The sequence below is a fragment of the Purpureocillium lilacinum genome (assembly GCF_023168085.1).
Source record: "Purpureocillium lilacinum CBS 284.36 DNA, scaffold_7, whole genome shotgun sequence".
Taxonomy (NCBI): Eukaryota; Fungi; Ascomycota; class Sordariomycetes; order Hypocreales; family Ophiocordycipitaceae; genus Purpureocillium; species Purpureocillium lilacinum.
The window spans coordinates 2,458,400-2,665,192 of record NW_027072117.1 but is presented as its reverse complement, the minus strand read 5'-3'; the positions used below and the strand labels follow the sequence as shown (position 1 = coordinate 2,665,192).

At 59.6% G+C, this 206,793-nt stretch overlaps 66 protein-coding genes and 2 non-coding genes across 68 annotated transcripts; 34 read left to right on the top strand and 34 right to left on the bottom strand.

Annotated features, from left to right (window-relative positions):
* Positions 1-6,427: 6,427 nt before the first annotated feature.
* Positions 6,428-7,303, top strand: PLICBS_009715 (uncharacterized protein; the record flags this gene model as incomplete). The annotated part of the gene is made up of 1 exon (XM_018325332.2): positions 6,428-7,303. One exon carries the CDS (start codon positions 6,428-6,430, stop codon positions 7,301-7,303), a length of 876 nt encoding a protein of 291 aa, XP_018176726.2.
* A 3,370-nt stretch (positions 7,304-10,673) lies between these two features.
* On the top strand, positions 10,674-12,639 carry PLICBS_009714 (amino-acid permease inda1; the record flags this gene model as incomplete). Its single annotated transcript, XM_018325331.2, has 4 exons — positions 10,674-10,985; positions 11,073-11,130; positions 11,196-12,316; positions 12,382-12,639. The coding sequence occupies 4 exons, from the start codon at positions 10,674-10,676 to the stop codon at positions 12,637-12,639; spliced, it is 1,749 nt and encodes a 582-aa protein (XP_018176725.2).
* A 273-nt stretch (positions 12,640-12,912) lies between these two features.
* Positions 12,913-13,701, bottom strand: PLICBS_009713 (uncharacterized protein; the record flags this gene model as incomplete). The annotated part of the gene is made up of 1 exon (XM_018325330.2): positions 12,913-13,701. The coding sequence occupies one exon, from the start codon at positions 13,699-13,701 to the stop codon at positions 12,913-12,915; it is 789 nt and encodes a 262-aa protein (XP_018176724.2).
* Positions 13,702-15,645: 1,944 nt separating this feature from the next.
* PLICBS_009712 (uncharacterized protein) lies at positions 15,646-20,234 on the top strand (the record flags this gene model as incomplete). The annotated part of the gene is made up of 11 exons (XM_018325329.2): positions 15,646-15,792; positions 15,846-16,033; positions 16,100-16,756; positions 16,812-17,091; positions 17,146-17,292; positions 17,339-18,113; positions 18,171-18,346; positions 18,434-18,963; positions 19,069-19,184; positions 19,266-19,453; positions 19,515-20,234. The coding sequence occupies 11 exons, from the start codon at positions 15,646-15,648 to the stop codon at positions 20,232-20,234; spliced, it is 3,924 nt and encodes a 1,307-aa protein (XP_018176723.2).
* A 337-nt stretch (positions 20,235-20,571) lies between these two features.
* PLICBS_009711 (uncharacterized protein) lies at positions 20,572-22,565 on the bottom strand (the record flags this gene model as incomplete). Its single annotated transcript, XM_018325328.2, has 4 exons — positions 20,572-21,142; positions 21,191-21,313; positions 21,368-22,234; positions 22,333-22,565. The coding sequence occupies 4 exons, from the start codon at positions 22,563-22,565 to the stop codon at positions 20,572-20,574; spliced, it is 1,794 nt and encodes a 597-aa protein (XP_018176722.1).
* A 3,859-nt stretch (positions 22,566-26,424) lies between these two features.
* On the bottom strand, positions 26,425-31,457 carry PLICBS_009710 (uncharacterized protein; the record flags this gene model as incomplete). The annotated part of the gene is made up of 4 exons (XM_065601706.1): positions 26,425-26,651; positions 26,811-27,051; positions 27,122-28,956; positions 30,314-31,457. The coding sequence occupies 4 exons, from the start codon at positions 31,455-31,457 to the stop codon at positions 26,425-26,427; spliced, it is 3,447 nt and encodes a 1,148-aa protein (XP_065457778.1).
* Positions 31,458-31,762: 305 nt separating this feature from the next.
* On the bottom strand, positions 31,763-32,633 carry PLICBS_009709 (uncharacterized protein; the record flags this gene model as incomplete). The annotated part of the gene is made up of 2 exons (XM_018325326.2): positions 31,763-32,322; positions 32,495-32,633. 2 exons carry the CDS (start codon positions 32,631-32,633, stop codon positions 31,763-31,765), a joined length of 699 nt encoding a protein of 232 aa, XP_018176720.2.
* A 1,875-nt stretch (positions 32,634-34,508) lies between these two features.
* On the top strand, positions 34,509-35,361 carry PLICBS_009708 (uncharacterized protein; the record flags this gene model as incomplete). Its single annotated transcript, XM_018325324.2, has 3 exons — positions 34,509-34,665; positions 34,763-35,178; positions 35,251-35,361. The coding sequence occupies 3 exons, from the start codon at positions 34,509-34,511 to the stop codon at positions 35,359-35,361; spliced, it is 684 nt and encodes a 227-aa protein (XP_018176718.2).
* A 164-nt stretch (positions 35,362-35,525) lies between these two features.
* Positions 35,526-36,147, bottom strand: PLICBS_009707 (uncharacterized protein; the record flags this gene model as incomplete). Its single annotated transcript, XM_018325323.2, has 2 exons — positions 35,526-36,073; positions 36,135-36,147. 2 exons carry the CDS (start codon positions 36,145-36,147, stop codon positions 35,526-35,528), a joined length of 561 nt encoding a protein of 186 aa, XP_018176717.1.
* A 445-nt stretch (positions 36,148-36,592) lies between these two features.
* Positions 36,593-37,559, top strand: PLICBS_009706 (uncharacterized protein; the record flags this gene model as incomplete). Its single annotated transcript, XM_018325322.2, has 2 exons — positions 36,593-36,864; positions 36,917-37,559. The coding sequence occupies 2 exons, from the start codon at positions 36,593-36,595 to the stop codon at positions 37,557-37,559; spliced, it is 915 nt and encodes a 304-aa protein (XP_018176716.2).
* A 471-nt stretch (positions 37,560-38,030) lies between these two features.
* Positions 38,031-42,140, bottom strand: PLICBS_009705 (uncharacterized protein; the record flags this gene model as incomplete). Its single annotated transcript, XM_018325321.2, has 1 exon — positions 38,031-42,140. The coding sequence occupies one exon, from the start codon at positions 42,138-42,140 to the stop codon at positions 38,031-38,033; it is 4,110 nt and encodes a 1,369-aa protein (XP_018176715.2).
* A 1,046-nt stretch (positions 42,141-43,186) lies between these two features.
* Positions 43,187-44,957, bottom strand: PLICBS_009704 (uncharacterized protein; the record flags this gene model as incomplete). Its single annotated transcript, XM_018325320.2, has 4 exons — positions 43,187-43,848; positions 43,904-44,403; positions 44,482-44,641; positions 44,798-44,957. The coding sequence occupies 4 exons, from the start codon at positions 44,955-44,957 to the stop codon at positions 43,187-43,189; spliced, it is 1,482 nt and encodes a 493-aa protein (XP_018176714.2).
* A 3,687-nt stretch (positions 44,958-48,644) lies between these two features.
* PLICBS_009703 (uncharacterized protein) lies at positions 48,645-48,962 on the bottom strand (the record flags this gene model as incomplete). Its single annotated transcript, XM_018325319.1, has 1 exon — positions 48,645-48,962. The coding sequence occupies one exon, from the start codon at positions 48,960-48,962 to the stop codon at positions 48,645-48,647; it is 318 nt and encodes a 105-aa protein (XP_018176713.1).
* Positions 48,963-51,358: 2,396 nt separating this feature from the next.
* On the top strand, positions 51,359-54,063 carry PLICBS_009702 (uncharacterized protein; the record flags this gene model as incomplete). The annotated part of the gene is made up of 2 exons (XM_018325317.2): positions 51,359-53,911; positions 53,962-54,063. 2 exons carry the CDS (start codon positions 51,359-51,361, stop codon positions 54,061-54,063), a joined length of 2,655 nt encoding a protein of 884 aa, XP_018176711.2.
* A 245-nt stretch (positions 54,064-54,308) lies between these two features.
* On the bottom strand, positions 54,309-54,927 carry PLICBS_009701 (ubiquitin-conjugating enzyme E2 7; the record flags this gene model as incomplete). The annotated part of the gene is made up of 2 exons (XM_018325316.2): positions 54,309-54,562; positions 54,681-54,927. The coding sequence occupies 2 exons, from the start codon at positions 54,925-54,927 to the stop codon at positions 54,309-54,311; spliced, it is 501 nt and encodes a 166-aa protein (XP_018176710.1).
* Positions 54,928-55,887: 960 nt separating this feature from the next.
* PLICBS_009700 lies at positions 55,888-55,978 on the top strand. Its single transcript has one exon. It is a non-coding gene; the product is annotated as a tRNA-Glu (tRNA).
* A 198-nt stretch (positions 55,979-56,176) lies between these two features.
* Positions 56,177-58,006, bottom strand: PLICBS_009699 (uncharacterized protein; the record flags this gene model as incomplete). Its single annotated transcript, XM_065601705.1, has 4 exons — positions 56,177-56,585; positions 56,648-56,729; positions 56,793-57,521; positions 57,598-58,006. The coding sequence occupies 4 exons, from the start codon at positions 58,004-58,006 to the stop codon at positions 56,177-56,179; spliced, it is 1,629 nt and encodes a 542-aa protein (XP_065457777.1).
* Positions 58,007-58,474: 468 nt separating this feature from the next.
* Positions 58,475-59,432, bottom strand: PLICBS_009698 (uncharacterized protein; the record flags this gene model as incomplete). Its single annotated transcript, XM_018325314.2, has 2 exons — positions 58,475-59,344; positions 59,400-59,432. 2 exons carry the CDS (start codon positions 59,430-59,432, stop codon positions 58,475-58,477), a joined length of 903 nt encoding a protein of 300 aa, XP_018176708.2.
* A 605-nt stretch (positions 59,433-60,037) lies between these two features.
* On the top strand, positions 60,038-61,746 carry PLICBS_009697 (uncharacterized protein; the record flags this gene model as incomplete). Its single annotated transcript, XM_065601704.1, has 6 exons — positions 60,038-60,129; positions 60,208-60,825; positions 60,881-60,956; positions 61,013-61,248; positions 61,337-61,644; positions 61,703-61,746. The coding sequence occupies 6 exons, from the start codon at positions 60,038-60,040 to the stop codon at positions 61,744-61,746; spliced, it is 1,374 nt and encodes a 457-aa protein (XP_065457776.1).
* Positions 61,747-62,000: 254 nt separating this feature from the next.
* Positions 62,001-64,497, bottom strand: PLICBS_009696 (uncharacterized protein; the record flags this gene model as incomplete). The annotated part of the gene is made up of 3 exons (XM_018325312.2): positions 62,001-63,023; positions 63,071-64,216; positions 64,267-64,497. The coding sequence occupies 3 exons, from the start codon at positions 64,495-64,497 to the stop codon at positions 62,001-62,003; spliced, it is 2,400 nt and encodes a 799-aa protein (XP_018176706.2).
* Positions 64,498-65,048: 551 nt separating this feature from the next.
* PLICBS_009695 (tRNA (adenine-N(1)-)-methyltransferase catalytic subunit trm61) lies at positions 65,049-66,533 on the top strand (the record flags this gene model as incomplete). Its single annotated transcript, XM_018325311.2, has 1 exon — positions 65,049-66,533. The coding sequence occupies one exon, from the start codon at positions 65,049-65,051 to the stop codon at positions 66,531-66,533; it is 1,485 nt and encodes a 494-aa protein (XP_018176705.2).
* An 82-nt stretch (positions 66,534-66,615) lies between these two features.
* Positions 66,616-67,944, bottom strand: PLICBS_009694 (uncharacterized protein; the record flags this gene model as incomplete). The annotated part of the gene is made up of 6 exons (XM_018325310.2): positions 66,616-66,883; positions 66,940-67,136; positions 67,193-67,249; positions 67,302-67,430; positions 67,491-67,752; positions 67,814-67,944. 6 exons carry the CDS (start codon positions 67,942-67,944, stop codon positions 66,616-66,618), a joined length of 1,044 nt encoding a protein of 347 aa, XP_018176704.2.
* Positions 67,945-69,125: 1,181 nt separating this feature from the next.
* Positions 69,126-69,670, top strand: PLICBS_009693 (small nuclear ribonucleoprotein Sm D3; the record flags this gene model as incomplete). The annotated part of the gene is made up of 3 exons (XM_065601703.1): positions 69,126-69,173; positions 69,261-69,378; positions 69,432-69,670. The coding sequence occupies 3 exons, from the start codon at positions 69,126-69,128 to the stop codon at positions 69,668-69,670; spliced, it is 405 nt and encodes a 134-aa protein (XP_065457775.1).
* Positions 69,671-70,491: 821 nt separating this feature from the next.
* Positions 70,492-72,027, bottom strand: PLICBS_009692 (uncharacterized protein; the record flags this gene model as incomplete). Its single annotated transcript, XM_018325308.2, has 1 exon — positions 70,492-72,027. One exon carries the CDS (start codon positions 72,025-72,027, stop codon positions 70,492-70,494), a length of 1,536 nt encoding a protein of 511 aa, XP_018176702.2.
* Positions 72,028-73,459: 1,432 nt separating this feature from the next.
* Positions 73,460-74,704, top strand: PLICBS_009691 (uncharacterized protein; the record flags this gene model as incomplete). The annotated part of the gene is made up of 1 exon (XM_018325307.2): positions 73,460-74,704. The coding sequence occupies one exon, from the start codon at positions 73,460-73,462 to the stop codon at positions 74,702-74,704; it is 1,245 nt and encodes a 414-aa protein (XP_018176701.2).
* Positions 74,705-75,732: 1,028 nt separating this feature from the next.
* Positions 75,733-76,671, top strand: PLICBS_009690 (uncharacterized protein; the record flags this gene model as incomplete). The annotated part of the gene is made up of 2 exons (XM_018325306.2): positions 75,733-75,748; positions 75,806-76,671. The coding sequence occupies 2 exons, from the start codon at positions 75,733-75,735 to the stop codon at positions 76,669-76,671; spliced, it is 882 nt and encodes a 293-aa protein (XP_018176700.2).
* A 604-nt stretch (positions 76,672-77,275) lies between these two features.
* Positions 77,276-78,205, top strand: PLICBS_009689 (uncharacterized protein; the record flags this gene model as incomplete). Its single annotated transcript, XM_018325305.2, has 1 exon — positions 77,276-78,205. The coding sequence occupies one exon, from the start codon at positions 77,276-77,278 to the stop codon at positions 78,203-78,205; it is 930 nt and encodes a 309-aa protein (XP_018176699.2).
* A 363-nt stretch (positions 78,206-78,568) lies between these two features.
* PLICBS_009688 (uncharacterized protein) lies at positions 78,569-79,750 on the bottom strand (the record flags this gene model as incomplete). Its single annotated transcript, XM_018325304.2, has 1 exon — positions 78,569-79,750. One exon carries the CDS (start codon positions 79,748-79,750, stop codon positions 78,569-78,571), a length of 1,182 nt encoding a protein of 393 aa, XP_018176698.2.
* A 948-nt stretch (positions 79,751-80,698) lies between these two features.
* Positions 80,699-81,319, top strand: PLICBS_009687 (uncharacterized protein; the record flags this gene model as incomplete). The annotated part of the gene is made up of 1 exon (XM_018325303.2): positions 80,699-81,319. The coding sequence occupies one exon, from the start codon at positions 80,699-80,701 to the stop codon at positions 81,317-81,319; it is 621 nt and encodes a 206-aa protein (XP_018176697.2).
* Positions 81,320-81,482: 163 nt separating this feature from the next.
* On the bottom strand, positions 81,483-82,297 carry PLICBS_009686 (nucleoside diphosphate kinase; the record flags this gene model as incomplete). Its single annotated transcript, XM_018325302.1, has 7 exons — positions 81,483-81,679; positions 81,727-81,792; positions 81,843-81,887; positions 81,937-81,995; positions 82,060-82,103; positions 82,166-82,196; positions 82,281-82,297. 7 exons carry the CDS (start codon positions 82,295-82,297, stop codon positions 81,483-81,485), a joined length of 459 nt encoding a protein of 152 aa, XP_018176696.1.
* A 901-nt stretch (positions 82,298-83,198) lies between these two features.
* Positions 83,199-86,166, top strand: PLICBS_009685 (uncharacterized protein; the record flags this gene model as incomplete). Its single annotated transcript, XM_018325301.2, has 2 exons — positions 83,199-83,283; positions 83,342-86,166. The coding sequence occupies 2 exons, from the start codon at positions 83,199-83,201 to the stop codon at positions 86,164-86,166; spliced, it is 2,910 nt and encodes a 969-aa protein (XP_018176695.2).
* A 1,605-nt stretch (positions 86,167-87,771) lies between these two features.
* PLICBS_009684 (uncharacterized protein) lies at positions 87,772-88,524 on the top strand (the record flags this gene model as incomplete). The annotated part of the gene is made up of 5 exons (XM_065601702.1): positions 87,772-87,915; positions 87,987-88,093; positions 88,177-88,233; positions 88,301-88,408; positions 88,503-88,524. 5 exons carry the CDS (start codon positions 87,772-87,774, stop codon positions 88,522-88,524), a joined length of 438 nt encoding a protein of 145 aa, XP_065457774.1.
* Positions 88,525-91,392: 2,868 nt separating this feature from the next.
* On the top strand, positions 91,393-94,053 carry PLICBS_009683 (uncharacterized protein; the record flags this gene model as incomplete). Its single annotated transcript, XM_018325300.2, has 1 exon — positions 91,393-94,053. The coding sequence occupies one exon, from the start codon at positions 91,393-91,395 to the stop codon at positions 94,051-94,053; it is 2,661 nt and encodes an 886-aa protein (XP_018176694.2).
* A 356-nt stretch (positions 94,054-94,409) lies between these two features.
* Positions 94,410-95,387, bottom strand: PLICBS_009682 (uncharacterized protein; the record flags this gene model as incomplete). The annotated part of the gene is made up of 1 exon (XM_018325299.2): positions 94,410-95,387. One exon carries the CDS (start codon positions 95,385-95,387, stop codon positions 94,410-94,412), a length of 978 nt encoding a protein of 325 aa, XP_018176693.2.
* Positions 95,388-99,242: 3,855 nt separating this feature from the next.
* Positions 99,243-102,003, top strand: PLICBS_009681 (uncharacterized protein; the record flags this gene model as incomplete). Its single annotated transcript, XM_018325298.2, has 3 exons — positions 99,243-99,756; positions 99,812-100,924; positions 100,976-102,003. 3 exons carry the CDS (start codon positions 99,243-99,245, stop codon positions 102,001-102,003), a joined length of 2,655 nt encoding a protein of 884 aa, XP_018176692.2.
* A 19-nt stretch (positions 102,004-102,022) lies between these two features.
* Positions 102,023-103,797, top strand: PLICBS_009680 (uncharacterized protein; the record flags this gene model as incomplete). The annotated part of the gene is made up of 2 exons (XM_018325297.2): positions 102,023-102,030; positions 102,105-103,797. The coding sequence occupies 2 exons, from the start codon at positions 102,023-102,025 to the stop codon at positions 103,795-103,797; spliced, it is 1,701 nt and encodes a 566-aa protein (XP_018176691.2).
* Positions 103,798-103,961: 164 nt separating this feature from the next.
* Positions 103,962-105,404, bottom strand: PLICBS_009679 (uncharacterized protein; the record flags this gene model as incomplete). Its single annotated transcript, XM_018325296.2, has 3 exons — positions 103,962-104,044; positions 104,271-104,313; positions 104,382-105,404. The coding sequence occupies 3 exons, from the start codon at positions 105,402-105,404 to the stop codon at positions 103,962-103,964; spliced, it is 1,149 nt and encodes a 382-aa protein (XP_018176690.2).
* Positions 105,405-108,050: 2,646 nt separating this feature from the next.
* On the bottom strand, positions 108,051-109,343 carry PLICBS_009678 (uncharacterized protein; the record flags this gene model as incomplete). The annotated part of the gene is made up of 1 exon (XM_065601701.1): positions 108,051-109,343. The coding sequence occupies one exon, from the start codon at positions 109,341-109,343 to the stop codon at positions 108,051-108,053; it is 1,293 nt and encodes a 430-aa protein (XP_065457773.1).
* A 601-nt stretch (positions 109,344-109,944) lies between these two features.
* On the bottom strand, positions 109,945-111,044 carry PLICBS_009677 (exostoses (multiple)-like 2; the record flags this gene model as incomplete). Its single annotated transcript, XM_018325295.2, has 2 exons — positions 109,945-110,734; positions 110,791-111,044. The coding sequence occupies 2 exons, from the start codon at positions 111,042-111,044 to the stop codon at positions 109,945-109,947; spliced, it is 1,044 nt and encodes a 347-aa protein (XP_018176689.2).
* A 1,707-nt stretch (positions 111,045-112,751) lies between these two features.
* Positions 112,752-115,300, top strand: PLICBS_009676 (GTPase activating protein; the record flags this gene model as incomplete). The annotated part of the gene is made up of 4 exons (XM_018325294.2): positions 112,752-112,838; positions 112,892-114,242; positions 114,294-114,875; positions 114,933-115,300. The coding sequence occupies 4 exons, from the start codon at positions 112,752-112,754 to the stop codon at positions 115,298-115,300; spliced, it is 2,388 nt and encodes a 795-aa protein (XP_018176688.1).
* A 416-nt stretch (positions 115,301-115,716) lies between these two features.
* On the bottom strand, positions 115,717-116,589 carry PLICBS_009675 (uncharacterized protein; the record flags this gene model as incomplete). Its single annotated transcript, XM_018325293.2, has 1 exon — positions 115,717-116,589. The coding sequence occupies one exon, from the start codon at positions 116,587-116,589 to the stop codon at positions 115,717-115,719; it is 873 nt and encodes a 290-aa protein (XP_018176687.2).
* Positions 116,590-117,712: 1,123 nt separating this feature from the next.
* PLICBS_009674 (uncharacterized protein) lies at positions 117,713-118,711 on the bottom strand (the record flags this gene model as incomplete). The annotated part of the gene is made up of 2 exons (XM_018325292.2): positions 117,713-118,583; positions 118,650-118,711. 2 exons carry the CDS (start codon positions 118,709-118,711, stop codon positions 117,713-117,715), a joined length of 933 nt encoding a protein of 310 aa, XP_018176686.2.
* Positions 118,712-119,315: 604 nt separating this feature from the next.
* PLICBS_009673 (vacuolar protein sorting-associated protein 55) lies at positions 119,316-119,786 on the top strand (the record flags this gene model as incomplete). Its single annotated transcript, XM_018325291.1, has 2 exons — positions 119,316-119,571; positions 119,653-119,786. 2 exons carry the CDS (start codon positions 119,316-119,318, stop codon positions 119,784-119,786), a joined length of 390 nt encoding a protein of 129 aa, XP_018176685.1.
* A 479-nt stretch (positions 119,787-120,265) lies between these two features.
* Positions 120,266-122,848, bottom strand: PLICBS_009672 (uncharacterized protein; the record flags this gene model as incomplete). Its single annotated transcript, XM_018325290.2, has 1 exon — positions 120,266-122,848. The coding sequence occupies one exon, from the start codon at positions 122,846-122,848 to the stop codon at positions 120,266-120,268; it is 2,583 nt and encodes an 860-aa protein (XP_018176684.2).
* A 2,025-nt stretch (positions 122,849-124,873) lies between these two features.
* On the bottom strand, positions 124,874-125,704 carry PLICBS_009671 (uncharacterized protein; the record flags this gene model as incomplete). The annotated part of the gene is made up of 1 exon (XM_065601700.1): positions 124,874-125,704. The coding sequence occupies one exon, from the start codon at positions 125,702-125,704 to the stop codon at positions 124,874-124,876; it is 831 nt and encodes a 276-aa protein (XP_065457772.1).
* A 374-nt stretch (positions 125,705-126,078) lies between these two features.
* On the bottom strand, positions 126,079-128,403 carry PLICBS_009670 (uncharacterized protein; the record flags this gene model as incomplete). The annotated part of the gene is made up of 4 exons (XM_018325289.2): positions 126,079-126,252; positions 126,323-127,990; positions 128,062-128,232; positions 128,287-128,403. 4 exons carry the CDS (start codon positions 128,401-128,403, stop codon positions 126,079-126,081), a joined length of 2,130 nt encoding a protein of 709 aa, XP_018176683.2.
* A 420-nt stretch (positions 128,404-128,823) lies between these two features.
* On the bottom strand, positions 128,824-133,743 carry PLICBS_009669 (uncharacterized protein; the record flags this gene model as incomplete). Its single annotated transcript, XM_018325288.2, has 1 exon — positions 128,824-133,743. One exon carries the CDS (start codon positions 133,741-133,743, stop codon positions 128,824-128,826), a length of 4,920 nt encoding a protein of 1,639 aa, XP_018176682.2.
* Positions 133,744-136,768: 3,025 nt separating this feature from the next.
* PLICBS_009668 lies at positions 136,769-136,858 on the top strand. Its single transcript has one exon. It is a non-coding gene; the product is annotated as a tRNA-Gln (tRNA).
* Positions 136,859-137,217: 359 nt separating this feature from the next.
* On the top strand, positions 137,218-139,005 carry PLICBS_009667 (uncharacterized protein; the record flags this gene model as incomplete). Its single annotated transcript, XM_018325287.2, has 1 exon — positions 137,218-139,005. One exon carries the CDS (start codon positions 137,218-137,220, stop codon positions 139,003-139,005), a length of 1,788 nt encoding a protein of 595 aa, XP_018176681.2.
* Positions 139,006-140,034: 1,029 nt separating this feature from the next.
* PLICBS_009666 (uncharacterized protein) lies at positions 140,035-140,655 on the top strand (the record flags this gene model as incomplete). The annotated part of the gene is made up of 1 exon (XM_018325286.2): positions 140,035-140,655. The coding sequence occupies one exon, from the start codon at positions 140,035-140,037 to the stop codon at positions 140,653-140,655; it is 621 nt and encodes a 206-aa protein (XP_018176680.2).
* A 771-nt stretch (positions 140,656-141,426) lies between these two features.
* Positions 141,427-142,473, top strand: PLICBS_009665 (uncharacterized protein; the record flags this gene model as incomplete). Its single annotated transcript, XM_018325285.2, has 1 exon — positions 141,427-142,473. The coding sequence occupies one exon, from the start codon at positions 141,427-141,429 to the stop codon at positions 142,471-142,473; it is 1,047 nt and encodes a 348-aa protein (XP_018176679.2).
* Positions 142,474-143,451: 978 nt separating this feature from the next.
* On the top strand, positions 143,452-147,819 carry PLICBS_009664 (uncharacterized protein; the record flags this gene model as incomplete). The annotated part of the gene is made up of 2 exons (XM_018325284.2): positions 143,452-143,617; positions 143,678-147,819. 2 exons carry the CDS (start codon positions 143,452-143,454, stop codon positions 147,817-147,819), a joined length of 4,308 nt encoding a protein of 1,435 aa, XP_018176678.2.
* A 645-nt stretch (positions 147,820-148,464) lies between these two features.
* On the bottom strand, positions 148,465-149,702 carry PLICBS_009663 (uncharacterized protein; the record flags this gene model as incomplete). Its single annotated transcript, XM_065601699.1, has 2 exons — positions 148,465-149,270; positions 149,345-149,702. The coding sequence occupies 2 exons, from the start codon at positions 149,700-149,702 to the stop codon at positions 148,465-148,467; spliced, it is 1,164 nt and encodes a 387-aa protein (XP_065457771.1).
* Positions 149,703-154,089: 4,387 nt separating this feature from the next.
* PLICBS_009662 (uncharacterized protein) lies at positions 154,090-156,236 on the bottom strand (the record flags this gene model as incomplete). Its single annotated transcript, XM_018325282.2, has 10 exons — positions 154,090-154,287; positions 154,344-154,384; positions 154,438-154,618; positions 154,685-154,921; positions 154,980-155,178; positions 155,235-155,300; positions 155,357-155,392; positions 155,463-155,543; positions 155,620-155,665; positions 155,729-156,236. The coding sequence occupies 10 exons, from the start codon at positions 156,234-156,236 to the stop codon at positions 154,090-154,092; spliced, it is 1,593 nt and encodes a 530-aa protein (XP_018176676.2).
* A 2,149-nt stretch (positions 156,237-158,385) lies between these two features.
* On the bottom strand, positions 158,386-160,932 carry PLICBS_009661 (uncharacterized protein; the record flags this gene model as incomplete). The annotated part of the gene is made up of 7 exons (XM_065601698.1): positions 158,386-159,235; positions 159,358-159,472; positions 159,577-159,589; positions 159,712-160,082; positions 160,148-160,311; positions 160,385-160,484; positions 160,548-160,932. The coding sequence occupies 7 exons, from the start codon at positions 160,930-160,932 to the stop codon at positions 158,386-158,388; spliced, it is 1,998 nt and encodes a 665-aa protein (XP_065457770.1).
* Positions 160,933-161,959: 1,027 nt separating this feature from the next.
* PLICBS_009660 (uncharacterized protein) lies at positions 161,960-162,483 on the top strand (the record flags this gene model as incomplete). Its single annotated transcript, XM_018325280.2, has 2 exons — positions 161,960-162,079; positions 162,163-162,483. The coding sequence occupies 2 exons, from the start codon at positions 161,960-161,962 to the stop codon at positions 162,481-162,483; spliced, it is 441 nt and encodes a 146-aa protein (XP_018176674.2).
* Positions 162,484-162,878: 395 nt separating this feature from the next.
* Positions 162,879-164,068, top strand: PLICBS_009659 (uncharacterized protein; the record flags this gene model as incomplete). The annotated part of the gene is made up of 3 exons (XM_018325279.2): positions 162,879-163,037; positions 163,113-163,281; positions 163,350-164,068. 3 exons carry the CDS (start codon positions 162,879-162,881, stop codon positions 164,066-164,068), a joined length of 1,047 nt encoding a protein of 348 aa, XP_018176673.2.
* A 549-nt stretch (positions 164,069-164,617) lies between these two features.
* On the top strand, positions 164,618-165,435 carry PLICBS_009658 (SNAP receptor; the record flags this gene model as incomplete). Its single annotated transcript, XM_018325278.2, has 2 exons — positions 164,618-164,686; positions 164,854-165,435. The coding sequence occupies 2 exons, from the start codon at positions 164,618-164,620 to the stop codon at positions 165,433-165,435; spliced, it is 651 nt and encodes a 216-aa protein (XP_018176672.1).
* Positions 165,436-165,718: 283 nt separating this feature from the next.
* On the bottom strand, positions 165,719-167,029 carry PLICBS_009657 (uncharacterized protein; the record flags this gene model as incomplete). The annotated part of the gene is made up of 2 exons (XM_065601697.1): positions 165,719-166,647; positions 166,810-167,029. 2 exons carry the CDS (start codon positions 167,027-167,029, stop codon positions 165,719-165,721), a joined length of 1,149 nt encoding a protein of 382 aa, XP_065457769.1.
* A 1,715-nt stretch (positions 167,030-168,744) lies between these two features.
* On the bottom strand, positions 168,745-170,898 carry PLICBS_009656 (uncharacterized protein; the record flags this gene model as incomplete). The annotated part of the gene is made up of 3 exons (XM_018325276.2): positions 168,745-169,901; positions 169,954-170,734; positions 170,821-170,898. 3 exons carry the CDS (start codon positions 170,896-170,898, stop codon positions 168,745-168,747), a joined length of 2,016 nt encoding a protein of 671 aa, XP_018176670.2.
* Positions 170,899-172,623: 1,725 nt separating this feature from the next.
* PLICBS_009655 (uncharacterized protein) lies at positions 172,624-173,450 on the top strand (the record flags this gene model as incomplete). Its single annotated transcript, XM_018325275.2, has 2 exons — positions 172,624-172,816; positions 172,909-173,450. 2 exons carry the CDS (start codon positions 172,624-172,626, stop codon positions 173,448-173,450), a joined length of 735 nt encoding a protein of 244 aa, XP_018176669.2.
* A 441-nt stretch (positions 173,451-173,891) lies between these two features.
* PLICBS_009654 (uncharacterized protein) lies at positions 173,892-174,846 on the bottom strand (the record flags this gene model as incomplete). The annotated part of the gene is made up of 3 exons (XM_018325274.2): positions 173,892-174,533; positions 174,626-174,737; positions 174,809-174,846. 3 exons carry the CDS (start codon positions 174,844-174,846, stop codon positions 173,892-173,894), a joined length of 792 nt encoding a protein of 263 aa, XP_018176668.1.
* A 1,187-nt stretch (positions 174,847-176,033) lies between these two features.
* Positions 176,034-178,432, top strand: PLICBS_009653 (uncharacterized protein; the record flags this gene model as incomplete). Its single annotated transcript, XM_065601696.1, has 8 exons — positions 176,034-176,085; positions 176,166-176,286; positions 176,362-176,498; positions 176,597-176,854; positions 176,930-176,974; positions 177,029-177,376; positions 177,446-177,560; positions 177,637-178,432. 8 exons carry the CDS (start codon positions 176,034-176,036, stop codon positions 178,430-178,432), a joined length of 1,872 nt encoding a protein of 623 aa, XP_065457768.1.
* A 5,511-nt stretch (positions 178,433-183,943) lies between these two features.
* PLICBS_009652 (uncharacterized protein) lies at positions 183,944-186,522 on the top strand (the record flags this gene model as incomplete). The annotated part of the gene is made up of 4 exons (XM_018325270.2): positions 183,944-184,117; positions 184,229-185,407; positions 185,484-185,535; positions 185,612-186,522. The coding sequence occupies 4 exons, from the start codon at positions 183,944-183,946 to the stop codon at positions 186,520-186,522; spliced, it is 2,316 nt and encodes a 771-aa protein (XP_018176664.2).
* Positions 186,523-187,864: 1,342 nt separating this feature from the next.
* PLICBS_009651 (mitochondrial splicing system protein) lies at positions 187,865-191,462 on the top strand (the record flags this gene model as incomplete). Its single annotated transcript, XM_018325269.2, has 4 exons — positions 187,865-188,781; positions 188,834-189,199; positions 189,776-189,923; positions 189,981-191,462. 4 exons carry the CDS (start codon positions 187,865-187,867, stop codon positions 191,460-191,462), a joined length of 2,913 nt encoding a protein of 970 aa, XP_018176663.2.
* Positions 191,463-196,702: 5,240 nt separating this feature from the next.
* Positions 196,703-199,296, bottom strand: PLICBS_009650 (processing alpha glucosidase I; the record flags this gene model as incomplete). The annotated part of the gene is made up of 3 exons (XM_018325267.2): positions 196,703-196,945; positions 197,039-199,002; positions 199,065-199,296. The coding sequence occupies 3 exons, from the start codon at positions 199,294-199,296 to the stop codon at positions 196,703-196,705; spliced, it is 2,439 nt and encodes an 812-aa protein (XP_018176661.2).
* Positions 199,297-199,792: 496 nt separating this feature from the next.
* PLICBS_009649 (uncharacterized protein) lies at positions 199,793-200,530 on the top strand (the record flags this gene model as incomplete). Its single annotated transcript, XM_018325266.2, has 1 exon — positions 199,793-200,530. One exon carries the CDS (start codon positions 199,793-199,795, stop codon positions 200,528-200,530), a length of 738 nt encoding a protein of 245 aa, XP_018176660.2.
* Positions 200,531-200,984: 454 nt separating this feature from the next.
* On the bottom strand, positions 200,985-206,226 carry PLICBS_009648 (uncharacterized protein; the record flags this gene model as incomplete). The annotated part of the gene is made up of 2 exons (XM_018325265.2): positions 200,985-202,651; positions 202,704-206,226. 2 exons carry the CDS (start codon positions 206,224-206,226, stop codon positions 200,985-200,987), a joined length of 5,190 nt encoding a protein of 1,729 aa, XP_018176659.1.
* Between the last annotated feature and the right edge of the window lie 567 nt (positions 206,227-206,793).

Genomic DNA, 206,793 nt, shown 5'->3' with positions numbered 1-206,793 from the left:
ACTTAATAAAATACTATAATTTAAAGACTATAAGAAAAAGGAACTTATTTAATTAACTTATTAAAATAAGTAATATTTAAATACTTTAAATTTATAATAGATTTAGTTATATTTTATATAAAAGCTAACTTAATAATAAACTAAATTATATAAATAATATTATTATTTAAGAGCTAAAGGGAGATATATCTTTTTTAAAGGCGTATTATATTTATTAAAGCTTAAGGTTTTAAATTAGCTATATTTTTAATATTATATTTAATTATTATTAATATAAAAACCTTTACTTAAAAGCTAAAATAAAGGAAAGCTATAATAAGTAATATATAATAAGATATCTTTAACTTATTTAAGCTAGCCCTTTTCTTAATTATAAATATATTAATACTTAAGGTACTTTAAGATATATAATATACCTTATAAGTAACGTTAAAGGTATTTATTAACGCTATTATAATAATAATAACTTATTCTTAAATCTTTATAAAGAAAAGTAAATAAAGAGAATAAAGAATAGTTAATATATTACTATAAGTAATAAAGATATCTTAAAGCTTTAACTTTAGATTTATTACCTTTTTATCCTTACCTTTAATAATATTTATTATTAAATTAATAATATCTTATATTATATAAAAAGTAGCTTAATACTTATTATTATTAATAATATTATTATATTATAAAATTAAGATATTAAAGTTAATATATTACTCTTTAATAATATTAATAGCTTAATTATATAATATTAATATATTATTATAGTTATTTATTATTAAAGTATTTAATTATTATAAAGGATTAATAAATAAATTCTTAATAAAAATAAAATAAAGTATTATAACTTATTTAATAATAAGTATCTTTATATTTAATATATTATATATAATAATATAAAGTTACTATTTTATATATATACTTAATTTCTAGTATTATATAAAGGTATATTATTACTTCTTTAATAGCTTTAATAGCTATATAAAGATAATATATATAATAAAGTCTTTTATAGATAATAATAGTTTCTTATTATAAGTATAAATACTATTCTTATTTTAATAGTTTATAAGGTATATTATTAATAACTTAAAGTAATATAATAATAAAGAAAGAAAGTATTATAATATAAAAAAAGTAAATAAAAATATAATAAAATAAAAAAATATTAATAATAATAAAAATAATAAAAAAAGGAAAAGAAAAATAATAATAAAGTAATATATATAGACTTCTTATATAAATTATAAGTATAGTAAACTTAAGCTTATTTATTAATAAAAGACTTATAAATTAATAATTATTTATTAATTATTTAATAAATATAGCTAAATTATTATATATAGAAAATAATAAACTATAATATAATAATATTAATTTAAAGAATATAATAAATTAATATTTATATATAAGGTATATATATAGTATTAAATTATAATTATTAAAGATAGTACTTTAAAAAAGGGAAATAATTATAATATTTAAATAAGGAGAACTTTATTAAATATTATATATATATAATAAGCTTAACCTATATAATAAAAAGGCCCGCTTTATTAATATTTCTTAAAGCTTAAAAGATAAGCTTCAATCTTAATATTAAAACTAAAATAAAGATTTAATTTAAAGAATAAATTAATTAATTATTATACTCTTACTTAACTACTTTAAAGGGCTTATATAATTATTATATTTATAATTAAAGTAAATAACTTATTACTTTATTAATTATTTTATTCCTTATTATTATATCTTTATTTAATAAATTATTTACTTTTTTATAAGCTTATATCTCTCTTTTTAATCTTATAATTTATTAAGACTTAGATTTACTATATAATTTAAAAATCTTAATTTATATATTTTAATTTTAATAAATATTTATAAGTTAATTTAATATTATAATTTAAGATATAATTTTTAAAGAAAATAAAGGTATAATCTATCTTATTAATATATTTAAAGTATTTCTCTATAAAATTTAAATAAATATTAAAGTCTATAAAAAATTATTATTTTTATTATATTATATTTTACCTTTAAGTTATAAGAATCGCTTTATAATTAATAAAGTCTTAAATAAATATATAAATTTACTCTTTAAAATTAAGTTAGCTAGCTTTAATTTATTTTTATTAAATTATTAATTATTTATTAAGATATCTTATTTTATCTTTCTTTTATAATATATATAATTAAGAATAAAAATAGTTTTTTTCTTATTTTTTATAAAACTTATATAATATTCTTATAAATACTTATTTAATATCTTATAGTTAATTTTATTATTATTATAAGTTAATTAAATAATATAACTCTAAGAAATTTATTATTTTTATTTTATTATTTTTATTATTATTACTTAATAAATTAAAGGTACCTTACCTTTATTTCTATAAGATAAGTTAATATAGCTTACTTAAATAAGTAACTTATATAACTCCTTTTCTCTTACTTAAAGAGCTTAAAGCTCTTTAAGCTATTTAATATAAGCTTAGATTATTTAAGCTTATTTTTCGATAAGAATATCCTTTAAGGTAGGATCTTAATTAGCTAGAAGTATACTTAAGATTTAAATAAAGCTATTTATTAATTCTTTAAGAGGGTTATTCCTTTATAATATATTAATACCTTTATATACTCTTAATAATACTATTATTACTTTTAAGTAACTATAATAAAAGCTTTAAGAATTATAATAATAATAAGTCTTATAAATTAGTTAAGTAAGAGAGGTAATAATTATATAATCTAATAGTTATTACTATTATTACTATAAGTTAGAAACTAAAGCTTAAAGGTCTATATAACGTTTCGCTAGCGACTTACTAGAGGTATGCCCCCTAGCGGGCCGGCTATTATATATATATTATATTACTATTAATACTTTAAGTCTAGCCGACTATTATACTTTATCCTAGTTATATTCGCGTGCATTTACTTAGCTAGGCAGTTACTAAATAGTCTCTTCTTATTTTCTGCCTTCTTGCCACTCTTTAATCTTTTCAGTGCTTATACGTGTCTCGTTGAACCACTGGTTACGCCACCGTTTGTTAACGCCCCTTCTTTCAAAATATAGCTGAAACCGATAAGCGCCTGCTCGATCCAGCCTTGTGTCCAAGATCCGAACGCCCTTATTATATCCTTCGAAGCTTCTGTGGAACCTTTCAAGTAGTCCTGGATCGTCCATGGCCAAATTCTCCGGTGTTTGCCAGCCTAGCTTTCCCTCCTTGCACTGGATAAAGTAGTACGTCTTTCCGTTGCAAAAATTCATGTCAAGTATATCAACAGTCCGGATTTTTTTTGCCCCAGGATTGACAGATGCTGCACCGTCCGCGATGCCCAGCTTCTTGCTGTTGACCTTAGGATTCACCCACCTTTTCTTTCTTCGGACGGGCCCTTCGTCTACCGTAGGTGCCCGCCTCTTCAAAGGTGTCTTCGGTTTGTGGTGACCAACTGCTGCCGTGCGGAGTCGGCGTGCGCGGCGCGGTAGTGCATGGTCAACAATCGCATCAGCCTCGATGTCGGACTCGGGATCGCTGCTTGATGGCGAAGGTGAATAGCAGCGCCCCCCGGGTGACGAATCCCTAGTTGGTGATGAATCGCGGCTGCTCGGAGGGTACTCGTCGATCACCTGAACAGAGTCATCCCTGATCGATGCTCGTAGTTCTTGCGTCGGGCGCAAATGAACATCCGTTGAGTGTGGGGCATCCATTGTAAATGCATTGCTGACCGTCTCTAAGAAAGCATGATCTGTTGCCGGAGGTGGAGCATCAGGCGAAGAAGACGAGCCGATTCTTGGAGCAAGGGCGGCATCGCGAGTCTGAGCTGCGCGCGTGGTCAATGGCGACGAATTGGCAAGTGAATGACTTCCGGACTGTGCGTGACGTAAGACCCTGCTTACTGGGCATGTCTTGGCGCTGATCGGGCCCATAGATGAGTTGAAAGATTCGTACTCCATGCTCAGCTCGTCGGGAGAGTTTGCATGAGCAACATCGTGACTGACGGTGGATACTGCGAACAGTCCTTGCGTATTGGACACGTGTTGAGGCTGAGGGCCAGCTCCCCGTGCAAGCCTCCTAACATCCCCTTGAATCTCAGCCATTGTGCGGAAGATATAGGCATAGACGCCTTTGTCGTTTTCACGTGCTTCTTGTTGCTCTCGGTCCTGTCGGTCCAGTCTTTGGCGAAGTTCATCGCCCAAAGCATTTATGTCTGTTTGACGTCGTCTGTCCAAATCCGTCTGGGTACTGATATCCTTATAGAGTATATTTGGCCTCGTTGATCGGATTCCTCCTCCTGGCCAAAGGGGCAACAGTGATAGTGTTCCAATGCTATCTGACTGTGCCAAAGTGGAAGGGAAAAGCGCCAGTGCGTGAGTCTGGGCAACGACATGGATGCAGTCTCGCGTATTAGTCGACTGTGCATCGGTACTGCCAATTGCAACGTTGCTTTCAGAGCATGTTATTAATTGAAAATGTTACGAGTCTGGCGTCGTGTGAACTCACTCGCTGAGGGTTGGCTCCGTCAGTGCTTGGTGCGCCATGCTTGACCGAGGCCTAGGGTGGAACGGTGCCTTCATTGTTTGTAGCGCAGAGATAACTCGGGAGGCACCGCTTATTTATGCTAATTGGGGCGACGTAGGATGGCTAGGACCAGCAGCGAAAATTCTGCCAGGCAGCCCAGCCGGTTCCTTCATCCCCGACAAGAACTCAGGGTTGCGGACACGCGTGACGCGTCGTCCTTGCATTGCATAAGAACGCGTTTCGCCCATTTTGTTTTTTCTCTACGGCGTGCTACATAACGCGCGCCAAATCAGAGTCTGCCTGTTTGTTGGTGGCGGTGCATTTTTGCTTTTGACGGCACCGAAAGAGAGATGCCCAAGGCAAAGTGGAAGAAAGATTCGTGTAGGACTGCGGCTGAGGCTTGGCCGGAGCGCTTCCCCGGGCACAACGACAGGGACCCCATGCAGCCTTGTGACCCATATGCGATATTCAGCAAGGCAGACACCGCCCACGTAAATAACTCACGTGAGTTATCTTTCGAGCTAACGGGCAACAAACCAAAGAGAAAAGGAGGCTGATGAAATGCTGGATGATGGATTGTTTACGTTCTGTTGAAGGGCAGATAACGCGGGCTGGCGGTCACTTAGTGGGCCGCCGACTCTGCTAAATCGATAAGTAGAAAGTGGGCTTCTAGAAGCTCAGCACGCCCTGTGCGCCGTCTCGGGGGGGACCTGAGCGACCTGGAGGTCACTAGACGCAAAAGAAAAAAACTAAACGAAACGGGGTTAACTATAGGTATATATATTGTTTCTCATATTTTTCAATTGTTTCGTCTACTAATAAACTCTTTACATAAGTGCTACACCCGTTATGGACTGACCGTCACTGCGGCGGCGCTCCACGGTGACGATGATCCTGGTGCGGCTCGCAACCCTCCTCGGCGAAGGCGCGCCGCCAGTACTCGCTCTCCGTGGGCGAGCCGTCACGCGGGAAGACCTGCCGGCTGAAGATTTCTTCGCGAAAGGCCGACATGTAGACGTCGCAGAGGGCCTCGGCGTCATGTTGCGTGGCGCACCGCAGGGAGAAGTTGGACGCCATTGTTCGAATCTGGAAGGCAGAGAGTTTGTTCCGCGGGCGCTGGCGCTGACACGACGCCGTGAGACAGGATTCAATTATTAGGGCGCGCGCCGCGCGTCAGTCAATCCGTCGGTATTGCTATCGTAATACAACCCGTGCGCATTTCACGCGTTCTGATGAGGGCATGATGCCACCGGCGCTGGCGGATGATGGATGAATGCGCAGATGGGCTCAACGACGACACGGATAGGTAATAAGTCATCGTGAATCATGAACTCAAGCCCGCAGCGTCGCACCGTGCCTTCCTGTTCATTTGGCTGAGCGCGCGCGGGATGAGTCACGTCCCCGAACCCCATTCAGGTGTACGGCGCAGGTTGGATTACAGAGCATGCGTTGCGTGCGTGCGTGCGTGCGAAGAAACCCCGGTGGTGGAGTTGGCGGCGTTCACGATGGCTAGTCGGAGGTTGCATGACGCGGCGGGCTACCTGACGCCTCGCGGCCGTGAATGGGGCAAAAGTTGCTCTCGAAGTGGAAGGACAGCACATGGATTTCCGCACGAACGGTGAAAGGCGTATCGGTCGCACAAGAGCTCGAGCCCCGCATCTGCGCCCTTGTAAGACGCCACGTCTCACAGTCGGGACTGAATTGCAAGAACAGTGGCAACAGCCGGCAGATTCGATCATAAGAGAGAGACAGCAGCCGACTGAACCAGCCGTTGAACCAAGAGAGTGGACTTCACGTCACACAACACAGCAGTTCAGCCAGGTTCAAGTCAGGCTTCAAGAGAGCGGACTTCACATCAAGTCACACATCAAAGCACTTCAGCCAGGTTCCAAGTCGGGCTTCAAGCAATGGCATCAGCAACCGTCAACGACGCGGCCAAGGCCCTCAAGGCCCTGCACGTCCCCTCATCGCCCGTCGTCTTCACCAACGTCTGGGACGTCGCCTCGCTCAACACCGTCCTGTCGCTCAACGCCAACGCCAGCGACCCCAACAACGACAAGCCCGTCAAGGCCGTCGCCACCGCGTCGTGGGCCATCGCCGCCACCGAGGGCCTCGCCGACGAGGACCTCACCTGGGAGGCCAACCTCGCGGCCATCACGCGCGTCGCGCCGCTCGTCCGCGCCGCCGGCCTGCCGCTGAGCTCCGACCTGCAGGACGGCTACGGCGCGCGCATCAACGAGGTCGTCGCCGCGGCGGTGCGCGCCGGCGTCTCGGGCGCCAACATCGAAGACAGCATCCCCTCGGCGGGCTTCGGCAAGGGCATCGCCGGCTCGCTGTACCCGCTCGACGAGCAGGTCCGGCGGCTGCGCGGCGCGCTCAAGGCGGCCGCCGACGCGGGGTGCCCGGACTTTGTGCTCAACGCGCGGTGCGACGTCTTCTGCCTGGATGACGATTCGACGACGTTGGATGACGAGACGAGGCTGCGCGAGGCGGTGGCCCGGGGCAAGGCGTTCCTCGAGGCGGGCGCCACGACGGTGTTTTACTGGGGCGGCGGTAGGGGCGGGCTGAGCCGCGAGAGCGTGCAGACGCTGGTGAGGGAGCTGGACGGGCGGGTTGCGGTGTTGCTGTCGGCGTATAAGGGCGGGCCGACGGTCAAGGAACTGGCTGAGCTGGGCGTCGCGAGGATCAGCATTGGGCCGACGCTGTTCAGGGTGGCCATGGCGGCGGTGGCGAGGGCGGCAAAGGGGATCCTCGTGGATGCGGGAGGCATGCCGGCTATCTGAACGGAGACAGGGGGGGATGCCAATAACTCCCAAGAAGGCATTGAATCACGGGCCGGGAGGGAGAGATGATAGATTGAGTGTTTTGTATAAAGCGGTTTCCGCTCGGGTAGCAAGTATATGCTCTTGATGTGACGATGCGAGAGCCGCATAAGACGATAAGCTTTCGCATGAATGCCCTCTTTGTCTTCTCATGCTCGGCCCAGACTCCAGACTCTAGACCCCAGAGACTCCCGGACCGCGCCGCGTCTCGTCCATACGCGAGCTGGTTTCATCATGTCCATGATAATAACCTTCTTTTCGTGCTGTGCCGTGTCTGCTTGAGCTGTGCTAGTGGTTCCATCCAACACGTGGGTGGGCTTACGCTTTCGCATGCACTCCTGCATACAGGGCCAAGACACGATGGAATTAAAAGAGGTCGCATCGCATGACGGCCCGGCCACCAGAGATTCGGGTACATGAGCCATCATGCCACCCTCACAAGACGGCTTCGGACATGATCGCATCGCAACCTGACGCGTCGGACACTTGTCGGTGCCTCGGGCCAGAGGCAGCCAAGCCCATCCCCATGCCATCAGCGCATCCAATGTCCCCGGCATGGGGCGCTTTGATGCTGACGGACACGAGAGACTATCCGAGCTGGCCGTCTCTCCCCACGCCCGTAACTCGTATGTTGCGCACATAATACTAACAACAATGATGTCGGGCATTCCCCCCTGTCCTCGTCAGAACCCCGATGCCCGTCCGTCTCCATATTTGCGCCTCCCCCCCGTGAACCGCAAACAGCCGCCCCGCGACTATTCCGCAATGGAGCAGCAGCACTTCCCGCGCCGTCGTCCACCCGCCAAGAACGGGGGAAGAAGGGGGCAGGGGGGACCCGCGTAATCCGCTTCTTTCCCACCCCGTGGGACTCATGGGCTGCGCAGCGTACCAGACCAGAAACTTGGTCGTCCCGCGGGGCCCCGAGGTGTCCGTCTCGGCTACGTACGTAAGAACCACCAAAACCCAGTCGTACGAGATCCCGTCGATGGGGACGGACTGATGAATTCATGGGGTGTGAGGGGGAGGGGGGAATCCACACCCCAATTTTCCCCCCAGGTCAGGGAACGCTGGGCACGCGGAGGCGGAGATGTGGTGGGCATTTGCGCTGTTCGCAAAGGACACGACTGGAGGGAGCCAAACAGGACGGGCGTCCGGAGCCAAGATGTTTGAGGATCCGCTCGCCGCAATGCATGCTGCGCAAGGTTTCACAGCCATGATGGATTAGGTAGCTACCGGACATGCATTCGGGCGTCCGAGTTTCCATGGTTGAGATGCCTGCCACGCTTGGCCGCTTACTACTCGATGTTGCCGCCCAACAGCACACTCGTTGTTATTACCCTCCCCCCCTTGTCTGGCAAGATGCCTTGCCTGCCCACGGGACGGAGCCGACCTGCATCGCCGACAGTCGCTCAGCCGTGATCCACTTCGTTTCTTCACCGGGGCTTGGGGGGCATTGGAGAGGGCCCCATCACCCGTCGTTCCATTGTCCATGTGGGACTGACACGGCGCTTCCCTGACTCGCATTGACGGCGGGCTCCGGACCGGACACTGTCTGCAAAAATCTGAGAACAATTGCTACATCTACATGCAGAACCTCATCCATGCCGTCGAGTGAAGCCATGCTGCCCTCTCGCGCAATCGAGGATGTGGCCCTTTCCGGCTAGGACGGTATGGCATCGCAAGGGCGTTGGCGTTCGCCAGATCAGCATGGGCTGGCGCTTCTAGAAGTCTTCTCTTCCGATGGTGGTGTGCGGCGGACCGCCCGCCTGCAGCGCTGTGGCTTGCAGGATTCATAAGCAAAAGGCAAGCCAGCCGGCAGCCGCAGCGGCAAGCGGACGGGGGTGGTCACCGTCATCCCTGGACATGGCGCATCAAGGTTGCTTGACTGGCTGGACTGGGACCCGGCTGGCCTCGCCTCACAGGCAGGTAAGAAAGGTACCTGCGCCTGCCCAGTCGCTGGATTCCGCGCGCCCGCCCTGGCATCTGCCTGTCTGCCTGTTGCCGCGGTGGTGGCTGGCCATCTCCCGACTGCCGGGAGGCGTGAGACAGACGAGGCGCCTGTCCGCCGCGGCCGCCATGCCCAAACAGGCTGCTGGCCGGAGAGCTCTTCCGACGTCAAGAAAAAAAAAAAATGCTTTGACGTAGTGTAGAGAGCGCAAAACGCAGAGAAACGGCCAGTAGACACAACGTTCGCAGGGGGGCCAAAAGGAAGGGACCAAGACATGCCGTCGATGCCGCCAAACCGCAACGCAGTTGCACCACCGCAACTACAGACGCCCGACGCCTTCTGGAGATCGGGTTTGGGAGACTGGCCCTCCTTTCAAGGTTGTTCCATCCGTGCTTCTGGAACTATTACCTAAATGGCGGCCCCCGGCATCACCAGTCAGATGCCTCATCGCCCTGTCGCCGCCCGCGCCCTATGGCATGTCAACACCAAAAAAGAGGTTCACCATGACCAAGCGACAATACGGCGTCTCGCCGTGACGGGCTCACACCACCACCGCCACCGCCCCTCACCGTGATTGCCAATCCATACTTGCCCATCCATCCCTGACCCGGATCTCGCTAGTGGCCACACATGTTGAACTAGGTGCCTTATCCAAGCTTACTTGCTCGCACCTCCACACCACGAGGCCTTCCTGGCGGGTTATGTGGTTCGACCCAGCGCTGGCGACGGCCTAGTGTTATGGATCACAAGCCCGCAACGGTTCCGCTCGCCCTCCATGCCATGCCCCGGCCAGCTCGCCCGTTATGCCCTGGCTTGGCCAGAACGCAGCACAGGTGGAGTCGTTTTTTGCTTCGCTTGATCTCGCGCTCCGTCGAAGAGACCGCGCCCGTCCTCCCGCCCACCAACCCGCTCTGACTCATGGAGCACATCCCCCGGGGCTTCCCACCACGCAAACAAGGGCCCTCGTTGTACGTACGTACGGAGTAGACTCCACATGAGCTTAACCTTCCCCAGCTCCGTTGCATCGAGACGACCCTCCTCGCTAAGGGGGCGACGGACCCGTTGGGATATGGGGCGCATTGCCCGAGATCGGGCGCTTGTTCGAATGTACATGTCCCATGTCGAGGTGGCCGCGCGAGTATAATACCCTTCGATGCTGCCCCAACTCTCACGTTCTTTCCCCAGGTTTTGTATTTGGTCCCTTACTGGGTCTGTGGATTCATCCTTGTTTTTCTTTTCCACATTGATCGTCGATCATCACTGAGTGACAGCCGCCCAGTGCTGGCCGGCCCTTTACGAGCCCACCCCCCTTACACGCGCCAGCACCTCCTTGAAGGAGTGAAGAAAGGCAAAACACAACACTCACAGAGAGACGCAAATAACATGTCCGACAAGGGCAGCTCCGTCCCCTCGGGCGGCGTCGGCCCCGGGACCGAAAAGGTCCTCCCCATCCACGAGTCCGACGCGGCCGACAACAAGGTCGTCCAGGGCGAGACCTTCGCCGCCACCTTCCAGGAGGAGGATTTCTGGACGCGCAGCGGCCTCAACCTCAAGTCGTTCCAGCGGCGGCACTATGGCCGCGGCATCGTCGAGCTCGACCGCGCCATGAAGACGCGCCACCTGCACATGATTGCCATTGGCGGCTCCATCGGCGCGGGCTTCTTCGTCGGCTCGGGCGGTGCCCTGAACAAGGGTGTAAGTTCGCGGGAACTTTGTGAAAAATGCGACGCTGCGTTGGCGGCGGGTTATGACTGTAACTAACACCACTTTTCTGTGCTGCAGGGTCCCGCTTCTGTCCTGTTGTGCTTCTGCATTGTCGGCTTCATGGTCTTCAACGTCGGTACGTGCTATTCCCGACTGGGTGCGCGGGCCGGTTCCCGTTTGCTAATTTGTGACGTATAATAGTCTTCGCCCTAGGCGAGCTGGCCATCATGTATCCCATCTCTGGCGGCTTCTACACCTATGCAACCCGGTTTATTGATCCCTCGTTTGGCTTTGCCGTCGGATGGAACTACCTATTCCTATGGAGCGTCGTGCTGCCGCTAGAGCTAACAGTATGCTCCCTCGTCATCCAGTATTGGGACCAAGAGACAAGCGTGGCCGTATGGATTACCATTTTCCTTGTCGCCGTTATCGTCGTCAACATCTTTGGCGCCATCGGCTTCGCGGAGGAAGAGTTCTGGGCCTCGTCGCTAAAGCTCGTCGCTACTGTTATCTTCATGATCATCGCGCTAGTCCTCGTCCTCGGCGGCGGGCCTGAGCGCGGCCGGTACAACGAATACTGGGGAGCGCGGTATTGGTACGAGCCGGGGGCGTTCCGCAACGGGTTCCGCGGCTTCTGCGCCGTCTTCGTCACCGCCGCCTTCTCCTTTACCGGCACGGAGCTTGTGGGCCTCGCCGCCGCCGAGACGAGCAACCCGGTCCGATCTCTACCCGGCGCCATCAAGCAGGTCTTTTGGCGAGTCGTCTTGTTCTACGTGCTGGGCCTGTTCTTCGTCGGTCTCCTGGTTCCATCGGATGACCCGCGTCTGCTCTCGGACCAGGCGTTCACGGACGTCAAGGCCTCGCCGTGGGTGCTCATCGGCAAATATGCAGGTCTCGACGGCCTCGATCACTTCATGAACGTCATCATCCTCATCTCGGTGCTCTCTATCGGCGTGTCGGCCGTCTTCGGAGGGTCGCGCACCTTGACTGCCCTTGCGCAGCAGGGCTACGCTCCCAAGATTTTCACCTACATTGATCGCTCCGGCCGACCGCTGTTCTCGGTGCTCGTCCTGATCCTCACGGGTCCCCTTGCGTACATCAACCTCAGCGCATCTGGTCCCGTGGTGTTCGATTGGCTGCAGGCTCTCTCCGGTCTCGCGATTTTGTTTTCGTGGGGCGCCATCTGCTTGGCTCACATCCGCTTCCGTTCCGCCTGGGCGTATCACGGCCACTCCCTCGAGGAGATTCCCTTCCACGCCATCTTTGGCGTTTGGGGATCCTGGATTGGTCTGATTCTCTGTGTCGTCGTTCTCGCTGCCCAGGTACGTACACTCGCGCCGCCTCGATCATCACTTGGACCACACATCAAAATGCTGACCACGCGCAGTTCTTCACCGCCATCGCTCCCCCGGGCAAGACGGGCGTCAACAACGCCGAGGGCTTCTTCAAGTCCTACCTTGCCTTCCCGATCGTCATCGCCTTCTGGATCTTCGGCTTCGTCTGGAAGAGGACGGGGTGGCTGCGCCTGGACCAGATCGACGTCGACACCGGCCGTCGCGAGCTGGACTGGGACCAGATCCGCGCGTACAGAGAGCATATCAAGAGCCTCCCGACGTGGAGGAGGTGGTTGAACAAGTTATTCTGATACCAGTCACATTTGACCTTCGAAGGGTCGTAATCCAGTAGCGATATACCAAGCGATAGAGCGACAAGACACTGTTGCGTTTCTTGACAAGTAGGGTTTGTAAGAACAGCTCGTGAAATTTGCCGCAGTATAGAAACAATATCAGCGCTGGCAGAATGGCCACGTCTTGCGTCTTTTACACATCAAGGGCAACAACATCACCTTCACGTGTCTTTATCGTGACTGCAGCCAACTTGCTGTCCCCCTTACCCTTAAGCTTCTTCTTCAAAGCCTTTAGATGACTAACAGAGCGCTGCAGCAGGAGAAGGGCATACTCTCGGCGCCCGTCATGCCCAGGTCCGAGTGCAGGTTCATCTCGGCGTAGCCCGACCACTCGCCCTCGCCGTCGCCAAAGTGGATGAGGATGCCCACGTACCGGCACACGATCGCGTTGAGGATCATGCAGCACATCCTCCCGTTGCCGTCCTCAAAGGGGATGATGCTCACAAACTCGAGTGCGTATCTTGTTGCCAGGGAGAACGGGTCGACCCAGCCGCCCTGTTCCGCGGCGGAGATCTCGCGCTTCAGCTCCTCGCACATATACTGCATGTGGGCGGGAACAACTTCCGGGACAGGATAGTTGATGTTGCGACCAATGCTGGTTCTGTAGATGCCGCCATAGGCTTCCGGCGGGATGTCCATCCGGCCCTCCTCCACGATGGGCACACCCAGCGTCAATATGCGGTGCGTCTCCTTGATGAGCTCCTCGGAAAGGTCCTTCTTGTTGACGACGAACTCGTGAAGGATGTGCTGGTAGGCTTTGGCGTGCTGCACAACCTCATTGCGGGCACGCAGAGCGTCGGCGACGGACATGGGCATGATGCTGGGCTGCAGTTGGCTCAACTCCATGAGCACGCCCTTGATAGCCTCGTCCGATAATGTGGTGATAACCCGCGAAGTGTCGTCGGAATCCGCCCAGACCTTTCGGCACAGGGCCTGCGTGAGCTCCCAGTTCAGCCCGGCACGCGCAACAGTGTTGCTGGTGAAGACGGCCGCCGCCATCGTCGCGTGGAGTTCCTGCATGATTGCTTCTTGGTTCGCGTCTGTCAGCCATGACCCCCTGATGCGCTTTAGCCAGGTGGTGGCCTCTTTGAAGGCGGACGCATAAGCGTTTGCAAGAATGCGGTCGTCGGACAGGCTCCTGTCAGTAGGCCCGAGGCGCACTGCAACAGGTCGGCCTGGAGCTGAGCCTGTCGGCCAACCTCGTGAAATGGCTTCTGCAATGGGTAGATACATTACGCGCTGTTGCTCGGGCTGAGTCGGTGTGCTACTGGCGCAACAGTTCACCTTGATGCAGTGATATGTCCTTGGTTTTATATCAGTACAAGGCATTTCTTTCACAGTCGGTACATGTAAGTGGATATTGGCAAGTCACGAGATTCATGGTATTAAGTTACTCTCTGCGTCAACTCTCCCCCCGTAAGTACTGCACTACACTACATGTGACACTTGCAGTTGTCGTCTTAGCGACTGTTGACCTCGAGTTCACATCCACTGGTGTCTCTGGTGGGGTTCAAGCCTTTCGCTGTCTCGACCGTGTCTGGTGCGTACCGAGGGGCGTGGTGAAGCAACTAATCCAGGAATCATACCAGAAAAAGAGAAGAACAGTGACGAAAAGGGACCGAGTAAGACAAACACTCCTTGGCAAGTGGTGTATGTACTGAGCGACAAGACGAAGCCATCGTCTTGTGTCAAGTTCCCGGTACAGCCAGTTTTGGTGCCAGGCGGTGTTGCTCGTTTTAAAGATTTAAGCTTAAATGTGACGCGGCAGGGCACAGGGCTCGATCGCTTGGCGTGCAGCGATGACGAAAAAATTAAACTTCTCACCCGCGCGGAGCTCGGTCATCATTCGAGTCCGCGCTTTCCCCCCTCCCTGTCTGTCCTTTGCTCCAGCATGGCAGCCAAGGACTTTGCGACGATTCTCGACCCGGCAAGGCTCCCGCTGGACGTCTTCGGACTTCATGTTCGGGTTGTGCCGAAAAGTGAGGCGGACGGATCAGCGCGCCGGACCCGAAACCCCCTGCAGCTAAGCCTTGTTTCTGCTTGACCTCAATGTGCTTTGATACAACGTACCGCGACGCACTTCTTGCCACTGTGTTGGCGTATGCTTTTTTGCAGCTTCCCTTGGCATGTATGCAAGTGCACTGTGCTCCGGTTGCTCGTATCCAGTACGAAATACGGCCCGCGGTCGAGTGCCATTCACGACGCGACAGTGCGCGACGCCGTGGCGTGAATAGCCCATTCTTGGCAAGTTGGCCTTACCCTCTGGCATGCTGGAAGATCAAGCCTCATGGCCGTCCGCTGGCAAGGTTTGACGTCCGGCCCCAGAAGCTGCTACCCGGCGCGTGGGTCCATGCGACTCCAATCATGAGGCTGAACGCTCTCCAGGCAGTCTGCTTGGCAGCTGTTTTTGGCGTTGCCCACCTGCCAATGGCGTTGGCCAAGGGAGGATTGAAATGATGACCCGGTTGAGCTCGCCGAGCGTAGTCATGCCGAGACGCATCTTGCACTCCCGCCCGTGAATTTGCCGTGCGTTCCCTCATCGTGTGCTGCGCCTCCCGCGAGTCGCAGAGTCCAGATCCCAGGACTGGCTCATGTCTTGGTCGTCCTCGATCCTCGGAACATCAGCGGTGGCACAACAGTGGTGGCACAACGAGGCCTTATCTTGGCAGCCCCAGGATCGACAGACTGTCAAGTAGGACTTTCCCTTGTTCATTTCTTCACGCTTGCAGGATCAAATCGTGCGGTGTGCCCCTGTATCCTACACATGTTCAACCTCACAAGGATGCGCTACCCACAATTATAAACCGCGGCCGTTCATCTTGCTGCTTTCCAGGCAGGAGGCTTGTCTGTTGCAGCGCTCCTGCTCACCACGTTCGAGACTGCCGCATTCGTTGCTCCTCCTAAGAACGTTTGACAAGCCGCCTGTCTCAAACGTCAAAGCGGAGGCCATCGGCATCTGTCGAAATGGGGCAACAGCAGGAGCTCGAGTCCACAGCCCTCGCCTCCAGCCAGGTCAACCTCGAAAAGCCGACGTCTGGCGCAGACGGGTCTGTCCAACCGGACAAGGGCAAGGCCGACGGCAAAGAAGATGGCTCTGGAAACGCGTACTGGGTGATTCTCCCACCGTTAGGCGCTGAAAGACACTGCTGACGGTAGGCATCCAGCGGATCTTCTCGTACGCTGGCAGACTCGAGTACACCTTCTTCGCCATATCCATCGTCGCAGCCATCGCATCCGGGGCTGGAATCGCGCTCCAGAACCTCATCTTTGGGCGCTTCGTGACCATCATCACCGACTATGCCTCCCAAAAGTCGTCGGCAGCGGACTTTCGCAGCGAGGCCGCTGAACTTGCGTACGTGACGCTGTGTCTTTAGCGCCAGCAACCTCTAGCGATAAGTGATGGTTGACTTTGACGCAGCTTGTATTTTGTCTACCTCGGCATCGGAAGGTTCGTCCTCGCATACCTGTACAACGTCCTCCTCAACTACAACGCCTACCGCATCGTGCGCAACATCCGCCACGCCTACCTCCGCTCCGCCCTCCGCCAAGAAGCCGCCTACTATGACCTCGGACAGGGCGGCTCCATCGCCACGCAGGCCGCCTCGAGCGGGCGCCTGGTCCAGGGCGGCATCGCGGAGAAACTTGGCCTGACGTTCCAGGGCCTGTCGGCCTTTATCACCGCCTTTGCCGTCGCCTTTGCCACAAACTGGAAGCTGACGCTCATCACGCTGTGCATCGCGCCGGCGACCATCATCGTCATGGCCATTACGGGCACAATCGAGGCTGGCCACGAGACCAAGATCTTGGAGATTTACGCCCAGGCTAATGCGTTTGCCGAGGGCGTCCTGTCCAGTGCGCGGACTGTGCACGCTTTTGGCATGCGCGCGAGGCTCGTGGCCAGGTTCGACAAATACTTGACCGAGGCGCATACAGTGGGCAGAAAAATCTCGCTGTTGTTTGGCATACTGTTCTCGGCCGAGTACACCATCATCTATCTGGGCTTTGGTCTCGCCTTTTGGCAAGGCATTCATATGCTTGCTCGAGGCGACATTGGGTCGTCAGGAGAGATCTTTACGTGAGTCTCTACACGTTGGCCGTGCGAGGTGAAGGCTAATTAGTCCGGATCGCAGGGTCTTGCTCTCCGTCGTCATCGGCGCCATCAGCTTGACCTTGCTTGCTCCATACTCGATCGAGTTTGCGAGGGCTGCTTCCGCTGCCGCCCAGCTGTTCAGCTTGATAGACCGGAAATCCGCCATCGACCCTCTGGACCCATCTGGCGAGCAACCCGCCGAGACAATCGGCGAGCTGGAGCTTGAGGATGTCAGCTTTGCGTATCCCTCGCGCCCAAACACGACTGTTCTCGATGGGTTTTCTCTCAAGGTCCCGGCAGGCAAAGTGACTGCTCTTGTAGTAAGTGGAACCCGGTGCGCGTTGGGTTCTGAAGGAGACTTACACCGATATCAGGGTCATAGCGGCTCGGGTAAGAGTACCATTGTCGGACTCATCGAACGATGGTACGAGCAAACCTCGGGCACCATCAAACTAGACGGCCGCCCGATCGAGACCTTGAATCTCAACTGGCTGAGGAAGCATGTGCGCTTGGTGCAACAGGTAAGTCTTGCAAAGCCATAGAGCCGCCAATCGTCTAATCGCCCAGGAACCCATCTTATTCCGCGGCTCTGTATTCGACAACATCGCCCATGGCCTAGTCGGCACCAAATGGGAGAGTGCCGCCAGGGACGAACAAATGGCCCTCGTCGTCGAGGCCGCCAAGATGGCCTACGCTCACGACTTCATCACCGAGCTGCCCAACGGCTACGATACCGAGATCGGCCAGCGCGGCGGCCTCCTCTCGGGCGGGCAGAAGCAGCGCGTCGCCATCGCCCGCAGTGTCGTCTCGCAGCCTAAAGTCTTGCTCCTCGATGAGGCCACCAGCGCGCTCGATCCGCACGCCGAGGGCATCGTGCAGCAGGCGCTGGACCGGGCCGCCGAGGGGCGCACCACCATCGTCATCGCGCACAAGCTCGCGACCATCAAGAAGGCGCACAACATCGTCGTCATGAGTAAGGGGCGCATCGTCGAGCAGGGCGCGCACGCGGACCTCGTGGCGAGGGATGGCGTGTATGCGCAGCTCGTGCGCGTGCAGAACTTGCTCGTCTCGGCGGCGAAAGCGACGGGCGTGGAAGAGGAGAGCGACGAGGACGACGCGGCGCGGCTTGCCCACGGCGAGGGAGATGATAAGGCGGCGCTGACGAAAACGCTCACGCGGTATGCGACGGCCGAGCGGGAGCGCATGCAGACGCAGAAAGACCGCGATGACTATGAGCGCCACAGCCATCTCGGACTCTTGTCTGTCGTTGTGCGCCTGATCCGGGACGCTCCCGAGCTGCGTGGGGCTTATATATTCGTCTTGCTCGCATGCCTCGGATCATGTAAGTCACCGGACTGGCGCTCAGAACAAGAACCCCTGGCTGAACTGACACATCCAGGTGCTGCCATCCCTGGCCAGGCTATCCTGCTGGCCAACATGACTGACGTCTTCACCCTGACTGGCGCCGCAATGGTTGACAAAGGCAACTTCTTCGCCGCCATGTTCATCGTCCTCGCGGCGGGGTGCTTCATATGTTACTTTACAATGGGCTACTCGACCAACACGGTCGCCCAAGTGCGTCCCGCCCCTTATTGCCCCCTTATTATCACCGCCTCCTACCCTCGCCTCGACACATATCGCAAGCGCTAACAGCACCCACAGACCCTCTCCCACAAGTTCCGCAAACAGAGCCTCAACGACATGCTCCGGCAAGACCTCCAATTCTTCGACCGGCCCGAGAACAACACCGGCGCGCTGGCCAGCCGCCTGGACGAGAACCCGCAGGCGATCCTCGAGCTCATGGGCTTCAACGTGGCGCTCATCTTCATCTCGGCGCTCAACGTCCTGGCTTGCAGCGTGCTCGGTATCGCGCACAGCTGGAAGCTCGGCCTGGTGGTGGTGCTGGCGGGCCTGCCGCCCATGCTGGCCGCCGGGTGGCTCAAGATCCGCTTCGACGTGCGGCTCGACCGCGACGTGGCGGCGCGGCACGCCGAGAGCTCGGCCATCGCGTCGGAGGCGGTGACGGCGATACGTACCGTCTCGTCGCTGGCGATTGAGGAGTCGGTGCTGAGGCGGTATACGGAGGAGTTGGATGGCGCGGTGAGGGGGTCGGTGAGGCCGCTGTTTGCGATGATGGTGTGGTTTGCCTTGACGCAGTCGCTCGAGTATGGGTTCCTGGCGTTGGGCTTCTGGTGCGTCTTGCTCCCTCTTCCTCTCTGCCGTTCCCTCATGTCACCAATTCACGGACGGACGAACGACCGGCCGAATGGAACCAACCATCTAACTAACCCATCTAGGTACGGCTGTCGCCTGGTGTCGTTCAACGAAATCACCATGTACCAGTTCTTCGTCACCTTCATGGGCGTCTTCTTCTCCGGGCAGGCCACCGCTCAGATTTTCCAGTTCTCGACCAGTGAGTCGCGACAAAATCCGCTCTAAACCCTTGCTGTACAGTTAAGAGTGTTGACGCTGACGTCCGTCCGTCCGTCCGCAGGCATGACCAAGGGCAAGAACGCCGCCAACTACATCTTCTGGCTCCACGGCCTTCAGCCGACCGTCCAAGAAACCCCCGAGAACCGCGACAGCGAGCCCGGGGCGGACGGCTCCATCGACCTGGAGCACGTGCGGTTCTCGTATCCGCTACGTCCCGATGCGACGGTCCTCAAAGGAGTCGACTTGGAGGTCAGTATTTTCTTACGTCGTGCGTCAGGATGATTTTTGCAACATCTGACCCGAGGACTAGATCAAGAACGGCCAGTTCGTCGCCCTTGTTGGCGCCTCCGGCTGCGGCAAGTCCACCATGGTCGCCATGCTGGAGCGCTTCTACGACCCCTCGACGGGCGTCATCCGCATCGCCGGCGACCCCCTCCCCGAGCTCAACCCGCGGCTCTACCGACGCGACGTCTCGCTCGTCCAGCAGGAGCCGACGCTCTTCCAGGGCTCCATCCGGGAGAACATAGCCCTCGGCGTCGACGACCCCTCGTCTTCTTCTTCTTCTTCCTCCTCCTCCCCCTCTACAAGCACCAACACCAACACCGTCGTCGACGACACCGCCATCGAAGCCGCCCTCCGCGCCGCCAACGCATGGGACTTCGTCGCCTCCCTCCCCGACGGGCTCGCCACCGCGGCGGGCCCCAACGGCACGCAGCTCTCGGGCGGCCAGCGGCAGCGCATCGCCATCGCGCGCGCCCTCATCCGCGACCCGCGCGTCCTGCTGCTCGACGAGGCCACCAGCGCGCTCGACACGGAGAGCGAGAAGATTGTGCAGAGCGCGCTGGCCGAGGCCGCCAAAAAGGGCGATCGCGTCACCGTCGCTGTCGCGCACCGCCTGTCTACGATCAAGGACGCCGACGTGATTTGCGTCTTTTACGGCGGTAGGATCGTCGAGCAGGGGACGCACGCGGAGTTGATTGCCCTGGGGGGCATGTATAGAAAGATGTGCGAGGCGCAGAATCTGGATTGATAGAGTGCGCTGGGACTGAGTTGGCGAGGGCGGCTTAGGTTGGAGCATTTGCTCGCCATTCACCCTTGCACACATCGCTCCAAAACTCATTGGAACAACATTACTTCTTTGTGATTTACTTCACTACTTGGCACTTTAAAACACAGCTCAGATTTATTAATGAAAATGGTGTGCATGCGCACTCAATGTCACTCGGTTCACATTCGCCCTCTTCATAGGTGTTGTGGATGAGTGATGGACACACGTCATAGTAATTGACAATCAGGTCGAGTGATAGATTATGATATATGCGTTTCGCCTGCTAGATCTTGGGTATCCAATTTTCTACTGCCACCGCTTAAAAGACGGTGCCCTTGGTCTGCTTGCCCTTCTCCTCCTCGAGCTTCTTGACGTTGACGTTCTTCCAGAGCAGCAGCGCGGCAAGGCACAGGGGGATGAAGCAAGCACCGGCAATGACCATGTACCGCTGGACGATGCCATAGCCCTCGATGACAGCCTCACGCGCGGGGCTACCGCGGGGTGCCTCCACGACCGCAGACAGGTTGCCATAGAGCTGGAAGACCTGGTCCTGCATGTCGGCGGGCAGCGCCTCGGCGATCTTGTCCGGCAGGATGTTGGTCCAGATGCCTCCTGCAATGGCCTGGCCGATGGACGCGCCGATGGATCCGAAAAGGCCAAACATGGCAATGGCGACGGCGATCTGCTGGTGGTGGACCTGGGCCATGATGGCCAGCTGGGCGGTCATGGCCCAGATGCCAGTGGCAAGGCCGTTGAAGAGCTGGCACATGACCAAGACACCAACATCGCTGTCAGGTGTTCGGAACTTAATGAGCAGGGCGGTTCCCAGGATCGAGAAGGGGACGCCGGCAATGGACAGCCACTTGTAGTCACCAGTGTAGCGGACAAAGCTGAGTCAAGTTAGCTTGAGCCTGTGAGAGTGCGAAGTGCACACGTACAGTCCGACAAATGGGCTAATGAAGGCAGACATCAGCGAGAAGCTGTTGAGGACGTAGCCCGAGATGGTAATGTCGAGGAAGTTGACGGCCTGCAGGTAAGAGCCGTAGTACGTGTCCCAGGCGCTGTGGCACGCGCGTTAGCATTTTATTCAAGGAGACAGAGATGGGGTTCCATACAAGGTGCTCATGAACATGAAGGCGTAGACGAGGCATGCGCCCAGGATGGTGCGGTTCTTGAGGTACTTCCAGGGGAAGTAGCTGACCGGCGCAAAGTACTTCTCCCAGATGCCGAAGGCGACCAACAGGACGACTCCGAGGACGATCATGGCAATGATGTAGCCCGTCTTCCAGCCATTAGGCGCCGAGGTGGCGATGCTGAATGGCAGGAGCAGGATAGACCAGCCGGCGACGGTGAGGAACATGCCGACGGCATCAAACTGGACAAAGTAGTACTTGAACGACTCCCACTTGGTGCGACCGCTCACGCGAGGGGGGTAGAGGCCCTGCTTGACCGCCCTGCGCTTGCTGATGATGAAGACGACGGCAACGGGTAAGCAGAAGGCGACGAGGATGATGCAGAAGGAGCCAAAGGCCCAGTTATAGTTGACGTTGGTGTAGAAGAGGTTGGCAATCTCGGGGCCGGCAAAGGTGCTGGCGATGAGGGGCGTCTGCTGCAGGCCGAAGAGGATGAGACGGTTGCGCAGAGTGGTCATGTCGGCGAGCATGATGGAGATGACGTATCCGAGACCAAGGTGGCCGACCCAGTAGATGGTGTGGGCGGCGGCGTACATCTCAACGTTCTTGCAGGTGGCCTTCATGATCATGCCGACGACGACGAGGACAACCATGCAGATGAAGCCCTCGCAGCGCCCCCAGATGTCAATGATCTTGGCAATGGTGAGGTTGCAGACGCCGCCCACGATGGTGGCAATGACACCCGTCGTGGACAGGAGGGCGTGTTGCGCAAAGGAAGAGGTGACGTAGGGGACGAGGTTGCCCTGGACGTTTTGGAGGAGATTGTCGACGAATGTGACGAGGTAGAGGCTGTGGAGTTTCGCGTCAGTCAACTGGGCTTGACAGGACGCGTGCCGGACGCAGTGGCACGTCGGTCCGCCACGATCCATAAGAACAGCAGAACTTACAGGACAAACATGGCGACAAGCTCGGTGCGCGACCAGACCTGCGTGATGGCCTCGACGCGCTTGACACCGTCCTGCATCTCCTGGGAGTCGGCGTCCGACTCACTGCCATCCTTCTCGGGATCCTTTTCGGCATATTGATGGCCCTCGCTGATGCGATCCTTTTCCAGATCCGCGACAAGCTGCGGGTTTTGCTCCGTCGCGAGTTGCGGCGGGGGGCCGTTGACGGCGGCCATGGCGAGGGCGGCGGGAGAGGCTTTTTTTTTGGCTCAAGATTATCAATCGATCTAATCAATCAGGCGATTGATTAGAGCAAGCGTCTCGACCGTGAACTGCCGCAAAACAGGAGCCAAGGGGCCAAGCGCAGTGGCAATGAGATGAAGGAAGCCAAGAGGACGGGTGACACCGGAGGGCGATTGCGACTGCGACATTGGACCCTTTTAATTCCTGTAGCTGCCGCGCGCGCGCCAGCCAGGTCTGACCGAGGACCGGCGGCGGCGACGCTACCTGCACCCCGGGCGGATGCGACGTCGTGTGGGTGAGGGCGGGTGCCGGGCGAGATGCTTGCAATGCCTACTTGCCCACAAGCCGGCGTCTGGATTACCGCACCGACTACCACGGAGCAGGTTAATACCCACATGCCACCCACGGCTGCAGCGGCTAATGCCGAGAACAGGTTAACGAGCCTGGTGGCGGCGGCATCAAGTGGGAGCGGCGAGCCAGGGCCTTCGGGTCGCTTTACCCAGTTGGTCGAGCAGAAACTTCAAGTCCATGATCCATGAGATGGAGGGGAGGGGGAGGGTCGAGCAGCTTTTGTCGCTACTCCACCGCGCGGCGGGCGCGCCAGCGGGCGGCGATGAGGGCGTCAATGGCTGAGGGCCGGGCGTGGTGGGTTTTGGCGCTGCATGGGCGAGCAGGGGTCGTCCCGACAGGAGAGGAGGGTCTGGTCTCCATGGAAATGAGCGGGCGGGCGACGATGGTGAGAAAAAGAGAGCATCCAATATCTGACAAAGACGATGACTGACGACGATCGAGGCGACGCCTGAGGCACCCGCTGCCAGCTATGCTTGTACGTAAGGCAGGTAGCCGTGGGAAGTGCCTTCCACTTGTCGTCAAGTTCAGGCCTGTACCGAACCCCTTGGCGGATTTTTTTCTACCCTCCCGTCCCATCTTCGGGACCTGGGCAGGGTACCTAGAGCACCCCCTGCCGGCCTGCGCTGGACCTCGTCCCGCCCTGCCAATCCATCGCGTCAACCCTCAACCACAGCATCTCTTCACATCACCAACGACAAAAACTCAATCTGCGTCGCCATCTGCCGTCGCACAGACCAGTTCCGGCAGCGCCACGGCCCTCGTTCCCGCCAACAGCGACGCCCAAAAACCTCCGCCCGGCCGTCACATTTTTTTTCCCTCACTTTATCAGATGATCAAGATGATCTGATAAGGAGGGGGCGTTGGGGGGTGGGGAAAAGGCATGCGGGACTCGACGCCACACGGCGCCAAAGCCCTGCAACATCCACCCGTTTCTTTTACGAGCTAAACTAACGGGCAAGCTCGCGAGGAGCAGGTCCGCGGCGCGGCAGGTTGGTTCGCCAGCGCTCTTGTGCATGCGCTTTCGCCCGGCCTTGTTTGATGAGCATGACGACCCTCTCCCAGTGGGCCATCGTCGACTCCTCGTCCGGCGCCCCAAGACCAGGGGGTTTCCGTCCTTTTCCACCTGGCCGGCCGGGTGGGAAAGAAAATGCTCCGTGGCGGTAATAACTGATTCCAGAGCCAGGTCGTTAGCCTACCTGCCTGCAAATGCAGGCGGTGGGTTCGCATCTTGGCAAATGCACGTCACGGCCAAGGAAACCCTCCACGCGGCAGAAACCCTGCCAGAATGCAACGCTGCCCAGTCTTGGATTCCGATTTACCCGTACGCCATCTGCGTCCATTGCGTGTGTGGCCCCCACATGCCTGCGTTGCGTTGAGTTGAGAGCCTCGGAGGAGGCAATGTTGACCGTGTCCCGACGGTGTGGAAATTGCCGCACGCTGCCGCCGTGATCGCCTCTTCAGCCCATGCCCTGGGCGCACCGCCGGCACGCATCCTCAGGTTGTGCCTAGTCTCCCTGCCTTCCCTAACCCTAGATACCGCCTGTCTTCCTGCAGAGTGAGTTCCGCCTTTTTGGTGACCCCACAGCGATGAGGTCCAGGCCGACGCCACGCGCGGGAGCTGAGGCACTCTCCCAGCCCGACGTTGGGGGCTGCCGACGGCAGTTCCTCGATGCCAATGTTTCTCATCGTCCATCACATCTTGGTACTGGGCCTTGGCCAGGCTCGGCGTGTGGGAGAGCACCCCGGCGGATAAGGGTCGAGCAATCCCGTCACGCAGCGCGCAACCCTACCCTTGGGGTTGCCAAGAGCGGGCGTCTCGGCGCTTAACAACCTGGCACTCGCTGCCATTTCCAGCCTACGAGCAGTAACAGATGCGTCAGCCTGCCCAAATGCTTGTTCGCCACGCGTCGAGTGCGTCTGATGACACTCCGCGAGCTGCTGATCCAGGAGTAGGAAGGAGTTGTGGGCGTATCACTTGCAGAAAACCCACTCGTCTTTGGTCCATGGTACCGCCCTGATCTAATCAGATCCGGGCGCCAAGGGATCTAGGAAGCCGAATTTTCCGCCACCTGGGTCCGGATTGAGGCCCATCCGCCATGTACAGTCCCTGCAAAGTACGCGTCGGCCGATCTCGGGCATCCTTGACCCGGCCCCTCTCCACCCAGCTCAGGCTGTGCCACGCTCGCTCGCTCAGGAAGACCTGAAGGGTTTACACCTTTTTCGTTGACTTGTACACCAGGAGTTGGCTCGTGCGTACACGACAGAGCATCTATACCTCTGTATTAAGCCGCTGGTTTTGCTGCCCTGACCTTCGGACACCGAGCGCAAAAGCGGCGTGGTCGGTTATAGGGTACACAGCGTCGCAGGAGCTGGTCCTATACACATGGTGTCGTTCCTGAGACATGCAGCAAGCCAGTCGGACAAGAAACGCTTGGGCCCTAGCATTAATCGTAAATTCGCTGTCTAGCACTCCTCAGTCTCACTCCGCCCTCCCGTTGGGCTAAATTATGTAGCCGTTTTGACACTCATTCACCGGCGAGGAGGCCCTTTCCGATACACTAGCGGCCTTGAGCACAAGAATCGGCTTCCTGGACCTTGTGTCCAGAACGTAGTCAGCTTGGCTTGCACATGGAAGCACGTACATCTTTCAATGCCGTCAAATCAGTGCTGATTCTTGCACAGGAGGCGCCACTACCGCTGAGGACGATAAATACCCCTTTTAAACAGCGGCTCATTCCACTAATCCAACGTTGATTCCTTCCATAAACCCTTGTACCTCTCCAATCTCATTTCCTCTGGTGAATAGCATGAGTAGCCTTCGACAGTGCAAATGTGTTTGAATGTCTCGTCGGATGCCAAGTAACCGCTCCCCACTTTATCTGTCCTCTCGAAGTGGCGATCGATGTGCTGTTGCGAAGGGTCAGCGAGCCGCTCGCGGAGCGATACGCCTTGTGTTGAGATAGAATTAGCCTATGGATTCACGTCAACCTCACTACCAAGTCGCCAAAGCTCACAGTTGGACGGGATGCCTTACCTTTGGACCATGTGTTGCTAGGTGTAGGGTTGGGAAACAGTGACGCTGCCTTTGCAGAATTTGCAGCACCAGGTGTTGCAGATGATGAAGCGGGTCTTGTCCCCTCGGATAGCGACGAAGTTGACGCTCCTGGAGTAACTGTGCTGCCTCCAGAAGAGCCGCTCGAGGAGGCTGACTTCTTAGCCTGAGAAGTTGCCGCTGTGGTTGAAGCTGATGTCGACGTTTGGGAGGACGACTCCTTCGCGTTGTCCGAAGAAACTGCGGGCGTAGTTGGGAATAGGTTGAGTGGCGATGCTGGCTGGCCTGCCTGGGTGACTGAACTGCCATTGGACGAAGACGCCCCTGTGCTCCCGAACGGACCCAAAGAGTATGATGGCTGCTTATCCTTTGAGTCGAAGCTGAATAAATTGCCGTCAAGGGCATTGTACGACAACCAAAGGTCACCCGGCGAACTCAACTTCTTATGCTCAGACGACCCTCCAGTTATTGTTGTTGCAAGTCCTCCAGAAGGCGTAGGACTTGCGGTCCTGCACGGTGAATTGGCACTGGCACTTGGAGCTCGACCCGTCGCCGCCGCTGGTGAAAGCCCCCCCGACGGTGCAGGGCTCGCAGCCCTTGATGGCGACCGCGGGGTGCCGACTCGTGCTGGGGTCGATGATGTACTGCGAGAGGCTGCCCTTGACGTATCTGTGAACTGTTAACACGTTCACCTGGCATGCGTATTGCGAAGGACATACCAGATGCGGCACTGACTTGAACCGCTGGCGCACCGACGGCTGGTCGCGCTGAAGGAATCACTTCATGGAAATCATGTGAGCACTAGATCATCGCTTTCGAGATAGGTTCAGCTCACCGGTAAAATCCCTCGGTTTGTACTTTCGACATTGCTCCAGGCCCTCGCGGAGAATCTCAATCTCAGCCTGGAGATGGTCCCTGCGCGACTGCGCGTCGTCTGTCTCGGCCGCCAACTCCTCCAGCTCCTCGTTGGTCATCCCATCCACCTTTGTCGGCGTCAAAATGTCAGGTATGTAGCAGACTAGACACCCTTCTATGGCCAGGTTGACAATGTTGTCGGTAAAGGTACGCAACGACATCTGAGCCACAAACATTAGCTTGGGTAACAGTTGAGTTCCGCGCAGTGAATGCTGCGTGGCAAATGCTTACTTCGTAGTACGTCTCCATCATGTCAATAACGACCTCTGTTCCAAACTCAGACCCAAAGGGGCTTTCTTCATCCATGAGGAGATTTGAGACAGCTTCTCGGGCTTTTTCCTTCCACGGGGTGAAGACATCTTCCGGTTGGGTGTTGATCAATTTAGACGCCGCCATGGTGACTTGCCTTCTCGATCTCTCTAGCCTCGTGCGGTGAAAGTCAGAATCCAGAGGCATTGCGTACCCCCGCGTGTACGGGCGCAGCAGCTCTTCCATCTTGCTCTGCAGCGTCCTTTCCTTCTCCGCGAAGAATCTGTCAACGCAGATGCGCAGAATCGCCTCCGTGGTGGCGCTCGCGTCGGGCGGACCGAGAACATGCCGGAAGAGCTGGTCCACAAACGCCTTGGCCACGAGCGTGACCTGCTTGATGTGGAACTGCGCAATGGCTCCCCACGGAAGCGCCTGCTTCTGGAACAGCTGCGTGACGAGCTCTCGGTTGGGCAGCCCGGGGAATTCTCGCCCCTGGTTGGACGCGGCTTGCCGCTGGAGCTGCTCGTTGAGGACTTGTCTGCTGATGGGCGTGGGGTCCGGGAATTCGTAGGGGTATGCTTCGAGGAACTCTGTGAGGAACGCTGGTGCCTTGGTGGGCGGTAGCTCTGCGCCGTCGGGCGGAGAGATGGTGAGCGTGGATCCCTTGGTGGCGAGTACGTAGTCGAAGGCGCGGTTGAAGTTCCTCAGCAGAGCGCGAAACTTGTTCTCCGTGGTGTCCAGGTCTCCGAAGAAACGGTCGCTGTACTGTCCGTGGATGCCATCGCGCGCAAGCCTCTGGAACTCCCCCGCGATCGTTAGGAGAAAAGATCTCATCTCCTCTGGCTTAGACCTCGGCCGTCCAAGCCGACCCAACTCCGTCTGCCTCTCCCTCAGTTTGCCCTCAATGTCGTCGATGACGCCGTGGATGTTCTCCCGGATGTGCTTATACAGGACCTTGCTCAACTTCTTGCGAAGGCTCACAATTCCACGATCTTCGGCGTAGAGCGAGCGCCAGGCTGTCTCCTCGAAGAAGGATTCCTCGAGCGCGTCCCTGTCGTCCAGGTTCTCCTCGTCTTCTGACCGGTTTCGCAGCACGTGCCATCCAAGTTTGAGTTTGTGGGTAGTCTCCTGGTTCTTCGCCAGCTGGATGTACTTGCGCTCGTCTGAGCTTCCCGGCCGGGTGCAATCAGGCTTAGTGATGACGCCTAGGGTGCGCTTCCGTTTTGGATCGACTTGCATGACCACTTTTAGGGCATAGTTGTTGGCGAGCTGGTTGCTTGCCGGTATGACGACCAGAATAATGCTGTTCTTCTTCTTCATGTAGCTCTCGACGATCCTGTTGACGGTTTCCCGACCCGGCTCAGATTGCTGGTCTGTCGAAACATGGAAAATGCCCGGGAGATCCACCAGCGTGAGCGGATACATGTTGGGGCCCTCAATCTCCAGCCGCAGAACGTCTCTGGAGAAGTCCTTGCCGGTGGCAGCAATCCCCATGCAGGCTTTAGCCTCCTTGATGATGCCGGGTAGGTCATCCTCGTTGAACCCCGTCTTCTGGAATGCCTTTGGGGCCTTGGACTTGTCGTCGAATCGGACACTGACGTCCACTCGCGTCTGTCGCGCTTGTCGGAGCACGAGCTCCGTGGCGAACCTCGTGCATATGTCGTTGTGGACTGGGAAGCGCACGCGCGAGATGGCTTCGAGGACCGAGGACTTGCCGGCAGACTGCTCGCCGACAACGATGATTTGTGGTAGGTTCACAATCTTGCCCACGCCGCATGAGCTGAGTTTATGCGTAATCTCGTGCAGGGCCTTGGCTTCTGCCGTGTTGAGTTCGTCCAAAACGGACGACGACAGTGGGTTAGCCATGCTTGCTTCAGTCCTCCCAGACACTTTCACAATTCGGAGACTGGAGCAAAGGTAGCCCAAAATTAGAGGGAGGAGAACGAAGAAGATTATCGGACGTGAAAACTCGACAGGGCGAACAACACTCAGCTTTAAGTAGCTGCTTTTGCCGCCGACGCGGGGCTATGGCAGGGGGGCGCAGGGTCACCTTGCAGCCTGCATGTTGGTTTTAAAGTTGCAAGCAAAGCAAAATGGCCAATCGACCAGGATTTCCGAGCGGCTAATAGGGATTCCAATTTGCCGTCCTCAGCGGGCTGCCCTGCCAGGGCGGGAAGCAAATGTCGCGTGAGGCTGACAGCTGCCCCTGCAACAACATCTACCAACACTCGAAATCTCTTTGCTCGCCGAAACACCGTGCCGGAGTTGCACGAGCCTATCCCGAAGGCTGCGAGGCGGTACTCACCGGTGGGACTTCGTACAACGTCACTTGTCAAAGCAGTATTGCAATCGTGGCAATCACGAAAGCTGAGGCTGAGCTCTGCAACCGTTCGTGAATGCGTATTTTATTGTTTGACGCAAGACTGCAGTACACCTCACTCCCCAGTCCTGTGGTGCGCTTTTGCCGCTGTTGAATGTGTTTTTCGTGTTTTAAATTGTCCATGTCATTTTCGGAAGAAGTGTTCGCTGTCAACGACCCTCTCCTCATCACAAGCCGATACCCAGCCGGTGTTGCTTCATCTGCTGTTCACTTCGAGGAGTCAAGGACTGTCTGTAGCCACATCTCGACCCGCGGAGATCTCCACTGCAGCGCTTCCCACAAGGCCTTTTCAAAGGACGCTTCTAGCCCCCCGTCCGTCGGTAAAACAAGTCGCGGTCTTTGTTTGAGGTCGTACCACGTGTCCACCCAAACGGTCCGGAGGGGAGTGCACTGGGATAGATGTTCTTGTAACCGAATCATCAGCTTCGAGGCAAGAGCGGAGTTGGCGAGGCCCTCGCTGGTCGAGCAATCCCGTGGGTGCGTCCAGAAATCAGGCTCGAATGTTACGGTTTGGAGGCTCGGCAAGTGAGCTAAGCAATGGGAGAGGCCGTTCGTGGGTTTGTGAAGGCAGCTGTACGGTAGAGCCAGGTGTCGAATCTGACTGCTCCAGCCCGAGTTCCATAAAACGTCGGCCGCTGCGCAGAAGGGAAATGTATGTATCACACATGGCTCTATGCACCGAAAGGTGTCAAAGAAGTTGACTCTGCCGTAGCCGGTGCGACATTGGAGCCCAAGCGGTCGCGTAGTGTCAAAGCAGTCGATCACTGGACGCAGGAGCGGGCCCCAAGGCATACCGGGGGGCGCCTCGCGATACGCAGGAGGCATGTGTAGAAGAATCGGTCTCTTCTTGTGAGCGACCCATCGAGACTCGGCGTCAATGTCATGGTCTACTCTGAACGTCTCCTCTTGAGCAGATTGGATCATCTTCCGCAAGTCCTTCGGCTCCGCGTAGTAATACGCGGATCCTCTTATCCAGGTGGTCCATCCCAGTGGACATTGACCGCAGAAGAAACACACGATGCCATGAGCTCGAGGGACGGCGTAGAAGCATTCCCATATTGCCATCCGGGTCTCTAGGGTCAGTCCACGGAGGGCAGGGACTGTTTGCATTATCGGTTGCGCGAGACATCCAGTTTGACAATCCATCTCGTTGTACCTGTGCTCTTCGAGTTCGACGGGGTCCTTTAATCGAGACATGGCAGAAGAATGGTCACCCGAAAGAGCTGGACGATGGGACTCGGCTATGGCTTCAGCGTTTCCATTCGCGATGGGAGCCTGGCCATCCATCTGCCCGAAATCGAACTCGGCATCTTCCGGGTTATATCCAAGGCCAGCGGCAATCGATATGTCAAAGCCCGGTTCTGAGGTGTCGATTGCCCCCGCATTCGTGCCGACAGGGATATGGTTCCGGGTCTCGTCACCCGTGCTTCCCGGGCTGTCTGCTGATACTCTTCCATCTCTTGCTTCCACTTTGCTGATTGAAACGGGTCCATTGTTGACCTCAGGTGGGCTACCAGTTTGTTCTGCGCCGACGGTCGTAGGATAGGCCAACAGCGGGCCGATGGAGGAACTCGGGATTGTCGATGAATCCGGGTCATCGGCGATGCCAGGGCCATTGCCACTTGAAGGTATGTTCATCTCGGCGCCAAGGGTGTTCCTGGCATCCTTTGCGGTGCTGGCGGAACTCTCCCTGCCAACCCTCGTGGTATCGGAACTGCTGCTTGGACTGGGGTCATGCTGAGGGGCCGCGTTGGCAGAGACATCTTCCAGGGAATTAGACAGTCCTTCGGGGAACGGACGTAGCCCTTGCGGAAATCTGTGCCCGAAAACGCGGTCCAGGCCATCGCGCTGATACAGGAAGGAAAGTATCTGTGGCGCTCCATCTGGGCCCTGGGTCTGGTCATCGGACTCGTCGGAATGCGACGACCTGCCCGGCATTTTGAGATGCGCGTGAAGAAGCGGAGATAGGCGAATATTAATATTGGCGGCAATATAGACGGTGTATTAAAGAGTGATGAATGAGGCGTGTTAAGCCCACCTGGGGGCGGACGCGTTCCAGTGCCGACGTGGCGACGGCCAAACCGAGCGTGGGTTGCGCCTTCTCTCAAATCGTGCTATCCTCCTTCCCATGATATCGTATCTGCATACACACATGCCATAAACTGTGCCAGTACCTGCTACCATGCAACCTTTACACATCGTTTTATCTCATTCAGGACGGTCCTAATCGTGACATCATGACCTCAACGCTGCATGTTCTGCATCCTCACACTGCGCTGCGAGTTGGAGTCGCGCGGTTGCTCGTCCCACTTGACCGCGCGAGACGAGTTCTGCTGCCTCATCATTCTCTTCTGCTGTTGACTCCGTCTATACATGAACAACGCCGCAGCGCCAAGGAGTCCCACACCAGCGACGACGCCGACGACGATGCCCGCAATGGCACCACCTGAGAGGCCCGAGCTGCCGCCACCTGACCCTGACGGCGAGCCGGAGCTGGGCGTGGGGCTGGCTGTGGGCGAGCTCTTACTGCCCTTGTCACCATCGGGCGGCTGCGTCACGTTGAAACAGGGGATGGTGTCCTTGAAGTCGGACAGCGCGACGTATGTGATGTCGGCGCAGGCATAAAAGGTCTCGTTCTCGGGCTTGTCGAACTCGGAGATGTACTTGATCTGCAGCGTGGCGTTGGCGCCGGCCTTGACCGACGACGGCGGGTCCGCGATGGGCACGCAGGTGTGGCCCTTGTCGAGCTCGCGCATCGCCTTGGCGTCGATGAGGGTGGTGAAGTCTCCATTGGACTTGGGATCTGTGTCTGGTCAGCCTCATCGCCCAGTGACTAGGTCAAATGGGATACTTGCCTGACAGGTATGAGATGCTGACGATGGCATCAAAGGACTCGTTTTGTGCAACAATAGAAAGGCGGCCGTTTTCTACAAAGCGTCAGTTCATGATCGAAGTACTGTCTCTGGTATGCATACGCATGGGGAACAGTGTCCGGTTGCCGGCGCCGGCGATGGAGCCGCAAGGCGCAGTGTTGTCGGCGGCGGCAGACCATACCCGGTCCTTGGGCCACATGAAGGCGGCAGGGCCCATGTCCTCAGAGGTCATCTGGGCCATGGCCGCAGACGCCAGCATGGCCAGGCCAGCCACGGCAGAAACCAAGGGAGCCATGCCGTGTAAAGCGTGCAAGGGACCGGTCGGGACTCGGTCTCTGAGAACAGCTGCAAGGTTCAGACGGCTTTTCAGATGAAGGACTCAGATCGAGCGTGTTACCTTCCGTTCCTTCTCATCCATCTGTTCGCACGATCACGGGCGGGCGGCCCCAACGCCCTCTATTAATACCACGCAGTCGGCTGGCATTTCCCCTCACTTGACGTGCAACCTTTTCACACGACAAGGACGTGGCTGGGTCCGGCAGGGTGCCGAGACTCTGGGCGGACAGGAAGAGGGGTCGGCGCCGACCATACATCCGATGCGACGACGCCATCGATGGATGGCTGGATGGGGAGGACTGCGACTGGACCCGCGCGCGGGTGGCAGCCACTCCGACCGTTGGCCGACCCAACCTCGTGGAGTCGCATCTGCCAAGGTGACACACACCCAAGAGGCAGGCAAGGCATTCCTATCTGGCTCCCCCCTCCCCCCCATCCCGTGACTTTCTCGGCTAACCGTCGTCGTTGCCGTGCCTCTCGCCGTGCCTCTCGTGCATGATAAGCTCTCGGCGGCTCATTGACAGGCTGCCGCACACATCGTTCAAGCCCCGTCCCCCGCGAGCTGTCAAAGATGCAACAATGGGATGATGTCCGGACGGCAGTGGGACGCGAGAGCCCCAGTGAACAAACCTTGGCTGGAAGAAACATGCCACGTGGGACTCCACCGCGACGGCCCTCACGTCGTCGAACCACCGAGGTCACCCGAGACGAGCTCTGCGTTCTGAGAGCGAGGCCTTTCACGGAGCCGACCGGGAGGACCCATGCCATGGGCCCCAGATGCGGAAGGAACTATTGAACGACAGCGGGCGGGAGTGTGGGCGGGTTGCGTGAGGCACAGTGGGGGACGGCAAAGTTTGGATACGAGGAGCACTGTACCGGCTACTGTGCGTGCTGTTGCTTCGATCAGATAAGATGGTTGGTCGCCCATCTAATCAGATGCATCCTGCGGCTCCCATTGGTCAGGCACCCACTCACACGCAGGAGGACCCAAGGGCCAAGACCCTCCGGCCTCTCAAGTCACCAACGGCTTCGTCGCTTGCCGGGGCGGGGTCCTGTTTCCTGCACCAGTCATAACAAACGAGCTGCTCTCCGGCGCTTACTAGTTGGCCGTCCGAGCTCGCCTGGCGCTGCTCCGATGACTCCTCCGAACTTGGCCGTTGGACGAGCCGGATCCCAGTTCGGCGAAGCGGTCTCGGTCGAGGTGACATATCGATTCATGGGTGTTTTTCCCGTACTTGACGCTTCTCGCAGGGAAACATGCCTGCTTGCCTGTCCGCCCTCATGTCGCTTGGTCGCGCTTTGCGTGTTGGGTGGCACCGCATGTGGCTGGCTGCAGCGCGGTCCCGTCGTGTCATTGGAGAGGAGACCCATATGGAGCCTGCGTCGTCCAGGATGCAACAGAGACGGGGGCAAAGGCATTATTGAGTTCAGGACGGCCGGCGTCTCGTCGACGGCATCCTGATCCGGGACCACTTGCTTGCTTCGGGCCTTTCTGCCAAGGGTTCCCCCCTTGGATCCTTCATGAGCAATATTGGGTCCCCAAAAAGTCTGAAAGTCACCTGCGGAACTCGGGGGGGTATAAGTAAGCTCCTCCGCTCCGGCTCACGCGCCCATCCAGCCCGCACTACAAGGACGAGACCCTCTGCCACCTCACCTCCTTTTGAACTGTTAGCTGTCTTCTGCAATCACACTCGCTTGCTTGCTTGCTCGCGCCCGCTATAGCACACTTGCACACACACTCTTTCCCACTTGTCAGAGCATAAAGTCCCCAGCCTTCAAGATGCATCTCGCTGCCTCTCTCATCGCCTTTGGCTCCCTTGCCGCTACGGCCGCCGCCGCCGCAGCGCCAGACTTCGTCGTCCCTGACCCCGTGCTCCTCCAGAGGCGCCAGGCAGGCGACGTCTCAGACGAAAACTACAAGTGCCACGAGAACTGCGGTATGTGCCTTTTCGTTCATCTCGCGTCCTTGACTGCTCCAAGAGTCTCATGTACCCGACTACACACGCAGCGAGCATACTGACGCAGAGTCGCCAGGATACGCCATCCAGCAGGCCAGGACCAAGAAGGACACCTACTGCAAGGACAGCGAGTGGCTCGGCTACTTCAACGGCTGCATGAAGTGTGCCATCGCGCAAGACATCTGGAAGGACTATGGCAAGAGCGTCACCGCCGCGGCCAAGGGGTGCGGCCTCGAGGCCAACCCGGACCAGCCTAGCAGCGCCGCTCCCTCCAGCGCCGCACCCACCACCTCTGCGGCTGCGACCACGCCTGCCCAGCAGACCACCGCTGTTACCTCTGCTCAGGCCACGACGGGCGCCCAGCAGCCTTCGACCCAGAGCTCGGCCGCGCCGAGCTCGACGGCTCCTGGTGCCATGCAGCCGTCCGCCACCAGCAGCGGCGTCATCGTGCCCACGGCCTCTGGCACTGCTCCCAGCCACTCTTCCAACGGCGTAAGTCCTCTTGTCGTGACATGGCTTGGTTGTTTCTCTTCCATTCATCCGCTGACTTCGTCCCACCGACAGACTGCCAGCGCGAGCCCCAGCTCCGTCACTGTGTCCGGCGGCTCGCAGACCCTGGGCTCCAGCTTCTTTGTCGCTGGCGTTGCGGCGCTCGTTGCTGCCGCTTGGTTCTAATAGCACATTTTGTGCGCAATTGTAATAACCGCAAAGATGACGCGGTTGTAAAATCAGACGGCTCTTAATCGTGTCGTGGCCTTTCGTATTGGATTCAGCGGTACATAGCTATTCATAGGGGTGGTGCTTCTCGTCAGTCATAATACACGCGTGATAGCCACGCACTATTTCAGCCCCATGCCGCCAAAGGCTCTGTCCAGCTCCGCCCCTTCGTCGTGCTCTTCTTGTGACGGCTGCTGCTGCTGCTGCTGGTGTGGCGGCTGCTTCTGTTCCGTCGTCGTCGTCGGCGCCGCGCCCGGCCCGCGTTGCTGCACCGGTGACGTGCGCTCGGGCTCCAGCAGCCGCGACTCGCTGTCCAGCCACCCGGGAGCCACTCTCCTCTTCTCCGCCAGCTCGCGCTCCCTGATGCGCTCCTCGAACTCGCGCAGGTCGCGCTCGGCGTCCTTTTGCAGCGCCGTCACGTGATTGAGCAGCGCGTGGCACGACTCGAGGATCTCGTCGGGCGACGCGGCGTGACCCGTGCCCGACACGATGAATCGCGGCTTCGGCTGCTGCTCGGCGGACGAGTCGTCGGCGGCCGTGGGGATGCCCAGCGGCGAGGGCGGGATGTTGGACGGCATCGTCTTGTAGTTGTAGGAGAGGGTGGTGGCGCTCGGGAGCGAGATGAAGGGCGAGACGGTGAGGGGGACCTGTTCCAGCAAGGGATGGGGGCCTGCGGTTCGGCGGTCAGCGGCGTCTCCGGGTCGTTAGTTGCGCAACGGGCAATGGCTCACGATTGTTGTACATGGCGCCGTCGCGAGGAACGCGCAAGCAGCCGGAATAGAGGGTGAGCTTGGTCACAGGACAGCGGGTGTCTCGTTTGTCGCAAACCACGTGTTGCACTCGCGGCAGTTTCCTTGGTATGTGCTGGGTAATTACCGGAGAGGGGGGTCAGAGCGTCGAGTCTTGGGATCAGCGGCGGGCCATGGGTCGATGAAGGAAGCACGATGAGCCCGCCTTCAATGCGCGCGCTCGGCACTGCCTGGGGTTCGTCACTGCGCCCGCCCCACCACGCCGATAAGATAGCGCTTCCCAAAACGTCGGCGAGCAACAGCTACCCCTCGAAAGCGCAACGGAGCTTCAACCACTCTCTCACACTTTTGCTGTTTGCACTCGCGAAACAGCTCCCTCATTGCGCGCGAACACAAACAAACACCCTCTCGCCGCTTCGCTCGCCATCTCTCAAACAGCCATGATCGCCACCACGATCCGGACCTCTCCCTCGGTGGGGGACTACGTCCCCCTCGCCGAGTACGAGACGCAGACGCCCGAGTCCTTTGCCGACGGCAAGCCGGTCCTGCACCTCCATCTCGCGGGCGCGACGATCCAAGCGCCCAAGGCGCAATGCGGCGGTCTGGCCATCTTTGCCGCAGACCTGGCCCCCGTCGAGAGCGGCCAGACGAACGGCGAAAGCGGAGACGAGGCGATCGTGGAGCAGAAGGTCGACGTCTTTGTCACCTCGGAGTGAGCTACTTGCGCAGGCCCTCTGCTCTGCGCACATCTGACCAGACCGCAGGAACTTTATCCTCTTCAACCAGGAGGCTGGCGCCGGCGTCTCGATCCCCTACCCGTCCATCTCCATCCACGCTCTCAAGCAAATGGGCCCAGAGTCGGAGGAGAAGCGCACGCAGGCGGTTTGGATGCAGGTCGAGATCTCAGACGGCGGCTCCGGCGACGATGACTTCAACATGACGGAGCTTACCATCATCCCGGCCACCGTCGGCGAGGGCGCAGCCGACGAGTCCAGCGCCGCCAAGAAGCTCTACGAGGCCATGTCCAACTGCTCCGACCTGCACCCGGACGCTGAAGACGAGGACGACGAGGACGACGCCGACAGGATCGTGTTCGACACCAGCGTCGAGCCCGAGGCCCTCGAGGGCTTCTCAGGCGTCCTGCGCGGCACCGCAGACGGCACCCTGCCGCCCCCCATGCCCGGCAGCGGCGGCTGGATCACGGCCGAGAACATGCACGAGTACTTTGACGAGGACGGCAACTGGATCGGCCGCGATGGCGAGGGCGACGACACCGCGCCGGTAGAGGGCGAGCTCGGCGAGGGCGCGGGACGGACGCGCGGCCGCGACGAGGTCGAGGGCCAGGGCGACGGCGTCAATGGCAACGCCGACGAGGACCCGGAGAACAAGCGCCCTCGCGTCGAGTAAGCCCGCGAGCTCCATCGATTGTCACGTTTGGACAGGTTGGGGGAACGGTTGAAGCATGGCGTTCTGGACGGGAAAATAAACACGGTGTGCGAGATTATTACAGGCAACTTCGGGACAGGTATACCGACAGGGAGGTAGACGCACGCGCGGGTCGTCCCGTGCGGCACACACACACAAATGGAAAACTCGAATTCAAAGTCAGGTCCGCCTCGGCAGATTACATTACGTCCAAAAGCAACGAATAGTCTGAAAAAGGGTATGTACATGAAAGAATCGAAGACCGCTCCGAAACGCCCCGAGGTCCGCATCCGCCACATATGATATCGAAATATAGAAAAGGAAAAAGGGTAGGTAGGTAAGAAAGAAGGTGCGTGTGTGTCCCCGCGAGACTCGGTGACACTTTTAGGGGAATTTATAAGGAAAGCTGGCTCATTCTGAACCGATAATTGGCAAAAGGAAACGGCATCCATCTCACATCCTCATCCACCGGCGCTGCACGGTGCCCTCGGGCGACGAGAGCAGGAAGCCCTCCTTGTCTTGGAAGGTGGAGCTCTTGCTGCTGTCGCTGCTGTAGCGCCGCTCGATGCGGCGCCTCTCCTCGACGGCGAGGTGCTTGGCCGGCGTGAGCTTGACCTTGCTCGGGGCCCATGCCGATGACGTGGTTGTTGTGGTCGCGTTCGACGTCGCCGCCGAGGACGCATTCGACGGCTCGCGGCTCAGGTTAGACCCACGCGTGCGGCCCTCCTTACGGCGCCGCGGCGATCCGTCAGAGCGCGCATGCTGCTGCTGTCTCCGCGTAGGGCTCTGGCTGACATCACGCTTCCGTCCACCACCGGCGCCGCTGCTATTGCTGCCGACACTGCCGTGGGACTTGAGCATCACCATGCCGCTGAAGCGCGGGTCCGCGGAGACCGTCTTCCTGTGGCCGCCGCCGCCGCCGCCACCCTGCATCCGCGCAGAGTTCTTGGTCGGGCTGTTCTTGCCCAGGTTGAAGTAATGCCGGCTGCCGATGCTCTTGGACTGCGGCAGCGAGCGCGGCGTGCCGAGCGGGACGCGGGCCCGCGCGCTCGGCGTCGACGGCCCCTCCTGGTTGCCGTCCGTCAGGTCGGCGGCCTCGCTGCCGGCGCCGCCCATGATGGTCGACGCGATGGAGCCGATGCTCTGCGAGCTGACGACGCTGTTCATGCGACGCAGCGCCGCGATGGTCGACCCGACGTCCTGCGACTGGCGGGGGTTCACTACCGGCTCGCCCTTCTCCTGCTCGCGCTTCTCGAACTGCTCCCGCGCAGCCTTGACGGCGGACCTCCGCGGCGAGCCGTTGGACACGGCTGCGGGACCGACGTCCGTTGGCGCCGTCGAGTAGAAGGAGCTGGCCTCGGAGTTCCTGCGCTCGAGCACGGCCGAGTTGCGCTCGCTCTTGTCGACCGGGCGCGGGGACAGCGGCGTGGACACCACGGAGCCGTCGGGCGCCGTGACGGTGGCCGTGGGGGGCGTGGGCAGGGCACGACGCGGGCCAGACGCCGACAGCAGCATGGACAGGATGTCGTGCTCATTGTACGGCGACGAGGAGACGTCAGAGGCGCGGCTGCTGCGGCTGGGCGTCAGTGGACTCATGGGCGGAGACCTGCGGTCGTTGTTGAGGGCGCTCTCCGGGCGGGGCGTCTCGCACGTCGCCGTCTCCGTCCTCTCCGAGTCGGTGCTATGGACCGACTCCGTCGTGAAGCTCGCCTCGGACGGCGACGCCAGAGCCGGCTCCGCGGTGGAGGCCCTCTCCGCCGGTGCCGCCGCCGCCGCCTCCTTGGGGCGCGTCTCCTCGCACAGCTGCAGCTTGGGCGGGAGGAACGTCACGGAGCGGCGGATGCCGTGGCCCGGCTGGAAGTTGGCCGAGATGGGACGCAGCGGCGCCTTGGGCAGCGGGGACTCGACCTCGCGCCTCATGAGGTTGCGCGGGCTGACCGTGTTGGCGCGCTGCAGGGGCCGCGGGCCCGAGACCTGCTTGCGGTCGTGCACGTTTGGGTAGCGGTGCGGCGAGGGCGCGCGGTCGATGAACGGGTCGTCGCCCTGCTGGTGTTGCTGCTGCGGCTTCTTCTCCTCGGGCTCGCCCACGCTGTACAGCGTCGAGAGGGAGCTCGAGGCGTCGCTGTCGACGGAGCGGCGCTTGGAGAGCGTCCGCTGGGGCGCCTTCTGCGGGCTCTTTTGCGTGCTGCGCTGGGGACTGCGCTGGGGGCTTCGCTGGGGGCTTCGCTGGGGGCTCCGTTGCGGGCTGCGCTGAGGGCTCCGTTGAGGGACGCGCTGCGGACTGGCCTGCTGGCTTCGCTGCGGGCTCCTCTGGGGAGTGATGGCAGCAGCCGCCTGCTGGCCGCGACGCGGGCTCGTCTGCGCGTTCCTCTCGGGGCTCGCGCTCGCGCTCTGCTGAGGGCTGCGCTGGCTCTGCCACGCTCCTTGTCCTCCTCCGGTCTGGAGATCCCACTCCATGCCGCTCTGCACGCGGCTCGGGCTGTTCGTCCCGCCCGGAAGCAGCAGCTGCTCCATGGCCTCGGCGAGCAGGCTGTTGGCCGCGCTGGAGATGGACGCCGCGGAGCCACTTCGCGCGAGATGGCCCGGGCCGCCCTTGACGGGCGAGACGCTGCCGGAGCGGCCCTTGACGGGGCTGACACGCCCGGTGCTGCGCGCTGCTGAGCTGCTGCCCGGCCGCCAGGAGTTGGCGTGGGAGGTGCGCGGCGCGGCCTGGACCTGGCCGGCACCGGCTCGGCTCTGCGAGGCCCTCGACGGGGAGCGCGATGATGACGCCGCAGCCGCCGCCGCCGCCGCGCCCTTGTTCTTGTTGGGCGAGCGGCTGGAGCCCTCGCGCAGCCGCTGGTCCGTCGACCGGAGGATGCTGCGCAGGTCCGCATCCGCGACGGTGGACCGGCGCGCGTGCGTCTGCGAGGAAAGCCGGCGGCGACCCCGGGGCACGTCGTCAGTGCTGGCCCCCTGCTGCTGTTGCTGCTGTCCCCGCGGCGGGAGCTGGTGCTGCGGCTGGAGCTGCAGCAGCATCGGCGTCTGCGACGACGACGACGTCTGCTGCTGCTCGGCCGAGGCCTGGCTGGCCTTCTGCGGCGAGTGCTGCGGGCTATGATACGGCCACTGGAGCGACCACCACTGCTGCTGAGTTGTTCCTCCAGCTGCTCCTCCTCCTCCCTGCTGCTGCTGCTGCTGCTGCTGCTGCTGCTGCAGCTCCGGGTGCTGCTGGATGTGCTGCGCAATCTGCTGCTGCATCTGCATGAGCTGCTTCTGCTGCTCCTCGGGCGTCTGCTGCGCAAACTGCTGCAGGTAGTGCTCCTGGCGCTGCGGCGGCGGCGGGAGATGCGGTGCTGCTCCCGCTGCTGCTCCTGCTCCTGCTCCTGCTCCTGCTCCTGCTCCTGCTCCTGCTCCTGCTCCTCCTGGTGCTGGCGCTGGCGCTGCTGCTGCTGCTGCTCCCAGGCCGTTGAGCGTCCGCAGCGTGGCCGCGTCCTTGCTGCGCCGCTTGGGGATGTCGAGCTCCTGCTTCTGGTACTGGAACGGCTGGTGGTGGAACGTCTGCCCGCGGTACTCGTCGAGCTGCTGCTTCTGCTGTTGCTGTTGTTGCTGGTGGTGTGGCTGCAGCTGCGGGAAGAGCTGGTAGTGGACGTGCTGCTGGGCAGTCTGCTGCTGCTGCTGTTGTTGTTCTTGGCGTTGTTGCTCCTCTTCCTGTTGCTGCTGTTGTTGTTGTTGCAGCTCCTGCTCCTCCTGCTCCAGCCGCCGCCGCAACTCGTCGATACTCGGCTCCTGTGCATGCCCCTGTTGCCCCTGACTCTGCTGCTGCATCTCCACGTCCCTCGCATCCGTCTTGATGCTCTGCATGGACGGGAAGCGCGGCATCGTCGCAATCTTGCCGAAAAACGCATACCAGCTGTTGCGGCTCCAGCGCTCGCTGTTGCGCAGGAAGCTCGTGCTCTCGCGCAGGAACCCCGGCGGTCCTCCTCCTCCTCCCCTCGCCGCCGCGCCCCCATCCCTCCCATCGTGAGGAGGCTCGCCCGCGCCGTTCGCGCCCGCCATCATCACCGTCGTCGTCGTCCCCGCGTCTCCCCCCTCCACGTCGCCCGCCAACGTCTGTCCGATCCGCGGCCTCCTCCCGCTCTGGTTCCGCCCCAGCCCACCCGCCGTCCCATCCCCCCCATACGTCGGCATCGGCGGCACCACGCCCATCGCCGCGCCACCGCTTCCCTGCGCCGTGCCCGTGAGGGACAGGCGACTGCTGAAGCGGCTCGACCACGCCGAGTGCAGGCCCAGGTGGCTCTGCGACTCGAGCAGCCGACGCTTCGTCAGGCGCGTCGGCAGGCCGCCACCGCCCTTCTTCTTCTTGTTGTTGTTGCCGTTAGTCGTCACCTCCTCCATGGACACGGAGTAGACCTTTGTCGTGCAGGGCCCGAAGCGCCGCTTCACCCACCAGCTGAGCAGCATGCCCAGCGCGAGGAAGAAGATCATGCCGCCGCCGATGGCGATGACGAGGAGCCAGCTGAGCCCTAGCCCGCCGCTGCCGGAGGTGCTGCCCTCGCGCCGTGCGATGGTTGGCGACTCCATGGCTTTGAGAGTAAAAGAGTGTGTGGTGCCCTGATTGCGACAGGAGAATTAAAGAGAGTGTGGTCGCCCAAGAGGTCAGGTCGTATTTGCTGTTTGTCGTTGTCGTCGTCGTCGTCGTCGTCCGTTGTGTGTCCGTTATCCTCGTCCCTCACTCACGACACATAGCCAGCCTTCATGCCGTCGGCCCGCCCGTCTCGTTCGTCTCGTCCGTCTCTTGCTCTTACTCTTTGCTGGCCTTTCCCACTAGCTCCTTCCTTCGTCGTCGTCGTCGTCGTCGTCGTCGTCCGTGTACTTGACGTCGTCTAAACGTTAGGGTTGCGTCGAGGAAAAGAAACAAGTAGCACCCACGAGCGAGACGACTGTCTGTCTGTCTGTCTGGCGCCAGGCTGGGCCCTCGTCTGCACTTGACTTGAACTTTGCGCCGAGGGAAGCAAAGATTCGAGCCCGCGGGCAATCTCCCCATCGTAAATCATAACAATTTCCCCGAAACTCGGCTGGCGAACCGGCGCGGGCCAGGGCCTGGACCGGTTAATGTCGTGAGGAATGCGTTGCTTGGTGTGACTGCATTCCAGCGCCCGGCGCAGAAACCGTTGGTGATGTGGCCGGGCCCAAAAACCACAAGAGCCTGGAGCCCGCCACTCCTGGCCAAGGAGAAAATATTATTGGCCCCGTGGGAAAACGTGTTTACGGAGACTAAGGCCGCGGCGTCAACACCTCAATCGTGGCTTGAAGCGTCGGGGAAGCTGGGTGATCTGGCTTCGGCATATAAGGCTGCTCCCGTCCAGCCCGCCCCTCCACGCTCGGCACTTCACTTGCAAGAGGCATCCAGCGCCTCGGCAGTGCACGTCGCGTATGTTAAAACACCATATGTTCACCAAGGCTGGGTAGCATCTCTGCTCTATGAAAAGAAAGCGCGAAGCCAATGTACTGCCAATCATGCCACTCGAATGTCACTTTGTCCTTTTGTCATCTGGAGCCTGTCCAGATAGCAAATATCCTCCAAAAATCCGTCAACCTATTTCCTTCGTACTTCTTCCCTGCGCATGCTACAGCCGCTTGCCATGGCGGCCATGCAGGTGAGCCCCGCGACGGCGGCGGGCGGCCCCAGGGGCTGCCGTCTCTACCGCGTCGACATACTGGGTCACGTAGACGAGCTGCTCCTCCCAAAGGATCTTGCTCACAACGTTTCCGTTGGTCACGTACTGGGTGCTGTAGTAGCTCTGGGTGTCCGGCGCCGGCGTGCTGGCGGGCGGGGGAGGCGGGGGAGGCGTTGTCGGCGTCGTAGGTGTGGCATTCTCGGGGTTTGCCTTGGCTCCATAGTTGGACGGGGTGGGAACAGCGGTCGTTGTCGGGACTGCGGGCGCGCTCGATGATGCCTTGAAGATCTGGCCGGGAAGAGGGGAGGCAGGTGCGGACGGCTTCTCGCCAGGCTTGTAGGTCAGGCTCGGGCGAGCGGCCGGAGAGGATGCCGCGGGTTCACTGCCAGTCATACCGCCTGGCAGCTTGATCATCGGCCCCTTGACATCCTCGCCAAACAGTGCCTGCGGCAGCGAGTTCTTTAGGCCACACGCGGTTGCCTTTGCCTCGCTCACGACGTCAAACAATGGGCAGTCCTGGATTCGGCCCGAAGGGTTCGTGCAGGTGTCGACGGCTTGCTGCAGGAAGTTCTCCTCCCAGCCCATCATGAAGTCACCATGATAGCCGTAGCCTGTTACGGGTCAGCTTCATCAGATCAGGATTTGAGTGCACATGACTTTACTGACCAGTCGTGTCTCCATTGGAAAAGACAAACTTTCCCTTCCTGTCCTTGAAGGCATTCGTGTTCCAGATAACCTCGTACAGAAGGCTTGGCAGGCGCACGGGGTGGGTGTCCGGGCAGGTTCCAGACATAACAAGGTCGGGGAACGCAACATGGTCCTTGTGGTTCTCACTGTCGAGGTACTGTGTGCCCTTGGAGCAAGAGGGAAACATGATTTCAAGACGGATGCCGTCCTTGCAGTTGGCATCGAGATACTGCTTGTCAGGCATGTAGTGGCGGTAGAGCGTGCCCTCTGGCGTCTTGGCGTAGTTGAGGCAGTTGAAGCCGATGGCTCGCTGCTCGAGGTCCTCCTGCTTGGTCTGGCCGAGAGACGCCCACATCGACTTGTCCGGGTCGGGCTTGTTCGGGTCGCCCACCGTGTATGTTCGGCGCTCATTGGTACCCGAGAGCATGCGGAAGCCCGTGGGGAAGGCCGTGATGTTGTTCCCGTAAAGAAGATAGTAGCTGTCCCACAGTGAGCATGTGATGTTTGGAGCGAGGCGGGCGCGCCTTCGTGTTATACAAGAGCCGACTTGAACTTACGCAAGCATGCCTCCGACTTGCTGGACAATCTCGTATTTGCCAGTCTTCTCATCTTGGAAGTAGAGCGCAGGGGTCCAGTAAGACGACAGATCCTGCGTGACACGACACGAGGTGCAGCCGCCCTTGAGAAGATCCGCCGAGTTGGCGGTTTCGGAGAATCCTGTAGCCCCGAGTTAGACGGTTCCTTTGATGCGTCAAGTGCAAGCCACAGCTGGCGTTGCACTAGAAGCGGGTGCGCCGTTTGGTGGCGTGCATGGCAACGCCATCGGTGCCAGGAACAGGACAAACGGGCGATTCACTACAACATCGTACTCACCACTAGATCCGTGAATGGCGTGTACGTGGTTCGAAACACTGCCTGGGTTGACGATGGGGTCCATTCGCGCGAGTCCGACGCGGCCAGGGCATTCCATACGCCAGAAGGCGTTGGCGCCTGCAATGAGGCCCGCCGACAAGGCGAGAGATAGCTTGGTCATCGTGTGATAGATGCAGCTGCTGAAATGTGTGTCAAACGGCTTCCGTTTCCGTTAGGCCCAGTTGAAAGAGTGGACGACGCGACGAGGCGGTCTGGGTGAACGAGTGTCAGTGACGGCTCCAGGCTCCCCTGTTCAGTTGCGCTCAAGGGATGTCGAAACGAGGGAGGCGGAGAGACTGTACTGGAAACGGAGCGTAGGAAGAGAGGAGGTGCGACCTGGTGAGCAGTCGAACGAGGGGCGAGGTGATGCGCGGATTGGGAAAGGAAAGGATGAGGTGCGAGAAGTGCGTGCAGGTGCGGTGGGATGAAGAAGCGGAAGGAGGTGGCTCGAGGCAGCCGAGCAGCTCAGGCAGAGGCGCTCGCTTCCTTGATCCGTCCGCCACGAACACGAACGATGTCGTTTCTCCCAACTCCCGCGACCCGCGCTTTTCACAAACTCAATGTGGTGACCTGACGCGTAAAGTGATTGATGAGATGAGGGGGTGAGGATGGTGCAGGACGGAGGGCGGCTTCCAAGCACAGCACGGTGTCGCCCCCGATCAAACAGCAAGATGATGTGAATACGATGGCGTCCAGAAATAGACAAGCAATCGATGGGATGTGAAGAAGCAAAGAAGCACGGTTTCCCGCAAGGCAAGGCGAATATCGACAATGGCAAAGGGAGCGCTCACCCAAAAGAAGGCTCGTCCCAGCCCCGCGAGCGTTCCAAGACTGAGAATTCCAACGCGCGGCCCAGACACTACGTCAGGCACAATCCCCTCCGAAACTCAATGTTTCCCACACGCGTTTAGTCGGTTAAAAAAAGAGATCCGTTTGTTCGGCCCGACGGACTTTCAGCTGCTGCTGCTGCTGGACGATGGTCTGATGCGGCGCGGTTGCTGGTTCTGGGCGTGGTTGGGAAGTTCTGCACGTGCGCGGCAACCACGGCGGTTTGGCTCGGGAACCACGGTTTCTTCTCGTTTAAAACTGAAAATGGGTCCGATACTGGGTATCGATCCAAAAGATTTTCGAAGCCTTGGAGACGGTCAGACTGGATGGATATTGAAGGCTCGCGGTGGCGGCGTCCCGACCTCTCAACAAAATCGCTCCCACTCTATCAGCGACCAAAAGGTTCGGACTGATAATCGGCGTTTACTCGCACAGCACGAACAAACCGTGCTACCAAGATGGCGTCGTTGTCAAGGTAATGCAGCCAGCTGTCGTCGTGCAAATTGCTCGGCGCTCCCGTTCGTGGATGTTTCCCAGAGACTGGTACAGGAAGCAACGGTTCCGGGGCGAACAGGATCGTCGGGTTCGGGACGAAACGAATGAGTTTGTGTCTTACGAAAAAGAGAAATGCAAAGATTCAAGGAGCGTAGCGAAGATGCAAAGGAGTGCAAGGCGCCTCGTGGCGTGCTGGAATGAGTGAAAGGGTCAAGACGTCGAGCGGGAAGCCTCACGCATCACAGGAACGAAGGGAAGGGGCCGGAAGGGAAAGAGATGGCAGTAGGTATCGAACATTCACACCAAAGGGGGAGGGGGCCACATCGAAACAATGGAAGATCGCGGTGGAGATACTGTTCGTCTGGGCACTCATTAGGCCAAGGACGGGCCATACGGCAGCGCCCCCAGGGCCGGATGGACACCTCTCTGGGGCCGTCCGTTTGCCGCTCCAGACAAGATTACGGGGGTTCCAAGGGTCACTGGGCATGGGACCCAAGACGGGCATCCATCATCCATCCAGCATGTCCGGCGACGGTTGGTGACGTTGTGCGAGAGCAAAAGATCCCGAGTACTAGGTACACAGGGCGGCCAGGCCAGTTGGCGCAGGGGCGCATGGCGCGGTGCAACGCCAGTTCGGGGGCCACAGGCACGAGGTACCAGGAACCACGAGGTCGACGGCTGCCGGCAGAACAGAGAGGGACTGGATGGCAAACTGATGAGGCGTCGACGAGATCAGTCCAGGGGCACGAGGGATGGGCGGCCCCACGCGCCTGATTGGCCTCATCGAGCTTTGCCTGTTGGAGGAGGCTGTCTCGGAGGGGCGAGCGATGGTCAGGGGAACTGAGGACTTGGTTGCACATCAGGGAGACCCCCAGGTCGCATTGAGGGTCCGAGGATCCTTGGGCCCCTTGGCGGTCCATACACTTGGCACCTCTCTTGGCCAAAAAAGTGCCTGAAGCATCCATGGATCGGGTTCCCAGCGACTCGGGTCCAAATCGTCGACGGAGTGCGTTGTCCGACTTGCCTGGCTGCCCCGTCGGCAAGACGGCAAGGCCATCGTCTTCGCAGTTGGCGCGCGTGCATGGTTTCGTCTACACGATGCCTTGGGTGTTTCGCCTGCGGTTGGTGCGGTGCCAAGCGCGTCGTTGGTGCGCCGGCATGGGTGCGCCCCTCTATGACGATGGCTCGTTCAACTCTTGCGGGGCCGCTCTGAGCCTCAATATCCACAAGCTAAATAGGGAACCGTGTTGGGAACAATACCGACGGGCACACTGCGGGCCAAGCCAGAAGTCGGGAGCTCGGAAGAGGCTGGTGCGCCAGACGCGTCCGCGCTGCGTGCCAGAGAGGCAAACTATCAGGAGAAGCCGTTCTTCGCGACGGACCCCCGGGGCAGAGACGGGGACGGGAGAGGGCCCCCTTTGCCACCTCACACACACCTTTGGAACCCAAGTGCCTGACCGGCATGCAGCGCGCGCTGGCGGTGGTGGTGTTGGTTGGACGCGCTTTCGACGGCGCTTCGCTGGCGCAAGTGCTGGCACGGCTGGGCAGAGGAGAGGAACGGGAACTCAATCAATGTCAGGGGCGGGCGGGGGCCGATCAGCAGCCAGGGACGCGGTTTCACGCTGGGCCAACCAGCCAATCCCGTGTGGGCGCCACCCCCAGATCCAGCGCTGGCCCTTGCTGGGGCTTGGGGGTTGGAGGGGTCCCGCAGGGGGCCGCTCCCACTGAATTTGGCCCGGAGGCGCTGCCCAGGCTGGAGTGGCAGTGGGCGGGCAAGCGCAGGTTGGCCTCGCGTATGGCTACGGGCAGCCTGCCACGGGCTGTCGCCTGGAGCCACAGCCACAGCCGCCCACTGGTCGGTCATCCGACTCCCGTCTTCTGGGCAGACGGCGGCTGCGTCAGCAGGCGGTCGAGGAACCTCATCCAGCCATCCAGCCTCCCGGCACCTCGGCTCCAGCGCATCGCAATGTGCAAACGCTAGCGGCCGGCTTCATTACTGGAGATGGCGCATGGGAATCGCCTGGAGTTGATCAACTTGCAACAAAGGTCGGGTGCACCCGCATCTCTGGCGCCACGTGCACTCACGAGTACGTATGGGCAATCAACAGTCGACTTGACATCTGTTATTAGTAGCTACCAGGTGCAGATTGCCTCCTCCACTGACTCGACACTGCCCCAAGGCTGAGCGAACAGGCCACCCCGGCCACCGTGCTTGGCGAACGCAGCAATAAAATGGACGTGATTCATGAAGCATGTTCCCGGGTGTTTGTAGATTCCTGGCCCTGGCGGGCAATGTGAGTGTGCACGATGGCACCCCTAGCAAAAAAAGAGCTCGTCTCAATCAAATCATGCAATTACCCCTCCGCGGGGTCGCTGTCGCCGCATTTGCCCGCCCGTGCGAGCGACCGGCACGCACCGGCCATGACCAACCCACCACAGTCCTCACAAAGCTCCCCCGCCTCACTCCTCGCTGACCACGGGTTCCTCAAGCAGCGAGCGCCGTGACCTTGCTCGTGAGCTGGGGCGGGATGGCGCCCTGGAGGTCGTCCACCTTCTCGCCGTCCTTGAAGAAGAGGAACGTCGGCATGGCGCGGATGCCGTACTTTTCCGCGACGGGCGCCACCTCGTCCACGTCGACCGACACGAACTTGACCTCGCCCTGCTCCTCCGACAGCTTGGCGAATATCGGCTTGATCATCTTGCACGGCGGGCACCAGCTGGCGGTGAAGTCGACCACCACCTTGGGGTTCTCCTTGAGCACCTGCTCAAACTCCTCGAGCGACTTGATCTCGACGACGACCATGTTTGCGCGCCCGTTTGCTGGGTTTGTTTGTGATGGTGTGAAAATGCGTGTGCAGTTGTTTTGCCTGTTACGTGCGGGGAAGAGAGTTGCGTGATGCGAAAGACAACCTAGAGGACAGCGGTGGATGCTGACTGACTGACGCTCTGGGTAAGTAGTGGGTTCTTGAGCTTCGGTTGCCGTCGACGTGAACGTGTACAGTGCAGTGCGGTGCAGTGAGACTTTTGTTCGCCAAGCGTCGCCAGCATTGCGCGACCCGAGCCGGCCTTTAAAAAGGGCACTGTGAGCGGGCGGGCCGCTGCGATTACAGTGAGGATTACGAATCCACGCAGCGATGGAAAGGGTATCGGCCCGCTGCTTGTCAATGGTCACAGCGGCTCGGCTGACATGCTTTTCGTCACCTTTTCCGCGGATTCCATCATATTCTGCGCCACGACGACGTCGATTCCCTTCCGGTCGCGCGACAGCAACATGGCCGTGGCTGCGTTGTTTGCTACGCCTTCCGGCAAATCCGCCAGTCGCGGCCGTGCGTGGGTGAGGCGGTCATGACAAGAGCCGCATCTCAAGTGCCTGGGACGGGCCTCATTCGCCGTGGGAGGGCAATCGATGGCCACGTCAAAGGCGGAGCTGAACAAGAGGTGCATCAAAGTGCGGTTGCAGCACGCCACGGCGAGTCTGCTGGTCCCGCGGAATGGTGCAGGTGGCCTCCATCCAGCGGAACGGCGGCACATTGTCAACTCCAAATGAGCCGCCTTTGTCGTCGTCGTCCATATAGCAGCAAACAAGCAAACACGTGTGCCATCACACGATGGGTGGCAGATGCAGGACATAAGCGATGCGGCTGATTCCAACACCCACCACCACCAGGCTGTTGAGTGCAGCTTGCACAGGTGGTGTAACGCCAGGACACGGCTCATCAAGGTTGCGTTTTCCGCCCAAGCCGCCGCCGGAGCCGCATTGATTCACACCGCTCTTGGGGCTGGCGAGAGCTGCGTGAGACGGCGACCTCCACTGACGCTCCGATTGCTACTGTACTCGCGGGCGGCTCGGCGAGGCGCAACATGCAGAGCAAACATCGCCCCAAGGCTGAAACGCATTGACTCTCCGGTCTCTGACACGCGATCGGTAACACGATTGTAGATGGCCAGCTGCACGGCGTCACTTCGCTCGAGCGCCGAAACCTGGGCCCAAGTGCGGAGTCGACCCGGACTCGGGCGCACTTGTGGCAGCTTCATCCAAACTCTTGAGATGGAAGCAAATACGTGGTGCATATGCAACCCTTTGCGGCGCCTCTCGTCCGAGTCACGGCGTGCATCTCCGGCAGACCCGCGTTTGCTGCAAGCCGTCTGTCCGTCGTAGAATGTGGCTTGCAGAAAGAAGCCTTGTGGAGAACGGACCCTGGGCAGCGGGCGGCGCAGTTGCTTCCAGACGCCAAAAGATCTGCGCCCAGATTGCGTCCATGTCCACCGACGTCACGCTCGGTCAACAACATTTCGATCATCACGGAGATGCGACCTTCCGTGACACGGCCAAGGCTTGCCCCATCTTTCGTCTGTTGTACGTATTGTATAAGCCCAGGTGGCTATGCTGCTCCACCGGTAGATCAACAGGGGCGCTGCACTTGTACTCGTAGCCTCACACCTCACCCAGATTGGCATCGACCATCCGGCCTCTTGTTAAGTGTCGGGACTCGTAGTCTACCGTCGTTTGTTCGTCATCCTCAATTGACTCGCATATTTACTGCCAAGAGGTCCGCCATGAGGCGCCAAGTAAAGCTCAACTGGCAACCTTCGGGCTTCGAGAAGCACTGAAGACCCGATCATTGGTATCAGAGAGATGGCTGTAGGGTAGGATATTGGAATTTTGGAATGTAGACGCCTTCTTCACCGCGTTCCACGCGTCGAGAGCGGAGGGAACGCAGAGCATGCGCTCTATGTAAACCTGAACTGACGGAAAGTGTAGGGTATGGCGGAAGTGACCAATATCTGTCGTTTGCCAGCTTGGTCACGATAAGTTTATGGGTGCATGACCCCAAGGCGAGAAGATGGCGGATTGCTCTCCATGAAGGGATTTGAGGAGAGATGTCAATGTCAGTCTGCAGCAAGGCACATAAGACACACTTCCCAGTTCCAAAGCCCACGAATTTGAAGCACATCAATTCTTCCTCGCTCAGTTCCTCAAGTCCTCTGGGAGTTGCATGACAAGTCGAGGAAGATGGAGTCATGTGACGCCACTCGTCCATTCGCACCAGCCACAGGCACCAGCCTCAACCGTCAACGCCGCCTCGCCATGCGACCACGCAACGCCATCAACCCGTCACACGAGAACACCAAGCATGACATGACCTGACGACGCTCGCGAATGTTTGATGATTACCGGCGGAATCAAATCTTTTAACGATGGATGACCTGTCGGGGCTCGATTGGTCCAAGACCGCCGCCAACCAGCCCAAGCCGCCTCCCATGAACCCCTCCTTCTCCTCGCTGCGACCGAGCCCCTCGCCGTTTAGTTCTGGCCGAAGCACGCCGGCATCCGCGAACGCATCGACTGGATCGCTGCCCAAGGCTGCGCCGCCCAAGCCGGCGCAAGATAGCTTCAGCAATCTGATGAACTTTGGCCAGGCAAAGTCGAACCAGAACCTGACCCTCGCGGAGCGACAAGCGCAGCTCGAGGCCGAGAAAAGGAGAAAGGCCGAGGAGCAGAGAAGACAGACCGAGGCGCAGTTTGGCAGCGGGCAGCACTGGGATGCGCTTGGATCGCGCGCGTTTACGCCGAGTCCGAGTCTACAGCCACCCGCCCCTTCGAACGGACCCAAGCGAGACGACGATGACCTTTTCGCTGCGTTCAACAAGGATACCGCGGTTGACAATTCCAGCCACTACCCACCCCCTGAGTCGAAGGGATCGACTCCCGCGAACGGCGCTGGACTAGACCTGAGCAATCCGACAGCATGGAACTCGACCGCCGGCTCGAACGGAGACTTCCCCGTGGACGACGACGACCCATTCGGCCTCAACGAAATGAAACCGGCGGGCGCAGTCCCAGCGGCAACATCGACGAACGCGCTCGACGACGACGACTTCCTGGGCGATCTCGGCAGGCCGGTAGATGAGGTGCGCAAGAAGCAGCAGGCTGCGGCGCAACCTGAACCTGGCAAGCCTATCGAGGACGACGATTCGAGCTCGTCCGACGAGCCTCCGCAACCGTCGCGACGGGCGCCGGAGTCGCAGCCGAGAGCGAACAAGGAATTCGACAGAGCCCTAGCTCAGCTCGTCGACTATGGCTTTTCTCCAGAAGATGCCCGGCGAGGTTTGTCGGAGAGCGGGGCTGGCCTCAACGTCCAAGCGGCGGCAAACTGGCTCCTGGACGACGCGCACCGGAAAGCCAAAGAAAAGGCACAAGGCAGAAGCTCGTCCACAGGGCCTGGTAAAGCTCCGGTGCAGACCGAGCAGAGGTCCGGCAACAGGGGCGACGCTGACTTTGCCAAGTCGGCCGCCGCCGTGGGCAGCAGCTTGTTCAAGACGGCGAACTCGCTGTGGAAGACGGGGCAGAAGAGGGTACAAAAGGCTGTGGCTGATTTCAACCAAGAAGGCGATCCGAGCCAGCCCAAGTGGATGCGCGACGCGCAACTGCAACAAAGTCGCGCTCAAGACGAGAAGAGAGCAGCTGCGCAGGCCACAGACGAAGCCATGGCTCTGGAGGCCGGCGGCCGGCCTAATCCTTCTCGCTCCAGCAGCAGGCAAGCAGCTGATCCAAGATTGGCCGCGGAGGCAGGACGCAGGGCGTCTCCAGCCCCATCCTCCGGAACTCAAAGTAGAAGCAGTCCGGTTCCCCGGTGGCAGCAGAGCGCATCACCAGCGCCATCCGATGCCAGGTCGCGCCTCAACAGGCTCGCTGCCGACGACGACAACTTCTCCAGCTATGTCAGCGCAAACAGGAGGAAGAAGACGGCGCCGCCGCCCGAACAGCCCAAGCAGGAGCCGGAACCTGACCTCCTCTTCAACACACAGGCACCCAAGGCCCAGCCTATTCCCCATCGCCCGGCACAGCGCGACGCGCCGTCACCCGCGCGACGCCCGCAGGCCGCTCCGACACCTCCGCGGCGCGCCACCCCGAGGCCTGCCCGGCAAGTCCCTCCCATCGACCACTCAGCGCTTCAGAGTTCCACCAAGCACAGGCTAGAAGGGACAGCCCACTTCAAGCGCGGAGACTTTGCCATGGCTCACTCATCCTACTCGTCGTCCATGAACGCGGTTCCCGCAGCGCATCCGTTGATGGTCGTGCTCCTTACGAACCGCGCGCTGACGGCACTTAAGACTGGCGAGCCGAAGCAGGCCGTGTCTGACGCCGACGATGCTCTCAAGATCATCGGGCCCAGCAATGGGCAGGGGGAGAGTGTCGCCGTCAAAGGAGAGAACGGGCAGGACGAGCAGAGGGACATGAAGGAGCTGTACGGTAAGGCATTGAGCCGAAAGGCCGAAGCGCTGGAGCAGATGGAGAAGTGGGCGGACGCTGGTGCCGTGTGGCAGCAATGCGTCGAGGCCGGCGTAGGTGGAGCGACGGCCGTCAAGGGCCGACAGCGTTGCCAGAATGCGCTCGCGCCCAAGCCTAAACCGGCTGCGAAACCAGCAGCGAAACCGAGACCGAAGCCGTCGGCCACGGCGAGCCTGGCGCCGCAGAAGAGCTCCGAAGCCGTCACGCGACTGCGCGAGGCGAACCAGGCGGCGGCACGGGAGGACGACGAGAAGTTTGCGCTGTCGGAAGCGGTCGATGCCAGGGTGTCGGCCTGGCGCGACGGGAAGCGGGACAACCTCCGGGCCCTGTTGGCCAGCATGGACAAGGTGCTGTGGGAAGGGTCCGGGTGGAAGAGCGTCGGGATGCATGAGCTCGTCATGGCCAACAAGGTCAAGATTGTGTACATGAAGGCCATTGCCAAGACGCATCCAGACAAGGTACGTGGGAAACTTCCGACCTCGCCGCGGGAGACACTGACACTCGGCAGCTGCCCCAGGACGCGAGCACCGAGGTGCGACTGATTGCCGGGCTGGTGTTTAGCACGTTGAACGAGAGCTGGGATAAATTCAAGGCCGACAACGGCCTCTAGCATGGAGCGAGCGGCGTTTGATTCCCATAGAAGCCACGCATTTGGGCGGATGAAGATGTAGAAGAGACGAAGAACTACCATTTAACACCATGCCATGCCATGCTAAAGATATATACTGCTGCAAAACAAAACAAGCTCGCGAACGAGATATGATGACCTCGTCCCCCAAATGACCCGTCGTAGCCTACTCTCGAACAGACGACGGCACGGGAGCTGGCGACACGCATAAGAGCCCCGTGACTACGTTATAAGCCGAGCATGCGGCGGACGCCGTCGCGGACCTTGTTCTCGTAGTCGGCGCGGCGCTCGCGCCACATCTTTGCGGCCTCGACGTTGGCGGGGCTCTCGTCGTTGGGCTCGGCGAGCATGCTCATGACGGAGATGAGGATCTTCTCGACGGACTGGATGGGGGACCAGCGCTCCGAGGCGTGCTCGTAGTGGTTGGGGTCGTCGCCGGGAGGGTGGAGGATGGAGATGCAGACGAGGCCGCTGGGGTAGACTGTGTGTCGCTTCAGTCAGCTGCCACTCTCTCTTGCCAGCCGCGACTTTGTGTGCGTGCGCAAGTCTCATGCTGAACGGAGGAAAAGAAGAAAGAAGGAGGAAGGCAGGTCACTCACCGTTGGGGTGCCACATGTCGGCGAGGAACTTCATGGACGGCGGCGCGAGCGGGTAGTCCTTGGGGAAGCGCAGCTCAGCGGGGAAGACGCCGCCCTCAAACGGTGTGCCCTCGGGGCCCTGGATGAGGCACTCCCAGTGCAGCAGGTCGTCCTCGGAGACGGGGCCGGCGGTGATGCCCTCGGGGGGGTTGTTGGTGAGGGCGCGGTACTCCTGGAGGAGGCGGCGGTGGGCGGTGGACTGGGCCATGGCGGTGGTTGCGACTTGCGACTTGCGAGCGGGGCTGGCAGCGGCTGCGGGCGTTGTCTGCGTCTGAGTCTACCTTTCTATCCGTTTCGCGCTGCTCTCGTCGAGTACACAGGCGCGGGGTATTAGGCAGGTAGGTAGGGAAAAGGAGCCCCGGCGGGAATGCGGGCGCGAGGAAGACAGAGTAGAAGAAGCGACGTCGCTGGAAGTGGCGGAGGGTCTTGTAGATGAAGGTTGACGCGCGGGAGCCGATGGCGGGGATGGCTTGCGCCGAGGGGAGGCGCTGGCCGTGGTGGGGAGGGGAGCCTGAGTGCGGCGGGGCCGGGACGCCCGCCCTGGCAGCCCCGGTCTCGTCCGCTACAGCCCTCGGTCGGAGCGCTGGAGCGTCCGACGCGCCGCCTGAAAGGATCGCTTCTGCAACCTGGAACCACCCTGGAGCCTCGATGCCCTGGCACGGCATCAGCGACCTGCATGACCCTGGACAGCTAGTTCCTGGAGACGATGATGATGGTGTCAAGTTAGATGCCGCATACGAATACGAGACATTATTCGGTCAAGGTACGCATTGCGTTCTCGCGACATGTGATGTTTTGTCTGCTTGTTGACCATCCCATGCCGTCGGCGTCTTTCAAGGTCTACCGCTTGCACAGGGCAGGGACAGACCTGAACAGGCGCGGCCGAACCGCCGCAAGACCCGACACGCGCTGGCAGTCAGGGTAGGACCTCACGCCATGTGCGCCAGCCCGCGGATGCGTCGCTCCTTATTGCATGCATCACCGCGTCTCCCATCTCACGCGCGAGTTGAACTGCCAGCCTCTGGGTTGAGTCACTGCATGCCAGACGCTCCCAGGTACGCGTTGCCATTGGCCCGCCAAACGGTGGCCTTGATAAACAAAATTAGCAGCTCCTCAACCCAATCTGGCCTGTACGGTTCATTCCGAAGACATGGTTGGCGACCCACAATCCGGTGTGGTCTAGTGGCTATGATATTGCGCTTTCAAGCTTCACGGCTGTAAGCACCGCAAGGATCGGGGTTCGATTCCCCGCATCGGAGATCATTTTCTTTTTTTGCTGCCTCTCCTTTTTGATGCTTGGCTTTTGCACGACCTCTCTTTTTGCTCGTTTGAGTCTTGCCGCTTTGAAGGGTATGACGAGCAGCTAGAATACGTACCCTTTTCTCTTTGGCGCGCCGAGTTTCGCAAGTGACTGCTGCAGAAAGCCAAGTATCGCAGTCTGACCACACCTCACTTCCCTACACCCTCATCCTCCCACTTACACGCGCATACATCTCCACGACCTGCACCGCCCTCTCCTCGCTCCGCGGCCGAACGTCCACGGCGAACGGCGTCGGCTCCAGTATGACATTGGAGTCGGTCGCCCGCGTATTTACGGGCACCTCCTCGCCCGTGAGCGGACACGTCCGTGGCGCCAGGTCAAACGCCCAGCACACGGCCGCTGCAAAGACAAACATCTCGCGGTCGACCAGCGCGGTGCCGAGACACGCCCGCCGTCCCCAGCCAAACGTGTGCATGGCCTTGCCCTCGCGCAGGCTCGGGTATTGCGTCAGGGGCTCCGCGTACGTCGGCCAGCCGGGCTCGAGCCAGCGCTCCGGGCGGTATGACTCGACGTCTGGGAATACTGAGGGTGCGCGGTTGAGGGCCCTGGCGGAGAAGTGAGCTCGTGCTTTTCTTTGTGAGATGGGAGTTGGACTTGTGAGGCTTACCACTCGAGGGCGAGGACGATGTCGCCCTGCTGGATGTGCACGCCACGGTACTCGGTCGGCGTTTCGCATTCGTGAGGGACGCCTTGCTGCCGTTAGTCTGATACGCCGTGATCGCCTACATGAGCCGGTACGTGGCACGTCTTACCAAGAGGAACAGTCGGCCTCCACCGCAGCGTCTCCTTGACGCAGGCCCGCACTGTCGGCAGCTTCGCATAGTCGCCCATATCCGGCATCCTGGCACCGCAAACACGATCAACCTCCTCCTGTACCCTGGCCAGCCACTCCCCGTGCATCGCCATGGCCATGACAAAGTACTGCATCGGCCCAGCGACGGTCACCACGCCCACCATGCACAGAAAGCCCAGCACACACGCCGCGAACTCCTCGTCATCGGCGCCCTGCTCCAGAGAGCCCCCCTCGTCGCGCAGCTGCTCGCAGTACCGCGCCGCCCACGTGTCCCCCGGCAGCGTGCCCTCGCGGAACCGCCGCTTCGCCGCTCGCAGAGTGTCCGTCCACCATGTCTTCATCCACCCTTCGCGCGCGACCTCGTGCCGCCGCCAGGGGTTGTGCCCGACGAGGTCGGCGAGGTGCCACAGCGGCGTGATGGTGTTGACCAGGGGCCCGGAGGTGGACATTTGGCGCAGGGCGGCGAGCGCTTCATCGCCGTAGCGCGGGCCGAGCGTCGCATCGCCCCAGGTCAGCCGTGCCATGATGCGGCCCGTCGTCTCGCGGATGTTGACGTGGAACCTGCTCGGGTCGACGAGCAGCGTGCCGAGGAACCGCTTTACTTCGTCTTCGACGTGGCCGTAAAAGTCGTTTTGCATCGCCACGGCCATGGCGGCGTGAACCCACTTTCTCTGTGCCTTCCATGTCTCTGTCGTGTGTCTCTACCATCAGCATGTCGTCCCGCCGGCCGTGAAGGGTGCCCTCTGGAAATGGCCTGAACCTACCGTTGCGATCCTGTAACGCCGAATACGTCGGACCCTTCTTGTGGTCTATCAGCGCGCGTATCTGCGGCCGCCCACCGAAATGATTCCCCATCTTGACGAGAAGGTCCGTTGCGATGCCCTCGTCCGACACGACGATGAAGCGCTGCCCCATCATGGACGTCTCATACACGGGACCGTATTCATCGGTCCATGCCTTGAACTTGAGCCACGACGACGTGCGTGGCAGGTCGTATACGCGCCCTATGATGGGAAACTCCCGCGGGCCGGGGAAGCGTGCGGCGCCTTGCTTCGGGGTCCATTGGTTTGGCCTTGACAGAGGCGAGACTCTGTAAGAGCGGCAAATTGTTATCAGGATAAGGCTGGGAACGACGGCGAGGAGGAGGTAGAGTGCTGCTGAAGTGAGCGCCATGAGATAGGAGGGAAATGTTTGACTCTGCGATGTCGTGAGAAACTCCCACGCGGGGCCTGAGGTTTTTATTTCCAGCTCTCGACTTTTTGGTCACTGTCTCATAATCTTTGCATGTACATTGGGCACGCGCATTAAGGCGGCCTCATCAATCGTTGCACATGTACTACGCCAACAGGACCTACGTGCCGCTGTATTGATGTTGGCTTCTGGCTGACAGCAGCTGAAAAAGTTGGCGGATCAGCTATATCACATTGTGTAGCACGGGCGGCGATTTCTGTCACGGAATCCGTAATAGAGGTTCACGTTGGCGCGGCCAGGCCCTTCTCTACATTGTATTCGACGCTGGACCCGAAAGTGTGGCGGCCATGGATTGCAGAATGAGAAAACAGACAAGCATTTTGTGAACCTTGCTTCGATTAAATCTAAACTAACCTCTAGAGTAACTGGAAAGGGGCCGTCTAGTCGACATCAAGCCAGCGCTTCCTGAACCAGGGCCTTCAGATCGTTATCCGTCTTGCCCGTGATGCCGAGCAGCTCATTATCGACGTTCTTAAACTCCCCACCATACCCCTCCCCAAAAACAGCTCGCATAAGGAACCCCATCGAAGACTTCATGTCGAACTCGCCGTTGTCGTAGTTCTTCTGCGAGGCAGCCTCCAAGTCCGTCGTCTTGACAGTCACCGGATCCCACTTCCTCTGCGGAGCGACGGTCTGCGCCACTTTAAGTATCTTGCGCTGCGTAATGATCATGTCGTGGACAAAGACCACTCGGTTGCGAGTCTCGTCAGGGTTGCGGAACACACCCACGACGGCCTGTCCGACCGTCGCCAGCGTCGTGGCGCTGAACGGGCGGTCGCCGCCGTCGAAAAACGCAGGCGTGTCGGACGCAAAGTCGACGATGAAGTTGCGCTTCATGGCCCAATCCAGAAACACGCCGTTGCGGACCAGCGTGTACGAGAAACCCGGATGCGCCCGCGCGTGCTCCTGGAGGGCCTTGTGCACGGCGATCTTGGGCTGGTACACGGGCAGCTGGGACGCTTTTGGGTTTCCGCAGTCGGAGCCGAACTCGGAGGGGATGAAGCGCTTGACTCCGGCGGCGGTGGATGCTTCGATGAGGCCAAGCTGCAGCTCCATGGCCTCGGTGGTTAGGACCGAGACGACCGCGTCTTGGCCGGCCAGCGCGGCGGTCAGGTCCGGGATGGAGGAGTAGTCCACGCGGACGACCCGAACGGAGTCTGGAAATTCGGCGCTGGACGAGGCGCGCGTCAGGACGGTGATGTTGAATAGGTTGGACTGTATGAGTTCGTTGAGGATTGGAGCGCCCAAGTCTCCGGATGCCTGGGTGGTGTTAGTCGGGCACTCGTATGGAAGGATAGGTAACAGTTTGCCGTACCCCTGCAATGGCGACATTTCGAATAGCACTCATAATGGCGATTATCAACCTTGAAGAGATGGAAAGAAGAATATCGACTTTCAAGGTAGTTCAGGAACGCAGTTCATGCAATGCCTTCGTGTCGTTGAGACTGAAGAGTAAGAGGTCGATTGCAGAGTCCTACTGAGTTGCGAACATTGCCTGATATATAAACTTCCCAGAGCCACTATAGAAAGCATACGTATACTCCAAGGATCTTGTCTCATTGCGAATTTATCATCCACCAGATTAATCATTGAGGCTCTCGTGTAAGTCGGACTTGGCCGCGGATGGAGTCCGGTGCAAGTGCAAGTGCGGGCGCGGACGCGGACGCGGACGCCAAACCCGATCAGGACATCCCGGACTCCGTTCAACTACATGCGTCGATTCATCAGCCATCGCCACGGACAGACCGTCACGCGTTCATTCCCAAACCCAAGGCCAAAGCTCCCAGACCATCTGGAAACCCAGGGGCAAGTCAGTTCAACGCCTGCCACTACCATAATAAGATCGGGTCAGTGTCACGTCCGCACAGCGTCCGCACTTGCATCATCAGCGTTCGTCGCATCGGCATCCCGCTCCCCGGCCCACATGCCGGCCGAGCGATGACACGCGCCGCCATGCCCACGGCCATGACCCAGGCTTGTCTGCGGTGTAAGCAACAGAAGCGGAAATGCGATCGGCTTCTGCCAGTGTGTTCGCTGTGTCAAAGGTCAGTGTAAACCTTGTCCGACGAGATGAGAAAACCGTCGGATGAATCGTAAACTGAGCACCCTGGACACTGAACCAGACTGAACCGGAGCTGCTGCTACTCGGACCCCGATGGCGCCGCACATCCGCTACCGGTCCCCGATCTTCTCGACCTCACACCCGCAAACATCAGCCAGACCCTCGAGGCACAAGTCTCAGCCATCATCGGCCCCCCTCCGCTCGTCCACGCCGCCGCGCAGGCATACTTCACCACCGTCCACCCCTGGCTCCCAGTCATATCGGAAGATGCCTACTACAGCCAACTGTCCGCTTCACGGACGCAGCCGATGCAGGCGGACTTTGGCCTCTTGACGCTCAGCATGTACCTCGTCTGCGCGCTGCCGGTGGACGGGCAGGTACCCGCGCAGACGAGGTCGCTGTACGCGCTGCTCAGGAGCTTCGTGGGTATGCTTGAGGGGCTGGACGCGGGGAACTCGTTTGAGATGCTACAGAGCAGGTTGCTTCTCTCTGTGTTTGAGATGGGCCACGGCTTGTTCCCCGCAGCGTATATATCTGCAGGGGCTAGCATCCGGGCGGCGGTCTGTCTCGGAGCGAACGACGCAGCGTCGTCTGGCCGGTTGCACAAGACGCTTCAGCATCCCACGGGGCAAGCTGACTCTACTCCGCAAGTGTGGCGAGGCGTCGTAATCGCCAACAGGTGAGCTGCCCCTAGCTGTCAAGATATACCAACATGAAGCCTAAAGCCGTGATAGATATGCCACGCTCCTGAGCGGCAAGGGCTCGTGCCCTCCACCGAAACCATCCTCGGAGGCAGACGAGAAGAGTGCTGTATGTAACGAACTACCTCATACTTAGTTCCAAGACGGATCCTGACGAAAAGACAGGAGATTCACGACCACACAACCCCATCCCAAATCGACCACTTCACGAGGCTAGCTCACGCATCACGGCTCCTCGAACAAGTCCTCGCCCACATCCACGAGACGACGCCCCACCACGAATTCAACACCGCAGAGGCATTCCAGATCATAAAAACGGCAACCTGTTTCATGGAGACGTTTTCAGACGGAGACGCCGCCGAGAACGCCATTCTATCCAGCGCCATGGCCGTCTGCAGGAGGTAAGCCTCCCTGCCTGGCCGCTTGCCCCTTATAAACCTCCACTTCCCCCGGCGCCTGTGTTAACGGAAATATGTTTGCGTTTGCCAGCGCGGTGATGGAGATTTTGGAATTCGGATCCCGCGTCGTGCAGCCGGACAGCGAGTTCTGCAACCAGGCCTCCGTCAACATGCTCAAGACGATAGTCGAGGAGCTCATGCACGGCGCTGCACATCTCCTCTCCGCGTCATCCGCGGTCAGGACCGACGCTCTCTCGGTGTTCATCGCGCAGCCGCTGTACAAAGCGGCCATGATTTACCTCCGAAACTTGACGGACGCTGATCGCATGGACCTTGGGCCGTCGGTAAAGCCCCTGAGAGACGCGCTACTGCTGATCGGCAAGCGGTGGGCGGCTGCAGGTACGTTGCGGGCTACAGCAATGAGTGTTCTGCGTGTTGAAGCTAATAGGCAAGCCAGGGCGATACATCGAGGAGATTGATCGCTACGCACGACAAAATTGATCACCTGGACGAGTCGTTTCTCTCCATACCCGTTCAATTAGTCAAAGTGGACTCTGCCAACTTTGGGATTCAACGGCCCTGAAATCCCACCCGTACTGGTTTGCTAAGTGAGAGCAAGCGCACCGTTTGCACGCCTCGTAGGCGGCAACAGATGTGATACTGAATTGAGAGCGATCACTCCCTTAAGAAACGCCGCTGGGTGATTCGTCATCGCCAGCGAGTATATTCAACGCCTTGCGCCTCGCCTCGCCTGTCTACAAGCCCCCCTTGGCCTTGAGATCCTCGTGCACCTTCTTTTGCTTATCCCACATCTTCTTCAGCGACTTCATCTGGCTCTTGGGCACGTCGCTGCCGTCCTTCATTTTGGTCGGCAGACCCTGCTCGTCCCAAGCACTATACCGCTCGTCCTTCTTGAACATCTCCTCTGGCGGAATCTTTGCCTTCTCCTTGGCCTCTTGCTCGGCCTTTTCACGAGCCAGCCTGGCTTCCTCCTTCTTCTTGGCCTTTTCGGCCTCGCGAGCTGCCTTTTCCTCGCGGGCGGCGATGAGTTCGGCCGCGGGAATGAACTTGATGAGCGACGGCTGGTTGTCAGGCCGGTCGTCTAGGTACACACCGAGGTTTGTGAGATCGTGGTCGCGGATGCGGTCCGTGATGGCAAGAATCTGCTTCTTGGTTTCCGGGGTCTGGGCCGAGACGATTCGTCGGAGCTCGTCACGAATCTGAGAGACGGTGCGCAGAAACGGGAGGGCGAGCTTCTCGATGTCACGGGAACCCGTGGATGCGACAGACTCAAAGTCCTTGCTGGGGTCTTGGGCCAGCAAGGTGGGAATGGCATCACTGGACAGCGACAGCTTGCTGACCTCAGCCTTGACCTTGTCAACCACGGCGGCGTACGGTCCGACGGCCGTCTTGGGGTCCATATCCGCCGAGATGGCCGAGGCCCAGCCGAGCCCGTCGTAGGGAGCCTTGGCGCGGGCGTCCAGGCCAAAGATTCCCACCATCTTGGTGATCCATCTGGCAATGGCCTCGACCTCGGCCAGGTTGGCGTCCTTGTTGTCCTTGAGGAAGACGTTGGTCGAGTTTACCAGCTTGAGAATGACCAGCATGGCACGCGGGGTATCAAAAGAATTGGTGAGGGCAGCCTCGACTTCCTTCTTGGCCTGCTCGAGGTCGGCCAGAAGGCCGGTGGCCGGAGTATCAGAGCTGATTGACAGCGACTTGACACCATCGGTGACACCAGCCTCGGCCAACCATGACTTGGTGTTTGTGAAGAAATTCTAAAACAATTAGCAACGGCATCCACAGAAATGAGAAAATTACGTACGCTGACTGTGCTCTCCCAGTTGTCTGCCTGGGCTCGCATGTCGGGTGAAACCTCGACTCCGTCGTTCCACTTGCCCATGAGGAAGACGATGCGCATACTCCTCGCCGTGTAGTCGGTCGACAGTGCGTCCTGGATGGTCTGGAAGTTCTTGAGGGACTTGGACATCTTGGACCCCGAGATGGAGAGATGGCCCATGTGCAAGAAGTAGTTCACCCAAGTGTGCTCGCCCTTGCTGTGCTCGCAAAAGTACGCCTCACTCTGAGCCAGCTCGTTATCGTGATGAGGGAAAGCAAGGTCGATGCCACCAGAGTGGATGTCCATACGCGAGCCGAGGACGTCAGAGGCCATGACGGAGCACTCAATATGCCAGCCAGGCCTGCCGTCACCCCAGGGGCTCGGCCAGAAGGGCTCGCCGGCCTTGGACTTTTTCCAAAGGGCAAAGTCGCCAGCGCCCCTCTTGCCGCCCAGGTTCTTGGAAAGGGAGCCTTCGCCTTCCTCCTGGAGAGACTTATCGTTTCTGCTATCCGGACGCAGGCGGGCATACGTGTTGCCTGCCTTTTCGAACGCTGCAATGTCAAAGTAGACGGACCCCTCGGCCTCATACGCGAACCCCTTTTGCACCACGCGCTCGACGAAGCTGACAATCTGCGGGACATACTCGGTGACCCGTGTGATGACATCTGGCCTCAGGACGTTGAGGTTGTCCATATCCTCCGTGAACAGAGCCTCCATACTCTTGGTGAGATCGGTGAACATGGTCTGGTCTCGGGTATCAATGGTCTCCTTGTAGAGAGAGTCGAGGTACGGGAGGAGGATTTCGTCGGCGCCGGGGAAGATGTCGCCCTGCTTCATGGCTGCCGCAGCCGCGTCCATGTTGCCGATGTGCATCTTGACCTTGGCCTCGGGGTCGCCAGGCTTGCCCTCTCCGGTCAGGGTGCCTCCAGAAAGCACCTTGCCATAGGCGGCATCACGGCGCGTCGTGTAGTTGGACTCGTCCAGGTCCGCACCCTCCTCGACAAGCAGCGGAAGGCTGCTTGCAGCATACGCACGAAAGGCAGAGAGGGCCAGGGCCCGAAGCTCTGCCGCGGAATACGTCTTGTTCTTCTCGAGCTCGAGCAATCGCTGTCGACGGGCCTTGATGATGATCTGGGCATGTTAGAGCCGAATAGTCTGGCGGAGGGCCGTCGCGCACACACCTTGTCGTCAACGTCGGTCATGTTCATGACAAACTTGACGTCGAACCCGAAGTAGTGCATCAGGATGCGGCGAATGATGTCGGTCGAGACATAGTTGCGGGCATGGCCGAGGTGGCTCTTGTCGTAGACTGTCGGACCGCACACGTACCACGACACCTTGCCAGGCTGGATGGGGACAAAGGGCACCGGAGCGCCGGGCTTGAGCGAGTTGTGTAGTTTGATCGACTCCATGGTGGCGGTAGCGAAGGAGAATCGGCGGGGGAGGAGGCTATTCTGGGCGGCAGCAATTGTCGGTCTGGCTCGAGTGAAGAGGCGCGAGAAATTCATTCAGAGAGGTAGAAGGGTATAAAACGAAAGGAGAGAAGCAGACGGCAGACGCACCACCCTCGAGTCACTTCAGGCCTCGAGGTTGAGTCAATGGCGGTCGCGCGTCGAGGTTGAGTCACCAGGAGTGTACAGGTCGAAGGGAGGTCAGCCCAGGGTCGAAAAGTGCCGAAGCTGCAGGTGGCCTCATCGTTTTCTCAGGCACTCCCCCACCTTCCTCAGGTGTGTCTGTGCAGCTCAGCGCCCCGGGGTCGCTTCCATGGATGCTCCAGGGCTGCCCCTCACAAGGCCAGCTGCCCGTGCGGCTAGTGGGGCTGAATGCGCTAGCATCGCCCACGAGGCTTGACTTGGCGCGAGGCTGCAGGCGCCGGAACTTTTTTTCATCAACGCCTGGCATCCACGAGCACCTTGACATCACCAGTGGCATACGACATTCTGCGCATAGGCATTGGCCCGCCATGACCAGGCCGTCGCCCTTCCTGGAGCCGGGTCTTCGGACCTCGGCGAATTCTCTCGCCATCGTTGGCCTGTCGCGTGACAACTACCAGCCCATCACCCTCGAGCAGTCCTCCGGAGCCGTCGACGGATATGCAGAGGGCGCGACGCTCAACACGAGATTCGGGTCGTTTCCTCACTCTACTCTCATCAATGTGCCATGGGGCTCGCAAGTCCGCGCGTCGCTCGTCGACACGGGATCGCGAGGGCGGAAGCGAAGACGGGAGGACGTGGAGAGCGAGGGCACGCCCATGCCGAGCCAGGACGAAACCGACGACAAGCCTGGGCAACAAGGCCTGGCAAAAGCAGTGACCGCATCTAGTGGATTCATCTATCTCCTGCGGCCCAGCCCCGAGCTGTGGACGAGTGGCCTGCCGCACCGAACGCAGGTCGTCTACACTCCCGACTACAGTTACGTCCTTCAGCGCATTCGAGCCAGGCCAGGCACGCGGATAATAGAGGCAGGCGCTGGCAGCGGCAGCTTCACCCACGCCTCTGCGCGAGCAGTCTATAATGGGTATCCCCGCGGCGACACGGACAAGAAGGGCAAGGTCTTTTCCTTCGAGTACCATCAGCCGCGCTTCGAGAAGATGCAGGAGGAGATAAACAATCACGGCCTAGATGGCGTCGTCCATATAACGCACCGCGACGTATATCAGGAGGGGTTTCTGATAGACGGCAAGTCGCCTCAGGCCACGGCCATCTTTCTCGATTTGCCTGCCCCATGGGAAGCTCTGCACCACTTGTCAAGGCGAAAGATTCACAAGGGCGGCAAGCCGGACGACAGCGATGACGCCTGGGAATCACCTCTGGATCCAAAGCAGAGTGTCCACATCTGTACCTTTTCGCCCTGCATAGAGCAAGTCACCAGGACGGCCCTGGAGCTTCGCACCTTGGGGTGGACCGACATTGATATGGTGGAAATCGCCCACAAGAGAATCTCCGTCCTGCGAGAACGAGTAGGAATCAATTATACCAGCGAACGAGGCATCAACGCCACGCCCGCCGACGTCACGGAAGCAGTCAAGAAGCTCAAGAGCGACCTCAAGCGGACGCATGAGTTTCACAAAGGACACAAGCCTGACAACGTCTCCGAGTCGTCCGACACCAAGATGGACACGGACGATGGGGTATCAAAGCCCGAGAAGAACGGAGCCGACGACCCAGAGGTACCGAGCGAGCCTCCTTTCATGCAGGGCCGCGTCGTTCACCGCACCGAGAATGATATCAAGACCCACACGTCCTACCTGATGTTTGCCGTCCTACCACCAGAGTGGGACGACGAGGCAGAGGCTGCGGCCTTGGCAAAGTGGCCCTGCGGCCAGGAGAAGAAAACGATTGGCAATCTGGACAAGCAGGCGCGGAAGCAGGAGAAGAGGGAGATGTTGGCAAGCAAGAAGTCGAAGAAGCAGAAGGTGGATGATACCCGGGCACCGGCGCCTACGTGAAGCCATATGGCAAAATAAACGTCCACTTTTCTTCAAGCCAGCGTCCTACAAACATTGCATGTGAATGGCACATACGGTGCCCTCATACGGCCTGCAGGCGGACCAGAAGCTTCTTGGCCGCCTTGCCCTCGGCGTAATACTTGATTGCATCGACCAGCGCCTCCCACCCAGACTCGTCGAACACGTCAAACTCGACAGGTCCGAGCGTGCCCTTGGCGACATGTCCCTCGAGCACAGGGACCAGCTTGACAGTCTCCTCGCTAATGTGCCTGCCAATGTCGGTGTCTCGCCCAAGCATGCCGATCCTGACCTGGTACTCGTTGATGCCGGCCGGGACGGTGTAGTTGTTGCTGCGATTCATGAGCGCCCCGCTTTTACATTTCTCGAGTATTGGACGAAGACTTACACATTGTCCGTGGTACTAAAGTACTTGGCCTGTGCAGTCGACTCGGCAAGGATCTTGAATCCCGCCTCGTGCGCCTGCCCGCTGCTGTCCCACACGAGGCCGACCTTTCCGCCGGTGATGGACTTGACCTCGGCGGCCTGCTCGTCGGGCGAAGCGCGGTTGCTAAAGGCGGCGTTGGCGCCGCTGGCGAGCACTTTCTGAGCGACGGTTAAAATGGGCTTTGCGACTTTGACAGTGTTGAAAGGGGGCTTACAGAGGACTTGGCAGGGGAGCACGAGGCGGCGACTTTGTATCCGCATGCGCGTGCAATCTATTGAATGTCAACATCTTGGGAACCGGTCTCCTGTGTCGTGGTTGTGTACCTGGATGCCAAAGTGGCCGACCGTGCCGCTGCCGCCGAGGACAACGATCCACTCGTCGCGCTCAGGGACAGTCGCCTCTGCATCGGGCAGAGGGACCTTGCCACCAACGATGATGCCAAATGACGAAGTCTTGAACGCTGTCAGCTTTAATGACTACCAATGTGAAGTCGGAAGTGAACGGATGCGCACCAGGATGCCAACGCCCATGGTGGTGGACTCTTCAACGGAGATGTTGCCGCTCTTCCTAAAGGCAGCATCCTCGTCGACCAGAAATGTCTCCTGGAACGGAGAGTACGCATTCTGGCCCAGGTTGCACGACCCAAACACGTAGTCGCCCTTGTGGAGCTTCTTGCAGTCGCTGCCCGTCTCGAGGACGATGGCGCCAAAGTCGGACCCGAGGACGGCGGGCAGGGCGGTGGTCAGGATGGCCGTCTGCTGCATAAAGACCTCCCTGTGGAAGAGCATGAGAGACATGTTCTACGATGTTGGATAGGGGTGGAGGGGGGGCATACACGGGGTTGATGGCGACAAAGAGCGACTTGACCAGCGCCTGCTTGGGGCCCGGCTTGGAGCGCGGGATGTTGTCGACGACGGTGAACGGCGCGCCGGCCTTTTCAACGACGAGTCCCTTTTGCGTGGCCATGGTGGGATGTCTCAATGGTTTAAATGGAAGCAGGTAGCAACGAAGCCGAGTGAAGTGATCACCTGGAGAGCTGGACGCCGAGTGACATCATCGCGAAGCTACAGCTCTTTATATACACGCGCGCTGGAGCTTCACATGTAGACACGTTTTTGACTCAAGCCGGTATCGCGGACGAATCTGTTCTCGACCAGCGGTGGCGTCTGCATGCCAAAGGCACCTTTGGCCGCGTCACTGGCAGGCAAAAGCCCGCGTCGCCAATGACACCGACGTTGTGAAGCCTCGTCGCAGAGCTAGGCAAGCTGGCCGAGGGCCGCGCCTGGGATCAGCCCTGGGAGGGGTCCCGGGGAGGGAGGGGCCAGGGCGGCTGTCACGTCAAGGGTCCTGGTTGCTGCTGCAGCTCCTTCGACCGCAGATGCGACGGCCAGATAGTTTGGCGACAGCCGAGAAGCCCAGCCCGTGACAGCTGGGGCGCGCCATTGGACGGGGTGCACGGCAACGGTTAACCGCGATGGAGTGTCGCGCAGGCATCACCCCGCTGATGTCATGGGGTTTGAATGGCCAGGGAAGAAGGCCGCGGGCGCGCGCTGTGACACTGTTCCTGATGAGGCTTCGGCCTGGCGCTCCGGGTGCAGCTCGTATCCCACATCTCAATGCGAGTGGCGGGCGGGAAAAGGGCTGGAACTGGCGCGCAGGGCGAGCAGCTTGTCCGCGCTGTAAAGACGGCGAAAAAGATATCCGGTCTGCGTGTCACTAAACTTTTTGGCCCCCAGTAGGTTGTTGGAGGGAGGGGCTTGGGGGAAGAGGCGGCATGGCGGGGGGTTCAGTGACAGCCCACTGGTACGCAGTGGCCGTCTGCTGGGTGGGTGGATGGGTGCTTGGGAGGACGGCGGCCCGGAAATAGGTTGCGCCGCGTGAACCCCGGCCAGCCAGGCCAAGCCAGGCCAGCAGCGGGTCTACCTCCCAGTCAGTGATTCACTGACATGCCTGCAGCAGTGCCCAGTAGCACAACCTCGCGCCGCCTCCCCATTCGACAGCCTCGTCTGGCCTTCTCTTCGCAGCCCACCTTTTTTGCGAAGCTTCACAACCGCAACCTCACAATCGCTACCAGCATCCCGACAAGCCTCTCTCCTTCCCTGCTCGCGCTTCGAAGCCAACGGCAGCTGCAACTCCCGCCCGCGACCATGACGTCCAACATTGGCATCCCGATCAAGCTGCTCCACGAGGCCACGGTTCGTTGCATTGCCTCCTTCCCGAACACCTCCCCCAACGCGCGCGTGTTTGGCAGCTGCTAACCTCTCTCTCCTTCCGCGTTGCAGGGCCACATCGTGACGGTCGAGCTTACCAACGGCAACTCCTACCGCGGCACCCTCCTCGATGGCAAGTCTTCCGCTCCAGCTCCTTCCCCTTCCCTCCAATTCCATCCATCATACGCCCGTTTGATCTTGGGAGAACAATCCGCTAACTGCCCGCCCGTTCGTCGCAAACAGCCGAGGACTCCATGAACGTCCAGATGAAGGACATCACCGTCACCTCGCGCGAGGGCCGCGTCTACCACGTCGACCAGGTCTACATCCGCGGCTCGCACGTCCGCTTCTTCATCATCCCCGACATGCTCCGCAACGCGCCCATGTTCCGCGCCCGCAACGTCCGCGGCCGCGGCGTCGGTCTCGCCCGTGGACGAGCCACCGTCAGTCGCGCCCGTGCCACCGGCCGCGGCGGTCGCTAGGATGCCCCCCGCGCCTCTGATTCGGGCGCCGCCTCCGCCGCCCCGGGCTCGATCGAAAGGTACGACGCCGAGTAGAAGATGTGACGCCCCCCTCCTCCGCTTGCCTACACTTCCCCCTGGGGGCTGTTGTGTTTTCTTGTGGAATAGGGTGTTGGGTTTGTTTTTCCACGTTGGCGTTCCGGAATATGGGTGGGATTGTGCCCCTGCTGGCTGAATGGGCAGGGCACGTTGCAAAAAGCTGATTTTTGGGCGACGGGGGAGAATCTTCGTCGACGGCCGCAGACACAATAATCACAACAGTGGCCTTTCATTCACTTTCGGAATCATTCGCTGACCATGTGACCTCACTCTGCAGACGCTCCTCCGCTCCCCATGGTGGTGGTGGTGGTGTCGTTGGCAGCAGCACCTCTGCTGCTTTTCAGGCTGGCCGCGCCGCGGGCGCCAGTGTCATGACGGACGGAGCCCCGCCCGTCGCGTTCTCGTTTCACGCGGTCCCGCCGCCGGCCTCGTACAACCAGCCGGCCTTTGCGCCCGCTGGCGGTGCTGGTGGCTCCGGCCGCCGAGCTGGCAGGCCCATGCTCCCGCTCTGAAGCGTGTGCAGCACCGCATAAGGTTCTGGCTATCATCTTCTGGACTGGAATATCAGTGGATACAGTGCCAGCTGGGATGACTGGTTGACAGGATACTGATTGCATGGAAGCATGTTTGGAAGCACAACACGCCAATGGATATAGAGAGTGAATGCAGAGCTGCCACAAGTGCCAGACAAAACGTTGTTGCCGCTGGTTTGATCTATCATACACGTAAACATACAGGCGCGTCTATTGTATCCGCGATAGCGCGTCCTCGGCTTTGGCCACCAGTTCCCTCGCGCTTTGCAGCTCCTGAGCTTCCTGTTCTGACGCCTTGGCCGCCGCGCCATTGTCGAGCACCATGGCCACACTCTCCTCAGCTCCCCTGACAGCCTTGCGTCCCTCCTCGCGCACCTCGCCCTCCCAGAAGCCCCGCGCCGCCTCCCACTTCTTCTGCATGCGGCCCAGGCTGTACACAATGCCCAGGGCGGCCACGGCGCCAGCCTCGTAGAGCGTGGACGCAAACGACGAGGCGTACAGGAGCGCGGCGAGAGACGTCGTCACGCCAGACGTGCCGAGCGCCTGCATGACGAGCCGCTGCGCCAGGGACTGCAGCGCGGGGACGGTCTCGTTCTGGAGGTAGCGGCGCGTAAAGGCAATGTGCCCGGGCCACTTGGGCAGCGCGGAGGACGACGTCGCGGCGAGGGCGGGCGCACGCTCACCGGAGCCGAGGCGGCGCTGCTCCGAGGGGACGGCGCCGTCTGCGTCCCCCGCGGAGACGGGCTGCGGGTACTGCGGCGAGTCGCCCGCGAGCTCGGCGATGCGGCCGGTGAGGTACACGAGCTCCTGCTCGGCGGTGGGCATGAAGCGCTGGCCGAGCATCTCGTTTGTCAGCATGGCGACGTCGTCGACGCGCCAGAACAGCTTCCACCAGCCGAGCTTCCTCCAACGGCGGCCGGTGAAGGCCAGGTCCAGCTCGTCCTGGAGTTCGGCATGGGCGCGCTGTGCCCAGTCGGCGAGACGACCGTGCAGGCCGACGAGGGCGGGAGAAGCGCCGTTGGCGGCGAGTGCGCGGGATAGCTTCTGCGCGTCGGCTGCGTGGATGGATGAGATGGTGTTTTGCAGCAGTGAGGCGATGAGCTGCCGCACGGCGGGCTTGGTGGCGTGCTCGCCGGTAGATCTGGCACCGGCCCGGAGCCATGACGCGAGGGCGGGGACGTTGCTCGTGGACCAGAGACGCTCGTAGTCCATTGCATGCTCAGGGCTTTGGCGGAATAGTCGGATGCCCTGCTCTGCTTGTGATATGTCGACAATGTCAAAGTCTGTGTCGAGCTGCTCCTTGGAGACGCCTTTGATCTGCACGGCGGCCATGATGGAGCCACCCGCCTCGGAGACGGGCAGGGCGGAGACGTTGACGGCGCCCATGAAGCCGTCGGCGACGAGGAGCGCCTGGTGTACGGGCGTGGTGACGGGCGATACGCGGTCCTCTGCGGAGGGTATGTCGACAGCGGGGACGAGGACGGCGTCCTCGAGGGACTGGACCGTGACTTCGCCCGGTGCGCCATACGGAGCCGTAACCTCCATGAGAAGGAGCTCCAGGTTGAGTCCGTTCAAGTCGGGCGACGAGACGTGCAGCTCATGCAGAGCCGTGTCCGTCGATATCTCAACGCGCACATCGGCGCGTTGGCCAGGCGCGACGCGCACAATGAGAGGCTTGCTGGGGTCATGAGCCGCGAGCTCCTGCTCCCACGGCTGCTCATCGGACAGCGGATCGACCAGCAACATGCGAAGGATCCTACATGCGGTATGCACGGCGCCTCCGCCCTCTGTCGGGCCGCCGTTTGCCAGGCCGAGGATGGCAACGCGAACGACTTCCTGGCCAGCGGATTGTCGCAAACCCTGCAGGGCCAATTGGAGGCGAGAGAGGTTGACGAGGTTCGGAGCCCGACACTGGAGCTCAAGGAGGGCATGTTCAAGCTCGACGCGGGGATTTGACGGCGTGGCCGAAGCCACAGGCGCAGCGGTCGACTGCCATCGTCTCGGGCGCGGTGGTGAAGCAACGTCGCGGCGTGATCTCGGAGCTCTGGATCGGACAGGGCCGGCGGGGGTCGACGGCGCGGCGAGCGAGCAGAAGAGACATGTTGGAGCTTCGTAGCGTCGTCTGCCTGCGCGGGCGAGCAGACGAGGTGGCCCGCCGCGCGGCAGCAGCGCGGATTTGGAGGCCATGGGCGGTTGGTGTTGCGGGTTGGAGCTCGGACGAGGTGGGAGGATGGGCGAGAATACTTGGTAGTTTTGTCGAGCTCCATCCTGGCGCGGCGCGGGTAATTCCGGCAGCCGCTGGCCAGCAAGTTTGTAAGTGAATTCGGAGCACTGAGCGGAAGCATACACGTAGAATGTACGAGTGAGTAGAAGTGATTCTGCAGGCATATAGACGTCTCAATTCCTAAATTAATTGCGTATAATTTCCATTCCAACTCGGTGTGTTGCGACAAATGTAGTCCCTGCACTCCGACCATTATGGGCAAGAGAACGGAGCGCACTCACATGTGTGTCGTCACAGTGCTCCCAGACCCAGCAAGCAGCCATGTTTCGCAAGGGTGCAAAGAAATCAATGCTTCTTTCGTTGCCAATCCAGATTTTAAATCTTCGACGGGCGTTTGAAAGATCTACTTTGCCTGCGCGGACTATGCACGGGCCTCGGCAACAGCGCTGTCCGTTCAAGTCATGAATCCGGCACCGCCACTCGGCTCGAACTTGACAAATTCCAGGGGCGCTACGAAGCACGCCGCGCCACTCTTCAGGCGGTTTGCGGCGCGCGTATCGCCCGGAGCGCTGCACAGCCCGCCGGCACCGCCACGTCTGCTGAGGTGCTGATGGCCGCCGGAACGGCCGCCAAGCTCGTCCGGTGATTCCACCACATCCCCCTGCACGCCCAATTCACCCCGTCCTTCTGATGTCATTCTCGGGGTCCTGTGAGCCCCTGCGGGCATTTAAGGTTGCGAGGCGGATTTCCCTTAGCTGGTGCTAGATGGACGGGGCGATACTAATAAGATGTTGAAGGCCCCAGACTCCCGGCTCGGGCTTGGGAAGCAACTCTAAATCACCGTTTCAGCATACATACCCAGCCAGCGCCTTACTTTTTTGCTTCACGATACCCCGATACCCCCTTTGTGTTGCATCTCACGACTGGTCTGTGTGAGTTGCTACGCTCGCCGCCATGGCCGACATCTCGGCCAAGATCCAGGATGCGGCCGCCAGGAACAGCGACCTGCTGCGCACGCCCGCCGAGACGGACCACGCGCCACCGGACCTCGAGCAGCACGGGCGGTTCCTCGACGACCTGCGCGCGCAACTGCGGGCGTCCGACTCGCGGCTCAAGGCTCTCAACGCCCAGCGCGAGCTGGAGCTCAAGTCGCACCAAAAGTACCGCGACAGCTCGGTGCGGCGCTTCATGTACAAGGCGGCGGGCAAGAAGGACCGGTTCGCGGAAAAGGCGGACAAGGGCGAGCGCGACTACTTCGAGGTGCTGCAGCGGGCGCACCAGGAGGACAAGATCAACGGCGGGCTCAAGGCGCAGATGGAGGAGGCGCAGGGGGCGGCGCGGGCGCTCGAGGCCGTGGCGGCGCGCAACCGCGACGCGCAGCGCCAGCTCGACGAGCTGTACCAGTCCATCTTCGCGGGGCCGACGCCGCAGTTCCCGGACGAGGACGCGGCCGAGCAGCGGCGCGACGCGCTCGTCGTGCGGTACCGCGCCGTGCGCGAGGCGTGCGAGGCCGAGGAGGAGGCCGTGAAGCTGCTGGCCAGCGGCGACGCCCTCATGATGCAGGCGCTGCAGCACATCGCCGACGCGCTGAGCTACTCGCGCGTCGACATGTTTGGCGGCGGCGGGTTCGCCGACATGATGGAGCGCAACGCCCTCGCCGACGCGGACCGCCTGCTCATGATGGCGCGGCTGCAGGCGTCGCGCGCGCAAAAGGCCAGCCCGCAGGTCAAGCCCCTCCCCGGCGTCAACATCAACCACGGGCACATCTTCGCCGACGTCTTCTTCGACAACATCTTTACCGACATGGCGTTCCACCAGGAGATTCAGCGCGGGCAGGCCGAGATGATGCGCTGCGCCGCCGCGCTGCGGGAGGAGCTGGACAAGGCGGCGGCGCGGAGGGGCCGGTTCAACGCCGAGCTGGCCCGGCGCGAGGCGGAGCTCAAGGAGGGGAGGATAGCGCTGCAGGAGGAGCGGCAGCGCGTGTTTGACGCCGTGGCCTCGCTGCCGCCGCCGCCGGACGAGGGGCCGCCGATTTCGTACGAGGAGGCTGTCCGCGCGGGGCCGTCGACTGATGCTGCTGCTGCTGCTGCTGCTGCTCCTACCGAGGCGGTGCCAGAGCCGGCCGCGGGGACGACGACGGAGGGGAGCAAGCCCGAGGCCCGGCCGGCTGAAACGCCAGCGAGGGAGTGGTGGGAGTGAAGCAAGGAAAGCGCATATAGTAATTCACGAATCACGAACATAGGGCCTCCGTCCAGCATAGCCCTACGTCCCTCGAGCCGTACCTGTCGTCGTCAGCCGTTGCCCGTATGGCACGTATCGACTAACACGCCCGTCGTGGAGGCAGTGTGAGGCAGCATGCGCAAGCGCCGTAACAGGCCTTCACAGGCAAGTCAAGAATCTGGCCACGGCATTCAAGTGCCGGGACGCGTATATCGTCACTCACACAATGTGCCCGGCCTCGTCACGGCACCACGCGGCGCATCCAAGCCTCCAAGCCTTCCCGTGCCATCGGCGTCGGTCCGCCTCCGAGCACCGACGGTCCCCACACCGGCGCCGTGCCGACTGCCTGCCTGCCACCCTGCCAGGCAACCCCCCGCCCAATCACCTCCCCTGCCAGCTTCCCTTCTGGTGGTGGGCTTGCCGCCAGCCTGAACGTGGCCCCCAGCCGCCGTCAACCGGTGGTGGCTCCCGCCCGTCTCTTCCCTCCCTCCACCACTCTGGCGTCCCGCCCGCCAAACAACCCACTCCCCCTGTCAAGCCCCCCTTCAGGCTCAATTCGCAGGACGAAAAATGGTGATTCATGACCATCCTGCTCGACGTGCAGATCGGGAGGCCCTCCACCCCTTGGGCCTTGGTGCCGCGCCGCCCTGCAAGCGCGGTCGGATTCAGCTACTCGTAAAGTAGCTTAATTGCGTTTACGTTGCGTCTTTCCAACGTGTTTAATGGGGCGCAAGGCACCTGTCATGGACTTGTGTGATTCCACTTCGTCATGCTTGGCGGACAGGACGAGGCTTGCCTCGGGTGCAGGCTAACGGCTTTGCATGTATTGATAAATAACCGCTCGCTCGCCTAGCCGGGCCTCACTGAGGCCTTTGCGAGTGTACAATCTGGATGCTGTTTATCTTGACGGTTGCCCATCACAAGCTGAGTGCTCGTTCAGGGAGGCCTGCCCCTTTTCGTGGCTGAGGACCTGTCTACGCATCTTGTTCAGCGTCACCCCCGTCACGATGAGCGGCAACAGTGGTTCGCGATGCCCTCACACTTCAGAACCCGCACTCGCAAACTGACACAACGCAATAGACCGCCCGCGCGGGTACGTCGACCCAGACTTCCCCAACCCCGACGGCGAGTGGGACACGCCCATCATCATCTACGGCTACACGCCCGCCATCGCCCTCTCCGCCTTCGCCGCCGCCTGGTTCTTCCTCTTCCTCGTCGCGCACACCTTCCAGACGGTCCGCCTCCGCAGCTGGTGGTTCGTCACCTTTTCCATCGGCCTGCTCTTCGAGATTGTCGGCTACGTCGCGCGCTCCCTCTCCGCGGAGCGCGACCCCTACCACCTCATCTACTTTGTCCTCAACTACTTCTTCATCGTCACCGCGCCCGTGTTCCTCGCCGCGGGCATCTACACGGTGCTCTCGGCGCTGATCCCCCGCCTCGGCAGCCGCTATGCGTTTCTGCCGCCCAAGGTCATCCTCGCCTTCTTCATCACCTCGGATGTCATCTCCACCGTCGTGCAGGTCGCGGGCGCGGCCCTCATCGGTGTGCGCTCCTCCCGCCGGCAGGACCCCACGACGGCGAACAACATCCTCCTCGGCGGCCTGGCGTATCAGGTCTTCGCCATGGGTGTATTCGTCATTCTCACGGCTACGTTTCTCGTGCGCGCGCGCCGCGCCATCAAGGACGCGGGCCTGACCGTCTTTTGCGCCGTGTTCGCGGTCGTGACGCTGCTGGTGTACCTGAGAACGGCGTTTCGTCTCGCGGAGACGGCAGAGGGCCTGTATGGAAAGCTGCAGACCAACGAGGTGTACTTTGCGTGCCTCGAGTTTGCGCCCATTGCGCTGGCCGTGCTGCTGTTCGCCGTGTGGCATCCGGGACGGTGCGTCGGGAACAGGGTGCGGGTGACGGACGAGGAGAAGCGTCGCTATGCCCCGACTGCGTTTTGAGGAATCTAGACGGAGATTTATTTTTCTGCGAGTCGAGTTGCTTTGGCCATGATATCCTGTTACGGCCTCGAATCAATGTAAACTGTACGAGCGTTGCTCATGATCGGGTTCCCTTGACCCATGCGTGGGCACCGACAACATTAAACATGATTGTACATAGCCCTGAATTGTGACGATTAAGTCTTCATGCCGGCTGAAATATCACCATTCGATCCATCTTTCAAGACGTTCTGGTGTTTCGATAAGCGATTTGCTCATTGCTGGGCAACATATCGTGTAAGATGCTCCGTTGATCCACTATGCGCACTGATCCCACAGCACTCGCAGGCCACTGCGGGACCCTGCAGGTCGATCCGACCTGCACCCCGCCATCCACTGACACCTCACCTCACCTCACCTCACGCCCGCCATCTGCGCCCTCAACACCAACACGACACATCGCGACATCGCCCACCACCACTCCCAAATGCCTCCCCTCCCCCCCTCCGCACCCCCCCTCCCCCGCATCATCACCTACTACCAAACCCACCATGACTCCTCCTCGGGCACGCACATCTCCCTCCTCCCGCTCCTCACCCAGCCCTCCATCTCCGTGACGCACGTCATGCTCGCCGCCATCCACCTCAACGACGACCCCTCCGCCCTCACCCTCAACGACCACCCGCCGTCCCACCCCCGCTTCGACGTCCTCTGGGCCGAGCTCCGCGTCCTCCAGGCCTCGGGCGTCCGCGTCCTCGGCATGCTCGGCGGCGCCGCCCCCGGCACCTTCACCCGCCTCGATGGCTCAGACGCCCAGTTCGAGGCCTACTACGCCCCGCTGCGAGACTTGGTTCGCCAGCGCAGCCTCGACGGCCTGGACCTCGACGTCGAGGAGAACATGTCCCTCGGCGGCGTCATCCGCCTCATCGACCGGCTGCGCGCCGACTTTGGCCCCGGCTTCATCATCACCCTCGCGCCCGTCGCCATGGCCATGCTCGACGCGGAGAAGAACCTCAGCGGCTTCGACTACGAGGCCCTCGAGGTGCTGCGCGGCCGCGAGATTGCCTGGTACAACGTCCAGTTCTACTGCAACTGGGGCGACGCCAGCAACACGTACATGTACGACCTCATGCTCGGCAAGGGCTGGCCCCCCGAAAAGCTCGTCATCGGCCTCGTCACCAACCCTGCCAACGGCGCCGGCTTCGTGCCCTGGCACATGCTGTCCGTAGTGCTAGCAATGCTAAGGCGTCGGCACCAGAACTTTGGCGGCGTCATGGGCTGGGAGTACTTTAACGGCTTACCTGGTGGCGCCGAGCGCCCGTGGGAGTGGGCGAGGGACATGACCTCGGTCTTGCGGCGCGAGGCTCTCGAGACGCCGCCGGTCCAGCCGCCTCCACAGGAGCCTGCAGAGCCTCCGCCGATACCCCCTCGGCCAGCTTCCTTGACAACGGCGCCGGTGGGGGAGATCGAAGCTGATCCCGATCGGGCGGATGGGCCAGCAGCGGTCGTGCCCTCGCCCTTTGACTATTACTCAGATGGGCCTCGGGATGATTGACGATGTGATGAATAACGCAACAGAGTCCCGGTCATGTCAAACACGCGTCGAGCTGAGCTTGGACACCAGAGAGTCATGCATTAGATGAGCCCCTCGAGGGAAAGATCACATACAGACAATCTAGACAATGACACATCCGCGCGGAGGAACAAATCCTCCCTACATAGAGGCAACGGCGCGACCCAGCATCAATGACACGTAATGAATCAACGTCAAATTGTCGTCTCAAAACTGTCTACATGTCTAGTGTAAAGCCAGTGGCATAACATGGTAACCCTCCCAATCAACCCCATTGGGCGACGAAAGCTCCAACTCGATTTGAGTACAAATACAGCGACGCAGAAGAATGCTCGCGGAGACGGCTCAGACGCACACCATCCAGGGGTCGCACTGAGCCGCGACGGTGAAGTTGTGGTACGTGGGGTAGCTGCCCTGGATGGCGGCAATCAGGGGATCGAAGAACTTCTTGTTGAAACGAGCAGTCTCGCAGGCCGAGCAAGGGCCGGAGAGGAAGCCGTCGTAGTGCGTTTTGTAGGCAAGCCGACCAACGACATTGTTGGTAGCCAAGTCCGTGGCCTGGATGGTAAAGGCCTCGGGCATGACGACCCAGCTCTGGTTGGTTGCGCTGGATCCGTTGTTGCCGGGAACGATGGGGTTCTGGTTGAACCAGAGGCTGTTAAGGCCGACGTCTCGGAGGGCTTTGATGAGGAGAAGGGTCATGTGAGTATCCTCGTCGATCTGAATGCCAGCACACTCGATGGCAATGGTGAAGCCGTTGCCCTGAACCGGACCTCCCACGCAGCGGCCCGTGTTCTTGTCCCAGACAAAGTTGTTGATGAAGGCCTGCCAGGTGTTCTGCCAGTTGATGAACCGGGGATTGACTGTCGAGTAGACGGAAAGACTTCCAGTCTCGGGGAGGACAGTGGGAGTGGGCTGGCCAGAGACTGTGGTGGGAACAGGGGTAGCGGGAGGAGCTTGGGAGTAGAAAGAAGTGGCTGGTGCAGCGCTGGACGTGGTCAGAGACGAGGTGTGAGAGCCCATGTCATCGGGGCGGGATGGGGCGTGGTTGTCGCGGTTGCAGACAAAGGCGCTCCAGCAGATGGCATCATGAGTGACGGTCGTGTTGATGGCCGCGCTGACAGGACGGCCACGGTAGGCCCAGCAGTTGAGGATGTCCTGTGCGTTTTTGGTCGAGACTGCAGAGCCAGCCTTGAAACCATCTGGAGTTCCGGCCTCGATATACGCCGTCCAGACATCGCCGTTTGGCATGGTGGCCGTGGTGCCAGAGGGGTCCCAGGGGTAGGTGCCGTCCTTGTAGGGAACCTCAACGGCCATGTCTGGGGCCTCGGGGTACGAGTAGGCAGAACGGGGCCAAGTGATGTCCTGGTACCAGTTCATCTGACGAGAAGTGGACCAGTCGAGATGCTCCTTGTTGTCTCCGATGCCGCAGTCGCAGAGAAGGAGATCCTCCTGAGGGAACTTTTGAGCCGTGGCCATGACGGCCAGACCGGCAATCACGCCAGTTGCGAGCGTGATGATAGGCATTGGTATTGCCTGAGGATCTTCGGTTGTTCGATCTGGTGACGTTGGCAGACGCAGCTGATGGCTTGAGTACGCAAGTTGACGACGACAAAGGCGGAGGCGGAGAGTGAAGAGATGGAGAACGCAAAGGCAGAGGAGGAAAAGCGAGCTTCAACGTCGAGAAGGTGTCTGGCGGTTCACCGCCATGTGCGTCAGGCAGCATCTCGCCCAGGCAGGACCCTTCTCCAGCGAGGAAGGAGGTGGCCGACACGGAAGGAGCACCTGTCCACAGCTGCGCAGTCGGCCAAGGACCGTCGGTTGCCGCCTCAGCAAACGCGCCATCTTGCTTGTGTCTCCTTCCGCCACAAGGAAAAGCGGTGAAGCTAGCATAGCGTATCGACAAGTCAAAGGCAGGAGCAAGCTGGCGTTGCCCAGTTGTCATGACACTGTTTCGACTCTACGAGCTCTAGCTGACGCGGACTTGACGCCATGACGAGTGCGTTCTCCGAGACTTGAAGGAACAGACCGGTACAAATCGAAATCACTTGCAAAGGTGCTTACTCGTCAGTTTGCCAGAGAAACACAATCGCCCGGTCGTAGTCGCTTGCCGTCCATGCGGTCCTGAATGAAGCATTATTGAACCCGCGGACCCTTGACAGGGAACTTCTACCAACGCAGCCCACATGGCGTATCGCTTGATTTTTTGCCACCAGCGAGCACGGTCAATATAGAAAAAAGAAAAAATAATTCAAATTCATCAAGGCCTACCCGGTTCGCCGCAAGATATCCAACGCTGTGTGGCGACAGAACGGCATCAGGCTGGTTGCTCACGGACTACCCTGCACCTGGGCTGACGCGCAATCGCCGAGTCGCTGACCCGCCCCGTATTTCGGTCCTGGCACCACAAGCCGACGAATATAAAATGATCCATGTGACCTAGTCCGACTCTCATCATCTCACCAGCACCGCAACATGTTCAGTCGCCGGCCGCCGCTCAATTGGCTCGCGAGGCCGCGGCCACGCCTGCCAACGCGGCAGGTCCGTCAGGCGCGCCTCCAGTCCTCGCAGTCTCCACAGGCGTCGCGCATCGACCGCATCACCTCCAGGCTCCCGAAGCGGCTTCAAAAGTACACCACCGGGCTTCGCAACGCGCCACTCTCGCACATCGTCTCCTTTCTCATCCTGCATGAGCTCACAGCCATTGTGCCCGTCGTCGCGCTCTTTGCGCTCTTCCACTACACGACGTACGTGCCGATCTCGTACATGACGGAGCATTTCGGCGAGTACGTCCAGGGGGGCGTTGCCAGGTTTGAGAGATACTTTAGCCGCAAGGGCTGGTTTGGCTTTGGACAAGAGGACGCAGGGGCTGGTGCAAAGCAGGATAAGGAAGCAGGGGGCAAATCACACACCGACGAGGTGGTTGACAAGTGGAGGAGCGGCGACAGGAAGTACGAGATCCTCATGGAAGTGGCCCTCGCTTATGCCGTCACCAAGGCACTGCTGCCCCTCCGAATCCTATTCAGCGTCTCGGCGACGCCCTGGTTCGCACGGGTGCTCATGAGGGCTCGAACCATGCTCACGCGCAAGCCCTAACACAATCTTTGCAGTCAAGACAGCTTTTACTGCACGCATCTAGATGCCGGCACAGAACGTCGACTCGATTTCTTTTATTGAGGCCTTTTCATGTCCAAGCTAGCTATGAACAGTTGTACATGCCATGGCGGGCATTGCCAAGTCGGTGCTGAACAGCAACCGCTTAAGCCTTCTCGTAGACCCAGTCGAACTGGGCAGCCTTCCAGGAGACGGTGCCGTTGGGGAACCAGTGGGCAATCTCCTTCTTGGCGTTCTCGACGGAGTCGGAGCCGTGGCAGACGTTGCGGCCGACATCCAGGGCGAAGTCGCCACGGATGGTGCCGGGGGCAGAGGCCAGGGGGTTGGTGGCACCGAGGAGAGCTGGAGCGGTCAGGGGATGTCGAAGTGAGCAGGGGCAGAGAACTTACTGCGGCCGGTCTTGACGGCGTCACGGCCCTCCCAGACCATGGCGCAGATGGGGCCAGAGCCCATGTCTGCAATTGTCAGTGAGTGATGCGAGTCGAAGGGTGCACGGGCAACATACAGGAGATCAGACCAGGGAAGAAAGGCTTCTCCTTGAGGTCCTCATCTACGAGGTTGTCAGCGGTGGCAGAATCCAATCGGATGGGTGTACCAACAGTGCTTCTCAAGGTGCTCCTTGGAGGGAGTGACCAGGTTGATGGCAACCAGCTTGAAGCTTGGAGTCGATTAGTCGCTCGTCCGTGTCGACTGCGCATCAGTCGTGGAATCGTCTATCTTACCCTCGGTTCTCGAAGCGGCCGATGATGGGGGCGATCAGGCCACGCTGGAAACATAATGTCAGCAAGAATCCTGGTACAGATGATGGGTTGGTTGCAAATTACTCACCTGAACGCCATCGGGCTTGATGGCAATGAAGCTATCACGCTGTCAGGCCGAAAATTCTTGGAGGGGTAATGGCGGGGTAGGAGGGGCAGGCTCCGGCTGCCGCAAGAACACTCACGTCTGCTCGGTAGACATGGCTGCGGTTTTGGGTTTGTCTGAAGAGACTTGAAGAATGGGAGAGATGGAGGAGATTGGGTTGGAGATCGGAGATAGTGAAGAAGAGAAGCTGGAGGTCTGGTCGCGAGGGGCGAAGAGGAAATAGCCCAGCAACAGGCCAACGAGGAGGAGGAAAATTCGTGGGACCAGGGTTCCCACAGCACCGCCAGCCAGAGGCGGGTTGCGTTGCCGCCGCTGCCCGCCTGGGGCGGACTCGTGGTGGGGTCCAGCCATGGTGATTCGACGGCGCTGCCAGGAGATGTACAGTGTGCGGATGCGGCCGTAGACGCACGGAGGACAAGTTGGCGGTGAGGCCGAGGACAGAGATGAAGCTTGCCGTGTCGACCGCGGCGGCGGAAGCTGATAGATGAGGTGATTCGATGATCCGAGCTGCGATGAACGGTGAAGGACAGCCTGATCGAATTACAAAAGAGGGACAGACGAGGCCAATGGCTCACAGAGAGCATGGGTCCAAGATGGTTCAAAACATCAGCAGTTCGCGGACGGCCACCCGTGGTGACGGTCTGGCGGCGAGCTGCTGGCCACAGTGCGCATTGGGTCCGCAGTCCTGACGTGCACTGACCGCGAGGCCAGCTGGCGTTTGGCACCGCTGTATCCGTAGTCTCCGCATTATCGAGGCAGCCCCGCCAGGGCAGCCCCAGGGAGCTCCGGGCGTGCGTGCCGCCAGTCCCAATCGGGAGCTGTCGCAGGAGGCGAGAGTCGCCTCAAGGGACAGCTTGTCGCCCTCCACATGCAACGTTGGACCGTCGCCAGACACTCGTACGACGCCCGTCCGAGTTCTCGTCACGTCAACGCCTGAGCCAGGCTCTGACATTGCATTCGTCTTTGCATGATATATTTTCGGCGACCGGCCTCCACCATGCGGTCGACGCTCGCGCTGTCCTGGAAATGGACGGCGCTCCTATGCGTGTTGGCCATCATGGTCGGCTTCATCCCCCAATCAGGTATGGCAGCTTGCACGCGTCCAATGCTGCACGCGCCGTGATATTGACAACATCCCAGCTGCCGTCAAGGAGCATGATTTCAAAAAGTGCCACCAGTCCGGATTCTGCAAGCGGAACCGGGCCTACGCCGACAACGCCGCATCGCAGAGCTCGACATGGAACTCGCCGTACCAGGTCATCCCCGAGTCGCCCGTCCTCAAGGACGGCCAGCTACACGCCATGATACTCAAGACCATCAACGACAAGGGCGAGACGGCGCGCTTCCCCATCACCGTCTCGTTCCTCAAGAGCGGCGTCGCTCGGGTCACGGTCGACGAGGAGAGGCGACAGAAGAAGGACATTGAGCTCAGGCACAACAGCCCTGTCCGAAAGGAGCGATACAATGAGGCCGAGAAATGGGCCATTGTCGGTGGGCTGGAGCTTGACAAGCAGGCGCAGGTCGCCTTCCAGGACAAGAACCAGATCAACATCAAGTACGGTCCCGAGTCCAAGCTCGAGGCCGTCATCAAGTTTGCGCCTCTCGAAGCCGAGTTCCGGAGGGACGGCGCCACGCACATCAAGCTCAACGACCGCGGACTTCTCAACATGGAACACTGGAGGCCAAAGGTGGACAAGCCCGAGGTTAAGGAGGGTGAGGAAGCCCCTGCCGAGACGGGCGAGGACGAGAGCACCTGGTGGGATGAGACCTTTGGCGGAAACACGGACACGAAGCCGCGTGGCCCCGAGAGCGTCGCTCTGGACATTTCTTTTGTCGGATACGAGCACGTCTACGGCATCCCCGAGCACACCGGGCCCATGTCTCTCAAGCAGACCCGAGGTGGCGAGGGTAACTTTGAGGAGCCATACCGCATGTACAACGCCGACGTGTTTGAGTACATTCTCGACAGCCCGATGACGCTCTACGGATCGATTCCGTTTATGCAAGCACACCGCAAGGGCTCGTCGGTCGGCGTGTTCTGGCTTAACGCGGCCGAGACCTGGGTGGACATTACCAAGGGCAAGCAAAGCTCCAACCCCCTTCACCTCGGCCCCGGCGGCAAGACCAACACGCACACCCACTGGATCTCGGAGAGCGGCCTGCTGGACGTCTTTGTGTTCCTCGGCCCCACGCCTCGCGACCTGACGCAAAATTACGGTGAACTCACCGGCTACACGGCCATGCCGCAAGAGTTCTCGATTGGCTATCACCAGTGCCGCTGGAACTACATTTCCGACGACGACGTCAAGGACGTGGACCGGAAGATGGACAAGTTCAAGATCCCGTACGACGTCATCTGGCTCGACATCGAGTACACGGACGACAAAAAGTACTTCACCTGGGAGCCGCACTCCTTCACCGACCCCATCGGCATGGGCAAGCAGCTCGACAGCCACGGTCGCAAGCTGGTCGTCATCATCGACCCCCACATCAAAAAGGTCGACGGCTACAGCGTCAACAAGGAGCTCACGTCGCAAGACCTGGCCGTCCACAACAAGGACGACTCCATCTACGAAGGTTGGTGCTGGCCGGGATCGTCTAACTGGATCGACTGCTTCAACCCGAAGGCCATCGAATGGTGGAAGTCGCTTTACAAGTATGACGCCTTCAAGGGAACCATGGAGAACACCTTTATCTGGAACGACATGAACGAGCCCTCCGTCTTCAACGGCCCGGAGACAACCATGCCCAAGGACAACATCCATCACGGTCATTGGGAGCATCGCGACATCCACAACCTGAACGGGCTCACGTTCCACAACGCCACGTTCGAGGCGCTGGTCTCGCGCAAGAAGGGTGAGAAGCGCCGCCCCTTCATCCTGACCCGGTCCTTCTACAGCGGTTCCCAAAGGCTGGGCGCCATGTGGACCGGTGACAACCAGGCCTCCTGGGACCACCTGGCCGCGTCCATCCCCATGATCTTGAACCAGGGCATCGCGGGCTTCCCGTACGCCGGCGCCGACGTCGGCGGCTTCTTTGGCAACCCCGAGAAGGACCTGCTGGCCCGCTGGTACCAGGCCGGCGCCTTCTACCCCTTCTTCCGTGGTCACGCCCACATCGACGCCCGCCGTCGTGAGCCGTATCTGCTCGGCGAGCCGTACACTGCCATTGTGACGTCTGCTCTGCGACTGCGATACTCGCTCTTGCCTTCCTGGTACACTGCTTTCTTCTACGCCAACCGCGATGGCAGCCCTATTGTCCGCCCCATGTTCTGGACGCATCCCGAGGAGGAGGGCGGCTTTGCGATTGACGACCAGATGTTTGTCGGATCGACAGGTTTGCTCGTCAAGCCAATCGTCGAGCAGGGCAAGGAGTCCACCGACATTTGGATCCCCGATGACGAGGTCTATTACGACTACGCGACCTACCAGACCATGAACACCAAGAAGGGCAAGCACCTCACGGTCAAGGCGGCGATCGACCAGATTCCGCTGCTCATGCGTGGTGGCCATATCTTCCCCCGCCGCGACATTCCTCGGCGTTCTAGCACCATGATGCGATTCGACGACTACACCCTCGTCGTGTCCGCTTCCAAGAGCGGTTCCGCCGAGGGTGAGCTCTACGCCGATGACGGCGACTCGTTTGACAACGAGAAGGGGCAGTACATTTACCGCAAGTTTACGTTGGCCGGCAACAAGCTGTCGTCGGCGGACGCGGAGGGTCGAGATGCAAAGGCAATCAAGGCCGGAAAGTGGCTCACGGCCATGCACGAGGTGTATGTCGACAGGATTATCGTCGTCGGTGCCCCGTCGTCGTGGAACAAGAAGGAGGTTGACATTGAGAGCGACGGTCGGTCGTGGAAGGTCAAGGTCGAGTACCACGCCGCCGAGAAGGGGCGCGCCGCCTTTGCCGTCGTCGGCCGGGTTGGGGCACGCATCGGTCAGGACTGGGTCATCAAGGCATGAGCGGCAGTCGTAGGAGCGTTCACGGAGACATTGCTTAGAAAGACGGTAGATTTGTGTTTGGCTGGAAGGTCCAATTATGTACGCGTTGGCTGTACGATAAGGATTGAACAAGACAGTTGGCACCTGTGATGCTTGCCTTGTCCGTTACCTTTGCCATCGCCATTAACTGCGCAGGATGCCGCAACGCTAGGAGCCGAGATGTGGGTTAGCTCAGGGCCGAAGCGACGGCAGGGACTAGGTTCCGGCGCTCGGCACGCGGCCCGGCCTGGGTCTCGGAACTCAGGGCGGATCGTCGCTCAGGAACCAGACCACGACTTCTCTCCGTCTGTTGGTTTCTGGCGGACCATGAAGTGCCGTCTCTTCCATTTCATTGCAATTAGGGACCCTTGCTCGCATGCCACGTGCTTGGCAATCTGTGGAACGCGGTTGATTCCAAATGCCTGTTGGAGTGGGCAATGGCGCGAGGCGTAAGCGCGCTAGGACTTTGATTGCCTGGGCCACGATGCTCTTGGATGTTGCCCGACTCTGACTAGAATTGGCGCGGTTCGGGACCACGCTCGCGGGATTCCAGCACTTGGACTGCGGGCTTGGAGGAGGCATGACATGATCAGATAAGAAGGCAGTCAGTCGACCTTCCTCTACTGTTGTTGTTACGGACATGAAGAGGGCTTTGAAGCATGAGAAGAGGGCATATGCGGTATGAGTCCGGGTAAAGACAGAGTTGGCGCAGACTAGTGGTCTTGATGGCTGAGAGAGAAAGCAGTGGACGCCCGTCGGATGGAATGAGGTGGAGCGCGAGGTGAGAGCATCACCACCAGTCCAGGGGCACTGAGTCTTTGCACGTTGCGACGCCCTGGTCGCAGCAACGCCACTGGTCTGCGGCGCATGAGATGCTATTGTTTTCGCGGCTGTTGGTTGAAAGGGGTAACACGCGCACTTGCCATGGCGTCTGGCCGGTCTGTCCAAAGTCCCTCGACCCAGTCATGCCCGTTTCCAACTCCGCGATATGTACTCGCCCGAGGTCCTCGAGCCTGTCGCAAAGATCCCCAACAAGGACCCTCATCAACCCCGGTTTCGTGCCCAGGCCTCAGAGTCGGCAAGTCGCAAGCGAAACGCCCCCATGCTATGCCGCGACGCACGCACGCGCGCGAAGCGGCGGGCACTTTAGCCGTACGTAACCCTTTCCCGCTTGCAGCCCATGGGGGCTCCAGATATTAAGCATCTCACGTAAGGCTATTTGGGCTTGTCAAAATTGGCATGTTCCTTGCCCATTGCGGATGCGACCTGCCCTGCATACATACATAAGGTGCTGGTCTGCTGGCTAGGCGCGCCCGCCTGGGAGGACTGTGTTGGAACCCGCGCTCCATTCATTCTACGGCTTCGTCACTCCGCAATCGTTTTTCCCCGTCCCTTTTGAGTCCTAGTCATTCCTTCCACTGTTAACCTTCAAGACACTATCGTTAAGAGAAACATCTACTGTTGATTCATTGTACGTGAGTAGCTCGACTGAAGCGTTTGCATTGAGACAGGACTTGGTTTGGATGGCGTTGAGGGGAGCAGAGTTGAGCTGAACGATACGCAACTTCTCAGATATCTGTGGCGAAAATGAAAGTCGACTATATACTAGCCCTGGCAGCCCTCGCCATCGGCGGCGGCGACGCGGCGGGAACGCCCACCGAGCCCATCACGACCTTGGCCAAGGTCAAGCGAGACACGTCTCCGAGCCCGACCCTCGCCGACGGCCACAATGTCAGTAACACACACACACATATACACCAAGCAAAGCTCTGTCGCAGTCGTCTAATTAACTCGGGTCGTAGCTCTTCGGCTGCGTGAGCAAGAACTGGGTCGGCCCGTGCGCGCAAGTAGGCTTCTACTGGGACACTTGCTTCTCGTTCAGAGACAACCCCGTCGACGGCGTCAACCTGTTCGTTTTGCCTGATCCCCTTGGAGAATATGGTCAGGTCAGGGGGTTAGAAACGCTGACGATGGTGATGATGAAATGTACAGGTACCACAACATGCGATCAGCCGGTACGGACGACGATGCCATCTGCACTCTGTACAAGTAAGGGACCGAGACCATCTGGATCATATTCGAAAGGAAGAGGGGCGGTGGCTAACTGGCAGTGTAGCAGCGACAACTGCACCAGCGGCGTGGAGACGCTGGTTCTGCCGTTTGGCGGCACGGCCGACATGGGGAGCCAGTCTGCGCACTGGGGCTCGTTCAAGTGCACGAAGAGGTAAATATGCACGCTCCCGCCCGGTGACTGACTTTGCTACCGGATACGAGGGGCATTCTTGCTCGTAGCCTGGCGCAAGCTGACCGAAATACAGCCTCTACTCGTGCATCAACTAATTACGGAGACGACGCCTGCTGCAAAGGCAATCGAGGGCTTGAATATCCGGGCGCCAGGACTCACGAGGGGGGGGGGGGACCTGAGATAGTGTAGGACATTCAATCAAGCGCCCATGGCTACGTGATCCGTGCCGCGTCGGATGTGTGACGGCCCGGGCCATGCGAGCAACTCGTGCCAGCGCGATGGAGCGTGTTTGTTCCTCTTCTTTAGCTGTCATTAGCTATGTTGAATATAGCGTTCACGATAGGGGTTCTAATCAAGGCGAGGGCAGGCAGACCCTGGGCATGAAGCTTCCATGGCAACTAGCGAAAAGACTGGACCAAGCTAGCCGACTGGAGCACTGCCGACATTTCGGCGTCGAGACTCTCGGGAGTTGGATAAAGAACCATGCCGTCTCAGCGTGAGGTCTGGATAGAGTAGAGATAGATTGCCGAAGCAAGGGGTCGTTGGCGGCGGTACCCTGCATCTAAGGCGTGGTGGAGTGTCTCGCCAGCCCCTGTGTAAAATCGGTGGATCGTATGGTGCGACTTATGAGGGGAGCGAGCATCTGCCGAGCATGTCAAGGCACGGGATGCCTTACGAAGAGGTGGACGTGGGCGCCGATGCTGGGTGCTGGTCTTCCCTGCGCATAAGCCACTGCATGCTACGTTGACTACTCTATGGGCGGGGAGCAGGCGCATTGTGTATGCGACCAGGGGCCGGTCGGACAGATAGACATGGAACTCTGATTCACCTATAAATGGCAGCATAGTTGAAGTGACACCGAATGCAGATGTGTGATCCAAGCGGGCCAGGGACGCGATGCGATTCACATGCTCGACTCACGGCCAAGAGTAACTAGGTGAATGTCTCAAACGGGTCTTGATTGGACGTGGCACAGTCGAATCGCAAACGAACGATGGCGGGCAGACTCAAAGCTGACGCGGCTGCGGACTTGGCTCGAGAGCATTTTTGTATCCCGTCGATTGTCGATCGCGGCTTGTGCACCCCTCGGCGGGAGACACGTTGACAGCGGATCGGCGGGCGCCACGGTCGGCCGTGTCGGGGCCGGAGTGGGCGGGCCGGCGAGGCGGCTGCGGCGTCCACAGTAGTAGCGGAGCGGCGGTGGGAGACGGTTTCACGGTGCAGGCAGGCAGGCAGAGGGATGGATGGATGGATCCAGGGGCAATGGAGGGATGGCTTTGCCGAGCCACCATCCCGGATTGCATGTGCCGCCGCCGCCGCCGCTGCTGCTGCTGCCACTGCCGCCGCTTTGCTTGGCTGCGCAAGTGCCTGCAGAGGGCGGGGGTTTACAGCGGAAAGAGATGAGGCAGGGGACGTGAATCCTGTTTTGGTGGACGCTTGCCGCTGGCACTCTACTAATCACCAAGGACGGACGGGCAGGTTCAGAAGCCCGTGGTTGGAGAGTCTCGAAAACGCGCAGGGCCGGAGGCAACTGTGAGGCCTGCTCCGGCAGTGCAAACTCGACTGGGGCGCGATGGCGTTGGTGGCGTCGGAGGCGAGGCGAGGCGAGGCGCAGGTACCTGCATGATGCAACCACTCGCTCAGTCTGAACGTCGCGCTTGGGAATTTTTCGCTGTGCGGCTTATCAGTCGAAAATTTGCTATCTAGGTCGCCGTCGCCCGTCTGCAGCGTGAAGCGAGGACAGCCTGCGCGGTTTTTATCGCGACGCACCCCAGAGGCCGCCAGGGCGTCTGCCACTGTACCAAGTACTGTAGCACGTCTTGCACGTGTAGCACTGCAATTACAGGGCAGTTACATGCTGTGCCACGGGTGACGACACTCTGTCGCACAAACCACCCCAGCTTGTCCAGGCCCCGCGCCGTGTAACCCCGATCCCCGTCCGTGCAACCAAAAAATCGAACCCGCGAAATGGAGTCATGAACATGGGCCCTCAGTCCTTGACGGACCACCACACCCGTCCCACCGCGCCGGCCGGGGCCCACAGGTGCTAATCGGGTTCGCGACACCGATCACTGGCCGGCCAAGAGGACGGGATACCCTCTTGGGCGGGAGGTGGATGCGCGCTCTCCACCGCGCGGCGCTTTAGCCTGTGGTTCGGCGCGAGTCGCACGTCAGCGCCGCCTCCTCGAGGAGTCTTGCTCGGGGGTCTCCATCCTGTTGCTGTTGCGTTGGGGTGTGCCCCTGGCGTGGCCTGGCATGGCGCCCATGGCGACAGCACAGATGGGTGAGATGGATGGATGGATGTGTGGATTGACGATGGGTGGTGGCTTTCCCCCTTCGTCTCTCCCCAGACCGCCGTGAAGAAAGGATCAGAGGGCTCTTGCCGAACCTTATCGACGGGCGGTCCGCTGCTCCAGGTTCCTGAACTCTGACTCCTGACTCCTGAGCCTCGACAACTTCGTTCTCGCAACATCGCTCACCTCCCTTTCGTTGCCTTGCCTCGCACATCCTTAATCGCCCGTCGGCCTCTTTGTTCTTTCTACGGTTATTCCTCCACTCTCGCTTCTACATCCCCATTCGCTTCCCTCTTCCGTCCGCCCTGGCGCCGTCCTATAACACGCAGACGCGCAACCCAAGATACCCACTCCACCCGCCGGCCATTTCGTCATTGCCTCCACCGGGTGACCTTGACAGCAAACACCACGGATCGGCGTGAGCTGCCTGTCACTGTGCTGTCAGGGCAAAAAGAACCCTGTCGTCTGTCAATCGCCTGGAGCTCTATCCGACTCCTCCGTTCTTTCCCCCCTCTCTTTTCTTTCTCCGTCGCCGAGGTAGACAGGACAGGTCAAGCCGTTCGCTCGCTTGGATGACCTGATTGTTGGCGCCTCGTTCGCTAAGTGTTCTATTATCGCAACTTGTCGCGTGTATGCGAATCGCCTCTGTCTTGCGATAAGCCTCTCATCATGGCTGGTTCGACGGAGCCCCAGCACAAGCCGGGGCAGCAGCCTGAGCACCAGCCTGAGCGCGCTTCGGAACAACATGACCACGCGCAGGAAACGTCGGCCTTTCCGCCGTTGCAAGACGCAGACGCACCATCTCAAGCGCCTCAATACCACCAACAGCAGCAGTATCGAGACACAGACGCACCGTCTCAAGCGCCTCAACACCAACACCAGCAGTACTCCGACGACTTTGACGAAAAGCGCTCACCCCCCTCGCTCGACACATTCAACACCCTCGCCCCCGGTCCGGACTCGCACAGCAACGAGCCCTTTTCGCCCTCGGGCCAGCGCGCCGAGGACACGCGCCTCGGCGACGACCTCGAGCTGCTCCGCGCCGAGCGCTTCATCTCTAATCAGGAACAGGACGAGCTGGCGTCCAAGTCTAAAGGTCGGAGCCACCACCCCGAGCCGGAGGATGCCTTTAACCAGTCCGCCCCCAAGGAGGAGACGGTCAAGCACAAGAATGAGAATGCCGCCCTCTACAAGTTTTGGCTCTTTCTCAAAAAGTTCCCCCGCGGCGTCCGCTACCTGCTGTACCTGTTTCCCGGCGCCATCCTGCTCCTCATCCCCGTGCTTCTCGGCGGCCTGAGGTTCAACCGCGACGAGAAGCTCGTCGGCGGCCCTGGCGGCGTCCAGCTCCTGTGGTTCGGCATCTGGCTCGAGATTGTCTGGTGCTCGCTGTGGCTCTCCCGTCTCGTCACCAGCCTCTTGCCCCATCTCCTTTATAGCCTCGCCCGCATCGCCGGCTCGACCAACGCCAAAAAGTGGAGGGACATTGGCCACCAGCTCGAGCTGCACATGGCCCTCTTCCTCTGGTTCCTGGCCATCCTCATCTCCTTCAAGCCCACCAACAACGGCCACACGGGCACCGGCGAGGGCGGCGACAGCTGGACCGACGTCGTCTACAAGGTCATCATCGCCCTCTTCGTGCTGGCGACGCTCAACTTTGCCGAGAAGCTCTGCATCCAGTGGATCGCCACCACCTTCCACCAGCGCACCTACAGCACCCGCATCGAGAACAACAAGTCGGACGTCCGCCAGCTCGTCCACCTCTTCTCCTTCGCCAAGGCCAACCTCGAGACCACCGACGCCTTCTGGCAGGGCAACACGGGCCCCAACACCAGCGGCGCGCAGACGCCCCTGCAGACGTTCCACGACAACGCCCGCCAGGTCCTCGGCAAGGTCGGCTACGTCGCCAACAAGGTCGGAAACGACTTCATCGGCCGCAAGGTCAACGTCAACCAGCCGAAAAAGGTCGTCTCGGAGCTGCTGCGCAACACGGCTTCGGCCGCGACCCTCGCCCGTCTCATCTATCGTAGCTTGGTGACGGAGGGGCGGGATACGGTCTACCCCGACGACATGAAGAAGGCTTTTGAGACACAGGAGGAAATCGATGCCGCGTTTGGCGTCTTCGACAAGGACCTCAACGGCGACATTTCGATAGAAGAGTTTGAGGCCGTCTGCAACGAGATTCACCTGGAGAAGAAGGCCATTGCCGCGTCCCTCAAGGACCTGGACTCGGTCATCCAGAAGCTCGACAAGGTCTTTTTGTTCATCATTGTCGTCATCGCCGTCATCGTCTTCGTCTCCATCCTGTCGGGCTCCGCCGCCGCCGGGCTCGCGTCCGCCAGCACATCGGTGCTCGGCCTCGCCTGGGTGCTGCAGGCGACGGCGCAAGAGTTCCTCCAGTCCATCATCTTCGTCTTCATCAAGCATCCCTTTGACGTCGGCGACCGCGTCACCATCTACGGCTCCACGGGCGACAAGATGACGGGCGACGACTACTACGTGACGGAAATCTCGCTGCTCTACACCGAGTTCAAGAAGATGCAGGGGCACATCGTGCAGGCGCCCAACTCGCTGCTCAACACCCTCTTCATCCTGAACCAGCGCCGCTCCAACGGCCTCGCCGACGTCATCCCGCTCGAGATGCGCTTCGGCACGCCCGGCGAGCTCATCGACGAGCTCAAGGCCCGCATGCTCGACTTTTGCCAGCAGAACAAGCGCGACTACCAGCCCACCATCATCACCGAGATGACGTCCCTGGACCAGGTGCGCTCGTGCCACATGAACATGATTTTCATGCACAAGAGCAACTTCCAGAACGAACTGCTCCGGCTCAACAGGCACAACCGGTTCGTCACGGAGCTCATGTACCAGATGACGTTGCTCGGCATCCAGGGCCCCCTGCGTGTCGACCCCGGCGGCAGCCGCGAGTACCCCATGTACTGGGCCGGCGCGCAGCCGCCCGTGCCGTCGCAGCCTCACCACGACGACTACGGCCCGCCGCCTGCGCCCTCGGCGCACAGGACCATGTCGCGCCGGCGGGACAGCATCCGCGGCCAGCGCCTCCCGACGACCAACGAGGAGGCCATCCTCGGCTTCCAGGACGTCTTCGACAGCCGCAGGGATCACCTCATGGCGCAGCGCATGGCGTCCATCAAGGAGAAGGACCGGGCGCTCGAGCGGGAAAGCGACGCCGAGGGGCGCGCGTCGACGTCGGCCCTCGCGCCGAGCATCTCCAAGAATTCGAGGGAGTCGCATACCCAGTCGACGCGCGCGCGCATCTTTGGACGGGCGCGCAGCGGGACGAGGAGTCAGCAGGACGACACGATTGTTTGAGCTCGTGCTGTCACGATTGTCTGATCTTGTGTCGTCGCAGTTGTTACTCGTGGCTCCAACGCGGCTACGGGTCGATGGTACTGTGCACGTGGGAAATAGCATGTTGGAGACATGCGTTCTTTGAGCGACTGAATGTAGAATTAGATTATGACGAAGCTAGAATATCACGACCACCAAGATTCAAGGCTCTTTCCCTCCAGCCATTCAAACGTCGTAAGAGTTGTGTAGTTCCCCCTTCCTGTCATCACGATGCCAACGCGCTCAATGCACTGAACTGCAGTCTTCTATTTTGCATTAATCGGGCGAAACAGGTCATTTCTCATCTCCTTTTCGTCTACATCGCTCTCTGCTGCTCTTCAGGGCAAAAAAGCCAGAAGCTCCTTGAAGAACTCATCCTTCTTCTCGATCCAGGCCATGTGCCCACACTCCTCATACACGACATGCTTCGCCTTGGCCCCAATCGCCTCCTTGGCCTGCGCACTCGCGTCCACGCTGCAGATAAAGTCCTCACTGCCCGACACGATGAGCACATCCGCCGTAACCTTGCCCAGATCGGCAATCACCACCGCCTCAGGCTGCGCATCCGCCGCCCTCTGCTTCGCGTTGGCCCAGTTCTGCACCACCAGCGGGCCCGTGTCCCTCGCAAACTGGGCCACGCCCGGCGCCGGCTCGTGGAAGTACAGCGGCAGCACGGCCTGGATGAACTCGGTGAGGTCCTCGTCGCCCGCGAAGCCCGCCTCGGCGCCGAGGATGCTGCGGAAGCGCGCCACCGCGGGGGCGAAGCGCGGGTCGTCCTGGCGCGCCTCGAGCGCGCGCATGAAGATGGGGCCCTGGTCCTTCGCGCCGATGACCTGCGCGCCGAGGAGGACCGCGCGCGCGCAGTAGGATGGGAAGTCGGCGGCGTAGGCGAGCGCGATGGCCCCGCCGTTGGAGTGGCCCAGCACGGTGACGGGCTTGTCGACGAGGAGGTGGCGGCGGAGGGCGTCGAGGTCGGCGGCCATGTGGCGCGAGCCCATGCGGGTTTCGTCGGCGGGGTGCGCGGAGGGGAGGGTGCCGCGCGTTTGCAGGACGACGAGCGTGGCGCGCCCGCTGGTGGAGAGGGGCGCGAAGCCCGAGACGATGTAGTTGATGCCGGGGCCCCAGCCGGGGGAGGTGCCGAGGACGAGTTCGGGGCCGTGGCCGGTGACGTGGTAGACGAGGCGCGTGCCGTCGTCGGCGTCGAAGCTGTAGTTGGCGGGTTCGACGGCCGAGCCGGCGAGGGCCTGTCGGACGTGTTCCGGCCCGCCGGTCTCGCTGATGGGCCGGTCGAGGGCGTAGGTCGTCGTGGCGGTCATGATGGCTGTGGTCGTCGATGAGGGTGAGATGTACAGGGTCGAGGGGTGAGGCACGGGGGATACATCGCGACCGAGATCTAGAAGCCGGGAGACTGCGCCGTTCAAATATACTTGCCACTTTGAGTTGTGTCTTGTTTATCTGCCGTGCGGCTGCTCTTGATGCAGATGAGGGTGAGATTTGGAAGGCCGTCGCGCCAGTCGCCCCATGATTCCATTCGCACCACGTCACGTCAGCAGTAGCTGCTTAACGAGGGCACAACGCCTGCTGACGGACCACCCCGCCGACACACGAGCCCCTCTCTCTTCTCTCTCTCCGCGTGGTTCTTCCCTTTGGGTATCTGCGAGCGAGTCCCGGTAGGGATGAGGCGAGTGGGCCCTTGAGTGAGATCTGTAACGTGTAAGACCGTAGACGTGAGTGTGCCCCCGCCGACGGTGGCCAGATGCGGAGGACGAACGGACTTGTTTGGTGGTTTGGGCGGAGTTAGCGATCCCCGGGTCCGGGCTGGGACACGGAGCCGAAGCGGCGGGGGTTTGTCGGGGCGGCAGTGGCGTCCGCAACGGCGGAGAGCCAGGCGGAGTGGCGGGCATCGTCGCTTAGAGCCTTACACGTGAGCGAAGGAAGTCCTTCCGGAACACACCAATATTTGTAGCCTCGAAGGTCGGCAAACCCCAAAGTAATTCCCCCTTCTCGTCACAGACTGATCCCCTCTACAGCCGAAAGACGTGGTAGACACCCCGCCGCGCGATGACAAGCGTGATTTGATGGTGAACATCGCCTTGTGTTCTTCACCTCTCCTCTCTTGGGAACTAGTTCGTATGGTAGTGAGAGCGACGGGACACATGCGCAGTGCTGTTCGTACGATAGGAACGATATGACCGAAAGCAACGACAGCAACGAGAGCAATGACGGCAACGAGAGCAACGAGAGCAACGACAGCGACGACAGCAACGAAAGTAGCGACGTCTAGCGACACCCCGGGAAATGAAGAATAACTATGCGACTAGGCTTCTGTATCCGTGCGAATAGCGTTACTGAAGCTTCAATTTCTATCTTTCTGCTCGAAAGATATACCTTATCCCTAGTATCTTGGTTCTGCCATTTAAACGCCCATTCCCCGCGTTGGGCCATTGCACGCCGACGGCTGGTAAGCTCGATGCTTCAGCGTCGGGAGTCTACGTAATTGCCATGGCAGCCCGACACCGGTTACGACCCCGAGGCAGGACGCTGAGCTAGGAGCGGCAGGGCTAAGAGGGTCGGAGAATCTTCCCGGATATCTGCCGTTTTACTGGCAGCGTCGGCCTGGGCGGTGCTCGGACGGGTCAAATCGCTGGTTGAACATGTGTCGGCGCCCGTAGAGCTGGCGACTTCAGGGGCGTCTGGCTTAGACGATTCCGTCCTCAAGGAGTTGACTTCAATCGCGCAGGCGTGGAACTATCGAATCATCAGAGTAAGAAGGACGGGGCGAGCTATGTAGATCACCTCAGGAGTGAATCGGCGTACGCCGTCTCGGACAAGACGCTGAAGTTTTTCTGCTGCATCTGCCAACGCGGCATCTTCAATCTGACCGAACGTTAGGTTGCCCACACCTCGGCAAGAACGGGATAACGAGGTCGTAGCTGACGGGCTCGCACGTGCGTCTTCGCAATGCACATCCGACGCATCTCTTGCCTACGAGATCTTCGTGCAATGTTAGCATGCTATCAAGTTCTACTTCTTTGGAAGTGGGATCGGGATCGGCGGACAAACCGTTCGAATCCTAGCAAAGTTTGTCCCGACGGGCCCTCAAAGCGTGCCCTAGGCACCTCTTGCACGGAACGTCTCGGAAACGCCTCCCTTCACCAGCCCGCTGCAGAAGCCTTTCCCGTTCTTCCTCAGCGTTGGACTGTGAATGGGATTCTGGAGTTTTGGGCGCAGCCTGTCCGGCAGGCGGGGACGGCATCGTGCGTCCGTGATGGTGAGGGTGAGGGATTCCAGAATCGGCGAAGACGAGAGGCGAACGGAATACGGAGCCGGGGGTGCAAGAGGGCGAGGAATGAATAACGGGCTGACAAACGACCGAACTTGAGCGGTGAAGAAGAGGAAGAAGGTCTTTCGTCTGGTCGAGGTGGATTTGTGAATTCCCGATGCGTTTGTTTTGGTGCTGCCTTCAGGCAGCCGTTTGCTTCGTGCAGGATTTAGGATCCTTGTGTGGAAGGCTGCATCGATTCACTCTCAGGGCGCAAGACGTGGCTGCCCAGAAAAATAGACGGCCAGATCAACTTCCTTCCGCATTGTCCCTTCCTTCCTCCCCCCTCCATTTCTCGCTCATCTTCGAAGCAGCAGCATCGGGACAGCGGCCTGGCGGCAGCTGTTTCCCGGGAGGCACTCCCTCGATCAGTCACTTCCAGAACGTCGACGCCAAATTGCGCCGCTACCAAACAGGAGACCAAGAACTGCTACACCACGTTCGACCACCGCAAGTGGCGTATGCCCCAAAGCTCCAGCCAACGAGACAGGCATAGACGTGCCGACGACGAGTTCCTCGATGAAGACACCTCAAGCGAAGATTGCTAGCGAGGACGAAGATGAGCTCCTTCAGGATGACGAGAAAGAGGTCGTCCACCGAAGCGTGGCCGTAAGGTACAGTCCACGGCTCCTGCGACGGCTCAACAGCCGGCCATCACCGCACAGTCGGCGACTCCGTCCACCGATCCGACGAAGATGGTGAGACTGGAACAACAAGAGGCCAGCAGATCGATGGGCCGTGACAATTTCCCACAAAAGAAGCGGCGACTGCGGATAACAAACCAACAAACAAAACATTCGCTGTCGGCCCGGATGAGTTGAGGATGATCCTGTTGCGACTGTGCTTCCGGTTGACTTGCCACGAGACGGAGCACGCTGGCTCGACGACAGAGACGTCATGTCGGATGGGGACTGGAAACATGTCCTACCATGTCCCGCAGACGCGGCTGGCGCAGTGTGGGCGTGGCCCAATATTGAAGCGTTTCAGACCTGCACCGAAACAAATCCCCGAACTGCCATCCTGAATAATTTCTTTACCATACATGTGCACTTGCGTCGTTGTGTAGAGTAGCTTCACGTTTTTGCAGAATTGTCTGATTTTAGGTACCAGACACCACTCTGTGCAAATGTGAGTCCCGGACAACTGTCTCAGAACCTGCGCATCGCTCCGTAGGGTAGCAATGAGGAGTGGGACAACCGTCTCGTTTTACGCGCTCCGCTCTATACGTATACGTATTGTCGTATACTACGATATATGCAGTGGGAAAGTCGTCTCGTTCTCTGCGCTCTGGTCCCAGCAAGAAAGCAAAGCAGTTGTGTTGGAAGGCCGGTCCCAGCAAAGCAGTTATGTTGGAAGGCCGGTCCCGAGCAGTTGAGGTTGAAGAAGAGCAAAGGAGTTGTGTTGGAAGGCCGGTCCCGAGCAATTGATGTTGAAGAAGAGCAGAGGAGTTATGTTGGAAGGCCGGTCCCAGCAATATAAAAGCAAAACAGTTGTTTTGGAAGGCCGGTCCCAGCAATATAAAAGCAAAATAGTTATATTGGAAGGCCGGTCCCGAGCAGTTGAGGTTGAAGAAGAGCAAAGGAGTTGTGTTGGAAGACCGGTCCCGAGCAATTGATGTTGAAGTACGGTCTTCCAACACAACTCCTTTGCTCTACTTCAATGTTGCTGGGGTCCGGCCTTTTACCATGTCCTCTGCCACCGTCCCACACATATAAAAGCTTCCTCGCTGCCTGCGTTTGCTGCTCTCCGTTTCTTCTTCCTTCAAGCTTCTCTCCGATTTTTTTCGACTCCGATTGCCCGATTCCGCTTTTCCGACTCCGCTTTCCGACTCCGGTTCCCGACCGCCAGAATGGACCGAACAGGCGCTCGGGGCTCGGCTGGGGGTGTCAAGGAAAATGCCGTCGATGATGGCGTCTCGGATGACAGATGGGCCAGGACCATGACTGCTGCCGAGATCGAAGCTTCTGAGAGCAGCCCTGTTACCAAGACGTTCGCAATTGGGCCAGATGACTTCCAGAGCGGACCAGACCCGACCATGTTCCCGGTCGACTTACCGGCCTCGGGGCGCCACCCCAACGACAGCAGCGTCCTTTCTGATGAGGATTGGAGACTTGGCAAGCCATTCCCTGCAGATACGGCTTGCGGCATGTGGGCGCGACCCAGAAAGCCATTCGACACCCTACCAACCGCCATCACTTCACGGCTCCGACGTGAGAAGTCGGACAAACAGCCACGACCCAAGCAAGGCGTGGCTGTCATCACCTTGGCAGTGGTTATGTACAACCCTGGCTGCGCGTCCTTTGTCGCAGCGTATTGCCGATTCGAGACGACGTCCGAGTTCTTGGCCTTCGTCGATCGCACCCGTACGAGTTCATCTCTGCCAGCCCATGCGTCCCCCAGTACTAATACAATCTCCAGTGCCTCGGGTCACCATGTCCTGGGTTGGTGCCATGGCCCGCCAGCCCCCCCGTGAGCAAGGCAGCACGAAGGAGGTGTCGAATAAGCGCGTCAAAAGCAGCCAGCTGTGGGAGGCGTTCGACCTGATCAACGAACGCCAGCACTACCGGCGATATCTTGTCAGGACGAACCGCAAGCTCATGCTACTCAACCACGACGACAAACCAGAGCCAACCGACGAGGAACTGGAGGCTGCCACAGTCACCGACATCGACAAGCTGTGGTCGACCATCGCGGTCCTGTTCGCCATCTTACGGGCCTTCACTGACCGCTTCACTGAACACCCTACCGCACCAGCCGGCCCGACGTGCTCTTGGGGGTTCAACAACGAAGATTGGTTCAGGGCTTGGTTGATGCTGGAATTCATGCGCCACCGGCGCTCAAAGAGCCGACCGTCGTTTAAGTCGAGTACTCATCATCCCCCGAAATGGTGGGGGTACTTTACTGGAGAAGAGCCGGACGATGATGAGCCGACCGAGGCGAGCCCCATGGACAGACTGCGTGAACACGCGCGACAGTGTGAACAAGAACTCGCAGACTTAGGCGCCATTTTCAACGAAGATGACGACGAAGTGGACCGCGATGATGAGCTCTCGCAGGAGCAGGTCAACATTCTCCTTCAAAGCACACCCGTCCGGCCTGATACAGCTCCGCATGACCTCAATTCTGGCGAGGCGCAGGTCATGGTATCAAACGCCATTTCCGACCGCTTCGCCCGACACCTCAATCTTCTGGCCCCGGGGATTGACATGCAACAGAGGCTACAAGAGAGGGTCAACGCTGGGACGATTCCGGACCGGCCTCCTCTGACCTCGACAGAGGCCCAACGTCTGATGGTCAAGTTACGTGGCCTCTCAAACATCAGGCACCAGGAGCAACCGCCAGCGTCTGATGTCGCACGAGAAAACCTGGCCAGGACTGCAAACATGCTGGGTGACCGCCCTGCGAAGGTCCAAGACCTGGCCAGGATTGCTGATGAGTTGGGGTTGGTGCCTGGCAACGAATTCGCCTTCCGAGTCCCCGCGGATAGCCAGGCTGCGGCCGAACTGGCTTTTAAGCCTGCGCAGGTTATAGGTATATTGCGCTTACCCTAATTCAAAGCCCCAGATCGCTAACACTCGTCAGATGCCTATGATATCTCCCACCGCCTCATGTCCCCTATCAGAGCCGCTGTCCTTGGCAGTGAGTGTGGCACAGGGAAGAAGACCAACGTTGCACTCATGGCAATTTGGATCATGGTGCAGAAGATCAGGAGCGGCAACTTCTCATACGGACCCGGCAAGCCCAAATACCTGCCATCGATCATGTTCATGCCACCATCCGCTATCAGACAGTTCGTCCGATCCGTCAAGCGGTTCTGGCCGAAAGTATTCCGCGTCTATTGTCTTTACTCGCACTGGAAGTACGCGGACATCATCCTGGCCGATGTTGTATGCAACATTGATGAGTTCAAGGCAGCGATGAGCCGCTGCATGTCAAATCCCGAGGATGAGAGCACCGGCCTTACGCTCTTCATTACAACATATCAGACTGGCATGCGGCGCTTGTTCCGAGGCGTAGACGACCCTAAGCGACTTGACGATGAAGAGCTTGAGTTGCGCAAGCAAGTTGAACTCGGGTACGCTCGGGCGAACTCGCGTGCGGCGAGAGCTGCTCGGGCATCGACAACGCCAAGATTTGCCTCCGAAGACATAGCGGAGCTTTACCCCGAAGAAAGAGAGTCGTACGAAGAAGCCGATGAGGCCGCCTATTCCGAAGCCGACGTATTGATCGAAGAAGACGATGATAGCCTCGATGTTAATGGTGGGCCCGAAGCCGTGCAGAGGGCCAGGACTGGCGCCGCCAAAGCATTCGAACATTCCCGGGAGTTGGTTTTTGAGGGAGAATTCGCCATTGTCATATGTGACGAGTGCCATGTCGTCAAAGACCCGGCCTCTATTAGCAATCACATGGTGGCTATGCTCAAGAAGGTCAGCTGGCTCGGAATTTCTGCCACACCAGCAGCGAACACTGGCCTCGACTATCTCGGATATTTGCTACTCGTCTGGAAGACGGGTTTTCCCTTTGGATTAGGGCACAACGAGACTGAGCTGGCAACACCCTTCTTCGACAGTCACGTCATCGAGAGCATCGAGCGCAGGGAGGGACCTTAGGAGGGACCGTCGGAGCAAGATGACCAAGTTGGCAACGAAGGTGGCGTGGAATACGACCGCTTGTTTTCCAAGGCCTTGGACGAGCCGGTACGCCGGCCCAGTGCCAATCCAGACACCGAAGGAGCTCAAGGCTGGACTTATTTGGAGAGGCTCTACGAAGATGGCATCCAGCAGGGTATACCAATGCACATCTTCAACCCGAAACTCTTCATCGACTACGCCAAGGAGCAAGAGCATACCACCAAGTTCTCGACCAACGCCATGAGAAAGATCATGGACGCGCTTATGCTTCGCACTACCATGTTCACTGAGTTCACACTGCCAGACGGCACGAAATACTCCATCGGCAAAGACTTGAAAGGTATGACAGTTCAGACCGTGGAGCTGTCGCCTCGCGCGAGGGACCGCCGGGAGCTTGAACCGTTCTTTGAGGCTATGCACAAGGTCTTACTCCGCCCAAGTCCCCGATTGCTTGGGTTTCACATGGGTGCGGGCAACGTGCGTGGAACGCCCGTCGTACAAAGGTCGACCGGCGCACACCGCCGACTTGCCCTGGCTTCGACATCCGCGGATTTTGTCACCCTCACGCAACCCCGCGCTCGTGTTATAAGGGTGCTCAACAGCCTTCGGCCCAGGTCACACGGCGCGAATATCCCGATTCCTGAGCATGGACCCTTGATCACTCTTGCTGAGGCCGTCAGACAAGCAGCCGAGGGGAACAGGGACGAACCGCATGTTTCCAGGGACGAACCGCATGTTCCAGGGGGCGTCGTTCAGGTCAGCCATATCGCCGCAAGTGACAACACTCTCGGCTTGCAGTGGTTCTTCTACCTCACGCGAGAGCACCCGCGCCACGCCTTTCCGGTAGACCGAGCTTCGATCGTACTTTACGTGTGTCACCGGTCGCCGAAGCTAGCATTCGCAGTACACGAAGCCTTGGACCTGCAGCGGAGAGGAAAGCGTGGATTGTTCTTCGTCAATCACCCTCTCACATCCATGATCCTCAACGCCCTCCTCGTCATGGCATGTGTGCCCACGCTGCATATAACAAGCCAGACCGATTTGGCTGAGCGAGACAGTGCGGTCGCCAGATTCGGTGACCCAAGCTCCCACTACGTCGCTCTCGTCACATCGTTCGCGATACTGCCGTATGGCGTGGATTTTCACCGGCAATGCCACCATGGGTATCTGCTGGAGGAGCCCCGCAATATGAGCATGGCCATGCAGGTCATCGGGCGTCTGTATCGTATCGGGCAGGAGCACGATGTCGTGTTCAAGAAGGTCATTTTGCGGAATACCTACGACTCGGCGTTGGAGCATATGGGGCTCAAGAAGTACGCGGAGATAATTGCCGCCGACGCCACCATCGACCCAAGGATTACAGGAGAGCTTCGCCGCGTCGTGGGGTTTTACTTGCTTCAGCGGTACTTTGGCCAGCAAAGCAGCCGCTTCAGCCGTCTGCACTGCCAATGGAACCAGATGGACGACGCTGCCACACGTCTTGAAGGGCAGTTCTACTCGGCCCTTGGGGAGCACATGTTCAACAATCCCCAGGACGCCAAGGAGTTCACTGTTGCTGAACTTACCAAGATTGCATCATGCTGGGCCCCTGGTGTTGAACTTGTGTCTGCGCACTTTTCCGGAGAGCCACCTTCTCTGCCGGAGGGTGTGGTGGGCGTACAGTTGCGGCCGAGGGCTGCGAAGCGTGGACGGGAGGAAGTGGGAGGTGGTCATGGCGATGGTGACGAAGGGGATGAGCGCCCGCCCAAGAGACAGGCGACTGAAGATTTGTAGTATAGTTAATTCGAGAACTAATCAGAAGTGGGTTATGCTGCTTTGTGTTATGCTGTGGCGACTTCATGTTGTCCTGTCCTCAACACCTCCTCTTTCTCTCCTGAGTGTCTTGTCTTGTCATGTTCCTTCTTGCTTTCAATCAGCAGCAAATCCTTGTACTGTAACTAATCGTTGTCTTGCAGAACAGCCACGAAGAAGTACTGATTGAGCAGAGTCTTTCCAGTCATGAAGTTCTGGGCGGATGAGCCTATGGATAGATCGAGATGATCGTGATAAAGCAATGGCAATATGTTATACAGTCGAATCGTTTCCTGCCTCCCTGTAATATTATATACTACTAATGTATCGCTGCTGTCTTATTTGCACTCTGCCGCCAAACCATCAATGCCTGGCCGTAAGGGTATCTTTCAACTTCATGTATGCATCCGATCTCGCGCTTAGTTGTTCATCTCACCGCGGTGGTGTCGTCATACCCAGCTCTCCTTGTCTGCGCTTGACCTCCTCACCGCCTTCCAGCTGGATCTTGTGAGCCGGCTCAGGAAGCCGCCTTTCCTCCGGCAGCGTCCCTGCCGGCGCGCACATACGCACGCTACGGACGCCGCGGCGGCGGAGAGCAGAGCCGTGATGAGGGCTCCGAAGATGATGTAGTGCTTCCCGATGAGGATGATGAGCGCCGCGTCCCAGCTGTGCCAGCTGCTAGCACCGCCGTGAGCAAACAGCGGTGTCGTCACCTTGCCGCGGAGCATATGTGCGGCCATGTCACCAGTGGCATCGGCAAGGATGTAGACGCGCTGAGCCTCGTCAATGTCCTCGCCCCGCTGCTGCCGTCGGTACAGCATCCGGACGAAGCTCATCCAGCGGTTGGAGAAGAACATGCACCCCGTGCTCAGCATGTTCTCGACGTAGGGTACCCGCATCGGCAGGCCCCAGAACATGTCGTAGCGGGGGACAGCCTCGATGAGGTGCTCGAGGAAGGCGTGGCCCTTGCGCGCGGCGATGAAGGCGTTGTTCACGCCGGCCGGGTACGCGCCGGGGGAGACAAAGGGCAGCTCGACGAGGGGCGTGTCGTCGAGGCGCACGAGGCAGGCGACGTCGAGGTCGAGGTAGACGCCACCCATGGCGTGCAGCACGGCGTAGCGCAGGATGTTGGCGCGCTGGATCTGCTGCGGGTAGCGCGTGTAGTGCGGCAGCACCCAGGGGTAGTTGTCGGCGATGAAGTCGGAGGCGTTGCCGTCGGTCCACAGCATGAACTCCCAGTCTGGGTGCATGGCGCGGCACGTAGCCATGGCGTCGGCGTATTTCGACATGTTGGCGCTGCCGAGGGCGATCTGGTGCATGATTCGCGGTATCCTCGTGGCGTTGCTGGCCGCCGCCGCAGCCGCCGTTGTGAGTGTGTCTTGTGCCGCATCGTCACTTAGGATGGTTGGTGGCGTCGTCGTGTCTTGCCCGTCGGTGTGATATCGGTACAGCAGTTCCGGGTGCTGCCGCAGGAGGCTGTAAAAGGTGGCGTACGTGCGGGCGACCTCGCCCAGCTGGCTGATGTGGTCGCGGATGTTATAGAGCAGCAGCGATATGGCCGCCAGGGCCAGCAGCAGCCGCGCTCGCATCGTGTCGACGAGTGTCCCCGAGGCAGAGAGACGTGTGTGAGTTGACGGAAGGCGAGAAATGGACGATGACGACTTCTCTTTGGGCAGTGTTCCCCCGCTTGCGGGACGTAAAGTACTACTAGATTCAACCAGGGCACCAGGGGCACATACGTCGGGCTTTGCGGGTCAGACTCGGGGGAGGGAAACTCTATGTCTTTAAGGCGGGAGGCGAACATTCACAAGGCTCCGCCAAGGTCATGGTGCGTGGTGAGACACGGGCAAAGTCATCAGCCAAGCCGGAGCGGAGGGCCAACAAGGCCAAGCTTGGACAAGGTGTCAAGGCCACGGACAGGGCTGGCGGAGTCTGCTCCCATGATCCGGGCTTTTTACGTACCGTAGCGCGGAGCATACGGACGGTTTTATGTGCCCGACGTGTTGTGCTGGGCATTGTATACGAGTAATACTACTCCCGGCCCTCGCTGTTTACCTACGTCTCCATTCCCGAGGCCCGCGCTCTCGCACCTTGAAAAGCGGTCCCTTGGCCCTTCTCAATCCATTTCTCATCCCATCTCTCGCGGCAGTAGCAGGGATGACAGGGAACGGGGCTGCGGAAGCAGTCTGCCTTTCTTTCTCAGCATTGCCCGAGCGGGATGCTGGATCCATGAAAAGCCGTGATCGAATAAAGGGGGCCCAGGGAAGAGTAGGGAGGCGGCCCAATGACGATAACTGCCCTGTTTCACACGCGCGGTGCGCAAAACTCCGATGGCCGTGCGGGCCGTTTGGGGCGCGTTGGCGGGCGGCCGGGCGGGCGGGGTCTGCAACGGGCGACAACTTACACTTTGCATCGACGACTTACAAGGACGACGATGAGGGCCATCATTGACGCGCCTGAGGTCACGGTGGCTGGCCCACCCTCCGAAGCTTCCGAGCGCGCCCGCAGGCTAACGCTGCCGCCCCGGGTGAGGCTCCCTGTGGTTATGTGTGTGGCGCTCTCCACCTGTGGGGGCGTCCACTCAAGCAAGGAAGCCCGCTTGCTATTTTTTTCTTCTTCTCCTTCTTCGCTGCTCTTGGGTGTCTGATCGGGGATCGGAATCGTCGCGACTCCGACGTTGTCGCGTGAGCTGGCTGGGACCCCCTGGTCCACCCACTCACTCACTCACTTGTGCCGGCGGCAGTACTAGTAGTAATAGTAGTCCCTCCTTGTTCGACTCCTTGTTTGAAGGCAAACCCGACGATAATGACAGGGCTAGCAGCAGCAGTCGGATGACCCGCCTCGGCAGGTACGGTCTGGTGGATATTCTCGTTGCGGCTCGGCTCCACGTCGCTCGTTGTTTATAATGTCCGTGGCCGGCTTGCAGAGCGCTGCCCGGCACTTGCCGTAGCTTTGCTGTCTCAAGCCTTCAATACTGCCGAACGCTCTGGGGCCCCTTCGAGCAAAAAGGGGGGATTTCGACTCGCCAACGGTTTTTCTTCGACGTCACCGGCTGCCAAGTCCGTGAAGTGCATGGTTGTGTCGGACACACTTGACGCCAGCAACACCGTCCGCTGCCGCTCGCTCGTTCGTCCCCCCTCCTCGCGTCGTTCCAGCTCACCGACTTGCCGTCTTGGCGCCGGGCATCCATGATCTCCGCCCGGCATGCCAAGACGCGCCAGGGGGGCCATCCTCGTCGGGCGGAGGAGACGACGCAACCCAGTGAGAGTCCGCCGCGCGATACAGCGCCGAGCCCTCCGCGTCTTGGCCTGCCACGCTGCTACCTGACTAGCGATGAGCCAGCGGCCTGTGAAGCATGGGTGGTCCCAGTCACGGAAATACGTGTATTCTGTCTGTCCGTCTGTCTTGGTGTCTGTTGTTTGACGTCGTTGCTGCCGCGGCTGCTGCTGCTGCTACCGCTACTGGTGGCGCCGTCGCCGGGCCGTGCATAAAGCTCACGGGACGGCGTCACCGGCATCCGAGCACATCTGGAGTCCCGCTTACAAAACCGGTCTACTATGCGAGTCCGATTCATTTTAGGCGCCGCTGAGCAAAGCCGTCTTGGACAGGTCACAGACCGCTCTTCTCGCCTAGCCAGACGTAGTCTTGTTCCGCGAGTTCACACGTCAGCACATGCTCCGGCAAGCCGACTTACACCTCCGCTGACGAATGTGGTTGTGCCTCGGACGAAGGCGTCCGGCGTGGGTGGTGGCCGTCACTGATGGAGTAAGCTTGTGCGAGTTCCGCCGCACAGTCGGTGCGACGACGGCGAGGACGCACTTACGAGATGAGAGATGCGTCCGGCGTATCGCTGGAATACAGAACGCGCTGGGCTGTTTCCCCTTTGTAGTCTTTTGGAAGACGTCGTTGTTGGTCCTGCGTCCGGACGTCGAAATAAAGTAAATAAAGTGTGCACAGCCCCGTGGGACGCATGCGCATGCTGTTGTTGGGCGCGGACAACGTCCGACGCCGTGTTGCCGCACGAGGCCACGCAGGATTGAGGCTGGACACCACCGTTTGTTACGTGATCACACTGGCTTCCCTAAGGCACGACGTCTAACGAGACTACCTACCTGTGATGCCCCAACATTGCTGTGATATACTCTATATATGCCGTCGATGCCTGAAGCAAACGTTGATTATTATAGACCTCTCGTATGTTCAGGTTTCCAGCCCCTGCATTGCCTACCGAGTGACTACATTGTTACTCGAGGCCGTTTGCCAAAGGATATGCTGTCCGGTGAATCGACGCCCACACCGGACGCTCTGGGCATGGTCTCGCGCCGAACCGACCCCATGGCCAACGACTCGCTCATCCGCAACGTTGACCTCTCCCCGGCACTTCCGTATCTCTCAACTTCGTCGTCAGCGCTGTGAAACACCCCATCAGCGTCCTCGCCCTCCGCCAGGCGCATCCCGCCGAGCTGAAACGCGAGCAGCAGCTTCGACACGAGCGCCGAAACCAGGTATCGCACCACCACGACGCCCGCGTCCGCCGTAAGGATAAAGAGCAGCGACGAGAAGACCAGCACGCCGTACAGCACGTGCAGGATCGCAAAGACCCGGCATACCCAGTGCACCGATATGGTCGCCAGCTTCGGCCGCAGCACCGCCTCGTCCACGGCGCCGTGGAAGTGCGTCGGCTGAAACTCCCTCTCGGTCCACGATGCTAGCTTCGCCCACCATGATGCTGATCTTAGCTGTTTGTCGCCGCCGCTGGTGCTGTCTACGATACTGAGGTCCAGCGCGACGCCCCGACGCTGTTGCTTCGCCTTGCGTCTCAGCAGATGCCGCTGCACAATAAACGTCGACGACGCAGCCGTGTGCATCAGCAGTGGAAACAGCGACAGAATCAGCGGCATGAAATACACGGGTCCGTCCTGGTTGAAGATGGTCCGCAGCCCGAGCTCATACGACGTATACAGCGTACTCCCCGCCGCCGCCGCCGCGACGAGCAACTCCCCCACGCCGACGACGAACTTCCACGCGCGCATCCTCCCCGCGACGCTCCCTGCGGCGGGAATGCGATCCCGCAGGACCCTCCTCGCATCATCGTCCGCATACGCCATCACGCGGCTCGGATACACGGCCGGACACGCCAGCGCCAGCAGCCCCGCGAGCAAGGGGCGGTGCAGCGCCACGAGGCCGACCTCGGCGAGGGAGGGCCCCATGGACGAGAGCAGCACGGGCGTCAGGCCGAGCAGGATGGCGGCGCTGGCCATCTCCGTCTTCTTCAGCTCCGTCATGTTGTCGAGCAGGCAGCTCTCGTGCGTGAACAGCCAGTGGTTTGCGTCGCGGTAGTCGCTGCGCGCGCGCGCCGCGAGGTACTTGTCGTAGGAGCCGCGGCAGCTGGCGTTGCGGATGGGGTCGAACGTCTTGGCGGATTGCAGTGGGAAGAAGTTGAAGCGCTGGGGCGTGGCGGCGAAGAAGGGGCTCGCCTCGACGGAGGGGATGAGGAGGATGACGGCGATGAGTGCGAGTGGGAGCATCGTCGCGGACGAAGAGCCCCGACTGCGTCGCGGTATCGCGCTCTTCATCGTCGTCGTCGTTTCGGTCCCGACACGCAAAGAAGAAAGACGGAGCGGCGCTCTGCGTGCGTGGCCATGGCCCAAGGCGCGGTCGCAGCTCTTTTGTCCTCGCCTCGTCAACTCATCAAGGCTTGCCAAAGTCGCCCCCTGCCAAGTATTTGTCGCCTCGTTCTCTCTCAGCTTTGGTTGCTCGAGGCCTGCTCAGCGTTAGAGCGCCATCGCGATTGGCCTCGCGTGCGGCTGATCTGCTGCATGTAAGACGGCCCCCGGCGCGGGACGCTGGCAGCGGATCGTGGATCGTGGCATCGCAGCCCTGTCCGACTTCAATCGCAACCACCCAAGGACCGGGGTGGATCGTGAGCATCGTACTTCGTATTAAGGCCTGGCGTAGCCGCCGCCGGTGTTAGTTGGTGTGTGCATGGGCACCCGTCGGCGCTTACCATGCACCGCGTCTAATGTACAAAACACCACAGCGCATCGACCCATGGTTCGTGAACTCCTATCAGCACCCCGCCAGACAAACCAAAAACGCCTCGATCTCTTCATTACACGGCGCTTGCTTTTAGGTCCCCAGCCTGTCCCAAAACGACTTGTACCACACGTTGTGCTTATATCCCCTTTCTACCCTGCCCATCTCGTCCACCAGGGGCATGCATCCGATGGCCTCGGCGAAGCGGTTAAGACACGCGCTGCGCGTCTCTAGATGGTGCGGGTTCCGGCTGATGCCGCTCGGTGGCGACAGATTAACCCATTGCTCGCTGCCGCGCACGAGGAGGGGCCCGCGGCGCGTCAGCATCGACGCCAGGGCGTTGAGCCCGATGTCTTCGCAGTTGAACTGAGCGTCGACATGGTCGCGTACACTGACAGCCTCGGGTGCGTCTGAGAAGTAGTAGTCGAGAAAGCCAATGTGCGCAAAGGCGAGATTGGTCAGGACGATGGAGTAGGCGCCCGCGCCCTCGCCCCTATGGCAAAAGTGGTACTGCCACTGGCCGCGACGGTCGAGCGAGGCACAGCGCGCGAGTGCGCCGACGAGCCTGTCCTGGCCAAACTGGCGCCACATCTGGAACACGTAGTCTAGGTCGGACGGCCGGTAGTAGACGTCGTCGTCGGATAAGAGGATCGCCTTTGTGCGGTAGGTCGGGTCGGGCCGCAGCTTCTCGTTGAGGCTGTCGCGCGACGGCACGCGGTAGCGAACGGGAACGCCATGTGATGAGATGAAGTCTTTGGGCGGCTCCTGGTCCAGGTTGTTCCAGACGACGACGATTTCGTAGAGAGAGGGTATGTACACGGACAGCAGCGTGCCAAGGGTGTGGTCGAGTTCCTTTGGACGGTGAAAGGTCGAGAGGGCAACGCTGTTGGCGTTCAGTCTTCGCTGTCGCAACACAGACAATGCAAGGCGCACACTTACGTGAATTTGTCCTCGATCAGGTCCTTGTACCGGTCCTCCGTCCGCCTCCATGCCTCTGCCGCGGCAGTCAGATTTCGGCTACTGCATCGTGGTGATTTGGGGTGCTGCTGCAGATAGCTGGGAGGATGGGCCGTGTCGTCGGCAACGAAGCCTTGGCCGAGCAGCAAAAATGTCAAGAGAAAGACGACTATGACAGTGGCGATGCTGAGCTTCCTCCACAGCCTCACTTTGAATGTGGGCAAGCGAAACGCCATGGGGCCGGCGTGCTGTCGGGGTGAAGCGCGAGCGTCGAGGTGGTATTATTGCGAGGCGCTCATGGCTGTGTGCTGTGCTCTGGCCGAGATCTCACTCTGCGCCTAGTAATTGGGTATCGCCCGCGGCCGGTCGTGGGCGAAATATTAATCAAGCCGCTCAAAAGGCACTTATCATCGAAGGAAGAGGAGCAGGCAATTGAAGATGTGAGAGTTATCGGGCCCTCGACAGTCGTGTCGTCAGTGCCCAGCGTACGCGTCCCGCCCTACATCCAACGGCTCAGCACCTGGGGACCGTCTGACTTTGGCTGACCCCAGCCCGGTTGTAGGGACAAGGGTGGGTGCATTTGCGGCGCCGACCTGCAGTGGCGGCCTCTGGTGTGCGCCGGGCGGAGAGCCTATTGCCCGGTTGCCGATTCCGGTGACGCCGGCGCATGAACTGTGGACACTGTCAAGTCCGTCGGAGTTCTGGCGGTGGATGGCCCATGTTAACTTAGCTGCGGCAAGCTGTGGGCGCTCGTCCGTTCTCTCGTCAAGGGGTCCTCTCGGGGTCCTATTGCAGGCCTCGATCCCGGGCAGTCGAGAGATTGGGTTGTTCCTGAAATCTCGACAGAAAGCAGCGATGCTTTGGACGCCATGACGCTTGTCGTGGCCGGCCCCGCAGCCAAGACATGGTATGTCTATCACTGGCGCTGAGGTCCCCTTTCTTGAGACCGTCGTCATGCCCGCAACGGTATCGGTTGCGTCCAGGCTGGCTTTGGACAAGCTCTGCCTGCTGCTCCCGCCACTGCCTCAGCCAAGTGGCTTCGAAGCGGCAGTCGTGGCGAAGCCTACACCCAGACAGGCCGTTGACCTGGTGGCCAGACGTCGAAAGGTCGAAGCATGGCAATCGTGGCGAAGAGCAGAGGCAGAATCAGCGGGATACCGCCGGCCTCAAAGTCGAAGCACCACCACTCGAGACTCGACACCCTGCTGGCAGTGAGTGACTTGAGCCTGCATCCTCGCTGACGGCCACGTAGAGGGCAGCCGTTTCTGGACTCCAGGCTCGCCTCGGTGGCCTCGCTTGCTCCTTCAAATGGACATCGTTCGATGGGGGGACCCGAGAAACGATGCGAAGAACCGGGTTGGGCGACACATTGACAAGAGGGCTCACCAATGCCAGTCGTTGGTGTTGCGTGGCGGCGTACGTACGACTGCGCCAGCGACACAGTCACAAGCCGGCGTGTTGGCTGACTGCTCGGCGGCGTGACGCCCACTGACGCCCACTGACGACGCCTGCACGCGTGGGCACCTCAGCTTGTTGGTTGGCGGCCTTGGTCGGTAAGGTACCTCTACCAGTCCCGCCGCCAGACGAGCCCGCTGGCGCTGGTACCGGTACTCTGCACGACACCCGTTTGCCCCGCCGTGGACCGCGTGGGGCAACCAGCAGCACCCTCGTCGTCATTCCCGTCATCAGCCGCCACTCACATGGACCTCGCATCACCACCTTGATATACGTCGCCGCCGTCTAAACTCGCCGCATTTCAGCCTCGCCTCTCGTCCTTTTCGTGGTCAACACGAACCGGCCGAAGCAGCAACGGCTTCTGCGCGACTGCGCTGCGATACCTGCAGCCCTTCGACTCGGCCGCTACAGGCACGGATATGGCACCCGGGCCCTCATCAGCTGACGGCCCCGCGCGACCTGCATCTCCGTCCTCGAGCTTCTACGCCATGAGCGACGACGAAGAGGGTGGTTACAACACCATCACCCACACCGAGACGGGCAGGGGCGTCAAGCTGCTTTTTTCCAAGAGCAAGGTAGCTTAACCCAGTCCACCATCTCTTCCTCCAAAACTGATCAGCCCGCCTAGGTATATGTCCATCCCACGCCCTCGGCCAAGGACAACATCCCTGGGTACATCGCCCTGCTGCAGCAGAAGCCCTCCAAGAATGGCCGCCCCACGTCGCAAGACTCCCATGAGCCTCCGTCGCCTGCCTCGTCGGACCTCCTCCTGGCCTGGGTACCCGAGTCGTCGCTCGGGGACTCGGCCAGCGTATACGTCAAGGTCGACCTGTCCGACGCCGAGTCGCCCCCGAAGCAGTCGTACCTCGTCCCGCCTCCGCCCACGGTCACGACGCACAGCGGCTCCGTTGGCGGATATGCCTTTGCCATCCCCATGAGCGCTGTGTACTCGCTCCTTGTGCGCCCGCCCAGCGTGGGCTGGTGGTACGGCTCCATCATCATCAACTCCCGCGCCGGCGATAGCTTCCCCGCACTGTTCTTCCACGACAACGAATGCCAGAGTACCATCCTGCAAAAGAAGAAGCTAGCGAGAGACAATTTCGATCCATTTGGCGAGAGCGGACAGATGTTCTGGGGCGCCGATGAGGTCCTTCGATGGCTGCGGCGGTACATCAAGATCGAGAGGTCCGGAGCCGAGCCCAATGTCTACCTCATTGAGCCCAGCGCAGAGGACTTGATGTCCTTTGGTGGCAAGCCCACCACGAGCACCGCCGGTCAGGGCAGTGCGCGGGCATCCGGGAGTCGAGACGCAGAGATGGACCCGTTTGTCAAGTTTGTCAAGGAAACGGGCTGGAACATTATGAACCAGTTCAGCAAAGTTACGACATTCACGAGGAGGGCAGCCCAGGACTTCGCCGAAAACTCCAACATGCCACCCAAGGTCAAGAGGCTGCTCCGGAACCCCGAGGTTCAGACATTGCAGGACGAATTCGACAGTGCGCGCATCTACCTGGCTCGTTGGGCTATGGGCATTGCAGAGCAGAGCGAGCGTGATAGAAGGGGCCGGATATGGACTGTGCGAGATGTCATGGAGCTTGAAGATACCGACGTCGGCGAGTTTGAGCTGCTCGAGTCCACCAGCGGGCTGTCTATCGAAGAACGCCGGAAACCAGTCACCATGGAAGAATGGAGCGGCTACTTTGACCCCGAGACGGGCCGACTGTCCTTGACAGTGGATGAAGTCAAGGAGCGTATCTTTCATGGCGGGCTCGACCCCGACGACGGTGTCCGCAAAGAGGCGTGGCTGTTCCTTCTCGGCGTGTACGAGTGGTACGGCACGATCGACGAAAGGAAAGCCCAGATCGCATCCCTGAGAGATCACTACTATAGACTCAAGCATTCGTGGTGGGAGAGGCTCGACGGCGAAGGGGGCGAGGGCGAGACGGGCGAGTGGTGGCGCGAGCAGAGGGGTCGCATCGGTAAGCACGGCAACCTGCAGGCAGCCTCGTCTGGTTACTGACCCATCGCAGAGAAGGACGTCCACCGGACGGACCGCAACGTGCCAATATTCCAGGGCGAAGACACGCCACATCCGGATCCAAACTCCCCATTTGCCGAAGTCGGAACCAACGTACACCTTGAGCAGATGAAGGAGATGCTTCTGACGTACAACGAGTACAACAAGGATCTCGGCTACGTGCAAGGCATGTCAGACCTTCTGGCGCCAATTTACGCCGTCATTCAGGACGACGCCATCGCCTTCTGGGGCTTCCAAAAGTTCATGGAGCGTATGGAGCGCAACTTCCTCCGCGACCAGTCGGGCATGCGGGCTCAGCTTCTTGCCCTCGATCAGCTTGTCAACTTCATGGACCCCAAGCTGTGGAATCACTTGCAGAGCGCCGACAGCACCAACTTTTTCTTCTTCTTCCGCATGATCCTCGTCTGGTACAAGCGTGAGTTTGCATGGATGGATGTGCTGCGCCTGTGGGAGGGCTTGTGGACCGACTACCTCAGCGCCGAGTTTCATCTGTTCGTCGCCCTGGCCATACTGGAGAAGCACAGGGATGTCATCATGGAGCATCTCAAAGCATTCGACGAGGTGCTCAAATATGGTAAGTTGCTCTACCCCTGAGTGCCGGGTAGGTCTCCCGACTAACAATGGTTTCTAGTCAACGAGTTGTCCAACACCATCGACCTCGAGTCAACACTCATCCGCGCCGAGGCCCTCTTCCGCAAGTTCCAGCGCCTCGTCGAGGCCATTGACAAGAAGCAAAACTTCCCCGCCCCGCGCCCCGCCGGCTCCGACAGCCCGACCTCCGCGAAGCCGCTGCCGGCCCCGTCCTCACCATCGTCGGGATCCGCGCCGACGCCAGGCAACAACAACACGCCCGCCGCGTCCGCGAACAAGGGCAAGGCCACCGACAAGCCTCAGCAAAAGGTCATCACGCCGGAGCTGCGCAAGCTGCTGAGCAGGAAGGTGGAGGTGCTGCCGCGCAAGACGGTCGCCCAGAAGGGGGACGGCATGCCGGCGAAGTGACCAGCTGGGTGCCCTGCCCCGGTTCATTCAAGTATACGAAGTACGTAATGTGTAACATGAGCGTTGGAGCGTTTTTTGGTTGGGTTCCATAGGTCGGGTGCTGGATTTGGGCGTCGGATCATAGGGGGCTTTATTCTTAGCTGTGCTATCACGCGAACATGCAATGGCGATGACGATACGCTTTTCCTGTGAGGTTCTTTTGCAACTAGTGAGGATGTTCTTCAATTATACTCCGTTGGCCGATGCAAAGTAAACATGGCAAACACACATGGCCCCAGATATGGATGGTGACGTGGTAAAGGAATGTCAACCCGGGTATTAACGCCTCTAACCTGCTAGGCTCGCATGCAAACCGGCGGCAAACCCGCCCCGCAACGCAACAGAACACAAACGACGCCGCCCTTCCCTCTCCATCCTCATCTATATCCCCTCGGTCCGCTCGGCAAGCCTTGCCTCCTCGGCCCGCTGGGAAGGCCCTGTCTCCCACCGCCGCCTCCTCCGTACTCGTCCCCTCCGCTCGACCACGGCGCGTTCACGCCCACATAGGGGCCGCCTCCGCCGCGGCCGGAGTCGTACGATCCGCCGGGGGCGAAGCGGTCTTCATAGTTTGACGACTTGCTGCTGCCTCCGCCGACGCTGTTGGCGGACGGGGGCTGGAACGGGCCCTGCTGCCCGTTGCCGCCCGTGGTGCTCTGGGAGGGGCTGGACGTGCGCGACGAGCTGCCGCCCCAGAGGCGCTGACGCAGGCGGTCCTGCGCCGACGAGCCAGCCGGTTGCGGGGATGCGGCCGTCGCGCTCTGGTAGCTGCCTGCGCGCTGGCTCGGCAGCGGGCGCGGCATCACGGCGTCGTCACGCCCCCCGGTGCTGCCCATCCTCCCGGCCTGTCCGGCACCAGCCGCTGCGCCGGGCGTCAGCCTTCCCGCGCGGAGGCTCTGCTGGTGCTGCGGCGGCGGTGCCGCCGGCCCGCTATCCCACAAGCTGCTCAGCGCGCCGCCGCCTGGGCCTTGCTGCTGCTGCTGCTGCCCCTGCTGGCCGAGGCCACCATATCGCGATCCGACCTGCGGCTGGGAATAGAGCGTCTGGGCGGGCGGGGGCGCGGCGGCCTTTGGGTCGGGAGGCAGCCAGGGGGGAAAGGGGCGGCCCTTGTCGGCGTAGTAGTTGCGCAGGACGCGGCAGACGTGGGTGTCGTCCTCGGTGTCGCCGTCGGCGTCGGAGGAGAGGAGCGTGGAGCGGAGGGAGGAGATTTGCGACGTGGTCTTGGTGAGGAGGTTGTTGTACCAGGACGTCATTGTGGCGGACGCGTGCGTGGGCCGTCGCTGCTGCTGCTGCGGCGGCGGCGACGACTGCTACGCAAGAGTGTGAAGGTGGGTTGTAGCTAGGTCGAACGGTCGGTCGGTCTGTCGTTCGGCCGGTATAGGATTCGGAAGCGCGTGCGTGCTCGTGCTTGCCTCCGCTCTTTGACGCCCCTGGGCTACGAAGCGTGCAGTCCGGTCGTGAGAAACCCCCCTTTCGTATTCGCTAGGGAGGTTGCGGGCCGTCTTCCCCGTGCTGTTCGTGCGTGCGCGCCCTCGGCCGCGTTACGAGGTACGTGGGGAGATTGTGCCGAGAATCGTCAAGGAATCACGAGCTGCTGCTGCAGGCGGCGGCGGCGACGGCGACAGTGCTCAACAAAAGACCGGCGGCGAGCTATGGCCATGCGCAAAAACGGACAGCCGGATCGAGACAGAGCTGTGTGATGGTGGTGGGTGGTGGTATATGTGGTATGTGCAGCGGGAGGCTGAAAGGGCGGAGGAGGAGCGAGGACGGAGGGGGGAGGGAGGGGGGTGGTGGCCTTGCCAGGAGGAGGCGAATGGATGATGGATGATGCAGGAGGGAACGAGTGGGCGGTCGGTCCAGGAGGCGACCGGCGGGCGGGCGGGGGTCAAAGAGTTGAAGATACATGGTGGGGTTCGGCGGCCCGCCTGGTGCTGCTGCTACTCTCATTCGCATGGGCAACTTATTAACCTTCCGCCTTGAGCTGCGGCGCTGCGTCAAAGTGAGATCCACCAGTGGCCAGTCGAGTGCCGGGCCTGAAACAGGGACTTGGGCGGCTATCGTGAAAGCCGCCGTGCATGGAGGTGCCGCCATCACGGCCGTGCATTGACCGGGCACGATTTGGTCCGTTGCGTCACGTACAATGGATGGGTCGTCACAATGGCCGTTGTCAGTCAAAGCAAAAAAGTCGGTGATGTAATTGCACTAATTGGTGTCCGCAACGCCGTACAGGCCCTGATGCGATGCAATGATGATGCCCGCGCGCCCTGAGATTGAATGCCATGAAACAAAAGACCGTCGCAACAAAGGCTGCCGGTTGGCCAGCGGCACGACTCGACTCCCTGCACTCCGCCCCGACACTTTGTGTACCGCAACCGACTACCACTCCATGTCGTGCGTCAGCTTCAGCTTCGGCCGGGCCTCCTCGACCTGCTTGGCCCGCTTGGCGTTCATCTTGGTCACCTTGCCGCGCTTGCGCTTCTTGCCAGCCTCGGCCTCCTCCTCCTCGCTGTCCACCTCCTCCTCCTTGTCTTCCTCGTCGTCGTCGCTCTCGAGCCAGTCCTCGAGCTCGTCGAGCTCCTCGTCGCTCTCGCCAATGTCGGACACGTACTCGACGGCGCCGTCCTCGCTCTCGCGCTCGGCGTCCTCCTCGTCGTCCTCGTCGATGCCCTCGTCCAGGTCCACGTCGCGCTCGCCCTGGCCCTCGCGCTCCATGGCGTTGAGCACCTTCTTCCAGATGGTCTCGCTGACGTTGAGGGGCTGGTCACCGTAGGCGCCCTGGCGCAGGCGCTCTACCAGCTCGCGCTCGATGGTGCGCTCCAGCTTGGCGGCCGCCTCGGCCTTGCGCTCGCGGGCCTGCTCGCGGTGCTTGACCTTGGGCGCCAGCTTGGGCACCAGCTTCTCGCCCAGGCGCTCCTCCTCGCTGGCGATCCTGCGCGTGCGGATCTGCACCTGCTTGAGCCGCGTGAGGCGCTGCTTGCACTTGTGGATGAGAAACTTGGGCCAGTAGATGAGCCGCTCGTCAATCTGCTCCAGCGCCTTGTTGTAGTTGCCGTCGAGCTTGATGCGCTCCCACATCTTGGACGGCAGGTGCGCGCGCTCGACCGTCTTCATGTACAGGTACAGCACGTCCTTGGTCGGGTGCTGCCGCACCGTTGCGTACCGCGAGTTGGCGAGGGGACATGACTGGCGGTTGCAGAAGCCCGTGACGTTGTACTCGTTGCGGCAAAAGTTTTGCTCCTTGTTCGTTCTGCAGGTTTTTGGTCAGCCCGAGCCCGACGGGAGAAGAGAGTGTGTAAAGGTTTCGTCCACGCACTTTAGTTTAAAGGCACAGAACTGCTGGTTGATGATCTGCCAGATAATCTCGTCGGACGCCATTGTAGATATCGGGGTCCAGGATCCTTGGATCAGGAAGCCGCCGAATTTGCAAAATGCGCTTCGCTGGACGTAGGAAAGGGACTGCGAGGTTGAAGAGACCTTCGGTGTCGCTGCTGCTGGCTGCTGCTGCAAAGAAAAAAGACTGGCGGGGCGGATTCTGGCCCAGCGCAGCAACGCCTCGAGATTTTTTTGGCGTGCCTTGATAGGCGGAGGCGCAGGGGTCGCTGGGGACCGCAGCTCACCGCCTGCCAAACTTGTGGAGCGCCCTTCGGTGCCGGAAGAATGGACCTTCCGGGCGCGTGCGTATGGTGGTGGAGCCACCAACGGCCGGCCAGCCACCAGCCAGCTCGCTCGGAGCTGCGACGGCGGCGGCGGCTGACGTCTCCCACGCTGTCCGTCGCTGGTCCGCTTGCCGCAGCTTTGCCTTACACGCCGCCCACGACGACACGACGACCGAACCTCCGCGTGCGCTTTCCCCTCCCGACTGAGCCTCTGGCCGTTCGACGCCATCCTCGCGCTCCCCTCGCTCGCTCGAAACCCCCATCGCGGGGCGAATCAACTCGTCCGCTCTCCACAGCACTCCCCCCCCGCCCCAACCGCCACGATGCCGACCGCCGGCCTCAAGACCATCATCGCCCTCTCCTTCGTCCTCGCCGTGGGCTTCCTCCTCGTCATCCTCTCCTGCGCCCTCTTCAAGGTCTACTACCCGCTGCTCGTCGTCGCCACCTACATCATCGCCCCCGTCCCCAACTGGATCTCCAGCCGCTGCGCCAACCCCGATGACTTTGTCGAGAGCTCCGGCGCCGCGGTGCTCGACCTGGGACGCTTCTTCACCGGCTTCTTTGTCGTCATGGGAATCGGTAAGTGCTTTTTCTTGCTCGGATCAGCCGCGACTCTGCTGTGCGTTGACAATATCCCGCTGACCCTTCCCACGTGCGCAGCCCTGCCCGTCGTTCTCGCGCACTCGGACCTCATCCGCGTCGAGGCCATGATCATGTCGATAGTCGGCGGCCTGTTGATCTACGGGACCATCATCAGCTTCAGCATGTTCTTCCACGAGGAGCAGGAGTTTTAGGCACCGGCAGCGTGCGAGCATACCGTGCCGGTTGCAACTGGAGGCAAAGTGGGCAGACTGTAATCGGAGTGCCAACGGCGGCGGGTCGGAGACTCGACGACGGGGTTAGCCGAGCGAGGCGTTTTGCGCCCGTGTACGAAATCATGTTCTGGGGAATGCATTAAAGCGAATTTGGCGTGGTTTCATGTCGGGTGTACACTCCATGCGGCTTCTAACTTGACGGTGGTGAACCTCTTTTGCACGCTATATCTATCCCAAAGAATGCGCTGCTGTCCGATCCCATATCCTGCGTCTGTCGCTTGTGCGATGTTCGTCTATCATGAACCGTTGAGGGGTCCGTCCCATCTGTAAAGCCCAAAAATGATCGCGCCGAGGCCAGATAACTCCTGCACATGCACAATATACGTTGAGGTACAAGCGGCCTCTTTCGCCTCATCCAACCCCGTTCCGTCTTGTCAGTCAGCTTGCGCTTTCTTCCCTTACGCCACGTCTTTGAAGACGCCCAGCGGTCCACACAACTTGGTGAACATCTCGTCCGTCTCGCCCTCGGGCGTGCTCAGCGTCGTCACCGCGCCACCCGCGCCGATGCGCCACACCTCCGTGCCGGCGTGCTCGTCACGCTCGTCGTCCCAGCGGAACATGGTGCGGATCGTGACGCTCCAGTCGCCCTGCCCGTTGGCGCCCAAGTATCCCACGACGCCGGCGTAGACGCTCCGCTCGCCGGGCTCGATGCCCCGCAGGATCTCGCAGCTGCGCTTCTTGGGCGCGCCGGTCATGCTCCCCGGCGGCAGTGCCGCGGCCAGCACATCCAGCCCCGTAGTGGTGGTCGCGTTGGCAGTGTCTGCGCGGCGCGGGCTCGCGGCCGGCGCCGGCAGCTGTCCATTGACAACGGTGATCATCTGGAAGACGGTCGCGTACTCCTCTACGCGCAGCAGGTCCGGGACGGACACGCTGCCGGCGCCGCACACGCCGTAGAGGTCGTGGCGCACGAGGTCCACGATCATGAGGTTCTCAGCCTCCTCCTTGGGCACGTGCAGGATCTTCTCGGCGGCGGCGAGCGTCGATACCTCGGCCGACTTGCGCACGGTGCCCTTCATGGGCCGCATCGAGCACAGTCCGCGCGCGTCGTGCGACAGGAAGCGCTCCGGCGATGAGGAGATGAGCGTCGCGGCCCCGAGGCGGATGAAGGAGCCAAATGGCGCGGGCTGGCGCGCGCGCAGGGTGCGGAAGATCTGCCACGGCGTGCCGTGCGGCGCTGCGGATTTGACGTCGGCGCCGTGTCGTAGGTGGTGCGGCGTGTCGTTGCCAGAGGGGCGCGTCATGGTCGTCTGCGCTGTGAGGCACAGCTCGTATGACTCGCCATCGCGGATAGCGTCCTGACACTTGCTCACGTCGTTGTCGTACCGACTTGAATTGGGGATGCTGAAGCGCAGCTTTCCCTTGCCCTCGCGAACCTGCTGAAGGAGCTCCTCGTTGGGCTGCCGCGGCTTCGGCGGACTGCTCGTGTATCCTGGGTTCAGCCATGCCTCCGAGTTCTGGAGGGTATCGACAACATCGCCGATCCACGTGTCGTTAGTTTCAGGGGTGGTAAGGCACTGGATGTGGGCTAGCCCGGCTTGGTGGTCCAGCACGATGCTCTTGGACACCCACGCCATGCAGATATCAGGTCGGTCATGGCCGCGATCCGTTGATACCAGTCCGGGGCTGAGGGTGCTCAGACCCATCTCGTATGTGACGAAGCCCATGAAGCCGCCCTTGAAGGTCGACGACGGTTCGTCGTCCTCGGGCGTCCTTCGCAGGCGCCAATACTCAGACATGACCTGCCAGGGCGTCCAAGGGTCATGCTGTCCGTCGCTCAAGCGAATCTTTTGAGTCTCCTCGCCACGAAGTGCGGTTGCAGGCTGTCGCAGCAGGACATGTCCGTCGCCGACTCGATACTCGAGCCGCAGCGCGTGCTCGACGTCCAAAGCCAGAATCGAGTTTCGTGCCAGCGGGTCTCCGCTGATGGTGCTCGACGAGTCCAGGATGATAGTATCGGTACCGCCTAGGCCAAGAACCTCGGCCACCTCTGCCGTGTCAACCCCGTCTGGCAGCTTGATGGTCCTGCACGAGTAGCCCGGTCTGACACCTCGGGTTGCCAGACCAGTCTGCATGTCCTTCCACCACCGGCAATGCTCGACATCGCCCGCGGGGTCGCGCCCAGGCAGCTTGTGGTTGGAAGGATCAAGACTGTCGGCAAAGTCGACGGAGCGATCAACTTCGCGCCGCGTAGCTTCGTTCCACTTGAGAGCCTGGTGGAACCAGTTCTTGATGACGCCGTGAGCGGCAGCGTCGGTGCACACCGACTCCGGGTGATACTGGACACCCCAGAGAGGACGACTGGCATGCCGCACCGCCATGAGGATGCGCTCGTCAGGAACTCCCTCTTCGTCGCTCGGTTCCAGCGTCCATGCCAGGGGCAGCAGGTCCGGCGTGTCGGCAGGCGGCGTCCATCTCTCCTCGCGCCAGTCCTCCTCAGGCACGTCGTCCTGACCAACGTCTGCGCACAGGCTGTGATACAGCGTCGCCTTGAACCGCGGCACGCCGTCAAAGATATCCGCAGGCGGGTCCCTAACGTGATCGATCTCGCGCACCATGCCATGCAAGCCGCGCCTTAGCCTGCGAATGCGTCCCCCAAAGTGCTCAACCAGACTCTGGAAGCCAAGACAGATGCCCAACACGGGGATCGCACGCGCGCGCGGCAAGTCCCAGAGCAGCTTGAAGGCGCCGACATCAGCATCGCGCAGTGGTGAGCCCGGGCCGGGTCCGCAGACGACGGCATCGAAGCAGGCGAGGCGCGCGAGGAACTCATCGCGGGTCCAGGGAGGCGACGGGTCCGAGTCGAGGGTGCGCAGGTCCATGTGCAGGACGTGGACCTTGACGTGCGCGCCGAGGGCGTCCTTGAGCAGCGAGACGATGTTGTTGGTGAAGGAGTCATAGGCGTCGAGGAAGAGGATCCGGCGCTCCGGCTGCCGCGCGACGGCGGCCGCGCCGGGCGCAATTGAGTCCGAGAGACTACCCATCGCGATTGGGAGTTGATTCAGGCGTCCAGGCAAAGGTTGGTTCGAATGTGAATAGGACGGCGGTGAGTCCGGCTGAAGCAAATGACGGCCGGCCGTCTTGTCGCCCGTCCAGTCGCCGGAGATGCCGCAGCCAAGAGCCGCGCCGACCAAAGGCCGCTGCTATGAGTGTCACAGCATTCACCGCTTCTGCGCGACCGTCACGGACTCACTCGGGACGTGTTCTGGTGCCGCCGTTGTTGCAGATGAGAGGGTTGATGAGACGTGGGTGCAAATGCCGCGAACAGCCGGGCGGCGGCGGTTCAAAAAATTATAGATTGCGGCGGCGGCGGCGGATCCCGAATGCCGGAGCGCCGGCGTGTGAGAGCTGACGGATAAGGCAACCTTCTAGTTAAATAAGTGAGAATGTCCGAGCCGACGCTCACCACTGTCAACTAGCGAGGCAGTTGTGGATTCTGCAATGGTTAATATATATCGGTCAATTGATGCAGCGTTTCGGTCGCACAGCGTCTTCGCGACGAGCGATTTTGCAGACTGCCCGCATAAATCTGCATCCACATGTCAGATCTTCAGCATCGATCCTGGCTTGTCGCCATTACAGGCGATTTCGTGGCGTCAAGCTCGCGCCCAAGTCTCTCTGAAATTCTCCCTCCCGCGGTGCCATCCGATCCAGGGAATACATATACAATGAAACGAGATCTACGGACAGCCTTTGTACACCAGAGTTCGCTGTGCGCACAACGTGGTTACAGGCTCTGGTGGCGCCAACTGCTTCCCCGGCAGTAGTCCATTGCGCAATGTCGCAACGCGGAGGAGACATAAAGGCCCAGCCGGCGAGTCATTCGCCACTCTGATCGGAATCTATCCGCTGGCGTATGCGATGGTATGCGCTTTGACCTCGAATGACTTTAATGGCACCTTTGACAGACTCTAATCGTAGTTGCGTAGGGTAGCATTGGCAGTCATTGGGCGCAACACGATCGTCAAGCTGAACGCACCATGCCAAATTCAGAGCCAAGGCTGGCATCACATCAAGAGCGGCCCGGACTGTTATCACGAACACTTCCGGTTCTGCCTCGGTGCATCATGAACCAGGAAACAAGTCCCATGCGAAGCAACGGGATCATCCTCCCACTTACATGGCGGCACAACATTGTGCCGTCTTAGGTAGCGCAGTGAGAGGATTGTCTCGCATCAACGTCATGCACGCCGTCCCTACGGGTTGGAGCGACTGCAGTGAGAATGCCATCGAATGAAGCGCTGCCAGCCCAGACTGATTTGAACCACCCCGCGCAATTTGTTCCCGTATCTGGCGATGATTGCTCGCGATACGATCACATACGAGGGCCAATACAGAGGCAAGCTGGATCAGGCCATCTGAGGAAATGTATTAAAGAAACACCTGAGCCTCAAGTTATGTAGACCAAGAATGCACTGGATGCAGAGCAGCATCTCCATTCCACCATTCTCCCATCCATGAAAATAAACACCATGAAGACCACCGCGTTTAGCTCGGCTCTCATCACTGCCATCCTCGTCGCTCTCGCTGCGGCGTCTCCCGCGAGTGCACGAGACTTGGCAAGGCGATGCGTGCCTTGCATTGACCCCAACGGAGCAGTGCGCTGCGTAAGATAAACACTCTCCCCGTGGCCATGACGCGAGAACTCACAGCTGGTCTCTAGGGCATCCCGTATTGTGATAGCAATGGATGTTGCAGGGACCAAGACTGAGAGGAACGAGAGGAACGAGAGGAACGCAAGGAACGAAAGAAACAGGGGAGACGAGACGGGAGACATAACACGTATGAATAAGGCGTACCACGGCCAAGGAAACCGTAGTAGCGTGCGCACGACAATGTTCACCATTTTCACATAGCAAGCCGACACCAAGTTCCCCATCCGTCCAAGACTGTACAGACATCGCCGCCGACCCAGCAGCCGACCCAAAAATACTTTTGGCAGAATCCCTACCTACCATACCATATCTACCCGCTCCCATCGCCACAAAACGCCTCTCGTCAAAACCCCCTCATGAATCCATATCATCCTGATCAACCATCTGCCCCATGATGAGGCTCTGAATAACAAGCTCGTCCGTCAACACCCGCGAATACCCCCCAATCGACTCCTGCGTCGCCGTCTTCCTTCGCTTCTTGGACCCCGTCTTTGCGGGCGGAGTGAGGATCGCGTCAACGGTCCCGACCGAGTCGTCCACGTACAGCCAGTCGAACGGCTGGTTCGACTGCTCGCGTTTCCTCAGTGCAGTGCGGGCGTGATCGGCCGTAGTGGCTCTGGAGAGCCGGGCCGGGCCTAGGGCTTGGACGAGAAACATGTACTGTTGCCGCGTTTGCTTCTTCATCTTCTTGGTATCCGCCACGACCAGCACCGTCTGGCCTCGCAGCAGCTTCTCCCTGTGGTCCAGGGTGTCCACGAGCGCTGCGTCTGCTGCGGGATATGGCGTGAGCAATCTCGACCGGGTTGCTTGTCCGAGCACGGCAGAAACCCCTGCTGAGAGTAGGTAGGGTTCCCATTTGAGAATGTCGCCCTTGTCCAGGCAGCTCGTAACCCAGCGCGGCGCCAGACACGGTAGCCCCAGCGCCAAGGCCTGCATGTACTTTGCAGTTCTGGAGTGCCCGTCCGCAATCAGTGCCGTGAACCCACACTGCGCCGCCGTCTTGGTCAACTTGAGAGGATCCGTTTCTTCGACCGCCGAAGCCGCGGTGCTCGTGACAACTGGCTGGTCGAACAGCTCCTGGAATCCATCTTTGAGGATCATGCCCCCGGCTTGCAATATGCGTGCCTCCAGCTTTGACCGCTGCTGCTCTTGCGTAGCGGACAGGAAGGAGAGCGCGAATGCCATCCCCTCAAATAGACGCTGACCACGATGACTTGAAGTGATGCTTTGCCTGAACGATCGCCCGGATTTTGAGAAAGCTAGACTCTTTTCCAGTAGCGACCCCGGTTGAGAGTGCTGCAGCTCATCCGTCGAGTCCGAATCCAGTCTCATTGACCGTCGTGCAGCGACTGCCCGCGTCGGCTGGGGCGATACAGATCCGGCTGCACTTCTCAATGCACGTTTGCGTAGATTTTTGCTGTTGGTAGGAGAGCCTGTTTGCATAGCTCCCTTTCGCGAAGAGACTGGAGACTCTTGTGTCCCCGGTGTCGTGGTGGATGACGGCAGTGGTGTTGCCGACAACGTCGTCAAGCTCGAAGACGGCACTGTTGTCGGCTCCTTTAAGCGTGGCTGTGGCGTCTCGATCGGCCGTCTCGCTCTCCTCCCTCGGGTTTGGACTGGCTCAGACGAGGCAACTGCTGGATCTGAAGGCGGCTCGCTCTGCATAGTTCCGTTCGGAACTTCTTCTGCTTCATGCGCGTGTGCGTGCCCATCCCTGACCTTGCTTGGAAGAACTGTAGATGCCGTGCTTGTAGGACTAGCAAGACTGGGCACTGGCGGGCGTGGTTCGTCCACAAGTTTTACCTGCAATGGATCCGACGCCGAGGAGCTGAGCAGATGGCTTCGACGCGGTCGCTTGTTTGCTTCCCTATAAGTCCTGCGACGGTTACGGATGGGTGGAAGAGAGGATGACTCGGCGGTGTTGCCCTCGCCACCAGGCTGTCCATCGTCTTCCATCAGGATCGGAAGATCTGGTTCTGAAGCTGGCTGCATGCCTTGAACGTTTCCAGGCGGGGAGAATTGCATAGGGCTGGTAGCCGGAATCAGATCTTCCTCAAGCGGCACCGCCTCTCTGCTTCGCTGCGGTTCGGCGTCAACACTGGCGTCTTGCACTGGCGTTTGGCCAGGCTCGTCGCCCGGCGTCGCTTTGGTTGATTCCACCAGCGCTTCCGCTGATGTAGTAGGAGCCCTTTGCGAATCGCCAAGTACCGGATCCTGGGCTTTGGTCCGCCTACCAGGGGGAGGCTTGCTGGCAACCTCTCCTGTACTGTCCAGTCTCCGCTTCTTCCTTGTTGGATTCTCGGACGAGTCTCGTCTCGAGTGCCTTGCGACGCTGATTCTCTCCATTTCCTCTGCGGCTTGTGCGCGCTTCCTCTCAGCGCGTTTCCGCCGCTCGCGCTGCAGGAAAGCCTCGTCGTAGTCATCGTCCATGTTGATGTCAATTGTTTGACCATCACCACTCGTTTTCCGCTCTTGGGATTCCTTCATTGGCTCGTAGTGGGACAAAGGCTCACGTCCTGAGGCCGGCCTCGACGAGATTGTCGGCGACTCTGGGACACGATCCTCCTTGGACGATCTCTCCTCGGCGGGGTCTTCCTCTTGCAAAGCGACGGCAGCCCCTCTGTTCTTCAAAACGGTAGCTGGGATCTCGTCAAGACGAGTCGGGCTGGACGTTCGCATGACGGTGGGTGATGAGACATTGGCTCGATTCTTGAGCGGCGATGTCTCGAACACGTTTGGTGATATCGAGTTCAGGAACAGATTCGGAGATGGCCGCGATGACGTCGGGCTGGCCTTGACTGCCGACGACACCTGCTGCGTCTGCGCAAAGAGCTGGCTCGCAGCAAAGGGGACGGCGCCATTTGGCTTGGCCGCGAAGGGGTTCTTGGGCAGCGCGGGGGTCTCTGGCGGCAGCCCATGGGGTTTATATGGCGTGTATGCGGCGGCGTTGGAGTTGAGCTGGGATGTGCCATCAGACGTGCGCCACCTGCCCCTCGTCGTGTCGAAGCCTTCATCTTCGGACGCTTGTGAAGATGGACGCACGTGGTCGCTAAAGTTGCTAAAGTTCACGGCTCCGGTATCTCCATCCTGCAGGGTCCGCGTGTCGCCGGTGCGCTGCTGCGTCGGCTTATCCGTCGGGCTCGAAGGGACGGCTCCGTAGAATGCGCTGTAGTCGCGGTCTTCGTTGACTTGGGTCGGCGTATCTTGTGAGGTATCCATCTTTCGTGGCGGCACGAGGGGTGCGCCCGTCGCCGAGGCCGGCTTGTCGACGGCGTCTACCGTCGTCGGAATGTCATGTCGGAGTATGGGATCGTGCTCGTCGGCAGGAAGGGTGTCGTCGAGAAGCACAGGCGCGTCGCGGGGTCGGGAGGATGAATCAAAGGTCGGCCGCTTCTGCCTGATTGTGGAGGATTCGTGAACGGCACCGAAGAGTGACTCGCCATGCACCACATCTGTCGATATTTGCTTTTCCTGGGGCTGTCAGTCTTCAAGGGTGGTTGACCAGGGTCATCTGCGCCTCAGCCAAGGCCAGGCAGGCTCACCTCGGAGTTGGCGGCGCGAGTCGCCGCAAGGGAAACGGGGACTTCTTCAACCCCAGCGAGAGGAGAATCAATCGTCTGCGTCACAGGGCCCCTTGCACCTTTTTCGACTTCAAGACCCGCAGGCAGAATGCGCGCGGCGACGGGCGAACTGCTGAGCTGTTGGGCGGCCTCCTGGTCAGCTAGCCGGGGTCAGTGTAACACGGCGGCCAGGTTCCGAGTACGTACCGTGCCGACGCCAAACAGGGCCTGATGGGCATCGAAGATCGCTTGGCTGTCCTGCGAGTCGTTGTGCCCCTCCAAGGCCATCTTCTCTGCCGCAGCAAGCGACTCCGATCGCGTCATTGTGCTGTTGGTCTGCGCATCGCGCCTCGAGCGCGCATGATTGATGGTAACGGTTGGCCAAGTCGCTAACGAATTGGCGCGGCGGGCTTGCAACTGCCGCTGAACACGCGCCGGTTACACGCTGTCACGTGCTAGTTTAATGAACCTCTTGCAACGTGAATGGAGAACACGGGCCAACCGCCAACACAATGCATAACACGAGCTTCGCTTTCTGCATTTGCCAGCCTAGGTGCTTGATTTTGCAGGCAGTAATTCCATTCATTTGGTGTACCAAGTAGTCTACATGTCGCTCAATTATCTACAAAGCAAGTACGTCGAGAATCTGACCATGTCATCAGCTGTTGTTGATGCTATCCATCTGCTGGCAGCCTTGGCTAAAAGAAATGGGTATGAAACGAAATATCCAATAAAGACAGCAAATTATTGCCTCTGCCACTGATCATCCTCGCCCCAGTCACCACCAGAGTAGTCTGCCGCGGGCTTCTTGGACCACTTGTCGTCCAGAGGCTGGCTCTGAGCCGCCTGCTGGCCGCCCATGTTGCTTCCACCGGCTTGCCCTGGGTTCGGAATCGCCGTGCCCTGGCTTGTAAACAGCGGAGCTGGCATCAAATTATGCTCCGACGAGGGTTTTGAACTCTGTCCGGGATGTTGACCTGGCATGGGCGGGGTCGCCTGACCCTGCGGTGGCAGGCTGGCGATGGAATTGGATTTGGAGTGATGCGACTCCTTGCCTCCTCCCGCAGGAAAAGGGCCTGCGGTGTTCGGCGGGGCCTGGTTCTGCGGTGGAGTGGCTTGAACCGGTGCTTGTCCATGCGGATGCTGTTGCATATGGGGAGGCAGTGCCGATGCTACCGTCGACGTAGAGGCAGAGTCTGACATGCTATGCCTTCCCTGGGGAACGAACTGCATCTGCCCAGGAGGCGCCATTCCTGGAGGCATCGGTCCGCCCATTGGTGGCCCATATCCATATTGTGGGTGCATGCCGGGTTGAAATCCTGGTGGAGGCGGCCCTTGGGAGGGATGCCATCCAGGTGGTGGCGCATACTGCCCGGCGGCCCAGTTCGGTGGAGGTTGGTTGGGATATCCTTGAGAAGGCGCTTGTCCCGGGTGTTGTTGCACAAATTGCTGCGGAGGCTTTTGGCTTGCAGAGGGCTTCGAGCTCTTGAACCACTTTGTCCACTTCTTGTCCTTGTCCTTGTTCGACGAACCGTTCCCGCTCTGGGGGGAGGCCGGACCGGCCTGAGTTGTTTGAGGCATCACCCATTGAGGTTGCTGCGAGAAGTGCTGCCCGGGGACGCCATAGCCTTGAGGCGCCATGGCTCCGGGACCCATTGGCATCTGTCCTTGAGGCGGCATCATGCCTTGGTAATGCCCTGAATGTGGCATCATCCCTTGTTGAGGGGTGTGCGGGCCCTGGCCTTGGCCATGATGCGGCTGTTGTGGGGGAACTTGTGCTGGCTGCTGCTGCTGCTGCTGCTGTTGCGGTTGGCCCGGCACAGTGCCTTGCTGAGCGGGTGGCCCCTGTCCCTGTGTTTGCGCTGGTGGTTGCGGCAGCACAGTCGACTGCGCTGGCGATGGCTGGAGGCTCTGCCTCTGAAGGCTAGGGGAATGCGGCAGGCTGGAGCCAATGGAGCTGGGCCGCGTTCCCAGCGGAGTTGCGTTTGGCTCTGAGACAGCCTCGGACTCGTCGTGCTCCTCAATGCGACCAAGCAGGTGACCCGGTGTCGACGGCGTGGACTTTTGGTCTGAAGGCTGAGGTGGTACGACCTGCTGCTGCTGGGGCTGCTGCTTCTGATCACTCTCTTGCGGGGGCTCAATGGGTTTGGCTGGAGCGGGTGCTTTCTTCGAGGGCGTCGCCGCGACCACCTGATATCCTATCGGATACTCACTGCTAAGGAGAGGTGCCGGTATCGCAGGTGGCTGCGGAGCATTTGACGGGCCCGCCTGCGCTGGTGTCTGGCCCTGCTGTGATGGTGTGGTGGCGGAGCCTTGATTCGGAAAGAAGGAGCCTGGAGCATGCTGCAGCGGTAGTTTGCTTGGTCGAGGAGGGCCTTGAGGTGCTTGAGCCGTCACCTGGGAAGCAGACCCAGGAGTGCCCGTTACCGGGGAGGGTGTGAAGCCAGGGCCGTTGACACTCTGTGCCAGTGACGGGAGCGATGGGTTGGAAGAGTCTCGTCGGAAAGGTTCGATCGGGGACGGGGTCTGCACCGGCAGGCCGGACGACTGGCTCTCAGACCTGGACCGAATCGGCGACACGTCCCCCGGGCTGAAAGTTGAGGCGCGCCGGACAGCTTGAATCGGCGTGGTCTGGGTTGGGTCCGCTTGCTGTTGTGGTGGTCCCTGTGTGCCCTGGGTCGTGGCAGCCGGTGCGGGCTTGGGTGGAGCATGAGTCCCGATCGCGCTCTGAGGTCTCGCCGGTTGTGACGACTGAATGCCGGGGACCTGCTGATATTGCTGCGGGACAAACTGGCCGGGCGGAGACGGTCCTGAAGCAACCTGACCTGGGGCACCAGGCGCAACCTGCTGATAACGCGCTGCCCACTGGTTCGGCTGCGAGTAGCTGCCTCCAATAGCCGGCATGACGCTCGCCGGCCTCATGGGCTGTTGAATCTGCCAAGGCCCCTGAGGAGCAGACTGTGGACCGGGAGCTCCATGATATGGCAAGTTTACCTGCGTACCAGGAGGCGCAGGACCCTGAGAAGGCAACTGGCCAGGCACAGTAGTGTGCCTCAGCATCTCTGGGCGCAGAGGCTGCTGTCCCGAACCTACAGGCCCACCGCCTGCGACGGGAGCTTGTGCTGGCTGAGTTGTCTGCATTTGGGGTGGCACTTGCTGGGGCCCGGGAGTGGCCGCTTTCCCACGTGCGGGCTTGAGGATAGACGGGAACTTGGACAGGACCCCGTGGCCCTTCTGGGGAGCTTGGGGAGCTTGCGATGTGGATGCCGATGGTGGCTGAGCGGGCGAAGGGGCTACTGGCTGCGGAATGCCCTGGGCAGACAATCTTTTGGATGCAGGCTGTAGTACCGAAGGAAAGTGTGCCAGGCCCTGGTTTTGCTCTTGAGTCGAGTCCTGCTTGGGTTTTACCTCCCCTGCTGGTTGACTGGGCGTTGATGTAGTTGGCTGGGAGGCAGGTTGATGCATAACCTCTGCTGCAGAGGTCTGAGGAGGCATCTGTGCCGGCGACAATATCCGAGGGACGGTGCTGGGATCGACGGTGGGTGCACCCGACTTCGGCCCAAGCATCAGCGATGCTTCACGTTGCAGAGCCACAGCGCTGCCCTTCCGTCTATCCGAAGCGAGTTGCGTCGATGTATCAGCCGACGCTTGCCCAGGGCTGTACGGCCGGTATGCTTGTGGATCGAGCCCGCCAGTTGGCTTCCTCGTGATCTTGAACTGCTCAGGTAAGTCTTGTTGGGGGGTTTGCGATTGTGGCTGGATTTGCGATTGCTGCTGAGACCATTGCTGTTGCCACTGGTGTTGAGCTTGCTGCGGCGCCTGATACTGCGCTCCTGCTTGCTTGGCCTGATGACTCTGCTCAGAGGGCAAGGGTTGGTACTGTGGTTGACTCTGAGGCTGTGGAGGCTGTGAAGGTGGCTGGATGTTCTGGTTCTGCGGCTGTTGCTGCAATGGCTGTGATAGCTGCGTCTGGACTTGCTGATACGGCTGAAACTGCTGTTGTTGTTGTCGCTCGGGCTGCGCAGGTTGTGGATGCTGAGGGTGCTGCTGAGGCTGGTGGCCTTGGTGAGGCGGCTGGGCAACTTGGGACTGCTCCGATTGCTGAAACTGTTCAGGCGGCTGCTTTGCATGTTCTGGGGCCGGCGCAGCTGGCTGGCCTTGGGGATGTTGCTGCGTCTGCTGCGGCTCAAGCGCCTGCTCAGGCTGGTGCGCGTAGGCTCCAGGTTGGGGTATCGGAGCCTGGTAGCCCTGTTGTGTAACAGACGGTTGTGTCCATTGTTGCGCAATGGGTGGCTGTTGCTGCTGGTATTGGTACTGCTGCCCATGCTGATGCTGATGCTGTTGCTGTTGCTGCTGTGGTTGTTGCTGCTGTTGCTGAACTTGAACCTGAGCCTGTTGCTCCGACCACTGATGACTTGGTTGCTGCTGTTGCGACTGCTGCTGATGCTGTTGTGGTTGTTGTTGCTGTTGTTGAACTTGTACCTGAGGCTGTTGCTCCTGAACGACTATATAAGGTGACTGTTGATGGACTTGACTGGTCTCAACACCCGTCACCACCAACTCATTCGTACCCTGGGCTCCTGGGGGCGGTGCCTGTGAGACTGGATGGCCATTTACTCCGCTCATTGGAGAAGCCACGCCGTGTTGCGATGAGTGCTGGGCGTTGTCCGGTTGTTGCTCCGTGGCGACAGCCGCGGTGGCCACTTCTTCCGTCTTTTCAGTCTTTTGCGGCAGCTTGAGCTCGACAGGGCTGCTCCGTTCCGGCAGCTCGGCCATTCCCAGAGCAGGTGCAGTCATGGCCGTCTCGATCGGAGCGAGGACTGAGCTGTCGCCCATCTCAACCGGGTCCGGGTGCAGCTCGATATGCGCCACGGCCGTGTGTTCTGTTGGCATCTCGGCCACGACGCCCACGGGGTCGAATACATGGGGCGGCACCGGCAGCTCCTGCGGCATCTCGCGACTGTCGATCATGTGCACCACAGGCTGCTCCTCCTGCGGCGGCATCGACACTGGCTCCGCCTCAATCGGAGGGCTCTCAACGACAATCTGCTGGCCCGCAGCCGGCACAGGAGGAGACGCCGACGCCTCGCTCTTCTGCAGCATGGGGGTCGTCGCCGTACTGGCCACTGGGCTCACGGCCTTGGTCCCAGCAGCAGACCCGCCAGCGGCAGTGCCGTCGCCGGCCACCCTCTCGCCAATGCCGCCTGCGACGACTCTGCGGGCCGCCTCCTCCTCCTCCTCGTTGAGCGGGCTCACTTCGGTATATGTGCCGGGGCCGAGGAACATGAAGTTCTCGGGCTGAAAGACCTGCTCGGCATCGTCGTCGCCGCCGCCATCGCCTTCCCATATGGCGCTCACGGGCCGCGCCGTGGCGGACATGCCCGGCTTGGCGTTGCCATTGCCCGCGCGGTGAGGGCTCGGTGGCGAGAGCTGCTTGGCGGCGGCGCTGGCGGCGCTGGTGGTGGTCTGCCGGCGGAGCTGCTGCTGCGACTCGAGACGCTCCTCGGGGGCGAGGTCTGGCGCCGGGGCGGAGGCATCGAGGTAGTCTGGGAACTCGTCGCCCTCGGAGGGGAAGTGGTACTGGATGTGGCCGCTGGCCTTGTACGTGTAGAACCAGCGCTTGCCGTCGTAGTCGGACTCCCACCCGGGGGGCAGCCCGACCATGGCAGGCCACCTGCGCGCCGGGCTGGGCGCGCGTCGTCTCGCGGGAGGGAGAGGCGAGGCGAGGCGACGTCGCGGTCAGCTCAGGGAGGCACCGAGGTCGGGGTGGGCTAGGTTCGTGTCGGTTGTCGTCGGGGGGGGCGTTTTTGGTGTTGCGGGGGTTCCTAGCTCAGTGCTTTACAGCGCTACACCCTCATTGCGCCGACGCCGTGCTGCTTCGCTGGATACACGAGCGCCGCAGGGACAAAAACACCGACGCGTCCCGGAGACAATTGACGTCTGTGAGGCTCGAGGAAGGCGTTGACGAGGCAGAATTGGATTGGGCCGTTGCGGCTCCTGGACATCCTGGACACATGGGCAGCACCAACAGCGCCACAAACGCGGCTGAGCTGGCTGACCCGGCCCGCGGGAGCTCCCTGCCAGGGATTCATCCATTGGACGCCCTGCCGCTACCCGCTGCGCCAGCACCATTTCGGCATGATGCGCCCCTTCTGACGCGAATTGGCCGTGCTTGTCGTAATTATAGCAGCCTGTCGGGGGTGGCCATTGCTTGGTGTGGTCAGTTGGAAAACGTGGGGGAGTAAGAAGACAATCAAGGGTCGTGGTGTTGAGAGAAAGGTTGGCCCGACTGATTCGAATCAATCAGACGTCGGCACACACTTGGTCATTGCAATCAATCGCTAATGGCTCCTTTTCTATGTGCGCGCCGATGTTGCCCAATAGTGAACATCCAGCGCTGGCAATGGTGCTTTACAACCGACTTGCGTTCTGGTCAATGACTACTTCGTAGTTAGCTAGTTTAACTTACTTAGTATTTACAGGCCATTGCATCAAGTCTCTGTCCATAATCCTTGCAGCTAGTGAGCCCATCGACACATGTTTCCGATCCGACAAGGACGCAGCGCAGTCCCTCCGTGTCCCGAATGCTCAGGGCTGTAGCAATATCGGCACAGAACCACACACCCATGACTGCAACAAGCCAATGCCGGCACAGCCAAGTATCTATACAGTCTACACGATCTGATAGAAGAAGGGGCCGTGGTACAGGCAGCGCTAGAGCCAGGTATTTGACACCATGAGCCTCTGCTGGCAGGAGCCCTGCCACTGGCAATACCAAGGAGATCGCAGTTGATACTGATGTGTCTGCAGATAGGTGGCTAAGAACAATCACACCAGAGGCTGTCGTCAACATGAAGGGACAGGTACCCGTGTGGACTCGTGTTGAATATGTTTGACGCCGGCTCTGGCAGCTTCCAGGAGAGCCTAAAACCCCCTTTGTCGTGCCGAATTTCCTGTCGCTACAACCCGCCGGATCTGGGTTGGACAAGCAAGGTCTGACGGAAGTGGCGATCATTCTAGATGGGCAAAGGTTAGAGGGCAACGAGGGCACAGGCAAGACAGTCAGGGTCGATCGCAACAGGACGATTGCAAGTTTAGTGGCCCTTGATTGCCAGCCTGCAGCCCTCGCTACGTCTGCAACATAATGGCTATATGCTGGAGTGGCCTCGGAACGCGGCGATAGCCCATGGAGCACATGCTGTTGGTGGTCTCTATCGCATTGCACAGATCCATGACTTCGTCTTCAAAGTGATCATGATGCGCGATACGTATAACTTGGCGATGGGAACCCTGAGGCTCAAGAATGATCTTGGCATAAGAGGCCGCTAATGCTCTTCGATTTGATGTTGCCGTGGTCAATTGGCATCGCATCCTCTTCCGCCATGCCTGTTACTGTGGGTTCCAGTCCGTGAGCAGTAATGCCTCTCATATTCATGATGGCATCCATCTTTGCCTCGCTTATCGCACCTTCACGAATCCGCTTCCTCTTATACCGTCTCAGTCCGTAATGAGATGTTAGAGGCGTAGCGACTCTAAGACAGGCAGTAACGATGGAGTCCCTAGACCCGTATTGCCCTCGTTCCTTTCGTTCCTTTCGTTCCTTTCGTTCCTTTCGTTGCCCTCGTTGCCCTCGTTGCCCTCGTTGCCCTCGTTGCCCTCGTTGCCCTCGTTGCCCTCGTTGCCCTCGTTGCCCTCGTTGCCCTCGTTGCCCTCTAACCTTCGCCCATATAGAATGATCGCCACTTCCCCTGCAGCTGTCGCTTGTTGCTGCGGGCCCGGATAGCAATGATAGGTAGAAGAGAGAGAGAACAGACGGTGACGGCTGGGGTACTTACGTGTAGCTATCGTGCCGTATGGCGCAAACAGGCCGTGCAAGCGTCGTGGGCTCCTGCAGGTAGGTACGTTCTTCGCTGGTGCGACAGGGCTGGTGCGAGCATGTCGCGCGCGGTTTGTACAAGCTTTGCTATCTTGCGAGCCATGCATTCATTGATCATTGTACGCTTTGCCATCGGCGATTGCCCAAGTTCAATCGCAGTGGCGCTCCTGACCTTAGTGAGTCGTCTTGCTTCAGCGGCGGCACTGCGGTCCGCGTTCCGACTTCATCTCAACTAAGAGTCCAAGACTTACAACTCAATTCCACGGACCGCCAAACCCATCTCCGATACTTGCAACTCAATGCACAATTTTTCGAACGTCGCCATTGGGTAAGGCACTTGAATGATGGCCCTGGCCCCGATTGTGCGTCACCTTGCCTTCTCCTCCCAACATCGTAGCAGATGCCATCGTCTTACCGCTCTCGTGCTGTGTCGCTCCGTGGAAGAACGCCGCGTCAGGCTAGATAAAGAAAAGTAGTACGACAGGTTTTTATTTATGTCCGGATTGTCCTCTGATTGTGCCTCGTGACGTTCAAAAGCTGTGTGGGAGCATGGTGGGTGTTACCAAAATGTAGTGCCTCTCCTGAGCATCAACCATCAATTCGCCGTTTTCTCGCACAACAGGCTGCACAGCAAAGCTGCTAGGTCCATTATTCGACTTAATTGACTGCCAGAAGTATTTGAAACAAGCTGGAACGATTCTGGGCACGTGTTGGCGCTGGGGCGGCGGGAAAAGTTCTCATACTTTACGGAGCACTATATAAGCCAGAATATCGCGCAAAATCGCCAAATCAGAGTTTGAAACGTAATCTTTCGGCCCATTAGTCTAGGGGTGAGGACGTTGGATTTTGATTACGTAGTCAAAATAGCTTCCAAAGACGCCAGTTCGAATCTGGCATGGGCCTTGTTTTTTGTTTTTTGTTTCGCTTCATTACGACCTTCAGAGAGGATGCAGGTAGTACAAGACACAGATAACGGCCCTCCTGTCCGGGAGTGGTTTTTACTTTTGCCAGGAAGACTCTGTACTACTTTACAGCTGCTGGCGAGGATGGATGGACCTGTGACAGCCACAGGTGGTCTCGCCGGTTTTGGTGGTTCAGCTCCGGATAGAGTTTGGCGTTACGAGGCGCCACCCGCTGCTGGGCACTTGGGAGCAATGTATAAGTTGACAGGTCTGCCGGAGAACCCTCAATTGAGTTTCTGGCAGTTCATCCTTTCGTCACAGCTCTGTACTCTCTTGGTCTGTTACTGAGCTCATGACATGATGTCGCCCACGGAGAATGAATCGACAGCGTCAAAGGATGCAAACCGCGGCTTCATTGGCACCATCGAGCCATGTATAGTGACCGGACAAGGCGGCAAGGAAGTCTGGAACTGTGAAACGTACAGTTTCTTCGACAATGTCAGACCTCCGACCGTGAACGAGAAGCTGTGGAACCACAGCAAACTCACTGCCCTTCATGGCCTATTTGAGGTCCTACCAGGCATCTACCAGGTCCGTGGACTTGACATCTCGAACATGACGCTCCTGGAGGGTCAATCCGGGGTCGTTGTCGTGGATCCCTTGACTTCCAACGAATGTGCAGCGGCCGCGCTATCGCTATATCAGACTCATCGCGGGAAACGCCCAGTCGTCGGCATAATCTACTCGCATTCGCACATTGACCACTTCGGCGGCGCCATGGGAATTTTGCCCAAAGACCGCGAAATACCGATTATTGCGCCCAGTGGATTCGTGGAAGAGTCGATGAGCGAGAACGTGATGGCTGGGCCGGCCATGATGCGGCGGGCGGCTTTCATGTACGGCACGCCGCTGCCCCCGGGACACGCTGGTCGCGTCGGCGTTGGAATCGGCGTGGGCGTCTCGACAGGCACCAGTTCGCTTGTTCCGCCCAACAAGCTGATCGAAGAGACCGGACAGCTTGTCGAAGTCGATGGACTGAAGCTGGTGTTCCAAATGGTACCTGGGACCGAAGCCCCAGCCGAGATCAACTTTTACATGCCCGAGCAGAAAGCCTTGTACATTTCGGAATGCGCGACACAGAGCCTTCACAACATCATCACTCTTCGGGGTGCCGTTGTTCGCGACGCCAAGGCATGGTCGGGATATCTCGACGAGACCATCGACCTCTACGGTCGGCAATCCGAAGTTTTGTTCGCAGGGCACACCTGGCCGACTTGGGGCAACGCAAACCTCCTGCGGCACATCTCTGAGCAACGAGATCTCTACGCTTACTTACACGACCAGACCTTGCGTCTCATGAACCTTGGTCTCAACGGCACGGAGATTGCAGAGCAGCTCACGCTGCCGCCTCAGCTCCGAGATGCGCCACACGCACAAGGATTCTACGGCTCGGTCAGTCACAACATCAAAGGCATTTACCAGCGTTACATGACATGGTTCGACGGCAATCCGGCACATCTATGGGCGCACCCGCCGGCCGAGGAAGGGCGACGCTACATCGAATGCTTCGGTGGCGCCCAAGAGCTCATCAAAAAGGCCCAGCATTACGCCGATGCTGGCGATCTCCGTTTCGCAGCCTCGCTGCTCGACCACGTAGTCAAGGCTGAGCCCGACAACAAGGCAGCGAAGCTGGCGCTCGCGTCCGTGTACGGCCACCTGGGCTTCGGCGCCGAGAATGCAACGTGGCGCAACTTCTACCTTACCGGCGCGGCGCAACTCCGGTCGGCCGGCACTGATGAGACGACCATCGTCCCGGACTTTCCGGCTTTAAATCCGCTGGGTACCGTCGATCAATGGCTTGACTGCCTTTCCATCCGGCTCGACGGCTACAAGGCTGCCCCGGAAGCCATGGTCATCGACATCAAGGACTCTGCGCGTGGGGCCGGGTGGCGGGTTCGGCTCAGCAACGGCGCCTTGACCCATCGCCACATTGACCAGTCCACGGATGTGAAGGCTTCGGACCTAGTCCTGACGCTGAAGAAGGAGGAGCTCTTGGCCGTCCTGAATGGAGACTTCGCCTTGGCCCAAGCCAAGGCTGCCGGGGGATGTGAGCCACTGAGGAAGCTACTGACGCTTTGCGGCATGTAAGTCTGTGGACGGATGGAACTAATCGTCGGCCTTTTCAAGATGCGAATCCTTTCATGCGATTGTGACTATACGTGTTATAATAGTATACTGCACCGGCGTGCGATCAGTGCGCCCGATGGCCTAATGTCATCCAGTCTATACTCGTGATCCGTCAACGTGCGGCACGCTTGTGTTGTAATGTGGTGGTCAAATCTCAGTACTACATACTACACCATCATCTATGTCTGTCGCAATCTCGTGTGCGTGTGGTGAGGTACCTACAGTACGCCGCGCATCATACCAGTATATGCTGTTCGCCATCCGCTGTACGTTCATGTTTTGTTTCTGCGACGAGGTAATACAGTACGTAAAGTAGCGGCCATCCCATCGTGCTCTGCATTGCAGACCGATTGCACGGCTCAGGTACGCCCATGTCTGCAAAGTCGTCAGGGTCGCCAAAGCCACTGCCGAATCCCGCTCTCGAGATCTGCCGGTGCCATAGTCGGGCCCTGGCTTTACGATTAACTGCGTAGCTCCGGAGATATATTACTCAATTCAGCTCTCCGAACTGGCCCCTACGTCCGACGGAGTACTGTGGCAGCATGGCCTGCAGCAAAGGTCTATGCTTTTATTGTATATGCCGCTGCTCGAGAAATCTCATTGGGTAGGATAGTCGCATCAAGTCCAGTCGTCGCCTGGTGACGCCAATCACGAGCGCATGGACCACGACACCATGAGCCGTTCTAGAAGCTCGAGTGCCGTCAACCACTCAATTCCTTCGATGACTCTGCGGGATCGACAACGCGCCCTGGCTCTTGCTTGGCGCTTTCGGCCCGCACACGAGAAGCGCCTAATTGCTGAGCATCTTGAGCGATATGATTTCTCCAGTCTCCATGTCCCCCAGACTATGCGAATTGCGAGCTTCGGTAAACTATAAGATGGCGTAGATTTCTCTTCATAACCATACCCATCTTCTCCATCAGCATCAGTGCAAGCACAACTTGAGTCATCAAAGACAAACGCTAGTTACAACTCCAACCGTCATTCAAAATGCATTTCTCGCGCCTCTTGCTTGCGGTCGGGTTCTTGGCCACGGCTGCCATTGCCCTCCCTTCAGGCAACCCGGATGCTGAAGCCGCCATGGACCTCAAAGAATTCTGCCAGCGACATCCCACGATTTGCAAGAAACTCTTGAAGGGCGAGCTGGGCGACGCTGCCGATGTGAATGATGTCCTCGCCGCGCGAGCCAAAGACGCGGAGGCGGTCGATGGCCTCATCCCAGTCCACATCCCCGTCCATCTCCCGAAGCAGCATCACGGCACTCGCTCGGAAGGCGCCGACGAGGCTGATGTTGCCGGCAAGCTCGACCCTCAGAAACACCACCACACCCCCGGCGCGCACCATGGTCATCCTGGCCCTCACCCCAAGCGAGCCGAGGGTGAGAACGCTGTCACTGACAACGACATTACCGACAACAACGCGGACGAGGAGTTTGGCGCCCTCAAGGGCGGTGGCAAGGGCGGCGGCAGAGCCCGCCCGAAGCCGAAGTCCAAGAAGCCTCACTGCACTCACATGGGAGACGGCTGCGGAGACGCATCTCACTGCACCTCTGGCTCGTTCAGGGCCACCGCCAAGCAGATCTTGATCTGTGGTATCTGCTCTTGCCTCTAGGTATATGTCATCTGTTCAAGACTTATTTGCAGGAAACGTGCTAACCTGACCCGGCAGGCTTGGAAGTTCGAACATCTGAGCTGGACGTTGACGCAGAACATGAAGTCCAATCATGCAAGCATCAGATACATGTAGACTCTCTTGCATAGATTAGACTGCCCATAGACTAAACTGTTCAGGATAGAAGCATGCCCATATTCTGCCGTCCCAGAATATGGCAACGTGCACGTTTAAGTTCCGTGCATCTCATTGACCGTATCATGCTGGTAGTGTGATCTCCGATTCTTTGCCCCTTTGGTCTCAGGTCGACAGCAAAACGCCGCCCACCGCGAGTTACTGCAAGGGCGTGGCTCTCTGGCAATTTGGAATCAGCCACAATACAGTGATCCACTTGCCAGCAGCCTGGTGCTCGTGGTTGAAGTCGCACTCGATGCGGCACCTCCCACGTGGCCGCGTCCAGGCACCAGATTTCCGTCTTACACCCAGATCCCCGCCACCACGTGAGGCATATCTACATCAAGGTTGGCCGATCTGGCAACCGACAATACTCCTCGCCTGAATGCTTCACCGACTTCGCCCCGGCGCTTCGACTAGTTCCCCGCCTCAAAGCCGCGGTCCGTCGCTGCAGATTCGACAGGGATCACAATCAGCACGTCATCTTACTTAAAGGCGCGTTGTTCCTCCGTCTCGCAACACCAGATGAATTGGCCGCTGGCATCAGTTTTTGAGTCTCTCCACCCGGTCGACCTCATCAACCAAACCGCCGCCAGCATGAAGGCCCTGGCCGGCCTCGCCGCGTTCTGGCCCCTCGTTGCCGGGGCCGCGCTCAACATCACGTACTACCAGAATGTTCCCCTCGCCCCGACCCCGCTGCCCCCCTCACATGCGGACTCAGACGGCGAGACCATCATCCGGCTCTTCCAGAACCTCGGTCGCTCAACTGTCTGGAAAAGCATCGCCAACATAACCATTGAAGGCGACACATTTGAGCCCGAGGGCATGGTCCGCCTGGGCGACGACCGCCTCGTCGTCAGTTGCGGCGAGTACACGGAGCCGACGAAAAAGTACGGTAGCATCATCAATGGCACCGACCGTACCCCCGGTCAGGGCTTCGGACATCTGATCGTCTTCAATGGCAAGGGCCAGCGCCTTGCTGATGCCACCATCACCAAGCGGGGCGACATAGAGTACCACAATGGCGGCATCGACTTTGACGGCAAGGCCATTTGGGGCACAATTGCGCAGTATCGCCCCAACACCACAGCTTATGCGTACAAGGCAGACCCCAAGACGTTGAAGCCGACCACGGTCGTCCACTACAACGACCACCTGGGTGGGATTGTGCACGACACAAAGGAGGAGACCATCAGCTGCCTTAACTGGGGCTCGCGCAACGCATCGACTTGGGCACTGCGCGACGTCAAGCCTGGCTGCAACTCGCCATCGTCCTCTACCAAGCCGAAGCGCGTCGTCCGCAACCCCAGTTACTTTGTCGACTATCAAGACTGCAAATGGCTCGGACACAGCAAGTTTTACAACGGCAAGAGCGTGATGCTATGCTCAGGCGTGGCCACCATCGGCAGCTACAATCTGGGCGGCGTGGCGCTCGTCGACGTCGCCACGATGGAGCCCCTCGCGGAGGTGCCGATTGCGCTGGAGAGCGCTCTCGGTGTGCGCCTGACCCAAAATCCGGTCGACGTGAGCGTTCATGATGGCAAGCTGCGCTTCTACTGGATGCCGGACCAGAGGAACAGCACGCTGTACGTGTACGAGGCGCAACCGGACAGTCCGTTCCAGTACGGCGGCGACCCTAGATAGGCATTGGTGTTGTTGAAATGTCCAAGACTTTGCGAATCAGGCATGTAAACTTACTCGCGGTGAGCAGCTATGGGTGGTATCCTGCCCGATGTTGCGGCAACATCTGTCGTCCATGCCGCCGTCCATACCGCCCCTACTGTACCTGGTAGTCCTCTTGTCGTATTTGACTGTGACGGCCGTCGTGCCGCCCGTTACCACTGACCAGGACGAACGAGCTTGCGGTGCTTATAACAAGAGCCGTGTTCGGATACTTCGCGCTTCCAAACCGCTGCCTGGACCCTGATTTGTGTCCCCCTTTTGTTTCTTGATTGGAGCTTTTGCTGGCGGCAGGCTATCAAGGATAAAGGGGGAAGTGGCGCGCGACCAGAAAGTTACGGTAAAACCTCAAGTACAAGTCCATGCGCAGCGGGAGCTGTACCAATTTCTAGGATGGCGACTCAGTCAGGCACACACGCGAATTACAGAACGCTGGTCGCAGCCTGCGCTTTAAAGTTCAGCGCCCCTGACACGCCTGAAGCGAGCGTCAGCCGGAGCACGCCACAGGCATGGAATGCACGGCGATGACAGCCTGGGCAGGTGAACCTGTGGCGCAGCACCACCTGCGCACACAAAAATGCCCCCCAAAGGCCCCCCCACAAACCAGCTCCAGCTTCAGCCCCACCACGCCCGCGCCAGCCTGTCATTGTCCACCAGCGCCGCCTTATGAAGCCCGCCATGTGGCTGCCACTTGCGCCGAGCTCCTTATTCCTGAACCGCGACATCACATCACCAACCACGTCCAAGCTCCCGACCGCGACTGGCCGAATACCCACCCGCTGATCGAGACGCGTGCCGCCCGGATGCGCATGCGCAGCTTCATCGGCTATCCCCGCAATATACGAACCGAGCAGCTAGGGCCAGGCCAGCCCCTCGGACATGTCTTGTGACTGCCTCCAATCTGCCAGACATGTTGGAAGCTCCTAGACACCGACTGTGAGGATGAGCTTGGACCCTTTGTTGCCCGTCGCCCCGGCGCGGGCGAAGGCGCTGCTCCTGCCTCTCGGCAAGATCAAGGCAGAGCGCTTCGCGTCCTTTGTCGAGAGGCTGCGCGCCGAGCATGTCGTCCACCTTCGCGACATCAGCGCCGATGGGCGTCCCAATCGGAGTATGTGGCCCTTGCCCCGGCGCGACATGGAATCTCGTGACGCTGACTGCAGATGCAAAGACATGTTCTCGCCGCTGGCGTTCCCCGATGGCGCCATACTATACGACCTCATAACGCACCAGCCGCCCCCGTCGCACCTCGCCCTCGCGCCCTTCGACCTGTACCGCGAACCCCTCGCCGTCATAGCCGTTGCCGACGGCGCAGAGATGAAGGATGCCACCTTTTGCAAGCGACTCTCCACAGGCGGCGCCGCGGCCGCCAGCGTGGTCGAGAGGAATGTACGGACCTTGCACCAGGAACTCGAGGACCTGCGTGACATCTACCCCAAGGCATTTGTGCACCAAGTCATCATCTTCGACTACGCCGCGCCGACTGGAACCAAGATCCCAATACCGGAGGGGCTCGTGGCAGTGCCACCGCTAGAGGATTGCAAGCGAACGACAATGAAGACCGTAATGTGTGATATCTCGTCGCTGCTACTGGCAGAGATGACGACGCTGGCAAAGTCCTTCGAGGCCATGACGTCCATCGAGTCCCCGGGGCATTATTCAGTGGCGCGGCATATGAACGGTATCGCGGAAGGAGGTCTCAACGGAGCGAGCAGACGGAATTCTCAGTTTCCGATTCCTCAGCACCTCTCGCGCTCCAACTCGGCAACAGGCGTCGACAAGAGCCACGCGCGAATGTCGATGCCTCCGATGGCCACTCGACCAGGCGCAGGCTCCAGCAGCTCGACCCCCGCACGCCCGTCGACGCCGGTAAGGGGTGGGCTGGCCAGCATCCCCATGAGCCCTGACGACGGCCACAGCGCGCCCGGTAGTGGTCCGTCGAGCCCGGAGCAAAAGATGACGAGATCTGACAGTGAGAGGTCACGCGACGTCAGCCGTGATCGCGTCTCTGTGCAGGGGTTTGGTCCCGGCGGCGCAAATGACCGCTGGCGGCAAAAGGGCAAGGGGCGAACGTCGGTGGTCATTGGGTCCATGTACCTCCAGGCCGGCCGATGGAGCGACTCGCTGAGAGAGCTCTCCGAGGGTGCGGTAGCGGCGCGGTCTCTCAACGACCACATCTGGCATGGCAAGGCATTAGAGTTGATTCTCATGAATCTCTTCCTCCTTGGCTGGTCCAACCTCGAGTTCCAGATACCAACGGTTTGCTATCCGCTGCAAGAGAGACCAAACAGCAGTTCATCGGCACTCAGGTCGGACGCGGATGCCGGGGATTCGACTCTTCCGAAGCATTTGCGGAACCTTCAGACACTCCTTCCAGAGTTACTGGAGCGAATCGTCGGGCTCTACTCGAGGATATCCAGCGAGAGCTTACCGCCGCTGCCCCTATCCGAGACGACCGTTCGTTTCGCCAAGATTCTCTCCGCCGTTCATCTTTGTGGAGGCAAGCTTAACCAGCAAGCGCTCGACATCATTGTCCGCGGGAAGCTACCCGAAAAGGGCCTTACCACGTCACCTCGTCTAACGATCCTGCCGACGAGACAGCAAATTGTCAACTTGCTGTTCAAGGCTTTCCCATCGACCAACACGGAACTTCTTACGACAGCTGACCGCGTGTCTATTCTGAGCGGCATTGCATCGGTCCTAGGTCCGTTGGGATTCTCAAGAAAGAAGGCCATGGTGATTCGAGAGCTGGTATCGGTCCTCATTGGCGGTCTCGTCGAGGCGCGCACACGTGGTGCGGCGGAGGCAGGCGTTCATCCCGCTGCCGGGCTCGTGTCGCTCGCCCCAGGGCGGGATCGAAACTCAGCCGCCGTCGCGCTTGACCTCGGTGAGGGCGACATTGAACAGGGGCTCGAAGCATTTTTGGATCTGCTATGCAGGTCGTACGGCATAGTCGGATTTGATTCACTTGCCAACAATGCGACTCAGGCGTCTAGCAAGCCCGACGAGTCCGACGATGCTGTCGTTGCTAGGATCCTGGACCAATCGTCGACAAGATTCTTCGGGTTCAGCAGCATCAAACTTAACATCCTACGGGCGTGCATCAACTTTGCCGAGGCACTGCCCGACTTCAATGGCGTGCTCAAATTCTCCAGCGATCTGATGCGCACGGCTGGATCTGGCGTGGCACCTGGTCCTCGGCGCGAGGATGCCACGGCCCTTATCCACAGGGATGAACAAATCCGTCTCGTGACTAATATATCACGGACCGCAGCCCTTGTACAGAGAATTGGCATGGGCCACCTGACTGCCGAGTACTGGGACGAATTTCTTATTCGGAGCATTGTTCTCGAGTCTCTACCGAATACACGGACGCCCATACCACATGCCCGCAGCGTTCTTCCCGGTGCGACAGCTAGCCGGGCTTCCCAAGATGTGAACCCGTTCATATACAACCCGTTCTTGAAGGAGCCAGACGAGGTTGCGGCGCAGAACCTTGTGGCAGGCGAGCTAGCAAGCTTCCGGGTGACGCTGCAAAACACATACGACATCGAGGTCGACATAGAGAGCATCCGCCTATGCACTGACGGCGTTGAATTCGAACCCCTCTCTGAAAGCGTGGTTCTAGGACCGTACAGGACACAACTGCTCAGGCTTAAAGGGCGACCCAAGGCAGCTGGATCCATCACCGTCACCGGTGCCATTGTCAAGATCCGTGGTTGCCGGGAAAGGCGCTTTCCCATTTTCACGAAGCCTTGGAATCCTTCACGGCCGGAGAAAATCAAGGTGAAGGGGCTAGCCGCCCTAGGAAATCCTGATAGTCTGATCAAGCCCGCCGAGGGGACTCTGGAACCCCGACATGTGAGCCTCAATGTCATACAAGAACAGCCCCTGTTGGTAGTGAAGTCGACGACGCTTCCTCAATCCTCTGTTATGATCCTGGAAGGGGAGAGGCAGGTGTTTTCTATCACCTTGCAAAACACGTCTTCGACGCCTGTCGACTTTATGCTGTTCTCCTTTAAGGACTCGACACAGGCGCCTTTGCAGGAAGCACTTAACAAACGGGACGCTACGCCCGCGGAGCTATACGAGTACGAGCTAATCTTAATGAAGAGGCAAGCTCTCCGACTTCCCAGGAGTGACCAGGCCCGCAATATCGCGCCAGGAGGGGAAGCATCGTTTGACTTTGAGATACTCGGCAAGCCTGGCCTTACACAAGCCACCATCCAGGTCGACTACACGTATCTCGGCGTCCCGAAAGACGAAGTTACGGAGCAGTTCTATACGAGGCAGGTGTCGGTGGACCTCACAGTCACAGTCAATGCCAGCGTGGAGTTGACGAGAGTAGATGCAATGCCGTTGTTTGGCCACATTCCGGACTCGTTCTGGGAGAGGATGGGTGGCAAGGCGCCCAAGGACGCCGAGGACTACTGCTTGCTGTCTCTAGATCTACGCAATGCGTGGCCTAGCCACATGGCTGTCCATCTCGAGGGCGAAGAGGGCATGGCAGTCGACGAGAGCATCCTCCCGGGCAAGACGAGCCGCGTGGTGATGCCGGTCAAGCGCATCTACGTGGAGGACCCGCACGAGGCCATCCCCAGTCTGAACCCCTCGCGCACAAGACAATTCGTCGTCAGCACGAGCAAGATCTCACCTGACATGGAGCGCGCAAACCGGGAGGCGTTCTGGTACCGGGAGAAGATCCTCGACGTGCTCCGAGCTACGTGGCGCACGACGTCCGTACCGAAACGCAGCGGCGCAGTCGAGCTTCGCAGCATTCGTCTCACGTCCCGCATGATCGAGGCCGTCAAGGTCGACGAAGTGGGCATCGACATCTCAGTGAACGACGCCAACGCAGAGGAAAGCAGCACCAGCACCAGCACCAGCAGTCTGGCCAACCTCGCGCACGTAGACGAGTTCATGCAGGTCAAGGTGCACGTCACAAACCGGACCGCCAAGCCAATCTACCCGCTCGTCAGGCTCATGCCCGCGCTCTGCCACCGGCCCGTCAACGTCGCGCTCGACCACACCCGCAAGTTCGCCTGGAACGGCACGCTCCAGCAGCAGCTCCCCCTGCTTCAGGGCAACTCGAGCGCCGACTTTGCCATCGGCGTGACGCCCCTCTGCAGGGGCGAGTTCGAGCTGGCCGCCTCGGTGGAGGAGATGCGCGTGTGGGAGGACGGCGGCACGGGCGGGGGACGGCCCCGGTCGGATACTCAGAGGATGATGGACGCGGCGCTGGGCGGCAAGCAGCGCCGGATGTGGCACTCGCGAAGGCCGTGCGTGCTCGCGGTGCGGGACAGGGAAGAGTGAAGTAGTTGTTGGGCTGGCTAGATGTTGGTCTGTGACGGTGGGCGTCGGCGGTCGTCTGAATGTTCTTGTATATACGAGGCGCACGGGTACGACGGCGAATGACGCGAGCGCGCATATGTACGTGGAGTTGATGAGGAAGCATGTCTAGCGCCTTGACTAGCTAAAGTACGCAATCTTGAAGACCGGAAGACAAGGCTACCCCGATAGTGCTGTATTGAGACTTTTTGTTCTACGTAGCAAGGGTATCATGGGGTAAGCTGTATCAAGCTTTCTCCTCGGCGCGACCCCAGCCACCTCTTTTGCGCCCATTCCACAACTCGGGCATAGCCAGTTCAAGGTCAGAAGCTCAAAGGCCTCTATCAAAGCTAGTATCGCTCGCTCGCTGAGCTGTTGTCGCGACCGCGCCCGCCGTCATCTCAAGCCCGGGAACTCGTCCTGCCGCCACGCCATGTAATCCAGCTCTTCACTCCGTCTGATAACACATGTGACAGGTTGCTCGATTTGCCGCCACTTCTAGTCCGTGACTGCAGCTCTAGCCGTGGGCGGAGGCCATGGAAATGGTAGCCACTAACATGGCCGCGAGTCGAAGATTTTGCCCTCCCTTCGTCTGCATAAAGTTCGAACATGCCGATGCATGCCGGCTCCTTATCCCGTTGACGGCTCGCCGATTGGGGACGACTCCCGCCGCTTGCCACCTCGGGCCTCCTCCTTCAGCTCGCTGTCGAAGATATCGACAGCCAGACTCGCGTCGACAAAGTCCTCCATCTCCTCCGTGACAGTCTTGAGCTTCTCCTTGACCGCGAGAGCGCCATCCTGGCCCACGATGTGGCGCGACGGCGGGTTCTCGTGCCCACCGATGGCTGTGAGCGCGTGCACCGTCTCGGTGACGAGCTTGTCGGCAGCGCCGGGCGGCAGCCGCGGATACCGGTGGAAAATCTCGCCGCGGCTGGGCTCGGGATCGAGGGACATGCTGTCCGGGGTGGACGGGGTGGCCTCGGACTCGGCGACGTCGGGAGTTTCGGGCACGGCCGTCTCGGGGTCTGTGTTGAGGACATTGATGAGCATGTCGCGAATGCTCGGGGCGTTGTTGAAGATGTCGGCGTAGGCGGAGATTTGCGGTGCGAAGGTAAGGCGGTTGGTGAGTGACTGGACCTCCTTATTGGGCTGGACTATGGTGACCTTGATGTTGAAGGGGGCAATCTCATAGGCCAGCGAGTCGCAGAAGCCTTCAAGGGCCCAGGTTGCGGCCGTGTACATGGACATACCGGGAGTGCCGATGTGGCCGCCGGTGCTGGTGAGAATCATGATGTGGCCGGTGTGCTGGCGCCTCAGCACCGGCAGGGTGGCCTTGATGAAGTTGACCTGTGAGAAGTACAGAGCCTCGAACTGTTCTCTCACGAGGTTCTGGGTCACGGGCGTGGTGGAGAGCTCTTCGACGGTTGCGACGACGGCTGCAGTGGTCACTCAGCATGGCAATTCTCACCGCGACATGATCATCTGTGGCAGTTGGGGGTTCGCGCGTTACCTTCAGACCTGCAGCACAGCAGAATGTCGATCCTCCCAAAGACATGGACGGCCTCAGCGACGGCGGCGCCGCAGGAGCTCATGCGACCATCGCAGCGTATACCGCGGATGCGATCCTTCCAGCCCTCACGGTCTTTGCGGGCGCTCTTGCACTCATTGATGAGCTCGCGGAACTCGGCGCTTCGGTCATCGTGCTCGATCTCGTGGGGCGGCAGGCATGCGACGACGTAGTCGCCGTGCGACAGCAGCTGGCGGATGAGTCGTACGGCCAAGGGTGAGAGGGCAGCGGTCAGCAGCCATGTGCGAGGCGAGTTGTGGGTGGCTTTGGGGTGCGTTGAGGTGTCAGCGGCTTCAGACATGACGGGATGCGGGGGCGATGAAGATGATGGATGGGATGATGCCGGTTCAGAGCTGCGAAGTACAGTGCATTCATTGCCTGGACGGAGGAGGGAATGGCCGTCGTCGCGAGCCGACGCTTCAGGCAGATGCGCCAGCGACTGGGAGTGCCGGAAATACCCAGGGCAACCGGACAGTTGGCCCGGAGGACGAGTGGGTGACGATACGGACGAGGTGAAGTGGTGGATTCGATGCGGCCAGTGGACGTCCAGGGCCCCCAATTGAGGGAGAGAGCGAGCCAGGCTGAATCGTGGGACCCGACAGGCAATTGTAGGATTAGGATGCTTGGCTATAACGCGCGACGCCCAACAGTCGAAGTCGACGGAGGATCCACAGGCAGTGGAGGCAAACGGCCGTCTTCATCGTGACACGGCAGGACGGAGCGTGGGATCACGGCGCGGGCGACGGCGGAGGCAATTGGACGGAGACGGAGACGGGATGGACTTACGGAATGAGGGGGCGGGCAGCGCCTGCGACGGCCGTGGTGGTGGCGGCGGCACCACCGTCGTGGCTGTGGTCGTGGTTGGAGTGCCGAGTCCAGCGCCATGGGTCTGGTGGTGGTGCTGCTGTAGGTGGTGGTGTTGCCGATGCGGCTGCTGGTGCTGTTGGGGCTGCTGGTGCAGCTGCTGCGGCGGCGGCCGTGGTGGTTGACGCTGCTGCTGGAACTGCTGGAATTGGTGGTGCTGCTGCTGCTGGTGTTGCTGCTGCTGCTGCTGCAGCTGCTGCGGGTGTGGCTGCGGGTGGTGGCTGTACAGCTGCGGCAGCGGCGGGTGCTGGTGCTGAGGGTGCTGGGTGGGGGTTTGGTGGTGGTGGTGGTAGTGCAGCTGGGGTTGCTGCTGCTGATAATCTGGATGCAGCTGCTGGTGTTGATGATGTTGCTGGTGTTGTTCCTGCTGCTGCTGCTGCTGTTGCTGAAGATGATATGGTGCGGCCGAGCCTCTGCCGGAGCTGCTCGAGGCCATGCGTGCTTGTGCCGTCCGCCGCGCCGCATCTGGCTCGCCGTTCCCGAGGACGGACGAGAGTCGGGGACACCGTTTGGGACGTGGGATAGGGGGTGGGAGGAGAACCGCGAGGCCAACAAAACGTCGAGCAGGTGCCGAGTGCGGGTTAAAAAGTACGACGTAGACAACGCAACAAGGCCAGGCCGCTCGCTACGAGACGGACGGGGGACTCGGGCGAACCTGTATATGAACTCAGTAGCTGTGCACGCACGACATGCTGTATTGGGACCTAACGCAGGTGACGAGGCCGACTAACAAGATTTGGTGCGTCGAGAAGACCCAGCCTGGGTAGATCAGTGAGAGCACGGTCCAGCGCCACGACCGCCGCCGTCGTCGTCGTCGTCGTCGTGTGCGGTGGTGCTGGCGTACGGTTGACCTGATGAGGCGTTCTGGGCACTCAATCACATACTTATGTACTGGGACGAGATGATTTAGCAGCTATCGTGCCCCTGGCTGAGGGCGAGACCGGAAAATGTTGGTATTTTGCTCTTCCACCTTGTTGAGGAAGGTGCAGCCCAGCATCTCCCTTCATTTTATAATTAGCAGAGCCGCTGGACAATTGGGCAGGCGCGCTCTCGGTCGATGCTGCCAGGGAACGGCGGCGACGGGTTGCTACAGAGTACGTACATGCTCGTGCTAACTCACATTGCCACGATGCGACGCCGCCAGACACCCTCCCCTTTCCTACCCTCACCCTCCTTGCCCTGTGCTGCCCTGCATCATCTGGCATTCGAGCATGTTGAATGGATGCTGCTTGACTCGAGCGACGCACGCCCCTCCCCATTCCGCCGTCGTCCTGCCTCGTTCTAGACGCCCATCGCCTCCGCCCTTTGCTGCCTTCGTTTCGTCTCCCGGCCTTCCGTCCGTCCCTCCCCGACCGAGCCCGGCAGGCCTGGGGATGGCATCGCGCCCGCGGATTGGGCTGGGCCTCCACAGGGCGACAGGGTGCTCTCGCAGCGGCCCCAATGAGAGGCGCTGGCCAGGTTCCCGGTCCTGTTCCAGTTCCGGTTCCAGTCCCCCGTTCCGAGTCTAATACTGTACGGACACTTGTACACGCGCATCGCCATTCATCTCCTCCATCTTCTACGGCGGTCCGGGCTCTGATACAACACTGAACCTTGCCACCACGAACCATGGCAGCAACCCGCGGGGGATCAAGGCCAACGCCATGGCCAGTAACGCAACTACCGTCTCGGCCCAATGCATGACGCGATCTGGGCCTGTGCCAGCCAGTCTTGGGTCTCATCAGATCTTTGCCCGGGGTGGGAGGATGCTGCAGCTCGTTGCTCCATGGGAGCTCCGCCCCCTTCTCGCCTGCCCCCATGAATAACTTATCATGGGATTTATTTACTCATCTGTCGCCGCTCATGGCGGCCCGACAACCACAGGCTACATGTAACAAGGTTCGCCGACGCGGGTGAGACCACCGCACGACGCGGCTGCATCTCGAATCAAGGGGGAGCCCCCTCTTTTTGCTTCAGTAGCGGCCACGGCCATCCGCGCCGTTTGATAGGCACTAACAGGAGAGTCGCATGGATGGAGGGGAGGAAGAATAGCAGCCTCCGACGCCCATGTCTTACCTGCCTGGACTTGGTCTCCAACGCGCACGGGCACCGAGCTCCCTTGAGCCTATCCTAGCCCAGGCCAGGCGTCAAGGGCCGGCTCCCGTCAGTCCGAACTCGGACCGCCCGACACAGTGGCACGCGTCCCGAGGCGGGTGGCCTTGCTGCTGCAAACGTGCGTCGGGAAACGCGTGGCAGCCAAGTCAGGGGGCGCGCCGCAGCGTCGCAGCACCAAGAGGGTCGGATTTCATGCTCCCCCCGAGCTTAAACTGCAGTCGCCTCCCGTTCGTTGGACGGGCCTGATGGTGTCCACTGACCACCACCCCGGCCCAAAGGTAAGGTGTGTCGAAAAGGGAAACAAAACCCTTGGGCAGGGCACACCGCGGTTAAGGCACGTGGATTGTCTTCCTTCTTGTCCTTGGGGTTTTCAATGTCTTTTCATGTGCCGGGACAGTCTGTGCAGAACCCTGACGATCTGCATGCATAGCACATGCGTACTAACGCCGCAGATGCAGTCTACATTCGTACTCGGCAGTCGAGCCATGTAAGCTCTGTGGCAACTCTTCCACTGCCGGGGAGACCGCATTCTCCTTCGCAACCGCGCCTCGTCCGGCCCGAGAGAAGCTGCCAAGCTTTCCAAGAACATGCTGCAACCTACTCGCACCTAATGGTTCCCTAGATAAAGAACGCTCTGTCGGTTGCCTACCCACTGGCTCAATACTGACGCCCAATCCGGCGGCTCGGTTCGCGCCCGACCCGTCGTCCGCGGGGCCCACTGGGCGAACGTAGGCGCCCAAACTGGATCCTAAGTTAGATTCCTGGGAATAGCACCGTCTAGCAAAAGCACCCTCGAGACTGGACGAAGCAACAGTGCCTACGAAGTAGCCTCGGGAGCAGCACCGACCACAACGACTTCAGTTTCGCAATGCCCTTTCGTCGGCCCAGGGTTCGCCGTCCCCGCAAGGAATCCCCTGTCAACAGGCGTGCTCGCTGGGCGGACAGCTTCCCCGTCCGGCCGTCAGCCGTGAGAATTGAACACCCTTCTTCGTGCGCCCATCCCACTACCCGTCCCCGGCGCCCTCCACCGCCCGCAACCTCGAGCCGCGCTTACCACGAAACCTTGTTTTGTGCTCTGTAAAATGTACTTTTGTGCCGTTCTGCCACTGGGTCGGCCACGCTTCTCGTCTGATCCTGTGTTTTTCATCCCTTCATCGAGAAGGTGCCGAACTTGCGCCACCACACGTCGTCGCTAAACACCGATGCGGCCCGATCCCGCGCTCGAAACATGGACAAGAACCACAGGATACCCCCGGCTCGTCGTCTCCTGTGAGAAGTGCACACCCACCGTAGCTGTAGGAGGCTGCTCGTCTCTGTCACAAAGGGCCTGGCTGACGGGAGTCGTCCAGTTGGTGGCTGAGATTCCCATAATGAGGCTGTCTCGTCCAAAGCCTGCGGCAATCATGGACGTTCGACGCGGTCAAGTACCACCACCACGGCGAGCCCAGGGCGGTGGTGGTCTGGCCCTCAGCCCTGCCGGCTGCTCGGTTCTGGAAGCCAGCTTCCGAGGCGCCGCCCTTGTTCCCTGGTTGTAACTTGTCTCGAGCCAATTTAGCCTCGTCTCCCCTCGACGCTCGGGCCGACGCCACATGCATGGCAGTCACGTTTTGTCTCAATCACAACTGGCAGCGGCCGAGGGCTGAGACAGAGAGGCAATCTCATAACAAATGCATTACCGCACATCATACCAATTTCCAACCCTAGGTAATTACGCAGCCTGCTCCTGGCCTCTACGACTTGTCAGCCCGCTCCGACCGCACGCTCACTGGGTGGTCGGCGTCGGCCTCCTCGTCCAGCTTCTTGGCCGTCTCCGTCACGCCAAACAGCTCGTCCATCTTCTCCAGGCTGATGCCCTTGGTCTCGGGCACAAAGAAGTAGACGAAGAAGCCCATGATGATGTCGAAGCTGCCAAACATGAAGAACATGCCCTGTGTCGGGTTAGCGCTGCGGACCCGCAGGGAGCAAATGGGCATCTGAGACTTACGTATCCGGCCTTGCCCATGGTGGCCTGCATGGTGAGGACAGCTGGGGGCACGTCAGTCTCTGTGTTTCATCTTGGCACTGGGGCGCAGTCTTACATCGAGCCATGACAAAGTTGAAGAGCCACTGAGTGGCGGCACCGATGGCCACGTTCATGGCACGCAGGCGAGCCGTCGGGATCTCAGACACGAGAATCCAGCAGGCCGGGCCCCAGCCGAATTGGAAAAGAGCAGCCCAGAGATAGATGCAGGTAATGGCGACATATCCGAAGGCAGAGACCTATTTGTCATGTCAGCCTGGCAGAGCTCAAGCAGGAAGAGGGCATCACGGCGCAGGGCGACGTACTGGCTCGCCCTTGACGGGTGGCTGCACTCGGCCGTAGATGCCGATGATGTACAGCACAATGGCCAGGGCACCGCTCGTCCACAACAGAGCCCAGCGGCGACCGAGCGAATCAGCAATGAAGAGGAGGAACACGGAGCAGGCCGCCATCTTGACGACGCCGTAGATGCCCGTGGCGAAGAGAGACGAGTCGGTGCCGGTCATGCCCAGGTTCTGGAAGATTTGCGGGGCGTAGTAGTTCTGCGAAGCGGTCAGTCGCGGGGTCGATACCGCATATGTCAAGGGGGGCAGAACTCACGATGGCGTTGACGCCAGTCATCTGCTGGCAGACCATGAGCACAATGGAGATGATGGCGCGCTTGCGGTTCCCGGGGATGAGGAACATCTCCTTGAGCAGGGTCTTGGCGGTGGCGTCGCCCGTCAACCGCCTCTCGATCTCGAGCTGGCTGGCCATGTCCTGGATCTCGCTGGAGACGTACTCTGAGTCGGCAGGGAGACTAAGGTGCGTCAGTGGCTGCCGTCGGCCGCGTGCGGGACATTGGAGAATACACACCATCGCAGCTTGACGAGAATCTTGGTGGCTCGCTCCCAGTCATCCTTTCGGGCGCACCATCGCGGGCTGCGTTGCGTGTAAGCATATCATCTTCACCAGAAGGGTCGACTTCGGGGACACACCTCTCCGGAGCCAGGAACATGCCGCCAATCAGGAAGCTGTACGATATTGTCAGCGGGTGACTCCTCTTGGGACGCGTTGCGAAAGGCTGTAGGCGTTGCAGCTTACACGGCAGGGAGGGCCTGCAGGGCGAGAGGCACGACGTAGACGGCCGGAGCGGGCACGTGAAGGAGGCAGCCGTAGTTGACCCTAGACGGCAGTGTCAGTTCAGTTTCTGCGCGTTGGCTCAGAGCCTCAGACACTCCAGCGGAGGGGGGCAACGCACCAAAAGGCCACCATGATGCCAAAGACGATGAAGAGCTGGTAGAATGCTGCAGGTCACGCACGTCTGTCAGTCATCGCTCACCCACCGCCGGGACATAGAAGAAACATACCCGTCAAGCCACCACGGATAGACCTTGGCGCACACTCCGACACATACAGCGGCGTCAACGTCGACGCCGCCCCGACACCCAGCCCGGCAACAAATCGCCCAACATACATGACAGCCAGCGTGCCATGCGCCGCCGACGCAGCCTGCAACGCAACACCAATAGCCGTGAGCACACCCGTCGCCATGAGGCACAGCCTGCGGCCGTACTTGTCGGCGAGCCAGCTGGTGGCGAAGCAGGCGGCGAAGCAGCCGGCCTGCAGGGTGGAGACGATGTTCTGCTCGAGGTTGGACTTGTCCTGCTTGGACTTGTTTGCGGTGCCAAAGGTCTCCTGGAAGGCGGGCATGGCGAGGACGCCGCCGATGGCGCCCGTGTCCCAGCCGAAGAGCATGCCGCCGAAGCACGAGGCGAAGACGAGGGCGAAGACGCGCCAGCCGTAGATGACGTCTGGGTCGGAGCGCATGGCATCGTTGCGCACGATGGAGCGGAGGATCTTGGCCATGAGCGCCATGTTGACTTGTAGTGGTGGTGGTATCTCCCCACGGGGAGATGGCCGCTCTTCTAGGTGTGTTTTTTCTTTAATGTTCTTGTTCAGTCGGCTCTGCGGAGCGACGATAACGGCAACGACAAAACAAAGACAAAGCGCTGGTTTGATGGGTGTGTTGACACCTTTTGCGCGAGCCCAAAGCGCAGCAGCCCGTGTGCGTTGCGATGAGAAAAAAAAAAGAGAAGAGTGAGACGGACGGGAAGACGTCGAAAGCTGCTGCTGATGAGGATGGTGGTTCCCCGCTACTTATGGTTATATCGTTTCAGTTAGTGTTGCACCCCAGGCCGGGCCCGGGTCCGCCTCGGAGCTACCCCAGTCACCACCCACCACCACCCTTCACCACTACCACTACCCGACCACCACCATCCATCCATCATCTGGGATGGAGGAGGGGGGGGACAGAATGGAAGCCCGGCTTTGACAGGCACGGCGCCCCGTGGCGTCCCCCATGCGCGCAGGCGAGCGCGACCGATGCGCCATGCCGCTCGCTCGTTCGAAGAATCTAACCAGTCGGTCGTCTAGCGTCGGGGGGCTCGACGGGTGGGGGGTGGCTCCGAATTGGCATCAATCAGAGCTGGCCCTGGTTCACCATCTTGGTCGTCTCTGGCGGCGGTGGTGGTGCAACGTGCGCTGATGGCGGCCGCCGCCGTCGAAGTCGTTTGTGCTTCCATGCCCGCGCCGGCCGGGGACACTCCCTTCTCTCGTGGCGTGCGGTTCCCGCGTCCAATTGGCGCCTGCTTGGAACATCCCAACAGCACAGAGTTCCTTCCTCTGTAGAGGTGGTGGTTTTATTCCCTGCCTGCCGCGCTCGCCGTCGTGGCACCAGGAATGCAACGCCCACTGCATGTCGTCGCTGACTGGCGTCCCCTGCGTCCTAGTCATGTGCAACAGAAGGCACCCAATCTATCTGTCTGCTCATCCTCCAATACTGCACTGTACTGTACGTGGCCGTGGCTTGGATGCCACGCCCATGCCAAATGCCAATAATCTCGTGGCACGGCGTTCAGCCCATGCTCCCTCCTGGAGTCCTGGTAGGGTCCCAAGATTCGGATTTCCATCAATCATGCAACCCCCCATATGAGTGGTTTCTCAAGGGTTTCCCTGCTTGCGACGGGAACGACAGCCGTGGTGGCACCTGTGGCATTTGATCACAGCAGGCCTGCGCCGGGCAGCAGTTGGTGGAAAGGCGAATCCCACGAATGAGCGCGCGCGGGTGGCCGTCGCCCGGCCTCAAGATCGTGCGGCTGCATGGACATGGGCAAGGGACATGGGTTTGGCGCCTCGCCGCCTCCGCCTTTTTTTTTTACCCCAGAGCCGGCTTGGCTGTCGTCGTCGTCGTCGTCGGGTTGTGCTTCGATGGGCGGGCCGGCGTGCGGCGTAGCTTGTTTGCCCCCCCTCCCCAGCCAAGCCAAGCCCAGTGCCAGCCCTTCTGAGGAGCGAAAATGCGTGGGGAAGTTCGTCCGAGTGCTCCGCTGTTGGGGTGGGCAAATCAGCCGTCGGCGCGATTGCAGAAACGCGGGGGGGGATGGGGGCCCGGTCATTGCCGGTGCGGAGGAGGAGGGCGGCGATCGTCTGGAGCCAGCCATTTTGATGGAGACAAAGCGATGCGGCCGAATAGGGATGCCACTGGGCCATGGAAGTGACACGAGCAACACCCCCTTGTGCTGATGGCCCTGCTGGCGGCCTGCTAATGGCCCTGTCGAGGAGCAAACGCCGCGCTACCCCCGGTCAGCGGCTATTCAAGACGATGTCAAACGCCGACATGGCTGATGGCTGACGTGCGTCGCACGATTTCCTGCCTGTGACGTTACGGTTTCGCTGATGCTTGGGTGCTGGACGTTTGGAATGTGTTTGCTCTGGGTCATCCATGTTGCCGCGAGGTGGAGAACTGGGGACGCTCCATGTCCCAACGACGGTTGCTTGGCGAATGTACACGGAGCACGAGTATCAAGGGCTTCGTATAGTCGCTGCCCCATTGCTGTGTTACAGATACATGCTTCGATAGTGTTCACCAAGTGTCTGGGAAGTAGGTGTTGTGCCCCCAGAGCCATGCTCTTCACCAAGCACATCCCACATCCCTCTGAGCCCCCCCTGTGATCAAGCTACAATGATACTATGCCCCATCTCGAGCCATCTCGGACTCTAGCCACTTTGGTAACTCGGGCGGTGCATTCCACCCATCCAGATACGTCTCCTTGGGGACGCCGTCACCGCTGGGCTTGGCATATATCGCAGACACGTACCAGACCGTCTGGCCCTTGCCAATGGTGTGCTGCAGCGTCGGGATGACAGTGCGGCTGTCCACGAGGTTCGAGTTGGGGTCCGCGTTAACGAGCATGGCGCGGCGGCGCGGCGACGACGACGACGACGACGACGACACCGGCGGCTCCAGGGCCTTGATGCCCACGGCGCCCTTGGACACGGCAAACGCCCCGTCCGCGCCGGCTGCCCAGCCCGCAGGCGTGTTGACGTCGTAGTTGCCAATGATCTTGGGAGACGTGCCTTCGCACCTCTCCGAGTCGTAGAGATCGAGGTACCTACCGTGCTGCGAGCTGACGTTGCAGATGGCAAACGAGCCGTCGGCCGTCATGACCTCCCTCCCAGCCTCGATCTTGTGGATGCGCAGGTGCCAGTTGGGCGCCTCCTCGGTAGACGGCACGAGCGTCGTCGTGACGCGCACGTCCGAAAACGGTCGCCATACGGAGACTAAGACGGGCCCCCCGCCGCGATCTTCAAGCCCTGCATACTCGGAGAGGCGCCTCGTCCTCCAATAGTCCCCGCCGTCGTCCGACAGGCCGAGCTGTGACGCCAGGGCGTACTGCTCGAGCGACAGCAGGCCCGGCGGCACCGAGTAGCCAAAGGCGCTGCTGTACGCGAAGCCGCCGTACTTGGCGTGGGAGGCCTTCATGGGGTAGCCGCAGGCCTGGCCCGACGACAGCAGCATGCAGTGGCCGCCGCGATAGCTTCATTCGGGGTTCAAAGACACCGGCAAATGTTAGCCTGGCAGTTGGGGGCCGGAGAAACATTTGATTGGTGGCAAAAAGAAAAAAGGAGAGCATGAACGGTCCAGGGCGGCGGCTCTCACCTCATGATGTGCCCGGGGTGCTTCAGGGCCTTGACTCTAGGGAAGACGCTACTGTGTAGCTCTTCTTTGGATGTCCAGAACGGGTGGTCCTCGGGCACGGCAAGGCAGATGAAGGCTATGCATGCCCAGTACTGCGGGTTGTGGGTGCGGACCGGTATTAGCCTGAGGTGGGACACACACACCCCTTGATCGTTCTCGGCACGGCTTGGATAAACTCACTGGGCTGCCTGGACTGTTGTAGTTTTCAGTCAACTGCGTGTTTGTCAGCTCCCGAAATATTCAAACACACATTCTGCAAAGGGGGGCGGGCGTGTGCGCGAGTTGGCCTCGTTCGATTTTTTGTTTTCAACTTACATACATGTTTGGATACGAGTATCCAAGCGACAGCGTGCCGCTCGACGTCCACATGTCGGTCTGCGTCTGCCACCACCGCAGGTTGCGCAGGACGATGCCCTTGACCATGCCCCAGGTCAGGGGCGCGGGGAGCTCGACGTCTGCGTACGCGAGGGTGCTCCAGAAGGCCACCATGGCGAAGCGGTACCCGACGCTGCGCCCAAAGGGGATGGCGCGGCCCTCGTCGTCGTGGTAGTGCACCAGGTCCAGCGCGGCTGTCTGCGCGCGCCGCTTGAACTCTGCCACGCGGGCTGGGTCGTCGGCGGCGGCGATCTTGGCGTAGAGGAGCTGGAGAGTCTGGATGGCGAAGCTGGACGAGTAGTAGTCCATCTCTGCGTGGTGTAAGTTTCAGAACGTTTCTGGAGGAGTTGGCGTTACGAGAGGGGGGGAAACGCACGGTGGATGCCCTCGGGCCCGTCGTTGGACCAGCCGTCGCCGCGGTAAAAGGTGTCGAGGTGCTCGATGTCGCGGTCGAGCCTCTCCTGGGAGTAGCGGCCGCCGTTGCGCTTGAGTCCTAGGTTGGCGAAGACGCGGAACCAGAGCCAGTTGGTATTGGGCATGCTACGTGACGTGTTAGTCTCTGTTTCATGCCTGAAAGCCACGGGCTGGTGGGCACAGAAAAGGGGATTAATACTTCTTCTCGTTGATGGAGTTGCCGAGCCACGTCTCAACGTTGGACCGCTCCTTTGGGGAGAGGGACTCCCAGAAAACGGGGGCAACGGCAAGCGTATATCCTGTGTTTGAGCGATGAGAAACACGACGCTCCTATGGTAAGTGTTGAGTCTTCCATTACTCACCCAGGGGACACATCTCGACCATGCGCTGGTCGTTGTCGCGCGGGAAGCCCCAAAACTCGGGGCTCTCCGGGTCGGTCCCGGCCTTGAGCCCGGCGACCCATCTCTCGGTGCCGGCGGGGTACTCGCCGCCGCCGGCGAGCAGGGAGGCGAGCCCCCAGAGCGGGCGGGCGAAGCCCTCGACCTCGGAGGCGGCGGCGTCGAAGCGCACGGCAGTAGCGCCGGGGCAGCGGACGCGGGCGCGCCGGGGCGAGAAGAAGGGCGTGAGGGGGTCGAGCAGCGTCCGGAGCAGCTCCTGCACGGAGGATCGGCCGGAGAGCGGCACCTGCGAGAAGGGGTGCGCGGCGCCGCCGTCGTAGCCCAGGGTGAGGGGGGTGCTGGCGGCCATGATGACAAGTTGAAAGTGGATTTATTAGCTGCTGGTTGTGCTGCTTGTCGCTGGTCCGGGTTCTGCTTCCTTGCAGTGACGGCGTGTAAGTCAAGTCGAGCTGTCTGCGTGACCAGACTAGATAGATAGCTTTACATGCCACATCTACTTCCGTACAAGCTGCAGCGTCAAACGCGTCACGGCGGCGGCGGAGGGCTGCATTTGCCAAATAAAGAACCAGGGCGGCGTTTGAGCCGCGGCCTCGCACAGGTGGGAAATCAAATGCCGCCTGGGCGGGCGCGCGTGTCTAGGCTTCTAGGCTCCGCAGCCGGACGCCCATGCCGCGCTCGCGCATCGCCGCTATCGCTGTCGCTGACGATTTGATGAACGGCGCGCCTCGTGGAGCTTCCATTTTGCCTGCTTTGCGTCTGCCGTGCGGGCTGTGGGGTGGGAACTGGGGAATCGGAATGGGCTCACTTGCTGGGCCGGCAGGCTGGCGGGGGATTCGGGCCAAGATGGAGCGATCGATGGTGATGTGCAAGCGGGCGAGGGGGGGTCCCTCCGGGTAAATTGCTACCGAGCGGGTAAGTATGCACATTGTTTGTGATGGGCTTCTTATGGTGGGTATGAATGGATGAGTTTGAGCTTGCGATTGTGATGGAGGCCATGACAATGGGAGCTCGTGCGATGTTTGTCGTCCGGCACCGTTTGCGAGTTGCGACAAAGTCAATAAGGAGCGAGACAATGGGTGCAACAACAAGGTTAAGCCTGTCATCGGTCGCCGAACCTCTTCAACGCTGAAGAATCATCCCCACTTTCTCCTCCTCCAAAGTTCAGATACTGTCACCTCAACTTTCATCACCAACGACGTCAGTTTTACCTGATCTACCGTGATCGCAAGTTCGCGTTACAGCAGGCATCGCATACGCTTTCATCACGCAGCAAGCGTCGCACAGACCTTCAAAACTCGAAGAAAGCATCACGCAGACTTTCATCCTCACTCGACGTTCTCGAACCATCTCATCCTATACAACGTCAAACCGCGACTATGCCACCGCGCTTAACCAAGCGTGCGCCCGCCGCCAAGGCCAAGGCCGGCAAGTCTGCGAAAGCCATCGCGAAGCTGCTCACCGACCCCAAGTCCGTCCTGGCGACGGCCGATCTCTACGTACGGCTTCGTCCCTTTAGGCTCTCTCAGACGAGCGCCTTTTCCCTTTGTCTATCACCACAGCTCACCGTTTCCACCTGCAGAGACTACTCACCAACCCCAAGGCGCGGGACGTCCTAACCAGCGAGGAGTGGGCCGAAATCACGGCGCTGTTCCCCGTCGCATCACCACCACCGGCAGACACAGAGCTCAGCGTCGCCACGCTCGCCAACGACCCCGGGTTCCGCCACACCTGTGCCACGTACAGTGAGAACCTCGCCGAGGGGCGGCACGATGCCGGCTGGTTGGAATGCGCGTGGACGGCGCAGGCGCGGAGGAAGGCCGGTGCCTTTGACGCTCATCTCGCGGCCAAGTTTGAGGACGAATGGGGCGTCGCGGCGCCTCAGGCGCAGTCGGAGGAGTGAATGACGAAGCGTGGTGCGGGAGAATTGGTATTGCACAGCATCTCATGGACGGAGTCTAGGTAGCGTGCGTATTGTCAGATTAATTTTTGACCTCTTTTTTTGAGTGAGTGCAGACGTATATCGGTCGAAGCACATTGACACTGTGAAAACAACCGGAACAGCACTGGAAGATATTGTGGGGCGGCGTCGCAACTTTGACTTCATACTCGCGAGTTGGCGACTTGCCTCACTGAAATTCTTCATCCAAAGTTCAGCTCAACGCCCTCGCCGCAACACCACGCAATTTACAGACGCAAAGCCACAAAGTCTCAAGTCAAGTCCGTGTAATATAACTACAGGGCCGAAGGGCATCACGGTGCGCCCAAAACACCTCGCCGAGACACCGTGCAGCCGCCATGGCATCCGTCTCGAGCGTCCACACCCGCTCGCACAGCCTGCTCCTCCTGCAAAAGCTCCTCAACCTGCGCGACGCCGCCAGCCCGCTCACGCTCGTGCTCGACAGCCTGGAGCAGCCCGCGGGGCCGCTCGTCGCCGAGTTTATTACGCGCGCCAAGGTTCGTGGGCCGTTCGCAAATCGCCCGCCGCTGAAAAGGGGGAACTCACCGCTGACACACACGCTCGCCGTATAGATCTCCAAGACCAAAGTCGTATTCTTGTCGTTTGCTACGCTCAGGAAACCGTGCGGCGCCAATGTGCTGGTCAAGGCTGCTGGGCGGGACCTCGCGTCCGTGAGGCGCGAGCTGCTGGCTCACGTCCCGGCGTTTGATCCAGCGCAGGCAAAGGAGAAGCCGTCACAGAGTAAGCGCATGCATCACCACTTATGTTCAGATCACATCGCCGAGGCTCATGTCTAACTCGTTGCGCAGGAGCCGCCATTATTATGGACTCCGTCAACAACCTCGCGTCCGCAGACGCAGGATCTCTCGCCGCCTTCCTATCTAGCATCCTCACGCCCGCAGTCTCCATCGTCGCCGTGTACCACGACGACGTGCCCATCATCCTGCCCCGGACCTTCAACGAGTATGAGCCGCACCCGTTCACGGTCCTGAGCCACCTTGCCACCGCCATCCTGCGGGTGTCGAGCCTGCGGCAGGAGGTGGACCGGCAGAGCGCCCGCAACCGCGCGCTGCAGGAGCCGGAGTGGGGGCTCAAGGAGGATCGCGAGGGCATCATCATCGGCTTGCGCACGAAGAGTAGCAGAGCCGACGAGGACGGTCGCGGGGTCGTCATCGACATGGAACTGCGGCGGCGCAGCGGGAGGACAGTCGCCGAGAAGTTCATCCTGCAACCCCCCGCCGCCGCCTCACCTGCCACTGGACGTGCGCCCGGGAAGATCTCCCTGCTAACGGACCACCGCATGTTTGCGAAGCCCGCAGCAGAGGGCGGCGCGGGCGAGGGCGAGGAGGAGCCGGAGAGCACATTCAACTTGGGTCTTACGGAGAAGCAGCGCAAGGATAGAGAGGGCATTGTGCTGCCGTACTTTGATGCACAGACGGACATCGGCGCTGGCGAAGGCGGGCGGATATTGTACGAGATGGGGAGGGAGGACATGGATGACTTTGACGACGAAGAGGACGAAATATAGGTCCCAGTATTAATACAGGAAATACAAGCAAGTGCAGCGACGTGAATGTGGCTGAGGGCTGGAGAGTTGATGCTTCTTGATCCGATGTAGGGTAGCCGAGGAGGGGGGGTCCAAAATCTGAAGCTTGCGTGGAGCCAAGCGTTGCTCCCCTAATTAGCAAGTGGGCCAGCCACTGTGCGTGGGCTGTCGCATCTTCAACACCACGTCGCCTCGATCCTCGATCCCGCCCCGACACCAGACAACCACCACATCGCCTCCGCCCTCCTCACCTCAACGCAGCACCACCACGACGACGGCCCTGCCCAAGCCTCGAACGAGCGACATATCCACACATCATCGCTCGCGGCCCATCTCCTCCGACAGAACGGGCGCCCCGTGACCCCCGCCCCGCGAAATAGGCTGCCGCGGCACCGTGTCCTTTTCTTGACACGTTGTTGGGAGGCGCTTCTTCCGACGGGACGCCTTTTATACCCGCCCGCCGCCGCCCCTGGCTCTCCCCTCCCGGACCCCATCTATCAAGCACAGCGCCTTGCACAGTCGACGGGCAAGATGATTCGGTCGACGCAAATATCGCGGCTGGACGGGCTCATGCTCTGCGCCTCGGTCGACGACGAGCAGGTGAGAGCTTGCCCCTCTGTCTCTTCTCCCCCCTCTCCTCAGTCGTGCGCAGGTAATGGACGGGGCATCGACATGCCCTTCGCTCCTCCGTCCGCACGAGCTGGACCGACCGCCCGCCTGGCCGCCCGACCGACCGAATACCTGACTGACCCAACTCCTCCAAACAGTCCGACGGCGCCGCCCTCAAGGAAGTCAAGCAGCAAACCAAGCAAGTCCTCCGCAAGCTCACCCGCAACTCGGAGCCCCAAGCCTCCATCGAAACGGGCAGCCACGCCATCCACTACCTCATCGACACCGACGTCGTCTTCCTCGCCATCTGCGAGCGCTCCTACCCGCGCAAGCTCGCCTTCACCTACCTCGCCGACCTCGCCCGCGAGTTCCTCACCACCCACCCCGCCGCGCAGGTCCACAGCCCCCAGCTCCGCCCCTACGCCTTCATGGAGTTTGACAACTTCATCGCCAAGACGCGCACCACCTACGCAGACGCCCGCGCCGCCCAGAACCTCGACAAGCTCAACGACGAGCTCCGCGACGTGACCAAGGTCATGACGAAGAATATCGAGGACTTGCTCTACCGCGGGGACTCCCTTGAGAAGATGGGCGAGATTAGCAGCCGCCTCCGCGACGATAGCAAAAAGTACAGGAGGGCTGCTGTGCGCATCAACTGGGAGCTGCTGCTCAAGCAGTACGGGCCCTTTGCGGGCTTGGGCCTGTTCGTCCTGCTCTTCATCTACATGCGCTTCTTCTAGGACGAAGCCAGAGTCGAGGACATATAGAAGGGGAAAAGGGGGCCGGCGGGCCGAGCCGGACTGAACAAGCGAGGGAGCAGAGCGAGCGAGACGACCAACAAGCGTCTCTTGGCGGTAGTCTATGTACAATATGTGACTATACTAGGGTAGTGCCTCTGTGTTGCAGGCATGGTTTTGCGAATGAAGCGTCGTCATGTCGTTAATGTGTCTTTTGCCCCTTGGGGACTTACTCCCAAACTCCATTCTCTTGCGTAGTGTGAAAAAGAAGACCGAGCTCGCTCTCTCACATGATGGAGCAAGAGCTCGTCGAGGGTATCGATGGCGCGCCCGCAAGCGCCGCCGCGGAGAGGCCACCCGCCACGGGATGCTGCCACTCCAGATGCTCCTGCAGCGCCGCCACGTCGTCGAACTCGTACTCGGGCTTGAAGGCGTCTTCGTCGTCGTCCTCGTGCTGCGGCCGCTGCGCCTCCTCCTCGCAGTACGGGCACAGCACCCGCGCCAGCCAGTCGCCCGGCGTCGGCGCCACGTGGTTCGCCACGACCAGCGGCGGGTACACGACCGGCTTCGCGTGCCCGCCGGACATGGTGATGCCCGTGGCCTGCCAGCTTTGGCTGCTCGCCGGGGCCGTGGGCGAGCCGCCTGCCCCTGAGGCGCCGGCCCGTGATGTGGGCACGCTCTCCAGGTCTTCCCACACCAGGTGCCCGTCGCAAAAGTCGCATATGAAGGCGACGTCGTCCTCGCCGAAGCGCTCAAAGCCGCCAACCCGCGTACACATGGCCAGCTCCTCCATCTGCGCCCTCTGCGAATCGGCCGAGTCTCTCGCCGTCGTCATCGGCGTCGCCGTCGCCGTCGAGCTCGACTTGCTGCTGGCGGTTGTGCTGCTGCTGCCGGCGGCGGCGCCGACGCTCCTCTTTGGGCCGTTACCCGCCGCCGCCGCCGCCGCCGCCGGTGTTGCTGTTGTTGCAGCAGCGGTGCGTCGCTGCACCCTGTGGACGAGAAAGGCGCCGAGGCAGCGCTGCGACGACTCCTGGTCCGAGGTGAATATGCGCCTCGCGGCGCGGCGCTGCGCCCGGTGCAGGTCGCTCTGCAGCGCGTGCGTGTCGCGCACCCACACGGGGTTTATCGGGCCGCCGGACCTGCTCCAGTCCTTGAGGTTGTAGATGTGCGCGTCGAAGCGGGAGCGCAGCGCCCTAAGCTCCTCGACCGATTCGTCTGCCGCCCAATGTTCAGTCAGCGCGCGCGTCCGTCAACGTGCCAGCGACGATATGAGCCGCCCGCTCACCAGTAGCTGTGACGAAAGTCCGCAGCAAGAGGTGGCAGGACGACCAGATGAGACGGAGGGATTGGAAGGGGTGGACGGGAAGAAATACGTACGTTTCCGGTCGCGCTGGTAGTAAGACTGCCCGTTGACGAGCGGCGCCAGCTCCTGAAAGTCCTTCTTGGCCTCGTCGAGCGCCTTCTCCAGCGCGCGCAGCTGCTCGTGCTCGTCGGGCCCCCAGTGGCGCTTGTCGGCGAGGCTCAGGATGCGCAGCCCGTCGGAGAGGAGGTTCGCGATGTCGGCCAGCAGGGTCCCCACGGAGTCGAAGCCGACCATTGCTGGCTGGGGGAGGCGGGTTCGCTTCGGAGGAAAGGTGTACAAGTGCGTGCTTATTCTTCGACGTTCTCGTAGAGGGTAATGGCGGCGGCGCGGACACGGAGGAGATGTCGGGTTGGATCGGGAGCGCCCTCTTCAACGTTTGGTGGCACGAAACACACTCCCCGTCCCGTTCCCAGTCGCGCTGACGATTGAGCTCACGCGCGCGAGGGAGGAGATGCAACAAGGGGAGGCCAAGGGAAGGGGAGTGAGAGAGAGAGAACGAGGGTGACTCGAGGGAGAGAGAGAGGGCGAGCGAAGTCACCGGGGACGGCGCAGCGCAGGGAGCCACCCTGGTGCGCGCATTGAGGAAAACGCGAAGGAAGGCAGGCGCAGGCTCGCGGTCGGCGCCCCGGCAGATTTGACTTTTGGGCTGGCGATACGGGCAAGGCAAGGTGGTTATGCCGGCCCAGGCGCCAAGGCGGATGGAGCTCGGTGTGAGGCTGTGAAGAGCTGGCGGCCGTCCGGATCGTGCCGCGGGGGAGGGGGGGGACGGGCGGCGCAGCGCACGGGGTCGAGGGCGGGGCGCGCCTGTGTGAGAACAACGCGAACGTCTCTGTTCGGGCTAGTGGTGATGATGGATTGGTGAGGTGAGGTGAACAGCCGCTGCCAGCCACGGCTGCCTCGTACAGGGTCCAGAGTGCGGGGGGACCCTGAAGAAGAAGAAGAAGGAAGGACGAGGAGACGGGGGCTGTGATGGACCTGTGGGTGTCTATGGGAGAAAATGCCAGATTATAGATTAATGCTCCGTGTCTGGACGCCGTTCAATTGACGAGGTAGTTTAATGCACGAGCGGAGGAGGAGGAGGAGCTTCCCCCCCAGCGTGGAGCACCTGGCACGCAGATCAAGATCAAACGCACATGTCAAAACGGGCGGAGCTGCCGCTGAGGAGAGTCAGACGTCACTGCAATGCACCACCAAGGCATATTGCCGTGCAGGCAGGCAGGCAGGCAGGCCAGGCTTCTGACAGGCGCGCGCAAATCCAGTGGGACCTCACCTCACCCGTCACAGCTGCGGCGGGTGACCTCCCGCCAAACCGCTACTGGGGACCCCCCCGGTAGGGCTGTGCCGCGCTGCTGGCGGGCTGCCTCACAGCTGGAGCCCGCGCCTCCACCATTGCCCGTTCCCTAAGGTACCCCACGCTACTGATCCAGCGCGTGTTTCAAACCTTCTCGGCAATATCCAGCTTCTTTAGCCAAGTAGCAGGGCATTACGGCGAGGCCGAGCCTCTCTGAATCAGTTCGAAACAGCACCCGCATGGAACATTTCCCACATCTGTGACGACTGTTTGGCACCGCGGAAAGCTTCTTTTTCCGAAATGCCGTACATGTCCCTGCTCTACCGCCAGCCGGAGCTTGCAAGCGCAGACCTTACTTTAAAGCTCCACGAAGTAAAGCAGCTGAGCTTGCTCTGGTGGGAGAGATACCACCGGCGATAGAGCTTGATTGCGGCGCAGCAAAAGATTGTTGCGGACATGTTGGCAGGTCTTGTCACCCACAGAGTGGTAAGCTTATGGAGCGAGATGAGCCTCTCCGATCTCGGTTCTTGGCTCGGTGGTAGCAGGGACGAGATATTATTGCTCTTCTATATTGGACTTTCCTGCCCCCCCAGACCAAGGGTTACACCGTCGATATGGTCCGTCTGCCTCCGCAGGCTCAACGCTCCGCCTCCCGGCATCACCTCCGCTTGGTCGCCTTCTGAGCAGCCTCGCTGCCCGAAGCCTTGGCCTTGGCCTCCGTCTCCTTGACCGCCTCGGCGGCCAGCTTCTTGGCCTCGCCCTCCTCCTTGTCCTTCTTGACCACGCCCGCGGGCTGCTCGTCGTCGTCGCCGCCCTGGCCAAACTCGTTGACGCGCGTGTAGTCGACCTTGTAGGCCCACTTCTGGTACAGGTAGATGAAGAAGATGACGTCGTCGCGGAACGTGGCCAGCCGGTGCAGGATCGGCATCTTGATGGTGAAGGCAAACAGGTCGTCGATGAAGGTGTTGAAGAACTTGTACATCATGGCGCGGGCCGGCATGTGGGCCACGCTCTTGAGGCGGTAGTTGATGTACAGCGACGGGACCATCATGAGGAAGCCGTACGTGTACACGGAGCCCACGAGCGTGGTGATGACAAACGAGTACCACGACTTGTGCGACTCATACACGAGCGAGTAGATGCCGTAGGCGATGAGCAGGGGGACCGCCGCCATGTACATGTACCGGAAGGCAATCTCGTCGTACTCCTTGGTCTTTTCCTCCGTCTCGGTGAGCTTGTGCTTGTCCTCAAACACCACGTGGTACGGCAGCAACGATCCGGGCGGCGACGGCCTGAGGCGAACGTCGACCACGGTCGTAATCTTCCAGAACTCGATGACGATGCCCACGACCTGCGAGCCGAGAATCATCCAGCTCGTGTTCTGCGAGTTGTCGAGCAGGTACAGGAAGATCACAGTCTGCATAAAGACGTTGGCCAAGATCGAGCGCACCGAGATGCCCACGTTGTCCTTCTTCTTGCGGTAGTGCGCAATGTCGGAGCCAAAGGCCAGCGTCTCCAGTATCAGATGCGCTACGGTGACAAAGGCCGTGATGCCGAGCAGGATGGGGTTGGTGTCGATGAAAATCTCCTTGACCATCTCAATCTCGGTGCCGTCTCCGCCGCCGGGCAGCGACGCGCCAAAGGCGGCCTGACGGGCAGACTCCTTGGCGTTCATCTCGATCGAGGACATGATTTGGAACTGCCAGAAAGCCATGTTCTTGAGGTCAATGTGCAGCGGCAGCTCCTTGACAGTCTCGTTGAGGGGCGTCATGTGGTTCGTCAACTGCCAAAAGGTGTTGACGAACAAGAGAGGATCTGCATCGCATGTCAGCACCGCGCCAACTTTACATCAGGGGCAGTAACGTACAGTACCAGCCGTTCTGGCCGCTGCCGTCGCGGGCACCCGTCGCCTCGAGGCGCAGAAACTGCTTGACGGCCGGGGGAAGTTGCGCAAAGTCTCTGACGCCCATGGCGGGGACAAAGGCGAAGCTGGCATTGGGGTGGTAGTGGTTCGTGATGATGGGCCCCGTAGGCACCTCCTCCTCGGGCTCCTCTTCCTCGTTCTCCGTGCGAGCCTCGAGCAGGTTCCTCGTCTTGGCGACCTTCTTCTTGGGCAGGTACTGCGTCATGGGGTAGGCAAAGTGATAGGCCTTGCCCGCATCATAGCCCGGCTGCTTGGGGTCGAGCGCGCTGCCGGTGAGGCCAATGTAGAAGTGCCCCCAGAGCGTGCCATTGTTCTGCACAGCCTTGGGGACGGGAAACGTGGTATCAATGGTGCGCGCCTCGGAGCTGTTGCCCATGCCAAAGTTCTTCTCCTGCAGGACGAGGTACTCGGCGGGCGTCTCGGAGATGGGCGTCGGGTTGAAGGACGGCGACAGCGTCACGACAATGTCGACATGGCTGTCCTGGGGCCAGATGGGCGCAATCTTTCGGGGGATCGGCGAGTACGTGGCGTCCTCGTCGAGCTCCTTGGGGCGGAACTGGAAGGGCGGGATGCTCCCCGTGTTTCCGGTGACGGTGACGGTCTTGCCGGTCGCGGGGTCGGTCTTGAGGACGCCCTTTTGGTCCTTGGCCGTCATGTACGAGATGAGGACGTTGATGCCCAGGTAGACGGCGCCGCCGAGGAAGAGGCGGTTGAAGTTGAAGCCCTGCGCGATGCGCAATGCACGGTCAGTCGCATGGCCCCCATGATACAGGATATCCAGACGGGCGCGTCCAGGATGCTTCGGCTTACATGTCGCGGCTGCTGCTCCTGCTGCGCAGGCTGGCCGGCGGCCTGGGCCACTGCTGCTGCTGCGCCAGGCGAAGACATGGCGATGGCGGGCGGGTTGAGGAACGAGTCAATGCTCGTCGCGTCGCGTCGCTCGAGGGCCAGACAGCAAGCAGACAGGTCGCTTTCGCTGCTTGTGGGGTGGGTTGTGAGCTGGAGGTCGGAAGATTTGCGCGACGCCCGCGTGGCCACTTGGCAGGCAACGTTGCCAGATTGGCAGCCTGCATGCGCCCGTGTCTGGGTGGGTTTGCTGGGCTTCCAAGCCCCCGAGGGCCACCCTGGTGGGTTCGTCAGCGCGTGGGCCCGACCCGGTTCGCACGGTGGACGGCGGCAGACGCCCCGCTGTCGACGGCGGGTTCGACGCCTGAGGCCGGAGTCGGGCAAGCCTCCACCAGCATTACCTCACCTAGTCGACCAGCACACAGAAGAGGGCACCGGGCCACTGCGGCGAATGAGCAGCGCAGTTCAGCACCACGCACAAGCTCCAGCGTCCTCACGGGCTCCGGCGCGTTGGTTGCGCGTCTGCAGTTCAAGTCGGTCAGGCACGTTCAGGCCACTCACAGACGACAGGCCAGGCGCATCTCGGCTGCCAGGCCGCTGATTCGCAGCGACTGGAACCAAGCACGGCCCCCACGCGGCCTGCGGCCTGCATCTCCGTCCTTTGTTCGCCGTCCCCGGACCGGATGCACGCCGCTCCATCTGGTCCGCGCCGCCGACGGCGCAGCTCTCGCCTCGTCTTTGATGCCTGACCCGGGCGGCGTTGGCAACGGTCAGGCGTCACCGGCGCCCGCAACAAAGAACCGCCCACGCCACACGTCGAGCCCGGACCTGCATATCAATGATGCGGCTCCTGCAGTGGCATTCTCCGGGGAGACGCTCCGCCGAGTTCGATGCGGGTGAGAGGTGAGGTGGTCTGCTGACCTCCTGTCCGCCTCCCTGCCCACGGTTCAGCCAAGCCAGCGAGCCAGCCAACGCCACGGCCGCTGGGGAACTTGGCCCGGGAGGCGTCACGCGTACCTACTGTAGGGCCCCCCAAGCCCCCCTTTCGAACGCAAATCCCCCGGGCTGCTCGCAGTGACGGCGGCAATGATGTTAGCGTTGCGTCGCCCTCCCGACTCCACCGGCAGACCGACCGACCGCCCGGTCCAGCCCAGGCACCTTGGTGCCACCGCCCCCCCGATCGCCGAGCGAGGCAGTGACTCTTCCTTCCCCCGTATCCTTCATAATCAGCTCAGCGCCCACATCGGCCACGTACTTTTCTGAACTTTGAACCTTGAGAACCCTCTGCAGACGTGTTCCCGCATCGCCTCGTAAAGAAAAGATTGCCAATAGTCCAGCTCTGAGTGGACGCCTTCTCTCCGTCTCGGCGCATATCGTCCTGCCGTCTGAGCCGCTTAAACCGGCCCCCCCGCCTCTTTCTTCGTATCGGTCGTTGTCCGCCCACGCGCTCGCCGGCAATCCGTTGACTCACCCGCTGAAAGGCCCGCCGTCAACGCCCCCCGCCCCCTGCTCCACCGGCACTGCATCACCGCCCGTTCCAGGCACCGCTTGACGTCGGATCAGGCCGACGACCTGCCCCCCGTCTAGCGTCCACGATAACGTCTGCGCCCCCCATACCCTCCACCCCTCGATAACCCCCCGTTGTATAACTACCGAACCTCGCTCCTTCACATATCAGGACGTTGAATTCGCCATACCACACATCAACTGAACAATTCAGCAATCTACCAACTACACACGGCACTCGGAAGCAAAGCAACCGCCACAATGACTTCCAGCAGCGACGCCGTCGGCCGCCAGAACGGCGTGGTGGCAAACGGCACGGCCAAGGCGACGACCAACGGCGCGCCTCGCACAAAGATCTGCGTCTACTGCGGCGCCAGCGCGGGAGGCTCTCCGGCGCACATGGAGATGGCGCGCGAGCTCGCCCGGGTCATGGCCGCCAACAACATCGATCTCGGTACGTCGACGTCCCTTGTCCGCCGCGCGCGCGCAAACCCCCGTCCCCTGTGCGACGAGCGCATCGCCAGGCTAACACGTCTCTCCCCCCAGTATACGGCGGCGGCACCGTCGGTCTCATGGGCGAGGTCGCCAAGACGCTCTGCGAGCTCAACGGCCCCGACGCCGTCCACGGCATCATCCCCGAGGCGCTCGTCAAGTACGAGCGCGACGGCACCTATCAGACGGTCAACAAGGACAACCAGGTCGTGCCCGACCAGGCCAAGTACGGCCGCACCACCGTCGTCAAGGACATGCACACGCGCAAGAAGCTCATGGCCGAGGAGGTCTTCTCCGGCGGGCCCGGGTCCGGCTTCGTCGCCCTGAGCGGCGGCTACGGCACCATGGAGGAGATCTTCGAGGCCATCACCTGGAGCCAGCTCGGCATCCACACCAAGGGCATCTGCCTCCTCAACGTCGACGGCTACTGGGACGGCATCGTCCAGTGGCTCGACAAGGCCGTCGAGCAGGGCTTCGTCAAGCAGGCCAACAAGGACATTGTCGTCACCGCCACGTCCGCCGAGGATGCCGTCAAGGCACTGCGGAACTACAAGGTCTCTGAGGCGACGTTCAAGCTCCAGTGGGGCAACCAGTAAATGCGAGTTGCCGCAAGAGGAGGAGGGGGGAAGCAGAGCGAGCCCTGTCTGTCTGCATGCATCATTTTCTTTTTTCACGACCAATGTACTATGACCCCACGACGGCCATGGCGGGGAGGTGACGATTCTCTTCTCATTGTCAGGCGTTTTGTCAGGGGAACGGTGTTCTTTGGGCTGGGCGTGGCTGGGATATACCCCGTATAACGTTACCCTATAGATCCATAGACATCTCACATCAACACACTACTACATAATCTGCATCTTCCTGTCACAGTTCCTGCCCAGTCAGCTCTGGTTCTAGCGTTCGTGTTGTTACGCCCATGATCGCCGCCGTCCAGGCAGCTTGTAGTTGTACATGATCTAGTAGTCGTTGCCCGCGCCGCATCAGATCCTTGTCGCTCGCTGGCACGCCCTGTCTCTTTCTCGAGCCCCTACTGCCCTCTAACTGTCCACGTCCATGCCCTCGCCCTCTCCCTCGCCGCCGCCTCCTTGGCTCTCGCCGACGGTGTCGAGCCACTGCTTCACCTCGACCTCGTCGTACAGCTTGAACGGCTGAACCGTCTTCTTGCCCTCCTCCTCAACGACGCCCACCAAGCCAACCGACGTGTTCTCTACCGTCAGCTCCTTGTCCTGCACCAGACTCTCCCGCAGGGCGCGGAGGCCGTGCCGCACGAGCTCCTCGCGCGAGCAGTCGGCAAAGGCATCAATGTTGCGCTCGAGGTAGGTACGGGCCATCTGGCTGCGGGCACCGATGGCAAAGGCGACCATCTCCTCCGTCATGCCCGACGGCTGGAACTCGAACAGGTGGGGACCGCGCTCGTCGACGCCTGCCACGAGCAGGCCGACACCGTAGGGCCGCTTTCCGTAGACCTGGGTGTTGATTTGGGCCTTCTCGCCAATCATGTCGACGAGGGAGCGGATCGGCATGGCACGGCCGTAGGTCAGGCGGTGGCCGAGGCACTGCTGCTTCATGAAGTTGGAGAGGACGCGGGCGTCGGAGGTGAGGCCGGCGATGGCGATGCCGGCGTGCTCGTCGATCGAGAAGAGCTTCTTTTGGTATGAAGAGAGTTCCTCGGCGTTGCGCTGTAGATGGCGGAGTGGTCAGCATCGCGTCCCGACCTGGCGGAGCAGCGCAGCACGATGTTGTGTCGTGAGCCGCTGCATTGGGGACGCACCTTGACCGCGCACAGGACGGCATGTGTTTTGCTGGCGATGCCGACGACGACGGAGCCCTGCTTCACAGCCTCGGCGGCGTACTCGATCTGGAATATTCTGCCCTGGGGCGAGCTGCGCGAAGGTGCGTCAGCGATAAGCTCGGAGCTCGAAGGGGAGGGGAGCTGGGGTAGCTGCGGGCGTACAATGTGACGGAATCGTTGTCATAGTTGTTTCTGAACATTGTGACTGGTCAAGCGGCCTGTCCGGCGTGCGTGGGATTCGTGTTGCAAGCGGTGCGGGCGGAGGTGGTCGAGAGGGAGAGCTCGACGATGGTGGTTCGGGGATGCAACGGGTCGGTGATGATGGACATGCCAGCAGGCAGCCCCAAGCTTCGTCGCCAGGTTAGCGCTTGGCGGCTGGCAGGCGGGCGCATGCACTGCGCGTATAACTAAGCACAGCCTGGTGTAAAGCAAGGCCCCAGCCACAGTGGCTGTGCGCCCCGTTACAGTAAACCGTCCGTGCTGGTACTCCAGCCACAGAGGTGGCCGCGCCACAGCGCCACCAAGAACCCAAACGTTTCTGAGTGGCCTCTGCCCGCCGTGGTGACTCTGTGAGTGAGCAACTCAGGCTTATAACTCGCCGCCTCCTTCGTTTCTCACAGAGACGCCAGCGGAAATTTGGGGGCCTCAACGACCAAGCGCGCGCACGATACTCTCTTTTATCAAGCGCGGGACTGCTCAGTTCCAGTCCTACTGAACAAATGCACCAGTGCCCAAGGGGGAACCGTGGATGGACATGAATGAGCCTCGGCTCTTTGGCTCGTCGCCGGAAGGCACAGCCAGCGCCTAGACTGGGCAACTAGGACTTGGGGCTCTGGTGAGCACCAGATAATATGTTGAAATTAGTTTACGAATGTCCTCCTCCCCAGACACGACCTCATCCAATCCAGTGGCCGGGCAATCAATTCAGCTTTTACGTACCTTGGTTCGCAGACTGCCGTGCTGGCGCCTACAACCGCATTGGGGTAAAGCGATCGACGCCCACAGCTTGCCTGCCGTTCGCGCGCATTCAACTGACAGGCTGCCTCCTTGTTATGCAGCTGGGCGCCCGTGACGTTTGCACCTTTGTCCCAAGTAGGTAATGAGCTCAGGAGCTAGCAGCCACCTCCAGTCTGGGCAAACGAGACCATAAAATACGTAGTACGCCGTAAATCGCTCACGAGCAGGCTGGGCAAGCACATAGTAGCTCGGTAGTCCATCCTGATAACTATTCTTCTTTCTTGTACATTCACGAGACACACGTGGTGGTCCGACAAAAGCCGCGAGGCCGGACGACGAAGCCGACGACAACGAAAACGCCATCAACAATAGCAACCTTGCCAGGGGCAAAAATATTGAGCGTGGTGCGACATCCATCGCCATGGCGAAAATGAAGCACCTCGGCGGGTGGCGCCCGCACATCAACTTTGTGACGCTACATTGTACGCTGGTCCTCCCGACGACATCAACGCTCCCGGAAGCCGGGCTGGGCTGGGCTGGGCTGATGAAGCCCGCCGCATAGATGTGTACATAGTCGCCATGAGCGTCCTGTCGCTGGCCGTCCTCTACCCGGCCGGCAACCTCAAGGCCGTGGACGCGTATTTCTTCGGCGCCAGCGCGTCCACCGAGTCTGGCCTCAATACGTGAGTACCCCCGTGATGGGCGCCGTCTCCCTCTTGGGATTGAATAGCTTGCTTAGCTGGAGGGGCACACTGCAGGATCGACGTCAAGGACCTTTACACGTTTCAGCAGTTGTACATTTACTTCGTCCCCATCTTCACCAACCTCGGCTTCATCAATGCCGTCGTGGCTCTGGTTCGATTCCTCTGGTTCCGGAAGCACCTCAGCAAAGTCGGTGAGTTACGAAAGGGGCAAGGGCTTTCCCTGACCGATTGCTTTCTCCATCGATTTCGGGTCAGATTGCTTCAATGTCTCTGACAGCGTGGCATGCAGCGCCCAAGCTGCTGAAAGGGAGTCGTGCCGTCATCCCGCAACACCATGAAGACGACGCGGATGTTGAGGCCGCTGCAGAGGAGAGCCATGCCGCCGACGATAGCGGCAACAAAGACGCCAAGTCCTCTCAAGGCGATAATCTCGGGGATGAGGCAGGTACCGAAAGGACCCGAACCATCGCGTTTGACTCGTCGACGGAACATCACCCCAAGAATGACGCTGCACTGTACATTCCTGGCCCGCGTGATCGTGAGCAAGGTACGTCTGAGCCGCCATCCATATATAAATCCATGTGCATGACGCTCTAATCCATAATGTCTCGCCGGCGTCCAGGCCATCCCATTCTGGAGGTTGCAACAAGCAAGGACAATCGCGATGGTAGGCTTTAAAACTCACTCCACCGCTGCTAGCCATCCCTTATCGACCGACTAGATCTCTCCATTGTCCATGGCCCTTCACCCGCCACACCCGGTCTTCGTAGGCGCCACCTGGACGGTCCTCATCTCTCCGAGACACGCACCCTCGATCGCGTCGCCAGCCTCGCCTCCTCCGCGTTGGTGCTTGGCTCCGAGCACACGTCTCGCGCGAGACGCCGCAACTCGGCCGTCTGGTCGTCGAGGCTCTCCCAGCAGGAGGCGGACGCGCGCTACATGCTCGCCCTGTCGCGCCATGCGACGCTCGGACGCAACTCGGACTTTCGAAACCTGACGGGCGAGGACAGGGCGAAGCTCGGCGGGATAGAATACCGCAGCTTGAAGCTCCTCATCAAGATAGCCTTTTGTATTCACACCCCCTTGAACCGTGTCGCGCCCTGTGCTCTTAACTGGATGGAAGGCTAACTTCTAGCAGCGTACTTTTTCGGACTGCACATCTTTGGCGCCATTTGCCTGGTCGGCTGGATTCAGTACGCGGACCCGAAGTACAAGGAGGTCATCGCGCAAGCCGGTCAGAACCAGAACTGGTGGTACGTGAACTTCCCAGACTGTCGTATTTGAGCAGCCTCCGGAATTCTTGCAGACTTGTACTCATGGTGGTGACAGGGCCTTCTATTCGGCGCAGACCATGGTAGACAACCTTGGATTCACTCTGACGCCCGACTCCATGATCTCGTTCCGCGACGCCCAGTGGCCCATGTTCATCATGAGCTTCCTCGCTTTTGCAGGCAATACGCTATACCCGGTTTTTCTGCGCTTGGTCATCTGGATCATGTCGAAGCTCGCGCCACGCCGGTCGTCCATCCAGGAGCCGCTGAGCTTCCTGCTCAACCACCCCCGTCGATGCTACACGCTCCTTTTCCCCAGCCGCCCGACTTGGATTCTCTTCAGCATCATCTTCATCCTCAATCTTGTCGACACGCTGCTCATCATCGTGCTGGATCTCGACAACCCGGAGGTCTCGTCACTGCCCGCTGGCCCTCGCCTTCTCGCCGCCATCTTCCAGGCAGCCTCGGCGCGACACACGGGCACCGCCTCGTTCAATCTTGCCAATGTCAACCCTGCGGTGCAGTTCAGCCTGCTGATCATGATGTACATTGCTATTTTCCCCATTGCGATAAGCATGCGCGCGTCCAACACGTACGAGGAGCGCTCGCTCGGCATCTACGAGGGGGAGAAGAACCTCGACGAGAGCAATGGGAGAGACTATTTCATGACACACATGCGGAACCAACTCAGCTTCGACCTGTGGTTCATCTTTCTAGGAGTCTTTTGCATATGCATTGCCGAGTCGGAGCGCATCGTCGATAACAATATTCCGGTGCGTCGTCGACCCCCTTCCCGGACGGAAGCGTGCAAGCATGCGGCGCGTCGTCAAGTACGAGAGGCAAAACTCCGCTGACTGAGATAGTCTTTTACCGTCTGGACGGTCTTTTTCGAGGTCACTTCCGCGTAGTAAGTCCCAATCAGACCCTGACGCGTTACGGACTTGCTGTGGGCAGAAAAGAGGGAAACAGGTGCGTAGACAGAACTGACCTGGCGCAGCGGCAACGTGGGCCTCAGTCTGGGCTACCCCGACGTCGCGACATCTCTGAGCGGCCTCTTTGGTACTTTCAGCAAGCTCGTTGTTTGCGCCATGATGATTCGTGGGCGTCATCGTGGGTTGCCGTATGCGCTCGACAGGGCCGTCATGCTGCCAGACGAGCGTGCCCTATCCGCCACCGCGGGCGAGGAGGCTGAAGGAGAATGACAATCACTGAAGGCGACTTGCCATCTTGGCAATGTCGCTGGTAGGTGCGCTAGTCGTGGATATCACCTCGTGGCCGTCCAGGCGGATTGGCTCGTCAAGCGTCAAGGAAAGAAATGGAAGAGGGCTGGTCTTGTGGGAGGCTGCGGGCGGGCGGCCAGGGTGCCTGGGGAAAAGGTGTTCTCTGATAGAACGAGGAGTGGTAGTACCCCATCACGTCAAATACAAACACGCATGTGGTCGTTTGAGCGCCTGACTGGTGAACGAACCAGGACATGTGGTAATCATGGCCGGGCGAGGTGTCGTCAGGGTTAAGGCCACGCTTCAAAGCGCTTAAGGACTGGGGAGAAGCATGTCCACGGGCACTTCGGCATAGTAAACAGTTGAGCGATATGTTCAACAACTGTCCAGCTGTTCGGAATAGCGCGGAAAGAGACAGCTCGGTCCAAGTTCGCGCGGAGTCAAGAGCCGCGATAAATAAATTGTCCCGTCCGATCGTCAGGGGCTTGATGAGATCCTTCTCGGAGGTATGCGGGGCCGCAGGGGGGGGAGCAGTCGGGTGGCGTTTCGGCGGCTAAACGTGAATGGGGATCTGACACGGTCAAGTGTAAGACCGGGTCAACATTGGGGAATGGAAAGGTGGACACGATCCGGGCAACACTGCTCTCCGACAGTCTGCCAAAGCCAAGCCGAATTGCTTCTCGGCCAATGAGTACCAAGTGGACAACGCTACCTTGCATCCCAGGCATATGTGGGAATTCAGGTTGAATTGATACCAACCCAGCTTCCTAGGCAGAAGAATGCCTTTTTGCACGAGAAGGAGCCTCCGAAATCAGCAGCAGTAGACCCGGGTCGACAACGTCTGTCAAAACGGAGGCGTACTACTGGCGGTGCGGGCCAACTGATGACTCCCCGAACATGAAGATTGTGGCCCATCCCAGTCCCTACGGCGTGTTAAACCCATGCAGCAGATCGGCGCTTTAAAGCCTAATGAATGATTACGGATGTGGAGCGTACTCCCACCACCTTCGTAGAAAACCCTGTCCCTTTGACCTTCAATTTCCCGTAACAGTGAAAGATTCTTATAAATGGAAAATCAGCCAGAAGTTCAACTGTTCAGCAAGGAACGCTCTTTTGCATCTCTGTTCTGTCCCATCCGCCCTGACCGTCGTATGACGGTGGGTATGCGCACACAAATCCACCACACCCGCTTCCTTCAAAACAACAATCGGACACTATGACGGCGCAACCGCACTCGATGGCTGGCTCTGGCATGTACCCAGGTCAACCGCCACAAACCATGCCCAGACGCCCTGATGCAATTGCTCCCATAGCCCCGCCATCCACGTCCTGGGTTCCTGAAAAGGATGGACATAGCTCTGCTCCTCCTCCAGCGTACTCGCAGGCAGTGGGAAATTGGGATGGGAGGAGCAGACCCGGACCTTCTCCCTTCAACATCGCAGCTCGAGAAGGCGATTTCAACGAGATCAAGCGACTCATTGCCAATGGAGAGAACATGTTCGCTACGGGTGAAATTGGACAAACCCCTGCCTACTCTGCCGCCGTAACTGGGCATACAGAGATCCTCGAGTATCTCATACAGCATGGAGCGGATTACACAGCTGGCAATGAAGATGGCTTCACCCCACTCAACGCCGCCGCTACCAAGAACTTCCCGGAAGCGCTCCTTCTCTTACTACATTACGGAGCCGACCCAAACGCTCCAACAGTCGACGGACAAACTCCCGTATACTCCGCCGCTTTGGCGGGCAATCTTCGTACAGTGCAGATACTTGTCGAACATGGCGCCAACTTCTCACAGTGTAGGAGCGAGCGGGGATTCACGCCTATTTGTGCGGCGGCCGGTGAGGGCCATGCGCATATCGTTCAGTACCTGGCAAGCCAGGGTGCAGATTTGACACTGGTTACTGAGCATGGAGTGACACCCCTCAGAGCAGCAGCTGCCGAAGGTCACCCCGAGGTTGTTAGCATCTTATTGCAGCACGGCGCGTCGGTCTTTACTTCCTGCAACGAGGGATATACTCCCTTGATTTGCGCGGCTGTCGAGGGCCACGTCGAAGTCATGAAGATTTTGTTGCAGAACGGCGCGCCAATCGATACGCCCTGCAAAGATGGAAATACCCCCCTGCTTTATGGGGCTTCGAGAGGCCACACAGAGATTGTTCGGCTCTTGATACAATATGGAGCTGATGTCCATCACGGTGCGAACAACGATACGAGTCCGGCCGCCACGGCAGCCTTTAGAGGCCACTTCCGAACAGCTGGGTTGCTTCTTAAACAGGGGTGCTGTCTCGGATAGTCTTTTCCACTCCCTAATCAGCCGTGATTCACCACACTAGCCAATATCAGTATATTAAGGAGATTTAGCTATAAAGAGAGGAGATAAGGTAGTATTCTTATTCTTAAATATTAAGGGTAATTTAAGGGGACTAACTTTATTTCGTCCTGCCTCTTAAAGTAAGTGTTAGTTCTACGCTTTAATATAGTTAATATATATATATATATATCCAGACTTATACCAGGCCGCGACGGCCTCCTCTCAGGAACAAAGAGCTGTCGCCCGACGTACTGCGACGGTTTCCTTTGCTCTCTCTCGTGCCGCCACCAGCCGGCAACCAAAGCCCACCCGGTTGACGGACCGCACATCGCCGTCTTCGTCGCAGGAGGCAGAACGCTTCTCACACCGCGACCAATCCTTTCGTCCATTCCGCCATACGGCTGACTACCGCAGGAATATGGCACAATTACGCGCCCGGGCGTGCTCGTTCTGGGACGGGCGGCAGTGGCGCAGGACGGCGGGCAGCCTGCAAGGCGACGCTCGCCGCCCACGACGTGCCCGGCCCGGGCGAATGAACAGTCGGCACACTCGTCAGAGGTAGCATCTGGAGCTCGTGAACAGTCTGTCGGATGTGTTAGGCTGCGCGTTGCTCAGAACGGTATGCGAACTTAACTTGACCTCCGCGGGGGGGCCGCGACGAGGGCACCCGTCGCCATCGACCGGCGAGGAGCGCCCGACGAGGTCGCTCCACGACGTTCCTGGGAACGACGACTGCCTCCAGAGCGTCGGTGCGACTTTTTAGGAAGACGCTCTTTAGAATCTGAGTCCGAGTTGTGATGCTGGTGGTGCCTAGGCCCTAGATCACTTACCAGAGCGGGCATGTGCGAGAGCGCTCCAGGAGCCAAGGGTCGACGCAGTCAGGGTGGAAACGATGTCCGCATGGGAGGTGGCGTAACTTGACGCCGAGATCGAGGCCTTCTGTGCATATGGCGCAGTGCCGCTCGTCGTTTTTCACCACCGCATCGGGGTCGAGCTCAGAGCGTCCTCCGGAGCAGGTATACGGCGAGCCAGGCGTGTACACAACGATGGGCAAGGACTCCAGCATATCGCGGCCGAGTCCCAAGTTGCGAGGCTTGTCATCATGCGCCGCTTCTTCTTCTCCAGCTGCTGCTGCTCCCTCCCGGTGTCGTCGGCGGCAGCGGGAGCAACCGGGGAGTCGCCAAACACAGCCCTTGAATACGTAAACGGCGAGGATAAGGGAGAAGATCAAGCCGACTGACAACGAGGCCACGGCGGTGGACACATGGTACCTGCTGCTGCCCGACCCGGAACCCGGGGCCTGGGCGGCTGCGACGGTGCGAGTTGCTGGCGGCGCGCGCGGAACCGGCACCGCGATCATCACCTGCTTCTGCGTCCTGATGGGAACAAAAGCGACCCGAGGGGCGCGCGCGGGTGACGAGCTCGGAGTGCCAGGCAGAGAGCGTGATGGCGGTGACACGCTGAAATGAGACGGCTTGGACATACACTATTCGGGGCTGACGGTGCAAGGGGATATCGGGCGAGATTCCACAGCATTGATCAAGGGCTTTTTTTTTTGTCGCCGCACATTTGTCCTTCGAGCCGCTTGATATGGAACTTACACGTGGGCTTCCACGTACGTACGTACTCTGTACACTAATGGCAATTTTACTTGTCGCGTGCTCGCATCTTCCCGTTCTTCTCGAGTCTGGTCTCGGCCCTCGAACCGCGCGTTGGCGGCTGTGCGTCTGTGACGGTGAGGGATATTTCTCTTTGGTCAGCTTCTTGGCGGGGAAACGGGACCATGAGGGTGTGAGGCGATCCAGATTGGTCGAGCGGCCTCATCCTGGCTCGGTGATGATAATTCACGAATGGCTGTGGGAGCGAGTACGCGTTGGGGGGGGGGGGGGGGGCTAATAAGTCCGGCCGTCACTACTCACAACTTGGGGGGCGTTGCGCCGCGCACATGCACGGGTCAGGGAAAGGGATCCTAGTTCTACGTAGTCCAGCTGTGATCTGACGTGCCTCCATGCTTTCAATAATGCTGTCCGATGCTGTGCTACGTTCAATACAAGTATAGAGTGTCAACAGGTGCGCGTGTATAAGGACATGGAAGCGCCAGGCCACGCATCAGACTCGATAGCTCTCCCCTCCCTTCGATTCCGACAGGCCGAGATTCTAGATGAGCAGATAGAGTACAACACCCGCACCGCGCCTTTTATGGAATAGTGAACAAACCTCGATCCCGATGTGCCGTAAAAGATTAGGTATGAGTGATTTTCGTCAACCTCGATGGAGTTGAGTCCAGTCCGCAGTCCACACGATCCCAACCCCGGATATACTGTGCCGGCACGTGCAGATATGGTACTTACCCGTGCAAGTCTGATGCAGCATCGATGAGGACGGTGACTCCTCCAATCATCCGTCGCTGCATTATCTAGGTCTGATGCCACACCGCGACCAACCCCAAACTCCAGGCCATGTCGTACCACCTCGTGTGCTGATAGCGGGCGTGCGCCGGGCTGAATTTCGCAGCCACGCTCCGTATGTACAACCAACGGGCTGTTTCTAAATTGTAGCTGAGAGTGGCGGATCCCAGCTCCGCCAGCCTCCAGGATGATGGATGCCGGAGTCGGACGCATTGGCGACAGGGGCCCAAGGCCATGGACGCCCCCGGCCTCTGCTATAAGTTTGGCTGGCCTTGCTCTCTGTGGTCATGGTGTGCTGTGTCCTGGTAGAGTGACAAGTGTGGCAACGCCGCGTACTCTATATTGCCCTATCATCAGTCTTGAAAGCGAGACAAGCACCCTGATTCTCTGTTTCGATATCGAAAACGTCAAAACGTCAATATGGCCGAATGTGACGCCGAAGAAGCAGCCTCTGCCACCGGCAAAGAGCACGCCCAGAGCAGCGTCGGGCCTCCTGAAGCCAACGACCCCTTGCCCGGCACAAAGGCAGACCTGGGTGACGAGGAGAGGGCCCGAGAAATCGCTGAGCAAGACCTAGGCACGTCTCGCAAGCAGGTAAAGCATCGCCCCCGAATCATCACCCACCACTACCCGTGGAAAGGAAAAGGGGGGGTTCCCCCTCCGCAGATCCTGCGGAGCTGTCGCAGCGACTGACTCCTCACACAGGAATACAGCGGCATGCTCCTCGTCTGGCTCAGCTTCCAGGCCACGGGCGTCATCTACGGTGACATAGGCACCTCGCCGCTGTACGTGTACTCGTCGACCTTTTCCAGCCAGCCCTCCAGCGAGGACCTCGTCGGCGCGCTGTCCATCATCATCTGGGCCCTGACGCTCATCGTTACCGTCAAGTACTGCTTCGTCGTCCTGCACGCCGACGACGACGGACAGGGCGGCACGTTTGCGCTCTACAGCCTCCTCACGCGGTACACGCACATTGCGCGCCGCGACCCCAAGGAGGAGCTCGGCGTGAGCCTCAAGCGGTACCGCACCGGCGACCTCAAGGCGGGCAGTAGGAGCATCCGCAGCTTCCTCGAGCACTCCAGAGCGTCGCAGTTTGCGCTGCAGTTTGTCGGCGTGCTGGGCGTCTCCATGGTTATGGCGGACGGGGTGCTGACGCCGGCGCAGTCCGTCCTGGGGGCCATCCAGGGCATCACGGTGGCGAACCCGGGGCTGGGGACGCAGGCCATCGTCGGCATCTCGTGCGGCATCCTCGTCTTCCTCTTCTTCCTGCAGCCGCTCGGCACGTCCAAGATTGGCACGTCCTTTGCGCCCATCGTGACGACGTGGCTGCTCTTCAACTTCTGCGTCGGCATCTACAACATTGCCGTCCACGACTTTACCGTGCTCAAGGCGTTCAGCCCGCACTACGCGTTTACGTATCTCATCCGCAACGGCCACGACGGGTGGAAGTCGCTCGGCGGCTTGCTGCTGGCCTTCACCGGCGTCGAGGCCATGTTTGCGGACCTGGGCGCCTTCAGCAAGCGCGCGGTGCAGATCTCGTGGCTGGGCCTGGCGTACCCGTGCCTCGTCATCGCGTACATCGGGCAGGCGGCGTACATTGCCGCCGACGAGACGCAGACGGCCTACACGAACCCCTTCTTCAAGACTCTGCCGCCGGGGACGCTCATCTTTGGGCTCGTCATCGCGGTGCTGGCGGCCATTGTGGCGTCGCAGGCCATGATCACGTCGACGTTTCAGCTGCTGACGCAGATTATGCGGCTGTCGTACTTTCCGCACATCAAGGTCGTGCACACGAGCAGCAAGTTCCACGAGCAGGTGTACATGCCGGTGGCCAACTGGCTGCTCATGATTGGCACCGTCATCGTGACGGCCGTGTATAACAATGTAGGTGCTGCGGGAGCCCGGCCAAGGGGCCGCGGGATTTGGTGACCGTTACTGACAACAACCTCGACAATTGCAGACCACGTCGCTGGGGAACGCGTACGGCGTGTGTGTCATCACCGTCACTTTTAGTAAGTCACCCGGCATTGAGCTCTTTGCACCCCCTGGCTGTTTGTTGGTTGGAAGCGCCCTGATTTTGCCCCTTAGTCACGACATGCATGGTTGCTCTCGTGGCGGTCCTCGTCTGGCGCCTGCCGCTCTACGTCGTCGTGCCCGTCTGGTTGGTGTTTGCGGCCCTCGACGGCGCGTTCCTGTCGTCCGTCTTTGAAAAGGTCCCCGACGGGGCGTGGTTCACGCTCGTGCTGGCCTTTATCCTGGCGTCCGTCTTCACGCTGTGGCGCTTCGGCAAGGAGGCCCAGTGGCGGGCCGAGTCGCTCGACCAGCTCTCGCCGGCGGCCTTGTTCGACAGCAGGGCGGCTACGACTGCCGTTGGCGGCGCGGAGCCACGGCCGGGGGGGCATCTAGTCTTGCGGTCGAGCCTGGGAGGGGTTCCGGTCTCGACGGTGCCGGGCCTGGGCATCTTCTTCGACAAGGCGGGCAACCCGTCGCACGTGCCGGCGTGCTTCGCGCAGTTCGTGGCCAAGTTTGCGGCGCGCCCAAGTGTCATTGTCTTCTTCCACATGCGGCCCCTTCCGGTGCCGTCGGTGCCGCACGAGGAGCGCTACGTCGTGACGCGGACGGCGCAGCTGCCCAGCTGCTACGCGGTGACGCTCCGCCACGGGTACGCAGACGACGTGCTGCACCCGGGCCTGGCGCGCGATCTGATCCGGCAGATTGAGCTCGCCGTGTCGCACGCCGCGCGGGGAGGTGACGGCGGCAGCGGTGCCGAGGTCGAGGCTCTGCGCGCGGCGCAGGGCTCGCAGATGGTGTACGTGCTCGGCAAGGAGGCCATGCGAGTGCGTTGCGTGGACTCAGGGAGCGGTCGCGCGTGGGGGTTCGTCCGGGGGCTGCTGCTGGGCGCGTTTCTGTGGATTCGGGAGAACTCCCGGACCAAGCTCGCGGACCTGGACATTGACGCGGACAAGGTGATAGAGGTGGGCTACGTCAAGGAGATTTAGGCCAAGAGGCGGCAGGGACAAGATGAGGTGGTGCTCGTTGTTTTCAAATTGAAAGCAAAGGTAGGTTGGAGGACTAACTGACTTCCTCCCAACTCCCAAGGTAAGTGTTAGTTCTATGGTTTAGTGTAGTTGGATGATGTGTATACGTACAGGACTGTATCGCAATCATTGCATTTGAGTTGATTGTTCAGATGCCACTGAACGGTGGTACGCCATGAGGCCGACCTGCAGGATCTCGCCCAGTGAGTAGGGGCAATCGCACCCCCGAGGCTATCAGTATGTACCACGCAAGTGAATGAATTACCTGCAGCCATTAGTTCCAATGGAGGGGCACCCGACATAACATGGCACGCAACTGGTGCCCCTCACCCTTGATGAGGCGACCGAATGCCCCTCCCTCCCTCGCTCGCGACTCAGCGGGGTCCCAATGGGCTTCCCTTGCATCATTCAATTGCGCCTACGTAATGGCAAATGCAACTGCCGGGACGTCAATGACAGGCCAGGAACCGAGCCAGAATAGGGGCGATTGGCTGCGCATGCATTTCCATGCTCGATTGACGGATGCTATTGTGCTGCGTGACATTGCATCAATCCCGGTCGGCGTGCCAAAACGGCCGGCCCGGGCCCCCCACCCAGCTCCAGCTCATCGGCGCTCCGACTACCGGCGTCGCCTCTGACGTGACGCCGCCGCCATTCGACGGAAGAGAGGGACAACACAGCTGCAGCACGCCCGCAACAACAGCAGCTGCCGGGGCGGAGTCGCCAAAAAAAGGCTTGAAATAGTGTAACCAGTGCTGTACCTCCCAAGGTTGCCCGCCATCCGTGGTGGAACATGGGACTGTACCCACCACCCGCGACCGACGGGCGACCCTGATGAAAGCTCCCATCCCACCCACGCGAGCGTGCTGCCCCTCAATCCGATCGGCGCCCGGCTGGCTCGTTACATCTTTTTTTTTGCGCATTGTAGCTACGGTAGGTAAATCCGTGACACGCGCCCTTGCCGAGAACCTCTTTGGTGCTCAATCCGCACCCTGCAGCGCCTCCGGACGCAGTCTGCGCATACAAGTACCCGTCTAGGAAAAACGTTATTGTCTTGCCCTGCGACTCGTCGTCGTTGCGGGCTTTTTTCTTCTTCTCTCTCTGCGTCTTGACTGACTGACTGACCTGACTCATCGACGTCACTTATCCACACGAGCTCTGAGGATACTACACTTTCTCGACACACACACACACACACACTCTCTCTCTCTCTCTCTCTCTCTCTCTCGCTCCTCACAACTCTCTTCACAGCATCAGCATCAGCAGCAACAGCAACAAGCAAGCCTCACGCACGCACGCAACCATGGCCAAGGCACGCTCCGACATCACCTACTTCGGCGCCGGCCCCGCCCTGCTGCCGACCGACGTCCTGGAAAAGGCGTCGCAGGCGCTGCTCAACTTTGACGGCACGGGGCTCGGCATCGCGGAGCACTCGCACCGCTCCGCCCTCGCCACCAAGATCATCAACGAGGCCAAGGCCGACCTCGCCTCGTACCTCGACATCCCCGAAGACTACGACGTGCTCTTCATGCAGGGCGGCGGCTCCGGCGAGTTCTCCGCCACGGCCTACAACCTCGTCGGCTCCTGGGTGCTGCGCCATCGCAACCGCATCTTTGGGAGTGACAAGCAGCACAGCGACGCCGACGACCTCAACGAGCCCACCCTCGTGCAGGAGCTCAAGACAAAGGTCGGCAAGGACCTCAAGCTCGACTACGTCGTCACCGGCAGCTGGTCGCAAAAGGCCGCCGCCGAGGCCGCCCGCTTGTTCGGCCCCGAGCACGTCAACGTCGTGGCCGACGCGCGCAAGCAAAACGACGGCAAGTTTGGCGTCGTCCCCGACGAGGCGACGTGGAAGCTGTCCGACGATGCCGCCATGGTGTACTACTGCGACAACGAGACGGTCGACGGCGTCGAGTTCCCCGCCTTCCCCAAGTGTCTGGAGCCCAAGGCCGACGGCTCCGGGCCCATTGTCGTCGCCGACATGTCGTCCAACATTCTCTCCCGCAGGGTCCCCGTCCGCAACTTTGGCGTCATCTTCTTCGGCGCGCAAAAGAACCTCGGCTCCACGGGCGTCACCGTCGTGATCATCAAGAAGAGCCTGCTGCCCCAGCCCTCTGCCACCCTCATGCGGCACCTGGCTCTGCCGCTGCCGCCGATTGTCCTGCAGTACGAGATGATTGCCAAGAACAACAGCCTCTACAACACCCTGAGCATTTTCGAGTAGGTGCCCGCAGCGGGAATATCCCAAGGTTGAATTTGCTAACATGCTCAGCGTGTACGTCGCCGGCCAGGTCCTCAAGAAGCTGCTGGCGACCTACCCCGACAAGGTCAACGGCCAGGAGGCCGTGTCCCAGAAAAAGGCCGAGCTCATCTACGGCGCGCTCGACGCCCACCCGGAAGTGTACCGGGTCGTGCCGGCCAAGAGCGCCCGCTCAAGGATGAACGTGTGCTTCCGCGTGAGCAAGAATGGCGACGTCGACGCCACCGAGAAGGCCTTCCTGGCCGAGGGCGAGAAGCTGGGGCTGACGGGCCTCAAGGGCCACCGCAGCGTGGGCGGCATCCGCGCCAGCAACTACAACTCCATCTCGCTGGAGGGGGCCGAGAAGCTGGCCAAGTTTATCAACTCTTTTGCCCAGTCGTAGAGGGCAGCACCGAAGTGATAAGAAGGGTAGAATTGGGTGTGGCGCGGGTCCGAGTGCAGTCAACACCAAAAAGCGTCCATTGATTTCAACATGGCTCGCTGCAGATGATTTAGTCGCGAATCAAAAAGAAGCATAGTTCTAATGCGAGAAGCCTGTAGCGCTCATATGACTTTTTCCATAGGGTGAAATCGTGTTATCGATGCGCCGGGATGAACAGCACGCGGTGGTGGCGGTCGCTATAATCCACGACTCCACGGGACTCGGGCCAATGGCTGAAGCTTTTCTTCCTCCACCACCTCAAGATTCAAGACGCATCAAGACTTAACCGCGAATACCCACGGCTTGGCGCTTCCGTCTCATTATCAGCGACGCCATCAGTATAAAACTACGGATGAAGCCTTACTAATTCTTCGCACCCTCCCGCGGCCAATGTTGTGGCGCGGGCTGCGGCCAGGGAGACTGGCTCGGGCGCAGCGCCTCAACTCACGCGCGACAGCCTCACAGCCTCGTTGTCTCCTCATTCACAGCACCAGCACAGGCGCAAGACGGCATCATGCTGCCGAGATAGCAAGAACGTTCCACTCGGGCGCGCCGAGACTCTCAGTCGCCGGCGGATCATCAACACTGCCCACCATTGGCGACACCATCTACGCCCTGTCCACGGCCCAAGGGCGGGCTGGCATCGCCGTCATACGCATCTCGGGCCCGTCATGTCTCGACGTAAGACGCTCTGCGACGTTAACTGCTCGGCCGGACTGCAGTGCTCACTTTCCCTAGGTATACCAATCATTATGTCCGTCAAAGGCTTTGCCCAAGCCGAGATATGCCATCATCCGCACGCTCTTTGACCCTCAGCCGCCTGCGCCCCATGAGCCCGCCGGCATCCTCGACTCGGAGGCCCTGGTCCTGTACTTGCCCGCGCCCAAGACCGTCACCGGCGAAGACGTGCTGGAGCTGCACGTCCACGGCGGGCCCGCGACCGTCAAGGCCGTGCTCGCCGCCATTCCGCGGTGCCGCACCAGCAGCATCGACGCTCATCCGCGGCGCATCCGCTACGCCGAGCCGGGCGAGTTCACCAAGCGCGCCTTCTTCAACGACCGGCTCGACCTCGCGCAGGTCGAGTCCCTCAGCGACACCCTCGCCGCCGACACGGAGCAGCAGCGCCGGGCCGCCGTGCGCGGCACCTCGGGCGCCCTGGGTCGCGCGTACGAACGGTGGCGCCAACAGCTGCTGCTCGCGCGCGGCGAGCTCGAGGCCCTCATCGACTTCTCGGAGGACCAGCACTTTGACGAGCCGCAGGGCGAGCTGCTCGAGGGCGTGGCGCGCCAGGTCGCCGACATGCTCGCCGGCATACGCCTGCACGAGCTGGGCAGCCAGCGCAGCGAGCTGCTGAGGGGCGGCATCCGCATCGCGCTCGTAGGGCCGCCCAACGTCGGCAAGAGCTCGCTCATGAACCTCGTCGTCGGGAGGGAGGCGTCCATAGTCTCGGGCGAGGCCGGCACTACGAGGGACATTGTCGAGGCGAGTCTCGACATTCGTGGGTTCCTGTGCGGCTTTGCGGACACGGCGGGGTTTCGGTCCCGCGCGTCGGTTGCGGAAGAGGGCACTGTGCTTGGAGCCGTAGAAGAGGAGGGCATCCGGCGGGCCAGACAAAAGGCACAAGAGTCGGACGTCGTGATTGTGCTGGCTTCCGTCGAGCAGGGTCCCAGCGGTCCGTTCATCCACTACGACAAGGAGACGCTGGACCTGGCGGCCGAGGCAGACGCCCATCTGGTCGTCGTCAACAAGCGAGACGCAGTCGACGAAGCGACATTTGCGACTCTGCTCGCCGACTTCCGCCAGGCACTTCGTTCGCAGAACCCGATCCTCGCCTCGACCATCCCGCTGCCCATATCCTGCAAGCAGGGCCGGCAGACGGACCAAGTCCCACCCAGCGGCACCACCACCACGACGGACCCAGGAGGCATTCACGCCGTCATCGACGCGCTGGTCGCCTCCTTCCAGGCCATGACGGAGATGCCCCCAGACCTGCAAGACCTGCTGGGCGTAACGGAGCGGCAGCGGCAGCTGCTCGTCAAATGCCGGGCGCACCTCGAGGAGTTCATGCTCGAGGCGCGGCCCGAGAACGACGATGTGGAGGCCGACGCGGTGCTTGCGGCAGAGTATCTGCGCTACGCGGCCGACTGCCTGGCGCGCATCACTGGCAAGGGCGAGGCCGGAGACGTGGAAGACGTGCTGGGCGTGGTGTTCGAGAAGTAAGCCTGAGCTGGCCCTCTGATCATCCCCCGAGACTGGAAATCGCGACTAACAGCGCATACAGGTTCTGCGTGGGCAAATAGATCAGGGCTCGACCTGCCCATACTGTACAATACTCGCAACCTTTCTTGGCATGTACAATTATCACAAGGCGTTTGGTCACCGGTGGAAGCAAGCGCTGCTGTACAACGACAAGGCCAAGTCTAGTTGAGAGATAGAGAGATGAGGAAAAACTCCAAAGTCTAAAGACAAAAGGAACCTAAGTCTATACCCCAATAAAGCGCCCCTCCCGATGATGGGATCCCTTTGTCTATACCGTCTATGCCGGTCCGTTTCCGCCTAGCACGCACCCTTCCCAGCCCCAAAACTCCGTTGTAGACCCTCAAAGGTTCCGGCCCCTCCCCCGAACCCGCAGGGGGAGAGCACAGAGCCGTCCTGCGCCAACACATGTCCCGTGCAAAAAAACTCCATCTCGTGTTTATCGCCGTGCCGTGCCCGTGTCCGTAGTGGTGATGTGATGATGCCCGCTGATGCCAAATGCTGCTCGCTCGCTCGCCCGCTTTATGATGCCATGCCGAAAGAATGCCGAGAACTCTCCGTGCCAGCAGCACCTCACCCAGTCCAGTCCAGGTAGAAGGTTGCGCGCGTACTTTTATTTGTCGTCATCGCCGTTGGAGCCCGAGCCCGAGCCCGAGCCGCTGCCGCCGCCAGAGACGATGTTGTAGCCGGAGCGGCCCGAATCCACGAGGTCGCCGCGGGGAGCCACGGCGCCAAAGGTGGTGGTGGTGGAGGAAGCAGCAAAGCCGGTGGCAGCCATTATGAGGATTGAGAGTGTGGATTTGCTGGGAGGCGGGGTTTGTGGATTATGCGAAGGCGAGGTTGTTTGGTTGAGGTGAGAGAGTGCTGTTGTGGTTTTTGTTGTTCGTCAGGGGCTTTTGGTGGTTGTGCGTGTAAGTTGTGTCGTAGAGTAGGAGGGCAGAGTGGTTGATATAGGCTGTAGAGTGTAGGAGAGAGGTTGCTTATGATGGGATTTGGTCTTGATGTGTAAGGATGAGTGATCTGATCTGGTCTGGCTCTTTCCAGAATTCTCTGATGAAGGAATCCTTCGGGGTTCTTATATACGCGTCCAAGGCCGCCTGCGTGGATGTGTATACGTACGTCGTCGGTCCATCCAACCCTCACCACATCGCCGCTCTCACACGCCACACATCCACCACTCATACCGCACACCACCGCTTTGCACGCCCCCGGGCGGTCATCTTCATCACCCATCGTCATCGTCATCATCATCGCCGAGCAAACGTTCGTTCCCCGAAACAGGCAAAACCCGCCCTCGCTTGGGGCCCTGGCACTGGCTACCCGGGTGTGGTGGATGGATGGATGGATGCCCGGGAGCCCGCCCGCCCGTCCGTCCGTCCGTCCCGTTGTCCCCCCAAAAAATGTCCCGGCCCCCAATCCCCGTTGCGCATCCGCCCCTGCCACACTCTAACTGGGGCTGCCGCCGCCGCCGGTGCTTCGGCGGTAATAGTCGTGTTGGTGGGTAGTGGGTAGAGGAGGTGGAATTGGCGAGTGCGTACGGATGTACTTTCGTACCTATGACCAAAGATGATACAGATGATGACTAGGACGAAAGGACTGACGGCTGCGAGTCTACGACCTGCATGCAGGTGGATGGAGTGAGCATGAGCCAAGCCCCCGGGTCCCACGCAGAGAAACTGGAAGGGAACAATTGGAGCGACACGCCGGGCGTGGCGTGGCTAGGTGGCCGCAGCGCCGCACAGCGCGCGCGCGCCGGCAGGCCGGGGTGGCTGATGCGCGGCTGCGGCGTGGGGGTGGGTGTGTGTGGTCGCTCTGGTGTGTGATGATGGCTTCAAGTGGGCGGGTTCCCGGGCGGGCGGCCCCCATCTCGTCGATTCCCACGGCAGGGCACGGCATGGCAAGGCATGGCAGGCACCCCCCCGTTGTCCGCGTACCCACGACAAGATGGGACGGGTCGTAGGGCTGAGCTGTGTGTGTGTGCGTGTGCAGAGGCGGGCTCCCGGCACATGGAACAAGGGCAACGGACGGGGAGGGGAGGGGGGCAGAGACCCGTGGCATCGCGGCGACAGTAACACACCGGCACGAGGACTGCTACCCTCCGGCCAACATGCCAAGCATGTATGCAGTCCGGTCTGTATAACGAACGAACGAGCAAACGATGAGTACCCTAAGCGCGCGCGGCATCGCGCCTGTCCTGGCTCTGCTCCAACGACCTCTTTCCTCAACGACGATGCTCCCCCGATGCCTAATCATCGTGCAGAAGTCCACGGAAGGGGGGTTGACAAATGGGTTAGCCAAGCATGACGCGCACCTGCCAGAACGTACACGGCACACGGTAGCAGCAGCAGCGGTACGAAGTACCTACTTCATCAAGGCAAGGTAGCGGCAGCTGCAGAAGAACGGGGAACCATCAGAGTCGCAGCGAGCTTATCTCAGACGCAAGGCACACAGCACGCACGTGTTGCGAAGCACACACACTCTCACACACACGCATGCTTGGACGGGAGTTGCGGCATGGCAAAATCGTATGTACGCGCGCCTGCAGCAGCAGCAGCAGCAGCAGCAGCAGCAACAACACCTCACTCAGCAAGAAGGAAAACAATTTGCCCGCCAATAGCAGCCGCGACGGCACCGTCTGTGGCCCTTTTTTGGGTGACCGGTTGGCTGGCGGCGGTGCATGCCGCCCTTCAAGGTTCCAGGTTGGTGTCCCGATTCCAGAAGCAGTCTCAGAACAAGACATGTAGAGATGGAGGCTGCAGACGCCCACGCGTCGTCGTCGTCGTCGTCGCCGTCGACCCTTGGCGCCGATTTGCCCTCCTGTTTCGTCGGCGGTTCATTGGGGGGGATGTACGCCGGGGGGGTGTGCGTGCTCTGCAGTCGCCGGCCCCCCGGTAAACGATAAACGATAAACGAACTACTCCTGCACTTTGAAGAATGACAGTTTACAGGCAACTGGAAGGGGGTGTGTGTGCCGCCGCAGCGCGAAAAAGTTCCATGGAACGTGCTGTTGTTCCATCCAGTCATGGGGGCTGGCTGGGGGATGCAACACCTGTAAATGTCAGGCACCACCTCGCCCACACGGCACAGCCACGCCACGCGAGGCCTGCTCCACTGAGGTCTGGGTGCTGATGAGGGTCCCGGGCAGGTCCCCTGGAGCTGGCTGGAGTGGAGCGCTGCGGGAGCGAGTTTGCAGCGGGCGGGCACCCGGGCTTCAGCGGAGTCAGGTGCCGCCTTTCAACCACTGTAGGCCCTGAAGGGGGGGGGGGGCTTTCCTGCACGGGCGGCGGGAATCGCCCCTAACGGGATTCGAGTTAGGGCGCGCCGCCGCGTCCGTAACCCGCCCGCCCGCACGCCTCCCGAGCTAAAATCTCGGCAACCGCTCGCCCCCCAAAATAGACACTGGCTGGCACTCCCGTCCTCGCGAGCCGGTTGGTCGGACCGGCCCCAACCGGGCGCAGCAACTGCCACAACCAGGTACGCTCCTCGTAAACGAGGCGAAGGCCGTCAGCTCGCTCTCCCGCCATCATCATCATCATCAGCATCAGCCCTACTACCTAGTACTCTTGATCTCCAGTCGCGCCTCGCCTCGCCTCTCAGCTCCCTAGCCTCGTTTACCCAGCGCCTACGCTATTCCAACTACTGCCGTCGCTTTTTGGGGGGCTGCATCCCCGTCCACTTCAGTATTCCAATTGCATTGCTCCGGGGTCCTGTGGCTAGCTGGTACGTAGATGCTTTTAGTGAAGCGGGCAAGCCTCCCTCGTGTCAGCGATCCCTCAGCGAAAAACGCCACAACTGCTTGAGCCTCGTTGACGTCCATCGTGACCACTGCCTCCTTCTCCTCCGCTTGCAAGGCATCGCGCGAGTGGGCGCCGGGTCTGATCTGATCCAACAATAGACTCTGGACCAATGTAATCATCAAAGGAACCGGCCACGCTGCGGTTGAAGCGTGGGACCTTTTTTTCTTTGGAGATCGTGATGAGCCTTGACAACACGCCTCATGAACGCACTCAACGTACACCTCTGTTTGTGCGACGGCGCAAAAGGGCCACGACTAGAATCACGCCTGTCGCCGTAAATAACCCGAGAACAAGCGTGCTCGTAACTTCGTAAGTCGTAACCGTGTCTATTCTGCCGGCCGGCCGCCCTGGTGATTCCTGTACGACTTCCAAATCGGGCAATATCAAGGGACACGCATCCGCTCTGAGGCTGCACCGCATGCGAGTCCTGGAAACACCCTCTTTGCCGGCCAGTTCATTCTCCCCCAACCCTGTCTGCCTGTCTGTACGCCCTTTGCATTGTTCCTTTTTCCATTGCATTACACTCACTACCCGCCCACCACCCACCACTCACCTCCATGCGAGTGACTTCCAAGTTGTTGGCTGTTGGTCGTTCAATGACGACGTTGTCTCGCGGTCCTGTTTTTCCATCCCAGCCCTCCTCGCCGTGTTTCATGTTCCTGCCTGGATGGCAGGTACACACACACACTCACGACCTCATCGCTGAGGGGGGTCGTACGCCGTGTACATGCAGTACTGTACCATGCGATGCGATATGATGCGATGTGATGCACAAATCGGTGCAATTCGATACAACTCGATGAGCCCCCCCCCCCCCCCAAATGTGATGCCATGCTACTACGCCACGCCGGGCGGCCGGTCGATGGGCTCATTCCCCCGTCCGTTCATATTACGGCCGAGTTTGTGCTCATCATGCTCGACGGACGCCCATATCGGCCATCGGCATCGTGTCGCATGCGTAGTATTGCATGCGAGGACACGGCGACCACCTCGTACCCTTACCCTCTGCAGGCCCCCCCGCCCACCCGGCAGGGACTGATTGATTGGCGGCATATTCGCTCGCAAAGCCCATCTGTCACTCGCCGCATCTGCGACTTGCAGCGCGCCGCCGGCAGGTCTCGTATGCGGGCGGTGCCTTGTTTGGCCCGATTCCCTGTCGCACACGGCACAAAAATGAATGACAAAGCCGTCGCACAGCCCGTGCCGGTCGGCGACGTTGACTGTCCGTCATGTGTGTGGGTGTGGGTGTGTCATGCCCTCGCATCGCACGTGCCGTCGATTTCGAATCATCATCTTACATTTCTTTCTCTTTTTTGTTCCGCCTTCGTTCTCGGACTCGGCGGCTGAGCCGAGCCAGCTCGCCCTGCCCTGTGTGGTTACATGCCGCCCGGACTTCCGTCATCACCATCATAGCTCGTCCCGTCCGTGGCCGCCGGATAGGTCCTCCATGGACATCAGCTTCACCACCAGGCTCGTCCATCCCGTAAAGTGCTGCGTCCGTTGGCCCGCCCCCGTCTCCGGGTTGTACTGCTCCCACGCGAACCCCGTCTCCGCCCAGCTCTTGTACACCGTCTCCACCAGGTTCCGCCGCAGCCTCGTGTACAGGTCTTTCGCCCTGTTCTGGAAGGGGCCTTTTTGCGTGGCAATGTTCTGCAGGGAAAAGTCAGTAAGAGTCAAGCAAAAATTGCTCATCCTGCCGCCAGGAGAGCAACCTATCGGGAGCATGGGGGGGCTGCTGCCTACGTAGAGTTGCGTCACCGCCATGTAGTTCATCGGCATCCACACCGGGCTGCGCCAGTAGTTCTCGCCAGTGCCATACCCCTCGTCCTGTTGGCTCAGGCTGCGGATGCCGTGCGCGCTAAAGAGATGGCTCTCGTCGCCCAGCAGCTCCAGCGTCTTGCCCAGCTTCGGGTCATCCGGCTTGAGCAGCCCTACCAGGAACGGGAACAATGAAACGTATCCCTTGTGGCAGACCAGCTTGTGCTCCTCAAACTCGTCAATCGTCGCGTCGCAGAAGCACCCCTCCTTCTCCGACCAGTGCAGGTCCTGCAGGTTGCGCTCAATCGCCTCGAGGTTCTTTCCGAGCTCTGCCACCTCCTCGGCCATGCCGAGCGCGTCCGCAATGTTCAGGAGAGACTTGGTCATGAGCCCGACCCACGACATGAGGTCCACGTGCAGCTCGCCCGGGTGCGGCGGCTGCGGTCGGGGGTAGTCATCCAGGCCGCTCGTGAGGCAGTGCGTCTCCGTCCGGCCACGCCACCGGTAGGCTTCCTTCGTCGAGAACGCCTCCCTGTCGTACGACTTGATGTCGCCCTTTTGCGTCTTTCGGAACCAGTCATACTGCCGTCGCAGGAGGGGGTAGAGGTTCCGCAGATACTCCTCTCCAAGTTCCACGTTGTCCAAGTGAGCCCGGTAGAGAGCCTCGTCTTGCGACAGTGTCTCCTTTTCCGCCCGCTGGGTGCCGTTGGCCTTGCGCAGGCGCTCCATGAAACCCTCGATGACCAGGAACAGCGTCGGCGGGTTGGCGTAGTGTGGATACTGCACCTGAAACTCTTCAGGCACCTTGCTGCGCGCCTCGGCCCCCAGGATCTGCTCTCGGGGGATCCAGCCGTCGTCGTCCATGGTCTTGTACCAGCTCTTGATAATCTCCAGCGTCAGGTCCATGTCCCAGTCCGCAATGGGTACCAGGTGGAAGCCCTCGTCCCAAAGGAACCCGCGCGGGAAGAAGGGCCGCGATGGGATGCTGGTAAAGAGCTCATACGGACCCTCCATCTTCTGCGCACCCCGTGCCCTGGCCTCTGCGGCGTCAACCCAAAAGTTCTCATTATCCTCGTCGTACTCGGGCGCGTACGAGCGGTCGATGACTTGCTCGCCGTAAAAGTAGCCCACGCCGCCAAGCAGGTTCGAAAACATGCTCTTGCCCAGCGCCTTGTACTTGTCCGCTTTGAACGGAGCCTTGAGGTTAAAGACCTTGGCGAATCGTTCTGAGAACGACTCCGAGGTCCTCTTGATCTCGCGAGTGAGGCCCTCCGATGTCATTGCCTTGCCCGCAGACCCCGAGGAGAAGATGACGTCAAACTCAAAGGGACCCTCAAAGGTCTTCTGGACGATATGCACGTTGCCCTGGCCGGGGTTGTGGTCGACTCGGTATACCTGCCACGGCGGCGGGGCAGCTGCGTCGCCATAGGTCTCCTGGACGTATTGAGCAGCCTTTTGAAGCTGTTGGAAGAGGATGGGCTTGGCCTGCCACAGCAGGTTATCCGCGTATTGCAGGCTCCCAACGACTGTTGTGTCACCGTGCCGTTTCGTCGACAGGTCGTGGTCGACGGTCGGGTGCTTGCCCTTGCCCTTGGTCACGACAATCGAGTAGTCGCCGAGGGACTTGGAGCTGCCCTTGAGGGTCACGTCACCTTCGAAGCCAAACTCGGTGCCCGCGCCCTCGACGTGCAGGTCGCCCTCGCCGTCCTGCGCAAAGTAGTAGTAGACCGTCGTCTTCTGGTCCTTAGGCGCGCCGTCCCGCAGCGCGCCCTTGATCCGGACGGCCCAGCTGCCGCCGTGGTTGCCGCCCGGGACCTTGACAAAGGACGTTGTCAGGTCGAGCTTGTTGCCCTCGTCGTGGATCGTCTGGACGCCGCCGCTTCTCGCATCGTACTCGTCCCAGCCGTAGCCGCGCATCTCCTCGCCTTGCTCGCAGGTGAGTCGGAAGCCTAAGCGCATCCGTTAGCACAGCAATCCCTCCACTGACAATGCCTCGGCACAGGCTACTTACCGTTCCTAACGTCCTCGTACCCTTCCATGCGACTCCACATGAGCGTCGACCACAGTCCTTCGGGGAGCCTCGGACGGACGCCAAAGTACAGATTCGGCTTGTACGGGCCCCATAGCAGGCTCTGGTTGTTCAGGCGGCCAACCTCGCTGCTCAGCACGGCGTCGTCCCCCGCGGCAGACGCCCCGGCCGTCAGGGCAGCGGCCGCAGCGATCAATTGGCTGAGTCTGGCCATTCTGCAAAAGTTCTCGCAGCCTATTCAATCATGAGGTAGCGCTTCTGGCGAGAAAAGACGCAAATGAGTGAGGGTGCAACAGTAGAGACCGGGCAGATGGCAAGGCGCCGTTTCGTCGTTGGCGCTCCTGGAATCAAGGAGTTTGGGGCCACGTTTGGAGGGAGTGTGGGGGGTGTCGGGCGAGGCTGAGCGTCATCGCCCACTGAACCAACCCCGAAGCTGGGGGCGTGCAGGTACGCGGCCAATTGCGGCCCCTCACCAGCCACCCCACGCCCCTGCTGAGCCACAGCGGCCCCCAAACTCGCCGCCAACGTCAACTTTCTGTTTCGTTCGCTGGCGATCCATCACAGCCTGACCCCAAAAACGCTTCGCAACTTTCCAGACGAGAAACTCGGCTCTGCGCCTAGAACGACGCCCTACGCTGCGCACAACCAACCGCATACACCACTCTATCGCAGACAACAGACGCACGCACAGCATCTCGCCGGCTTCAACCATGAGCGACTCGCGCCGCGGCCGGCGGCCCAACAGCCACCAGATGTGGGACGACACGGACCGCGACAGACAGCCCCGCGACCGCGACCGCGACCGCGACAATCGAGACCGCAGAGGATACCGCTCCAGATCACGCGATCGCTCGCCAGACAGACGGTACAGAGACCGCGACGCGCCATCAGACAGAGGCCGTGACGGCGGTCGAGGCCGCGGAGGCGGCAGGGGTCGGGGCCGTGACCGGGAGCCACGCGGCCGCTACGACGACAGTGACCGCCGCGACCGCGACCGCGACCGCGACCGACGGGACGACTACCACGACAGAGACAGCCGACGGCGCTCCGCCTCGCCCCGAAGCGCCAGCCCCGCGCCCGCAGCCAACCTCCCCACGCGCTCCCGCCCGCGCGACTCCCCCAAGCCCGACCCCCGGCGCCGCAGCCGATCCCCTCGCGCACGCCACGCCGGCAACCGATCCCCGCGACGCCGCAGCGACAAGGACGACGCCATGGACGTGGAAGATAGAGAGGAGCGCGCGGACGACGGCGAGGTGGACGCGGAGGAGCTGGACCCCGACGCCGCCGCCATGCAGGCCATGCTGGGCTTCGGCGGCTTCGGCACCACCAAGGGCAAGAAGATTGCGGGCAACGACGTGGGTGGCGTGCGCAAGGAGAAGAAGTCGGAGTACAGGCAGTACATGAACCGCCAGGGGGGCTTCAACCGCCCGCTCAGCCCCTCGCGGTGAAGAAACGGAACGCGGCAACCAGCAGCACGTCGTATATTTGGGCGTGGAACTTTGGGAGGTCGTGTTGCAGCGCGACATGGATGGAGCTTGGCGTTAGGCGGCAGCGAAATGGGACATGCGACTTTCCATGCGTGTCGGTTGTTAGTTATATCGAACTCTATAAAACGTCTGTCACGTTACGTGCTTGCGTAATATTACAATGTCGTACAAAGGACTCCTTGGAAATGCATCCAAAGAGCAAGCGGCCCGGCGACCAACAACGGACCATGTCAACGAACGGGTTATGCGCAACTCCAAGACCGGGAGAATTGAAGCAACTGTAAGATACATGCAACTCGCCCCCGCTCGCCACTAAATCCTGCCCACAAATCCCCTGCGATCCCTCGCGTCCGTCCGTGCCATGTAGATAATAAAACATTACGTACTGCAGACGGTATATGCTGACGCTCGCTGCCTATGCATTCGAGTCCGTGGTGATGCTAGCTCTCTCGTCCTTCTCCTCCGGCCGCTCCTCGGCGTCACCTTCGTTGGCGTCCTTACTCTCGACACCCTCCATCTCCTCACTCGCCTTGGTATTGTCTTCCTCTGCGGGAGCGCCATCGGTGCCCTGCATCGGGGTGTCGTCGCCACCCAATGTGCTGTCGTCCCCTTGGCTAGCCGCAGCCTTTTCTCTCCGCCTCCTGCGCAGGCGTCGCTCCTCCTCCGCTGTCTGTCTCCTGGCCTTTCGCAAGCTCTCCCTCTTGTCGGGGTCGTCCCCATCAGCCCCCTCGCCCCCACGCATGCCTTGCAGAAGCGCCGCCGCCCTGTCTGCCACGTCGTCCTCGCCGTCGTGAGGCGACGTGAGCCCAGGGCTGAGGGGGTTGCCTTCTTCGCTGATCGTTTCCTCCTTGTGCAGTCCAGCCTCTACCTCCGGAATCTCGTTGAGGTCGGGTATCTTTTGGCCGGACGCGACGCGAACTTGGTGCCTGTCCTTGAGCCTTGCGCGGCGGCGACGGTCTCTCTGGTCCCGAGCCTGAGGCGCGGCGGCCCGCAGCTTCTCCAGAAGCGAGTCCATGGCACCCGTGCTCGTTTGGGAGCTCGCGCCGTTGTCTGCGAGTGCCGAGACAGCCTTTTGCTGGGCGTGTTTGCGCTTCATGGACGCCTCGTTGCGTCTCCTCGTCTCTTCCAACTGCAGGTTCTTCTCCCGTGACTTCTTCCACTCGCTCAGGAAGGTCGCCAGCTTGTGGAAGAAATCCCTCCTGGCGTTCTCGTCGGTCGGGTCTTCGCCGTAGAATACCATGATGTCCTTGTACGTCTTCATCATCTCGTCCAGGTAGAGCTCCATCTGCTCCGCCTTCCTGCGGGCATCCTTCATGCATCTCTGGACCACCTGGCTCACGCGATCCTGAGGGTGAAACTTCTTCGGGTCGCTCAGGTTGCCAGAGTCCAGGGACATTTGCACATTGCGAATGTTGTCGACATACTTCTTCGCGTCCGTGTTCAGCTGCTCGACGTTGACCTTTTGCGCAGCCAAGACACCACCGATGTCGCCGACGAAGCCTTCCCATTCGGGATACTGGTTTCGCACAATACGCTCCACGAGGTCGGCCAGTGTTGACTCGTTCTTGTCGTCCTTCACCATGCCCAGCCGAGCCAGGGAGCTGAGCTTAAAGCCGCGAGCCTGCTTGTTGGCGTCGTTCATGTAGTTGCCGATATCCAGGATAAGACCCAAGACGTTCATGAGCGACACAGAGTCTCTGAGGCTCTCGGAGACGGTGACGACTTGGCGGATGCGCTCGTTGAGCTCATCATAGTCCGACTCGAAGCTGCGCGTCAGTGCCAAAGCCCTCATCCTGCTCTTCCAGTAGTGATGAAGTTCAAACGCAGTGTACAAGTAGATCTGGTCCTGGCGAGTCAACTCCGACGGGTCCTGCTCCCTCGTCTGACTGTTTGCGTCCGGCCCGGTCAGATCTCGACTGTACGGGGCCATCTGCTTGGCGGTATTGTCGGGGATGTGGCACAAATCATCCTTTTGCAAAAAGTCCATGACAACTTGGTTGTCCAACACGTCCTTGTCGCAGTGAATAATCATCTGCACGATCTTTTCCACCGAGTGCTGCGAGAACTTGGCAAGGGCGATTTCTGTGACTGGTCAGCCTGGTATTCTTAGCCATCCAGGCCGTCAATATCTTACCGTATGCCTTTCGCAAATCTGCAGAGATGATTTGTTTCTTGTCGCCCTTCTTGGAAGCGCCGCCGCCAAGCTGCTTGATCTCCTTGGCCATAAACAGCTTCTCGACCTCGTCCAAGATTCCCTTTTTCGTGAGCTCGTTGTACTTTTCTTCCCTTTCCTCCGCTGTAGGAGCGTGCGCAGCCCAGTGGCTGGATTCAGGGGTATCGACCTTGTCCCAGTGGAGCGCCTTGAGCTTCTTCTTGGGCCTCACAACTGGCAGGCCAATGCCTGGCGAGGCGGCAAAGGCTGGCTTTTGAGGCAAGAAACCTCCAGACATTGGCCCTGGCAACGGCGGAGGTGGTGGAGGCATAGCTGCAGAGCCGGGCATCGGAGGCGGCGGAGGCGGCGGCGGAGGAGCTCCCGGCATCATACCGGGCATCGGCGGTGGCGGAGGTGGCGGTGGAGGAGGAGGAGCACCAGGGACCTGGCCCGGCATGGGAGGCGGAGGAGGAGGTGGAGGCGGCGGCGGCGGCGCTGCGGCACCGGCCGGCTCGCTGGCCTCGATCTTCGGGGTGTCGCCGTCCGAAGGCGTGAGAGGCGTGGAGGACTCGATGCTGGGGTGTGTCGGCCCGGTCGTGACACCGTCTCCGTCCTCCGAGTCGGATCCTTCGTACTTCTTGACCTTGGCGCCTATTTCGTCCAAGAGGCCGGCCTGCTGCTTAGGATCAATGATGGGACGCTTCATCTCAACGATCCTGGGCCGCTCGTAGATGACTCCATCATCGCCCTCGGTCTCGTCGCCTTCTTCGATGACATCGTCGTCGTCCTTAGGCGCGTTGACGGGCTTGCGCGAGATCTTGGTCTGTCGGTTTATGCTGCCAAGCACGCTGTTGGTAAAGTCTCGGGGCGGCGTGCCGCCGCCCACGGGTGTCTGGGGACCGTCGCCCTCCATCTCTTCCCGCAGGGCGCGCAGGCGATCCGAAGGACCGTTCGCCTCGCCCCAAACTCTCCCCTCCAGCTTGTACTGCGTCTTTTGTCTCTCAAGCTGCCTCTGGAGGCGATCCATGAGTTGCTCGCGGTCGAGGATGCCTTGCATCTGCGAGGCGTCCTTGGCGCCGGTTTCGGTCTTCTTGCTGCCCTTGAGTGCGTTGGATGCAGCAATGTCTTGGGCGTCGCGGAGCATCAGGTAGAGCTCACGCGTCTCCAACTCGTTCCTCTGAGCTTCCTTTGCTCTCATAGCTTGCAGGTTCTCCAGCTCAGCCTTCAAACCGTCCGCTTGCCGCCTTTGCGCCTCGATGAAGCGTGATTGCTCGTCTAGCTGTTTCTGCATCTTGGCCACCAGGCCATCCGCACCAAGTTCTAGCCTAGCGCGCATCTCGTCGCGTTCCGCCATAGCGGCGTCTGCGATCTGACGCGACTCCAAGGCTTCATCTTGCGCTTGTCTGGCCTCCGAGTCCGTATGCAACTTGTCGAGAAGGCTCTGTACGGTAAAGTTGAGGCTCTGCTTCAGGTCCATGTTCGGCAGGCGCCGATCCATGGCTACGTAGCTGAGCATGGAATCAACGAGCTGGAACATGCGCAGCCGCTCCTCGCCGTCGTTAGCGCGAATGAGCATGAGGTGCTGCAGCGCCGAGACGAAGTAATCCTGAGCCTTGCTTCCTTGTATGCGCGACTGAATGGCATCGGCGATTTGGACAGGGTCCGTAAGGTCCTTCATCTCCCCCTCGACATTGTCCTTGATACTGCTGTTTTCTCTTTCGAGCATGTCCTCGTAGTCGATCGCTTCGTTCGTCCGGTAGCGCTCGATCTGCTTGTCAAGCAAGTCATACTGGAAGCCCTCCATCTTGGTCAAGATCCGCTTGATGCCGCAAGCCGTGAACTGGGCCCGGATGTGCACTCTGAGCTGGAGGTCGCGCTCGGGGGAGTCGACGATCATACTGATGAGCATCAACGTCGCAACGGCGTATTCCATGAGCAGGTTCTCCATGCCTATGCCACCCGTGCGAAGCTCTTCGCTGGCACCGACGAGGCTGCCCATCTTGCCTCGCCCGTCGACCGTCACTTCGACCAGTCGCATCCAAGAATCGAATCTGCCATTCTCTCCGGACTGCGCCTTGACCTCGTCGAGAGCCTGAATCACCTTCAGATGCCCTTCGCCGTTCTCGCCCCAGGTACACAAGAAGGTCAGGATTTCACTGACGAGCTTCCTCGTAGTGATGCGCGAAGACGTGAGCGACGTGGCCAGGGCGAGCAGGACCTTGGACTGCATGAGCGCATCGTCGGCGCCGAATTTGTTGTTCATCAGCGCCTTGAGACACTTGACGATGTCATATTCGCGGTCGAGGTTCCTTTCGGCCTTGTTGTTGTCGGGGGCGGGGCCGACTGCTGTCTTGCGGTTGAGCTTGAGCAGCAGAGTCACCAGCGCAACTTGGCCCTGGCACTCGACGAACCGCTTGACCCAGCCGATCTGTTGAGTGCGGAGGTTGACCTCGAGACTCCCCATGCCCTTCGAGTCGAGCCTGTCCTCCATGACCTTCCGCACGTACCATTCGGGCGCGCCCTCTTCGTCGGAGTAAGTGGTGACGTCTGGCGTCGTGTACTGATTCGTTCGGGCAGTCTGCCTGCGCTTTTGCTCACCCTGCCACTCTGTCAAGCGGTCTTGGTGCAGCAGCGTCCACTTCTTTTGCGGTGGGTAGGCCATCATCTGCCTTCTCGCCTGCTCGGGGAGGTTGTGCCATCCTCGCTTCTGCATCAGCTGCAGGAACATCTGTTCGACAACATGGTCGTCGTCGGGTTTCGGAAAGTAGAAGCCGTCGTGCCCACCGCCTCCAGGCAGCTTGGTCAGGCGATGCGAATCTCGGTGTGATGTCTGGGAGCCGTAGGAGCTCTGTGACGATGCCGTAGGAAGAGCTGCTTGCGATGAGCGTGTCGTTCCCCCAACCTCACGGTAGGCCGGATTACCTGAGTATATGCTAAGGTTGTCACCTGAAGCTCGGCCATTGGGAGCCATATAGGAATCGTAACGGGAACCGTTGACGGTGCTGGCGACGCTGCCACGAGGAGGGCCCCATTGCTGGAACTGCGCCTGACGGCCGGTCGAGGCCATGGTAATATTCGAGGCGCTGGTGTGGGGTCGCGTAGGGACATGGGAGCCGGGATGGAGGCTCGACGGGTCAAAGTTTGGGTACTGGTGGAAATCTCCGCCGGCTTTGTTGAGGTGATGCGGTAAGGGATCGCGGCGCACGGGTAGCTGGTCTGGTTTCGGGAGGTATTCGACGGGGATCGGGGACCGCGGACCGGCCGGGACGCTCTCGTAGGGTATCGACGTGACCACGCCCGCCGTCATGTTGATTCCCGGGTCAGGGGACGCGGGCGCATCGATGGAGACGGTCGAAGACTCTCGTTTGTGGCGCGAGATGCGCGAGCTCATGGTGCTGGCGACATCGAGGTGGTCGGTATCGGTCGTCCGCCGGTCCTTGTTCTTGCTCCTAGAGAAGATGGAGCGGCCGCCCGAGGACTGCCTCGACTTGTCTGCGGACGACATGGCCGGCGCTCGCTGCTCAGGTCGTAGTTACGTTAAAGACGAAGAGACGACACAGTTGGTGGCGCAGGGCCGCTCTCATGATGGACACGGGCCGCCAGTGAGAGTCCGGCTGCGCCCGGCGGAATCGAAGCCGGGCAGGCGTCCGGTTGTCTGGCGACGTGCCCGACCCTGTACGGCGGTAACGTGGCCAGATGCGGCCGCTGTCGGGGTCGAGAGCTCGCGATGATGTGCGATGGGGTCGTCGAGGTCGTCGAGGTCAAAGAATCGACGCTGAAATCGGCGTCCAGGCTGGTGGACCGAGGCCAAACGCGCGGTGAAACGCCGCACGAGGGTCTCCACGCGGGTAGGATCGTTTTTGCGCGTTATCGGTGGAGAGGCGAGGCCAGCTCAACGGAGTCGACTTGGGGTCGACGCAGCCTCCATCAACGGACGGGGAATCTCGGCGCGCGACGGCTTGAGCAGTGCCCCAGACGGGTGACGGGCTGCGTATGGATTGCCTGCGGTGCACGGTGTTTGATTGTCGACGCAAACAACAAGAAAAGAGGTGTAGATTTGTTTGGCGGACGC